This window comes from Betta splendens, chromosome 5 (genome assembly GCF_900634795.4).
Source record: "Betta splendens chromosome 5, fBetSpl5.4, whole genome shotgun sequence".
Taxonomy (NCBI): Eukaryota; Metazoa; Chordata; class Actinopteri; order Anabantiformes; family Osphronemidae; genus Betta; species Betta splendens.
The window spans coordinates 12,178,908-12,417,635 of NC_040885.2; the positions used below are offsets into that span (position 1 = coordinate 12,178,908).

The 238,728-nt window shown below is 45.9% G+C and overlaps 10 protein-coding genes and 3 long non-coding RNA genes across 40 annotated transcripts in view; 8 read left to right on the forward strand and 5 right to left on the reverse strand.

Moving 5' to 3' along the window:
* The window catches only part of cadpsb (Ca2+-dependent activator protein for secretion b), a 45,184-nt gene extending 40,863 nt beyond the window's left edge, over positions 1-4,321 (forward strand). For all 11 annotated transcript variants that reach the window (XM_055509314.1, XM_029150733.3, XM_055509315.1 and 8 more), the window contains 2 exons: positions 2,835-2,939; positions 3,012-4,321. In XM_055509314.1, the coding sequence (XP_055365289.1) occupies positions 2,835-2,939; positions 3,012-3,188 (282 nt within the window). In that variant the 3' untranslated portion in view covers positions 3,189-4,321. The remainder of the gene's footprint in view (positions 1-2,834; positions 2,940-3,011) is intronic.
* A 764-nt stretch (positions 4,322-5,085) lies between these two features.
* LOC114855518 (receptor-type tyrosine-protein phosphatase gamma-like) lies at positions 5,086-82,155 on the reverse strand. 2 transcript variants are annotated; one of them, XM_029150718.3, is made up of 29 exons: positions 81,984-82,155; positions 64,665-64,769; positions 42,497-42,676; positions 37,453-37,601; positions 31,472-31,567; positions 30,047-30,113; positions 27,590-27,747; positions 26,354-26,546; positions 22,233-22,417; positions 19,741-19,849; positions 19,585-19,634; positions 18,771-19,497; positions 18,046-18,184; positions 15,555-15,646; positions 14,198-14,289; positions 12,965-13,061; positions 12,755-12,837; positions 12,384-12,518; positions 12,163-12,297; positions 11,401-11,573; positions 11,179-11,314; positions 10,482-10,628; positions 10,002-10,095; positions 9,430-9,506; positions 9,128-9,256; positions 8,870-9,016; positions 8,594-8,736; positions 8,007-8,142; positions 5,086-7,438 (listed from the first exon to the last, which is right to left on the reverse strand). In XM_029150718.3, exons 1-29 carry the CDS (start codon positions 82,015-82,017, stop codon positions 7,292-7,294), a joined length of 4,155 nt encoding a protein of 1,384 aa, XP_029006551.1. In that variant the 5' UTR covers positions 82,018-82,155; the 3' UTR covers positions 5,086-7,291. The 2 variants fall into 2 exon arrangements, with proteins under 2 accessions (XP_029006551.1, XP_029006550.1); XM_029150717.3 differs by lacking the exon at positions 81,984-82,155 and adding an exon at positions 81,089-81,772.
* LOC114855522 (uncharacterized) lies at positions 82,153-83,058 on the forward strand. The gene is made up of 2 exons (XR_003785940.3): positions 82,153-82,291; positions 82,383-83,058. It is a non-coding gene; the product is annotated as an uncharacterized LOC114855522 (long non-coding RNA).
* A 36,280-nt stretch (positions 83,059-119,338) lies between these two features.
* Positions 119,339-124,765, reverse strand: LOC114855260 (uncharacterized). 2 transcript variants are annotated; one of them, XR_003785901.3, is made up of 4 exons: positions 124,633-124,765; positions 122,574-122,649; positions 122,282-122,316; positions 119,339-120,178 (listed from the first exon to the last, which is right to left on the reverse strand). It is a non-coding gene; the product is annotated as an uncharacterized LOC114855260 (long non-coding RNA). The 2 variants fall into 2 exon arrangements; XR_003785900.3 differs by having other exon boundaries at positions 124,550-124,678.
* cfap20dc (CFAP20 domain containing) lies at positions 124,688-152,776 on the forward strand. 8 transcript variants are annotated; one of them, XR_008694749.1, is made up of 19 exons: positions 124,688-124,952; positions 125,136-125,225; positions 125,674-125,767; positions 125,854-125,926; positions 126,819-126,933; positions 127,081-127,219; positions 127,722-127,868; positions 130,140-130,309; positions 130,426-130,534; positions 131,335-131,445; positions 131,555-131,695; positions 133,041-133,363; positions 138,438-138,785; positions 140,113-140,358; positions 143,574-143,635; positions 147,002-147,096; positions 151,260-151,366; positions 151,459-151,570; positions 151,695-152,776. XR_008694749.1 is itself a non-coding variant. In XM_055509016.1 (17 exons), exons 1-17 carry the CDS (start codon positions 124,932-124,934, stop codon positions 148,029-148,031), a joined length of 2,403 nt encoding a protein of 800 aa, XP_055364991.1. In that variant the 5' UTR covers positions 124,688-124,931; the 3' UTR covers positions 148,032-148,602. The 8 variants fall into 8 exon arrangements, 4 of the variants coding, with proteins under 4 accessions (XP_055364991.1, XP_029006093.1, XP_055364992.1 ...); XR_008694751.1 differs by lacking the exon at positions 147,002-147,096; XR_008694750.1 differs by lacking the exons at positions 151,260-151,366; positions 151,459-151,570; positions 151,695-152,776 and adding exons at positions 147,168-147,382; positions 147,913-148,044.
* A 1,792-nt stretch (positions 152,777-154,568) lies between these two features.
* Positions 154,569-155,754, forward strand: si:dkeyp-67f1.2 (uncharacterized protein LOC556106 homolog). The gene is made up of 5 exons (XM_055509019.1): positions 154,569-154,701; positions 155,061-155,111; positions 155,202-155,286; positions 155,368-155,494; positions 155,626-155,754. The coding sequence occupies exons 1-5, from the start codon at positions 154,599-154,601 to the stop codon at positions 155,713-155,715; spliced, it is 456 nt and encodes a 151-aa protein (XP_055364994.1). The 5' UTR covers positions 154,569-154,598; the 3' UTR covers positions 155,716-155,754.
* A 3,989-nt stretch (positions 155,755-159,743) lies between these two features.
* On the reverse strand, positions 159,744-170,605 carry camk1a (calcium/calmodulin-dependent protein kinase Ia). Its single transcript, XM_029150264.3, has 12 exons — positions 170,355-170,605; positions 169,110-169,228; positions 164,384-164,515; positions 163,599-163,673; positions 163,332-163,470; positions 163,126-163,252; positions 162,765-162,840; positions 162,584-162,696; positions 162,434-162,512; positions 162,223-162,310; positions 161,912-162,080; positions 159,744-161,818 (listed from the first exon to the last, which is right to left on the reverse strand). Exons 2-12 carry the CDS (start codon positions 169,193-169,195, stop codon positions 161,715-161,717), a joined length of 1,188 nt encoding a protein of 395 aa, XP_029006097.1. The 5' UTR covers positions 169,196-169,228; positions 170,355-170,605; the 3' UTR covers positions 159,744-161,714.
* Positions 170,606-171,565: 960 nt separating this feature from the next.
* On the forward strand, positions 171,566-181,945 carry LOC114855556 (protein polybromo-1-like). 4 transcript variants are annotated; one of them, XM_029150800.2, is made up of 30 exons: positions 171,566-171,717; positions 172,035-172,212; positions 172,333-172,430; positions 172,578-172,725; positions 172,917-173,063; positions 173,300-173,416; positions 173,611-173,679; positions 173,766-173,864; positions 173,934-174,019; positions 174,135-174,226; positions 174,317-174,533; positions 174,648-174,789; positions 175,065-175,150; positions 175,319-175,598; positions 175,695-175,800; positions 175,932-176,571; positions 176,679-176,896; positions 176,993-177,181; positions 177,319-177,476; positions 177,562-177,804; positions 178,254-178,399; positions 178,530-178,687; positions 178,762-178,945; positions 179,044-179,254; positions 179,342-179,540; positions 179,623-179,778; positions 180,438-180,599; positions 180,936-181,000; positions 181,228-181,441; positions 181,524-181,945. In XM_029150800.2, the coding sequence occupies exons 2-30, from the start codon at positions 172,072-172,074 to the stop codon at positions 181,685-181,687; spliced, it is 4,935 nt and encodes a 1,644-aa protein (XP_029006633.1). In that variant the 5' UTR covers positions 171,566-171,717; positions 172,035-172,071; the 3' UTR covers positions 181,688-181,945. The 4 variants fall into 4 exon arrangements, with proteins under 4 accessions (XP_029006633.1, XP_029006635.1, XP_029006636.1 ...); XM_029150802.2 differs by having other exon boundaries at positions 179,623-179,694; XM_029150803.2 differs by lacking the exon at positions 180,438-180,599.
* Positions 181,946-182,074: 129 nt separating this feature from the next.
* On the forward strand, positions 182,075-187,990 carry stau1 (staufen double-stranded RNA binding protein 1). Of its 2 annotated transcripts, none has more exons than XM_029150805.3 (15): positions 182,075-182,234; positions 183,497-183,804; positions 183,949-184,070; positions 184,161-184,317; positions 184,440-184,596; positions 184,692-184,863; positions 184,948-185,043; positions 185,167-185,379; positions 185,464-185,607; positions 185,720-185,866; positions 185,950-186,025; positions 186,108-186,427; positions 186,520-186,642; positions 186,899-186,978; positions 187,227-187,990. In XM_029150805.3, exons 2-15 carry the CDS (start codon positions 183,612-183,614, stop codon positions 187,312-187,314), a joined length of 2,088 nt encoding a protein of 695 aa, XP_029006638.1. In that variant the 5' UTR covers positions 182,075-182,234; positions 183,497-183,611; the 3' UTR covers positions 187,315-187,990. The 2 variants fall into 2 exon arrangements, with proteins under 2 accessions (XP_029006638.1, XP_029006639.1); XM_029150806.3 differs by having other exon boundaries at positions 184,443-184,596.
* A 2,396-nt stretch (positions 187,991-190,386) lies between these two features.
* Positions 190,387-210,762, reverse strand: kcnb1 (potassium voltage-gated channel, Shab-related subfamily, member 1). The gene is made up of 3 exons (XM_029152255.3): positions 210,437-210,762; positions 207,815-208,467; positions 190,387-195,882 (listed from the first exon to the last, which is right to left on the reverse strand). Exons 2-3 carry the CDS (start codon positions 208,421-208,423, stop codon positions 193,972-193,974), a joined length of 2,520 nt encoding a protein of 839 aa, XP_029008088.1. The 5' UTR covers positions 208,424-208,467; positions 210,437-210,762; the 3' UTR covers positions 190,387-193,971.
* Positions 210,763-211,366: 604 nt separating this feature from the next.
* Positions 211,367-216,694, reverse strand: ptgis (prostaglandin I2 (prostacyclin) synthase). The gene is made up of 11 exons (XM_055509018.1): positions 216,232-216,694; positions 215,923-216,105; positions 215,396-215,519; positions 214,952-215,121; positions 214,715-214,861; positions 214,520-214,632; positions 213,833-214,014; positions 212,649-212,799; positions 212,311-212,492; positions 212,062-212,213; positions 211,367-211,667 (listed from the first exon to the last, which is right to left on the reverse strand). The coding sequence occupies exons 2-11, from the start codon at positions 215,991-215,993 to the stop codon at positions 211,508-211,510; spliced, it is 1,452 nt and encodes a 483-aa protein (XP_055364993.1). The 5' UTR covers positions 215,994-216,105; positions 216,232-216,694; the 3' UTR covers positions 211,367-211,507.
* Positions 216,641-218,181, forward strand: LOC129604111 (uncharacterized). Its single transcript, XR_008694755.1, has 3 exons — positions 216,641-216,765; positions 217,009-217,129; positions 217,699-218,181. It is a non-coding gene; the product is annotated as an uncharacterized LOC129604111 (long non-coding RNA).
* A 657-nt stretch (positions 218,182-218,838) lies between these two features.
* LOC114856367 (SLIT-ROBO Rho GTPase-activating protein 3-like) lies at positions 218,839-238,459 on the forward strand. Of its 5 annotated transcripts, none has more exons than XM_029152251.3 (22): positions 218,839-219,308; positions 223,586-223,781; positions 226,315-226,477; positions 227,398-227,460; positions 229,111-229,302; positions 229,467-229,595; positions 229,683-229,904; positions 230,044-230,145; positions 231,419-231,616; positions 231,700-231,784; positions 232,546-232,573; positions 233,179-233,281; positions 234,419-234,479; positions 234,583-234,660; positions 234,994-235,128; positions 235,208-235,313; positions 235,395-235,622; positions 235,795-235,868; positions 235,961-236,141; positions 236,314-236,442; positions 236,529-236,847; positions 236,920-238,459. In XM_029152251.3, the coding sequence occupies exons 1-22, from the start codon at positions 219,242-219,244 to the stop codon at positions 237,382-237,384; spliced, it is 3,324 nt and encodes a 1,107-aa protein (XP_029008084.1). In that variant the 5' UTR covers positions 218,839-219,241; the 3' UTR covers positions 237,385-238,459. The 5 variants fall into 5 exon arrangements, 4 of the variants coding, with proteins under 4 accessions (XP_029008084.1, XP_029008085.1, XP_029008086.1 ...); XM_029152252.3 differs by having other exon boundaries at positions 236,529-236,829; XM_029152253.3 differs by lacking the exon at positions 233,179-233,281 and adding an exon at positions 234,110-234,140.
* The last annotated feature ends 269 nt before the right edge of the window (positions 238,460-238,728 follow it).

Sequence of the window (238,728 nt, forward strand, 5' to 3'; positions counted from 1 at the left end):
GGCTGACATGTGGCACACGCCGGGTGTTTCCCAACCGAGAGGCTGCCGATGGAGACGATTTACACAATAAGAAAATAATTCTAAATGCAGCATTAAAGACACATTCGGCTGTAAATGATAACGACAAGAGCACGTGATGAATGCGTCTGCCAGCTCATATGCAACGCTTCAATATTTGCGTGCATCTCATTTGTCATTATTGATAAATAAGCCAGTTAAATTCTTGATTCAATTATTAATCACCCCGCTTTAAATTCTGGAGGTTCTATAATATTAATGTCTTCTGAGGCCTTGACGCTGGCACCTGCAGCCAAGGTCGTGTGTGCGCGGTGCCATTCGCTCCAATTACGCCGCCACGGAGTCACGGCGACGCCGGGCCGCGGGCGGCGGCGGCTGTAGAGGTCGGCGGCCGAGGAGGTTGGGAAGCAGCGCCGGGGGGGGGCGAGGAGAGCACTGCCTTACGAGCACATAATCCTAGCAGGGTACATCGACCGATGTGTCCTCCATGTGTGACCTGAACACATTCTGCTGTGATGTGCGTGCTTCATGTCATCCAGACCCGGGCGTCTGCGGGCGCGAGGCGGCGGCGGCGGCGTCTGCCATAGACGGGGGGGTTGGAGGGTGGAGGGGGGTCTGTCCTCGGTTTCCTGTTTCTGTGTTGGCCGTGGGAGCGCAGCGTGGAGCCGCGCGCTGGACACACATGCTTTTGTTCTCGTTGTGTTGCCGTGCGGGTGCGGCGCCGCGTGCGCGTGTCTTTGAGGTCCCCGTCGCCCCCCCCCCCCCCCCCCCCCAACACCCCTCCACCCCCCCATCCCTCCTCCGTCTCCACCCGTGTTGTCAGTTCCTTCCAGTGTGGAGTCCCTCCCTCCCTTTGTCCTCTGTGTGGCCCCAAAATGCACCGAAATCCTACTCAGCTCTGTCGCGTTCAAGATCCTCAAGCTGTGAATGTTTCGGTTTCGGCATTTTAAACTTTACTTTAGCTCAAGGATGTGAGTTTTTTTTTTTTCCTCCCGCTTCCATCTCTCCATCCCTCCATCCTCCCATCCGTTCGCTTGCATGTGGAGAGCGCTCGTACTGTGGATGTTGCTCAGGCTCTACTTTATCTCTCTTTCTTTCACTAATTTGATTCAGTCCTCCTCTTTTCTGATTAACACCATTCCTGCTGCCTCCTCTCTTCAAAAAGTGGCACTTATCTCTAGTGTTGCGTTGCGTTGTTTTATCACATTATGTTGGTTGGCATGATTTTAGAGTCAAATAATCTTCCTGTGTACATCTTCTAGCATGACCCTCCTCCTCAGAGATCTGCCTCATTTGCACATAGAGCAGTTTTCCTTAGCACGTCCTCTGCCACCCACCCACCTGCAAGGTCTGCATGCACTGCACGCTCAACTCGACTATGAAGTGGACAGGCATCTGCATATCCGGGCCTCAACTTCCAAAAGCTGGCGACCCATTCGCTGCAATCACGGTGGACGTGAACCAAACGCTAGGCAAAACCGCATCCCACCTCAAATTGAGTCCTCGCGCTCCTAATTGTGGCCTTTTTGAAGCTTTCTGCATTCCTGCCTACTCGCATGGTTAAAGTTGACCTCTGTTCTCGAAGCCTGAGGTTTGACAACTGTTTCTACCAGACCTGGGTGCTGTTCTCTTGTAACTTGAAACCTTAAAAGTCTGGGAAACCACCGCCCTAAAGCCAAAGTGAAGCCGAGCCAAGCAGAGAAAAGTACAAGACAATAGCACCGCTGCTCCCTGCCTGCCGACCATTTACTCACTCCCATTCTATTTTTCTTTTGCTAATGAATTTGTGTCAAAACTATAATTTTTAATTCCCCCTTGTAGTTTTCTGCCTCCAACTTAATGTATTTTAAATGCAGCTCAGCATTTCCACTTGAATTATTTATAAATGAACGCTGAGTAATTGCGTTCGGTAATTAATGGGCGACGCAGCTCCTGTAAAATATGGACCTCCGCCACGTTTTTTCAGTGTTTAAATGGTTAATTACAGCTAAAGACGGATAAATCAGCCCAGCGTTTATGACCTCCCCCTGTTTTATTACTTTACTCTAACAGCTGTAGTGTGAGTAGCACATTTCTCTCAAATGCCTCCTTTCAGCTCCTCAGTGTGCTGCAAATGGCGTTTGTGTGCGTGCGTGATAAAACCCATGGGCGTGTGTGTGTGTTTACTGAAACAAAGTGAGGCCCGGGCGCAGGAGCTTTATGACTCACGCTCTAATCGGATCAAACGCATCTGATAGAGCAGTTTATGCTTTCTTAAATATTCTAGGAGCAATGTATATTTTTAGTAGGAACGACTCAGTTTAAAACCTTTAAAGACCCTGGATGAACCATTATGAATCTTGAATCTTAGACATGTACTGTAAGAGAGTGGCCGTACTGTAGCTTAGATCGTTTCCAAGTCATTTTCAAATGAATGGTTTTTCAGGAGGTGATTGTTGTCACAAATGCATGATGTCAAGAAACAGTTGAAACAAGCCCATTGTCCTGTGGCTTGTCTCCTACATGTAGCTGATAAGATTGATTTGAACATCCATTCTGACCTAACTGCAGCCGCATGACTTGCATTGACCTCCGACCCCCGACACGTGAAATGCAAGGACGCCTTGTGAAGCGGGATGGGATCGCGAACGGGGGCGAATCCTGTTCACACGGGTCGAACGAACCGCGGCCTCCCGCGTAAAACCGCCCAGGTTTTACTGCAGCGATGCTCAACCCCCCCCGCTGTCTCACGGGCGACCGCGTGTGTCGGAGGCCAGCGCTTTGTCCTGCGCGTGCGAGTGTGTGTTTTGCTGGAGAGCGCTGTGTTTGTGTTTCAGCAATGGTACACTGCCACCATGAACCTGCTGGGGACCTGGCTCACCGAACGCATGGATCAGCAGCTCCACGTCTACCAGCTCAAGATCCTCATCAGGATCACTAAGGTAAGGGGGGGGGGGGGGGGTCCAGGCTCCGCGGGGCCTCACAGGAGCTCACGCTCCTCTGCTCTCCCGCAGAAAAAGTACCGGGACTTTCGGCTGCAGGGCGTCCTCGACTCCACCCTGAACAGCAAGATGTACGACACGGTGCGCAACAGGCTGACGGTGGAGGAGGCCACGGCCTCGGTGAGGGAAGGAGGCATGCAGGGCATCTCCATGAAGGACAGCGACGAGGAGGACGAAGACGACGACTGAAGCCTGTGCACTGACACTCCGGACCCCCCCTCCGCCCCCCTCCTTTCACAATTTTGACTTTAGCCTGGTTACTGATGCATGTACAAACTCAGATAGCCACTCTAGGACCTCTTTGTCAGCTCGAAATGCCTATGAAGGAACTATTAACTCTAAAAATAGTACTTATACTGAGGAAAAGCTAAATAAAATGTTAAAAAATAACCATGATTGGCAGTTTAGCTGTGTCATGATAAAGATAGCACCTATCTTTGATTCATTCATTTCTAAATTCATTTCTGTGTTACTAAGCAATATGGAGAACCATTTGTTTGACAATGTTGAGTGAGATAAATAGGTGTGTCCCTGTCCAATGCAAACCTATATGGCGCTTCTTTGTCGTATTCTACATTCATTAATGGTACATTGTCGTGATGATGAGTGTGTGTGGACCCTTTTCTTTGTCTCGTCTGTTTTTAAGTGAATGCCAACTGCTTCAAACGGAAAATAAAACCTCTGTACTTGTTTACGGCTGTTGCAGACAACGACCTGTCGTCTACTCACTGTTATTGACATCGACAGTAAGTCCAGACCTGCGTTATCGTTCTGTTTTTGTTTTTTCAATCATGTGTCAACGCTACGTGAGCTCATCTCAACTGCCGATTGGACGCAGTTGGACGAGAATCCTGAGCTGAACGAGTGGGTGTTCGAGGAGATGCAATATTCTCATAGCTCCATTTTGATAACTTGGGAGATTCTATTTTTATTTCAACATTAAAGGCCTTGAAACAGGTTCTATTTTAATTGAGTTGCACTTTTACAGAGAAAAGAGCAAAAAGAATTATAATTTTTTTTATTAAAAAAAAAAAAGTTGGTCTGTCTTTGTTCTGTAACTGTGTAGAATGAGATGTCTGGCGTTTGTTTGGGTCTCACTGTTGTTTTGTATATATTCTATAAATATATATATATAAATATAAAATGCTGTACATTGCATTCTGAGCCATCGCTGCATGCCTGTGGGTTCCCACCCTCCCCAAACGCTTTCTGTTTTTTGTGTGAACTAGCTGGTGGATTCATTCTTGCTTTTGCCTTATGAAAGCCAACAGTTGTAATATGCAAGAGCTGTGGCCTCTAAATAAAATTACTGTACATGTGCACCCTCTGTCACGTTTACTGGCCGCGTGTCCACGAACACACCGGTCCGTCCAGGATGCCGACACACACGGAGCGCCTGAACGCAACGCCTGGAAGGAAACGGTCACGTGTTTTAGTCGGGTTTCAGCATCACATGAATCAGTGACAGGCTGTTATACATTACATTCGATGGTAATGACTCCAATATAGTCATTTATAAGTATGTTATTACGTGCATGTGTTTTCTAAGCTCCATTATGTTTCCAGTCCTTTGCTTCAGTCACAGGTTGGGATGTTGTCAGCAAACCAACCACCACCATCACCGCTGCACACGCATCTGTACGAGTCATCCACTAAACCAGCAGTGTCCAACTCTGGTCCTGCTGGTTTCCCAACCTCCCTGCTGGTCACCTTGACCATGTCAGTTAGCTGCTCAGTCAAGGTGACCAGTATTAGCTGCAGGGAGAGTTGAAAAACCAGCAGGACTGTGGCTCTTGAGCACCAGTGTTGGACACCCCTGCACTAAACCATGCTGTTAGTATAGTGATGACACCACTATAAGTATATTCTGCACTTGCAATGTGTTACTGCTACTTTTACTTCCAGTGAGTCCTGATCATTGTTCCCCTGCTGCTGTTTGCTGACGGACACCAGGGGGCGACAGCGTGAACTCAAACATCTGGAATCGCACAGAGAGGGTTTGTTCCATGTGTGTTGATGCTTTTTACCTACTGAATAACACGGTTATACTGAGATGTGGCACAGAACCGTATCCAAGCACATAGAATAGGCTGAACCCACTTTATTACGGTTATAAAACAAAGCAGACCGCTGCCATTTTAAAACTAACCAACGATATAGATGGAGAAAAGGTGGACGTTCACCCCAGAGCTTCACGCTATGAAGATACACAGGAATCAATCAAGAGAGAGAGGAGGACGTTCAGGGTTGAAAAGGGCTTATAATTATTAGCCACAAAATAGTGCAGACAGAATAGTAGCCCAAATAAAATACAGTTTACAGTCCGAACTCTGAATCTTGTTATCTGATGTGAGGAAAGCATCGTGTACTCGTGAGTTCCTGAGGCTAGAACAGAAACATGCTTAACTCTGGTTAACTTCACACATTTTGACACTGGAAATCTGTACTGCAAGATTTAACAATTTCGATTTCAAAGTCTAGTGGATTAAATAGATCTCAGCACAAAACCACTTACATGTTGCAAACTGGAACCACATCTTTGGTTACAAATAAAGCATCAACCCCCCCCCCCCCCCCCCCCCCAGAGAGAAACTACACTGCCTGTAAAATGAAGTCACCCCATCTGAACTTCCTGCGTTTCATTTATTAGCAACCTTGAATCACGGTGGACATGATTAGGATTTCTCTTTTGATGGTTACAACAGATAAAGTAAAATGTATGAGTGCAGACGTGTTTCTATGAACTGAGCAGAAACCAGAAACCAGCTGTACGAGTATCTGTCCCTTTACTGTGGGTTTTACACCATAACTGGTACGTTAAGTTACAGTAGATAATAACATAAGTTGATCTGTTGAAATGACAAGAGGTGTTAGGATAAAGAGAAGATTCAAGTCTCCAAGCAAAAATGACAACGTGACAGATGAAATCAACGACCTGGAAAGGAATCGAGACAATTCTGAACATCTCCGTCGCACCCGACAGTGGAAAGAGCATGGCACAGCAGTAAATCTGTCAGCCATCTTCATGGCTATTTTTTTTGTTCATGACATGATGAATAAATCAAACTGCACAAAATCTCATAGTGGGTTAGTTTAGTCTAATAGTGGTTGGTCGGAGCGCCTCCGCCCCGACCGTGAATCTTCATGACGATGTCTTTGTGCAGCAGGTTTGTAAAGGTAGACAGTAAAATCCTGGAGGTCACGCAGCTGAAGGTCTTTGTTCAATCACAGTCCTCAGTCTTCATAGGCAAAGGGTTGAATACGAGTTCGTCAAACTGAATCCCCATTACATCCACTGTGATCTGATGACGCCCAGCACAGCAGGAGACGCTCGGTGTGGCGTGAGGTGACCGTCTTTTTGGAGACACTGCACTTTTCCAATACAGACAAGCCTTTACACGTGTAATTATTCAGTTGAGCTTTGACGGTTGAGGTTAGAAAAGCCGGAAAAATACTGGAAAATAAAACAGGGTCAGATTCTGTCAGCCCACAGAATCTCAGAAATATGAATCTACATCTACACCAAGGCCAGTGGACAAATACGTAAGTATTAAAAAAAAGTGTCTGGCTATAAGGATATAATTAATATAGATATATATATATATATATATATTTTACAAAACAATATAACAATATAAATCCCTGTAAAAAGCAATAAATGTTCACATTAGATGTTGCAACACACTTTAACAAAATAAGCCATAGGTACATTTTACAAGACAGCAGTGAGATATTTGGACAATATATGAATATTAGGCAGGAAAGAGTCTCTTCACATGATCGACGCCTCGCGCACGCGCGCGTGTGTGTGTGTGTGTGTGTGTGTGTGTGTGTGTGTGTGTGTGTGTGTGTGTGTGTGTGTGTGTAGCTGAGCCTCAAGCCAGTTTGATCAAGGTGAGAAAATAACCTAACGCATGCTGGGCAATGCCGTGGTCCGCCTCCGGGACACTGGTCCGAGGGCCGGTCCGGTCCGGTCCGGTCCGGTCCTCCGCTCCTCAGGTTTCGTCTCACTGCGACGTCTAGCCGGAATTCAACTCGCTGGGTTTAGGCAGTAACACTGATAGTGTAGTGCAAACTGGACAGAGCTGCGTTTTTTTCCTCGCGTCAACTTAAACAGGTGCAAACGCTCAGCAGGATAACATTTAAGACAAGAAATAAAGAACAAAAACATAAATATCAAAAAACTTTTATCAGTATAAAAAGTAATAAGGTTATTCATTTAATCAATAGTCTGGCAAAAAAGGCCTCAGAAAAGTTCATGGATTTTTACAAATTAAGTGCCCGTAAGGTCCTTAGACGAGCGACTCCATGCTCTCCGCAGGGTCCGACTCGTCCGCGATCACCACCACCCCGTTAGTGTCCATGTGCAGGGGGCTCAGGCAACACTCTCTGTTACTGACCAGGCTGAGCATGGCTTTGTAAAGGTACTGGTACTGCTCCTGTGCAACACAGAACAAGCCATGATCAGAACCACAGCGTCGCATACGGAGCGCGGGGAAACATCCTGCAACAGCACGAGACACAGGCGGGAGAGCGTTCTTCGGGCAGCGCGTCTTCACACACCCTGCATAAGAATATCGCGCCCAGCGCCCAAGAACGGCTGCTGCTTTGTTGGAGCTAAATAGAGTGTGAAAAATGAGACTTTACGTTTGTCAGACAACTCAAAGAATGACTCAGAGCGAATGGAAATAGTTATGATAATGAATCATGCAAAATTAATTCACGCAGCTTAATAATTTGCTGGATGTTTAAATTTGCAATAATTCCGTTTTTTTTTTGTTTTTTTTTTCGCCACCTGGGGCGGAATCAGCGCTGACAAAATATCACCTCGCAAAAAATAATAATACGCTGGAGTTCATTTACACAGCCAGCAGACGGACGTGTGCGGCTTCGCGGCTCTCGGTGCAGCGCTGCGCCTCCGCTTAGCTCCGGTTTGGTCCCCACCTCCCCTCCTTCCCTTTGTGTGTGCTCACTATGTGACAGGGCTGAAAACCCTTGGGTACTTACTATATCAGTGAAGACTCCCGGCCTCATGAGATTGATCATCTTAGCCACCTGATAGATGTCGACGACGCCCTCGTTCTCCAGCTGCTGGGACAGCGTGGTGAGGGCGCACAGCATGCCTGCCGACACCGCTCCATACCTGGGTGCAAACATCAGGAATCACACGCCTGTTCCCCACCGACACGCTGCACGCATGAATAAATCTGTATTTACACCCCACAAGCCGACCTCTGCCCCAATTGTGTAAGACACCTCTCCCGGCTGTTTGCACACTGGAGATAATTTACCGGACAGAAAAAGTTTAGTCTGCTCCCAGTTCAGGTGCTGCAATGACGGTGACTGACAGCGTGATTGACTGACAGGACCTTGACTGATGGTGACGGCTGAACTGGCTGATGTTTCCGCTAACAGCGGCTGAGGTGGTGTAAACACAGCGCTGTGCACCAACCTGGCCCAACGGTTGAATTTGTTACAGTTGCTTGGTTACTAAGAGACTTTAAAGTGATGTTTGTTCATCCCGCTAGTTGCCGTCGCAGTCTAGGCGATGTTATTGAAGGACTTTCTAAATCCGGGCGGCGGGAAGCACATACTCATCGTGTACGATGGTGGGTCCATCTCGAGTCATGGCCTCCTCCTTGATGACACTGATGAGCTCGAAGGTGCTGCTGAGAGGAGCGTCAGGGTTCGGCCACTTAGGGCACTGGAAGTGTCTCACCTCCAGAACATAGTCGTCCTGTGACACGCATGAAATATCGCGATGCCTGTTATGAATCTCACGTCACAATAATCAAGCACCCGGCACGACTAACCGCGCTTCATGTCTGAATATGCTCGGCAGGCCGTGAATAGGAGCCCAGCGCGGGTACCTGTGTGGCCTCCAGGATGAAGTCGTGGATGATGATCTGCTCTTCATTAGAGAGGCACAGTCTGTCCTTGCTGATTAGTGTGACAGTGAAGGCGATGCAGTTCATGGCCTCTTCCCGGCTCGGCCAGTAAACAAACTCATCCTCAGCCTGCAGAGAAACAGAGACGTGGGTGTGAACGTGTGCTTTTGTGCATCAGTGGTGGAATAAGAGAATATAAATAAAACAGAAGGTGATTTTGAAAAAAAAAACATTACTTACAAGGCCCTGGTTGTCTGGCAACATAACAATAATTTGAGCATTATGGTCCCAAATCATTCTCCAGAAGTCTGTGGTGGTGTGGGGCAAAGGATGCTGGGTAATGATGAACTCATTACTCCTGTAGTATCCCTGAGGTGACAGAGGTGAGCGGTTACTATAGTCCTCACAAATCATACAGATGGATGACCGTGAAAGCTGACAAATAACTGATCAATTTCCAGCAAAGCCTGGAAACACTGTCATCCTTCAGAAAAACACTGAGCGGGGAAAAAAGGGGCCAGACTCAAACTAGCAGGCCGTACCATTATGTAGGACGCATTAATGTAATCTGTTCCCTTCATTCCAGGCAGAGTGGTGAGTCCAACCCTTGCTCGCTCCGCTGTAGAGAGGCAGAGAGATGGAAAACACATTCTAAATCAAAACCCAGGCTTCTATAATATCACACTCTCTGATAATACACACATTCATTACCAGGCCTGACTGTTGCTATAGCAACAAGTACCTCCTTTTCCCCTGCCAGAGCGCCGGGAAAAATGTAGAAAGATTAACTTATAGGATTACGGAAACAGGTGCTAATTTTGGAACATGAATCATATTTAATAATGCAGAGTTAAAATCTGGAAAATGTGAGATGATAAATGATCCTGATTTTGAATTTATTTCCTTAAAACTGGAGGGAAATCACAAAACAAATTCCATTTTTAATGCAGTTGTACTGCTTGCTATTGCCGTAGGATTCTTTGGGAGACAGCCGCCGCCCTCGTCTGAGGGCTCTGAGGCGACGGATCAAGGGTCTGGACGGACCGGCAGCTCCGCGTCTGACCCGACCTTGCCGGTTACAAATGCGCTGCGGCGGAGCCGATAAGACACTCACATGGAACCACGGAGGAATTGCGGTTCTTCTCCTTGTTGCAGTCTTTGTGGGCGCTGAAGCACTCCACAAAGCGCGTGTTGCACTGAGTCAGCAGCTGGCGAGAAGGAGGAGGGAGAGGGGAAAGGCTTTAGTCCTGAGAGTCACTGTGACTTTAAATCAAACACCGAGGGTTGTTTGACACCAAATATTAACAGCAAGGAATTCACCTTAATAACGAGCGTGCGACGCTCAAGAGGAAGTGACATTTTGTGGGAGTAATTAGTTTGTCTCTCCTGATGTTGAGAGAGCGGGAGCCTGATGAAACATTCATCAGGCTTTGCATAAGGCGGCGGGGGTGACAGGCAGTACTTCACTGCAGCCCTGTAGCCGCTGCATGTCGCTAACAAGCCTCCGACCCAAGGACCGCCTGGGCTTCAGCTGGTGTCGCCACCGCCGCCGCCGGCGACGGCTCATCTAACCGGACCAGACGGCTTTGCTCACCCTGAACTGCTTCTCCAGCCGTGTGCGTCCTGTCGAGTTGGGCGTGAGGATGCTGTTGACGTAGCTGTGCAGCTGCCAGGCCGGCACCTCCGTCTCTCTGCTTAGGACGGCCTCCATCAAAGCGTCGTGGATGAACACATACTGCTCCTGTGGGGGACGGGTTCAGGATGGAATAGAGACAGGAAAATACAAAATACGGTCATGAATCAGTGAGAGGATCCATTCTTCTTAAGTATTCATTTTGTAAAATTGCAAGATTACATAATGTGAAAATAGTAGCACAAGGGAAATAGTCTCTATGAAGGTAAAACCAATAAACATAAAAATGAAATGTTACATTGTTTCATTAATAGAAGCACTATTCATATATAGGGAAACCTACAGGACCAATAACCTACAAGACTTCACCTACAGCAAGTTCCCCGTGGCCAGACATCATTTAAATTCTCCATCAGTTGCAGCATCAAACACGCAGCTGTGGCCTGAGCTCAACCCACATGGTCTAATTCCAGTGGAATATCCACCAGTGTCCTGCTCACTGTTTGCTCTGTGTTGCAATAAACCCGCAGTAGGCGTGACCTTTATCTGAGCTCAGTGTAGCTTCCATAACCCGTCTTTAATCACAGAAGACCTTTTCATAATGTAAGAGCAGCGCTCCAGGTTCCCGCGCGCCGAGCGGCGCTGCTCGGCTCCTCACCTCGGTCTGGACCAGGTAGTTGCGTTGCGTGCGGATGTGTTTGAGGAAATCCAGGACACTGACTGTGCTTTTGTCCTTGATCTGCTGCAGCATGCTGTCGATGACGATGTACGTCCCCGTGCGCCCGACTCCTGCACTGAAGAGCAGAGCGCGGGGACACGTGAGCGGCGCCGGGCCGGGCCCGTAGGGGGAGCTGTTAGCCAAGGTGCTAGTGAACCGTACCTGCAGTGCACCAGGACGGGACCCGCTTCGGCGGCGCGGGCGGCCGACGAGCGGTTGATGAAGGTGAGCACGGGCAGCGTGTACTCCGGCACGCCCATGTCAGGCCACTGAGTGTAGTGATACTGGACCACGACGCGCTCGTTCAGCCGCCCTTTGGGATTCCCCTTCTGACCCTGAAACAGCAGCAGAGACGACCGAGCTGAGGCGCCGGCTTCCACCCACAGGCCTGAGAGGCCGTAATTCACCTGCCAGCAAACTGAACGCTCACATTTACTCAAAATTCATTTGAATAGTCAAAATAAAGATACTTAGTACATTAAATACCCTATAATAAATCGTAATCTTTACACTGGTGGTTGCTTTATGCTGATGTTTCTGACCAATAATACAGCACTGAGGTCTTCACAAGGTCACCAGGTTCCCTAAAGAAGTGCACAGATTTGATTTAGTCCAGTTGGGACATTATCAAAATTAATGCAGCAGAACCAAAAATCTCATCTGTTTTATTTCACTCATTCTTCTTCTTTGTCAAAACCTGGCACCGACATTTCTCACAATTACATCACTTGAGGCAACTTATGAGATTTCGCACAGCTCTCCGTGGAGCCGCAGTGAACTTCATGCAACTTTTTTTTTTTTTTTTTCCCATCCACGCAGCAGGAGGAACCTGATGCAGATTTAAAGAGCGGAGCCTCACGGAAACACAACGGATTTGCAAAATTAAAGCCCGGCGAGCGGCAGAGGGCCGTGAGTCTTTCTTACCTTTTTGACTTTCGTGTTCCGTATGTGGAAGTGCCGCAGCGTGTAGCAGGCGTGCACCTCGGTGCTCTTCAGCGTCACCACGATGTTCCCGTACTGCTCGCTGTTCTCCGTGGGCCAGTACTGGTCACACTTCCTCTGAAGGACGCCACGGACGAACAGCGCTGAATGACTGACGCTTTACAATTCGCTATCGCTTGAATGAATGATGGATGTGAACCTACCCTCCCTTTCTCCACCAGGTTTGTGATCATGATGATGATTCCTGTGTTTTGCTCCCACACCATCCTCCAGAAGTCCTCAAACGTAGACTTGAGGGGTCCCTGAGCAGCTATGTACGCTCTGGGCCGGTTGTAGCCCTGGAGCAGAGAGTGGGGGTTAATGTCTGCTGGTAAAATGTTCATTACTGACAAATATTAGTACAGTTGGTGACAAAAACCTGCAACTCACAGAAAAGCTTAAACACTGATCAATATTTTTGATGATGTTTTAATGTTCTATTAATGTTGTGATGGTGTGATTCTAAAAAAAAAAAAACAGTCCTTATCCCATGTTTTAAATGTTTTTTTTAAATAAAGCTGTTGGCAAAACTCACATCCACATAGTTGGCGTTGATGTAATCCGAATGCTTGGCATCTTTTCCTGCCAGAGCCCGTAACTTCACCCTGCTGTGGTCATCTGGGGAAAAACGAGGCACATTATTGTGCAAATTATTAAAAGGACGAAAAACCCGCTATTTAAAGAAAAATGCTGATTGCATTGCGCAGCAGTCGACGTCCTTATCAGATGTTTACAGCCGACTCACAGGCCACGATGTTTATGTATCTGTTCTTGTGCTTGTTGTCAGGATGATTGGAATGTTCTGCTGTGATCTTCAGGTCCGCCGTGGAACGCTGGACCTCCTGCGGAGAGAAACAAACAGCGATTTATTTTATTACGTGAGTAAAAGGAGTGTTAAGGAATCACCCCGGAATTACTGTGGTTGTTATTATTGTAGGCAAAACATCGCACATTTGACTTTTTGAGACACAGCGGGGGGTCTTCAAACCCTCCCCTGCACAGGAGGGAATGTGGAGTGGAATAAGGATGCCTTTTATTGGTCAGGGACGACAGACAGCAGCTGCAGACTGCCACCCGACATGCAGCAGCATCCCCACCCACCCCTGAAATACAACAGTCATCTCCAACACAGCTTCATTGTGCTGCATTTGGAAATTGTGCACACAAGCTTCACACCAAATGACCCCAATTAAAAGAAATCCTCCGGGGGTAAAGCTTTTGCCTCATTCCTTAACCTGGTTACGCAGAGAGCGGATGCCCATCCCGTCGACCGGTAGTTAGACCTTCTCTAATTAACCTCAGCCAGTCTTGATCTTTCTAGCTGCCTTTCTCTAAACCATCTGTTCAAAATTAGCAACTCTGCACAATAGCACACGCATAAAATACTCTCAAAACACTTCTCAGACTCAAAGCAATATGCAAATGAGGGAGGCGCAGATGAGGGGGGTCTGGACTGTGCTATTTAGGCACAGTGGTGTCTAAATACAGCTCTTGTCAAATGTTATTGTTACCAACTGAGCTAACTGCTACTGTCAGCACGTTAACACGCTTGTGCGACGCTAGACAGGTATAATGACGGTGGTGTTCACCGCGTCACTTCCCAATTAGCACTGAAGCCTGTAAGTATAGCTGGCGGGAATTTAATCAACAAAAAAACAAAAAAATTCTAATTTTGATGATAAATAAAATGTCAGGATCACTAACCTTTGTAGTTATTAAAACAAAGTTTGATGGAATCCTAATAAACCTTTTTAATCTAGCACATATCAGGGTATTAAGGCAGACGGTGTGCACAGAGTACTGGGTACATACAATAGTATAAATAAACTCGTCTTTACTGCTGAAGAAAGCAGTTGTATGAGATTATTTCATGTTTTACTGTAGTCACAGCAAATAGTTAATAGCTCATGAAGTGGCATGAAGGAATGTCAGAAATTTCTCCATTGTGAGACCAATAAAGTCATATCTTAAGTCCTACCTCAAACTCCTCCGAGAAGCCCTGTAGGTTGTTCTTATACAGCTCCATGATGTGTTTAATAAACAGTTTCACGGGGATGGCCTCCATGTCATCTGCAGGACAAATGAAAGACTACATGAGACACAAGCTTATGTAACCGTACGCGTATGGAAATCAATTGGTGGGTTTATATTGATTGTTTTTATTCAAAAAGAAAAAACAACAAAACTGGTTTAATGGTATTATTACAAATGTCTGATAAAGCTGGCCACCATCGCACAGGGACAATAGCACAGAGGACCCAGCTGTTAGCACGGCCGATGCTGGCCAACGCTTTAACCAGCACACCCGCACAGCTGGGACCTCCAGGGCTCTCACTTGCCTCAGTGGTTACAGCAGAAAGGTGAATGCTGGCTTCTTAATCTGATCATTCATCAAAATGTCTTTCCTCTTGTATTAGCGTTGCGTGACTTCACAGCCTAAGTGGTGCGTCTCAGCGATCCGTCGTGAAAAGTGGCTTCATAAAGTGGGCGTTGAAATGAACTAAGGCTGGTTAGAGGCCAAACCCAACACAAGCGTTGTATTAACATACACAGACTGTAACTAGTTTTAATTAGGCTCCATTGTCATTTTGGATGGATGGATGAATGGATGGATGGAAGAAAGGAAGAAAGAAGTAGGTGGAGTCAATACCGGCATCAGCTGTGGTCTTTAACTACAATGTCACAGTCTTAAAACATCCCTGAGCTTTAAACAAGTGTGTAAGTAAAGTCTAATATTGACTAGCTGCCACAGCACGGCAGCCTGGAACATAAAGACTAAGAAAAACAGTCACACAACTCCTACTGAGCTGCTGCCACAGTCATTTCACATGTAAATGAGCTGCAATTGTGCAAATGAAGCCATAAAAGCAATAAAAATTGAAAATGGATAAGGCCGACCTGGGGGCGTGTGCAAAATCAATAGCAAGTACAACTTAATATGTACAGAGTCCTGTGTCGTCTTCAAATGTAGGTTAAATACCAACAATGCTCCTACGCAGAATGCAGCGATCAGTAAAACATTTAATGAGCTACAGTCTTACTGTCAAATGCTTGTTACCACTGAAGCCTTGCTTTGAACTAAAGGCTTCAAGTGTTTGTCCGACACCAGTTCACTGAGCTGTTCCACAATCTTTGCACATAGCCCAAAGCCAGCGCAGTGCAGCCATGTATTAGTGTCAAAAGACAGGGCAGGGAAGCATCACACCATGTAGGACACGCAGCCCGGGCTGAGAATCCACGCATTGTGTGAAAGGAGGCGACCTGTGACGTGAGATGATGGATATTTGACGGTAAATGTATGAATGTTCTAATACCATAAACAAAGCGCGGCCCACCTGGTATAGGGATGACTGGAATATTCTCATTGGCCACCACCCGCGGAGAGCTGCTTTCCTCCACATAGAAGTGAGCTGTCTGGAAGAATCTCCTGCGGGGACAGAGAGAGAGCGGCTGTGGTGGATGCGTGGAAACCGTCGCCACAGTGAAGTGTATTAGGGAGTCGTTATCCCGTTGTCCTCAGATGTGCTCTGTCAACATCGTCGGCGTCTAAATGTTGAGCCGAGCGACGCGGGAGCCGCTAATGAAAACCCGAGAGTGGTCGGGACACGGCCGAGCGCGCGCGGAGCAGGCGGCTCCCGGAAACGCAGACCTGAGCCGACTCCAGGGAGCAGGTAAACAACTCGCAGCGACGCACGCCTCTACTCAGACTGGAGACGACGAGTCCAAACGCAGATTTCCCTCTTCAGGGCAACGCACGCGTTTAAGAAGTCCTGCTTAAAACTCCCCGACAGCAAACTCAACTCAAAGGCACATTTTTTGAAGAGGCTGCTTATGGTTGTTGCCAGCAGATGCTGCTTGGGAAGTTATTGTTCACAAAAAAAAAAAAAAAAACTTCAGATAAAAGTTTTCAACTTCACCACTCATCACATATTTATCACCAATTCCTAGCAGGTTTAAAATGGTCCGAGAGTGAAGGCTCCTGGATGCATCTTTTACTTTTTAAAGATTCTCCTCAGTCTTTGAGGTCAACAAACACCTAATGGTTGTAATAGATCAACATTCACATTACATTAAATAGCTTTGAACTTAGGTTTTAAAAATAGAAAAGTGAAGAATTGTTATGGTCATTATCACCTTGCAGACCCTTCACCCCTTCACCACCCTCTACCTCATCATATTAATGAAAGCTTATAAAAAGACCCATATTTCATTCTAGCGCCGGCATTTCCCAGGTTCAGTCCTACCTGTACTTGATGCAGAGGAGGGAGCAGATGCTAGTCATTCTTTAAGAGAGGTGGGACAAAAATAAAACAGGCTGCACTGCATTTAGGGAGATGTACAGAAGGAGAATGACAGAGGAGGAGGGGAGGGTGAAAGCAAACGGGGGAGGAGTGAGCCCCCCCTCCCCCCTCCCAGCGTGCGTCACATCCTCCCAACCTAACGGCTCCCCGTGGGCGCAGATGTGGGGATGCTGGTAACCAACCAGCGCGGTCGACACCTTCCTCCCGGTTCCCTCCCAGGGTCCCAGAAGAGCGGCTCGCTCCGGGGGGAGCGGATCCAGCGCTGGAACCGGGCTGTCACGCGGGCGTCGCCGGCGCCGCGTCGCTAACGCACGACGGATTTGTTTTCGCTTCGACATCTGCGAGTTTCCGACAAACACCCAGAGCCTCAGAGGCTTCCAGATGTTCGGTAACTCCAGCAATTAATTCCTTTGTTGAGAGACCAAGACCTAGAATTACTCAAACCAGCAAGGATAAACATCAGTGGATGATCACTTAAGCATTCATGAATTAACTGTGGCTGTTAATGACCAAGACATCTGCAAACAGAGCCATCCGCTCACTTTCACAGCTGCACTGTCACCGAGAGAGATTATACAAAATATTAAGCGTAAATGGGCCTGTTTCTTCCTTTAGGGTCTTTCCCTCAAGGGAAACACATATTGTCTGTGAACTGTCCAAGTTTTCACAACAACAGCTGCGACAAGCCATTTCTAATCTCACAGCCGCCCCTGCTCCTCCACTCAGCTCGCAGTAATTCAGTCACCAACTGACTCCGCCACAGTCGTCTTATTTTCAGACGTGGATTTTAACACCTCCAGAAAAAAACAGGCTTTTATTTATATCACATTTTTATAATATCCGACACCACAAAATGCCACGGGAAGGTGTTGGACCATAAACATTAAAATATGTAGTCTGGCGAAGACCTTATGAAACGCAACTGACTCAAGGGCTAACGACAGAAAAACTCAAGACTGTAAACAAACGCGGAGTCACCAAACAGGAAGCTAAAGCTAAGCGGAGAGTAAATATGCACAACCAGGCCCACAGAGTTATTTGTAAATCAGCGGCCGTGTCATGTGTGCCCGTGGCGCGGCCTGTGCAATTACCGGGCCTCCAACAGCCCGGCTGGAAACGAGCCTAGCAGATGAAGACACAGCTGGGACCCCTGCTGGCGCTGCAGAGCCTTCAGGTCTCCAGCCCCTCAACCAGGTGGGTGATGGGTCAGATGTACGACACGCGGGCGGGGGGGGGGGGGCGCCCCCACTGCCACCCAGGCCAAGGTCACGCGCGGCACTGCGCATACGCATACGCATCCGCGTGGCCGTTTAAAGTAGAGCAGGCGGACTGGGAAATCCAGGCATGTATGCGGGTGCCGAGGGGGGGAGGGGCGGCTCTGTAATTCATACCTCCGACAGCACCATCAGTGACACTCTTATCAAGAAGAGGCATTCCTCTATGTAATAGCACTTGAGGTAATGGCATTTTACGGCGCTAATGTCTCCCTCGGAATGAAGTTAGGTAAATTGAAATTCTTCCTCACCTCCAGTAGACCATGACAACGAGCAGCATTATGAGGCAGAGCAGAGTCAGAATGGACACCACCACCAGGGGGACGATCCACACCATCCTGCCGATCCCCGGGTGGGGAGTCCGGGTGATCGTGGACAAAGTTGTCCTGTCTGCAACACAACGCAAGGCAGAGGTCGCCCGTTGGCGGGCGTTGCACCGATTAGGCCCGGCCTGCACATGCACTCAGTCAGTGTTGGTGTGAATCGCGGCTTCGCGCGATCTGCGATTGTGATGTTTTGGCTGGCTGATTCCGTCGCTCGCCCTCTGTGATGCTTTTCTAAACGTGACGGCGGCGATGGGAAAGAAATCTAGCGAAAAAGGTCTAAAAATGCTCTCCCTTGAAGCAAACTCTTTTGAAATATCATTAAAGGAATTCCTTGAGGCAGAACCCCTCTGGCAGACAGCTTACTTGTGCCTCCAGGCCTCTGTGTTGTACTGACACAAAAGCCTGGAGCTTTGTCTTTGACTGAGATGGTAACCAGTGTAGTTACAGTCTTAAATCAAGTTATTTGTTATGCTAAATTGTTTTCCGTGACTCTTGGAAGGGTTTACATAATTCTGCTTTGGTTTGGAGCTTCACCATGTGTGATAGCTGACAACACGAATACAAGACTTGCTGGGAATTGACAAAAGGTTTCTCTGTCTGGGGTGGATAACGACGTGCCTTATTTGTGCGAAACAAAGATGTCCGCTCACCAGTGTGCACGGAGAAAGGCAAGCGGCTGCTAATCTTTGGAGAGATGGTGGAACTCTGGGGAATCTGCATCTCTGCAGTGTCATTCAGAGGCATCGGAGTGGACACTCCATTAATATCCGTGGGTTTCTCCTCCAACTGCTGGTCAGCGGTGCTGGCAGGTATTGTGGCATCTTTAACTGTGGGTCTCCCGTCTCCTTTCTCTTTGGCAGTGGACGCGGGGGTGGGGATTAAAGGCTTTTTGGCCACAGTGCGGTCTCCTTGCACTTCCTCATTACCAGATGTGGACTTGTTCTTTTTCTTCTTCTCATCCTCTTCCTCCTCTTGATCTCCTTCTCTCTCACCCTCCTTCTCATCTTCCTCTTCATTCTCACGCTCAGGTTGGTTGTCCTCCGCTGGGCTGTCTGCGTCGGAGCCCTGCTTCGGCGCGTGCTCGGTGCTGGACCTCGCGGGCGCGGCGGAGGGACGGGTCGGGTTCTGAGTGCTGTGTGCCGCCTGCGTGGGCCAAACTGAACTGGGCAAAGACGAGATGACCCCGCCTCCAACGCCCAGGCCTGCCAGCAAAGTACTCGTCACTACAGAAGCCACTGTGGCCTGGCTGCCACTAGACGAAGGGCCCATCCCTGTTGCCATGGAGACGATGGAGAAGTGGATGCCGGAGGACGTCCAGGTGGAGGAACCAGAGCTTATGGGAGCCATGTCGGCTGAAGAAGCCGGAGAAATCGTGGGCTGAATGAGACGGAAAAACAAAAAGGGGTCACACATCACGTCATCAACATGTCGACATGGAAGAAAAGACAAGAAAAGACAACTCACCATTCCAGTCTTCACAATACGAGACCCTTCGAATATTCTTGTTGTATTAGCTGCGACAAAAAAACAAGCAAAGCATTAAAAATGTAATGGCCCAATTTGCAGACTCTAAAATACTGTAAACAATGAGTCAGTGGCTGGAGAGTGTTGAGCATCTACCTCTGAACAGCAGCGTTTGGCTGAAATCACTACGCAGATCACCCTCACAAACCGCCTGCACTCTGAACAGGTACAGGACGTCGGGGGACACATTAGTGATGACCGCTTTCTGCGAGAGAGAAGAAGAGCGTACACACAGATGGAGAAATAATGTCTGCATTTGTACTGGAAAGCCATTTAAAGCGTGACTCATATTGCCTAAAGTTTAAACACACTGTTTTACGGTCCCGTTCTGTCAACAGTCTGTGACCCACAAGCTCAATGTAGTTTAGAAACTTCATTTCCTGTGTAATTTAATTGTGTTGTGCAGTTGTGCAGGCAGCTTTACTTTTATTAAAATGGTTCTCAGAGCGGATGGGTGATTGCCTCTGGTGTTGCAGAGCAAGTATTTCTCTAAAATAATTCAGATAAAGGTGTCCAGAGATAGAAACCGAAAATTGAAATGGAAATGAAGTGGGCAAAATAAGAAAGATTGACAGCACTGAGAGAGGGAGAGAGAAACGGAGAAGGGGGGAGGAGAGAGAGAGAGAGAGAGAGAGAGAGGAAGTGTGGAGAGATCACAGTAAGTAAAGAGACTGATCGACTGCATTTGTGGACTGAAACTGTATAGATAGAGAAACTCGTTAATCATTCCTTCAGCCAGCGTGCGATAGGCCACAGATTCACAGTAAATGTACACAGCTCTCAGAAGAATATGAAGACGCCGCGTGATAACAACAACAAACACATCATCTCTATTTATGCACTCATTCAAGAGTTCAATCTAAAAATTAACCAGCTGATTTCAAATTTGACGCCCAAGCTCCTGGTGGAGAATAGTCTGTCCTTTTATGTCTCGCGGAGACCAATACAGAAAATAATGAACACTTTGCTTCAGAGATATGACAGCTCTCTGGAAGAGGACCTCAGGGTGCAGTGTGGGTAATGGGGAGTTAAAAAGGTCAGTAAATAGAGTTGAAGGACGCTAAAAGCAAAAAGTAAAGGTGCAAACAGACGCTGAAATAGTGGTGAAATTGTTGAAATGGATGTGTAACATCCAAGGCACTGTGTGCGATAGCGGGTGAGCGGTGGAGGCGCCGGAGTTAAGTGAGCGGCGCTGCCCCGAAGGACAGGAGGTAAACGTTGACCTATGTTTAGCAGCCTTTGTTGGATTTGCCTCTGCAGGCCGTGTTAATATTGTTGCACACATTCATTCCGACACGGAAAAAGAATGCACCGAGATCCGATTCTTCAGCTAGCAGCTAGCAGCTACGTAGCGGAGGAGCTAAGCCTCAACGACCCCCACCAAAGGCTCGAACCCCCCCAGCGTGTTTACTAAACGCATGAGCGGCCTGGAGGTGACGCCCCCCGGGAACCGATCCCACATCTCAAATGCTGGCGGAATAGTTTGCATCTACACAGTCTGTATCTAAGGAGGCACTCATTTGGACTTTGAGGACAGCTGGGAGTGAGCTGGCTTTAAAGAGATGCACAGCTGGGGGTTGGATTTCCATAAATAGAAGGATATGAGACCACAAAGGGGAAGATATAGAGTGGAAAAGAAGAGCCCTGTAGGTGTAAACCCCTGCAGCGGGAGGATATATTTCTGCAGAGACAGTGGATGTTCTGCTCGAGAGATACAGCGAGAACTAAAGTGGCAACTCTGCGCTTAAGACAGAGGAGCAGAATTATATGATCAGCGGTGTCAAAAACTGCAGAGATCTGAAGAACTACACCCGCGGTCGCCTGCATTTGTTGCTAAAAGAAGACAGTTTGCGTTCAAAGAGCTGTCGCCACCGCCTCAGACGCGACGGCGACGGTACAAGTGATCACCGCTGTTCAAAGGCCTAATACAAACACAGCATATACGACTTGTTTACACTGCTTTAGTCTGAAGTAGCGCAGCTTTAGTTAAAAGTCAACTCTGACCTTATAATACACAGACCTACTTCAGAGACTAATTAGAATTTAAATGAGGGGTTTTGTCGGGTTCACCAAGCTAATTGTAACTGTCTTAAAGATGGTTTAATATCGCACCGAACGCTATTTAGCATTTGTTTCATTGACAGAATGTGATCTGGACCGAGATAAGCTGAAAGAAAAATAGATGCATGGAATATCCAATTAAAAATAATGAACTAATTTAAGTTGCTGCGGAAACTTCCTAAAGATGCACAGACCCTGTAAAACATTAATGACGGCAAATAGGTTAAAAGTGAGAAAAGGCCGCAGGTGCGCTGGCAAACGCACTGTAGCTGTTTCAAAGCCGCGCGGACGTCTGTGACAGGCCTGCGTGTCTATTCTTAGACAGGTGAGTGATGGGGACTGTCTGGGCCCTCTATCGACCAACTGCCACACTCGGAGTTTATCACTGCCTGGTGCTTTCCCATATGCACCGTCAATGATCCACCCCCCTGATTCCAGCAGACGCTTCGGAAGCTGCGCGGAGCAATCAAACCCGCGTGGGGCGGCGGCGGCGAAAGGCCCTAATCTCATTGGAGCGTCTGACTCACCATGCTCTCGTCCCCCGTCTTAGCGAAGGTCTTCTCGTCTGCCACGTCCCGCTTCACCCAGCTGTAGGAGACCATGTAGCTGGTGATGGGCGGGTGGTAGATGGTCAGCGGCCGCTCCCAGCTCACCATCAGCGCCGTCTGGTTCAGCGGCTGGATCTTCATGCTCACCGGGGCGCTGCTGCACACTGGGAGACCAGAGGGGGGGGGAAGTGAGGACGCGGGAGGAGGCGGCGTGAACACACGCGCGCGCCGAAGGGGCCAAAATGGAAAAGGCCGCGTGCGCCCACGCCTTTGGAGTGCGTGGGGGAACGCGGGCTGCCTTTTAACAAGCCTATTATTACAGTCTGCTGCTGACATGACTCAAACCCATTTCCACTTGAGAAAGATAATCTAATAAAAGTAAGCGAATGAAAACAAAAAAACACTCCCGGGGGCTTGACTGGGGTTGGGTACCACGTCTGCCGATTGTCAGTTCGGGCACGTGTGTCGTATTTTTCATGGTGCAGCCTTCACCAGGCAGATAAGAGTAATAATGGATACGTGGTGGAGATAATAGTGATACTTCATGTCCATACCTAATTTGCACAATCCTGTGTGCGTAACACTAAACAGGTTGCAGGAGGTGCAGCTCAGCCTCTAGGTGGCAGTGTAGGCTACAGCATATTTACCGAGGGATCTGTCAGGAGTATTAAGGGACAGACTGGACATGCTTCCCAGCACATCAGGGCAACAGCAATCAGGACCTAGTGTCAACTGACTGCTCACAGGATTCCTGCCAAATTGAAATTGTCACCACAGTTTTCTCCATTTGCACCGCGACGCCACGGTGAAAATGACGCACCGTGATATGTGAAGGGGAGACGTGGTGGAAGGAAATCAGTCAGAGGGACACGAGGGGGAAAGAAAAAAAAAAAAACAATAGCAAGAAGATCTTGGGGTGTTGATGAGGTGTGACAGTTGTGAAATGCATTATAACCCAAGGGGCGTGCGTTGTCAACTTTGGTTGTTTAACAGGAGCTGAAGACATCGTCATGGTTTTACTGCCTGCATCATTACTGCCGTGACAGGCCTCATCGTTAACCATCAGCACCGGCGACACCGGGAGCAGATCCACCTTTCCTCACTTCACACGTCGCTTCATTTGTATTAACGCCCGAGATATCAAACGCGGTTCACGCGAACTACCAACAAACTTTTCTTACATTTGGTCTCCTAATGAGTAAACATCACATCCCGGTATTAATTAATTTCTAGTTTAATAGCAGATTGGCAGCAAAATTAATCAGCTCTCCTCTCAGAGTGAAAAAAATAAAAAAAATCTGTATGCAAATGGGATTTTGTCACTTCATCTCAGGGTTAACCGAAAACAAAACTCCAACTAAGATGCAGAATAAATCACAACGTTTCATCACAGGAGACATTACTCACCTAAGGTAATGTCTATGTAGGGGGAAAAAAAAAATCCAATTTCACTGTAACCTCCCAAAATAAGGCTGGTAGTTGTTTCACCTCAGTCTGCAATAGCACTCAGAGCAGAGCATAAATCTTTCTCCTGGCAGCTTCTAAACGCGAAGGGGATGAATTGACTGCTGTCAACAAACAGCGGTTCTACTGCTTCTTGCCTCTCAAGGCAGCACAATATGTTTTAAAGAAGCTGTGTGCAGACATCGGAATGTTGGGGCGAAAAAGGGAGCTGGCTGAAAACACGAATGAAGACATATAGCTGGTACTGTATGAGCGGGAGGAGCCGCCACGTTCTGGACCTCGCAGGGAAATCGAGTTATGTACGTCATAAAGAGCGCTTTGCAGCCGCACGTCTTGTTTTTGTTGTGATTTGTGCTTCAGCTGCCGACCAAAACCCAACTGTGGGCAACATAACATTGTTCCGCTACACTTTTTTAAATTGAAAAGTGGCCGACAATAAAAGGCATTCTTCCATTGCAGCTTTGTCATTGTGAGGCTTCTGCTCTTTGTCTGTTTTACATTTAGGCTTCGTAAGTTGGAGAGGACGCGTTGGAGGCATCACCGTTGGCTTTGTGAGAGTTTTTATCATTGCTTCCAAAAGTTAACTTCTTTAAACATTAAAGAATGATAAACAGAAACTTAGCAGCGCCATTAAACAGCTCAAGCACATTCTGAAATGGATGTATTTTCAATCAGGCCAACGAATGATGAAACAGTTTGAGTGAAGATGATGCAACTTCTATTTATGCATGCAGATTTATTACTGTGACTTTATATTCATATATATTGGTATTTGAGTAAAATGTTGAAGCCCATGCTTCCCTATGCTTCTTGACATTATGACTAACCATTACATAATCTCGGCCATAAATAATTATGCATCTCTAATGGCCAAACTACTCCCATAGCACATAAAAGCCGGGCTGATGAAACAATCATTCAAGGTGTGGCCCCGGCGCTTTCAGCATTTACAAGCAGAGCCCTCGTTTACCGTGCTTAGAAAATACCCCCCAGACACAACCTTGACAGATGTCACCCCCGAAGAACAGACTGACACAGCTCATTCCCAGCGACACCCAGCGACCGCGGACCCGAGCGAAATAAAAATGCAAGAGGCGCAAAGGGAAAATGAGCAAGTGGGAGGGGGGATTAGCAAAAAAGGGAGATACACTAGTCCACATTAATTCTGCCTACTGATATAATGCCACAAAAGCAATTTCACAACTTCATTTGTATGGGTCTATTTTAGCTTTGCCACATATTAATGATGATTGCTGATCGGCCCCGTTAGAGTGCTCCAACTTCATCACAAGCATTCCCAATCAATTCTCCCTGCCAGACACCAACAACACCACTTTAAGAAGCAGCAGCCTTTCTCATTAGTCTCTGTAGTTCCTGTACTGTTCTGTTAAAGCAAGCGCTGCGAGATGCACACATAAGAGAGAAAGACGAGCAGAAACACTCTAATCAAGCCCTGCATGAGGTCTGTGCCTGCCATTAATATGGTCTTTGATATAAGAATGAGTTGTAACAATGAGAGGATGACGTACGCTATTCTGACAGCACAGGCTTCATCTACAAATCTCCTGAAATTCGAACCGCTGCCTATTGTTCTGGTGATTTTAATCATATCAGAATGTGCTCCGTCAGTGATTTTTACCAAGCAAAAAAGAAAAAAGGAATTACTTTCTATGATCCTATTATATTTACTGACCTAGTGATTTATGCTGGGTGCTTTGAATGGGTCACCATGCTGAGGAGCCAAATGAGCTCCCCCATCCTTGCTACCAAAATACCATCTAATATCTCATTAATAATTTCCACAGCCACCTCAGTGATTTTCGATCAGATTAAAAAATGCGGTCTCGCTGGAAATAATGAAATGTTACGTGGCCGTTCAAATGAACATTTAATAAATGGAAGAATTACAAGTGACTCGCATGTAAACAGTTATTTTATATTATCTTCACACAGGCATTGGGGACGGGGTCGGCTCCCTCAGCGCCGAGCCCGTCCTACGGCTAAGCCCCTCCCCTGACCTGTGACTGACAGCGGACTCATTAGCCTCATATTATGCACATAGCGAAGCCCCTCTGCGGGCCTCTCGGTTTAATGTGACTGAGCAGGAAACAAAGCTCGGGCACAGACGGCATTTCACGCTGCCGATGTTAACGCTTGCTTCGTTATCTGTCCAGCCGTGGCTCATTCTCATAACATTCTCCAGCAACACTTGCCATTTAAGCTGCCAGAGGAAGGAGGCGCTGGCTGGAGGGGGGGGAGGTGCGCTTTTATCTGCCACTGAAAGCGGAGCTCTTTGTTTCAAAAGAATATGACGAAGGTAAACATAAAGCCTTATCACTGGGAACCGCATCACAGTCTGGGCAACCGTAACTACCACACAGAGGAGGACGAAGCTTCAAGGTTGTGAGAAAGTAAAAACTCCTAAACAACACTCACGTTGTGCGATAGCCTTGAAGACTTCAGGCAGTGAACGATGCAGCGTGTGACATGGTCTAAATCACTAATTCACGCTTAACAGGCGACGTTTCGAGAATACTAATACAGACGTAAGTGATGGCTTCAATTACAGTAGCTGCAGTTGCACCCCAGTGCAAATCACCGTGAGAACATGATAGCATGCGCGAGTGGCTCCCTACCCCTCGAAGCCTCGGTGCTCGGAGGGCTTCCCAGGATCTCGGTCGAATCTTTCTGCCACGCGTCCTTCACCGCCGACTTAAAGACTTTCCTGTTGTTCAGGTCCTGCTTGGGTCGGAAGTTGTTCCTCAGGTACTCGACAGACTTGACGTGATCCTGCTGCTCTGTTGTAAAGATGGAGTAAAAGGCCTCCAGCTAAGAAAAAAAAAATCAAAGAAGTGTGAGAATAGCGGTTGGAATAGAATGTATTTGAGTTTCTCACCATGTGTGTTGGTATGGAGAATATAATACATCATGCAGGACTGCATCTGTAGCCACTTGCCGGTAGCTGACTGTTCACAACTGGAGCTCAGTATTTGCAAGAAACATTCACACCACAGGCACCAGCGGGCGCGGACCTCAATCATCATCCCGGCTACCTACCGGGCTGTAACTTCTCAATGGGGCAAATTTGTGGCCATTGATTGCCATGAATGATCTCCTGCCGCGTGCTGTAATGACTACACATTACAGATACTGTGGAATCAATGCATGCTTGGAGAAATGAATTACAGGTTCATAAAAGACTATCTGTGAGCGTCACAAACATTGTAGCAGTGGTCAATAGTCCTGCAGCTGAAATCATTTCTGAACAAAAGATTCGTCCTCCCTGCAAGTTGACAGAAATTCCACTGAGCCCTGCAGATTTGCACGGAGGACAGCGGCGCAGCTGGCCGGGAGACGCAGCAGACGACTCCGTACGAGATCAGCAGAAAACGCGGGGCATGATTTGGCATACATTATCTCCGGAGGCGCGGGGACGGCCGGGGGCCGGGCGCTCGTCAAAGTCAGGTGAGCGCCGCCAAAGGTTTTATCTTCAAACAAACGCGGCGTCTCCCAATAACGACCTCCAGCGTGTTAATAGCATAATAAGCAGCTTTCAGGCACAGCAGGGTTCCGTTTGAAAGCCCGCACACGCCAGCACCATCTTGCGCCTATAAGGAGATGCACTATGGCGATATAGCGGCTGCTTTCAAAAGGCCACTCCGCCCTCTTGTTTATGCGTCCTCTATATATGCAGTTATGGTCTCATATGCAGAGGAGTCGGGGAGCAGCGAGGCTAAAGAGACGAAAAACGGAGAGGATGAGGGAAGAAAAATTGCCTGCGCGCCGACACCGTGGGACAGCGAGTGATCCACCGACTATGTGCAAATGGGATCTGACTGTGTGTGAAGAATATAGGTGTTTGCTGAACGCACCTGTGAGTGGGACAGATACACAGGCCTGGAGAAGATGATCCACTCCACCACCTTGCTGCAGGGCGGCGTGGTCAGGGAGCCCGTGTAGCGGTAATAACTGTCCACCGACGACGGCAGCAGATCCCTCAGGATGAAGGATCTGAGGTTGGTCTCCTTCTCTGTGCAGCACATGGGATCAGAAGCGGTCAGCACTCGCGCCGGAGCCACACACTCTGCAGAGCAGCTTGGAAAAATATCATACTGGGCGTTTTTGCAGCAACGCTTGGCTGCGTAAAACCCTGCATATCTTGACTTACAGTTAAACCAACATTTACAAGGTAATTTCATTTCACTCTCCCTGTGGCATTTTCACCGCTTCCCTGAAAGCTCCACTAGAGGAATGATGGTGGCAACAGTTAAAAGTCTCAGCACTTGTTATCACTCTGGCCAGATCTCTGCGCTCACACGGGCTGCGAGGGGAGCAAAGGGGGGGGGGGGGGGGGGGGGGGGGGGGGTAAAATGAGCAGCCCTGACAGCTGATCTGTGGCTGGGTGGTAGCGTGCGCCGCGCAGCGTAACAACTGTGGCACGGGCCGAAGGGATTAGGACGGATCCAAATTACTACGGGATCGGCTCTGTTGAAAAAAACAATGAGCAGCTGCAGGTTGTGATCAGGAAGGTCTCGTTATCGTCCACAAACGCACCGCGTGGGTTATGCAAGTGGCCTTGTTTTCCCTTGAATTAAAAGAAAAAAAAAAAACTAAGCGGAATTTGAGTCAAAACCAATTTCTCACAGCTCATGACCTTATCTTAAAAAAAAAAAAAAAACAGAGGATCGGGGTGTGGTTTGCATTCTGATAAGCCCAGAGTCGCGGGAAACCTCGCCCACCTCGGATTCAGTATTCACAGCCTTTCTTCTTCCCCGTCTTCAGACGGCGTACGTGCCCTATCGCTCATGAGCCGCCGAGATGCTGATGGATGCATGACTGCGGGATAACGAGCTAGTGGAAAACTAACCACCCAGACGTGGGAGGAGGTGAGGGGCATTTAGCAGCCGGCAGGAAGAGCTTTCAGAAACCACCACACCCACACCGAGCTCCCATTCAGCCGGGAGATGAAAGATACTGTGGCGGCAGCAAACATCTTTTCAGCCGCGCGGCGCCGGGCCTCGCCGCTTCTGGAGACCTACAGAGTCATACATATTCCAGCACAATAATCGCAGACGTGCGCGGCAAGCTGTGTTTATGCAGGTTATAATAAGGTGAGCAGAAGAAAACAGTGGAGGAGCTCGCCGAGCCAAAACACAGCAATTAGCGAGTGTTCTCGTAATGACTTTAATTTAAATTATTTACGGCGTTTCACTGAACAAAAGCGACCTATTTACTGATTCTCAGACCTGAGCGCTTGTGTTTGTGTCTCCACTTATTTACGTCTATCTTTTTTCCCAGTCTGCAAAGTAAACAAATAAATAAATAAGCGTCATAACCTCGCTGCCCCGAACGTCCAGCTCTGAGCAGGTCACGTGGGGTGAAGCCATAATGACACACGACACCACAAACGCCGACGCGGCGCAATTATTCGGTGTTCCATATATTTTCATCCATTTCCACGTCCTTGTCAGCGCGGGATTATGTTCGCATAAAGACCGTCGGCGGCAGGTTGTAAAACAAGCCATACATGTCCGTGTAAACAGAGCGGCCGGTAATGACGGATTACGTGGTCATGCTAAAACATCTGCTTATGGTCTGTATAAGTCAAAGAGGCAGTGAAGCCGGAGCAGCGCGGGTAATTTATGAGGAGGTGCTGCGGGCGTCGCTCGGTGGCACTCGCTGTACAGCACATAAACGCCGGTAACAGGTTCAATGGGAGTCTGTGGGAGCGTATACGTCTACAATCTGAGTCAGACTGAAACAGAGTGTTGTCTAATTGAGGCTCTGATGTAATTAATAGCTCCATCTATTAATATGAGTGAAGCTCCTTGGAGGTCTCCCACTGTGAAGCTACAGTGTGCGAGCAGCGCAGAGGCGGTATCTCGCAAATTTAGCCTCCTTTTGAAGTTAAACTCCGCTCATATCCCGTGTTTAGGTTAATTTAAGGTTTTTAAAACAACAGAGGTAAATATTGAGGCTGCGCAGACACAGGAGCTCGCATCCAGTGGCTGCTCTACGGAGGAAGGGAGGAGCAGCGCGTCGCCTGCAGTTTACGGCGAGGATCAGGCAAAACCGATCCGCTGATTTCGTGTGCGGGATTATTGCTCTTCCAATAACTCATATTAACTTAATTCCAACTCATGTGGAGGAGATTTGGGCAGGGCAGATTAACAAAAAAAAAAAGAAAATCTGTGGAAAACCAACAATCAAACAAATACAAACATAAAAAATGCAGGAAAGGAATTTTAAAAACGGATCGACATACTCTGAGTAATGCTTTAAGATTGTCCCATGTGACGTGTAAGGGGCTTTGCGCTCCCATCACTCACCATGATGCACCACTCCTTTCAGGCCTTGGATGATCGGGTCCACAGCTGGATTGTCTTTTTGCCCCAGCTGCAGGAAAGGTCCAGAGGCAACGGATTACAAAAGGGATTACAAGACCGGAATAATAATCTAACGCAAAGACGATCAATGTGAACAAACGCTGTGGTTGGACAACATCGCTCCAATACAGAATAATCCTGCAGCAACGAGCGTGCGAGAGAAGTGGGCGACGTGCTCAAGCGTCCACTAGAAACGTTCAAGGTTCCCGTATGTTGGTTTCAAAATATTAGGCACAAATAAAAAATATAATTTCTAGTATCTAAAGTATCTAAAGTAGTGTGGTTAATTGAATTTGTGAGAGTCACTGCAGTCTTCATTCCCTCCTCATCTGTTCCTACTATTGTTAATTTATTGTATTGTTTCAAAACTGATAAATATGGTTACAATATCCCCAATGACCTACTTGGGGGACACAACCGGACAAAAACAGAGTGTTGGGATGCGGGGACCCGTCCTCACCAGCCCAGCATTAATTCAGGTCAGTAAGAGGAGAGTAATTGGACCTGGGCTGAATGCTGAATGTGGATAATATGCACACCTTGGAGGCCATTAATAGGCCTTTGGGGAGCGCAGGAGGATCTCTGCTCATTGATTAGAAATAGTAAATCTGAGCCAACGTGTGTGTGCCCACTTAAAAACTCAGGTAGTGTAAAATGCTATTCAGCGCATTGTGTACGCCGGAGCTAATTGCAGTAAGCAATAGGGCTGTCAGGACCCAGCGGAGGCATTTAGGTCCTCGCACGCACGCTTCATCACTGTCTCAGAGCAGACCTACATTACAAACACCTGTGTCCCCATTCCAGCCTCCCTCCGCCGGAGCGCTGACCTTTGCCCGCGCGCCATTAGGCGCAACGTCAGCGGGCATTGATCAGCCGCCGTCGATGCGCGAAAGGCCCCCGCAAATAGAAATCGGGGGTTGTTGTGCGCTTTTTACATGCTCCGTAAACCGCCGCGGTGTTCCACACAGTTAACGGGGAATCAGGACCGTTCTCGTCCATTAACAGCTTATGTGCGCAGACCTTCAGGGGACAATTTGCAGTATCTCAGAGAGGAATCTGCAACGTGCTGCGGGCGAAGGAACAATCAGCAGCCAGGTGAGGAGGGAGAAAAGCACGAGCAGGTGCCAAGGATCACTTCTAATAAATATTTCACATTTACTGACCTCAAAGTTATTCACATATTTATCTTTATTAATACATTCCATACTGTTCCATCAAGTCATAACCAACGTGGTATTTTATCGTCTACTGATGTTTTCATGGTACCATGTGATTTTATTATAAATGATTTGTTCTTTTAGCCACGGTCGAAATAAATGCACAGCATTTATCTCACCAGCTAATGGAGTTCACGTGGCACAACGTTACCTGAAAGAAGACGGCCATGGCGGCGATGATGCGTCGCTCCTTGATGGCGGCGCTGAGGCTGTCGAAGTCGTCCGAATTGTAAAGGTAGATCTGCATCTGGAATGGGAAGCAGAGCGTAAACAGCTTGAGGAGTGGACAAGGGGAGCCCACACCCCTGTCATCAATCACTTGGACACACCGCTGAGGAGCTGATGAAAAGATGTTTTGAAGGGCTTAAAGGAGGGTGTATTTATCACTCCAATAAATCTCCAATAATTTGTGTCGCTCTTTTTTGTGCGCTGCCACCAGTGGAGGATGCTGGAGAAATACGACATCCCATTCCTTAGGGCACCTGTCCAGGGAGCCAGTGACAAGCAGCGCAGACCAGGAGGAATGGGCCTTTTTTCTTTTTTTTTTCTGCCCTACACTGAGATCTAACAGAATGGCGAGCTTCTAATCATTGCTCTCAATTACCTCGAATCACCCACAACATTGCGTACGATTTCACAACAAAGCTTACAAAGTGTGGGTATAACCCACGAACCGCCGCGCACCAAATGCATCGCATACCTGTCGTGTCTCTGGGAAAGTTTTTTCATTCCTTTTATTTCAAAGCAGACATATTATGGTAGTGCTGATCAAAATCAGCAAATGATTCTAAAAGTAGCAATTGAGGCGATCCATCTCACTGGCTGAGCCTCTTTAAATTGAAAAACCCTTTCATGTCAGTGAACCAAGTTAATTGGCAATAAGAAAAAGGTCCTAGATGTTGGTTTAATTAAAGGATACGCTTTCCTTTTTTTCTTCTTCAAAGTAAAATTACCACAAACCCAGAGCCACAATTTTCTGCCCTGACAACAGATGTGAGTACAAGTAAATAAACATATAAATAGGGATGAATCCATTAATACAAACCACGTGCCTCAAGCAGGTACAAAGTGACTCAATCCAGATCATTTAAGTTAATCAGTTGGGTTCAGACTTCCTTTAACTGCAGCCCTTAATGGAACTAATTTGTTGTTGGAGAACTCGGCAAGAAAGAGCACTGGCCATTCATCACCCTTCAGATGTTATTAACTACATTACCCAATTAAGCCGGCCCCCTTAGGCTTCATTTACTCACTGAGATTGGCTCATGTGACCCGCTCTTGTTAACGGCACACTTTGGAAAATGTGATATTCAATTATCAAACGCTTTCATTGTAGCCAATAAAAATAAATGTTGCCAAAAGCGATCTGAATCACTCGATTGCGCTTGGTTTCACCGCTGTGGGGACGTGACGCACGAGCCCTCGTCGGGATCGGCCTCGTCTGCAGAGGCTGCTCGCACGACAGGCCAGTGGCCTGAGAGGCCTCCGACACGTCCTCAGGAGTCCGGGCGCGTCCACGTCGTTGGGCTTTAAGTGAATTCATGTGGTACAGACATGAAAATCTTTCCGGAGCCACAACAACACATTAATTCACCTGCAGGTCCCTCCACAGAGCAGACACGGCTCAGGAGATGCCGGACACATTTCCCAAGTCATTCTTTAGTCCAAGCCTCGGCGTGCAGCTCTTCCTTTGTTTTGGTTCTGCACAACAATGAATATCTCTCCGCAATAGTTCCATTTAAGCACAAGCAGGTGGAAAACAAAGTCATGTTTGGCTTGATTTCCCAGGACGCCACGATGTTGTAGCAAGACACGAAAGCTACAAGAAATAAGGGGGAGATTTTAGAGCGATCGCAGCAGCTTCGCATGTGTTACACTGCCATGCAACATCAAGTCGTTATTAACAGGTAAATTTGACTTTTTAACATTGCAGGATTGTATCGCTCTAACTCAGATAACGAGCAGTCAGTTCAGTCTTTCATTTGAGCACTCGCAAGTGACAGAGCCTTTATTTCTGAGAAATATCCAGCGCCACAAATGAGTGAGGTTTGTTCTGCTTGACCAATGTGAGAGACTGGGTTTGTTGCATTATAAATAGCTGACAGAAAACTCCATGGACTTAATATTAGGTGCTAGAATGACTACTATTCACTACAAGATCTCAATTCACGTTGCCCATTTTCACATTGACCCAATACTGGCAATACTTCCACTTAATACCACTCCACAGCTAAGTGGAACAAAAAAAAAAAAAAAGGAAATGCACAAATCGAGTTCCAGGAAATGTAAAATGTCTGGTGCAGTTATCTCCTGGCGTTTGGCTGAAGCATCAGTGAATGTGCTGCTGTGTGGACGACTTCGGACCTCGTTGCACGGGCGCCCTGCCCTGTAAATGTTCCGTGTTTTGCACGCTTCCGTATTTGCGGCACGCGCTCTTCATGCATTTGCAGCATTTCACCAGCAGACTTTCGCTGGTTTCCCGTGTTTGTCGACGTCCGGGCCGAACCGTTACTACAGAACCTTTAGCGCGGCTGAGATGTACTGCACTGTACTCCCACTCCAACACTTCACACATCCGCAGTACAGTGTGCAAACGTGTACCCGTCCATGGTGTGATTTGTAATCCATGTATAATTAATCTACTCGTGGTGACACGCTAATATATTATTAGAAAACATCTCCCTGTGGAAACCAGGAGCAGGGAAAAATATTCTATTTTTCATCGTGCTGTTTGAGCGAACAGGTGGTCCCTCTATCGATTTCCCCACTTCACTCCTATGAAAAAGACTGGTTAGATTAATGTCATGCTCAGGAGCCACAGGCCCAGCAACCTATTGTTTTTTTTTCTAAACACGGCCATGTTACGTAGGCAGAGTGAGTCCATAACACAGCTCATTGAATTCCGCCCCCTGTGCCCATGTGTGAACTATATTTGTGTGTGCGTCTAAGCTTCTGGGCAGGTGGGATAAACAATTTGGAGGTTTATCTTTTTCCCACTATATGAGCAAAAGCGGTATGCGGCGTGTTATATGCAACTGAGGGCTGGCTGTGACTCATTTGGAGTGGAGAGATAATTAGACAGCGGTCTGCAAAACAGTCTCTGTTTAAGAGAGACAAATAAGCCCTGGAGCTCAACCTCCAAGGTCATGATGTTTCACTCTCCAAGAACAAAACATACAGAGCCAAACAAAAGGCAGCCTCCGCTAGAAGAGATCACGGGATACATCCAACACAAGCATTTAGAAACATGTAGAATTCTGCTGCCCACAAGGTGCCAGATGCAATGTGATCTCAAATGCATCAAATTCTGTCAAGGCATAAATATGAAAAATGAAAATGCCATATCTCACAGGGCGGAACAGTTAAATGGCCAAAGGCTAGAGTCTACACAACACTAGCCCACTTCTGCTGTTTGTCATTTCATTGCACTCTTTCACCTTCTGGTCTACGGTGTAAAATAACACATTATCTTTCATACATTTAAGCTGATGCACTGACAAAAAAAAAAAAAGCATCATTTTCAAAAAGGCAGACCTCCCACTCGGTGCTTTACTGCATACGCGGTGCACTATGCACATATGGAGCGCGCGGCCGCCAGGAAACGTCTTTGCGGATATGCAGATGGAATATTCCTCTTCCCACTTCCTGCAGGAAAGGTCACAATAGTGAATTTCCCAGGGGAAACTGACCTAAGCCCTTCGGCCGGCCATCTTCTGTTGGCCCTATTTTTTCCAAATGGTAATTTCTTTGAACATTCCTCTGAGGTGTCACTTAGGAAACCCCAATTCCCATCGCACTGTACGTCATGAAGCCCATCTAGGCTGCATGCTCCCCTCTTGAATGCTAACGCGGTGAGGAGCGTCGAGGAGGACAGACACTCGTTCACGAAGGCTTTCACACTAGATTATTTGTCCGCTCTATTTTGAGCCATCTCAAGTGCTTAGCAACTTCCCTGTGCAGCGATGAATGCAGCCAATTTGTAATTCCCCCAATGTGTTTATTTCCCTTTAATGGACACGTTGCTTTTCGTTGTCTTTGGTTTGTTCTCACCAGGCAGGTGCTGCTGTATTATGTTTGCCCTGCATAAAAGCGCCATCCATTGAAATTTGAAGCCAATTTAATTCGGATTACGTTCTTTTACACAGGGGTCAATGAAAAAAGAAAGTCTTTATCAAAAAAAGATGCAAAGCGACAAATCGTTATCTGTGAATGCTGTGTCATTTGGGCCATTAAAGAGAATCCCATCGTCTCATTCAGGAGCGCGCCATCAAAGGAGCCATATGCACAACAGCTTTAGAGCGGCTGTATATAATCCAGTGCCCTTTAACACTGCGCTGAGCACAAAATGATGTGGAAAAAATAAATCTAATTACTCAGCCATTCAGCATCAAAAGCCGCGCCGGCAGAGAGGGCGCCGGAGAACAGGGCCAAGAAACAAACAGGACGAGGCGGCGCGTTCGGAGGCGAACCGGCGCTTCCTGTTTCCATGCGCCGTTAGATTCACGCTAATTATACGACAATACGGGGCGAAAACAAAAAAAAAAAGAGAACATTTTACATAAACCCCATAAAATGCAAAGAGTGTGACACATTTTAACATTCATTTCGGATAATGGATGGGAACGGCAGCGGGAATGATAAGACTGGTGAAAGGCACTAATAACTCATTCTCCTCACCACAGAGAAAGGATGGATTTTTTTCCCCCCCACTTTAATCCACAGACCAGAATAAATACCACCAAAAGGTTTCAGACTTAATACCCTTTCTATCTGCGCTACAAGAGTTGGCCATGTCTGTTAAATTGTTTCTGCTTGCCCTTTTTTTTTTACCAGCCCTCTGCTCTCTCTTCGGTTTTCCTGCCGCTTCTTTGTTTCCCGCGCTTAATAGCAGCGAACAATCTGATGTGACCTTGCGCGCGAAAATATTGCGAGAAAAAAGTTGCAGCAATCGCTTCAATGCTCATTTCATTTAATCTCGCCTGCAAATCACTTTGCCGCTTATACCTCCTCGTTCGACTCGGCTGCGATACTGTCGACGCCGTGTTTATGATGGTCTGACACCGAAGAGCAAAGCAGCAAATTACACGCACACAAATGCGTGTAATTTGTTTAAGGTTTCAGATGTTCACTTATATATTTTTCTCACAAAGGAAAACTGTGATTTTTGTTGAATCAGAGGCCTGTGATGGAAAGCAAAGACTATGTTCTGCTGTTTATTCTTCCATTCAGAAATGCCCTGTTAATAATAACAATAAGACTTTTTTGTACCTGTACAGGATGTTGAAACTCAAAAGATGAGCTCATCAGCCTCTTCGTTTTTACATGTTAACTGCTAATGGCTGTTGCTCAAGCATTAGTTATCAAAATGTTGTCAAGTGCACAGAAGAACTAAGAAAAGACGCTCTCCACTGTGTCTTTCGACAGATTGTTACCGGGGTAGATTGTTTAATCAAAGCTCCTTCTATTTTGGTTTAATTTGCCTTTTTCAGTCCGTCAGTTCCAAAAATCTCTGTTTACACTTTTTCGGTTCAAGAAAGTGTATTTAATTGTTTTCCGATAGTCGAGCGCTGCTTCAATTCTGCACAAACTGTGTGACACCAATGAGCCTCTGAAGACTGAAAGACCTGCACGATATCTCAAGCACCATCGAATTAATGCCACACGCGCGCGAAACGAATAAGTCAATGTGTCGCTTAGCTCTGCTTTTTCGTGTTCATGACCTGAAATGCTCGATGCAACATTCGCAGTGATTAAATATTTGCCGGTGGAGGAGTGGTTAGCCGCACGCCCCCTGCAGGAACCTTCCAACTGGCTGGGCCCTCGCTGCCTGCTCCCCGCATGTTCTTCCAGTAACTGTGTAGGTTTGCTCGGGTTGCTCCAGTTTCCTTTCACAGTTTAGCTCATCGGCGACTCTGAATTCTCCGTAGGTGTTATTGTGAGTGTGAATGGATGGCTAAGTACTTGTATACCTAACAGGATCCCGGCGCGCTGGGAAAAGTACCGTTTTGTACTTTTCCAAAGAACTTCGGAGTCTGAGCATTACGGTGACTTGTGGATTCTCATTCGGCGCTGACCCTTTTGGCCCCGTGCGGCGCATTTGTCAGAGCGTGCGGCGGAGACAGGACGTTATACCTCTACAGGAAATCTTCTGCCATTTATGCTGTGTTCGGAGCCCGCTGATCCATTACTCTGGCCCCAGTGAAACTCCATCTTCTCAGCCTTAAAACGACCCGGCAGCCCAGCGCCTCTTACGAAGTAATCATCCTTCAGGAGGACGGCAACTGGAGACAAAGAAGGGTTAAACAGAGGATGGGATTAAACAAAGAAGGAACAGTGAGAATCGCCCAGCCGCTGCAGACACTCAAGACTACTGGTTGAAAGGCAGACGCGAGGAGCTCACAGCTACAGAACTCACCATCTGAAGTTATCATTAGTCAGTTATTATTAGGGTGTTTATGTTTATTTTAACATGTCTAACCTCAAATTCATATTTCCTTCATAAGCGTCTAATTCCTAATTGATGTGGTTCGTTATAAAGGTATGGGACGTCGTCTAAACTAAACATTAGCCTTTAGGAGGCGAGAGTTAATCTGCCTGAATACAAACCTATTTCTAAACGATCACAACAAAAAGATGTTTTAATTAATGCTTGATTAATAGACGTGTAATCCCTTCATTAGGGGCTCCTTAAAGAGCCGAGGAGCTGCAAAATCTCACGAGTGGGACTCCAGGCGAGTGAGAGTAATTTCGCTAGCAGTGATCTTACAGACTGACACGGTTTGCTTCTTTAAGCCCCTCTACAGAGAGAATCATTCCATCGCTGATACGAATCAATGTTGGGCGACACTCGAGGTGATGCCTCCTCCTGTGGCCTTCATGTTCCTCCGGCTGACTGTGGGAAGCACTGGCGAGCAGCTTCAAACCAAATCCTCCTCTCTTTAACTTGTTGAACACTTTGCTGTGAAGCCACGATGGCACTCGCCTCCTTTGAGGTCCTGATATTCACCTGTCGGCGTCTGTGTGCAGTAGCAGGCATTTCTTACATTCTCTCCCACACGGTTACAACCACTTCCAGTGGTGCTCAAGGTCTCTTAATAAGACTTTGTTTTGAAATATGGTCTAATGCGTCTGATGTTTTTATGCGTTTTTTAACCGGTGCCAAAATTATTCGTGAAAGTGCAGTAAATAGTTTTATCAGTATTGCAGGTAATTAAGTTTTATCAACAGCGCTACTAAACATGATGATTTTTACTTCAGGCATAAAAGCCGTGTCTCACTTTCACGGCCTTGAGTTGCCAAAGTGGGCCGTTATGTCAGTTTTACGTTGTTTATGCAATTTAGCCGACTTTAGTGTGAAACGTGGCCTAAAGATTGTTTGCTCTCACATTCGCAGGCCTTTTGTTTCTGTCCTTATAAACCTATTGTCCAATTTAGCTAAAGGTAAGTAATACTAATATTATTGTTGAAGAAATTAGCGTATCCTGTACGAACATGTGGTGGGTTGTCGATACAGAGGTTTCCGATCAAGGTTTCCCTTTTCCCCAATATTCTCCTGTCTGTAAAAAAAATTCCAGCTTGTGTCAGAGTTTAAGCACCTTCTCGCACTGGAAAATTAGCTTTGCAGACACGTGCCATCAAAAAGCGAGTTGTTCGTATCGAAGCACACAGCTTTGCATTCTGTCTGCCAGAAAAAAAAAAACACCCTCTGAAATGTCTAATTTCAGAGGAGAGAATTATCATTGTTATGAGCTTGATCACCATGTAATTTTGAAACTCTGCTTCCAAAGGGGTTTTTAACACTCATACACTTCTCAAAATTCCCAGCAGACCATGTAATCCTCCTCCTCCTCAAGTCAAAACAGATATTACTGCTAAAATGAGGCTTTCATCAGCTGTGTCATGTTAGGGTGAGTTTAAGCTGTGTTATTTTTTCCATGCCATCTTAAACACCATCATAACAAGACTGAATCGAATCCGCCTGGTGTCCTGGCTGAGGTTAATGTATAATGTACATTTCCCTGCCTTGTCTATTTGACTTCATTAGCCAGATTAGACCCAGTGCTCTGTCAGCTGATCTCACCCTGTTACAAAGGGATTTAGTCAGCCTCTTCAGAGAAGGACAGCCCACTTTTAATCATATCACAAAGCAAACCGAGAGGATGAGCATGTACAAGTAAACACAGACTGTCAGTAAACACAGATGACATGATGAACAAGCTGTGCGGAGGGAATGGATGCAATCAAGGCAACAGACGCAGATCTCAATTTAATGGACAGCAGGAAGAACTGTGAAGAAAACAAGCGTGAGATCCAAACAAGAAGGAGCGAAGAGACGAGGGGATCTGAAGAGAGGGGAATCTGGTACGATGATGAGGGATGAGCCGAGGCCCTGTTGAGAGGCGAGAACGAATCAGCCAGCGGTTTTAGCGTGCCAGTGCTGCCTAAGCCGCTGGCCCACAGTGCGAAGGGAAACGTCTTAGATGTGGGAGATTTTCGAGACTGAAAGCAGCAGGTCAAAATAAAAAAAATGGGCCTGTGCACGGAAGAAAGAACCACATCACATAATCTTAATTGCAAAACTCCTGTAAACACACAAAACATTTACAGAAATGGAAATAAATCCCCACTGCCGTTGTTAAGGCAGTGTAATCCACTGTGCAAAACAAGTAAAGTCAAGGAGAGGGGATGCCGGCTGGCCCTGGGAGTTTCATTAGAAATGCGGCCCTGGGTGTGTTTGAACCCTGCAACAGCAGAGCGGGAATTAGAAGCTAAGCCAAAAAGACCTTGAATCACAGCCTGTGAAAGAAGGGGAGTGTGTGTGAAAGTAAATCCTTGATCAATGCAAATGTCTCTTGGGCCTTCTGATTCCTCATGAATTTGGTGGAGAGTTGTTTGAAATTTTACTGAGAAATGTTTTGTTGAGGAACGCCGCGCGAGCGGCGGCCAATCAGCTAGAACTCAAAGCGGGTCAAGCCACCAGGGAATGATGGGAAATCAATTCCAATGAACTTTTAAGATGTGTTCACTCAGTTTTTAATTAAAATATTGACTTTTAAATAGTGTGAAGGATGTTAAAGCCCCTTTGGGACAAATCAACATGCTGACCTCAGCACCCCCTAGTGGTGGCATGAGAAACAGCGCTGTCAGGCAACGTCTTGCACAGGTACGCGGCACGTCTGACAGATCTGGAAGCAATTTGCTCGTTTCTGACGATTATGAGAAGTAGCATATGCTCATTATTTCTATGTAGGTCCACTGGCCTAGCACTGCAGGACGCCAGCAGAGCGGCAGCCTCACGCACCTGTTACAGCTTACACAAGTAATGTTTCACTTTGTTTCTCCTTTGTGGTGTAAAAATAACAGATAGATAGATAGATAGAAATAAAAATGAAAAGCAATGAGTGGTTAATGGAGTGAACAACAAACCTCTGGTCGCTTCATCAAGACAGACAATGGGCCTAAATATACTCCGTCAGGTCTTTAGTGTCTTAAGGACAGTTCACAGTCTAAAGATTGTGGCGAAGGAATCATGAATATGAGTGGTAACAACTAAATATGAAATATTTTGATGTAGGAAACAAAAGACGTTTCTGAAGGCCAAAAACCGATGTGGAGAACAAAGCAGTGCACTCAGAACATTAGAAGTGTTTTCAGAGGAAGACGAAGGACAGATTCCTGTCAGAAAGGGTGCCGTTAAATAAAATACAGCATAAGGAAATGTTGTTAAGCAACGGCGTGCGCTGCTCCTGAAGCTATTCATGGAGCAAAAGGTGGATCTGTGAAACCGCAGATTACTAGATTAGGTGTTTCAAAGAATGCCCGTCTCTCATGTGGTGAATGCAACAGCTTCATAAAGCAGAGGGAAAAACGCTGCCTTATTTAGGACGCGCTTATTAAAACCATTTTCACAGCAACCATTAGGTGAATTTTCGAAATATGAAGCTGACCTCCTCCAAACAGCCTTGGTCAAATAACAATCGTTGTAATGCGTTTCAATTTTCCGATCTGCATTATTCCCTCTGTACTGTGTGTGCAAAATTACAGCTAGCCGTGTTATTTCCATCTTTGTAAATAAGCAGCCCCAAGCTTCGCTCGGCCACACGAGTGGCCTTGGTTGTCATGGAGGCTAACAACTCTCATTATGATCAAATGCAAAACATGACAGTACCCTGACAGATACAGTGCCAAACGCTGCAGGGATCAGTGGAGGTTAGGGCTCCACACCAATGCACCAAGCTTTGATGACTGAACAGTAACACAGCAGTGGGTTGCGTGTTTGTGTTAGTACCACATTTACAGTATAGATTTAGTATTGATTCAATATTTATAGATGTAGTGTGGTGTAATCATAATCTCATCAGAGTGAAAATTGTTGAAAAACGAAATCCATATGAAAGTTGATCTCCCACAAATGCCAAACCTTCAGATTGAGGCCCTGCTAAACGTTAGCATATACACGCAATACAGGCTTGTTTGGCACCAACCATCAATTCCAAACCAGAATCAGTGTCATGACTACGCCTCCATCTTGTCATTATGGCGGTGGAGCCCTCAAGTGCTTTGCTGTGAGATGCTCACAGCAGTCGCGGTAACATTAGGCCAAGCAAAGCTCCATGTTGATGGAATCGCACACATTTAATGACACTGCTTTTTAGAGCAGACCATAAAAACCATTGTGAGGCGTCGATTAATCACAGAGCATTAAAATGGCTGTTGATCAGTCACTTGTCTCTGTTTTTCATTTAACGGATTTAATGTTCCAAGATGTTAAATTTGCATTATCCTGCAATGCACAGAGGAACCGCATGACACAAGCGTCTCTCTGCCTGTAGGACGTGGCCCGAATCCAGCCTTTTCCCTCCTCTGAAGCCACTTTGCTCAGATGGACTGTTAGCGCTGCAACATCAAGTAACGCCTGATGCTCTGGCTATGAGCTTTTACAGTCGCCACCGGCCTCGAGTCCCTCTTGTTATTCCAGCTGCTAACGCTCTGTGGAGTTCTGCTAACGCCTGCATCCTCGCGCATCTTTGCTCTGATTTTCACTTCCTGTTCCAGCTGTGCTTCCGCCGGTGAAGGGCATGACGCGACGTGTCACCGTCTGCATCGCGAGTGCTGTCGATGGAGCTTCACCACAGACAGAACAAGGTGTGGAGCGCCCAGCGGGTGCCCATCGTACCTGTCTTTCCAGTGTTTTTCATGGTGGTGTGGTTGGACGACTCGGCGTTGAACTTGTCCAGCACCAGCTCCTGGAACTCCTCCGAGATGAGCGCCTGCTCGTCCGCGATGTCCACGGGCGACTGGTTCTTCGCAGCACATTCGGGGAAGGAGGCGGCCCAACCTCGGGGTCCGTGGCTTCCTGCGGGAACACAAGAAACGGCGGCTTATGAAAAATGCACGCCAGTCCCCGGAAATCGTCTTTGTTTAACGACGCCGGTTGGAGCGCACATAAAATTAGAAGCGCTGTGACAATATTACTGCCGCAGCGGCGGCAAAGGCTTGGATGTGAAACGGAAAGATTTGATTTGCTCACATTCCTGCAGCTGCCGCGGCTGGAGGAACATGTAAACACAATGAAAATTCATCATCTGGCAACAGGCAATTTCAGCATTAATTGCCCATAAATGACAACATAGCCAAAGAAGCCACATTCCTCCAGCGCCGCACCTACTGGAACCCGACAACGCTAATGTGGTCTAGTTTAAACAACAAAGCACCATAGGCTGCTCAATTGAAAATGCTCCACTTTAACAATTCATGTGTAGCGTGCTGCAAACTAACTTCCTGTAGAAGAATCCCCATCCACTGTCTGCTCTTTTAATCCTCTATCCCCTACAGTGGTGCTTCTACAAAAGAATAATCCACAACCGACAGGGGTCCCCTTGATCCCTTCTCGGGTACAATGGGCCAATGCAACAACAAAAGCTAAAGGATCAGGGGAACAAGGAAGCATGCATGGATTTTAACCAACAGCACAATATTCATGATCCCACTCCCTGCAGATATAGGGCAACTTTGCTACTGGCTCATGAAAAAGATATGAGAACTCCTCTTTACTAAAACGCCCTGGATCAAGGGTGGCTTTATGTCTTGCTATGTCTAAACACCTTGCAGCCAGAGACACTCCAGCGCTCCAGTCCCTGGAAATGCCATGGTGATTCAGGATTACTCGCAAAGATCTAATGTTTTCCCGCGTTAACCCAGAGAACCACCGTAGACACGCACCTCGGGGTGTGCAGAAGCATTAGCAGGAATAATTTTATTCATCGCTCCAATGAACATGTCTCCATGTTATGAAAATGGTGCACTAAACTGCGTTAACCTCCTGCAAATGTCTGCGATTTGTCCAATGACTTAAATTAAGACCAGTTGTCTTCTGGACAACACCTGCGAGATTATGGACTTTTCACATCTGAATTCAACATAAATGTTGAGCTGCATTTCTAAGTAATGACTGCATTACCAAGCAGGATTAAATTTGTCAGTCATGGCTTTAGACTTAAGACTTATGTATGTCTGTACCAGCACAACTCCAATATTTCAAACCCTGGAAGGGAACCGATTATGAATGCAATCCAAATACTGAAAGGCAAAAAAAGGCCGCTTGCCAATCACAAGTACACAGAGGGGATTTATATAACATAAAGGGGATGTTTACGATATTGAAATCGAACATGTCTGGTTTACAAAAATATCTATGAGGGGAAGGAACACATTAAACAAATTGAAAGATGTGCGAGTTTCTGATTGCTGACAAGTTCGCCACAACCCTGTCATTACAGTGGACGTTGTCTAAATCTGCTCTCCATTAGACAATACCTTCATTAAAGGCTCACCAGCGAGCCGGGCCCAAATGAACGTTTGCTTATTTTTTTATTATTAACTCATAATTAGTATAATCAGCAGTTGCACACAGTTTGCAGCACTAGTGGGTTTTTAAACTGAGAGCAAATCTAAAGAATCTGTGTTAAGACTACGGCTGCAACTGTGACATATGAACACATGAATTCATCAGCCTCTCTGTACATTTCCTAACTAATCACCATTACATGTGTATCACCCCTCCAGGTGGGACACACTCCTGGGTGCCAGTCCACTTACCTATGAAGTAATTCCAACACAAACTGATCTGCTTTTTAAAATGCTACAGATTCAGAACTTCAGAACCAGAGAAGCATCCCCGCTGGCTTCACATCTATACTCTCCCCTCCTCCTGCCTGCGGCTGAAGTAAATGAGCGGACGATGCAAGAAGCAAGTTTACCACTGGGGCTGCTAGCGATGCCGGGAACGGCCTCAGCAGAGGCAAATCCTGAGCTTGACGAATACAACACGACAACAGCGTCAAAGAAAAACTGGGCTTGAAGTGAAGCAGTGAAATGTGAGCGAAAGGAGAGGATGGAAGCGCGAGAGAGACTTTATTAACTATTTATTAACTGTATTTAATTATGATGATATTAACATGTCATACAGACCTGCTCTCAAAATGTTTCCTGAGTTCGTGTGCTTGGCTGCGTGCACACTGTACTTTATCTACTCCAGCCGATAAAGTGGTACACGATGGAGGCAGATGCACAATTGTTATGACTTAGTTCCATCCCATTTATGAGGAGAGAAAAAAGTATATTCTCTTTGGCAGAGCTGTCTGAAGTGCAATGCCTCCAGTTGTTTTGAACATTTACTATTCCCCTAACAGAGAGTGTGCTATGTGGGCTACTAACGATGAAAAAACACTGAAAATTATTCTGGATCTCCATTGGGCAATTTCAACCTCCATTTTCTTGTTTTTCTTCTTTTTTCAATTGAGTGAACAGATGATGCTGAGCTATATAGGGTCTCAAAGAACCTGCACATATGCGCCTGATACAGCGACATACAGAAGCAGCTATACTTGACCTCATCTGTACAACAAAAGGTCCAAAAAACAATAAAAGTCATTCCACAAACATAAAAAATACATGATGCACTGGGCAGGTGACTTTAATCTGAAGAATAATGTTTTGCTAATTTCCCATTGAAGCGCCCGCTACATCCCACTTACTCCTAAAGCGATAATTCTGCCTTTCAAGAACACAAAGGGAGGAGCAGTGCTAAAATCAGATAAGTGAGGGCTGCACAGCAGTCAATTAATCTGTCTCATTGCCATCCATCAGAATGACTATAATCCGAGTGGTTAAGCCTTCCTCATTGAAGCCGCGCCATCTATAAGGCTGAGGTGAACACATTACAAATAGGTATGCGTTTGAAAATGCTGCAAATTGATTTATGTAAAGCGCAACATGTCACGTTGGCGGCTGCACGTGGCTCCAGGAAAACAGCTCACAGATGCCGAGGAGCGGGGTGGTGGTGGTGGGGGTGGGGGGTACTGTACAGTGGGGGCTATCATGTAATCAATGCAGTATAGTGGGGAAAGATGAGCGAGCGGCGCCATTTACAGTTCGCCTTCCAGGATTGTCACGGTTCTCAGGCTTTATCAGCAGCCATTATTGAAGAAAGAACCTCCTCCACCGCAGTCGGGCTCTAGACATCTGACTCTCGATCACCGACGGCATGAATGAAGCGAAATAAAACTGCAATTCAATCTGATTACCGTGCTAGTGGAGCTGCTTCCTGTGGCCATGACAACAAATGCGCTTGTTTAAATTTTGAGGTCAGTTATAGGTTGGAAATATAAAAAGGACTATAAATATCTATAAAACAAGGCACTTGATGGCAAGCTGTTCCCCGGCAAAGCCGCCGCGCTGGCTGACTGTGACGGTAAACAGCAGCTTGCAGATGTGATTGTACGGCTTGGAGAAGAACTGGCGTCCAATCTAAATCACATCCCGAACGGCGAGAGGCAAACAAAGGCAGAACTGCGGCCGCGACGGGCTGCGGGAGAGGAGGACGCGCCAGTATTTTTACATTGTGTTTTAACCTGACGACGAGCCAATGATCTCTCTTGCATCATCTGTGCTCTCAAAGAGACGCACAGAGGTTAGACATGAGATCATCAACACTTGAAAGGTGTAATACAACACAATGCAATAGCGTTGCAACAAATCCTACCTTAGTGGAGTCTGTAATGTTCTATATTTGTTGAGACTGTGAAAGCGAGGTGTTATTACTTTATTTCTAAGGCTTTAGCTTCTTGTGTTCTTACGTTGGGCTGCATTATATAAGGCTGCTGCTGCTTGTTTGTGTTATTTTCTCCTAAACCCCAGTAAAGATGGTCACTTTGGAAACGGCTTCATCACGGGAATCAGAGGCGCGCTCGCACGTCGGGCCGAAAAACCCGCGGAAATCCGATCCGACTCGCCCGGATGAACGGCGCCGACTGATTCATCCGGTCAGCTGTTTACAGTAACGCCTTCCAAACGCAAGAGGTGACGGAAACGTGGCCCGTTCGCGCGGCCTCGTGTCCTTGGAGGATGCTGCGTTCGTGTGTGTGTGCGCCTATATATTAATATTAATATTATGACTGTCAGGTCGCCTCAAATCAATTCAGCAAATGTGGCAGCTGAGCAGAGCCAACGGCCATGAAGTACAAAAAAGAAATAAATAAATAAAGACGCTTCATACGCTGCTTTGAGCAGTTCCAATAGCATTCTGCACTCTCAGTACATGTTGATATTTACAATCAAAAAAGATTATTCACCCAGGTCTCCACTCTTTCGTGTTAGATCTCGGGTGTGAGTTGAGCGAGCGGCGTTTTTTAAAGCCGCCTGTGTGTTAATGTGGGCCCGTTGTGCGGGATGTGTGGCCCCTCTCTGTTATCGGCTCGCTTTAAGTAAAAGAGGCACACGTTTCACTCATTCTGGCACTTTCAGTTCCAGGCATCATCCCATTAACCTTGGGATAAACAGCCTGCGCCTGTGCTGCCATGGTAATGCTGATAGGACGGCGATTGCTTTGTCATTTCCGTTTTGTCCTTCTGCGAGCGAGCGAGCGTCCTCGCCGCACGCGCCCGCCGCCCGCCAGACCTCCCACGGTTGGCACCATCTACGCCCATCATATGCGGGAGCGGCCCCGGCCTCGGAGTGACACCGCCAACAGATACGGCGACGTGGCGGGCGGAGGGTCGCGCCCGCTGTCTGGCTGCAGCACGGCTACGGCGAGCGAGATTAAAGGCACGCACACCTCCCAATCCCTTTAGTGGATGCGGGAGCGTCGGATAACATTTTGAACAACATTCTTGCTGTCAGTTTCAATATGCTGATAACACTCCAGATGGCGGAGACACGCACATTGCTGCACTGGGAAGTATCAAATGTCTGGGTTGGACAACTGATGAGCTCTGGGCTGGTACAATATGGAGACGGGCCAGAACCGTCCACCTCTTTGGTAATCAGTCAGCTGAGGACCGGCTAATGACGGAGCCTCCTGGTCATCAGCCAATAACACAGTGTGGTGTATAGTATATAATGACTGCTTCGCGTCCAATGCTAAAACTATCATTCATTTAAATTAGAATTAAAACACAAATCTGATCCATATTAGAATGTAAACAGTCGTAAACCGTTTAGAACACCCACTGCAGCTTAGAGTCTCAGTTCCTGTATTAACGGCCTGAATGATCATCTGACAATAACATTTGTTCGCCCACTTTAGCTCGTTTTTTTTTTTTTGCCAAGTCCCTAAAGCTCTGCAAATACTTTATATGATAGCGTTACTATATTATAACAACCAATAAACCTGACGTCCGGATCGCAAAAGTACACAACACAAAGAGGGCCCTCTCATTTATCGCACATTTGTCAAGATTAGTAGCTTGTTTGACACCATTATTTAGTCCAAGACGTTTTACATAACCCAAACCCATTAAATGCCTAATCTCCTATTTTTCAAGTTGACACTGGCCGAGCTCCCAGTTTGGACAAACACACACTGGTGGTTTTGATCGCGGACGGCGGCCCGACGTGTCCAGACACCGGCGGCTGTGAATTAGCGCCTCGGCGGCTCTCAGCGCGTCTGCTAACGGCTCCAGCGCGCACCAACGGGTTCAAGTGTTCTCCACGTTCCAGTTCCCTGCGCTTCCTGCTGCAGAACCGCCCCGGGCGTCACGTGGAGGATGTCCGTCGAGAGCTCGGCAGGAACCGCGTGAAAAAAAAAGGCCCGTGAAGACGCACTCGACTGTTCAACAGCGGCGCTAGCGTGTGCGGCGAGCTTCGCGAGGCATCCATTTGCTGTAGATCACCACGTTAGCATGCCAGCATTAAACTAATCATCACAGCTGCTTTCTGGACCAAACTGGCAACCCAACTGGCCGACACACAGGCTAAAATTGTCATCTGTGGAACGGTGCCATTAGGCTTTTTTTTTCTACCTTTTTCCTCCCTTTTTTTTTCCTTGAGATTGAACAATGTTTGTAATTGTGTTCCAACACGAGCTTATTCCAGTCATCTCTGGGGTAAAGTATAATAGCTGAGCTCTGTTGCACAGAACAAGCCGACAGACTTTGTCCCTTCCTCCAACAACACTTAGTTCCGCTGCCTCTTTGTCGTTCAGATCTCTTTACATGCTTCCTGGCAGCTCAGTGACCTAATGGCTGGGATGTGATGAAGGAAAGGGAGAGCGCTCGGAGCGAGCTCACGCACACGCGCACACGCACACGCACACACACACACACACACACACACACACACACACACACACACACACACACACACACACACACACACACACACACACAGCTGAATCAACTGAGAGACGCAGAGAGCAGACTCAGGGTACTGAATGACAACACATTTATTTTCTACGTGTAAAGCGGGGCCTGTGTGTTAGAACGTTCCCGCTGTATAATGGCCAAGAAAAGGCCTCTCGAAGAGAAAAGGAACGGGGGAAAAGACGCGGCGTCCGTCATCAACTTCAGTTTGGAAACGCGGCTGAGGACGTGCAATAATGCATCAGGCTGCACGTAACCACAATCAAAGTGAAGAAAATCAGACTGGCAAAAGTGGGGCAGGCCGTTTTTTGGTGCCTGCGTCTTCAGGGACTAAACGAGGTCACGCTGCCAAATCTACCAAATGTTAGAACACAGTGGAACATGCGACTGAAACCAGTTCAACCAAAGGAAGCCGCGCTTTTTGGATCAGATTTATATATTGTTCTAAGCGAAACATTAACAAGGAGAATTGTTTCTCTTGAGAAGCTTCAAAATGCCCAAAGAAGTCTCACCAAGACAAACACTGTGAGGCAAATCAAAGGATGTTTATAAAAGTGAATCATCAATTGCAACAATTAGTCTTCTATCTCCTGTGCGTGCGTGTGATTCTGTATTCAAAGAGAAATGTACTTTCAAAGGAGTTTCTTGTCAGATTGCTTTACTGGCCCGTCTGCATGAGACGACTCAATTATCAGTGAACCATGAAGGTAAAAACTATAATGCCCTCGGTGGGCGTCAGTGGGCTTCAAAGACAAGCGAGAGGGAATATGCGATGAGGAACGCTTAATAATTTTAACGCAGGAATTATAAAACGAGAAAATAATTGCGGCTGGTTCTGGGCTTTTAAAAGCTTCTTCTGTGATTTTTTTTTCCTCTTCCTGACATTGTCCAACATCCACCACTCAGAGGAGATCTAAAGGAACAAGCACTCAATATATCAGAGCGGCCTGCGAGAACAGGCGACATCTGGGGTCGCCGCGGCAGACGCACAGAGTGATGCATGAATGAGTCTTCAGTTACACTTCACCAAATTAAAGGTGCATTTGTTTGACCTTGTCAGTTCGCTGGTGAACAAAAGGGGAAGAGGCAAGCGATAAAACTAAACATAATCCCTTAATGCGGCGTCACACGCTAAAGCTAAAAATCATAAAAGTTACATTTCATTAGCTAAAACCCAACTATGAGACCAGAGCAGTGTTTTATATGATTATTCGATCTGAACATAGCGATTGTTGTACTTTCAACCATTTTAATATAATAGTTAACATCATCATGTCCTTAAGTTATTTTCTGCCTTCAGATGACGACACTATCAGGCTTTGTGGATTTACTGTAGACAGCGGCTGTGACAAGTGATTAAAGGTCTGGCTGTTGTGAGGGATGGCTGGCAGGGGCTCCAGATAAGAGAACCACTTTTACCCCAAGTGTTCAACAAAAGCCCGAGTGACATAAGAAACCGGGGGGAGCCGATGAATCATGAGATCCAATGGATCATCAATAATCCTCCGCTATCGCCGCCATCCGAATGAAACCCTGCCAGAGTCATTCTGAGGTTGCCGCTTGTGCCGGTCACTAACTGACCTGTGTTACATAAGTTGAAATGGATTTTTTATATAACCGAGCCAGTTACTTTGGAATTTGGTGATGACTGATGCGATAAGACATGTTTCTTAACGGATTCTGTCCCTTCAGTTTAAATTAGAAGCCCGATTTCTCGTCCTCTGGCTTCTTCCCGAGGTGGTCCAAAGTGGTACTTCACTTAGATATTAATCTCCTTTATTAGTCTGGAAGATCTGCACATATCCATCATCTGCAGCTCCGGCCCGGAGCGTGCGAAGCCGGAGCCTCAGCCGCGCGGCGCCGCGCTCCTCTCCGCCTGCTGCAGAGGTTGCAGGCCAAATTAATTTCTTGCACAGTGACAAATTTCAAGCGCAAACAAGCTTCCTGCCACGGCATTAAACGCAGGCTGCCTGGGATTCGGCTCGACTTTTCAAAAGCTTTGCTCTCTTCAAAAAAAAAAGGCTGAACTGATACAAGCGCCTCCAACAAAAGGAATCAGACCCTGGAATATCATCTCAACCGAGGTACCGAAACCGCCCGATATCAAAAAAGACTCCGCTTTTTTCCCCGAGCGTTTTTTCTCAAGCGTTTCGTGACGGTCTAATGGCCAATTAGCAGGACTGGAGTCAAGTGTTCTGAAGACATAAATGGAGGTTAAATGCCTTATGAAGAGCAAAGTTAATAATCACAGCCTAGAATGGGATGAAACCATAACATGGGGAAACGTCGGAACGCCTCCTCACACATTTAGCCAATCTGTTCATGCACAGACGAAAAAGTTTGGCTCTTTGAGCTCCAGTCACTGTCTGCCGTGATGCATTAAAGTGGCAGGCGCCGGCGAGTACACGACCGCCGGCAGGTGATTTCTCTACCTTCATGCCGGCAGCAGCGTCTAGTCTCGTCAGTGCGGCGGCGGCGTTGGGTGTGTGACGCACGGTACAGCAGCAACTCAATCCCAGACTTCACGGGAGCTCCCAAATGCAAATGAAATCAAACACCGACTGAGGCCGTGATGATTTTTCAGATGAATGAACAATTCTTTGAGGACTAATGACTGGATGCGTCAATCATAAATCCGTTTCCAGTGCGGTTTCTTGATATTGGTTACAAACGCGTCTGCAATGAGCGGCTGCCTAATACTGGCTTCAGTGGATTGTTCCCTTCAGTCTGGTCATCAGCAAGTAAAATGTGTTCATTTGAATAAACTGGACAGTCCAGTTCCCTGAGCCCCCGACTCGGCTGTCAGATGGTTAGTGTGGGTTCATTGTTGTACTCCACCATCCTTAAATTGGTGAATTATGCACAACAATGGCTACCAGGTCCCACATTGTTCCCCTATTATAGACACCCTCCAACATCTTTAATGGGAAACATCATCGTTCTCGGCTGCAGCCGGAGTTAAAATTCCAGTCCTGTGTGTTTGTTTTCACTGCTGCGTGCTCGTTGGGTAACATTTCACTGTACTAATACGCTCCGACAGCACATTTAATCAGATTCAAGTTAGTTCCGATTTTGGGTTGCGTAACAGTTCCTCAGAGGCATTATCTTAAGCCAGACATGTTTGATTATGCAATTAGGAGTGTGACCTCATAGCCCCCACTCCACCCAGCCATTCCAGATCTGGTTCTTCACTTCCAGTTTGTGTCTGCACCAGAGGGCGGAGGAGGAGACAGGAAAAATGCAATTTTCTAAAGACCTGCTCCTTATTATTTAGTTACTGAAGGTACTTAATCATGCAGTACATAAGCAAATCAAGCCTGTTCAAATAACATGAGTGCGTGAAAACAGACGATACATCACCTCGTGTCCAAAGATGCTCGGTGTCGAGACGCGGAGTGTCAGACTATACAACCTCTGATTTCAGGTGGCCTTGCTGAGTTCTCAGAAGTAGACATCTGATAAGAATGGCACCACGAGCGTCTCAAAGCCCAAGCTCAATCTTTAATCAGGGGTCATTGTGCTCCACACAGCACTCCCGAACCCATAAAAGCAGGTAGAGGAAGTGCTAAATCATACAGACATTGGGGTCTAATTGGCCAAATATTGTTTTCCCTCGGCGCTATCTGCTTCCATCTTGTGGACTTTCATAGAAACTGTGGCTTCCTGTTCTTGGGTGTTGGCCACTGTATAAGTACAACATCCCCTGGTCTGAAAAAATAATCTCCAGGACCCTGTGTGAAGTAAGCGAAGGACAGAAATACACTGGGTCCCGTGAGGAAGAGCTTCCCCTTCAACATGGCAGGAGGCCAAGACGCCGGCTCAGGTTCGAGAAAGCGCTCTCCCGAAGACGGTCAAACAATAGCGAGCAATCAGTCTGACAGAAGCAGCGCTTTTATCCACACTAAGGACCCGTGTGCCGTTAAAGCATTCCTGACCCCAAACAGCCAACGCGAGCGTCCTCCGGCCACTGGCTTTGGGCGGAACGCTGCGAGCGGAGGAGAAAGGGGCCTCTTTGTGCAGATCCCTGTTTATCGGATCTGCCTCGCAGCGCGGCGGCTGCTCGGCGGCAGCCGGGCACAGGTGACGGGCGACGCAACAGCAGGTGGACAGCTCAAGCAGATGCAGAGTGCAGCGCGTGTCCGTACCGGCGCACAGAGTAATTCTCCCTAATTCTGATATCATCTTTTCAGGGGGGAGGAACCTCAGCGACGAGTCCGAGAGTCGGCGAAAGCAGCTGCTGTGAAGAAACTGAATATACGCATTTATATACAGCACAGTCCTTTAAAAATAATGAAAAAGAATTCTGGCTACTGGTTGAAATACCTACAGCAGTTTCATCTCCTGGTTATTGATTTTATCTGTTCTCTGTGATAATGAAAAAAACCTGTCTGCTGCAATATTGCTGATCTAATATTAACAAGTGAACTGGTTTACTGTTTCCAGTCCACTGTTATTCTTCGCAATGTTGATCTACCAAATTTTGATGAGCGAGCAGCAGAGATGAGACAATTCACACATCTCACCCCCGATGCTGGAGTCTGTGCTGCAAACCACTAAACCCCCAGATCTGCTGTAGATGGAATCAACCCGTTTTACTTATTGACTTATTTTAGTTTGGCAATAAAAGATCTGTCAGCTCCAGTTTGATAATATACTGTAGGAACACATTTGGCTCCAAGTGACCCATATGTTTGCTCTCATATTGACAAAGAACTGCAGAATTATTACGTGTAATCGTTTTAATTACATTTGGGCATGTGTTAAACAGTAGCAGAAGCAAGTGTGTGTGTTGGAACATTCAAGATCCAAACGAATCACTTGCTTTTATTTAATTTGAGATTTAAGTTCTGTTTCATTGTGTAGTAAAGTAGCCAAAAAAAACAACAAACAGTTAAAACAATGACTGTGTTTTTAATTAGTGTGAAACTAAATAACACAAGGAGGCAACACAAACTTGGTTGACAGTTTGATGAAGCTGGCTCAGTGCGCTGGTCGTGTTATTTAATCTGATCGGTGTCTGAATTCGTGAAAACTAGACCATGTGAACATTTGTAATGGAAAAAAAACTGGGTTTTAAGGAGACAAATTTGTTCATTATTTTTGTGCATTCACCGTGTCACAAAACGAGGTCTACACAAATAAGCCGAACGTCACCAGAAGTACACAAAGCTTACGGCAAAGATTAATTTATGTACATGTAATAAAACGACTAAAATGCAGCAGGGAAGAACTGACCAGTAATTGGATTTGGGACAAATACAAACTGCCTAAATGGTATTTGATGCACGGCTCGTGGAGAACTGCATTAGAGGGGTGATTACATTTTTATTATACGCCTTTATGGCAACAGCCAGAACAGTAAATCAATCACAATAAAAACCAGCTCTTTTACAGCCCAATCTGAATAACTGCCCTACTTCAAAAGAAATGTCATTTGGTTAGAGAAGGACGGCGGCGATAAAGAACGGCCCGTGACTGATGGGCCCCGTGGAACCTTTGGCGCGCGCTCCTGCCCACGGGGGCGCGCGCCGGCACCGGTCAGTCCAAGGAAGCCGTCAACAGGCGCGCGGCCAGCGACCCGCGGGCCACAGCAGAGGCCTCCTCTCCAGAGCCGCACACGCGGCGCTGATTAGTGACACTACATTACGCCGCTCGGTCCGAGGGCGAGCGCTTCGTCACCGCTAACTGTTGCGCGCGCACGCACCGACCTCCGCCGCCGGCGCCCCCGCGCCGCGAGTCGTGATGGACGTTCTAATACGGGAAATTGCAGATCGTATTAAAATTACCTTCGGAATTATCTTAAGGGATAATTAGGGAGTATTTCAATAGTCATTTAAAGCAGGAGCGGGTGAGAAACGACAACGCGTCGGGACTTCGATATTATAATCACTGTTTTTTTTCTAATCGAATCAATCGAGCCCCACAGCTGTGCATCACCACGCACACGCACGCACGCACACACACACACACACACCTCATCTTTTTCCATCTATTCCTATTGTTACGCTTCTTTTCATTCTCCTTATCTCACTGTAGGCGCTCACCTCTTTGTGAACTGTCATACCCTCAAATTCCATTTATGTAGTTTCATCCATTAGTATAATTATCTCTCCTTTGGCTCGAAGAACTTCCAATAAGCTATGAATTCAGCATCTGACTAAGGCTTATGAAACCATTATCTCAACCCACTTAGTGAGAGTCCAGAACTTTTATTAAGATAGTTTTTTTCTCTGATTTTGTTAAAGTACCTTGCAGTATGTGCTGCCCTGTCGACAGACATGCAAACTGTGAGGCTCACATCCTTTTACATTTACCACAGTCAGCATCTTCTTCTGTAAATCACCATCCCATCATTTACTAATTAGCACTAAACACTGATGGGAATGTCATTAGTATGTAGGTCATTATCATTAGGTCAACCGTTAATGGTTCAACCAAAGTTATTACAAATCCTCACGATAAGCCTCCCGCTGACTTCTGGGAGCTCCCGGTCATTACTGGAAGATCGTGTGCCAGTCCAACCAGAGGATGTGCGCCAGTCAAAGCTTTGTAATCAGTCCAACAGATGTCACGATATTTCACCGCCATTCAAATCGGCGGGACGACGCGCGCCGCGGTCCCCCGGCCCACGCCTCCAGCGCGACTAAAAATGGCAAACGCATTCCAAAGATTACAGTTCCATATAGTGTCATTATTCTCACATTAAGCAGCTGGCCATCAGATAGGGAGGGCGAAAGGAACAACGGCAGCAGCCAGCCAGAGGGCATTCATCCCTGGGACTGAGACGCGGTGGCAGGATGATGAGTTGACTGTGGGTCACTGCGGAGCGATAAAGCAGCACGGGCATAAAGAGACGGGCAGGCGCCGCCTCCCGGGGGACAGGGGTTGTGAGACACGGAGAAGCCTCTCACTTACCTGCCTGTCATGGCATAGGGTGACCCCCCGGTATGAGGTCGCCGCTAAGCAGACCATTATCTACAGGCAGCAGGTGGAGGTGAGAGACCTCCACCCACGCGCTGCCCCCCGAGCCCCGATGCGCTCTGCAGGCGTGCGCTCATTTAAGGCGCGTTGTCCCACATGTTCTAATCGCCCAGAACAGGAAGAAGGCGCTTACCTTCATGTCAAATGGCTGCAGACGGAGTGTGCGAATGCGACGCGACGCAACCTCAGATTCTCATCCGTCGCCGCGAAAGCACAGCTCAGCCCGGCGAGAACGTGTGCACGAGCTGCCTGGGACTGATGCAGATCCATGTACTGCCCTGACACCGTAATGATCCGCCAAAGGCTCAGTGGGACGAGCTGAGCAGCGACAACAACGCCGGAAAAAGACACGACAAATGGCGCCGCGCGCGCTTTTTCCTACAGTGACACGGCCGCGCCCGACGCAGGCCTCGCGTCCGGGTTCATTAACGGTACAGCGCAGCCGGCGCTCGGATGACGGGGACCGCATAGCAAAGATCACAGGGTCTCCGCGTTTAATAAGCACCTTCCTCTTTGTCGCGTGAACTCCCCCGAAGGGATCACAGCTCAACACAACAAAGCCTGAGCCAATCCAGCCATTAGTGCGGGATACGACGGCACGCGGCTGAAACAGGCAGCGGGGGGGCCATCTTAGCGTGACCCTCTTGGCTCAGGTACGCGTCTGCTTCAGCCAAACAATTTTCCGGTTTCGCACCCGTGCACTCCGACCCGAACCGAGCGGGCCTGTGTTTATTTACTGGTAAATGATGAATTAGCTGCAGGGGGATGCGTCTGCAGGCGCGGGCTTAGTCGCAGGGCTTCACTGTCGCAGCTTAAGACTGTGTCTGCGCGGCTACGAGCGCCGGTCAGGAGACGGGGGGAACCGACGGCGCGCTCGGGTCTCGGTTACACCCCCGAAAACCACAAACTAGGCCACGGAACCGCACGCTAGCGCGTGGCCACGTGCGCAGAGGAGCGTTGAGCCAAGCAGCAAGCAGCCATTTTAAATCCAGTCCTAATCCAGTGAGCCCTCCCCTCCTCACTACCCACATATCTGTTCTATTTGTGTGGACACTATGTGGGCAGTATTTAAAAAAAAAGCTTTGAAGATTTGATAAATAATGGTGAATACCTGTTAAAATAGGTTCCCTCATTCTCTAATTGAGGCTGGTGTAGTTTCACAGGAGGCACAGGAATAGGAGCCCGTCTTCCCCCGGCTCCCGGTTTCACACCTTTCCTCTGTTTTGCTCCCAAACACACGCGGACTAGGAGGCAAAGTCTGCCTCAGTGTAAGTGACAATTAAATGAAAAGAAGATGTGAGCTTGGAGATGTTTTTAAGCAGCTAATGGCTGAAATAGCAAAAAAAACTAATGTGTGGATGAAGGATTGACTAAGTGCTCTTTTACCCTCTGTTTTTCTCTGCCACTTGAGACTAAAAGGGAAGCACTGCAGAAAACCTGTCTATTTATATATTTTTTTCTGAACACTCGGCACATTAGCAATATTTGTGCTCGATTTGCAGTTAATGAAAAGGTCCAAATATAAACGCCGCCGTCGGCGGCCGGACGGCGTGTCATTTTTGGATGAAAGGGAAAACGTGCGCGGCCTGGTCAATCACAGACCCCGGGATGCAAACTGCATAATGCTTCTACCCCAATAACTTCATGATCCATCTCCATTATTTATTACCCCTTGCAGGTATATGAGCTCCCACCTAAATGAGTCATGAGGAAGACAAAGGATGACAGGCCTGACTGATCTTTCTACCTGCTACTGTGCGAACGCGATCGCTCTTAAAATAAACATCTTTGAGTTTACAGACACAGAAGGGTGCGGGTTGTTTTTCACATTTCGAGGCGGCTTTAAAGACCTGGTGTTTACCTAGTCATAAAAATCAAATCCATACATTTTGATTACAAAGATGTGGTGTTTTTTTTTTCTCCCACCCACCCACAGGCATTATTAGCCCACAGAATATCATCCCTGAACCACTCTGAGGTATTGCTCTCTCCAGGCTCTGCCCAGACCCTCAGCAACCATTACTCTTAGATGTTGTAGTTGTTCTGCAAGCTAAGCAGGGGGAACAATGGCCATGTGTTTACACAGCAAGTGTCCCTATAATTTAGAACGTAGGGAGAAATCAATAGTTAGCAGTGTAATTCAGTAGATTAGAGATAGTAGCACAGAGTAAACGTCCTAACAAGCCGGCGTTCGCGGTGATCAAGTGCCGCTGCACTAAATGCCATCTATTGTTTCTGCAGAGTTACTGCTCAGTGGTTTGAAGTTTCATTCCTGCTCACATGCCTTGCAGCACATAAACATACGACCATAAATCAGGCATTGTTTTAGCACCCGAGTCCTCCCACATTGTGCCATTATGCCACTATTACGGCCTTGCCCTCCGCCGTCGACGCCCTGCTTCCGCGGGGATATGTACTCATTACAAAGTAAGTCATCATGATTATGAGTTTAAAAATTTGCTGAGCTGCTAGCTCGCTCATTCTAGCTCATCAGCATAACCACATTAGAGAGAAAACCTGTGGGCTGGCAATCTCACACTTCCGCAATATTGCAGTCCCAGCAGGTTGGGCATGTCCACATCCATTATGTTGGACCAGAGCCACCAAGTAGGCCTAATACGCTGCCACGGGGCGGACAAACAACACGCGACACCTGAAATTTAATTAATTAGCTTTACACCTCTCAGTCCAACACATCAATCTGCCCTAAACAGGGAAAATAGAATATTTGGCTGCATGCACGCTAGCTGCCACACACCCAGAGAACATACTGTTCAAACAATCAGTCCAACAAAAACTCATACTGATGCAGTATTAGCTCAAGGCGCAGGAATGCCTCATTTATTTCCATCCTTAATATATTTACCTCATCTACAGAAAGGAAACAGATTGTCAGAGGCAGTGGGAAGTAAGATGATTTGGAGCTCAATTGTGCTAAATTGGTTGCTGCCAGAATGATACATCATGGAGAATTAAGATGCCTCTCCCCCAGCACAGAACTTCGGCAGCCATATTGGCACATCTGTCAAGGGCCCACCCCTGACAAAGACAAATGGACCAATTCTGGCACAAGAAGGCTGATCCAAACTGCTAGCAATAACCAAGATGAATAATGAGGCGGCTTGTGCCCTAGCAAAATTCATTTTTAATAATTAGTGTTCCTGCACCTCTCATTTTCTCTGAAAATGAGTGCAGGTACAACTACAGGTCCATCAACAAGCATAGAGGGATACAGATGATGTTGTGTTAAGCTCCTCTCATCACGCAGAACGCCTCAGACTATAAATGCAGGGTGCAGGACGGATGAGTCTCCCCGGTCTTCTCAGGAAGAGCAAATTAATCAGCGCTGTGGCTACAGCAGGGATTAGACTAATGTTGCATGACGAGTATGACACAGTTCAAAAGGTCCCCGGGTTTTAAAACAAATGTAAATCACGCCTGTTGTCACGGGCACCTCCACGGGAGCGCACACGCCGGTGCCCCAGACAGGTACAGGTGAGCGGGGCGCAATGTCTCGCGTGTCACCAAGCTGCAGACTCCTGGACAGGTGACAAGTGTCAGCGGGGAATGACACCTGTTAAAGATGCCACCGTTGTGCGAGCGAACACACACACACACACACACACACACACAACGGGGAGGTGTTGTGGCGCGCGTTACCCGCCCTCAGCGGGCGAGGCTCTAACTAGGTCACCGGGCGGATGGCGGGGTTTAATGAAACCTCCGTAAGTTTAGTTTAAGGGAAAATCATTAATCAATAATCACCTTGAAAGGCCTGATTAGAGCGCGTTGAGCAGGTGGGGCTGTGTCACAGGAACGGATGTGGTTGTCACGCAATCACACGACGCCAGTTATTATGAAGCTCACGTTAGGACACACGTAGATGGTTCACCTTGATAATGCAAATGTACTGCAAACGCCGGTGCAGCCACATCCAAGGGTGACATCACATCATAATAGTGTATTCCAGGAGACGCTCAGATGTCAACAACTCCGACCTAATGGTGATTCGGACGTCAGGATTGTGCTGCACGCAGTAGCTCATGATACAAAACTAATCCCACGACGGCTGTAATATCTATCAATTCATTGTCTCAAAGCAATAAAAGAAAAGCCTCAGTATTTCCTGTACAGTGAATATGCTCCCATCAATGGGAACATGGGAAGATATCTGGAGCTGTTATAAAACATTACCTCCATCTGCCTTATCTTGAAAAAAAAAAAGCATGTTTTTATCTCCATCCCCGAGGAGCACATCCACGGATCCCTGGATCCAGTGCCCCATTCTTTTGCTTTACTTTAAAGTCAAGTGCTTTTCATACAGGGAAGTCTACCGGGAGCAATCCCCTCCCGAATCGTTTCCTCAAGGAAGCGGAGCTCCTGTCGGGCGCCATGACAACATGGCATTGCTCTTTTCCCTCTAGCCTTTGTAGGGGGTGTCATGCCGCCAGAGACAAAGTGCACTGCCTTCACAGGCAACCAGCCAATTTAAGGTTGTATGAATCACAGGGTTTAACATGTCAAAACTAACCAACCTACGAGGCGCAGGTCCCACTTGAAATCAACCCAGAAACTCTGCTTTGATATCTGTGCACATGTTCAAATAACTGTGTCCTTAAATAGATTCTTATTAAATATTAAAGGAATGACTTTCAGCCCTGTAGTATAATTTATGGTAGACAGGTTTATTTGAAACTAGCTTTTCAATTTTGATATACTTGAAGTGTATATATTTGAAATACAACAGTAAGTGTAGTAAAGAGTATAACTAAAGGGTTAATTAAAAAAAAAAAAAAAACAAACAACCCAGGCAATCAACAACAGTGAGTTACCTAATCTCGTTTTGTATCCTCTAAAGTACTAATTAAGTTGGATCAACATAGCAATTGATTGAAAATGACACTTCATTCACTTCATTATGTGAGACATGAGTGGAAAGATTGCTAATGATCATGGGCAACCTCGGTGAAGTGGAATAAAACATTCAGGCTGAGGGGGAAATATAATCCACACGTATCAGACAATCGCAGGCTCTCTCGGTGGCTGCAGCAGCCTGTCAGGGTGGCTTCCGTCCAAACATCCATGACTGCTGGATTAACGGGGGGGAAAAGACAGTGGGCGCCTCGTCCATGTGAAGCAGTTAGAAGTGTGACAACCCGGACGCGTGGCGCTTTTACAGCCACATCGGCGTTTTGCAGGTAGACTGTCGTGTTATCTGCAGAATGTCAACACCATCCAGTGCAATGCAGATTTTACTAGTTCTCACACTGCAAATCAAAGCTTCTCATCAGTCTGAAATTACGTGCCAGTCAATTCAGATTTGACCAGATGTCAATTTCCCTCACATACATTCTCCACGTCGCATCTCGGCGTCGCCGCTTGTTGTTTTGCTTTTCATTCTGCTCACTGTCACAGGGATCAAACATAATGCGCGTGCAAACGCACATTGAGGTGCTCCAACTGTTGTGCCGTAATTAAGGCGGAACAATAAATCACCGAGGGTGCAGTCAGACGCAAACCGCCACCTATGTTGGCCAAAAAGACGGAGCGGCGGCGACGCAGGGCAGGCGAGGGAAACCAACAGAAGATGTGAAAACCCGCAGAGATATAAAAAGGGGAAAAAATGATGCATAGCCCTGCTCCTGTGGGAGTCTTATGGTGAGTATGATATCATCCCTCTTATGAAAAATGCCTCCACACACGCACGCCGCATGCCTTAAATAACTTTTAATCAAATTTCAGGGTGTGGGTTTCGAGGCTACTTACATCAAGGTTCATAACCAACACATGCGGGAAGGTGACATGTCGTGGAATGATAAGAGCTCTCGTTGCAGCGCGGGCCTCTTCGCCCTCTCTCTGCTTTGAACTTCAGTAAAATGCAGACGCCGGCTATTGAAGAATACCGGCGCGGTTGCGACGCCGTTGATGGCTCTCCATAATGCAACAATTCAAGCCATTAAGCCACTTATTGCCACGCGTCCGAATCAATGTGGGAAATGTGTATTCTGCTGTTTTCAGATCACGTACCAACATTTGATGGATCTGGACAGAACTGGACGGTTGGTCCTCGGCTGTGGCTCACTGTTCCACGTCCGTCGGACCGGACCCTCCCACGGCGGGGAGCGGAGGGCGTGGACGGCGTGTGTGGAACAATGGGCAGCTGGGGCCGCTGTACGGCACGCTGCGTTCTCCTCCACGTCGCTCACCGGGTCGGAGCCGGCCCCGCGCCGCTGCCTCCGCGGCTCCGGGCTAATCCTACTGTGTGCATTTCTTTTACACTCACTTGCACAGAGCAAATGCGCTTAATAACCATTTAGCTGCTAAGGCACGCTTGTCTGTTCCCCATTCACAGCCTTGGCCACTAATTACCTCACCAAAGCAATGGACATTTCTGGGTTCCTCAATGCTTCCCTTTTTCCCCAGCACAATCAGCCCAGCTGCCTTCACCGGTAGGAATCAGTGATGTGCACAAGCCTGAAGTGAATGTCCAAAACCGACTCATGTCGGCCAGTGCCCCAACAGGATGTTTGCTCTTTTTTTTTGGTCCACCATGCCTAAAATAAATAAATAAATAAATAAAAGAACATTAAGAGATCCCATCTTCGCCTAATTACCAGCCTGCCTCTAGTTAAGCGAGCTTGGAACCGGGCGCAGGGATTTCAGAGCATTAGCACAAAGCTGAACTCCTCTAAAACATTAGAAACTAGAAGCATCAAAACAGCCCGGAGCGCAGACGTTTTACAAACACATCAGCCTGTCAAGCAAAAAGCATATGGCCCTAAAATTTAACTGACCAAGAAAAGGCTCCGAAGCTTAGTGAGGGTCGATATCTTCATTACAAAAGCAGACAACAACACTGGAGCCCGCTTCGGCGCAGGATTGATCTCAAGAAGAAGAAGAATCCCAGCCAGCAAATACAGCGCAGTGATCATGATTAAAACATCGCTTTCTTTTTAAGTTCACCCCTTTGATTTGATTTCATTGTACAGTCAGATTATTTTACAAATGCATACATGCGGTAAATATATAATAAACATGCACAAGGAATGTTTGCAGGTGCCCTTGTTTGCTTAACCTTCTGTCACTCCAAACCCTAAATCCAGCATAACGTAGAGGTCCCTCTGCTCCCTGCTCACAGTAGGTAAGTAACGGTAAGTATTAAAGATGATAAAAGCAAACTCTGTTCCCGAAAGTGAAATTCCGGCATAATGGAGTCGCTATCATTAGAAATGCTTGTGTAAAGAGCCGCAACCGCACCTGGTGAGCGACACACACCTTGTAGATAGTGAAAAAGCAATCACGCTTCAACAGTCAAAGCAGACGCTCTGTCACCGCCCCCGCTTGACAACTGGGGGAGAGGACGATCCCCACGATGAGTGACACGAATAGCAAACAAACCCGGGTCCAGGGGAGGCGGCGGTCCTGTGACGTGGGCACTCGCAGCAGCAGGGCCCCGAAACAAAACGCTCCACGCTCACGGCGCTAATGCACTGCAGCAGCAGAGGGGCCAAGTTATTTGCCGGGTGGTGTTTTGGACCTTGGAACCTGTTAATGTAATTTTGCTCACTGGTCCTCCCTTCCCGCGCTCTTCCAGTGAGGTGCCCTCGATCAAAGCGCGTAACCCCCATTTCCCAGCAGGCCCGCTCGGTGGCCGGCGCAGGCCTGCGCTCGCACGAGGGCGTGCGGCTGAGTGCGGAGCGTTAATGTGAAAGAAAAACCTGTGCTTATCAAAACTCTGGCCTGCCATAAATCCACCTGTTGGCACACACCTGGTTCAACACAATGTTACTAGAACCGTCCAGTCATTTATTATGCCAAATTTCTTATATCTAAGCACATAATTAACCCATAATGTAATGAAGAAGATTTAATACATCTAACAAGCCGAATAAAATAAATATAAAATAATAAATTATTTTTAATTATATATAAATTCTACATTTGTGCTCCGCAGTTTGCTGCCATCAGGGAGCAGACTTTAAAAATACTGCTCCAAGTACAAAAGTGCACGTAATGAATCATGTATTAGAGGATACGTCTGACTGTCCAATTTGTTAAGCTAGATCACCGAGAAATTAGAGGAGGCAAGCCTAAACTCACTGACGCATTAAAAGCATGTGTTTATTAACAGGACCGGTGGCAGGAAGTGAACCCGCTGCACATTGGACCGGGCCTATTGTGCACTTCACATTACCGTGGAATTGATAAAGACACCTGCTGACAGCACGGACGTCGTAAATGGTTCTAAGCATCTCCCTTAATGCCGTTTGTTCGACTCCTGTTTTCGGAGGCACCGCGCGTTAAATAAAAGTAGCTTTAATTTGTGCACACAATAAGGACTCCTGATCCAAACCTGATGATAAATAAATGCATTTTAATAAGTCAACTCATTATTTGTGGTTTCTCACAGCTGGCAAAAACATAATCTAAACATCGGCTCAGTTTGCCATATGTCAGCGCTTTTATCTCACCGGCGCATTAGTATAATTACAGCTATTAAGAGCAATGAAAACATACAGTGCAGGTAGGCTATAATACGTCAACTAAATGCCTAATTCACACCATCTGACTGCAGCGGCAAAGGGGGAAACAGAGGTTACTGGCAGAATGGCAGGCAGAAATAGGAAAGACGGATCAGCGAGGTAGAGCAGAGGTGAGCGAGTCAAAGAAATGCATTTCCCGTCCCGCGAAGGCTTTCTGGTCTGCACACAAATGAGAGCTCACCTGAATAGGACCAGTACGGGTCACCAGCTGCTCTCCTCTCCCTCATTACATCCGCGCTCCCATGATGCCCGTCTGCGGCGTGGTGAGGCTGGCCACCCGACACAACTGTGGGAGGCAGAAATAGAGGTCAGAGAAATCACAGCGAAGGAAAAGGTTTGTGTAGATCCTACACTGAATAAGTACCATCTACGTATATATGGAACATTCTATTTATGAAATGGTGGCAGGCATTTAATAATCATCATGGTGTTTGTGTTTAATGGACTAAATGGATTTCGGTATCTGCTCCTGTTAAGCAGCTGCTGCAGCGACTCTCAGCCAGGACTGTAAACCCCACAGGTGACAGCAGCTGAAGCACACTTCAACAAGGATAACTTGTACTCAGTATCTTTAGGTTCCTCTACCCACAGAGGTATTTTGACAAATGACAGTTTCCTGGAGTTCCTCGCCTCACAGTCAGAACCAATGAAAACAGGAGCACAAGCAACGGCAGCGAGCGCGTAGGAAAAAAAAAACGGCATCCTTTTAGCCCAGGTGCCGTCATTTGGCACAAAGCCCTAATGGATGGTAATGATCACCGCTATCAGGGACACAACAGGAGGAGCTTTTCCTGTACCCTCTGGGTAGGAGTGGGAGAAAACAAAAAAACAGAGGCAGTCTTCAGTGCTTCCTGCTCTCTTAACGATAAAGTCAATCAATCAAATCCTTTAAAGCAGCACGGCCCGAGAAAGAAAAGATAATAATAAATCGATGGCACAATCTGTACTTTGCAGTGTATGTATGGGCACAATTAGGCCCGACGGATTCCCCGTTGAGCTCTGATGTGGAAACTCTATTTAGTCAAACGCAGGCACCTTATCTTGCAGGGAGTGTAGACAACCGTGTCTTCAGGGCACGAATGTCTGTGACATCTTAGGGCAACAACAACAGTTAAGTTCTCCGGGGAGAGTCTCCTCCACGGAGGCTGCCTCCGCCAGTGGAGGAGCAAATGTCTGTATGTAAATGTCGGAAACCATCGTGTAGCGCCGGTAAAATGAGAGTTTTATGTGGCTCCGAGCAGCCGCGGCGTTCGTGGCGCTGGCGGCTCGCGAGGCTCCCGCGGCGACGACGAGCAGGTCATCCAGCGGCGAAGGGCCGCCGTGACCACAGCACAACAACACAATAACACTAACACAATTTATACTGGTGTGTGAGAATTAGTCACCCGCTTTCCATTTGTACTTACACATATGGCGCGGTGCTGCATCATGACACCGTAACCATGACAACCGTGTACATCACGCTCGCCCCGTGCACCCATGGGGTTAAAGGCAGGTTCAGAACAACAGCACAGGTCCCCGGACTCGCGGTGCCGATCCGCCATTAGACGGGCTTCATCAGCACCGCCACACATCAAACACCGGCGCACGTTCACACGCACACATCTCCAGCCACTTAAGACGAGCTCAGCTCTTGCTAATAGTTGCATCATTACCGGGGATTAATTAAACTAAGCGCTACATCAAGCCAAGTGTTTCCTCGCACTCAGAGTCGGTCTCCAAAAGTCGACTCCACTCCACTCGCACAGTGTTTACCAGATCAAATTCGCCGCTCGAAGGGGAGTCACGGAGGCTACGCGGGCAGAGTCATAAATGGCCGCCTTGTTATTTTCAGATGTATCAAATCACAATGGGGGAAACACGGGTTAACGTAAGGCGTGAAACGGAGACGGAGGGAGTCTCTGCGGTGGAGACTCGCAGCACATATGAAGGCAGGTTGTGAAACAGGAGGGCTGCACCGACTTTGATCAGAGAGCATAGGAGACAGCACCAAGTCAACAGTTTACACTCATCCGTGTCAGCCGTCCCCTGTGGGCAAAGGATTAAAGCCACAGCATTTTTGATGGAGCAGGGCAGACAACACAGTTTGTGTCAGGCCTGAAGAAAACCGAGGAGAGCTGCGCCTCGCCTCAGACGAGGCGGGTTTACTTGATCTTAAATACTAAAAACACAAGCCAGCATCAAATATTAAAGAGGGAGTGAAAAGTTCGGTCAAAACCCTATTTACATTTTTGGCACCGTGAAAAATTACATCCGAGTATTTTTTTGGGAAACTCCAAGGAACAGAGGGAGGCTAAAAAAAACTAACAAAAAAAAAAAAAACACACACACACAACCAGCACCTAGTAGTACAATGTCTAAGCATACAGAATCATTTTCCATTTTTCATTGCCCTGAGGGCAGTTAAATCATCTACAACACCATTAAGCCCTGCTATTTGTTCCATAATATCACACTCAACAACAAGCCAAGAACCCCTGAGAGCCCTTGAAAAACAGCAGCCTAACAACAACCACAGGAGCGTTTAGCTTGCATTAGTCATTGGGGGCCGGAGTTACAATATCAATCTTTTCACCAGCGCTCGCATCAGGTATGTGAGGGACAGCTGGGCCGGCTCGTCCCAGTCACCGGGAGCATTATTAGGCTATCAAACGCATCCTGAGGTACAACCACCGTGCAATTTGGGTAAACAAAACAAGGAGATGGATTCTACTCTACCTGCGACGCAGACGCACATGGAAACCACAGCGGATTATTGCCTGGGTGTTTTAGGAGGGCAGGGATGGAATTACTGTGTCTGTGTTCTGTTTTGCTGCCTATAGTCAAATCCAGGTCCATAAGGTCCAATCTGTGCACCGACACACAGGTAAACAGGAGAAAGCGGTTTATTTCAACATCTACACCCGAACGCGTCGTAAGATGCCGTCTGGTTTACGGCTCACGCAGCTGAAAATAGAAAATAGAACACTATAAATAAAATGCTGGGCCTAAAAATAGAGCGCCGGCTTTGCTCGTCTTCCATATTTCTTTGTTCCCGATTTAAATAAGTAGGGAAGCCGCGGGCCCCGGGAGCAGGCGCATCAGACTCGGCGCCTCCTGACACTTGTGGGATCAGCAGGACGTCCGTACTCCCCATTGGCCACTGCAGCACCAGCTGCTCAGATGCTCAGATGCTCGCACGTAAACCAGAGACAAAGGACGAAGCGGCGAATTAAGGCACAGCAAGTGAAGCAGGACCGTGTGCAACAATGCGGAATGGGCTTAAAATAAGGGCAACGTTTAGTTCTGCTGAGGGCGACGTCTGATGCAGCATCATCGAACCAGGTAGCACGTTCATTCTATCAAAGCGGTGCCGTCGTCACATTATACTGTTGGGTTTTGCATAAAACCTTAAAACCTCTTCCACCTTAAACTGGGAACACATGGCAGCTGCCACAACCCATTATCACATTTTCATATTCATATTTCGAAATCTAAATATCAGGCTGGAGTCAAGCGTCTCTCAGAGCCGCAGCAAGTCGCCCGGCAGCGCCGCTGACACCCCCCACCACCACCACCCCCCCGGTCGGGCGCGGGCTTTATTTAACGGCGTGTGTTCATGCGTCTAATGAAGGCCTGGATCAGAAAAGTGGCTACGCTTTCCACAAGCCACTCAGTGTGTATTTTTAACAGTCTCCTCCTCCGTTGTGCTGCTTTACATTCACACAATTACACAGACATTTTGACAGCGGTGGACAGGGAGGCACAGCTCATTCACATCACCCATCCCCATTTTCTCAGCTAGAGCTTTAATTAGAGGCAGAGAGGTGTCGTATCATTAAATTTACTAATTAGACAAAGTACAGTCTAAACAACTTTTACATTATTCTGCCTGAATTCGAATTCAACAGAACTGAACTGTGCTTTTAAAGGCATCATGAGAATGTATGTTTTTATATATATATAAAAATATAGTTATATATAGAGCAGCCTCTTGATGCAAAATGGTTGTGCATATGAGGAACAAATGTGCATGCTGAAGGAGACAGCTGCAGTCTGTGCACTCTCATCTGCAATGCATAGAGCAAACTGTCAAACCTAAGGACATCTGCTCAGCTTTCCGATTTGAGGAATTACTAACAAATACATTTGTGACAAACACATACATTTCAAATGTGCTCGTTTTATTCGAAACAGCAAATACTCTCGGCCGGCCCACATACGAGGCGTTTCGTGCTTAGCAGATGAACAAGATGGGGGGAAAAAGGGGGGGGGGGTAGTAAGTGAAGCTCGATTTGGAGCATTTCTCGAGAAGTGGGCGACGTGGCTAGATTTCCCCGGAAGTGTTCAAGTCGCACCAAAGACGTCGGGAACATGAGAGCTGTCGCGATGAGCCAAGCACGCGGCACCGGGGGAGCCGAGACCGAGGGCTTCAACAATGATGAAACGACCCAACTCCCAACGCAGCGGCGCTGCTGGAAAGGCGAACAATGAACCCGCACAGCGGATCCTGATGAGCATATTATTCAAGTTGAAAATCTTTACTAATGCTTTCCTCATCAGCCCGTGGAGAGATATTGAAATCGGAGGCTCATCCGGGCTGTGTGAACTCGGCCCCGGCCCGCGTGGCTGCATGCGGTCGCGCTCCTGGCGAGTGGGCGGGCGGCGTCCTGGGGAATCTCCTCCTCAAGCTCCATTAGACGTTGAGCGGGCTTCAGGAGAGCCTGCTCTGGTGCTTTGTGGCATTGGACACGTCGATACATAGCGGCTGATAGGTGCTCCGTGGGGTTCGGGCCGGGGGAACATGAGAGCCAGTCAGGGCATCAATACAGACATCAACAAGCAAGTGGCCACTACAAGTCAGACCCGCTCTCCTCTGTGGAAGGTACAGGCCTGCGAGCGCCTCCGGTGTTCTCCAGTGAATGTCAATTACGCTGCAGATGTGCGCACAGGTCACATTGGAGGACTTTGTCGCCAGCAGTGAGCAGACTCCATGGGGCCGGTATGTTTGCCTCCGCGGCGCTGGGCGGCTCTCGTCGTAATCGCCGGTCTCCAGGCGGCGCCTCCGCGCTCCTGAGACCGGCAAACATTCCTGATCTGATACCGAGCAACCTGGAGAGAGAGCGAGGGTGGACGAGGGCGAGCGACGACGCTCATTCTGCTTCTCCGCTTGCCAGTGGTCACTTTTATTTCCAGCAACGGATTTACAACAACTGTGCTTCCTAAATGGAAAGATTGATATTCTGGTAGGGGAACTGACTTAGTGTAGTACTGTAGCAACATGCTGTTCATTTATTAATGAACCCTGTATTTACACAGCTAGAGGCTAGAAAGCTGTTGAAGGGGACATCAGTGCCCTTTGGCCAAAGACATGTAGCCATATTACAGCACAATTAAGCCCAGTTCAAGTTGTTTCTTCAGAAATTAAACTTAACTAAATTCAGAAAACTAATTTACCAATTCTCCCTTGACACTTGGACTTAATGACTTTTTCCTTTTCTCCATTATGAGCGTGTCTGTGAGCCTGTTTTCATGTTAATTGACAAGAAGTGCTTCAGCACATTCGTCGCCGAGATGGGATGTTTTTGTCAATGCCGCGCAAGGTGCCGAAAGCCTAAAATACAACCTCATGCACGAGAGATAAAGACGAGTGGGGGAGAAGTGAGTGAAAGTCGAGACTAACTTTTTTTAATAAGTAAAAAAACAAAGACAAAGCAAACACACCCACGTACACAAACATAGGCACTGTGTGTACATAACCGCGTTGGACCTCCTCCCAAACAGAAAACACTTCTGTTGCGTTTCATTTGGGAACTTGCACAACAAAAGGAAGCAGAATAGGAGGAAGGGCATGGGAGGCACTCTCAACTCTCTCATTGTGCCACCCCTGCTCTGCAGCCTATTCTCTATACTTATCTTGCAAACAGCGGATGAAGCCGTGTCATTTTAATCAAATCCGAAAGTGTCACCAATTGTCAACCCACTCGCGGCTCAGACGCCCGCATTCCTTGCACTTCTGCCGCCTCCTTAGCGAAAGGTGCCGCGAAGATCCGTATTGTCTGTGTTATAATATTACAGAAGTCAGAGGTGATGAGGCCTGAGCAGCACATTTTGTCATGTGTTACACTGTTCTCCAACCCCTTACAACAAGGAATAAGTGAGAAACACAGCACATCAAACATCAGACTTTGACAGAGCATGTGGGCGAAAAGGTCTAGATGAATGTCTCTAGTGTATTCGTTCTTCCTTCAATAGAAAAAAAAAGAGGAGGGAAAAAAACCCTCACATCCTGGCATTTATTCTCTATTCACAAGGAGCCGGCAAAGAGCTATTGTTCTGTTGTCTGACCAAAACTGATTCTTTTATGAATTAAAATTGCAAGGTTTCCTGTGGAGGAGGCGATGTTTAACACAGCTCCCCAGGCACAGGCTAAATGCAGCCAGAGGAAAGGGTTAACCTATACTGCAGGCCTAATGTGGAATGTGCTAGTAAGGCAATGCCGGTACAGTGTATTAAGCGCATTACATAGCGAGAGTGCTCCCTGATTGAGTGCATCAGGGACTCTGATGAAAACCATTAACGAGATTAAACAAAATCAGCGCCGGTGACCTCCTCACTGGACCCGCTCCGGCTCCCTCCTTGCGGCGACAATAAACAACCCCCGGACTCCGCGCAACGGCCGGACCCGCACGGAACCGGCTGGACAGCGTCGAGGAAAATTTACCGCGTAAAGTGAGGTTTTCAATTTTCAATATGTGGCAAGTGGATGGCTTAAGTGCCGCGAGCATGTGAGGTCATTCCTCGGGACGCGGCGCGCAGCCCTGCGTGAATTGTCTAGTTATTGATTCTGAAATAAATTCAACTGCCTCTGGTGGAAACATTACACTCCTCACAAACTACTGGTGTTCATGAGTTGTGATGGGTCATTACTGGCGATGTAAATGGGCCCATCCACCTCAACAGGTAGAGTGTGACAGTGATACCGGCAGACCAGGGATTTGATTATGGCTCAGGACACACGGGCTGAAAATGTGTGGCTGTAGCAAAAATAATGTGATTTAGACTCCATACGACAACATCTTGTAAAGCTATAAATTACAACTACCACGCTGTTGGGTTTTTTTATAATGTGGCATCAAATGTGCCTTTGTAGAAAACATCTGCCTAGTTCTGGTGAAAAATAGCCAACCTGCAGCAAACGGGCCAAATGACTCAATGTTAGCAATAAATAATACCACTGCGCCAGAACTTTGCATGCATCACTTCCAGAGAGGATCTTCATGGCTGCCCGAGGCCATACAAGCGGCCCGACCTCCTCCCTTCCTCTTTAACTGCGCTTTGATGTTGGACTCTAATCAATACTTGAAGGCTGAATTTAGAAGCGATAAATAAAACCATGAAGAGCAATGCACTCAATGGCTCTGTAACGGCTGCTTCAGTCATCCCGCTAGTCTGTAATGCTCCCCGCTCGCAGTCCATTATGTCTTTTTCAAGGTCCTTTCAAGGACCAAAATATGAATACAATTCTGCTTAAATAATTAGACATTGTACAAACCCAACACAAAGGCAGTGGGGGAGCGGTCTGATGAGAATGACTGGCGCCAAGGTCTTCCCTGCAAAAGGTCATTAGTGCTGTGACCCCCTCTATTCATGATGCCACACCTTTCCCATACACACCCAGAATCTAACTAGAAGATCAAAGGAATTCATGATTTCATGCTAAGCTGTTCTGTCTCTCCAGTAGATGCCATTATTCCCAGTACACAGAGACAAACACAGCCATGAAATAGAAACAGTTACACTTTCATAAGAGCTACTGGCTACATTTGTAAATGTGAACTGTAGTATATTTACGAGTTCCAGGCTCTATTTCATTACAAACAGAGGAAGTCAAACGTGTATATGAAAGTCACACACACGTAAATCCTGGACGCCAGTTCCACCAGTGGCCAAAGGAAATCGAAAATGCTCCTGGCGGCTGATTGTAGAGGTATCGTGCCGAAACGAAATCGAGATGTGCATCACGGAGAGATGGCCCCTAATTAGCCAAAGGGGATTACAAGAGTGCTACAGTGCCCATCGTCCATGCCAACATATAACTCTTGACAAATGAGGACATCTGCTCAGACCACGGCTTCGCCACATTCTTCTTTGGCCTCGCTTTCATACATGGCAGCGTGGCGGTTCTATGTTAAGATATGAAAGCTCATCCCAAATCTGGTCGGCAGTTAAGACTATGAATAGATAACTGCGGCCACCTTGGCAACAATTTCATATCACCTTCGTGTAGTGAAACTTTCAGAAGCAGGGAGAAAAAAACGGGCCAATAAACATGAGATCGAATGCAAAGAGGAACAGAAGCAAACAAAGGCTAAAGAAGAAAAAAAACAGCCCTGGATTGAGCAGCTTCTGGCTGTGACTCAAATGTAATGATTCCAATCAAGCGGCGACAACACAGATGAGTGGAGAACGTGTAAGCTGCACTTCTTATGGCGCGATACATGCTGCTCCAAGAGAGTCTAAGACTGCGTTTGCACTGAACTCAAGGCAAAAATACTCCAAGATCTCTACAGCAAAGTCAATACATTTTCCTGCCGCCGCCTCTGACGCAAGTGGTGATTTTAGCAGCGAGCGTTAGAAAAGAGCCGGTGGAGTGTGGCCTGCTTGTTTAACAGGCCTTGGCGGCCCACAGTCAATGGTGCCGGCGTGCTCCCCTCCAGCGGCACCTTCGGACCCCGGGCCCCCGGACATTATCCACTACTAACAATGTGCAAACTGCATATTTTCATTTAGAGCCATATTCGGCGTTGCCAGTTACAGCTCCCTCCACGTTGAGGTCCGTCACGCGCTTTGCATATACAGGTCCGCACAGGCAACCTGCACTGGGATGGAGACGTTAACCCACACGCCTGAACCGTTGGCAGTCGTCTCACAGGCCTGACCCTCACCCCACACATTACTCATTCACTCACTCGCTCGCTCACTTTCTACCGCTTTGTCCTCGCGAGGGTGGCAGGCGCGCTGGAGCCCATCCCAGCTGTCAATCGGCCGAGAGGCAGGGTCCACCCTTGACAGGCCCCTATAGATTACAGTTTACTCATCCACAGTCCATAGTTTAAGAGCTTAGGCTGCCTGCAGTGTGTTTAACAAGCTGGATGAAACTATTTGACTCATTGTTTATGTACCACCCAAGCCTATTACTCTCTCTATATATATTGATACCGATCTCTTTAGATGTAGAAGCATAGATAAAGTGAATGTCCTCATGGTTGCCCTGTGGATCCTATTTAATAAAATCTGATGATTGGAATATTCGTAGACCTGAATACAAGATTAACCTCTTCCATTTTATGTCGCCGTCGCCGGTTTCAGCGTCTGCTTCTAAACATTCCAGCCACAGATGACAGCGGTGAGATCAGCGAGGCTGTGGAGGCAGAGCGCTCGCTCGCTCCCACCGGCCTTATGCTGGCTGTTAAGTGCGGGGACAGATGATCTCCAGAATCCCTGAGTGATTGCCGGTTACCTGGGGACAGATCTCCGCTCGGCCGTGGTAAACACTAGTGTTGGGAGGTTTAGATTGGCTGCATCGAAAACATACAGCAGTCGTCACACACCTTTAGCTCACAGTCACGGAGCCTGAGACGGGCGGACACGCAGGAATTTGTACAACACCGCCGCTCAAATTACCCAGGGATCAACTAGGAGGTGTTTTTTTGTTTGTTTGTTTGTTTTTTTAACACTTTTGCTCGTTCAATTGTTGACGGTGTTCGCACACAAATTCTTAAGACCCTATAATAAATATTTGAGTTGTGTTTGGCAAGAAAGCGCAAAACAAAGCCTTTCTGGAATATGAAAATGTCAAAGGAAAAGGCCACGGTATTCAAATCCCTAGTTAATCAGGGTTTCATTACCAGGAGAGTTTGAATGTTTGTGGTGAAGAACGGAAACATTTGCATTCCCCAAAGGGAGGCATGTCAACAGGATCGATAGGCTACTTTTTAAACTCCTATTCCGCCTCCAAAAAAAACCCAACTCAGCACAACCTCTCGGCTGGAAATCTCTGAAATTAACCAGCAGCAAATACTCACAGTAGACAAAGCTGAGCTGGAAAAGGTCTACCACCAGCTCAAATGCCTCGCTGTCTCTTCAATAACGTGGTTAAACACCAATGACCCCCCTTCAGTGTCGTTTCAGAGCTTTTTGTAGAATTAGGGGAAGCTCCCAGAGAGACTGCCCAAGTTTGTGGGAGAAACAAACACAGCATCAATCTCATTCTCAACCCAGAGGAAGGAGCCTGGTGACGGATCTCTGGGGGTGTTAATCTAATTCACCGAAGAATTTATGAAAGGTCTGCTAGACTGCATTTGACTAAAGCTAATATTCTTTATTTTTTTTAATGTCTTAATGGCTGGTTCATATGCTGCAATATGAAGCTGGGTATAAAAGGAGAATAACACGGGGCATGGTTAAATGAAAAATATGCCATTAAGCTATGATGTTTATTTAACATCCCCTCAATCTGGGTGTTTTGGCCAAATCTACCATTATATATTTAAACTTCTAACCGTTTGCAATGAACAAATAAAACAAAAGCACAACACAACTATTGTTTCAAGTGCTTTCTCCAAAACTGCCACCGCTGCAGTTTTATCCGGCCCCTTGTGAAAAGAGCCCCTTCTGCAAGCGCGCATTTGCAAACAGGTACTGTGTAAAGACAGAACACATCAAGTACCTGAAGTGGCCAGGGGTTTGTCGAGTGTCATGTCTGACTGCATGGCAAATATGTTCGGAGACGAGATCACTGCCTTTCACCGGCAAGGAAATGGATACAAATAGACAGGGAAGGCAGTGAATATTCTGGGACGCACCACTGGAACCACGCTTTGCAATTTCAAAGTGAAGGGAACAGAGGCTACACTACCTGGACATGCCAGCAAAAGGAAGCTGCCAATTGCTGTAACTAGATTTCAGAGGTGGCAGGCGGAAAAAAAAAAAAAAAAAAAAAAAGCCCTTGAGTGACTGCTAAAGACCTCCAGCAAGTTTCCAGACAGGCCTTTCAGTTTTGGTTTGTAAAGTGGGGCGTACAACAAACAAGAATAAAAGGTGTCAAAGACATAAAAGACTGCTGACCAAACAGCACAAGACACATCAGCTCCAGTATTCTCCAAACTACATGCAGTATAATCCACAGAACTGCATGTACACGCTGAGACATCCTCTGAGTAGCCTCTGCACCGCTGTGTAGGGACACCTATTTATGCCGCTAACTAAACTTTGAAAATGGTTCTGTAAATTACAGAGCCACCACTTATCCTAAAAGCAGTTAACCCCAGCATGTACTATATAAGTGACAAACTGAGAGTGACACCAGCTGCCATTTTGGTGCCACTGTATGAGAAGATCTCCACCATTGAGGCACCTGACGCTTAATGGAGGGCAATTTCACCAGGGCACGGACAACGACCTACGTGGGCATTAATCCCGGCGAACTTGTTAAGCTTACAGTTGCATAGAACCAATAAAAGGTGTAATACATCAGTCATTAAATCAACTATGCCGTGATTACATCTATATAGTTTCACGAGCCCGCTAATGACTTCGTTTTAATTTGCTTTAAGAGGCTGAGGCTGCTTTATTTGTATACGGGGCCTAAATGCAAAGGAACCTGCTGCGAGCGCCACTTCCACAGGTCAACTCTACAGTTTCTGCACGTCATCAAGAAAATACATAAATGCATACATAATTCAAAGGTGAAAATTTCATCCATCACACACAACTTGACTCGTGCTCAACAAGCGCATTTAGCATGCTGCGCCGCACCTTGAGCTTAATAAAACATGCACAGCCTAATCCTATATCTTCAGCGACTGTCGCCATAATTCATGACAGGGAAAATGAGCCTCACGCACGAGATGGAGCCTATTTTTGAATTTGCCTTTTCCCTCGCCTCGAATGAAGAAATAAATAAACAAATAAAAACAATGTTGAATGCAACAGGGGAAGAAAAAAAAAAGCGAGCACAAAGCAAACACATGGTCTGTTGACCCACAGTAACACAATGCAGGAAAAAGAAGCCTGAAGGTTCCATTGTCTCCGCTCTCCATAGAGCGCCGTTGACTGACAGTTCAGCTGTAAGTAAAGCTGACACAGTATCACGTCGCGGCAAGATTGTTTAAGGGGAAAGAGGACGTGGCGACTTAAGGACACAGGACATTTATTGATATAGCCAAGTCCTTGAGTGCAGCTGTATATGCCCTTCAGTGACAGAGCCTTATTGCCTGGACATTAATCACTATTGCCATGAAGCACAGGAAATAAGTACACTAGTTCCCCCAACAGCGTTCCTCCTCCCTGGTTTCAAACCAGACTGGTCGCATCCAGTTAGCATGTGTGTTTTGGGCTGCATGTTGCTAGGACAGATGAAATGATTTGGAGTGAAGTGGCTGTGAGTCATTCTAAATGATTAAAATGCTACTGTGACCAGCTTTGGAGTATCTTGGCTGAAAGACCGAGTGAACTCGACCATACACGGCGAGTAATGAAATGATGACTGATTGCTTTGATTAGCATAAGTTAAGCAAATAAACCCTTCAAATCACAATTAATGTCAAATTACTGTAATTATGACCGAAAGAAAAGCATTGTTCTCCTAAGTCACACTCACGCTGGCTGTAAAATGCCACTTCAATATTAATTTCTGCCAGAGCGGCTCAATTCTCAAACTAGTTCTTGTTATTTATGTGTCCTATAACTGCAACACTTCACAGTATTCAGGATACAACACTGGCTGTGAGAAATGCATGATCTGAATTATGAGTCAGCTCCGTAGGTGATTGACAAAGCTCTGGACCTTCACTGTCACGTTAATGAACAAAAACACCTTGGTTGAGTTTAGGGAAATCAACTGTTGGAAGCCCTGTGGTTTGAATCTCATCTCAGGCATTACAGATACGCACCTCCAGACATACTGTGTGTAACCACATGGTGATGAGCATTAACTCACTGCTATTGTTGGTATCGTCTCTTTACGTTTACGTCCCAAAAGGCTGAATTTGACATTTCCCATCTTTTTACTTACACTTGTCCACAGCAACATAACAGCTACAGGAAAACCAAAAGCCAGCAGCTATTTTTAGAAAGTCTAAGACATGACCGAACACTTTCAAACAACTCCAAGGTGCAGATGTTTACTTACACTTGCCCTGGTTACAAGAGAAAGACTAACGGGAAAGTGTATCGATTAAGTCCACTCTGCCATGTTAGCCCTGGAAAAAAGAATCATTTCAGAGTTTACATGACCCTCACAGCGTTTGTCGAAGCATCTTATTAGGCCCTGTCTGCTCAGGACTCATTTACGTTGTGTATTTTAAATTTGTAATCATACAAACTGTGTTGCATAAACAGTAAACAGTAAATTAGAAAATAAATATGAGTATGTAAATATGTTTATTCCCCAAACCGTTTTAGGCAATTGAATAGGTTTCTCTTCACCATACAGTATAACTACGATAACACTATATGAAAAAACACTGTTCTCCATAAACAAGCAACATTAAATGTTCAAATTAGTATAACTTAATACTGCCAGTTGGAACAATGGTAATAAACCAAATGGTCCTTTAAGTCAACCAACTATATCAAGACAATGCACATACTGTATAAAGCTAGTGGACGAGGATCAGTGGCCAAAGGATGAGCAGCAAATTCTCTTCACATGTGCAAAAGTGATTAGAGTTGCAGTGTTTCCCCATTGGACCATTTAGTGGGTGGCACAGGCATCTGGTAAAGACACATCAGACACGAGCCGATCCATGATCAAGACTGAGCATATGTTGCGGATACTGAAGGAAAGTCGCTTCCACCGTCGTGCCTCGGTGCTGTACACACTGAAGCAAGTACCCAGGGAGGAGAGAGAGGACCTTGATGAGAACAATGCTGTTGCCAACATCAGTGATGTCCAAACAGCTGGCATCCTGCTGGCACTACCGTCCATCAGGACCTCATTAATAAAATTAATCACTTCTCGCTAATGTTCTCTTTGCAGTGGACGTTATTTAAGAAGGACACTTCCAGAACACAATGCACACGAGCAGAGACGGCCATTAGGTTTGTGGAATAAATCACGAAGTTTACCGGCGTGCTATTATCTATGCTTCCCCAGCTGTATGGCCTGGCTTTACGTCTCATCATTTCTGCACAGCTGTATCCACACAAACTGGCAATAATTTCATCATTGCTTATTCCTATCGACTATTACCGAGCTGCAGCTCCACCCACACAACTTTGAAACAAATGCTTGTATACATTTTCCTCATCCACAGTTTACAGGAGCACAACTCCTCATGATGTTCAGCCCACATGTTTTAACACCATTTTGTGGACAGTAGCATTAGTGAAAAATGAAAAAGCACAAGTCTGGGCTGAAAACAATGTTTATTTTACCCAGAGCTACCCTTGAAATACAGTATGCGCCAAGTATTGGCACCATCCCCATCCCTTCAGATATCCAGTCTAACAACTGCATATAATGCAAACTCCAATTTATCTTTGGGAGATTTAGGTCATACGGTCTAAAACGCTACTCAAACACAGTTCTGTGAGCACTGTAGAGTTAATCAAATTGGATTTATCCTCTAGCACCTTCTAGCTGGTCTACCCGTGACCCCGTGGTGCCTCTCTGCCATGTGTCAGAGGTCTGGGGAGACGGCCCACAGGAGAAAACTCAGTTATATTTGGGGCTTGTAAGGCTACAGCTCAATAAAACTGCAAACTGAGGACGTGGAGCCATGAAACTGGGGGATTTTTGGGGAGGGGTGGGGGTGACTAAGAGGAACCATTCTCCTGCGTTACATCACTGCTACTTCACTATGGGGGGTGATTGGTGCCAGAGGAGGTAAACATTAGGAATAAAATTACCTGACTCACATCACAAAAACTCTCCGACTGCCACAATGTTCACAACACTGCATGATTCTTTAAATGGTTCTAATGGTACCAAATTAGAGCCTGATGGATAAATCAGTGGGTTAAATTACAGACTGATGTTAGCTAATCACATCTATTTGTAGTCATTTCGCAGAATCTGCACATGCTACAACTGCAGTAATTATTTGATCAATTGAATGACAGAATTGACAATGTTTCTGATGAATAAGTACATATTATAGGAAACCATACCATCTGAAAAAACTGATTTCTATTACACACTTTCTGACTATTGTAAGACAAACTGGGACAATGGTCATGGAAATTATTAATTATTTTTGAACGAACTTGAAATAAATCTGCTTGATTTTTCAAGGGTAAAGAATCTATATTCTTAGCATCTGACTAGTTATCGGTTCATAAACTGCAGAAACATGCACACGTCCATTTGTGCTACACTTGAGGGGGTTATTGGATGCAAACACGTTCCACACATGCGCACTGGGAAAAGTGATGGAGCCCCTCTGACAGGATGTTTTTATTGCCCTAGGACAAAACAAAGGGGAAAACAGGGTTCAAGCAAGAGTAGAGCCATGGAGGCAAGTGACGAACAACAAGAAAGCAGTTCAATGCAAAACGTGTGGTTTTTGACAATGTGCTCAAATGGAAGATGATGCTCAACCAACATTTTTGTGCATTTCTCAAGGTTAAAAAAATTATCTGGTTGCAGCTAATGCACGATCATTTCAGGAATCAGCCCTTTGAAGACAAGAGGCCTGTTTAATCAAATCAGCAGCTGAGAAAAAGGCTTGAAGATGAATCAATATATACTAACACACAACAACTAGCCCTAGACTAGATCCCTTTAGCACTGTATACAGTAGCTTCAGCTGGAACTGGATTAACACGTCATTGTGTTTCTTTTCCCAGTTTAAATGCAGTGGCACAAAATATGATCCTCCTACAACACCACTTGTCTAAGTGCTAGCGAAACGCCGGGATGACGTCTGTGCCCCAGTGGCATTAATCGCCCCTCATACCTGCACATCCATCCACGAGCCAACAGCGCTGACTATCGCCCCTCATCCTCATACCCGTTACCTGTCCACGTCCGAACCCGAACCGCCGCCACACTGGACCTGGGCTTACACCTAGACGCCTTTGTGACGAGCGTCGACACGACAGGCGGCGCAACGGGCGAAATGACAATAACAATAATGCGCACACGGCGGCGATTCCGGGGGAGATAAAGCGCAGCGCTGTGAAGTATAGCGTTAGTCACAGCGCCACAACCCAGCGCGTGCCCACAGGAATGTTAACTCACAGCCGCCACACTTATCCGCTCCCACCGCTCCGTTACTGACACCGTGTGATTAGCCGCGTCGCAGCTGCCATGTTAAGAAACCAGCGTCAGGGTCAAAGCGGAGTTGCGCGATCGGATCGTTGCAAGGGAGGCAGTTTGCGCCATAGTCCAGCTCCGTGATCGATACCGCACGCAAATCACGGAGGCTAACTCCGCTGGACGCAAGCGCCTCGCCGCGGCTCGGCTCGGCTCGGCCCGGCCCGGCCCTGCAGCCGCGATCGGAACCGAGGCTAAGCGCGTGAATACACGGTTAAACGCGCTTTGCGCCACAAACCCCCGCCGTGTTCGGCGTAGTTCGGCTACGTGCGCGAGCGCTAGCGCGGGTGGCGAGTACTTACCGGGATGACAGTCTTTGTGTTTGGGCAGGGTTAAAATTAAGAAGGATAAAATCCACCAGTAACTCGGTTCCCGTATTCTCCCCATGTTGAAATGCTCATCGAGAGCAACAAGAAGGCAACGGGTGACAAAGTTTTTTTCAGTATTTTCTTATAAAAAAACAAAAAAACAAAACAAACAAAACAAGACCAGATCACATGCGCTCGATCGCGGCGGAGACGAAGTTGTCGCGGCGGCCGCGACGGCAGAGCATCGATGTTCTGGTTAGAAAGACGAACCGAGCCGCCTCCAGTCCGAGCGGGAGCCGCCGTTAGCTTCGAGGAATAAAACGCTGCGCACGCCGCCGCTGGGCGAGCACTCTTCAGAATGTGTGGCCGGACTCCATCGTGCCTGTAGCGGGCTTCCAGATAGCGACATTCCCGGAGTGCGGAGCGGTCAATCGGCGATCAATCGCTGTCGTTAACTACAAGGGAAAAGTGGTCGGATCGCATTGATTACACGTGGTCGTTATGAAGTGATTATCCGCGGCGTCGGCGCGACGGAGGAAAAGTGCCGCTGGAAACGTCCCATTCTTCCATCCAGGAAGTAAGACTGGCGGTCAGGCGTGCGTGGATCGCTGGCTACTGGTCCCATCCGACCGGACAGGCTGCGTGTGAGAAGGAGGCAGCCTGCGCGGGGCGGGAGCAGCGGATGGAGGCAGAGACGGAGGGGGGGGGGGGCGTTTGGGGGAGGCGGGGGGTGGGAGAGAGAGGGGGGGGGGGCGGTTCTTGGATTTGTTGAATGCAAAACGACTCGGAACGGACCCAGAGGCTGGTTCGTGCCCGTGATAAGGACGGCTCCGGAAATCAATAGCTCACGTCCGATTATCGAGTCGCCACGTGGAGAGTGGGTCCTCACCTCGTTGGGAAACCGCCGCAAGAACGCGTTGCATCAAACATGACGAAACCAGCCGCACACGCGGAGCGTGACCGAGTCGACAGCGGACGAGGGCTCGCTGGAGAAGCGCGCGCGGAGATCAGACGCCGTCCGTCCTCTCGCGGCGCCGCTATTGAAGTGACCCTCCCGCGGCCGCCGCGCGATGTCCCTTTGCCTCCTGCTGGCTCAACTGTGAATGGAATCCTTTAGCAGTAATCATCACCTGGAATATCATCATGTATGAGTGTGTACTGATTGGAGAATTATGCATCCCAGCAACACTCCCCTAGGTAAATGTGTAGTCGGTGGTGTTCTTGCAGAACTATCCAGCTGGACATTTAATTTGAGGAATCTGATTAAATTTCTCATTTAATTACCCAGTTCTCTGCAGGGCCATTGAGGACAGTCACAAGGGCCCTTTGCTTTTAATGTGGGCCATCTGCTTCCTCTCCAAAATGCCTACCTTTTCAAAGCCCCCACAGCCTCGTGGGCATCCTCGCACGGTTCTCCAGGCTGCACTACCTCCACGCGCTCTGCACAACATCGCCACGGTTGACGGAACTTCAGACCCGACTGTATTCTGACTGATCAAATGCAATTAACCCCGATGAAAGTTTCCCCAAATCAAGTTTTATCTGAATACTTTTTGAGTTTCTGTTTGTGCGTGCCTCCGTCAGGCATCAGTTCAACGCGATACAGTCTGTTCGTCGATATGACATGAGGCCGTTATCATAACCCCAGTTATCAGACACATCTGATCTTTACACAATGTGTCAGCTGCTGTTTTGGTGAGCAGTAATTAAATTATTTTCTAACAAAGACACCAAACATCATGATCTCCAGGTTCCCAGCGTTTCAGAATGCGTTGGTTTCAGTAGATCCTAGTGTTTTTTGGATTATATAAGACATTTGGTCAATTCATTCATTGGTAAATGAAGGAAATCGCCAACGAGATGATCTGATGCAACGTTGTAGGTAAAATATTAACAAGCAGCAACGCTTCAGTGTCGGCGCCCGCTTCAGTTTCAACAAGTCATGAAACCTCCAACTCAAACAAAATGGCACATGAACAGCAATCAGTGTAAACTTAATTAAGATAGTCTAAAATTAAAAGACCACAGAAAAAAAAAAGTGTGGCAATAATTTGAGCTTTAAGCCGCGCGGCTCTGAAGCCGAGGCTCGTGATTTACTTTGTCTCGTGCAAAACACTGCCTTAAAGCTGTTTTGAAAACCAACAATGACATGATCCAGGCTTAAAGCTTTAATGAAAAGAATGTAATTGTTCCAGCGTGTGTGTTTGTGTGTGTGTGTGTGTTTGTACGCGTGGAACAATAAAATAAAACAGGAGGACGAGATGCTGTGATAAATCTTAACTTGAGAATATTAAAAACAAGCTGCGGCGGAGGGGTCCTTCATCAGACGAGCGCTCCTAGACTAATTTTGCGGTCGCATCCCAGGCCCCCGTTGCAACTCAATTTTCTCCTGAACACAGTAACACTTATTAGCCTCCCTTCACGCGCCGCACTGCGGTTTTTCCACAGCGCGCGTGCAAAGGGAACAGGCAACGCGTCGCAATTAATGACTCGGCGCCGAGGTGCGTTTATGGCCGACGACACTGTGCTTCAACAAGTCGAAGCGCAAAATGAGCCGTGACTGGTATTTCCTCGGTTCCTTGAAGGCACCACAAAGACCTTGAAGAATCAAACAAGTCCCAAAGTAGCCTCCGCTCTCCTTAATATTTCTTTGCGGTTTCCCATAGTTTCAGCAGGCATTTGTAATGTGCACTGTGACATTTGACATTCTAATCTTTCTCACCCGTTGGGAGCCGAGACCCTGAAGGCATCCCAACACACTCTCTGACAGTTAAATTGTGTTTGGGATTTAAAGAGAGAGGGAGAGAAAAGCCACATGTATGATTCATGCGGGTCCATCCATGACACCAGCATTGTCCCGTGGGCGCCCCCCCTCCCCTTTGCCCTTAAGTGGTTTGAGAGTCACACTTGTATTATTTTTTTAAACACATTTCACATGTTGACAGTTGGTACATAATGTACGACTTTGTGCATCAATTATGTAATGCAATTCAGGCTATGGCAATATATAATTTATTTGATTCTCAATCTCCTACATTATTTAATCAAAAGCTATTTTTACCGTTATTACTCCCTCCAAGTTGTCTCATCCTTTGTTTTTCTGTCCTCTACTTCTTCATGGCAGCGTGTCGCGTTTCTGCACTGGATCTACTCTGCATTAATGCTTCAGTGGTGTGTCACAAGTGTCTGTCTGCGAGGGCAGGGCAACCTTAAAACGAGGAGCACTTTACAGCTGCAAAAAGGGGGGGGGGCTTCAAAAGTATGAGCCTCCAGGAAGCCGCTAACAGTTTCTAGTTACTTTCTTTAAATAAAGGACGTGGAGCTAAAATGTCAAAGCGCGACGCCCTCCAGGATCCGGACCTCTGTGGCTGAGGCTGATCAGAATGAGAACAACGTCGCTGGGCAGCGAGACGTTTGATTCAGAAATGAAACGACCACGCCGAGCTCCGTGTGTTCCGGCCCATCTTCTGAAATCACATTTATTTGACATTTCTGCCACGCACTTTAGACGTGTTTTTGCTGTTTCGCTGGCAGCCTCTAGTTTCACTTAATTTCTTTATGGTATGACAGACAAGTTAATCCATTACAAAGAACATTGCGTCTGATTTTATTTGTGTCAAAGTCTGTCGACGTGCATGGACAGATTTTGAAACTGTGCCTGCGCGATGCCTTCATGGGCTGCGGGAAGCCACGCCAACGTGACGGAATTTGCAATTTATGTTAATGGGAATATGTTGAAACTATCACGAGCACATTTTGACGGTTCCTAGCAGTCAGCTGTTTCTTAAATATGCCCATAAATCCCTTTCAGTCCTTAGAATTTGAATCGCACCTTTACGACTGTTTAACACAACAAAGTGAATCCTGAGAAAAACAACGTGATTCCCTGAGAGCCGAGAGGAACCTGTGTATTTCCTGTGGAAACAGGAAGATGCGGCTCACGATGGGCCGCGTGCATTGTATTGTGCGGAGGCCCGTCCCTCCAGTCTTCATTTTTCACTAATACTCTTGGAGCACGAGACCACGCAGTCATTTCATATGCAGAAATTAATTCATTCATCAAAGTAGTACAGCGTTCTCAGACGCGGGGAGGCTGGGCTGTGATGTAACGCGTTGCTGCAGCTGACCTAATTTTGGAGGAGTGGAAATGATTTTCTGTAACGCCGAGATAATGACAGAAACCTGGAAAGTCTTCGGTGGTCACCGTGAGATAAAGGAAATGTGAGAGGAGAAAAAAAAAGAGAGCGGGTCGAGGAGAGCGGACACCTGTCACAGGGATGATTGGAAGCTGTAGTTGTGATTTGAAGCCAGTAGAGGGTGTCGGCTAAATTCACGATTCCATTAATTACTGGAGTTGGTGGAACCACCCAGAACCTTGAGCAGAGGATGAAACGCAGGATCCTAGCAACGATCTAGACGATTAAACAGCCAAGAAATATACAGAGTCAACATGTCAGTGTGTTGAATATGTACAGTACGTGGTGTGTAATTGTCTTGGCTGGTAACCGCTATCCAAACAAAACCCTCTATGCGCACACATACATTAGTACAGGCAGAACATAGGAAAAACATGATATTCGTTTCACTATATCGAGCCGCAAGAAACTAATTTCAAACTTTTATTGGAATGTGTTCTCGGCACACAGCGACCATTTTGTCCTCCTCCAACAGACAGCGAGAGAAATAGAAGCCGGCGTCGCAGAAGATCCATTTATGAAGTCAAAATATTTCTTTTGCAGATGATTCCTACCAGGATCAGCGAAAGCTCAGGGATCAATTTTCGTTTCACTTCCAACAACTTGCTCTAATTTGCAATTCACAGCGGACGGTTGGAAGTTATCACCATTTATCAAATGATGCGAAACTGCTGGGGAAAAATCGAGGGAGGGAAGAACAGAACATTTCCTGAGTCGCTTTGAAAGACTTTACATACATGCGCCCACCGATCAGCCTCCATTTAATTAGTTCAGTCGCTAATTAGGACGGATACAAAGTAGTGACTTCCTGTAGGATGGTGCGAGAGATAGAAAGAAAAATAATTCACTTACTATGAACTATGAACATTTCATCAGTGTACAAATGATGTAATTTCTCCTGACTGTCTCCTAATGATTGCCATGACAGTAATATGTTCTGGCTGCTGCATCCTGGTCATCAGCGCAGGTTGGCGTTTCATCATCAAGGCTGGTTTCATTTGCTGTGGGGACTCCACTGTTTCTAAAATAGATTAGACGTTGGCTCATTGTGAAAGTGGAGGACGCTTTTATGTTCTTGCCCCGACTGGAGAGCAAAGACGGACCTCAAGGCCCCCCCACCCCCCATGTCCAAAGTGATTAAAATTAAGATACTTCTTACTTTCGTCAATATTTCAGAAGGTGCCGCATTTACCTCCCTCCTGGCGCCGCTTGGCATCTTTTTAGGCGCCCGGCGACTGCTAGAGCTGGCAGATGTTTGGACACATGGCCACACGGCGCCGAGCGAAAAACAAGCTGTCAAAGCGCTGCATCCAGATAAGGGAAGGAAATCATCCTGTCAGCATTATCTGCATTGTGCACCATATCCATAACACGATCTGGGCCCGATAACCCACATTAATGATCCGCTTACGTCTTCGGCGCTAACTATTCGCAATAAGTGCGACGCTCCCCGGAGGATTGATGTTTCATTTCGCATCCGCAGCCTCCTGCATACATACATCAGGTGTCCCGGGGTCTTCCTGCCGCCACTTATTATTTAAATCAGTCTCCACTGTCTTGCATAATTAAAAAAATATATTAAAAAAACACCAAATTCAAATGTGACATTGAATCCCATCTGTGAACGTACACTTTAATCCTGGACTAATAAAACACGCAGAGGTATATAACTGGTGTTGGCGCAGAATTTCATTATAATAAACAAGGACACGTTTGTGACTATTCGACTGGGGATAACAAAGGCACACACTCAATCTCTCATCTTTCTTATGCCCAAGTCCGGCTCACTTTATTCAGTGTTATATTCAATTTACCATCCTCCATCAGGTGCTTTTGCTGTCGATGGACTTCCATTAACCAGAGGAATGAAGAGGTCTGAATAGATGACCTTACACAATCCCGTTCCAACAGAAAATGTTCCTCAGCCTGATGATATCAGAAGGCGGCAAATCACTCCGCTCTTCATCTATATATGCATTATTTCGCCTCCTTTGCCGAATGTCTTTAACCCTTATGTGATAGTTTCTCACCCATAAATGACGCCGGCAAGGTCAAATTGACTCCGGCCATAACTAGTAATTGAAATTCATACAGAACATACTGCATGTGTGGATTATTTTATTGGTGTGTACAGCCGGGGAGGGGGGAGCGCTGCATATGGAGGGAGAAGAGCGCATCCAGGCCTTTGTAGCTCCAGGGGGAAGTCAGATAAATCTCCCCGAATTATGTCATCCGAGTCGGTATCAGTCGAAGTTTTAAAATAAAGAAATCATCAGTACTTCGGGCTAGTAGCTCAAGGCCATGTTAGTTTAACATTGTTATGCTACATTACATAGAAGCAAGTCCTGACAGGGAAAAGAACTGCCTGGAATAATAAGGAGACGCTATCTGCGCCGTTGCTGTTTAAACTGTCTGTCATCAGTCCGAGCGTGGAAGGTGGCGCTAAATCAGCACGTTGCCTCTTTCAGGGTGGCGGAAAATATCTGGGGCTGCGCCGTAAACATCTGTTCCAGTGTTTGTGACAATTAAGTTGACATTGAGCACCGGAGGAATGACATTCGTTTGGGGGCGGGGCCAAGTGTTCAGCTACAGGAAAATAGGTCAGAATCAGTCAGTCTTTTTGTTGAGTCTTCTATTTTGGTAAAAGAAAAAAAAAATCCATGTCATATGTAATGTGATTTTATTTATATAACGCTGTTCACCATCCACACTGTCTTTACAGTGTGACAATGCGCTCGTAATTATTTCGCCTCAAACACTCCATCCCATCAGGGCCAGTCGCCGGAGCGGCTTTTATGTTTTTAACGCCACGACGCACGAACAAGTTGTGCGGAATTTAACAGATGAAAGCACTTTAACATTAATAATATCTGTAAAAAGTATACAACGGCACGCACAGCTGATAATTAGATGTAATTTATGCAAAACTAAGTGATGAATATTTTAATAGCCTCGCTTTTTCACAGGCAAGTGTGAAAAATATAGCTGGCGTCTGGATGCGGCGCGAGGAGGGGGCTACAGAGCGCAGCAGCCCTATAGCGCTGCTGGGCAGGTGCCTGGAGTTCCATTTGAGCAAAGCAATTATGAAAATTGAAGTTATGCAGATGAACAAAAGGATTGCTGTTGGGAAATGTGTCATTGTCCTCTGCGCTTGTCATGCATTAAACAACGCGCGCGTTTGCCGGAGAATATGTATTTTGGGTGGAACGGGTTCAACTGGAAAGTGTTTTCTGTGTCTGCGCTTCCACCGACCTAATCAAGTTAAGAGAAAAGAAGAAGCGGGTCCAGGCGGCGGCCGCGGCTGCCAGGGCTCCGCTCTGCAAACAACCCAGTAGCAAGGTCAAATTGCTCGCAGCACCTTATTAGTCTGAATTAGGTTTCCATACTCTCATAATGAAACGATTTATCTTATCTATCGTCTCTATCACTGTTATTCCAAACGAAAGCAAACTGTTAAATGTCTGGGCACTAAATTGCCTTTTTACCGTGTGTATCTGTTTTCATCTGGACGTTTAACCTACAGGTAGGACACACTCAGCGAGTGTAATGACACTCCCCCTGCAGACGGATATTGCCCGTGCACCACGCAGGCACAACAGCAGCAGATGTGTTTCAGCCCGGTCGGACCCCGCGTATGGATTTTACTGTAAACAATGCCGACCTTTCTGGATGCTTGATATTAAATGTGCGGTTTGGTGATGTTGACTCACCCAGAACCTACTAATGCAGGGAAACACAGACGCTTCGCAGGCATCTGTTGCACACCGCTCCCGTCCTGGAGGGATTCTGACGGCGTCCGTGTAGGAGACCTGCTCGGGGACACGCTCCAAACCCACACTCCCTATTGCTGTCAGATTTAACCTGCCTTTATATATTCTGCTGCCTGCACCGCGTTATTTGGTCAATTGACGCTTTGTAAAACCGCCACCCACCCAGTGTACGCTCACAATTATGTGTGGTCATGGGTGTGTGTAATTTATTATAATGGAGTTGTCTTTCCACTGATTTGTTTTCCTCCTCCTGCACGATACATGACGCCTCGACGTCCACAGTATATACAGTAAAGGCACCCTCAGTAAAGCACGCCATCTGGATTCCAAACATCCTGCAGGCTCCCTGGCATACATATTCAAAGGACACCGCGATAAAGTCAAGCAGTCAAGTGTGAGATAACTGCGTAATGTGGTATTTCTGTACATGAGAGATGTGATATCACATACTGTAAACATGGAGGGACAGAAAACAGTATCCCACACACGCGGCCTCACAATTCTTCTTTATGTGCCTTTAAAGGTCACATGCTGCAGTATTCATGCGGTGGCCTGGTTGTGATAATGAAATCTAATTACAAAAATGCATAATTTATAGTATAAGTGTGGCTCTTATGCAATAGTTTTATGCCGCGGTTATATAAGCCCATGCAGTGATGCGAACGTAGTATTTATCGCATATTCTGAGTATGAGAAATATTTAGAATATGTAAATAACACAGTACCTATGATAATAAATCTTCTTTAACCATCGCCTGCATCGCCTCCAGAGCTACGCCTAAACCGTCTATCCAGGCTCCTTAATTTGTTTGTTTTGCAATGTGAGCTTCGCCGACGAGCTCCATTCAGTCTCCCCACCTGAATCATTGCTGGATTGATGCACGCTGAAGATCATTTTCTGAGCTACTCATCTGTGAAGTGGCTCACATCCAGCACACGCTTTGTTTTAGGTCCCAGAGAAAAAGATGGATCCAAATCCAAGAGCAGACAAATAGAAGCGCCCGCTACCTGCATGCCAGGATCCAGCCTCCAATCAGATTAAACTACATTATCGAATGCGCGGAGAAGACTGAAAATAAATCAAGCTTTATTGTTTGCAGGAGATAGATACATTTCCCGTGGGAGAGGAGACGTTTCGAAACATGCACAAGAATTTTTGGAGGAAGTACATTAAAGTGCTCCAGTTTTCAATAGCAATAAATGAAGCATGTTGCTCTAAATGATGTTGACCAGATGCCTTGCTTTTGTAAGCTCGCAGGAACAATCCCCAGCTGAGGTAGAAATTTATTTCAGACGGGAAAAAACAGACAAACATATTTGATCTAATTTCAGCTTCCTTTCAGAGCAGAAATCACGCATTGAATTTCTTCTGCATACTGCTGCAACAATGATAGTGCCTTACTCTGCAGATATACGATACGGGCTGGATAAATTCAATATGAATGTGTGATGGCCTGACAGTCGAAAAAACAATACCCCCCTGATGCTCCCCAAGCCTTTGTCTTATCGACTGGCCTCCCGCCGCAGTCGCTGTGGAGTCAATACTAAAAATGCATCAAATGCAGCTTCCTGTCCTCGGCAGAGCGTCACTCAGGGAACGGTATGTAGACCTTTATGGGAGCTAATGACCCGCAGCTTTTAGAGTCACACAGCCATCAGCATAATTAGGTTCAATGTCTGCACTCAACGTCTCATTTATGTGCCCTTGAAAGCAAAAATCGCAAGTGATTTTAACAAGTGAAGGCAGGGGCTGTGCAGTCAGGTGACATCCGCCGCGCGGGAAGAGTTGCACTTTCCTTTCAAACGCTCTGTTGTTGCACAAGCAGACAGTTGTACACAGACACTTAAAATTAATTACAGCGATGATGATTTTCGACATAATTCCCTGTTGCTGCTTAGAGCCCTCGCCCCATATGATGCATATGCATAGACACTTAGCACCTCATGCTAATGCAGGAGATGCAAAGTGCTTGGAAAGGCAACAGCCCTTAATGATCGTCTAGTCTTTGTTTCCCATCCAGAGTTCCACGTTTTCTTCAGAAGCAATAAACTCCATATTTGTTGAAATGTAAACGTTCAGTGTCGTTGTGAAAGCTGCACCTTTAGAAACAGACATCTTTTTATTCTGGTAGCGTCTCATCAGCTCGTTTCTTTGTTTGCGCTCACATACAGTAAGAATATTATGAAATCGACTGTTTTTCCATTCTCATAGTAAACAGATGCGGCTGCGAGTGCTTTCACTTATTGCTGACTTGAGCAGCCTGTTTTATCACATAACTTAGTTGACAGGTTTTCAATTTTTAATCTAAACTGCAAATTATGAATTTATTGATGGCGCATCGACGTGGGTGGAATCTATGTTTCACTGATTTTGCCCGGCTCAGTTGGTGGATCAGTGTGAGAGCTACGAGGTCAGTGGTGACAAGATGCTCAACCCTCGGTGCCCAAAATACAGCTGCCTGCTCTAGAGAATAATAAATGATCTGATAATACTAGTACAGTACAAGCTTAGCCACATATTTCTTTATTAACCCATTCAATAAGATGAAATGATTTTATTAGTCGTGTCTTTTAAACATCCTTATTTTTTTGCCAGGGTATAAATAATATTTGAGTGAGCTACAGTTGCAGCCGAGACGAGACGACTTAAGACAACGTTTAATCACTGAGCACTAAACAAGGCTCAGCAGGCTGTGGAAAACACTCGGAGAAATCAAGAAATTTGTTCTATGCACATAAATATAGACGCTCAGACACAAGACAAGAAATTTCTATAAATACAGATAATTCTCAAAGAAAAATTTTATTGACTTCCTGTAATTTAACTTTTTCGGTTGGGTTGAAATCCCAGCTGATGTCGTTTCTATTAGGGAAAGTGAGTAAACATCATCAAACTCATAGACAAAAGTTGTACATCAGCTACGCAATGAAAAGCAATCATCGTAGCTGCAGTGAATAGTGATTGCTGAGTGTGTGCACGGCTCTATCGCCAACATCTTCTCATTAGTTTTGAATTGTGAGTGTAAATGTTTTCGGCGCCGCGGAGCTTGTGTTCTCTCCATTCAGCAGTGTCAAATTAACTCAGTCACGCTGCGGGCGGTGACACAAGTTCAACAGTTTGCCACGAGTTCAAAGTCGGACTCGGGCTCTGACGGAAAGTCATAGTAATGGAGACGCGACTTAAAGGGGCTCACTGGCCGAACAGTAACGAGAATAAAGCTCCTATGGGATTTGTTTGAAACTGGACCGACGCTGGAATCCAGTTTCTGCACGGGCTTGAAACTAAGTTTGCAGTTCTAGCAGTTTAGCAGGCTTCAATTAATGCAGATGGAAATCACACCCACTGTAGGTGCAGGCATGATGTGCGTCGTGAAGCAAAGCTGACACCCGTTTAGTGACTCCCCTCCAGGGGTCGACGTGAACGGATGTGAAAACACATCAGCGCTCGAAGCCGGCTAAAATGAGGCTTCGCTCGCTGAATGATTGTTCCGCTGCTTCCTGCACCTATGTCACATCCTGGTTGGAAAGTGCCCCGTTTTTCTAGTTAAATACGCTCCAACTCTATTTACATAGCATTTCGGCCCCCGAAACAACAACAGGAAATCAGTTTTATTGACGGCTCCTAAACATCAAGCAGAATTACTGCCTTTATTTCTTCACGCTTGCTTCGCCCCAGGCTGTTATTTAAGTTTGAGCCATTATATGAGAATTCCTGGTATCCTACCAAGCAAACATAAATGCAGTAAAATGTCAACAAAAGGCCACAGGGGAAAGAAACGCTGTGTTTAATGCCCACAGACCGTCAGGCAAAGGTTTCAATCATTAGCTTATACATGATGCGCTACATGCTAACGCGGAGCGAAAAATCCTCAAGCGGTAGCTGTCACTGAGCGGGAAAAAACAGAGTGTAACCTTTATTAGCTTTACTGTGACGACGCTAAGATCACGCTTTGATACTTGTTTGTGCATGTGTTAAAATACTACACACAAGACTTAAGAGCACATTAAAATTTATAATTTATAAGTTACTCACACTATCGCAATCATACAGGAAAAGAATGAATGAATGAAGCTTGTCAATATTTTTACTTTTCAAATTAGGAGGCAATGTAGCCAATAGCATCTGGTCTAAATGTTAATATAAATGTAAATAAGAAAATGTTGCCAATTTGCTAACTAGCTAAACTTCCCTTCATCTGACAAATGAAACATGTTTTAAATATCGCTGCCCACGTTCTACAAACTAAGTCTAAAACCTAAAAACGTACACATGCATGATTAGGAGCCTAAGTGGCAACTAATTCCTTCGAAATAAGAAGCAAAGTTGCTGCACACAACCAGAACTAGAAAATAAATTGTGACGCCGTTGGCGCCGGCGGAAAACAAAGTGAGTCAGCCCGCGCGAACAGGTGCAGGCTTTCACTCGGCAGCTCAACAAGTCGACCTTGAGGACTTATTACACCTGACTCTCTGACCACCACCAGCCACCCAGAATGAAAGGAAGTCTAAAACCGCATTCACAGCCTGTAAGAGCATCATCAGGGGGCAGGAGAAAAATACTCTCCACGGCCTGAAACACAGCTCGAGCTCCAGCCTGTGCACGCAGCCCTGCAACCTCCTGATGTTCCTCCGTCCATCCAACGCTGTTGTACCAAATTTCCTCTCATCAACTTTTTATCCCGTTCCCACAATGCCTCTGAGCGGCCGAGCGCGAGAGGGACGCGGAGGTTAGCGCACTTTCATCTGAGCGCCGAGCCGCGGCGTGAACTGCAGGGAGAGTCGAACGGCACCTTCATCAGTCATAATGGCTGAGCGGCGCTGACCCGTTCGCCTCCCATCCGCGCTAGTTGGAGGAAAGTTGCGGTCTGGAGACGATGGCTGCGCTTTGAAGAAGTGACGAGCGACGCTGCCAGCTCCCTCCTCCGAACGCACCATCCAGCTCGCCGCTTTCTGTCTTCTACAGCACAAACGAGCTCACAGAAACGGAGTTCTGCTCCGAGCTCCTCTTCGCTGGAGAAGTCAAGCTGCAGGGTCACTTACAGCCACGCTGCCTCTTCTCGTCCTGCCTGTCGCCGCACAAAGTCAAGAATCTGCACTTTATGCGCCGCATTAATCTTATTCATACAGAATAATTACTGCGCAGTCGCTAATGTCATTAAAAGCAGGCGTAACATGCCATTCTCATACTGGCTTGTGTTGATCACAGTGAGGCTCAAACCTCTTTAATGGGCTGATTTCATTCCCGCCACAGTCATTGTGCCTGTGATCACTAAGTGAGCCTATTAATTAGTCTAATGAAGCTGTTTAGTCTTTTTTTTTAGCTGGAATCCACCACTCTGCCGTGTGCTGTTATTCCTTCTATATGGAATTTTAAAAACACCATTCATTGTACGATTCCGCGTGCAATAAAGCTTGTTCCGTGGGATCTGGAGAGCTGCAGCCCTCTCGTGTGTGCACTGAAGTGTCTGGGAACTATTCCACTGTTGACTATCCCCCAGTGAGAGCTGGCAATACTAAAATACAGAGAATTTGCAATAGGATCCCATTAGATTGATGGTCCCTTCTTTTTAGTGCATGTTTCATTTCCCTGTTGTTTGCCACCAGCAGCAAGGCTACATCCCAGCGTAATTTCCCTGAGCATGGGTGAAGTTTTGCAAGTCTAATTTCTGCCCTTGAACTGAATTACCAAAAAGCAGCCGCAGCCATAGTGCGTATTTGCATCCGAGTCATTTAATACTTTACGGTGAAGGGTTATTAATCTTGTTCTTGTTTCGTATAGACAATGTGCATAAACAATAAGGTACAGAAACAAGGGGATCACATAAATCACAGGGGTAATCACATGTAATTTTTTTTAATCAACAAGAGAAGCCGAGAAATTAACGGCAGCTTCGGCATCGTCTCCGCTCCCGCTCAAGATAAACTACGCGGTGGAATTATGTGGCAGGTTGGTTCAAACAACAAACGGAAACACTTTAATTTGTTGTTCTCCACTTCAGATAATCACACACCGCACACGCAGACGATAGCGAGCGGAACAGCAGCCGTACGGTTGGACCCTTTAGCCGACTCAATTAGCACCGCACAACACCCACAGCTTAATTAGCTCAGTCAATATCATCTGCAATTCCGAATGTTTTCACAGTATCTTTTTGATGCTTGGCTGAAAGACACATTTCCTCTGTAATTTACGTGGCTACTAAGCTAATCGGGACTATATCTGGGGAGTGTTTTCGCACGTTAGCGGGCAGTTAGCTGCGATCTGGCGGCCCACATTACAGGCTGGGTGTGTGTGCACAGCGCTAACCGTGTGACACGTGTGAGCCTCTAATTGAGCATTAATGAACAAGGTCACGCCTTTCTGTTCATTTAGCATAATAGCAAGGAAATAATAGAACCAAAGGGTTTCAAGCTTGTCCTTATTTTAACAATCAACTTATTGATCTCGCCGAGTGCTCAGAGCTCAAATGAACAGTGTGTAGTTTTGCTCGCTTGCACTGGTGTCGATTACGTCGCTGCTCCAGGTCGATAGCTGATCAGGTGATCATGGAGGTTCTAAACGGAGCCCTAATGGGAGAGAAAACAGACATCAAGTGGAACTCTGACCCAAGCTGTCTAGCACAGATAATACCCCAAAGGTCTGGACTTGCTTTTAGCTCTTGGTAGATCAAGAAAGTGAAAACTGATGAAGCCTTTATTGAGCCTTTTTATACGTCTACAGGAACTAAAAGCAGGTCCAGTTGTCACCGAGCGGCACCTTGGGTAAAAGAACCCATGACCTTGATGACTGAGGATCTTCACAGACTTTAGAGATAATAGGCTGACTTCGTGTTTCTTTATCCAGCACGCTTGCCAAAGTTGTGCCCACACACAGCTTTGCAGAGACGGGAAGGATTACGAGCTGTGTTTTTTGTCCGCCTAATTTTTGTTTTACCTCTATAAAGCGGCGGGTATTACCAGGCTGATCCTAAGGAGCTCTGGGGCTGATGTAGGAATCTTTCAAAGGCTAAGTAAAGGCAACATTTTTTTCCATCTGAAAAAGCACCTGTATAAATGTGGTTAGGAAACTCTCACGGTTTGGTTGGGGCAAGACAGACATTACAGCTTCGGTCTAGCGCCGAGAGCTCGACATTACAAGGTGTCATCGTGGTTAATTAGACATGATAATAAAGAGCTGTTAGTCTCGTGTTTTACACTGCACTGAACGCTGGTCTCCTGTGGAACAGACCTGCGCCTCCTGATCTGACTGTCTGCGCTGCTCGTGTCGTAGTTACAGCAGTAGCTACAGGCTGTCTGACCATAACATGACACGCTGCTTGTAGTAACTTGAGGGCAGATTAATGGTATTTTACTGGAGGATAGACTCAAGACTACCAGTGTTGGTAGTTCTCTAAAAGAGAAGAAATCATTAAAGTCCACTGGAAGATGTAAACTACTTATGGATGAGGATGAAACATCACATTCACTCATGTTTGGTGTCATATTTTGGCCACAGAGTCCAGTGTTGTACACATGCTGACTTTCTCGCTGCTATGAATCCTGCAAACGAGGCTGTAAAATGCAGCTGAGAGGCATCTGATGAATTCATAAACAAATCCCAACTAAAGTGAGTGGCAAATTATTTATACTGTACTGTATAAATTGTTGCTTATTGGCTTTATTAGGAACACGAAGCACATATAGCCTGAGTGTTTATATTCCCAGGTAAAGCTTGTATAATTGTTGCCATTCTGTCAATGTCTTCCTCCATATGTGCAGCAGCAGATTAGTTTGTAGCATTTATTTGTTCTATGCTAATAATGTATTTACTTTTGCATTTGATCATGTGCACTGGAAACATTCCCAGGCTCATTAGCTGGTTGAGATAAATCCTAGCATCTATGTTTTGGTATTAATGTGGTTCTCAATTGCTTTATCTCACATCAAAGCTAAAGAATTGGCCAAATGATTAAAGGTTTCTGCAAATAAACTTATTCCACAGGCTTTTGACGAATGACAAGTGTCTATCTGTGAAATTAAACAAGATCATTAAACCTTCACAAGTTCAATCATTTGTCTTTAATAAGTTGTTGAAGCCAACAATAAAGAAGAGATCAAGGTTCAGCTGCCTGCGTCTACAACATGAAACTGATCTGTTGAGGGTTAAGAAAGCGAGAAACTAAATGTAAAACTTTTCTGTGCTTTGACTGTTGTACTGAGAGAATATGAGCTGGACCACTTTATGAAGGTTATGCAACGTAGAGCAGCACAACATGTAAACATTATTATCATCTGACTCGTCTTTACGTGGTGCATGATGTTTGATGCATATGCTAATGTTTGCCAGATAACATTACACATCACTACATTTGGATACATCCCCGCATTTGCATATGCATTTGATTTCCACATCAGACGCTGCACAGCGACTGGTAAACCTAATGTCAACATCAGCGCTCGCGCACAAAATCCTTCCAAAACACAGAAGTCTGAGTTGATCTCTGGCAATGTTACTCTTGTATAACCGTGTCAATCACTGCGGAGGACAGGTAGAAGAAATGCCTCATCAGTTTGGCAGCGTGAAAAAACAAAACCAGCAACAGAAAACAAACAGCTTGAGATATAATCATGATAGGCTCAACTCACAAGGGTTCTCTTCAGCGGTGGTTTACCAGTGCTTCCTAGCCGTAAATTGGCACCTTGTAAAACTTTTTATGAAAGAGAATCTGAAGATAAATGCGAGTTTTCTCGTCTGAAAAGCTGTAATTCCTGCATATACAGTGGCTGATGCGATGGCTGCTGATATGAATATAAAAACATGTCAGTGTTGTGTAAAGGGAGAGTTGAATAGCTGAACAGCTGTCTTTATGCTAAACTAAGTCGTGGTTCCTTTGTTCAGATGGAAACCAAATTTCACAAAATGTCAAAGCCCTCCCAAGTCCTCCTTTTCTTTAATTTTTAAATCATACGCCATGAGAAGTGCTGTCTGTTGTTCAAATTGTCTTTAAATACTTTAGTGACATTTAGCATTGTGAAAAACTCAATTACACGTTTCATCATCATTTCCATTCAATAAGGCAAAGCACAGACATTTGCGTTAAAATGAATGTTTTTTATACTGTATTAACATCTTGTGAAGAATGTGGAAAGCTATGAATGTACAGTAATGTCTATATGGGCATGTAATAATTGAAAAGCTTGTGAATTCACGTCTTGGTTTAAGAAAATGAATGTCTTTATAGATCGTTCTCTTGGGCACAAATGTTGCCAAATGGCAACTAAAATGTATATTTCCTTCTGTGCACTTTGATTCATCGTTATACTGAAGAAAGAGTCTTCTAATTGGTGCCATTTTAGCCAAAAGCCAAGAGAAAAATCACCTTCGACTGATTTCTGTCAGTAAAAAGATCCGGGGCCCCGCTGAGGTCCAGGCTGCTCTCCTTTAAGTTACCCTGAGCAGCCAGGGTTCAAATGACAGACGGAGACACTTTGATTTGTCGGTTTTGTCCTCCAGGCTTCAGATATGCTCACACACTGTTCAGTAGGAGGAAAACGGCAACGCACCAGCAGCTGTACAGTATATATTTAGAAGCTTTAAGCAGCTAATTTACCACTACACAACACCCACGGCTTAATTAAGTCTGTGGACGTCATTTATATTGCTCACTGTATCCTTGAGTAAAAGACCCATTTTCTCAGTAATTCAGTCACTTATCTAAGCATCGCTACAGGCCTGGCTGTCTTTATCCGCAGTCTCACTTTCTACTACAGATTGTGTCATCCTACTCTCCGTGGCGCTTGAGCCACGGTGTCATCTGTGGAGGAGTCAAGCTCAAATGGAACAGACCTTAAGCTGCGGTGGAAGATGACATGGGTATTAGGAAATAAACAAGTAAATATACAGTAGCTGACGGTGCGGCTCAACAAAGTAAATAATAACCTCAGCTGCTTTGCACTACAGTAACTATGAAATAAAACAACTTTTAAAGTTAGCTGCATTAGTGAATTATTCACTCTGACAGGTCAAAGTGACATCTGCTGTCAGCCAAGGGAGCCGCTGAGCATTTGGCACGGTAAGAAAACAGCCCCACTTCAGCTGAGTACAGTATATTAATTTAAAAAGACCTAAGAGTCATATCTGGAAACGCTTTACATACAGTATAAGGGATGATGAAGTTAGTCTTTCTCTGAATGATGACTTGGAATAAAAAAGGTTCCGCTGCGTCTTCAGCGGCGCTGCCGTCGCTGCCGTGCATGTGCAGGCATTCATTTCATTTTTTCACTTCAGAGTCAGGAAAAACCATTTATATTTGCCCCAGACAGAAGCTCCTTGTTCCAGTGCTCACACTCCTATTAAAATCAGGGATATTTGAGGAGGTGACACCATCACATGAAATGGAAAACCACAGATACGTACCTCGTGCCACAAACTTAAAATTCAGCAAATTTCATATTTTTCAGAACCTCAGGCATTTTTAATTTTTTTTATATAAAAGGTCTATGAGCTGTGCATTAATGTGTCCTTCAAAGGATGGCTGGTCACTTGTACTGAAATCTATCAGTATTGTCCTGCAGCATTTTGTGAACAAATCAAACTAGTTATAATGCTTTTACTACTAGTAGTCCAACAAGTAACCCATCCTTGGAAACTTCCATGGGAGGATTTTGGTAAGATCATGTTCATAGTGTCATCGGAGGTAACAAGGTTTTTGCAGGTAAATTGAGTTTGCAAATGATAATGTCGTTAAACTACTACACGCAGAACTCTCGGTTTTCAGAGGTAGGAGAAAGTTTGGGGTTAACGAAATCTAAACGACGAGTATTTCTCTTTAAAGGTCACAATCACTTAGAATCACAGTAGCATGAAGGAGTAGAGCAATTTTCCTTGGTAAACTTGATATAGTCCATTACATTTAGTGGAGGCAGCAGGAAGCTAATTTATAATATTGTGTGAGCTGCCAAGAGGAGCCGATGTCTTTCTAAGAGTAACAGGTGTGAGTTCGATGTGTTGAGCTGAAAACAGCTTGTGTTCGTTTGCTACTGTAGCAGATGGAGAGTGGTTTTGTGCGAGTGTGCCGGGTCATGTGCGAGCGTGATTATACCGACGACAGTGAGGAAGTGGAGAAGTGAAGGAACGGGTTTTAAGCCCATCTTACATAAACATGTCAGTATTTATGGGCTGCAGTGAACATTAAAATCTGGTCACGAATACAATGAGTCATAGTAGAGAGCTGTTAGTGCAGCTGGCCAGATTTAGATCATTACTTTAAGTTATGGCATGATGCTGTATTGGTAATTGCAGTATAATGGGCCATCAATGTAGATGTGGATGTTGGTAATTGTAGCAGCCTGGCAGAAAATGCACACGCAAAAAAAACAAGTTCAGTCTAGATTAGTCGTGATAACCATGTTTTCTGTAACTTCACAAATTTCCATTAAATTAATTATCCAGATTTGTCTCTGTTATGAGTCACAAAGGTGAGCTGGAGTAAATAATATCAGAAGCTGGGAGCCAGTGCCAAGACATTTCAAGGTGCTTTGTTTGTTTGTGTGTGTGTGTTTGGGATTTATTAGGACAAGTTACTTTTTTATTCCAGCATAATCAGAAAAATACCAGGCACCGTGTATCTCAATTAAAGAGCTAAACAGTCCATTTATGTGGGCATCAACACAGCCGCTATGAGAAATAATTTAACATGCAAGTAATGTTCTGCTTGAGTGAAAGGGCATCACAGGCCCCATCACCATGTGATTGGTATGCATAAAATAAGATATGGGCCTGCCAGTATCCTCTTCTTCACCTTAGCATTAATTGTTAGCTACAGTAATGACTTTGACCTTCACAGGGGAGTTAAGTATATTATGTGTACTTCCCGTACACCTGTGCTGCAGCAGCTCTGCTCGTCATTAGCATAATGAAGAGTAGGAGCACATTTCTTTTTTGCAGCAGGTCTCCTAATTGTAAACTCTTTAGGCTGCTCGGAATGCTGCTCGTCCTGTTTCTGTTACGGGCTGGCAACTTGCAAACAAGGTTTTCTGATAATTACGATCCAAGGCCAACCAGCTAACCAGGTATACAATAAAGTAACCAGTGGCTGCACCCGGTTGCACACACCTACAAAACAAAGGGCAATTTAATAAATTTGAATTAGGTGTCTGGTTAACATGCAATCCAATAGAAGGATCATACACACCGAGAACTAAAAGTCACTGCACCGCAGGGGAAAATAAGTTCTGAACACAACTGAAAGACCTTAAAACTCACTGCGAGGCCAGAACCAGAATTCATACATAAATAATTTTGATAAGGAAAGAATTAAAACTAACAAAGAACGTAAAGTCAAAGTAGTAACTAAGACAAACACAGAGATAGAAGCAGAATGAGCAAAATAATATGTTTTCTTTCAAAATTATAAACAGTATTGAACAGGAGAAATATGGCATGAAACACCATGGACCCAAACATAAAATTTGAGTAAGATAAGATAAGATAAGATAAGATAAGATAAGATAAGATAAGATAAGATAAGATAAGATAAGATAAGATAAGATAAGATAAGATAAGATAAGATAGACCTCCCACAATGGGGAAATTTATATGTTGCATTAGCAGTACAAAACAAGAGCAGAGTCAAAATTATGTACAATTTAAGTAAAATTAAAAATGTATTCTATATATACACACATGCACACTCAGGTGATGGGTAATTCCACCATGGATTGAAAAGTACAGAACTAACATCAAACATAGGACGAAGAACTTAAGGACTTCAAACCAACAAGGAAGTGAGAATGACGATAAATCTTTAAATACTGGACATGATCAGGGCCGAGCACAGGAACAGGAACAGGAAGTAGGAAGTGACATAATGCAGAAGGCGAGTGATGAAAACAAAAAAGAAAAGCTCCTCCGTCAGGATGGAGGGCTTTATATCGACTGCAACTGGCCCGAAGCCAACTCTGAGCCCAGTCACAAAACATCATGAATGCACAAAAATGCTGAATCGCATTCAGTGAAGATTGTTTTTACATCCTTTCTTGGATGGAGCCTAAACAGCCTCCTGGGCCTGTGCCCATGCAGGAGCTCAGGATAAAGGTCTTTGCCTACAAAATATCAAACAAATACAACACAATAAAAGGACATTATACTGTACAACTGAACAATTTAACAATATTAGTGTAATATGTCATTAAAAGAGAATTATTTGACACTGTGATACATGTGTTTTTCATTTTACTGGACGTTCTGACAGAATCACGACGTCTGAGCAAAGCTGCCAATGTTCAATGACATTCAGGATCTCGGCAAAAACGAGTTTCTCCAGGAAAACATGTTTGCACACATGACTCATGTGAACGTGCCGCATCACAAGCTTCAGCTCGCCGGCTACATGAGCTAAAGGAAAATGCACGGGAGATCCAAGGGAGTGGGTTTCATTCAGCTGCGCCACATTCAAAATGCAGGAGACGTGCGACGGCGGGAGACGGAATAATATTTCCTCTGATGATGATGAAGCAGAAAACCGGATCATCTTCACTGCAAACAAGACATGTCCAAACACAAAAACAGCACCGCGGACCATGCAGTAAGGAGGCACTCGGTTCTCATCAGTACCTGCTTAGTCCAGACCACGTCAGGTTCTGAACAATAGTAGCGGCGCGGCCCGGTGGGCGCGATGCTAGGTGGCATTTAACGGCCAGCAACATAATGCAAAATGAATATAAATGAGCTGATGTTGTCGAGCCGCTGATTAGATATTAATCACAGTGACAGAGATGGGAACGCTTTGCCGCCGTGCCCTTGAGCAGGGCACGTAACCCCCCCCCCCTTAACGCTGCAGTCCGCTGGGAGAGCGCGCGCCGCACTCGGCTGCCTGCGATATATGTTTGTCGTGTGCAGCGGCAGCCAAATGACAATCCATTACGGGGCACGCGCGATAAGCATCTAATGTATTCTCCACTGTCTTGAAATGCTAATTGGTAAACATTTACTCAATGTGCGCCATGAACGGAATGTGCACAACGGCGTCAGGACGGTATTGAGTCTGTGGCACAGGTGTCTGGTTTTGAATGAAAATGCAATGCTCATTTGCAAACATAATTCAACGTGAGATACGGGGAGGGTTTTATGGAAGTTATATAACGCTTTACTGAATAAGCTCGGCTGGATCAGCGGGATTTTCTATGACAAATCGCTTATTCACCAAATCATCACATAAACGGCTTTGCCTGATAGTCCGCATGTATGACCATTCAGTGGGAAAATACCAACACGCCGCCGATGCTTTTACCGTTGGCCGCATTATGCGTCGTCTTAGTGCGACGTCGGATCCGGCTTTCCGTCGCCGTGCGTTCGTGGGAGTAGGTGCGAGCTATCGCGGCTCATTCAGGCCTCGCGCCAAACTCAGCAGCAGCTTTTTTTTTTTTTTTTTTTTTTGCTAGATGTTACCGATTAGTATGTGTTGGCTTCAATGCTAATGACATTTCAGAGCGCGCGCCAATGACAATGCTCGTAGCGCTCGCATTAGCATTCCAGCCACGCGGCAGCCGGGTCAGAGGTGGCGGGGGCGCGCGCGTGCGCGCGCGCGAGCTAGCGAAGCGAGCGGGAAGTCGCACGGCATGCCAAGAGTGGCGCGGTCGTCCGCTTTCCGGGAGACAGCGAACGCCCCCTTAGTCATCCCTATGGTCGCAGCGCGGTCTGATACACAGGTTGCTGCTGACTCACCTGCTGTGTACAGTGGCCACAAACAGACTGAGATGAATGATGAGCAAGTCGGGTCCTTTCTTCCATCTGAGTTATTACCTCTGCAGATACAGCAGAATATGCGCACGGAGGACAGAAGGAGCGTAAATGGACGGTGCGGCAGAGAGGGCGGGCAGCGGGAGAGAAGCAGCATTATGTCGCTCTTGAAAGTACCTTTATGTGCTGCAACTGCTCTCAGAGAAACAAGACATGATTGCAACATGAGAGAGGAGCTGGATGCAGAGCTGAGTTAAGTCCAAGGAAAATGGAGCATTTCCTTTGATGTGAGAACGCAACGGGAGCCGAGACAGAAAAACAGTCAAGGAATGGCACTTTTAAAGAATCCCATCCAGCCGGGTTCTCTTGATCTCCCTGTCATATCATGTCATAAAATGTTTCCTTTAAAATGTTCCTCTCTTTAGTTTGATGGGAGTAATTCCATAATAATAATTGCTGAACAGTCACAGTAACAGATGCTGACAGGTAAGTTGACAGATGGCTTTTTAAAGTCCACTAAGCTCAGTAGAAAAGGAAAAGAAATAAATAATAGCGCCCAGTGCATCACGACAGAAGCGAAACGCTCCTGTTTTCAGCTCCATCACTGGAAGCGCAACCATTTTTTACCGTCAATTATTTTCAGCAGCACCAAGATGGAAATCCATGCTGGCTACAAGCCCATCGGCGTGGCATTTAACCCCGAACAGGTGCCAGCGATGCTGCGGTTTGATGCTGTGTACTGAGTCAGAACCATGATCCCCGAGGTAAAACACAGACACTCTAATGCTTTATCCTGCTCTGTTTAAAGAATTAAATCTGCAAACCTGTTCTTTAATACTGACCTTCAGAATGCAAGTGTGTGTGTGCGTGTGTGTGTGTGGATAGCAAAGGGAGGGCTGATACTCAAAATGGTAATCACATATCTCATTGCATGTATAATGAATCACTGAGAGGGAAATGACCAATTTTAACAGCAATCACATCTACATTTTACAGCTTATGCAGGATTATTTTTGTACATGGGATCTGTCCATGTTAGGACTTGATTAGTTTGAAATATTCCGCAGGTCACAGACCAAATCGTACAAGAATACGAGGCTGGAAATAACACTTATCAATTAATCTCTGCGCTGATTTCTGGTTTCATGGCGAGAACGCCAGAGAAATAAATCCAGATAGATGGGAGCAGCGAGGCATGTATTTCAACACGTTCTCATCACACAGCTCACATAATGACACTTGGGAATGATGGCGGCTGCCTGTCGGGCATTTTGTCAAAATGATCTGTTATAGGAAGGAAACGTCACAGTCTGATTGCCTTCATGCACCAAGACGGATGGCTTGGAGTTAAGCACCAACACTTAATGCTTGGGTTACATTCAAAGGCAGAACAACAGCTTCCTGTAATGGTCTGTAATGGTCTTCCCCCTCACGTGACCACAGCTCGCAGCTGACAGTGGAGCAGAAATCACAGTCAGAACGAGCCAGTCACAATCAGCTTCGGAGGCATTTAAATGAGTGCTCGATGAAATCAGCCAAGCTGTCACACGAGGCCGTGGTTAAATATAAACAGCCATGTTACGGCGCGTGAGCTAAAAGCCTGTTACACATGACCCGGAAAGAAGTTCTGATCTGAAAACTCCATTCTAGACAATGTTAGCACTGTTTGAAAAAAAAAATAAGCCCAGAAAGTTGGAGAAAAACTTTAATTTTGTATTTATGCCAAAGGCATCCCTCAGGGCAGGAATGCAAACGAGGCATTCGGGGTCAGAGCCGTCCTTTCAAGCGCTCGCTATTCCGTTCAGGTCAGAAACACAGCTGATGTTCTGACCACGGCGGCGCCGCGTGCCGTCGATGCTCACGGCCGCGCCGGCGCCGCCTTCGTCAGCCCTGATGCGGCAGCTTTTACAAGCATCGCGCCGCTGCCGGCGTCGCCTGTCACTCATTGTGCATTGGATTAGCGGCGCTTTGTTCCTGTCGTCTATTATTCAGCCGACTGGAGGATGGGGGGGGGGGGGGTCTGCTCCCACGTTCCAGCTCGCGGCTGCAGATGCTGCTGCACCTTTCCTCCTCTCTTGAGCTTCCTCTCCTTCCATCACCTTCCTCCTTCTGTCCAGTCACTGTCCGTTTCGCCATCGCATGTGACTTGTGTTCCGCTGTGCTCTGCTCACATGAGCACGCTGTCTATGAGGTCTTTAGCCGCACTCTGTAAAGTGCTACGAAGCCGTGACAGAATCAGAGGCTTTTTTAACCTTACTGTTTTCACCACGTTTCTCTTTTCTGCTTCTTTTTTTTTTATCCTTGAAACATCTTCAAACGCTTTTGCACTCAGGTCCTTGCGCTTTCTGAGCCGATGCTGTCGTTTCTTTACTTCAACCTGCACGTACCGCCGCCCTCCATCCTACTGTACGTGTAATTACACTGGAATCTGCACATAAAAACTTGTTTGGGGATGGACGCTCTGACCCACTGACCCAGTGGCAGGACGGCTCTAACAAACAGCCACTGACACCTTATTGGATAATTGGGCGCCGTTTGCCCTGTTAACCTCTGTCAGCGTCCTAAACAAAATGCTCATTAAGCAACGCAAACCCGTACAAACGCAATGATTGTTCATCTGTAATTAATCCTGGTGTGTGAGAGCAAACAATAAAGCTTCACATACATACAAAGAGTTGGATTAAACTCAACCCTGCTCAACATGGATTTCCTTAATGATTTTTATCTGCGACTGTCAAACACTTCTAAAGCATTAATTCAGTTCTTGAGGGACATCATCAGCCCATTTGATATGCGCTGCTTTCTCTGTTTTGTAAAAGCTCATTAAAACCTCGCCTCAGGTTGTATACACAGGTACATGGTCTACAGATGTGGCTCATCGCATGCTGTGAGCATCAAGACACTTAGCACCTCTCAACACGGATCCTGCATGACAAAGCGTGAAGAAAGAAAACCTTTGTACTCCCTGAACCTGATCCCGGGCCTTTGATGTAAGGATCCACAACTATGGTAAAGGCTGGGAGACGGTAATAAAAAGTAGAAGCAGCAACGTGATGCAAATAGAAAGTTCATCATGTTTTTAGTTTTTCATTGTGGTTCAATGGTGTGGGTCTTTCAAATATCTACTGTAATCACCTTGTTTTACTGTGGCAATTAGAGAAGACAACTCTGCCTGCATTTGGTTTTAAACAACTATTTAAAATGGTCTGAAGGTCAAAGGTCAACGTTTAACGCTACATGGGGTGGCACAGACACACAGGCGCTCGCCCACACGGAGCCTGGTCCTGCTGCAGGTTTCGTCTTCTATAAAGACGGCCTTTTTCCCCTGACGCGTTTCACTGGAAAGAAGCATCTGCACCAGGGTCACGCACGCACCTGTTTTAATGAGGTACAGTATTCTGCTTCAACTTTACAGGGGGTCACCGTTTCTGCGTGCGTGTCGCTCCCAGGAACTCTGGGAAAAAAAAACTAATCTATAGTGTTTAATATTTTCGGAGGGAAGTCAAAGCGTAATGAATTAAAAATGCTGAAACTAAGAATCCGGAGTCTGCGGCACAAGCCTTTTTATCGGAGTCCTCCAACAAACTGACAGATGAGACGACAATAACTAAATATTGGGTTTCCATCCGTATTAGTCAGAGTCTCCGTCATGTCGGTGGCTCTGTCAGGGTTTGCTAAGGAACCGTGCTAACGACAACGTGCTAACGTGTTCACAGCTATCGGTGGTGATGACATGTTGGTATTTAGCAAGTGTAATATTTCCCTTGTTAGCATGATAATATTTATCAGTTATCACAAAACAACACCACAGCTAATGTCATTAGCGTTGTTGATATTTGGATTTGATCTGTGGCTCCAACAAAAAGGCGGAATAAAGGGTCAGCAGCTGTTGCACCTTATTATTCATTGTACTTTACCCTCATTTATAAAAATGTGGGTAAATGCAAAATATATATGCTGAAGTATTACTTCGTATATAATATTATACCAGAGATTTTAATTTGCAGTCTGTTAAAAGGTGCATCGATTCGCCAGCTCGCTGAGTGAGAGTAGTTTATTGAGTGCATTGTTTTTGAGAAATGTTATAGTGACAGCAGATTTATGAGAGCGGGGAACTACACAGCAGCTCTTTTTTCAGGTCCTCTCCCCGTATTACAGGCTCGACGCGTGCGGGATGCCACGGCGGTGTGGGAGGACACGGCTCGTTTGTTCGATTCTAATATGATGGAGAAAAGATGAGGTCGGCGAGGCATCAGGCTCACCGGCGTGGAATTGATTCCAGATTAGATCTAACTTACATGCAAAACATGGGTGTAAACGTATTGATTGTGAACGCGCTGGAATCCTCGGTGGCGCCGGCGAGATAAAGCCTCCGGAGTCCGAATCAGCAGTGTCCTTCTCCTCCGGCCCTCGTCCTTCCCTGACGGGATCACCGTTATCCGGGATCGGACGCCGTCAGCGCTTCCCACCGTTGACTTCAAGGCATCATCAACTGGTCAGCACCGGCTTTACTGGAAATCACACTTCCTCAAGGTGTTTAATTAATAGCTACAAATTCCATTCGCGGGAGCATTCCCCCGACATTAAATCCTCAATGCAGATTTATAGTGTAGCTTAATTTATTATTCACACAGCAACAATGAATTAAATCCTCACCTACTGACATGCAGCACAAATTTCTTCTTAAATGTCACTTTTTTCACACTTGGACTCTGAATTATTTCTCAACATATTAGAAATTGGAGGCCGCTGGACCCGAACGGCTCCTGTACAAATCTAATCATTCACAAGGTGACACTTGTAGACCTCAGAGGCGGCCCTCCTTCACAAGTCTCAATGATAATCTGCACTTACTTACATCATTGATTATGTCTGTGGGAGAGAAAGTCCAGTGGGCATTCAATCCCGGTGTTGCACGGAGACAGAGAAACACGAAACAAACAAGATTAATAATAGCCTGCGGTGCTTATCCCTGGGGCCAAGCAGCTAACAACTCTTGACAAAACAGGTTTTAGAGCGGCAGATGGATTGTCTGTAGAAATGAAGGGAATGTGCATTGGGAGCGTAATGAGGAGAGAGAGCGAGATAGAGCTGGGTGCAGGCTTTTCCCAGAGTCCCTTTGAATGCCTATGGAAATTAAATCAGCCTGTGACAGTTCCCATCGACTGATCCCACCTGGGGACGGTGACCACAGATACGAATGCACGCTAATCAGCTTTTGTTTTATCTGCAGGAAAGAATGCTTTTAATAATCACAAACAATACTCGGGTGGTCCAATAAAAACAACCAGCGATCCCTGGGAGAGTTACTCCTGGGCCGACTCAGACGTCGCGCGCATGCATCAACGTCTTTGGTGGCGAGAAATGAGAAAGGCAACTATTTATGGAAAGGGTGGAAGTCAGTTGAGCATGTTCGCTTGTGAAAATTAAAAATTTCTGATCATCTTCAACATCAAAGCTTTTAAACACCTTCATCTTAATTAAAACTCCGGCTCCCGCGTGCTGCTGATGCTTGATACGAGTTTGAATGACGTCGGGGGCCGCGAGGCCGCTTCATGACTGCACAAAGAGTGTTTAGAGGAGGAGACGCCACAATAAGAGCCAGGTGTGAAATGCGACATGCACATTTCCAACACTAGGATTGAGTTCGCATTGAGAAAGACCAGTTGTGCTTGAATCATAAATAATTTAATGCATAAATTAAAAGCTCATTTTTGATGCAGTGCAAGCTGTGAGCAGCATTTCGATTCTGGTGAGCATATACTAAACTACTACAGTATATGCACAGTGGCTCAGGGACAAACGCTCGTGTACAGTAAATATCGGCCGACTCTACTTTCGAGCTATTTTAACCCGAAAACAAAAGAACTGCATTAAAGCGGGTCTACCTGCTCAGCAGACGGTTAGCGGGTGTTAGATGGATTAGAACGGCTCGCCGCGGATCTGCGGCGAGAACACCCAGCCAATAAGGCCCGCTGATGAAACACGGTGGCTTTAATCATAGCGGAGAACTGCTAATGTTGCGCGCGTGTCTGTGAAAAAAACCTGGGATCACAGATCAAATCCAGAAGCTGTCAGGGAACTATAGCCCCCGGAAGCCCCCAGGCAGCTGGCATCAATGCAGTGATGGGAAGGCCAACTACTACCTGACACATTTAATCAAGTGCGAGGGTCTACATTTAGACAGGCACGGTCCACAGGGAGCGCGCAGACGGTCCTCGCAGCAAAATGAAGCGAAAGGGAGAAAAAGACCACCTCGGCTGATTGATTCTTTCAATCAGAAGCATTTTTTTCCCGACTGTGTCTGAAAAAGAGCCTCGGATTGAGTGCTTTAAATGCAACAATGCCGGCCTCGGCTGTAAGAAGCGGATTCGTTCCGCAATTCTTTTAAAAAGTACTTTGGAAATTAAACTGCAACAAAAAACTATTGATTTTCCTGAAACGCTCATCATAATTTGGTTTCACATCTAAATCTCTGTGAACATTACGATTCTGCTCCCGTGGCGGGTGCGGATAGGTCATGTGCCAATACCTATTAGCGGAGAGGAGAAGTGCATGCGACGCGGGATCCGTCTGAGGCCGCGGCGGCGCGCGAGCGCAGCTCTAACCTCGTTACGCGTGCGCCGTGACGTCAGCAGACGACCCCCGGGAGGCCACGCCCACTAATTAGCCCGCAGCGCCCGGGAATTAGCAGCAGCACAGTACAATGACTTGCATCAGTGCGGCCCCCGGAAAGTCGACAAGCGAACCCGCGGGAACGAACTGAGTGGACCGCTCGGCGCTGACGCGCGGCGTCGCCCTCCACGTCACGCGGCGCGCTGCAGGAAATGTCACAAATACACTTTTAATTGTTTTAAACCAATTCAATTAGTCCATCGTTATTGGCAGCTGTGAAAGTGCCCTCTGCTGCTGAAATTCAATACGCCCTGGATGTCAGACACACACGCACACACACACATGCATGCAGACGCACGCACACACACAGACACGCACACACACACACACGCACGCACGCACGCACGCACACACACACACACACACACACACACACACACACACACACACACACACACCATGGGGCGACACTGAAGCCCTCCACCGTTCGCCAGCATCACTCCGGCGGCTTTGTCGCGCTGTCTCGCGCCTCGGCCTGCGGTTCCGGACGTGGTCCCAGATTTTCCCTCCTGCTCCGGGAGGCAGTCGCCGGCTGAGTGACTCCCCAGCATGTAATTCAGTGGATTTATGTAGCAGCAGGGTGTTGTTCGCGGCATCATGTGTGACTGGAGAGTGATTAGTGACTGCAGCGAGCGAACTGCGCGGCTTTAAGCAGGTGAATTAGCAGCTGAGTAAACGACACTCACATATAGCATCATGAGCCACACACACGTGTGCACACAAATCATACTATTAACTAAAAGGTCCAGCATTGTGATTATTTATTGGTTTCTGCACCATCAAACTTATATAATTATAATGCAATATAATAATTCTTTCATTTTTAATTAGGCACACCTATAAATGTAAATATGTTGCAACTAAAATATTCATAATACACAGGTATTTGTGTTGGTGTTGCCCTCTAGGTAAAGTTTCTTTAATTAAAGTGAGCATTCCATCTTTTTCAACCATTTAGGTCATGTTTATTTCCATTAGAAATCCATTAGAATCTTTTTCCATCTTGAATTTAGCTTTTTAAATCATTAGCTTTTATAACTGCTGCTGCGTGGAAGACATCGTCAGGTTTAAGATGATTGCTGTAATTTGTCTCCTCTTCCTTTGTGTAATTTTAGTCGCTTGACAAATAGCAATGTGAGACAGTTTAATACGTGTTAATGCAAGTAAAATGTATTTTTCCCTTTGTCTGAGCCTCCGCTTCACATTATCTCATTGAAGACTTGGTGTCTGACTGTTAGCACATGATCATCTGTACTGAAAGCGCTGCCTTGTTTTCCTTGTAATGAGGCATTGACAACATTCACCAGTGATGGGGTCTTTCATCACTCAAGTGACAGCATAATGCTTGAACTCATTTAGCTGAACATATGGAGAGTGCTATCAAGGTCTCTTCAGCGGGTTTCAGCAGAGACACGTCTAGTGCACCAATCCAATACAAACGACATCAGCAGTGGAGTAAGCCAGGCGAGTCTGTATTAAAACGCACTTCCCTGTGAACGCGGCCCGCAGATAGATCTGCCAGCGGCGGCGCCGATTGATCGTCGACTGCGCGGGTTTAAAGTTGGGAGAAATCTTTTCAGGACGGGAGATTAACATACGGCGAGAGAAGCGCCTCCACTCCGGCTCTTTGTGATGTGCTTTTAAAACAAGTGTCCCATTTTCCCCCCAACAACTGGTTTTAACTACCATTTGTCTTTAGCAGAAGTCATCGCACTGGCTCGATAATGCATAATTCACCGTTGCACATCACTGCTTTTCATTTATTGCTTTGGAGTCTTTTGTCTCTGGCCTGTCTGTCCACTGTGTCACAAAGAAAACAACTTAGAGGCATCGTGATAATTGCACTGTTTACTCTAACCTTGTCCAGGCAGGTTTGTTTGGAGTTGGGACTTGTTTATCTTTGCCCAATGAATTGCAAAAAACGTTTTAATGATTTTCAAAACACTGTTTTCTTGTTTGTTTTAGTGATTTTAGTCTTTTTGCCGAATGCCCTGAAATGACATTTATTTCATACAAATAAAAAGAAAAAAAAAATATTACGGCTGTTGTTTGTTGGATGCAGAATCACAAATAGCCGACTTTGTTACAGAACTGCACAATTGACTGATTGCACTTTAAATCCCAACAAACGTTTATTGCCGTAACCATGGCAACAAATGCATCCAACCAAATTAGAGCCAAACCACAACGTTCAAACTTTGACCAGCTTGTTATTTTCCAGAGGAGCCGAGCCCGAGCCGCGGCCCGTCCGAGCCCAGCGCCGCGGCCTCAGATGTGGACCGAGCCGCTGTCCCTGCGGCGCCGGCACCAGCCGCGCGTTCTGTGGTTTGCTCCGGACGCCTCGCTGACCCCGTTGTACCGCGCGTGTCCTCTGCCGGATCACACAAACGCGGTCAGGCCCGGGCTCAAAGTGCAGCCCCTCAGCTGTTATTCAGCAGGTATTCAGTAATGAGTTTTCAAGTGGAGATTTTGACCTTTTGGTATCACGAGATGAAATGTCACTAAATCATTAGGTAACAAATTATAAAGCCATGTGCAGCAAAGCTCTACATTTATCATGACAAATATGCGGGAGGAGGCGGGACGGCTCCTGCTCCGTGGACCTAATGATCACATTCCTTTAAACACGCGGCTGCAGCCGCTTCCGCCAGCGCCGCCACCTCTGCAGGAGCTCTGGAAATGCGGCATTCGGTCCGAGCTGTTCTCATGCAGCCGCCGAAGATGTCGTCACCCTCCTTCTGAAACCGCCTCTGCTACAGCGGGTTGTAGCACGTTGAAGCATCACAAGCCAGAAATGATTGATACAGCATTATACAGAGGACGCTTCCTTTTTTTTCTAGCCTTTCTTGGATTCTGTCCATTTACTTCCATCAGTCCATTTACTGTGATGCTGATCGACTCGTCCTGTCCTTCATCCATTTACTTAACCTCGTTTGTGTGGCAGGACTGTAAAGGCCCAGATCTCGTTTCTTTTGTTGCTTTTTAATGGCCGCATACAAACTAGAGGAGCTGAACAGAAGTGGAACAAAGGCCCAGCTGAATGTTATCAAATGTGAATCAATGGCCACTTCCATTCAGAAGAAAGGACGCTGAAAATAATTTATTCTGTTGGGTTAAGGTGAACTGTCCAATCAAAGAATAAAAAAAGCTAAATTCACACCAACGTGCCAGGATTTCCCTAAATGCTCCGGGTTTTTAGCCAGCACAAAACGCGCCCCACTGTACTCTGTTTGTGTGCATTGGGCTAACAGTAGTATTGCCCATGGGATCACTTAAGATGGTGTATGAGCACTAGTTGTATAGTGTGTCGACAGCAGGCAAAGCAATGACCTTACCTTCCCCTAAAAAACATCCTTGAAGTAAAATAACTGTGATACTCTGGGGCTCCTGAGAAATCTGCCCTTCCCCAGAAGAGACGTTTGCACAGGCAGAACTGCTGTGGGAAGAGGAGAGCCGGAGAGCCGGAGGGCTGATGAGTCACTTTGAGGCAGATCTGAGAATACCGTTACGGCTGCAGGGGCTGGAGAATTCTCAGCCACACAGCCTTAAACCTGCAGAGCTGCAGGAAGGGAGCCCCCCCCCCATCACCTCCTCTCCTAACATTAAATGACAGTGAATGAATCAGTTTATTATAATTCACATTTTTTCAGCACGCGGGTCCCCGACTTATTCTCGGCGCACGAGACGGGAGCGCGCTTGTTTTTCAGTCGCAAGGAGCAGGACCGCTGATGATACACAGGGAGGAACCGTCTCCAGACGCGCACACAGGGACGTTAAAATTCTGTCTTCGGTTCAAAATGCCATACGGCCGAAAATGAAAGAGTTACCGTCGGGTCTTATCTCTTAGTGTATTAGAAATTACTTTTTTATCTTAAGAAGACAGTAGAAAGCGATGAACTAAATGCGGTGCATAAGGTCTCCTCTAAGCAGAGCCAAAGATTACCTTACTCTATTATACAGTCATTTGAAAGTGAGGTAAAGGTTAATGATGAAATGAGGGTCTCTGTCTGTGGCCAAAGGTGCCGCGCAGGCAGACAGGGGACTCCCCGCAAATGTTTTTACAGGAGCGACTTGACACTTAGGAGGCGGCGTGAATGATGAGTTAATTAAATGTATTGGGCTCTTTCACAAGACATCACACACTATTTTCCATTGATGGAAATATGCAGTGATGCCACGTAAGGAGGGAAATGAATGTCCCTCCGATGGCTGCGATCACGTGTGCGCCGTCTTCACAGAAGTCGTTCGGCTGCAGAGTGGCTATTGATTTTGGAGAAATGTGCATTATCTTACCTTAAGCTGGAGCTCCAGTAAAGACAGTGACAATAATACGAAGTATATCTCCCCGATCTCCTGCTTTCTGTTCAGAAACTGACTCACCCAGGTTAAAAACACCCCCAGTTATAATGGGAGGTTGCACTTCCTGTTTTCAAAGTTCATAAAGTCATCTCAGTCTATAAACTTAATCTTAAACCTGAAGTGCCTTTGTTAGTACATAACATATATATATATATACAGAGTGTATGATAATATATATAATACAGATCAAAGAAAGGCTCTATTAATAATGTCAACAACTTGACCTTAAGATGCCACACAACAATAAATCTAGGAGGCTGGGGTGTTGCCACGGCAACATGGTGAGGAAACAAAGGTAGAGGAGGCATCTGTGTGTTTGAGTCCGATACCACCCCAACTGAAAATACAGTACAACAAAGCAAAGCCAACGTTATCTGAGAAGTTTGCCTGTGTGGAAACGTGCCAGAGCATCGAAACGCCCGAGAAACGAGCGCGGCCCCGAAGTGACTCAACACAACAGCAACACAATGGATGGCAAAAGGTCTCCGCTTCGCCGTGTGTGTGTGTGTGTGTGTGTGTGTGCGTGTGTGTGTATGTGTGTGTGTGTGTGTGTGTGTGTGTGTGTGTGTGTGTGTGTGCGTGCGTGCGTGCGTGCGTGCGTGTGTGTGTGTGTGCGTGTGCGTGCGTGTGTCTGTGTGTGTGTGTGGGTGTGCGTGCGTGTGTGTGTGTGTGTGCATGTGCGTGCGTGCGTGCGTGCGTGCGCGCGTGTGGGTGTGCGTGTGCGCGTGCGTGCGTGTGTGTGTGTGTGTGTGTGTGTATGTGCGTGCGTGTGTCTGTGTGTGTTTAAGAGCAGGACCAGTTCATTTAGCCAGGCCAACATGCCCTTTAATGTAACAGAAGCCCTGCTCAGCTCCAGCGGCGGCGCTGATACCCGACTGCAAACGGACCTGGCTTAAATGCAGAACACGTGCGGACGTCTCCGTTCGCCGGGGCTGCGCAGACGCCTACACAAGCTGCCAGGATCTCAACAGGTGCTGAGGTAGAAGCTAAAGATGGATTAATTAAGCAGTGATCAAACGGTTAATGAGAGTAAAGTGCTGCGCTATGGTTGTTTAAAATACATTTAAAGCAAACATAGATCACATAATAACACCCGGAGCACCTTTCATACCTGAGCAAACTCCATTTGCTAATGAAGACCTTGGGATGTGGCTCAATGTGTAACTTGTGTCAATATCTTCATCAAAGTGATATTTCTGAGGGCAAACACGAAAGTTCAGCCTCAAATTGAAAGACAAGTTTACAAAATGCTGCGCAGAACACAGTATCAAGGTTTCTGGTCTCGAGTCGTTCTCCCCCCTGGTTGTGAAAAACTGTTTGAAGCCGCTTTAATTATTATTCTTATTAGTTTTCTGAGAACAAAGGTTCAAATCATCCCAGCTATGCAACCATGGCAACGCACGCTGAAACATGGCAAACGTGAAAAACACGGCTTCATAACATTACTTCCAGACCAAATTATTTATCAGTGATGTGATTATTTAAATTTTAGTATGTCCTCACATGTGTTTTGTATTCATACCCTTCAACACGCGAGACGTGTAATGGATTATTCCTTACTCACACTCAGCTTCATACCACTTAGGAATAACTATATTACATTAGACAGTCTGAGCTTGTGGCCATGCAAGTATATTAGGTGAATAAATTCCCCCCAGTGGACTGGACATTATTATGTGCAGGTATGTGTTCCAGATACCGCTTGCTTCAGCAAACGCCTCATAGTCAGCAGCAAATTGAATTAAAATGACCAACAGGGATTAGAGAAAAGCGCGAGCCAAACGGAACTATTTTTGTTTCTGACACTAATGAGAACAAGCCACGTGTCATGTTTTGATTAACATAGGATCATGAGACAGTCGCGGTCGTGGACGGGTTCACATGAAAACGCGTGGAGCATTTCGCTGGATTCTCATTAAAACGAGTCAACTCTGCTTGCGGTTGTCTGATTAAAGATGTGGGTTTTTTTTTTTTTTTGTTTGTTTGTTTTATGGTTCCGCTTTAAAAAGAAAAAGTCAGCGTCTGAACTGAACTAGCAGATAAAAGAGCGCTGATGCGACTTTGGCCCGTTGGACAGGAGGCATTTCCTCAGGATGCTCGCTCCTTTTAAAGTGCTGCTGCCTCTTCCGTGCACCTACAACACGCTCGCTCTCTTATCTCGGAAGGGGACCGCCGCTAATTGCCGCTGACGTCTAAGGGTTCTATTTGTAAAATTAAAACGCTATTACCTTCTGTGCGACGGCTCCGGGTTTGCACTGAATCACAACAGCGACTTATCTTCAGGCCTCATTTGGGCTCATAAAGGAGCTGCGAGTTGAGGATTACTCGTATTCTGGTCAAACTACTAATGTCTCCCACTCCTCCAACACAGAAGGGGGCAAATGAACGGTGAACGCTGTGTGAAAACTACATATTTTACATAAAACGCAGCTACACCCAGTGGCTTTTTACGATAAGTGTATTAAGTAAGTGACTTTCAGACAACAGCAGCAGTGTAATTAAAACCACACACAGTCAGCGAAAGGTCACTGACACTACTTATCACACAAACACAAATTGCTCTGGAAAAAAAAATCTAATTCAAGGTTAATGGCTCTCTTACAGTATGTTACATGTGTAAAGAAAGTCTTTATATTATAACATTTTTATTTTTCAGCATAATTTAGGCACCGTGGCAACGACTCGACCCATAAACACAATAGCGTGCGATGCCAATGAATAGAAATGTGTTTTTTAATTTTTTTAATTTTCGTTTTTATGGTTGGAACTGTCTCCAGCGTTTGCAGGAACACTGGAACACAACCCGTCTCCAGGGCTCTGAAGTCAAAGGCGCACATCTACGAGGCACGCGAGCAGCTCCACTGAGAATCAGATCCAAACAACCTGAGAAATATCAGGGATGAAGCGTGTGGCCTGCAGCAGCAGTGACGGGGCCTCAGGAAGACTGTGACTGTGGAGACGAGGAGCTGACAGCGCAGCTTTATTGGCTGGAGCCAATAACGTGCAGCTGTCAGGGTTAAACTGGACCACCGCTGAGCTCTTAATGAAGCCACAAGCCAACGACCGCAGACGGAGGTCCGGTCCGGTCCGGTCCGGTCCGGTCCGTCCGGCCACTGGAACCGCTCCGTCACTCGGACTCACCCAACGCTAGTAAACAAACTCAGTCCAGACAATGAAACGCACCTCTTTGCAGCGTGAACCCAGAAGAATCATCATCTGCTGCGTCTCCCGACCGTCCAGCGGCAGCGCAGCTCTCATTAAAAAAGCACAAAAGCCTCCTTGTAGTTTAAAATGGACCACGTGCTCGACTCACGCAATTAATAAAATATCAGTAACATCGGCGAGATGAAACGCGCTTCATTTTCCATCTTCAGACCACGCAGCGCAGGTAAACAATGCTCCGCGCTCACGATGCTGAATCTGGAGGCCGTCGCCTTTTGTGTTTGACTTCGGTGGATGAGGACGAACCCGGTGAACCAAAGGCGCCGCGTGCTCCACATCTACAAGTCACCGCTTCCAACGCGGCCCCGTCTATTTCCCGAAATCAGTGAAGTTGTAGTAAAAGTAGCTCTGCATAAAAACGGCAACGGGACCGTTATCTGTGTTAAACAGACTGATATATTTAACCAAGTGCAACTGTGCCTCTTTAAACATCAAACACGCTGCATTAACATACATTTATATCAGGGAGCAGCCACCGACCTGCTGTCTTCAATCACCGCCTGCTCAGCGGCTCAGCTTCGCAGTTTGTTCCCTGCACAGTTTACAGTCTCACAAAGCAAGCATTCGTTTTAGCGCGCGGCTCATCACAGGCTGACAGACAGGTAAACAAAAACAAGTAAACAGTGAATAAACACATGAACGGATGGACCAGTCCATGAAGCCGCGGTGTCTGACTGGAGACGTATGGTTAAAACCAAGGAGTTGTCATCGCAGGCGACTGAATACAAAGACCAGTGATAAGTGATCAGATGTATTTCTGCAGAACAACCAGACATGAAATCAGAGTGGAAGTTAATTAATCCTGTAAATTCCCCATTTATCTGTCCTGCCATTCAACCACCTTGCCAAAACATTAATAGAACCTGGTGAGAATGAGCTCGTGGCTGTGCCAGCATACAAGTTTTGGTGCTGCCAGCTCCTGTCAAATGGAGTGAGCTTAATTGCTGGAGCCATAAAATGCTCCAGCTAAATCCAATTTTTTGCAAATCTAAATGATATGAGGCAGGATCCATGGTTTTCAGTCCAAGGTAACAGCCTGTCTGGGCTTCCTGCTTTGATTAGCCTGCCTTTAATGAGCTGTTCTTACTGGGACGGAAGCTGCACGCATGCATTGGTGAAAACCTCATCACATTTTGTTTTTAATAAGATATCAAGTAATACCTGAGCGCGATGATATATTCTAATATCAAAACAGGCAGGAAATATCAGCGCTTTCTAGGATGCCTGTGAAAAAGCTGCAAAACCACCTGCTCCGGTGCAAATGAACAAACGTCTAATGACACAGGGCAGCGTTTGTTTTTAAAATGCTTTTACTGTACAGCAACGTTACACACGTCCTCCGTGTTCGGCGATGAGAAAGGACGAGGTAATGAATCCAGATCTCATACCGCAGAGATATTTTTCATATTAAAAAGCTTTTATTTTGTCAACAGGGTATGAACTAATGAATAAAAAAACAGAGACAGTTTAATATCAGGATTTGGTTTGGTATCAGGATTTTATGTTTACAACCTACATTCATACATTCATACAGTTCAACTTTATGTTTTCATCTGTGTTGCTTGCAAACATATTTGAAAGCATTGCATTAAATTGCATTACAGCCTGGCATGTGTAGAAGTCCAGCGTCTTGTGCCTGCACACTAATCGCGCGACTTATGCTGGATGTTTTCATCTTCCCGAACAAAAGTACAGAACAAAAATTCACAGCGAGGCTGTAAAATACAAAAAGTAAATTTAGGAAAAGTAGAAAACATGAAGCGCTGCACAAACGCAGGGACGAACAGTTCAATTACAATTAATCAAAAGTCCGGACGAAAACAAAGTCGCTGCGAAGTCGGAGAAGAAACAAACCGACAATTTGGAAAATACCAGAAAACAGCAGGAACTAACAAATCACAACAGTGACTAACAAACCTACAAACACCAGCGCACAACAAAGCCACAGCGCCGCCAACGGGCCGGAGGCGGGAACTGAAACCCCGCCGCGCCGCCGTTATCTCCCCCGGATCAGAAAGCCAATGTATTTTCATCATGTGCCTGGTGGTTCGAGCCGATTCAAAGATCACCAGCTTAGTGTCTGCGTTTCACAGACACACTCATCAATCTGCGCTGCTCCAAAGGCTTGTCTCAGGGCACACGCCTGCGTTTAAAGATGAAACACACACAATGACAGCTTTTAGAGGTATGACCGCATGTGTGCCGCCCATTTATCTGCCTCCCTGCAGCCTGTAACGTGACAAACCTCTAACATTACAGGCATGATTATCCAAATCCATCACTTTAAATCCCTTAATACTGAAAGCGGCCTGTCCGTCTCCAGCCATGCATGTGAATTATCAAGTGTCATAGAGGTGACCCATAATTTCAGAGCAGCATAAATTTGTAATTTTGGAAGCAGCACACTTTGACAAATTAATCAACACTTTCCCTCGCGACAGAAACTTTACTGATTTAGGTTCAAACACCCCAGAGCTAATTTTACAGTCTCTTGCCCTTTATCTGTTTCTGGTTCACTTTCCAAGCTCCGTCTTCTGTGGTGATACTTGATTGGATCTGAGACAAGACGGGCGAGAAAAAGTTGGATGTGCAAAGAGTCAAAGCTTGTACAAGTGTGGATCACGTTATGAAGGCAATTACAATATTGCGATAGATCATTTTAAATCAAATTGTTGATTCATTTTAAAAACAATATTTTAAAGCCTTTGGCATCAGCAGGATGCGGCAGTTTAATGTGTTTCAGATGTCAGAAGCTTTAAAAGAGGCCCATAAAGGATCACAGCTCCTCTCCAGATTTTATTTCTTCAGGATATTTTTACCGAGAGGCCATGTTTCTTTTGCAGTAATGCCCTGATCAGATTAACTCAAGTTACATCCACAGATACATGCTCCAACGGTTTAATGCCTCCAGTGGAAAAATTGAACTAGCAACCTTTACCAGCTCATTTCTCAGAGCTTAAGGCCCCCACGGCCTCTGGCTAGCGACGGGGGAGACGCGCTGATTCTCCTCTGTTCGAGCATCCCAGTCAAGCATTATGTGATGTGACAGCGAGTCAGCGTGCACAATGCCAGCAAGCCCAAACCCAACCACTAACAAGTGATTCAGCCGCAACACAAAGCAGACATCTGGCCGTTTCATTTCCACGTTCAGCGCGGAGGGACGCACCTTCACGTACAGTATAGACGGTAAACATTTGGTCGCCCCGCTGCCATTTAACAGTCTGCATGTTATTATCATAATGCTGTTTAGCACAATTGCAGCTGTTGGCGCGACCCCGGTGTCACTGTCAAATCTGGAGCGTGGGCTGCAGCGCTTCCAGAAGAATTAGAAAATGATGTTCTGCAGTGAACAATTGGCAAATTAATGGACATTGTCACACAGAACTACTTGCAATTACAGTGGACGAGCTGAATGGCCAAATGTGATCCCATAAAGAATATAACAAAGAACAGAATGACCCAAATATGTCTTCAGATATAAAGGAGAAATTGGCCTTCAAGGTGATACAGTTTATTAGGCCAGAGGCTGAGCCCTTTCACTTGAGCTCCCAGTGCCCTCTTAAATTATACAGACTATGAAATCTGACACAGTTTGTACTTTCTTCCCACTAAATGTTGCATAGTGGGTGCTAAGTATTATTTAAGGTGGGAATTAGGAAGCATACAATAAACTATGACACTAGACTTTTCCAGATACTGGGTTAGAGCTTGTGTGTGTGAACAGACACCGAGCACTGGAGGCTTTGTGGTTTTCCTAATTAGCTTTTATACAGGGTTAGAAAAATGGCTTTGTGGAATACAAAAAGAGGTCATTGAGATTTGTCCCACTTGCCAAGAGGCGAGAATAAGGAAGCGAGAAGGTGGATGACGCTAATGACCCTGATTGCTGACTTCTCACTTTGATTAACTTATCTTGGTGAACTTTTGACGTGGCAAGTCTCCATAAATAGATAATATGAAGGCGGATATTCAGCGCTGTGCATCCACGTAGCGTGGTTCTTTTTTAAGTGGGCCCGTCAGATGACAGCGAACCATTCATAAGCTGGAGACAAGCTCATTGTTTAGACCTTGTAACCGGGTGTTTGCAGTGGTAACGTTAAATTGAAAACCTCTCCCACCGCGTTATATTTTGTGTATTTGACATTGAAATAAATATACTGCACAGCTGCATCACATCATTGCATATACAGTAGATCCTGAACACTGTCCTCTCTTCACCTACACAAAAGATAAACATGTTTCTTACTTTAACAGATGCTCGCGTCTGAGTTGTGATGAGTTCTAGAAAAAAAAGAGATATTTCTATGAAATCAGATTCTCATTATTTAGTATTTTCCTCAGTATTTAGGGAATGCCCCTAGGTTTCACTTATCACAACAAGTTGATGTCCTACAACATATCAAAACTAGCATTATCTACACTAATTAATGCACTTTGACTGATGCAAATGAATTGATTCTTTTCAAAATAATGAGTGAATAATTAGTCATAATTAAGTATGCTAACAAGCGCTGATGTATTAACTGATCTCCCCATACCGGCTTCGTCAGTGTTCACTGCATGCCAGGCTTTATTTTAATGATGTTGTCTTTCCCAATCAGTGTCAAGCCATTCCTGTAGAGAAAAAGCCTATTATGAACCTTTCACTGGTTCATGCTCTATTGAAGCTATGTCTATTTTACACAATGCTGCATTTGGAGTCGCAGTGAAACAGTGATATAAAGACAACTCAGTGGTGAACAGCCACATTGATATGTGGCATACTATCCTTCTAAGTGATTTTCATTTCAGCTTATGAATGTAAAGCAGACCATGATGAGCTTATGCATGACTTAGAAACACACACCGTTGTGTTTCTAATATTACTGCAGAGCTCCAAGGTTACTGATGTCAAGTTATTAACATTATAGTTTTCTGTGTGACATATGTGGATGTTACAGACCTTCCCATTAAAAAAAAAAAACCTTCACTCATATATACATAATATACTAACAAGCAGGTCAAGAAGCAGTGAGTCTGGTGCGGTAAGTAAGTTAAATAGCACTATCATCAAGTACAACAGAGTAGAAGCGTAAGTGGGTAAGTGTGTAAGTGTGATCATTTCACAGAGCTACAGTCCCACACGGGCTCATTGTTATGAGCAAAACCCCAAGCTTGCTTTTATAATGCAAGGAGTGAGATGAAAGTCTGTCACGGTACATGTGTAGTGATGCAGTAAGAATTACTTAAAATATAAAATGCACATTATCCAGTGTGCAAGAAAACCTAAAATAAATCCCCATCTCTGTACATTTTCAGTAAAATGTACTGAGAAGCGGAAAACAACCTTATCCATCCATATCCCACGTTGTGTTTGCATTAGTACGTAAAACAATTAATGCTAAAAGGCGGCATTTTCGCACAGAGCTACTCTAAAATGCAGCATCCTTTTACGTTAACATTGAGGAAAAGGGAGAAGCAGCCACAGTCACACACAGTAACCTCGAAGGCTTTAGGGCCACTGGATAGCGAGGAGCCCAGGGCAGCTGTTGCTTCTGGATACCGCTATGGGCTCGCTGATACACAAATATGTCCTGTTATGTGACACAAGCAATAAGAATCAGCCTCGCTATAGGAAGACTTGACATCCTAACCACTGTGTATCACGCGCTGCTCTCACCATTCATGCTGAAAATGCTTTAACAGAAAGTCTTAGTTGTTGCTCTAACGTCAGAAGATCCCTTTTACTAACGCTGCCGTGAGCCTGAACGCTGAAATGCATGACAATGGAAATGGGGACAGTGCATTCAAGAACAATAAAAGTCACCGTAGTCGTGCGTGTGACTGAACAGGTTTATGTTTTGTGATGTCTTTATAGCCATAAATAAACGAGTCCACCTTGTACGGTAAGCCGTGCAGTTGTACTTCCGGATGTAGACTCCCTCAGTAGCTAATTAAAACGACGTGTTTTTGATCTCATAATAGCCCTGCTGCCAGGGTAAACAAAGCTAGTGACAATGACACAATAATGAAGTTTTTGCATTTCAAGAGAAGATACTTAGGAAACTTTCATACAGGTCTATTTTTAACTGTTTTTTTTAAGCAACACATATTTATATTTATTTAAATTATTATCCCGTTCTGCGCTTCAGAAACGGTGGCACTGTGGTAAATATGAAGAAGAAACATCATTTCTTTCAAATGTTTGACGGCCACTTTAAACCTGCTTTAAACCTACAATTCAATAATCCCAATACTTATTTTATTTTATCTTGTCAACATTTTCGACAAAGTCTGACCATCTATCACTACTGTAAATGAAGAGGATGAGTCGCTACAGTGTAAAACGTCTGAACCAACACTAGTGCTTTGTGCAATCATTTTTCACAATTTTGATCCGAAGCGCAGTGTCCTCCCGGTACATTGTCAGGACAAGGACAATCTAAGCGTGTTTGCGGCACAACAAAGACATGTGGGAAGAAGAAGAGGCTTAAAGCACACAATATGGAGGCACATAGTGTTTCAGCTCGCTCACATTTGTTTTGCCTTCAGGGAATAAAACGTCGCGTCTTATATCATCGCGATGACAAGCATGGGAAGTGATTCGCTAATATTTACTCGCGTGTCATCATCAGAACCGCTCCGAGTCCCGTTCTTTCCTCTTTCACGTCCAGGTCCAGGTGGTGATTGCGCTCGCTCTCGTCCCAAACGTCGCCACGCGGAGCGGTTCGCACGTCTGCGCGTGCCAGCCGCTCCGTCGCCATGGTTACCGGACGCCATGGCGACGGGACGCGTCACCACCTTGAGTCCTACATTGGCGTGTGAAAGTTTAACGGTGCTTTTTCGGCGCTGGAAGCAGTTTTTTTTAATGACAATAGCTTTTCTAGACACGTCTGTTACGGCTGAGTCCTTGTAATATGTTCAGGAATAATTATCAGGTAAGCTCATTTTAGCCTTGATTAATTAGCGTTAATAGGTTAGCCAGGCCGTGTGATTGTTAGCGCGTTAGCTGTAGCTTCAAGGTGTTTTTAGCATAGCATAGCATAGCATAGCATAGCATCACTTCTCATTCACATAAAAGGCGTGCAACAAAGAGTGGTGACAATAAATATTCTTCGCAGGGCGGAGCCGTGGTGGAAATCTTCAGTGGCCAAGGAAAAGACCCAGTGGCAAAATGGAAACTGAGCGGAGGACCATGTGCCATTCACAAGGTGGCTGTCCCCACATAGCCCACATATAAACAATTATGTGTCCTCACAGTCCATATAGCTGTCACCTACTGTACAGGCCTAAACCTGTCACCTAAAGCAGTCCAGTAAACATAATACAGCTGACTGATCACCAGCCCCTGAATAAAACAGTGAAGGATTAAACAGTGATGTACGAGCTGTGTACAAAACGCGCTGTATGTCAACCAAGTTGTAAATGATCAGAATGAACCGCATGGAGGCCTGGCAGCAAATCTCACCCGGTGTCATCATCTCATTGTGGTATACGACTGCACAATTCTTTTCCCTTCCTGCAAACGGCGCAGCCTATTATGCACCAGGCTGGAACAGTGCACATTTCTCACATAAAAACAAGCATTTGGAGCCGTTGAGCGCCGCCACACAGGTGCCCGATGCGAGTCATGCTTAGCTTTCTTATTTATTTCCTTAGGAATATAATAAAGAAGTCAAAGGATTTGTTTACTGTCTGGAGGGAAGCAGCCAGACAGTCAAGATGCAAATACCCCAGAATGGAAAACTGTCTCGTAAGTCTCCACGAGGATTGAGCCCATTTGTAATCGCTGTTTTATCAGCACTTGTTAAAAGTAACTGGCTTTTGCTTTTTCCTTAGTTGGGCTACTTCAAAGGTTCTTGGTCCTTCAGGTGAATATTCCACAGTGCAAAGATTTTTCCATTGAGCTTGTGTAAGTACAGCAATGCAAATACTTTAAAAACCTTATAAATGGCAACTAACCTTGGACAGTAGTCACGTATAGAAGTATGCACACACACACACACACACATATATATATATGTATGTTTTAATCAATGATGGCATTTTTGGACCTACTGTGCATTTAATGGTTTAATTAGTCTCTTCTTAAACATGCTTGAAGACATTTTTATTAACTGTACATGACCATACAGGTGATAACGCTTCAATTACAGTTAAAGCGAGCGCTAAACTTATTCACCAGATCTACGTTACAAAGAGTGATTTTTCTCCTGGCAACTAAAGTAAATTCTACAAGGTTATACAGTATAAGTAAAGTATAATATTTTGATGCGCCAGTGACTGTGTTTTGATTGTGTAGCTGTTGAGTAACAATGTATTTCTTTGAGTTTTGATATTCATCATTTACTCACTCAAAGTGAAATGATGTTCAGTGTACAAGGCTATGCAAAGAGAAATATATTTTTTTATATTTATTATTATGAATATAATAGATATCATTCATAAGTGCATTGCAGGCAAAGGCTGTGGGATACATTTATAGAGGTGCTTTACAGTAGAGATTAAGTCACTGCAACAATATACAAAACCAAACTACAGTAGGTGAGCCATCAGAAGCTGATGACATTTCTTGCCATAAAGTCAGAGACATTATTGTTTTAAAAATCTGAAGTATTGTGTTTTCTTTCCACTGGAGTGTACCTTGACATCCTATTTTACAGCACTAAATAAAAGTGGAAACACCTTTTAGGCGCTTACCCCGAAACCTGAGGAGGCTTGCGGATTTCTCTGGTCAGGTCTTCTTTGTGACACCACTGATGCGGTGATAATTTATTATCTGTTCTATTGTCTGCTATTCGCAGGATAACTGATTCTGAGCACCTAAAAAGACGACTTCACTTATCAACGGTGCATAAAGAGCTGTCTGCCACACTTTTTCATGCAAAGATACCTTTTGTGGGACTGAAGCGCAACATTGTGAGTACCTAGCTCAACCTTGGCAATTCTTTGAGTTGTTTTCACTTTAACTCGTGCCATTTGAAATCAGTCAAGATCACATTTCATTGTTAGTCTTGCAATGCATGGGTCTTTCTGACTACAAAGTCTTGTTGTTTTGTGTCTCAGTGGTGTACTTTGTGCATCGACCTTGTATCATTCACTGCTGAGCTGTTCAAGGGATTTTTGACACTGGATGGCATCACTTTGTTTGCTACTTGTAAAGTCCGCAGAATCTTCACCATGAAAGCAGAGCCCACAGCTGATGGTAATGCACTTGATCATATGTGACTGATTCACGTCAAAAATAACCTTGTACTAAAGACTTGTGTGATTACTAGAGATGCAACAGCTAAATACTAGCTATTGAAGAAAGGCATTGACTTCACCTTGAGTATCAGCTGGTGTTGTATACATGCAGACATATAGTTATGTCTAGTGTGTGTGTGTGTGTGTGTGTGTGTGTGTGTGTGTGTGTGTGTGTGTGTGTGTGTGTGTGTGTGTGTGTGTGTGTGTGTTGCGGGTATTTGGCTGTGGTTGTTGGCAGAGAGCGCTGCGTGTTTTTTGTTTACCTGTGATGTAGCTCAGCAGTGCTAACAGCTGCACTCAGTGCTGGCTACTCACACTTCATGTACACTACCTGCGAGTAAAAACTGCTTGTCAGTTTCCATTTGCCAGATGATCAAAGTGTTAACTTTGTTATGTGATGGGATGTCAAGAGATTTTTTTTGTGTCTAACTCGAGCTGACATCGTTCCCATTTTAATCTAGATATGTTTCTCAATGGAAGTGGCCTCGTGGACCTGATTCCTCGCAGCTGCCAGTTCTCACCAGATGTAAGCCACGTAACTCAAATGTTAAACATGGAGAATGTGCGGATGGCAGATATGAGGACTGCTCCTGTGAACTCTGATTGTGGTAGGTGAGATTGATTGTTGTGTTTGAAAAAAGTGTAATGGTTTTAGGTTGCACAAATGGAGCATGCCACATTAAGAAACTAAGCACACGACATGAATTATATGACCCTGGTCCCCTGTGCATTTACTTCTCTGCTGCTGAAATAGCTTTGTAGCAACTGGGAAGGCGCTTCCCAGATTTGAATTGACAAATCCCTCTCGCACAAAGAGAGGGGTGTAAAAAAAATGACTTTCCAAGTCCAGTGCGTAAAAACCCTCACTGGCCTGCACACACCCCTGACCTCAACTCCAGCTAATAGATTTAGGATAAATTGGAATTCAGCCAGGCCCTAACATCCAACACCAGCGGTCATCTCACCAATGCTCCTGTGGCTGAACAAGAGCAAATGCCTCCAGCAAGGTTTGAAAATCTCATAGAAATCCTTCACAGTAAAGTAGAGCCTGTTAGAAAAACATATTAAAACCCAGAAAGACATTGAATTGTAGCATTCAGGTTGCTATTTACTCTCTTACTCCAACGCTTCCTCCAGACGGGGGAACCGCAAATGCTTTTTCTTTGTTCAGATTTTTTCAAACCTTTGTGAGCGTTACTGATGATAGGATTGCTGAAAGTGATCATTACATATTTAGATTACAATAATCACCCAGATTACCCTCAGACCAGTTCATTTCTATTGCAGGGACTAGCGAGTGCTGCACATAGAAAAAGTGTTTACTACAGAAGTGTGTGTTGATATTTGATTAGCTTTTTTCATATGAAATTCCCGTGGTCTTCATTTTTATGGTCATTTGCATCTCACCTGTACTCAGAGAGCTGCAATTATCTTCTCATATAAGAAGACATGCACCAGTAATCCAGTTCCGCCGCCTCTGTGGCCTTTTTTATCAAGGCTTATTTATTTGTTCTGACAGCTGTCTAAGTCATGTTGAGTCAACCGGCCGTGCCAATAGAGGAGAGCAGTAACCACGCACAAAAAATAGCTTTTCATAATTAGCATCTGCATTACTATCATAACAATTCTAATGATGGGAACGATTGCTATTAAACTAGGCATCCAATTTAACTGACAGAGCTGCTGGGTGATTATTGTTGCTTCACTACCCAAATGTCAGAAACTGTTAAAAGTGGTGAAAAGCTACTGTGTTTTTTTGTCATGTAACAGGAAACAAAGCCTGACTATCTTACTCACCAAGGACGTACTGTTAGCTACAAGGTCAATGTATTTACACACATCAGCATAACTGTTCAAAATATTTTAGTCTATTAACTAACATCTCATACTATCATTATGAGATCCTGCAGGTTTAATGCACAGTGAAATATACTCACTTTTGAAACTGGGTCACTTTCAGTGTTGAATTCACTGCATCAAAGAAGTGAGATATTCTTTTCTCCGCATTAAGTACATATATCTCCACTGTGTCTGTGTCATATTGTTGATCTTGTGTGTTTCGTGTGCTGGAAGTGTCTGCTCTCTGCTCGGAGTGAGGAATGCACAGAAAGTGTGTTAGCATCAGCGGAGGTTGTCCTAATGAGCCCTGGCACAGATACAGCAGGGTCAGGTCATCATTGTATCATGACTCCCACGGCAGCCCATTATTTTCACATGATGATATGGAACAGACTGATAGATTAAAGAAATAACATCAATTCAATCAGCCAAGGAGTAGAGTCTAATTTGCATTGGGCCATTCATTTTATATCTGTGTAAACCGAATGCTATGATCAATGGGCTATAATTCCGGGTAGCTTACAAAATCATGTGTAAAATATCAATAATGTTGACTTGTTGAACTTTCTGTACAGCTCAGCTGTTTGGTAACTGGATTTCAGATAGTTCAGCGGCTGATTGGTTATGTTTTCTATATGACGTACACCTCTCAGAAACACACTCCAGTACATAATGCATGAAACAGGCATGTTTTTTAAAGTTTTCAATTCATAGTAAAAAGTGACTTTGAAAAAACTTTGTGCTTAGTGTGAAGGCAGCTTCTCACTGAGCTTCTCACTGAAAAAAAGGCCTCTCTGGATCCTTCAAACAGAGCTGGTTTCATCATGTATCTTTCATCTGTGTGAACCATGTGACTTTTGTAAGTTTGAAACATACAGTAATCTTTGGAAGCTGTCATGGTTACTTGATCATCGATACGGCTAACAATACTAAATTTGCTTCCATACTTTCATGAGGTTTAAGGTAAAGGATTAAAGGGCAACCTTATCTTCGCAACAGACATCGATAGTAATCAATAAATAATAGGGCTTTCTTTGCAGTTCCTGATCAGTCTGCCGCTGTCAGATCAAGCAGTTATCGACGAGCTAGGCCCCAGGCCAATTCACACACAGCCTCAGGCTCAAGGGCTTCAGGACCACCTCTTCAGACTGGAAAAGCAGGCAGCACAGCTTCAGATGGAATGGAGAGTTCACTTTTTATCACAAATACGGTAATTGCGTGAATCCCATTACATTATATAACCCTCTGAATGATTATTGTGTTATATATTGCAGATGCACAATACAATAGAATGTATACATTGTTCTACTTTCCTGTGCCCTGCAGGGAACTACATCTATTAGAATGAAGCAAAAGGGTTCTACTGAAAGTCAGACCATTGCCAATCTCAGTGAGAATGTATCACATGGAGAAGCAGGACTCACTCAGCGTGAGGGTAAATTTGAAAGAGAGCACATTATGTTATGGTGTAGTCCACATACAGCTTTCACCCAAATGGGCAACACTTGTTTACTTATTTATCACCTAATTACATTTTTTCATTCTTTATTATTTAGTTTCCTTGAATCCCAATTCATTTAATAAAAACTAAACAAAGTGTGCCACTGCCGTGGGTTTGGCCCTGGGTCGGTTGTTTGTTGTGGGAACTGTTCCTTGTGCTTAAAGTCACTGACTGGGTCTTTGTGCATCAACTAAGTATTTAATAGATAAGCAATAAGTGAAGACAAACAGCTGGCGAGAACGGGGAGGCATACAGTACGAGACACACAGGCGAGTACGGCAGGTTGGTGCTTGTGTACGTATACAGTACTAAGTGGCTGTCAAGAGTCATTACAGATCTCCCCGGCATTAGCAGCTCTCACAGTCATTCTTGGAGGTACTGTACTGTACTGCGCACTGGTAGAAGCAGGAATACGAATCAACAAACCATCTAAGTAGAAGTCCAGCTTTTACTGAATGTGTTGCACTTATTAACAGCTTTTATGGTGTGTAATACTCCACCTTTTGAGCAGAAGCCAATGCAAAAATAGAATATTAAAATAATTTAATTCAGCTTAACATAATGTAGTAGGATGTGCTCTTTCAGCACTGAACGAACGACATGCCGTCATTAATAGGGATTTTCACAGTGCATAAACAGTTCACAGATAAGCTTCTGGCAATTTTTAATAGCGTTGCTGCTTGGCTGTTTTGTGTTAAGGCTTTCATTATATTGACGTACAGTTCTGTATGTAGGAACACCTGGCGGTTTGCAGCCCCAACCTCCCAAAGACAGAGTATTTGACAAGCAGGGATTAAAGAAGCTGCGGGTCCTCAGTGCTGGAAAAGAGAGGCTGGCATCACCAGGTAATCTGTGTGCACTGCATTTTATTTTCTGTATTAGTATAGTTTGTATTTTTTATCATCTACTGTTTGCCATGCTGAAAGCATCATGCTGATATTTAATTTTGGTTAGCAGCCTATTCAGATGTGGAGCCAGGAGGCCACGGAAAAAGTAGTAAAACCAGTGAGAAGTGCACTTCCTCATCCAGTAGGCAAGAGAGGAGAGAGCAGCCTATGACCCTACTGAAAAAGACAGAGCACCACCTAACAGCAGGTGAGGCTCACATCTGCTGTGAATGAAGAGGGTTCAAAACAGCAGGTTGCAGCACCAGGAAGATATGTACACTTTCAGCCTGAATAACGCTTGGAGAGAGCGTGGAGAGCTGCAAACACAACAAAATGATGAGATGCAGGTTGAACAATACTGATGTCTGTTTTGCATGTTCTGATTTTACCAGGCAGGTATTTGATGGTTAGGAAAATACCTACTTCTAACCTAATTCATATATTGGATTACATTATTGCATGAATTTTAATGAGTCCTACTGCTGCATGCGGTGGGTTTTTCCCTTTGTTCCTTTTTTAAATTTTGCATAAGCCATGTCAAGGCCATTTGTAGGATATTTATCACCGCAGCCCCTGCTCCAACCCACAAACTCAAAGAGCTTCACCACACACATGAATACAAACAAACGCCCGCATTGTGCTCAAAAAATTAGTTCAAGTGCTCTAAAGCCTCATTTATTTATATGTTTCTCCTCAGCAGTAAGCTTCTGTGCTGCATTCCTGCCCACAGACAGAAAGTAGTTAGTTCATTAATGGTAATGTGGCACATTAAATAAAAGTCAGAGGGACATCTCCAGGGCCCAGGGTTTGCCACACAGTGGGCAATTAGAGAAAGTGATTATACTGTTGAGAGGTTCAAATGTGCTCACTCATTCAGATAGAGGTGTCTCTTACTTTGATCTCAGACCTAGCATGGAGTTTAAGAATTCAGAGGCCTTTCTCATGAAAATATGAATAACTGCAACTCTCATTTAAGTTTAAAATGTAAAAAAAAAAGCGTTTTCCTGTTTTGGATGTACTTTTAGTAAATATGGTGGCAGATATTTTAACAATGTCGCTTTGGAAACCAGTTGGTTTTTTAAGCGTGTTTGGATGGAGCTGTCTGCTAAACTGAGCGACAGTTTAGCAGTTTAATGGCGTTCTCACTGATTATGTTGTGCTTATTGTTATTCTCATGGAAGTTTTTGTGCAGCTGATTTATTAACAGAACCAAGAAACTTTCAATTTTGGCAGGCAGCAGAATTAATTATAATGTAGAATATTGGTATCATGTTCATGAACTACTGTATGGTGAAATAAATGTACACTCACATCTATCGTATATAATAATAATACTAATAATATTATCGTTATATTATAATTAATTAACATATAGCTCACTGATTATATTTCAATCTGGGTGTCTTACCAGTGTTCTATTCTAAGAGAACTATTTAGGTATTAGATTGCTTTTCAGTCTAATGTCAACTTACAGTAAAATGGATTTATGTGTAGGTGAAAACTGTGTTGGTTTCACCCGGTTTTTTTTTGCTTTGTTTTGATCTTTATGTTAGAGGAGCATGGTTTCAGTGCTGCAAAGGAGAATTCCATGGCCGCTCTGACTCCAGCTCAGTCTGTCTCCTGCTCGATCCGGCGAGGTTTGCCTTCTGACCTGCAGGTCTGGAGCAGCTGGGAGAGTAATGAGGGGCTCGAGCCTCAGCTCACTCTGCAAGAGGAGGTGTTCACTTTCTCTTCCCAGCCTCACTCACCCAAACGAGGGCAAGGCCACGGTGACCAGCAGAAAATGGAGATTGGAGATGACCAGGTTCAGAACAAAAGCAGGAGGCGACATGAGGCCAAGCCTGAAGATGATTTTATTGGGAGTGAAAGTGATGAGGTGAGTCTTCTCCTCAGTGGAAGACACAAGTACTATGTCATTTAACTGCACAATGCTTTGAAGTATATTTTGTGTTCATTACATTACAATCAATCTTTTATTTTAATCCAAGGATTTGAATTATAAATCTTAATTTTAATAAACCTAGAACGTTTACTGATTGTGATTTTCTAAATTAAATTTAATAAGATTTAGGATTCACTGCATCACAAAACACCCACACCCACAGATTGATTTGTCTGATTAAATTGTAAATAATTAGGAAAGTCTCTGCATCAAATTGCACCACACAGTTTGTATTTTGCAGTTTCATATTTCATTTAAAGGATTACACTTTCAATATTACATGAACCTGAAATTTAGTTTGGTTATTTTTCTGAGACGTAATGAACACTGGTGTGTTTGCATGAAGTTAAGCTCAGTACTTAACAGTTTACACTGTACTGTATACGCAAAGCAGGAGACAGTCTTTCCTGAAGCATTAACATTTCAGCAAATCCTTTCAGTAAATCAACTCATGGCTTCACTTAACACTCACAAGTGTCCACTGACATTAAATTAGTTTTTTACTGCTAAACTATTTGAATTTGCGACATTCGCTGGTCTTGTACTTCCAATTTCACTGATATATGAGCAAAATTCCCAAACGGTCCACACCTGTCATGCATGTCAGTGTTACGTGTGTGTGTGTGTGTGTGTGTGTGTGTGTGTGTGTGTGTGTGTGTGTGTGTGTGTGTGTGTGTGTGTGTGTGTGTGTGTGTGTGTGTGTGTGATTCAGGATGATCTGAATACATTTAGATTATTTTACATTATTATTTAGTTCACCTTACAGTCACTAACATTGCTTCCCACGTTACTGGGTTCTAGCTGATTTTAGATGTTTTGGATTTTATTACTGTATTTCATCTCAACAGCGTCAATTCTTAAGTAAAGTGTTTCTCTCTCCTCTCACTGCATCAAGGTCTTTATGAGAGACTGGCAGTCTGGTATATTTGCTGACCACTTATACTATATTAGTATTTGAAAAATGAAAAGTTGTATTTTCCTAATGAAGGTTTGTCACGATGTATAGAACTGATCTTACCGAAACTGGACTGAATAGTACACATTGAAATCATAGTTAAATATGGTCTGTTTTTATATATGTTTCATTTTTTATTTACTTTAACACATTTGTTTTATTACAGGGAATAGTGTTGACTGTGCCCAGCTATGAATCCAATACCTTCTTTATACTTCATTTGACTATATTCAGTTTATATATATATATAAATTGTCATAGTGGAAAAATACAAGTAAAGTTCAGCTTCTACCGAACAGCGCATAGAGTATGTGATAATCATGACCTGAGACTCATTCAGTCATCAGTCATTCTCGACCACTGCAAAAGTGATTGATTGTTTGCTGGAGGGAGTAGGTCTAAATATTTACAAGTTAGAGGCCGGTTGCACAGATGGGACTAAACTGTCTCTTTAAGTTGCCCTAACACAAAAGTATAGATTTTATTTAGTTGCAGTTTTGGGCTGTTCTGCGTTTAATTAAGCTGATTGTAGGAGGGAGGTTTCCATCGACTCCAGAACAAACCTGGTTAGAGCAGTGTACAGGTTTGCTTGCTTTTGTTAGTGACCTTTGCAAACTGCTGCTTCGGTCTACGTCTCTTCAAGCGCTACGTTGAGTTGACATTTTTCTTGGTTTGGAAACTGTTTTAAATAAATTCGCCTTCTCTTTAAAGTGCACAACCTTTTCATACAAGCCCAAAATAGGTTTTCTTGTTAGTTTATTATCAACTACTGTATAGATTTCCTACAGTAAGACACAGAATCCAGCGGTAATAGGTGCTTTTGGTAAAGCTGAGAATGATCACATGTCACAGTCGCACACCCACACACAGACACACACAGAGAAAACATGAGTAAGAGGTGCCTGTGTCTCTTTTCATATGCATTGAAATGTCCATGTAGCATTAATAGTCAGCCTCCTTACACCCTTCCACACACACCACCTTAAGAACATCATTTCTGACTGAAAGCCTACTTTAGATACGGATGTGTGATAACCACTGACATCCCTGCTGCCACAGATTTGCAAAATATTTCTATGAATCTGCTGCTTTAGTAAATATCATACATTTAATTTCTCCTGCCACCTTCAGTGACCATTGCTGCGTTCTGGTAAAAGCCCACCGGCATTCTGGGAAATGAACTGATAGCAACTGTAGCAAACAGCTGAGGTTAAAAGCAAACGCATGCACACAAAATAATTCACAATTTCACAATGCAATAACACCGAAAGTGTGTCTGAGGGGGGTGATTAAAGGAGCACTTTTTCAAATTAGCACATTAAAATCAGCTGCCATCGCTCCATATGAACTAGGGTTAGCGTGTGATAAAAGAAGCATCTAATTTCACTCTGTGAGAGCAATTTGATCCAGCACAGTGCACTGTACTCTGACTCTAGCAGCAGAAAGACGGGCATTTTTATGTTTTCTGGCTTCCCTCCTGCAACGTTACTGTGACATAGTCATTTTGAAAATGACCCCAGAGAAGAAATAAAAAGGCCACATTTGTTTCTAATAAGAAGCAGTGTTTTTCTAAAAAAGACACAATGTCTATTTCCTCAGGTATCAAAAAGATCATATAGTGGATAATGTTTCACAATGTTTCGCTCTACTCCAACAGGATTGTTCTTCTGTGATAGATTACTATGATGCTGGTGGAGGAAGGCTATGTTTGGTGCAAATTACACACAGCCACAAATATGCTCACCCAGTGTAAAATTTCATATTGGATGAAAAAAAAGGGCTGAAAAAGTTGATTTAAAGTATGTGATGCTACCAAGCCAGGTTTGATCAGCTGTAGACACCAAAATGGATTTTTTTGAAGATCTGATTTTTGTTTAAATTTAGATAACTGTGCATTTATAATTTCAAAATCAGCAACAATGTTTCAGGAATAATAGAGAAGTTGGGTTCTGTTGACAGAACAGAAAGACATAGAAAGAAAGAAAGAATACAGAAATATTTTTGTAATTAGATGAAACATTTTTCTCTAACAATTTGCACTGTTTAAATACAATATGAGCAAGCATATTAAACCACCTACTGTATATGCTTTCACAGTTCATATTTTGTTTGTGTGACAACATGCTACAATAGTTTACAAAGGTCATGACCGCTTGCTTGTATTTATAAAATGGATCACTTGCAACACCTGTGGTTCACGTGTGAACGAAGCCTATTCTGTCACCTTCGCTACCAGACTGGGGTAATTGCCATCTGACACAGGTCGGCCTGATTTAGATTTTTATTCATTTATGGCATGTTGCTCATTTCTCAACGTGGAGCAATATCATCTTTCAAGGTGTTGCATCAGGTTCATGCAATTTTCTTCAGCTAACGTTTGTTCTTAAACATAGAGAAATATTAAAGCAAAACAAAGCAATGGACATTTCATTGTATCAACTATCTGGAATTCAAGAGATTCAAAGGACCAAAAATTGACATATTTTATCAAAAGCTCTTATTTTAATGCAATAATAACTATATAGAAGTAGAGAATACTGCGTAATACGTCCCATGCAAGTTACGGTCAGTCCAAGCCACAGGCTGGTGCAAACGCATAGTACACATACACTGGGAACCCATATGCTCACCCACATCAATATAAGGCCTTTCAATAATACATGTAGGCTGTTGTTTATTCACTTGTACTTATGAAAATGATAAAACATAGAAGAAAAGAGAAAACAAATAACATATGGAGCAGGTAAGATAAAAACCTCTAGGGGCTTATGAAAACCTTTCACCCCGAAACAAAGCTCAGAGATGAGGAATATGCCACAAAAGAAAGCAAAAGGAAGAAATAGGAAAACCTTCAAGAAAACTATGTTTATATTATAAATATAATGTATGTATTTATACTGACAAGTGACAGTGTGAGGATTGAAGAGGAATGTATAGAAAAGACAGCTTATTACAGTGTTGTATATTTTAAAATTGAACTACTCAGTGTTTTGTGTTTGGGTGAAAGGTTATCAGAAGCCTCCAGAGGTTTTTACCTCACCTGCTTCATGAGTTATTTACTTTTTGCTTTTCTTCTGGATCACTCACACAACATAAATTCAGGTAATTGTGTGAAATGAAGTAACTGGCAGGGTACGACGTGTAATAGTTTTTTTAAAAGTAACCGTTCAGATGTTCGGCGGCAATATTAAAATGTCGCTCGACCACAGTCCCGTGTTTTGAATATGATACGCTCGCCTCCTGCAGACTTGAATAGCGGCGGTGGAAACTTTGTAGCGTTCTCCTTGGTGGATGACTGCAGCTGTAGTCTGCTTTGATTCACAACAGTCACAATGGATTCCAAGTGTGACCCAGTTTCACAGGGAAAAGAGACGTATCAAAGCATCCATAGAAACTTTCCTTTACATCTTGAACTTAATAACTTCCATTCATATGTTTAGCATGTTCTGGTGCCTAAACATCCGTCTTATACATTATCCCCAGGTCCTTACTTGGTTTGGGCTTCTGAGGGTTCTCATTCGGTTTACGTGTGGTGATGTTAGGAACACAAGTGGGTTTACTGCAGAAATAAACAACAAAAAAAAGGTTGTGTAGGTGCTTTCTACATTTTCATAACTAGGTTGCAATAAGTATGAGAAGTCTAGCCGCTGTCCTCCATAAAGAAGCCATTCACTTGTGTTTTATATTTTACATTTTTCAGCTTGTCTGTTTGCCTTCTCTGCTGCACAGTATGTGCGGCGTGTAACCAGATTGGTGTTAACTTTGAATCTGAAGGTGGGAAAGATTAGCAGACCAAAAGAGAATGTCATTAGCCTTTTTAAACGTGAGGTTAATTTAAAGCTAAGCCACCACCACCTAGTCAGTCTCAGTGAATGTTTGCCATCTCATTATCATGTTTCATTAAGCACACATCAGTCCAAAGTCTAACTTTCTGCAGCGATTGAATCCGAGGTTATGCAGCAGGCGCTTCTCAGTCTGTCCTTATTTTGCCGTGTTCGTCTTTAACTAGTGTTGATCATCTTCAGTCAATCGTTGTTTATTATATATTTTTAGGATGGGAACTGCACAACATTCCGGCATCAAAGAACATGTGTGGAGTCAAACCCTGCTACTCCCACAGCTCTGGATCCAGCTTTGAATGTTTTACTTGAAGACCACGTTCAATCCCACAACATGGACCAAACATCAGACGAGCTCAGTGCAACTACAGCTAGAATTCAGCCTCCACTCAGCAAGAGAGCCGGAGCAGCTGGGATGGGACCCAAACGCTACCTCCCGCCCAGAGCACGCAGCCCGAGTGGATCCGTGGTAGCAAACCCGGTTCAGAGCGTAAACAACAGCGTGTCACTTTCTAGGAAGCTGCTGCACGAAGTCCAATTGGATGGGTTCCTGCATCACAAGGTACTGTTCATCAGACGCTAACCGTCATTCAACACAGAGACCGGCCTATAAATCGCAATTATTTTGATGTTCCACATCATAATTAACAGAATAGCTGTTGATTGGCCATCACCCCTAATTGCATTCACAGTCACATTCCCATGTTTGCCGCTACATTTACTGACACAAAAGACATTGCTGATTTTTTGTCAACACTTGCAACATACTCATTATTTATCACACTGATCACACTCGGTGTGATAGCTCTAATCACATAAATAACTCTGACTGCTTTTTAACTTTTTAATAACTACATTTATATCAGCACTAGAGGAGGATGCGAGACCTGGCACATTTAAAAAAAACATGAGACTGTATCCAGTGAAAGATGCTGCAATTTAATCGATGGCTTAAACAACATTAACAAGTTGTTGCAGACAATGACAGAAGACAACGGTCTATCATTTGTTTAGTTTAATAATGACTGATAATGATTTCTATAAATAATTACATTGATTCAGTTCTGTTTGGATGCTTTTGGTCTAAGTCTTTGTAATCCAAACAATGTTAAGGGCTCCTTTAACTGCTAAAAGTATTTATACAAATATTTTTTGTGCTCATTTTTCTTGTTGCTTATGTAAAGCTATGATCGCGTTTTGTCTGCTGGCCTCTCTTTGCTGACATTGTGTCATCGGTGCTGATATGGACAGCTAAAGAGGGACTGGTGGACAGGTTTGTTCTACCTTGCTGAGACGGATCAAACTATAATGTGTTGCAAACTGAGGTAGGTCCTTGCCCCAGTTAAAAACATCCAGGATCAGAGGATCGTCTACTGAAGCAATCACAAGGCCTGAAGGGAGATCTGTCACTTGGCTGTTGCTTTCTGCATTTACACAACTCACTGCTGAGACATATCCAGCATCCTTCATCAGTGCAGCTCCTGACTGCTGATTTGTGCCAACTCCAGCAGGCAGCATGCAGTGAAAGCTTTGACTGAAAGGTTGTCAGAGAAATATGACAAGGCGTTTGTTTCCCTCCCTGCAGCCCTGGTTTATTGACTGCCATTGATTCAACACCAGGGCAACACTAGGCTTTCTTGCCCTCAGACAAATCAAGTTAGCAAAGTATTCTCCTAAATCAATAGATCCTCTTTTAAAAGATACTTTAAAACAAGTTCAAAATGCTTTATGTTCAGCTCTGTCTTGAGCAGTTTAGGATAAATGATTGCTATAGGATTTGAACTATTGTTTTGACTGCACAGGAGATTGAAGTGTCTGCCTGATGACTGTGTTCAAAGATTATTAAAGATTATTTATTACCATTGGATGTATGCATTGTTGTTTTGAAGGAAGAAGGAGAGGATGAGACACTGAGGACAGCTGCTTCTAGCCCGGACGAGTTTCACCTGCTTGGTAGTCTGCGGATGCATGAGGAGGATGACGAGGAGCTCCAAATGCTTGCAAGCCTTAAGAGAGAGCAGGAGGAGGAGGAAGAGTGTGGATCCACTGGCCTCAGTGCATCTCAGATCCACCAGTGTAATGTCAGCATCAGCATGAGCTGTGACGACGCCTCAACTTGGACCCACATCACTCTGGTCTGTACTGTCCCTCTCATCCCATGTCTCTCCTCTGGAGCCATCTTTGTCACCGTAGCTGATCCATACCTTGCTAATTTCCATTTCAAACCCCCGACTTGTGCCATAATGAAGTGCTAGCGTTACTTTTTGTCTGGGGTGTTTTCTGCATTACAAAAGATTATGTAGATAGAAACATTTTAATTGGCCTCTTAGAGCTTTTGAAAGTATATTGGCATAATAACCACAATTCCCTTAGTGAATAAAATGATTTAGGTCATTTGAAATTATCCCCAGAAGTCCTTTTTGAATTCAAAGATGGTGTAGTTTGCTCTTGAAGGTCATTTACATCTATGGTCCATTAGCATAAGCGCATGGCACATATGAAGAAAGAGCATTGCCCCGTGTGCCCTGCTGGGTCACTGTAGGATCCGCTGAGAGTGCAGTCATTACACATGCTCGTCATGCAGGTCTGTTTCCATTTCCATACCTTCCTGCTAATACGCTCACATTCAAGTGGAAGACAATGGACAGTGTAACTTGATACATTATCATTTCGTGGCTGGAGTGCAGTCACCAACAAAAGGGTTTCTTTTTATTTCTCATAGGCCCAGTTTCACACAAGGACAAGACAAGATTTGCATTCAACTTAATCAAACTCTGAACGCATGTATTTTTAATCAGTTACAGTACAATTCTATATACATATGGCAACAGCACCACCAACAGCTTAATAATCAAATACTTGACTAAATAGAAAGACACAGAGGAAATGGTTTCATACAAATGTTGACACTGCAACAAAAAAAAAACAATGAAACAATGAAACACCATGTGTTGATTCAGGGACATGGGAGCAGAATCACTGTTACTACTAAAACTGGCAAGCCACCTCGCGTCCTATATGTTGTGAGCCGAGCGGTCCCAGAGGTGGGCATCATGTTGATGCAGTTACTGCGACTGCAACAGCATGAATTAGCCCGGGCAAAACCTCCAGGCAATTGTACGCTGTGCCGTGGTTACTGGCTTGAATGGCTCTGTCATTGTGTGAAACTAGATTTCAGACACTTCAGCATGTGGTCCTAGATTTAATACATATACTCTCAATGGGATCACAGTGTCTGATTACAGTTACATATGGCAATAAGTGATCCAGAGAACAAGACGGGGAAACGTAAACAAAAGTAAAACACTATTTATCTCCATAGTGAAGATAACTTAATCTCTTTGTTTTTAAAGTGGCTGTTTTCCCTTTGCAGTGTTGTGCTACGCTGGCACCGTGTCAGTTGGATTGTATATAATTATAGAATGATAAACAGTATTCCCTCTAGCATACTGTATATTGTACATTCAGATCAACACAGGCGACATTCTGAAAAACAATTAACTACTTGCCCAGTGAAACAGCACAGTGTGTAGACAAACACAGCACTTTTACATTTCCTGTCACATCTGAATGAGTTATGGCCAGCAGTTGTTACAGTATGTCTTCATTTGGAACGCTGGCGTTCTGGGCAAGAGAAGGTTTACTTTGGCATGCGTATGGAATCTATTTGTTTGGAGGCAAATTTTTTATATTTAGGTCTGCAAGACTGAGCCCAAGATACTGTTTAAAACTAGGGGAATATTATGATTATATTAAAAATAAATGTGTGCGATCATATTGGAGCATTAATTCTGGGTAGAGCAGTTGTATGATTAGCTAATACCAGCAGGAATTACAGACAGAGAGGAGGAATAAAACCGGCCACTGCCGTCGGACTGATCCATCAGACATCACCTTAAAACTGCCTTCCTTTATAAACCGACCGGGGGACGGATGTTAGAAAGACATCACCTGGCACAAGCACTACTTGGCCGAGCAAGTGCTGTTTCCAATGTTGCAAGCACTATCAATCAGTGATGAGTGAAGCTCCTATAGGCTTTCTGTTGTTGTGTTATTTAGAGTCATTTGTGCAAATTTGAGAACTCAGGCTTGGCCAGCTGGCGGGTTGTGACCTTTTAGCCAAGACAGCTCTTAGATTTTCTGAGAAGCGGTCCAATAGATGGTGTTTCAGGGCGAGTCATCCCATAGCTTCGGGCGCCCAGCACTGCTGCAAGCGATGTACTCCTGTTAGCAGCAGCTGTGCTTCTAATTCTTTTAGACCAAAGCTTTCCCTTTGAAAGAGTGCTTCATACAAGTTTAAATGACCGTGTGAGGTGCTGGGTTTAATATTACAGCTAGAGCGCAGGCATGGTTCTGCTCCTACCTCCCTGAATGAATCTCCCCATAGGTAAGTCATCTTCATCAGTACACATTACCTGTAGAAGTCACCAGGGGACAATTCTTGGACTGTCTTATTTTTAGAAGAGGATTATATAAAGAAGGCACTGAAGCACACAGATAGTGCAAATTTACTTAAGCAATGCAAGGACTACAGATTCAACATGCTTCTTCATCAATGTCATGCAGTGTAATAGCCTTTAAAGAGGCACTAGACTCAAAGAGCCTCCTGAGGCTATAATATGGTCTTTAGCTTTGACAAGATGGAGAGGGTAATGCACTTGTGTTTTTTGCAGCTGAATATTGCCGTATATTGAAAGAATGCCTATCCTTATCTCCCACCTTTAATTCCACCTCAGTTAAAAGTCTTTTCTAGTCTGAACTCAAAGAATTCAGCTGTTAGTTCAGCCACAAATATTACACAGCTCTAATCCTTTGTTTCTTTACAATGGTTACAATGGAGTTTCACAGATCCATTGATCTTTGTTTGTTCGCTCTTCATTTCTCATCCGTGTTTTCAGTGGCTTGCTGCACTCGCCTTTTTTGTGATGTGAGCTTTTATCTTTGCAGGCACTGATCTTAATACTTAAATTGTTTGCCAGTTAGCATGGCCGGCGAGACTTCTAGTTTGGCAATGACCTTGATTGGCGTGAATTTCCTCCCTGCCTTGCTTATAATAATACATCTCTTTGCTTCTAGCTTTTTCACTTCAGATAATTTCTTCTTGGAGGAGCAGGTCAACCAAAACTACAACCTCTACAGTATGAGCACATGTCATGTGAATTAAAAAAGGAATTAAGCAAAATTGGAGCAGTTTCATAAGGAGAGACATGGGAAGATTAATACCATTTCTAAAAACCATAGAAAGCTAATTAAAAGTTTGTGAAGTTGCTCAGATAATGCTCCCTTATTTTTGAAACATTTAAGTACTTTTGTGAGTATGTGGTGACTTTGCCTTGTTTTAATGTTCCAGCCAGCTAATCAGGGCCACCACTATCAAAACGAAATGAACCCACTCCTTCACTCAAACCCAAGGTAAGCAAGCGAATTCCCTGTTTTCTTCCTTCTCTTGTATAACGCCTCAATTTGGAACGATAAGCCACACTGACGCCGACATGACATATTAACTGATTGAGGTGTCCTTGTGTAACCTGTATAGGCATTTGGCAGCATGTACAGTACATACAGCGCTGTGAAATTTATCAGATGGCAGCCGCTGACTGCAGAATTAAGGCTAAATGTCAACTGTCAGACTATGCAGACTGAGGCTTATCCTGCTTACAGATGAGTACAAACAATGGGAAAATGTGCCAAGTCCTGTAGTTTTCTTCTCCCATAACTGCTGTCGTTAGTTCACGAGCACTAATTGCTTTTTATTTATTGCAGTATAGTATTGTTCTTGGTTTTTAGGGCACTAAATAATTTACGTTAGACATCAAGGCTTTGGTTCAGGTCTTTAAAAAATCAAAAAGAGAATGTAAGACTCACCATGTAGCACTCACTTTCAGCAGCTGTACTGGGGAAAATTCATCATTGATGAGGTAAGGCCAATTTCTGCACAGCAAGAGTCCTAATACAAAACAGCCACAAGACATGTGCTACCTTGTTTTACCTGCCTATAGGTTAGAATCAGAGAGACGTTGAAGTTCAAACCTCAGAAGGAAAACATGTTGATAAATGGGCGTGTGTTACCGGAGGAGGCAAAGGAAGACTGGTACTTTTAATATTTCAGTGTGTGCAGTGTGTCCAGAATAATCAACTTCAGGCATATAAAATAGATGCATGAAAAATGCAACAGGAAAAATTGGGAAACCATAAATAAAGAAGAAGTTGACAAAGTGGGAACATACAAGTAACTCACTTCATCAAAAACATTCCTCGCCATTGTGGAGCGTCTCACATCGCTGTTATGTAGCGGTGGAGTTTTCTTTGTGCTAGTCAGAGCAAGATGAAATAAAACTACGCGGAGTCTAAACTTCACTGACATTTATTGGAAGTCAGATCTGTTGTTAGAATGTGGCTGACAGGGAAAATGGCTCAGAGTTAGGATTTGTGTTGATTGATGTGGAGGACCAGGCAAATACCTCAGACTATCAAAGAAGCGCACTACTGTACTGTACGTCAGCTTAAGATGGCGGCTACAGTACAGCATGCCGTGAACACGTCCCCTGCACAGACCCGCTGCCCTCTGATACAGAGCTGATCTCCATATCAGCCAGGGTACACAACCATGCGCCATGTTTCAAAAGAAGACAAAGAGGTTGCATCACTGTTCGACTGCCGAAATTATGCAACCACCTCCTCTCTAACACTTTTGATTTATTGATGAAAAGCAAGGCAGCCTGGTGCGAACATGTGTAGACTTCATGTATTTATATATTTTGTTGTGTTTTGCTGTATGACTCTTTTCATTCTTTGCTTCCGATAACCATGGGGGATGAGGAAATGCGCCTTTTGGTCATATTTTAGTGCCAACTTGTCTCCCAGAGATGGAAATATTCTGTGGACTTGTGCTGTTTGATAAATGAATGTCCACTGAAAAGACTATTGCTATTGACAGACATGTCAAACACACTTACTGACATGTCTCACACAGCTCTACAGCAGCCACAGCTGTACTTCTCAAATTGGTCTTCAAAGCGAGCTTTGATTTACATATTGAAGAGCAGCTGCACAGGATTTGTCGTTGTTTACTTTCTTTTCTTTTATGCGTCGCATTCCAAGACAGCCTCGCAGCGAGTCCTTTCGCGGGGCTCCTTGAGCATCCTGGCGTCACCGCGAGGCTTCCAAGCTTCTGAGAGCCGCAGTTTTCTTGACGGCTGTCGAAGTGCTTAATGCTGCCAGGCCTTTTCTAGCATTTCTAGCATTTCGTTCTTTGTGCGTGATACGTGTGTCTGCCTTTAGTGGCCAGACCATATTTAAAATGAATCGGGCTTTGACAGAGGCCTTGAGCAGCAGTTCAGTCGATTCACAATAATGGCTATTGTTAACTTCAGCGCAGCTGATAAAGCTAGCAGACAAAACCAGTTGCCTTGATATTGTTTCACCGCAAGATATTTGGAACATTTAATTTCTGTATATATACATCACTGCACAGCAGAAATAGTCTGAATTAAATCTGCCTAATTTGTTCCTTTTATCACATTTCTTCTATATCTGGATTACAATTAGCTCAAAATCTAAGAGTTTAATCACTCTCAAGTCCCACTTAACAATTTAAAGTCCAATTTGCAGCTCTGTAGCCGAGGCCCTTGTTCTAGAAAATTGCTTCTATTAGCTTTTGTTCTATGTTCCTGACTATCACACAGTCAGCGGGTGTTAGCATGGGGTAAATGTCTTTGTTCAGAATAAAAGTAAGAGCTTTTATTGACACAATGTAGTAAATCACTTCTAAGGTGTAATACTTGAACTTTCCTAACTTCCTTCATTAAATGCATAGAACAAATCATATTATGTAAAGAATTAGCCCTTTCTATTGTTTTTTCTTTTGTGTGAATCTATGGTAATCATTTTCCCTAATCATGATTACTATAATTCATATGAAGCTGATAAGGAATATTAATTGCACCTTGTAAAACCAACATTTGATATATGTAGTTGGTAACGCTAATCAAAGATACTGGAACTGTAAATCTTAGATCCAGCTCTTCTTAAAGGCTTAGCATTCTGTCAATAATGCGAGTGCTTAGTGCACAAATAATAGTAACATCATCAATCACTGCACTTCTTGATGTTGACATGAAACATGCAGAAATGAACTTTAAATTACCTGCTATGAGCTGAATATTATACAGATGGAGATTATAGATCCTCATTAGATATTCTGTGGTGTGCTCTTATGAGATGTTTCTTTCCACAGGCACAAGATGTAAATGGATAATTGTGAACATGATATATAGTCTGAAATTTATTCAGTTTAACAAATGAATCTTGCAGTGCTTCCAAGTAATGATTCATCTTCGGATTTTTTTTTTAGTTCAAGTCTATTATGCCTTATTAAAAGAGCAGTGTAATTTATATCCTGGAAATCATTTATGTATACGGAGCCTATGTGCATGTCAGACATGGAGGATAAACTCATTTAGAGAGAAATCTCCCCCAGACCTGGACAAGGTTAAGACCCCTACTCTGGGCCAGAATGTGGACACTTGGAAGTCACAGCTTGAGTCGGAATTTAACAAATGATCCTTCAGGTGAAACTGTGAGGCTAAGAGGCTAAGTGTGCTGGAGAAGAGACTCAAGGACACTGGAGGCTTAGATGGGCTCTGAGAGTACACGATGATGGGACTTCATTGTTAAAATGTCATACGGAGGCAGTTTGATGCAGAGGACAGTAGTAGGATGGTGAGTGTAATGACATGTGTTGTCATGATTGTGTGCCTTTATGGTCTTTTTCCCAAGGGAATGGATTGATGTCCTCAGTCCTCCTATTATGCCTCCCAGCCAGCGGAGAAGGTCGCCCAGCACACAGAAAAACCAGGAAAATATAGTTCCAGGTATTGTACAGTTACCTTCATTTTAGTCCTTTGCCCCCCACACAGCTTATATGCCACTAAATGTTACATAGGTGGATAACAATCCGATGATTTAAGACTGGCCACACTACAAGCACTCAAAAGCATACCGCCAATGGAAACGTTGAGCTTTCTCCAAAGGCTACGCACAGCATGATGGCAGAGCATGTGAAACTGTATCTAATTAAGGGTAAAGACCCAGATGAGTGGAGTCCTGTGTCCTTCACATGCCGTAACACCATAGGTGAAAGAGAGGGGCTCATTAAAGGTTCGTACCCCTAGACACATCGACAAGGTTAATTGATGAAACCTTCAGTTTACAACATAATTTTTAAACCTCTTACACAATGCGTCTCATAATTAGTTTTTATTATCGTCACCCAACTTCAGATAAGATGAAATGTTCCTCCTGGAGCATTCCATAACCTTATTAGCATTTAACTTCCTGTCAATTTAACAGCTAAATTCACACGCTTTAAAGTAGTGGGGATTACAGGGAATCTTTTTACAGCTTCATAATGTGCTAGTGGGTCTGGGTGGCTTTGGTCTTGATTGATGAGAGAAAAAATGGCAGCGGCAGAAAACTTTTAAATCCACCTGAGTCTGAAGGTCATCTTACTATCTCCACTTATTTCATTGCAGTAACAGACAGCATGTCCTTTTTCATGGGTGCAATGGTTATGTTAGTTGTTGGCTATAGACAATACACTCCAGAGTTATATTTTTCCATGCAAATTCCAGTTACTGTGCAGAACACTGTGATGCAGCCTGATGAGCCATGTGCTTGCGTTTTTACAGGAGAGGATGTGTTTGAGAAAGAAGAAGAGAATGAGGAAGAATATTTGAATCTTCTCTATGACTCTTGCCTAAACTGTTACTTCGATCCAAACACAGGGAAGTACTATGAATTAGCTTGATTCAATACTCAAGAGAATCAAAATTAATAAATCACAGTTATTGACTGTGAATGAATGGTTTCAGGATTTTTGAGGCCTAGCTGATTAATCAATGACAAGTACCCTATTCACAAACACTTTTTATGTTGCTGACTGTTTCTGAGACATTAACAGGAACCTTTTAGTGTGATGCTAATGTGTGCAGGATTGGGACTCAATGCATCTAATACAGGCCTTTGCAAGATGTGGAGTTGGCCCCTATTCAGATGCACATCTGATGGTAAAATCTGTCTTTTCACAAGTCTTGGCTATAAAATTAGTATGTTAGCTTCCTAAAAGAAGAAGCTGGAGGCTATTAATGAACTGACATCTGCATGTGGTACTACATCATAATTTTTTATTTATTTTGTTCTTCCTTTATTATAATTAGTCAGCTGATTTAGTTACTGAAAAATGGTGATGTATCTACACATTGTTTAAATTATTATATATAATTCTAATTTCTGTGGTTTCCTGGATGTATTTGAATGTAGCCATGCTGGACTGTGTTTAACACAATAAACAGCAGATTAATTCTGAATGTTGTATTTTATATGCTGGACATTCCTGTTTTTCCATTGTCTCATGTTATAAGGTTATATTTTCAGACAAACCTGTATTTGTGCCTTTGAATGCTTTGTAAATGTAAGCAGCAGTACCAACAGTCAAGGAGCCTGCGGGGCTGGCAGGCCTGCTCTTCAGCTTTGCCAAAACACTGATCGCACCTGATGAGTGACTGATATGAGATTGATCAATCATGTCCAACCTTAGATCAGTTGTTGCCACTATTTGTTATCATGCAATTTGTTCATTTCATACAAAGTGTACCTCGGGATCAGTGTCCATTCAGTTGGCTGAGCTACTGTAGGACTGTAATTATCAAAAGCTGAACAGATAATGATGTTTTAATGACAGCAAACGTTTCAAAGAAATATGTTAATAATTAGGGAAAAAAAACAACTAGGAATAAATGTGATATTCAGCGATCAACACAGCTCAGTTAACAGCCAGTTCCAACATAATGAATCTTCAGTTCTGCCTTATCAAGATAAAAACGTATTTATGTAAAAAGCAACAATTTGAACGATAATACTATTATTATGTTTATGCACTTCATCTGAAAAATGCCGCTGCCCACGACCAAGCTAATGTTGACACTAGAATGTAGCCTAGGTGCAACTGAAACTTTAAACTTTATTTCCGTGCGAAGGTCATGTGACCGTCAACAACCAATCACGTTGCGCCCTGAAGGTGGGCGTGAAAACGCAACAGGTGGAAGTCAGGAAGTTGACAGCTCCTAGCATTTAGCTGGGGTCCGAAGCAATTGCGTAGAAAAGTGTGTTTTGTTGTAACTAACACACTTAATTAAGTTAACTACTTTAACTCGAGTTTAGCTTGAGCTTTATAATAATGCTGAGGTGGACGTAGGTTAACCAGCCTGTGAAGTTCGGAAAGATGTCAGCGGAACAGGTACAGTAGATAGTGTGAACAAAGTAGTCGTCCTCATCAGGATACGTTTGCTTCACGTGAAGCTGCCTGACGCTGGAATGACGTAACTAGTGGATAAACACTTTATACTACAGGCTGATGCTATCCAGCACCGCAGCGGTGCCAATGTTAGTGCACGATGAAACCTATAACTTTTCATCACCACGTTAATCATTCAGTATTACCGTTTAAAATAATCAAGCCAAGTAAAAACCAACTGGAGCATGAGCTGTGTGAAGTACTACCCGCCCAGGGTTTGGTAGTTTGTAGGTTCACCTGTGGCTCTAGCTGTGGGACAGATGGCTTCACGTGTCTGTGGATGATGGTTGATCGTTGATGGTTGGCTCAGTGACCACGGTGCTGCCAGACGAGCCCGCTCCTCGTCCCTCCACTGCTGTGTGAGGGGTTTCTGCCCAAACACGGCTCTCATCAGTCCACACCTTGTTCCACAAGTCTTGTGGTTTGCTCAGATGCAATGTTGCAGAAGCCCAGTCGTGCCTCCATGTTGGTTTTAGATAGAGGCTTTGTTGCAGCAGCCCTCCACACTGAAGCTCCCCGTCCTTATTTAGTGTCGCCACCGGGCCTCACGGACTGGACGTGAACATGTAACCTGCCCAGCGAGGCCTGTCGAGTCTGACGTCGCTCTGGGTTTGTTTTGCACCGTCTGACCTTGGGGTGAACGTGCCGGGCGCCCACTCTTGGGAACGCTGGCGGTGCTCTTGAATGTCTTGATCTGTGAATGATTTCTCTCAAGGTAGAACGCTGGACTCTGAAGCCGCTTGGAAATGTTTTTTATAACGGTTTCCAGGTTTGTGCGCAGCAGCTGTTGCTTTGCACCTGATGAGTCTCCTTATCGCTTCTGTGTGAATCCACTGGCATCCTTATGAATTATGATCGCCTTGCAGTTTGTTGACTTTGGGTTTCTGCGTCCTTGCATGTCTCAGTGCATGACGAATTAGTCGCAAACATTAAATATTAACACGATCTGTCACTGAAGCATTTCGACTACAGGTCCTGTAGTAATGTATCACATTAACAGCGAAGCTGAGGTATCGTCACCAAAGCTCCAGAGGTTCAGGCTTTAAAACGAGACATTCTTTTAACTTTTCAAAGTCGCTTTCTCCATTTACAGCTTCATTTGGATCTGTTCTAACTTTAGCATTGATGTTATATTTATTTGATTTCAATTAATATTCACGCTGATAAATCAAAGGCACACAAATGTGAAATGTGAATATCGGTGTGTTGATGAATCCTGCATCGCTGCAGTCATACCTCATTACTGTTGCATTATTTTTTCTTATCTGTCACCTCCTCACCTGTGTGATTAACTGTTCCTGTTGGATTGTTATTTTACACTTGGTACAAATTGTAATTATCACTACAAAGACTAATGTTCTCACACTCGATTCCTACCATCATCTATAAACTCATCGCAGCTCAAACTTTACAGATACAGTTCAGTGATCAAAATCCGGATGCGAGTGATCATTAATTGCCAGAGACGTGTCGTTTTTCCCGCTTGGTCAAATATTCACCCCGGCTGTTGGGCTCTTGGGTCGTACATCGTTCTGATCCGAAGCACATCGCTGTTCAGCTGTCATATCTGCCGGCCGTATTTCCTTTTTATCTGAGCCACACATCATGAACTGAGCTGTTAGCTTTATGGGCTCTTTAACTACCCCCACTGTTACCTCTTATTGGATTCATTTGTCTTTTTAGGCTGGGTTAAGGCTTCACCCCGGAATTATTGCATCTGTGATCCTGGTGTCAATGGCGGCCATCGCTGCAGCCATATTGATCGTGCGAAAATACTGCTTCCCAGTTAAGTGAGAGAACTTTGCTATTCAGCCCTAATGAGATTACTTAAAATTCCCAGTTCAGTCCAAACTCCTCACCCTCACCTGTCACTTGATTTCAGCGAGGCCACATACAGATACTCGTTGCTGAGGCGGATGGAGGATCAGGGTTCAGCAGGGACGGAGGGGGATGGCGACAGGGGTCCCTGCACGGTGGGAGAGGAGTCAGACGAGGTCAGTGCTTTTCTGATTGTAGCTTTCACTGTCATCTGTTGCACATTACAAGTCAGCTCGGTTGTAACCTTCCTCATCACTTCACATCACATGTCATTTGTAACTTCTTTTATTCTGGTGACAGGAGATGCTGGAATAAAAACCTCAGGCCGTGCTGCTGCTGGACCGGAGGCGGGTTTGTTGTCGATGAATCGCGTGACTTAAAGGCTGCAGTTAATGATTAGGTTCATTATGGATCCTAAAAATAGTCCGATCACACAGCTTGTGGTGATATAAGCAGAAGGCATTTTACACAGGGAGGTGTTGGTTTCTGTACTTCTGTGGCTTGAGTTTTATTAAATCTGAAAAATAAACCTAATGCACTGTAGCTGTGGTGTAAACAGGGATTTTGGAGCATGGAACAAACAATTGTGTGTAAATATGAGGATCTCTCAGCTTGGTCTGCTGTGTTTGTTAATCTGTCTCTCGGTCCCTCAGGTTTGTGCAAGTGCAATACAAATGACTGGCGAGACCCTTATGAAAGGCTCCATCCTTTAACATAGACGCATACATAGTGTTTTCCAAGCAACAATTGCAGCTTAATATTAGCTCTAAAATCATCTCCGCCATGAATAAGTATTTGCAATTTGAAGGATTTGTGCCTTACCAATATTTCAGTATTAGTTCGACTCTTATATAAATGGTTTTCATGGACGTTTGCCGTAGATGCAGCTGAGCTTTGCTTAACGCCGTGCTCCGCTCAGCCCGCACCCTTTTTAAAAGGCATCGCTCCTTTTTTTATGCTCACGCTAACCATTTTAATTATTTTCTCTTCAGCGTTACACCGGCTCTTTAATTGACTTCTAGGTGGAGTAATGTTGCATGATATTTTTGACAACTCCACCTGCTAGGAGTCGTCATTACTGGAGCACGGGAGTCACAGGATGCCGAAGACAGCTCAAACTGATTAATCATTCATCAGAAATAATTTCACTATGCCTTCTGTTAATTATTGATCAACAAATTAAGCAGTGAAACGAGGTTGTTCTCTCTTCTTGTCAGGGTAAAGTTGCACATTTTTCAAACATGTAATGAAAGAGTTTATTCTTCGCTTGCTGGTGGTTGATTTTAAATGCTTTTGACAACTACTGTCTTGATTTTATCTGTGGTGTACTTTCAACACGTATGTATATAGGTTATGGAATAAATATTCATCCTGGGCACTGACTGAGGTGTTTGAATTATCCTTGCTGCATTCATCTCACGATCCCGACCTCTGAACCCCTGCTTTAAATAAAACATGGTGTGTCAGGCAGATTTTAGCAAAGTAGCATTTGCATGTTTAGAGAGTGACAGATACAAGATATAAGTGTAGCTTTATTTTAGTGTGTCTATTTCTACATATACCGAGCATGGCTTTGTTTATTCCTACAGTGATATGTGGATATTCTCTGATTATCTGAGTGTGATTTCATCAGAGCAGTAAAATGTAGTACACAACAACCCTCTACTGGTTCTCGGTGGTATTGCACCATGTGTAGACTGACAAAGGCCTGTTCTTAGCAAAGGGGAGTCCACGTTTCAGGAGCACAGTGGCAAGTTAATTTTGATCAGTTAAATAAAGTGATTATGCTCATTAACTTTCAAGCCATAGTTAAAGATGAAAAAAAGCATCCTCTGTTGATGATGCGTGATTTTGATAAATACCATCCATGACAATAGCCTCAGTCACCTGTTTGCTAATGGGCCATTTACGTCATCAGGCTCTTAATGCTGGTTGTTGCATTAGCAGCCATCATTTGTTTATGGAAAGGCTGTTTTACTTGAAACTTTCCAGGCGCGCAGAGTGTGAACCCAGCGTCTGTTCAGAGAAGCAGAGCGTCGAAGCAGCCGACGCTGGGCTTTAAGCGTTTGCTATTATTATCCGTTACTCTTTAAACATCACTATTAATTCCCGTGCAGACCATTAAAAATAGAAATTCAAATGGCTGAAGTCCCAATAGGCCGCTGATGAATGAGCATCTTCTGATTTAGTCCAGCTTCAGTGTGGCTTCACTTGAAGTTGGTTTATTCATCTTGACTTGTGAAATAAATTTATTTTGCCTGTTTCTAAAGCAGGTTTGCGTGTGTGCTCCACCTTTTCCTATGGGCTGTGGTTTTGGCCGTATACGCATATTTACATACCTCCACACATCACAGACTTACGCTGGAGCCTCCATTCAAATCTCAACCCCCTCAGACGCGTTAAAGCCTCGTTCTCCGCTTTCACCCGCTCGGAAACGCGACGCCTTCAGGTTCGCCCCGCTTTTAGAGTCTTCGCCCCCCCCGCGGCGCAGACGTCCGATCGCTCGATACCTGTTACTGTTCCGTCTGCGTCAAGGAGAGAAACGTGATCGTGTGGTTCACGGTGGGAGCGCGCGTCTGATGCCACACCCAGTTTGTTATTCTACACGGGTTAAGAGATGTGTGCTCGGCCCCACACCTTCCCACAGCTTCTTATTGAATGAATTAGCAGGAAGCATGTTCACTCAAGCTGTGCCGCGTGCGCCACATTTCTTATTTACTGGAAACACGCAATTTCACAGGTCGTCTCTTTAGGAGCAGAAAGAAACTGATTTGCTGCAGATATGAGACATCGAGGTGGGATTTGTTATATTTAGAATATGTTTTATTGTCTGTTTCTGTGTTAATGCGAATCTTAACATCACGTGACCTCCAGCTCTTCTCCACTTTGCCGCTGCGGCCGTCGTCCTCGTCATAACGTGGGAGATCGTCATTAATTCCTTTGATCTACAGGAGACTTTTTTGGGTGAGGCCGTTTTTTTCCATTCGTCTCACGTGCTCGCTTTGTGTTGTTAAAGCAACGTATCCTTTTTTTTCTGTTGCACATTTTCAGCTGCACCTCGGGCGAAGTGCGGCCTCTCCAGGGTCTGTCCATCCAAGCACTTTGCTTTGTATGTGAGGAGCGGCGCCGCTGACATCGTCGGGCCCAGGATTTGTTTTGACGGTAAAATGTACGTGTTATTGTGCGAACGACCCGAAGGTGAAAATGGAGACTCTGCGGCTGAACTCGGCTTCCCTGTGTCCGAGCAGCATCATGAGTCATGTGTTCAACAACGTGGGGCCGGGTCTGAACGTGGTGGTGGTGGACGGTGAGTGGCTGAACCTCTTCCGGCTCAAGGACTTCCAACTTGGCAGTTTTCAGATAGAATCGCAACAATTCCGTCCTCAAGCGTCAGGGTGCATTCTCAACATTGGAAACAACAATTCGAATCTCCACCAAAGCTGCGCCGCAGTTTCAGTCACGTTACATCATCTTCATCAATGGATGGAGTTTGTTAAGACAATGGAGTAAAAGGGAAAATCTAACGCTTCAGTTTGACAATCGGGCCAAGTCCGTACACAGATGAAGGTTGTTTCTTACCATCAAAAGCTCCAGAACTGACACGATGTGGGGTTTTAGGATGGAATTACTTTGTCAGTAGTTAATGATGGCTTTTTTTTTTCTCAGGCGAAAGTGGAGTTGTGGACAAAATTGGCATTCTTGATATGAGAGGCGGAAGTAAGTTTTAATCTTTTAATCCTGTTTTCAGTCCCAACGTTTATTGAAGCCTTTAAATGATAATGTTCCTTTTAATTACTCCGACTAAAGAGCCGGGAGAAATCTTGAGGTTTCTGAGGAAGATTAAACCTGGAAGGATTGTTTTGGTGGCCTCGTTTATTGATGCAACAACAAAGTAAGTCTACATCTCAACAACTCCGCTATTAAAATGATTTCATATCCCGCGGCTTGACCCTTGTCTGCAACTTTGCGGCAGGATGACGACTGAAATAAGGGAGATGTTTATTGGAATGGGAAGCACTTTGATCAACTCCGTAAAGCAGAGAGACAGCTGGGTGTTTGTAGGGAGAGCAGGGGCGTCCAACAGCAGCCTCTTTGAAAAGGTTAGTGATCCCGTTCACCGCACTTTGTTCTATTTGTGTCAGAAAACTCTGTCTATTTCGGAGCGTGCTGCAAGTGAAGGAGCCTGATAATTGATGGCCGAGCGCTGCCTTCTTCCCCGCTCACCTGTCAGCGAGCCGCTAGCGATGAGAAAAACAACATTTATGAGGGATGGCCGGGGATGGTGGAGCTCGCCGGCTGCTTCCCGGGGAACCGGCGCTGACGGAGAGGGGCCTCGAGCGGCGGCTGACGAGGAAGCGAGGTGCGATTCACGCCTCAAACACGTGTGAAACGTCATGTATGTGCATTTAAACCCGTGTGACGCTCCTGGTCTCACCGAGTGAGTAGCTACAAAACGTTCCTTTTGCGATGCTGGACTTTAGGAATTAAATTGCCTTTTACTCGCACTGTTAGCGCTAATGGAAAATGCTAAATACATAAAATAAGCATCACACATAAAAGCCTGGTTTTATTTTTTGAATTTCTTCAGGAACCACTTAGTGTTAGTTCATATTTGATTGAATAATTTCCCCCTTTTCCACAAGTAAATGTACCAATTTAACAGTATAATAGTTCTCCATTATAAGTCACACTCACATTCACTTTGCTTAACATCTGAGGCGAAGTGGGAACAGTTATGCAGTCACATCTCCACTGACCCATATTCTGTCATAATATATTAGATTTCTTTCTTCTCGTGCATCGACTGCTGCTGGTGGAGCTGGTCTCACTTCCTCACGTGCTCTTTTCGGTCCTATTTTTCTCCAGCCCGGAGTCAGGTCGACCCAAAAGGTCACAAAATAAATCTGAGCTCATGAAATAATTAAAAGCGAAGAGACAAGAAGGAAAGGAAAGGAGAAGTTTCCTCCGGAGAATTGGATTCTTTCTGAGAGGGAGCTTGTCCTTATCCGACTTCTCATTCACTAACTAACACATCTCCTCAGCTACTATGGGTCACAGGCCCAATTAGCAGTGCAGCGCATTTTATATGCTGATTGTGTTTGTTTTAATCTTGTTCTGCTTTAGAATAAAAACGCTGAGCACTCGTGGAGCGCGTTTGGCCCGTTCTCCAGAACCCGCTCTCGCTGCTGCTGCTGCTGCTGCTGCTGCTGCTCTGGGATAATCATTAAAAGTTCAAGCACAGTGCAGATTTGTCTCTTGGCCATTATTGGCTGCTGGAGGTGGAGGGAGAGAGAGTAACTTCAATATTTAGTGGCGACGCCGGCATCGACACAGCCGTCGCCTGTGAAACGGAGGGCGGAGCCACGACATTGGATTTGTTTGTGTCTTTTGTGGTTTGACAGGCTCAATACAACACACACACATTATTCCCTCTATTCATTGTTGATGATGTCCTGATTACTTTTGATTTAAACCATCATTTCCTTGTGTATTGAGTACACTAGTATTTTGCCATAAAGCGTTTGGGAGTATTCCTCTGGCAGATGTTGTGTTGTCCCTCTTTTATGTCATAAAAGCAGCCGATGCCTCAACCAAAGGCAGGTTTTTATCCAGTGGAGGAAGCAGTAAAACAGAGTTGGCCTTGGAGACTGTTTATCCCGTCATGTCCTATTAATTTTTCTCCACATAATATCCACTGTGTAACAGCACGACTCTCCCCTCATCAGCTGCACAGCAGCTAACAGCAGAGTTGTCATTAAAATGCCTCATGTCGTTTGCATTTTTCCTCATTTGCACCACTAACGTCTGTAAAATATGGCCTCGCCGGAACGCTGCGCGGGCCTTTAAAGCTCTTTGGCCTCTTTGGCTGCTCGGCGTCCGCTTGCGTGGACACGACACAGGTGAAACGCAATCAACATCAAAGACGCCTCTAACAGGTGACGCTCGGAGCATAAATAACAGCCGCAAACAAACGGGACCGGGCTGACGGAACCGCTCCCTCGGTCCGACAGGGGATTAAATTATGAATTCTGCCCGAACTCCAGCAAATGATGCGACTCAGCGTGAATCAAACTGCGCTCGGTTTGATCCCGTCATTAATGAGGTGGCAGCTCCTCCACCTCACTGGTTCGAGCACTCGCTTCACTGGACGTGTGGAACGGGCGCCGACACTTTAGGGCTTTGTGCTGCTCAGGTCTCCAGCTACCTGCATGCATGTGTGTTGCTACTGATGACCCGGCTGAGACGTTTCTGCTCATTGGCTTGCCATCAATTTCTATTGTCATTTTTTATATTTAACAGTGCAAATTCAATATCACAGTATTAAACTAGAATGAGCAGGAAAACCTCGTTCACTGCTTCTATATACGCTGCGTTTCCAACCTGTCATTTTACCTCCAACGTTAGTATTTGGTCATAACATCTATCATTATTTGCCAGACTGGAAAAGGCACTCAACAAGGTGTTAAGCAATTAAATGTGAACACATACTGTAGCCCAGACGGTCATTGTTGTATGAGCTGCAGGGCCATTTCTTCTGCATTGTGAGTTTATTAAAGAGTAAAAAGATACATTTGTAAAGTCAGAAAACGCTTACACGGCTGCCAATAAAGCGTTTGCCTGGTGGCGTTTAACATTTGTCTGTCAAATGGCGTTTAAAAGGCTGGTGGTGGAGCGCTGACTTTCTGTCTTTAATCTAAAGCTGAATATTAATGAGCCTCCACAGTTGAATGTGCTGCAGGTGGTTCATTATGTCGCGCCTCGTGCGGTGTCACTCGCTTTAATATCTTTTCAAGTGGGGCTTCATGGCAAATCGTGCTCCGCCGCGCTCGCTGACGGTGTTTCCTCGCGAGTCTCCCAGAAGATCAATGGCGTCGGGCCGCGGCTGTGGAAGTGCTGCTTCCACGTGAGTAAAGGCTAGAGCTGCGACTGCCTGTAAGGGGGGGGGGGGGGGGCGCTGCAGGCCCGTCCAGTCCACTTACTGTACACGGTGCAGCTGCAGGGAGCTGCATGGTTCTGCTCCGAACCACAAGCACCGACGTGCCTCCTCCGGGCTGAGAGGGTTCCTCCGCAGAACCATGGAGATGCTGCACCTTCACTAATGCTGAATTATGCATGAGGGTGTTTTAATTCCATTACAGGAGAAAGTTGTACACAAAGTAGAACGACACATACTCGACTCTACTTTATTCAGTTTCAATACAGTTCAGTTGAGTTTATTTATGCAGCGGCGCTCCTCGACGCTCCGGGCCTTAAATCCCATTTGAGCAATCACCAGGCGCCAGCGCCCGCTTTACGTTCTGCTCCCCCGGCCTCGGCGATGCGGGCGCCTGCGGAGGGAGCGGCGCCGCGGGCTGCGAGCGGCGGCGTCTCAGCCGCAGAGAAGGGAGGAGAGCGCTAATCTCATCAAACCGCAGGAGCCGCGCGGCCCTTTAACTGCATCCAAGAGCCGCACACGACCCGCGAGGGGCCGCGCGGACACACCTCACCGCAGCTTTGGTGCGCCGCATTATACGAGCCCCCCTTTGTTTCTATAAGTAGAGTCTCTCAGGACCGAGAGACTGAAACTCCAGCGAGCGCTTCGAGAGGAAATGGGAACAAAGGATGAAAGCAAGCGGGGATCAGGAGGAGGCAAAGAATTAGCTGTCGCCACCGCCGCGAACGCCCCAGAGGCGACGACGAGGCCCGCGCGCCGCAGCACATGCTCCATTACTTTAACGAGCGCCCTCGTCACATCTGTCTGCGCATCGGCAGCCGTCGCACTATTCCGCATTGAGGTCTATTTAGAGAACACACATTTGGATATTTCATTAACACAAATGGGTGAAATCCGCCTGATGTGCGCGCGGAGCTGCACAGCAGAGGGCAGTGCGGCGCAGACGCTGGTGCTGCATCACACACACAGCTGACGTGGTTTATGCTAGTGTCGCCACTGTGAGCAGTGATGTGCTGATGTGCGTTTAATGTCAGAATCTGCAATCATCTTATACAGAGGCTGTAATGAAGGCGTTTAATTAGTACAGTAGGATTTTCATATTGTGCTGCTGCTGCTGCTTTAAATGTTGGAGGGTGAAGGCAGATAGTAGGAATAGGTGATGGGTGAATGAGTGAATGAGCAATGTTAGCATGTCCGGTTAGAGTCCACAATACTCAATAAAATGAGCCAAGCAAACTGTTAACAGAATAATAAAGATGCATTTTTGGGCAGTTTCGCTTTATTCTGACGTTCAGTTCTCTCCAACCCAAATGGATGCGTTTCGTTAGTGAACCAGTGAAGAATCATGACTGATGTCTGGTAGCTGCGTATTCAGCTGCAGTGTTGTCATCCCTGTAAAGTGACAGGACACAACATGCATAGACAAGGAAGTTTTATTTCATTTCCTGTAATCATGTCTCTGTGGGTACAAATCATCGTATTTTCTTGCATCTTGTTCAATAACCCATGATGCATTGCATCCATACATTTGTAGCTCAAAACGGCTTTTACAAAAAAATGATATACAATATATACTTATATTTATATATATAATATACATGTGTTTCTTTATGCATTTAGGTGTATTTGTAATGGGTCAAATAAGGTAAAAACATAAACACAGTCGAGTGGAAACAAACCCTGGGTAAACTTCAACAGAAGGTCGTCACCGAACAGGCGATAGGCCGGTGATCAAAGTGGTCAACTGTGGCTATCTGACAGAGAACACGAAGCCCTTCACACACAGTTTGCATATTTTCCACAATTATAGTCGTGTAAATCCAGAGCGACTGTCTTCTCTGACGCCGGCCCCGCAGGACCCGGTTTAACGTGGCAACTCCATCCCACCTCGCTGACTAGCTGACCAACAGAAGCCAATGATGCCGTGGAATAAAGTTCTTGTAGCTCGTCTCTGCAGCGGTTTTGTCTCCCTTGCTTCTTCTCTACGTCGACTCTCCTGAAAATATGACGACGCGTCTGAATCGGCCGTGAAACGCCTCTTCGTCCCCCGTATGGCTTTAGTGCTGTAGTCCTTGGTTCCATGAGGACGGACGCAGAGCGAACACACTCGCAGACGTACAGGTGATGTTTCCAGCATCTTTGTTTTGTTGTTTTTTTTCACGTCATGCACTGTGGCTGTAACCTTTTGGAAATATTCCTAGTATTTCCTCTATCAGGTAGCTGTGAATAGTTTAGAGAGAATCTACGGAAACGACAGCGAAGAACAGACTGGGAACAAAATATCGGCGTCGTAAATAAACGAAGCACCGGAGAAACGTCTCCGGTGCAAACTAGAAGTCCACTGTGCTGTGTTGTACTTTGTCAACAACGTCTGGTGTTACTCACTTCACATTATATAGCTCAAAATTACAGTATTACATAATTTTTCAATACAACAGAGTAATAATAATCATGTGTGTTTATACTAATTGATCATCATTCATGTAAACATATTTAACCAGGTCATGCAAACAGTAGACCAAAACGTCTTCCACTAGAGGTGCACAGCACAGAGCAGGCAGAGCGTCCAGACTGAGATCCCTCGGAGCCCGAGACCCGCCGCCGGTGGGCCGAGCCCTCCTGCGCACGACGAGACCCTCTGTGTCTCGCAGGGGTCTCAGTGTGAGCCTCTGATAACAGAACAGCCATAAAACGAAAATTTAAAAAAAGAAAAGTCTCCTTTGATATTGGTACATTTTCAGTTTTTCCCCCCACCGAAGCATGCAGACCCTCCGGGTCAGAACCAGTCCTCACGAACCCAGTCTGAGCCAGAACAGAGAGTTCCTAACAGCCGGAACCACACCTGACGTGTCACGGGCCTCCGTTCCCGAAAAAAGGTTGAACCAGTAAGAGTGAGTGCAGGAAATGTGGAGGAAGAGACGAGCGCGGTCAAACGGAGGCGAAGGGGAGCGAGGACACGCCGGTGCTCCCCTCCCTCACGTAGAAGCTGTTTGAATGAAGACATGCGTCCGCGTGAGCTCCGTCTGAGCAGCGTTCGGGAGAAAGCGTGCGTCTCAGCGAGTGTGATCAGAGGTAGATGTGACGGGCAGCGGCGGAGCAGGCGATGGAGACGCTCACGCCTCGGACACACCGGGTGACAGCAGCTTCCGCTGGGCAGAACGTGAGTCTGCGTGGAGACGACAGTGCAGACAGGCTTTTTTTATTTTTATTTTTTTTGGTGAACTCTCGCCTTCGTCTTCGGGTGGCGCCCTGTGACCCTCTGGCTGTGCTCCGCTGTCTGACGACTACTCTGCTCTCCTGGCCAGACTGGGCGGGTGGACTGTGGGTGCGTGGCCGACGTGGCCTTTGGGGGGGGGGGGGGGGGGGGGGGGGGGGGTGGGGGGTGCTCAGACGCGGCTGGCCGGCCTGCAGCAGTAGGTGCAGCTCCTCAGGCTGTCCCGGTCTGCGCTGCCCTCCGTGCTTCCACGGCGGCCGTCCTCGTAGTGGGACACTGGAGGCGGAGCACAAAGGGTTAAATAGGCACTGCCCCTGCTTTTTACATGCTGATGTGTGTGTGGAGTGTGAATATTGAGCTACAACGTACAGCTCTCCTCCTCCCCGTTCCCCAGGTCGTCCTCGTCCTCCTCCTCCTCCTCCGGGAGCAGATGTCCGTGGCAGGGGCTGGTGGGGGTGATCTGGCTCGGGCCCTCGAGACTGGTGCCCAGCTGCAGCTTCCGCATGTGGCGCACCACCGCCGTGGCGTTGAAGGCTTGCTGCGTGGACAGAGAGAGAGAGCGACGAGGGTGTTTGAACAAAACGTCAGCACGGGGGGGAAAAGAGAGAGCGAGAGAGAGCAAAGAAGGCCCATCTTGAGACCGCCGAGTCAGCAGGTCGTACCGGGACTCGCACACTGACCTTCCATTTACTTTTGGCAAAGTTCTTCTTGATCTGAGCGCTGACGGATTCATGGATATTCTTGTCCAGAGCCGTGTCTCCACAGATCCTGCAAAGTCAGCGCCAATTAGCGAGCTGCAGGTGGACGGGGCACCTTGGCTGTTTCATCATTCAGGTTTAAAGTAGGTGTATTGGCAGCTGATCAAATGGGAAGACGTGGGCGTGTCCCTACCATGGATGCTGCAGGGCCTGCTCACACGTGTACCTCTTCATGGAGTCCTTCTCCATCAGGTGACAGATGAAGTCTTTGGCTGCGGAACATAACATTTGTTTCACGTCGCTGGGCTTCGGTTTTGGTGTGGGTGCTCGTAGCAACTGGTACCTGAGTCGGAGATGTCGTCCCAGTACGGAGAGTCAAACTCATACTCGGCTTTGAGGATCTGCTCGAATAACTTGGCATCGTTTTCGTCGTAAAAGGGGGGGTATCCGCACAACCTGAGGGAGCGGGGCGCACGATCAGAGCCACGAAACATCTGCACGGATGCGAGTGGGCTCCTACTTACAGGATGTATGAAATAACTCCTATGGACCAGCAGTCCACTGCTTTGCTGTACGGCTTCTGGGCGAGAACCTCCGGAGCTGTGAGGAGGCACACACACACACACACACGCGCACACACACAGTGGAACACAAGTGGAAGCTCCAGGCACACACTGGAGTAATCTTGACCTTTGGGTGGTACCATGTGATCTGTCGGGTCACGTTAAACCGGTGGAGAGCCCTTCTGAAACACTCGGCGATCGACTGAGTAGTGGATGAAAGCGGCTCTCGCAGTGCAGTGGATAACAAGGGGAGATCTGCTGACACAGCGAGTGCCGGCTCACGCGAGAGGAGGGGGGTGAGGAGGGGGGGAGTCTGCCTTACCCACGTATCCAGGGGTTCCGCAGGCTGTGGACATGACGCTGCCCACGCCCTCGATCTTTGACAGCCCGAAGTCGCTGATCATGATCTTGGAGTCCTCGTCCATGCTGTAGTACAGCAGGTTCTCCGGCTGCGAACGGGAGGAGCGCGGGGTTAAAGACGGGGGCGGGGGGGCGGCGCGTGGGACTGAGCCGCTGCCTCGGCGGTACCTTCAAGTCCCTGTGGACGATGCCCATGTCGTGGAGGTACTTGACCGCGTCCAGGATCTGGTGGATCAGCTGGCTGGCGTCTCGCTCCGTGTAGAAGCCTTTCTCCACGATCCTGTCGAACAGCTCGCCTCCGGACACACTGAGGGCGAAGGGGAGGGGTCATCATTCAAACGTTATCCACACGAATCTAATGCGTGTCTTCATTTGCTAAATAAATACTTCTATTAATGACTGAAATCAAGTCTGTTTGGTCCGATTGCGACTCACAGCTGCATGACGAGGTACAGGTGAGACGTGCTTTCGAAGATGTCCTCCAGCGAAACGATGTTCGGGTGCTTGATTCTGAGGAGGAATCAGACAGGAAGCGCTCGTCAGCAGTGGAACGCGCCCCGCGTACTGTCAAACGGGCAGCAGATGGCATTATTGCTGCACCGTGTCTGCTTCAGTGTACTGGGATCAGCCCAGCGAGAGGACCCTGACGCGAGCCCCGCGGATCCCGCACAGCAAAGCCGCGTGTGGATGAAGCCTTTTGTCGGTGACTGGAGGCATCAACAAAGGACGGCTTTGGAGATTAGAGCGGGTGACTGTGAAACGCGCTTCCCTCTGAAACACACACACACGCACAAACTAGGTTTGCCTGGTTTATCGCCCCGACGCCGCCGACAGGCAGCCGAGCTCCTCTCCAGGCTATCGGGTTGAGCCGGGAGCGTCTGAGAGCAGCTGATGTGGCTTCTACCGGAGTGGAGGAGGCCTCATTTCTTCCATATTTTTTCTGTCTACAGTGCCCCCCCCCCTCCCCCAACATCTCCACCCTCCGTGTCTCTTTCTCCTTCTTCAATACACTGCTGCGGGGAACTCCACACCATCTCCGCCTCTGTGTGCTGTTGCCCTGGCAACAGGGACACTAAAAATAGGTCTCTCTTCTTTACTCCTGACATTTCCGGTGCACAATCCCACTGTTTTTACTGACACCGTGCATTTAGTCACCCGTTGGACTGACCCCGTGCGTGTACGCTCTGCTCGGAGGTGAGGCGTCGCTGCAGCGGCCTCACCTGTGCAGCACCGCGATCTCATTCTCGATGTTGTTCTCCTTGCCCTCCAGCGCTTTCTTGGGGATGCACTTGATGGCGACCAGCCTCTGGGTTCTCTTCTCCTCGGCTAGAACCACCTCGGAGAAAGCTCCCCTGAAACGTTACACAGAGAAGATGACGTGGAGGTCCGGTTATTGTACGTTTCCCTTCTGAAATGTGTCTCTTACCAAAATACAGTCACTCTAATACACAACCCCCAATCGCCCGTGTCAACCGTGTGTGTGTGTGTGTGTGTGTGTGTGTGTGTGTGTGTGTGTGTGTGTGTGTGTGTGTGTGTGTGTGTGTGTGTGTGTGTGTGTGTGTGTGTGTGTGTGCAAGGGAGATGTTTGGATGAATATTTCAAACTGGAGACATTACTGGGATGTTTCTGGCGGCTCAGAAAACGCTCAGGAGTCACATCGAGGCATTTAAAAGAAAAAAAAAAGCTATTTTTAAGCTGTTCAATAATAGATACAGTAAATGTAGTGTGGCTGTTTCTGAGGGAGACAAGTCTGCATTATGGATTATGGTCTAGTGATGATGAGAGCGAGAATAGTGTGTATTTACAGTCTCCCCACAGGAGCGTGGGAGTGGACCCAGGAGGAGGCCCGGACGCACGCACGCCGCTGACAGGCAGGGAGGCTTCGGGTGCGCGTGGAGCGGCGCCGAGGCGCAAAACACTGCGGACGCGCGGCGTTTAGCGTCTATTCTGTCGTCCTCTCCACGTGTCACAGCGCGGAGCGCGTGAGAAGCCCCCCCCCCCCCTTGCCCTCGCGCACGTCTACGGCATTAATTAAGCGACGGAGGCCTCGCATCCAGGTTGCCGTTGGCAACCATGAAGCACTTACAGCCGTTGGCAACCTGGACGTGGAGGCAGACGCTCCCGCCTCGTCTCTGCGCTGCTGCTGGATGTGAGCGCGAGGAACGAGGCGAGCGGCACCTGGTGCGTTCGGCCCCGCGGCGCTCGCACGCGTCTCCGGTATCGTTTTCACGCAGACCTCAAGATCATCCAAGTGCAAAATCACATAAGGCTCCGATTCTCATCGATCCGTAAAAGCATTTTAATGCGTTAATGTGTGAAGCATTTACAGCTTGGTTTCATCGGAGGGTCCAGAGTGCTGCACCTCTATTAGCGCTCAGTAAAAATCCATTCCGTTTTACTGGACGCTTAGAGCCAGTGAGCAGTAAAATCTCATTTTGGACCAGACTAAACAGCTCAACAACTGAATTTAAGTTAAACTGATGCTTCGCAGACACTCGTTCAACCATCTTTCACCTTGGACTCACGTTTCACTTCATCCAATACGTTCCTTTAACAAGCTGCACGTGTAACGTGGTTCCCACCCAGACAGTCCAGACGGAACACCCGGAACGGAACGCCCGCCGCCCATCAGCGCCTCAGCGTCATTCTGCTGACAGCAGCTTTTCCAGCCGACTGCAGCATCACAGAGCTGCTGTCTCGCCGAAATGCAGAGTTCCCACGACAGTGATAGCAGCAATTAGAGTTTCACCATTTCACTATATTTATATCCTGACGCTTCCCGCAGTAACATCATTATTAGGATCCTTTTCGAATGATGGCTCAACTTTTACCAAAGCACATTCATTGACCTGCTTAACCATCAACCTACTGTTTTAAAAAGAGACTACATATAGGCCCATGGTTACACACACACACACACACACACACACACACACACACACACACACACACACACACACACACACACACACACACACACACACACACTTGTCTACTGTTGCCATGAGACACATTATAATTAACCATCCAGTTGCTCATTTCTCCTTGGAGATGTAGTAGGGGTGGGCTCTCAGCGGGTTTGGGAGAGGAACACATGATGGAGGGAGAGGAAGCCACTGTGGCTGTTACTCTGCATAATGAGACTCTGTCATGACCTAATGTGCATATCGCTGCATTAGACATGAGTCGAATGACACAGAAAGGGCTTTGTTACTGTCCAGCCATGCAGAGTTCAGATTCTTCCATCCCAGAATAAAACACACCACTCCCTTCATTCATCGAGGCAATTAGCAACAGACTGAAATCTCATATTGTCTGGTTTATCTTATGAAATAATCCTGGCACACACACACTGAGTCGAGGTTAACAAATTTAAAAACGTGTCATATGAGTCATTTGTCTCAAGACTCAGAGATGACACATCTGAAGGCTTGGCTGTTTTTTGGTTGATGAACAAGACACAGATGGATGGAAGGATGGCAGGCAGACAGACAGGCAGGCAGACTGACAGACAGACAGAAAGACAGACTGACAGAAAGACAGACTGACAGAAAGACAGACTGACAAAAAGACAGACTGACAGACAGATACATCTCTCTCTCTACACACACACAGACACACACACACACACACACACACACACACACACACACACACACACACACACACACACACACACACACACACACACACACACACACACACACTGTAATCCCAGCTGTCCATGGGCAAATATTGATTCACACTTCCTCGTCTTGCGTATCACCTCTCAGTCTATTTACAGTGTTCAGCATGGTCCTATTTCAGACCTTCATGTCTTCAAAGCTTCACTCGACAATTTGTCATAATGAGCCGTTTGTGAACCACACGTACGTCGACACGCACTCCTCTACTTCACTACACTTCCTTAACTCTTATTGGCCACTAGCCAGCGTCAAAGGCCTTCTATTGTATGTTAACTGTTAATGCTGCGTTTGAAATCACGTTTCATTTGAACAGTTTTACTAAAATGATTGCTCGCAGTCTGACAGCATCCATCTGATGCTCTGCCTTCGCCTCCTCTCCCGTTGAGGGCCACAGAAGGGCTTCAGTCAACTGCAAGTGTCCGGTTCCACCCTGAAGGGGTCTGCAGCTTATTACAGGCAGACGGGTAATCATTCACACTCACACCTATGGGCAATTTGGAGCCACCATTTAACCTGAGTGACTTTGGCTGGAGAACGTGGAGGGAGCCAACGCAGAGAGGAACGCGTCGGCTCCACAGAGAGGCGGGCGACGGCCCGACGCCGCTGCTCCTGGAGCAGGAGCGCGCGCTATTAGAACCGTGATGGATGTCTGCGGCGACGCCAAATGTTATTCGTGCCGCCATTGTTCTGCTTTGGAGAGCAACGCGTTCAATCACGCAGGGCCGGGCCTCTTGGATGCGACGCAGACAGCGACCACCATCCATCAGTCTATTGATCAGATCTAACGCAGGCGCTCCCTCCGCTCCCAACGTTCTCCAGGCCCCGACGACGCCTCCTCATTCTAACCGACCCGCTGTGTGTGTGTGTGTGGAGGGGGGGGGGTGCTAACCCTGACCTGCCTCCAGGACACCGCGTCCTGAAGTGGACTCCACACAGGGGCAGACCTGGGAGGATTAGCCCGGCTCTGAATATGAAATTTCAACACAAATCAATTAACTTCGCACACCGAATTCCTGGATAAAGCGTCTCTGTAATCTTCCGTCTGAGCATAAGGAGCTTTCCGTCAACACATTAATTCTGGCCTCTGCCAGGTCCAGCTATAGTGACGGGGGGAAGGATATTAGCGAGGCTTCTCTCTTTCTCTTTGAAACGGGAACACACTATCCTGAAAACTGACTCTATCGTCCCATGCAGCACTCGGTAAAACTTAATCTAATCGTTCTGAAGTACAATTACTGCTTTAAGTGCCTGTGACGTCTCATGGGAATTAGAAGAGGAGTTATGAGCGTTTAGGTTCCACGTCCTCCTACAGCATTACATACAGTAACCATACAGGCTCCATCTACCCACTGCTATTTCTCGGGCTTGGATTTGGACCAGGGATGCGCGGTCGTAAATATGGGATTGTGCGCGGCCTCTCTGGGGAAGCAGGTGCGATTCCAAGTCGGAGGAAAACAACCACACTCCATATGGCGGCCTCGTGTTATCACAGGTGGACGTGTTCTAGGTCACTTGTGCTCAGTTCGGGGAGTGGAGAGGTGCCCCCGTGACCATCTGGGCTCAGGAGTGGGAAAGTCTCCTTTTTATCACTCATCGCTTCATTTGGACCGTTTAATCAGGGTTAACACTAAGGCGTGAGAAATGTTGAGGGTGCGGAGCCTATTGTCATACTTTACAAGACAGAGATGAGTCATATTCATCATTACAGCGTTCCACCACCTGCTTATTATCAACATGTGTTACTAGAACTACATGTAGAAGGAACTGCTGCTGAATTAAGCATGTTGACCTGTGCAACCTCACCAAGTGCTGACAAATAACCACTTCGCAACCTAAACCATGCGAATCTTCCTCACTGCTTCACGTATTCCATTAATCCCACCGAGAGGCGCCTGCACTTCACACAGCGAGGTGAAGTTGGCGAGAGGCAGCCGGGATAAATGGCCTTCTGAAAACTACTAGATGAGTGGGAAACAGCTGAGTCAGCATCCGGCACTTGCCAAGAGCCAGACGAGTCTGAGTCAATAGAGGCGCGGGCAGTAAGTGACAGGCCCATCCAAAATGTCAATCACGTTTATTGAGGCGGACCCCAGAGTCCACGCGCGGAAGCTGCAGACGTGTCCATGGATGACAATGCGCACAGCAGTACAACGCTACACAGAGCTGCAACCTGGGTGAGTTACTGTGAGCACAGCGTGTTAGTGGAGTTAATGGAGGGGTCAAGGGGCCGCTGACGCCGTTCACCAGTTCTTCCACTTACGTTCCCAGCACTTCTTTGAAGTCATAATGCTCTTTGATGTCAGACGTCTTCTTTTTCCATCCATTTCCATCCTCTCCAAGAGGCATCCTACAACGCCGATGGGATTCGCCACGCTAAAGCTGCAGGAGCACAGGAACACGATTAACACCAGTTCACAGATTCACATGCACAATTAGGATCTGATGCGTCACACGTGTAATCCGCCACTCAATCTGTTGATCAAGTTCACTTCAACTGGTGATGGATCCACTGATCGAAGCAGTAAAGTTTTAATGACTTGCTGGTTTTACACTGTCACCAACCTTATAACAGCACGCGGCGAGGACGCGGTATTGGACTTGACTTTATTACACTACAATCAATAAACTCTTGTAGGGTTTAATGCAATTAATTAAGAGTGCGTCCAATATTCTGGCATTGCATCAGTTGACAAAATCCATTACCGCTCTTCTGAGTGATGGCCTTTTAATAAACTATAGATTTCTTGAAAGTAAAAACTAGCAGGCCCGTTCATAGACTTTTGGTATTTTTAATATTTGCTTCAGCAATATTTTAGACAAGATAAATATAAAATTAAAAAAACTTTATTATTATAATTATTAAGAAGAAGACATATAACGTCAACCTTTAACACAATGATGAGCTCATTTCATTTCACAAAACATCACAATCTAAAAGCGGAGCTCTTTACAACAACACAGCATCTCGAAACTAGGGCAAACTGCAGCAGAGACAGTCGCAAGAAAGAAACCACACGTCGCCAAGACAAACGCACGGTCAGTGGAGGCGCACCAGCTGGGGAACCTGCGCTATTTTTAACATCTGAAGCTTTAAACTATTGGGTTGCTCTGGAGACACGCACGCATTACTACGAGAACTTTGATCAGTGGAAACTCTGATCCATCGTCGCTTGACGAACCCTGCGTGCGTTGAGGCTGCGGGGCGTGAATGACAAGAGGGAGACTCAATGGAAGAGTCAACGCTGGGCCGGTGCAAATACGGGCCCCGTGTATTTTGTGGTGGCGATCGCGCGTCCACGCTGCGAAAAAGGGCGTTGTGGGTGCGAGAACCGTAGTGCGCGGCTCAAGGGTACGGCAGTCAAGCGAAGGCAGCGGCGGCAGTACGTTTCTCCGTGGGCTGAAGCGGCAGGCTGCAGATATGCGACACGCGAGCGCACTGAGCGCGCTCGGCTCTCATCGTCTATCGGCGCACGTCAGCCGCGATGTAAGACAGAAAAGCACGTACCTAAACGGCGATCTGCAGCTGAGACGTGCTCTCCTTCACCCGGGCGGGAGCGATGTGGTTGCTGCTCGGGTGCGCGCCGCTGGGTCGCCTCAGACTTCGCCTGACGTCAAGAGAAGCAGACGTCTGCGGACGCAGCGCGGCAGAAAAACCACTCACTGCTCGCTGCACAACGTGATCTGCGATGCGCCTTGTGATAGCCGAGCCCAGATCTGCTCCACTGCGTCTGCGTCCCATTGGCAGGGTCGCAGGATGATGCTCTCTCGCCCAATAATGATAAGGGCTTCTCGCTTCATTTGCTCACACGAGCAACACGGAGGTCAATGAAATTGGGTTACATTGAGATAATATTCAAACTACGCATTGATATTATGTTAGACGACATTTAAGATCAATAGCAACGCCCTGTTCCCCATAAGATGACATACAACATCACACTCACGCAGCCTTCAAGTACAAAGATAAAACTTTCTAATATAAGGAGGAGGCGCCGAATGCAACTATTCCAATACACAGCACAACACAACAGTAGTGTGGTGAATCCATCACATTCTTTCAAGTTTTAGCAGTAAATCAAGATCTAACTGTTCCTTGAGCATCTCATTGAGGTACAACATCTGTGCTCCAACCAACCATATTTTCAACTAAGGACAATTACCAATTACACACAAAGTAAAACAGGGTCCCACTGTTTTCCTGATGTGTTTGTTGACAGTGCCAAGAACTTCATCAGAGTGTAAAGAATCTGCCGCTACTGGTCCGCCAGTGACTTAAATAGCGGTGTAATTGTTTCGGGGGGTTATCATCAGATATAGAAAAATTTCAGAGTATATAAAGTTTTAAGTATTTTAGTATATTATAATATTAAGTATACATATAGTAAAATATTGTACCACATGTTTTTAATTATAAATTAAATTATATATAAACAAAACTTTTTAATTTGGTTTTTATAGTACCGTAAAGTCCTTAATTATTTATATAAGATAACCATTTTTGAGCCCACTTTCAACAAACGTTTAAAACCTTATTGATCTAAAGACACATAAATTATCATTGGCTACTATGTATAGAACCCATTTTAAATACTTGCAATATTGTCCAATGCTAAGACAGCTCTTTGCACCTACTGACTTTGATATTACCAAAACAAATTAATAATTGCGACTAATCTTTTGACAGTTTTGGGTGCATTTTTCTTCCCAGCCTGTAGGGGCAGCACTGTCAATGATGCCGCTTTACGTCCCTACCACCAAACGCAACACGACCTCCACTTCCGGGCAAGAGTTTTCAAACAACATTAGCTAGCCAGCTAGCTGCTACACATTTCTCTCAGGGAACTACGGCAAACTTTGCTGAGTTTTGGGTAATGCTTGTTTTGAATGTTTTGGTGTTTATTTGTTCTAGTCTCTGTTGGGTTTTTGTTTGAGTACTATTCACCTTGGCCGTGTTGTTAGGAAAGCGGTAAACCAGTCTGCACCACAAGCTAACAGCCGCTCGTCTGTTTGCTTTGTTTCATACATCTCAACGGTGCTGATGCTAATCGTCACTGTTGAAAATAGCTCTAGTTTTAGCTTGGCTGTGAATGGAGATAGAATATGCCTTTTATTTCCGTTAAACTTTAATTAACTGCGTGACTCATAGCAGAAACTAAAGTAAGATTAACCTTATTTTCTTTTGTAGCTAGCGGGCTAGCCTGTTGTTGTCAAACGAGCTAGCAATGTCGAGCTCCAAGAGGAGGAGAGCCACTTCACCCTCCAGTAGTGTGAGCGGAGGGGGAGACCTCGATGATACCTCCTCCTCTACTCCTGGAAGTGGCAGGAAAAGAAGAAAAACTTCCAATCTCCCCTCTGTGGACTTGGCAAGTACATTTTGTTAATAAACATAACAGCAGCTGGATGTGGTTGTGATCCAAACATCATCCCTCGCTCTCACTGTAAACGTGCTCACAGGGTTTGAGGGTTCGTGTTTATGTTTTCAGATTGCTGTCTGCCATGAGCTGTTCAACGCTGTCAGGGACCATAAGGATGAGCAGGGGAGGCAACTTTGTGATTTCTTTCAAAGGGTACCAAAGAGAAGGTACTATTAATCTGAGCTCTATGGTCATAGGGGGCTGAGAAGTAACTGTGCACATAGCATATTTAAGGTTTTAAGTTTTAATTGTGTGTGTTGCTGGACAAATTAAACAATGTAGTTTGTACCAACCTTTTGTTTTTGTATTTTCAGGAATTTGCCTGATTATTATGAAGTGGTGTCCCAACCAATTGATATGACAAAAATTCAGTATAAACTAAAGTCTGAAGATTATAATGATGTGGAGCAGCTTACTGCAGACTTCCAGCTCATGTTCAACAATGCCAAATCATACTACAAGGTAAGATGAAAGCAAGCAGAAGCAGAAGAAAGTCAATATAAAAGTTTAGTAATGTGATCTTCCTAAAATATATTGTATGCTTGTAATATAATGTATTTATTAAGTGGAATAGTGGAATTTTGTTATTTTGTGAGAGCACAGAGATTAAATGAGACATAATATTTGACTTTATATTATGTTCAACAATTCAGAGTAACAGTGAGGAGTATCAAGCAGCATGCAAGCTGTGGCAGGTGTATTTGCAAACAAAGAATGAGTTTGTGCAGCCTGGTGATGGAGAAGAGGATGATGAAGATAATGATGAAGTGGATAATCCTGGAATGTCAACCGAAGATGAGGTAAGCTCATTTCTTCATTGGAAGTATTGATTTAAATATCCCTGTTGAATTGATTGAACTTATATATTACCCAGATGTTACTAAAATGGCAACAATAGATATTTTTTACTGGATAAAAGAACTTGTAATGCATTAATTACATGATTTATTGTTGTTGTTTTTGTTATTATCATCTGTTGTTAAACCATTGACCATGTTCCTGCATATTGTTGATTTTTTGCATATGTGTTATTCAGACCTCAACTTGCAGTTTAAAAGAGTTGCTGGAGCAACTCTTGGAAGCTGTAGTGTCGCACACTGATCCCTCAGGGCATCTGGTCAGTGAACTGTTTCAGAAACTGCCTTCCAAAGTGGTAGGTTATTGTAACATCTCTTAATTGTTTCAGATCTTTGAAGGTCATTGTTAACAGTTCATAAACTGTATGACATAATAAGAAAGATTTACATAAAAAAATTTTGTTAAACACCGTTATTTTTATTTGGTTTCATTTAGCTTGTGTGCTGGCTTGTTCTGTATTTCCTCACTCATGTGCTTCTCTCTTCATAGCATTATCCTGACTACTATGCTATTATAAAGGAGCCAATCGATTTGAGAACAATTGCTCAAAGAATACAGGTAATTAAATATCATCTTGACTGTGGTCCCATTTTTCTTCCTAACATTCTGATTCCAGACAATGACTATATATATATTTTTTATAGATTGGACACTATAAAAGTGTTAATGCTATGGCCAAGGATATTGACCTGATGGCCAAAAATGCCAAAACATATAATGAACCAGGATCTCAGGTTTTTAAGGTAATTTCTTTTTTTTCTTCTATTATAACCTAATGTTCCATATTGTAACAGTTATTCTTTGTTTAATAGGATGCTAACACCATAAAGAAAGTATTCATTCAGCGGAAATCTGAACTTGAACATTCTGAACCCACTAAATCAAGTCTTCGAATCAGGTATTAAACAATGATCATTGCATTTTGTTTTTCTGATTTTTGGTTGGCATAAAAAGTAAGATTTCGTCAAAGTCTACATGTTTTATAGCTTGTGCCCTTTTCTGGTTTTCATCAGGAATCGCAGGTCTGGCCAGGGGGATCGGCTTTCTGGTGTCACTGTAGCTCTTCAGTATGGCTCAGAGAGTGAGGATGACCCTGTCCTCTCTGGTAACATTCAGTGGTTACACTGATTTCAATACAGACTTGTGTTTGTGTTGGGGGGAAAAAAATAATATTTTATATTTTATACGTTTGCAGGCTCTGTCTGTTATGATGAGGGGGAGTCTGAAGCTGAAAGTCAGAGTTCTAGTATGGAGATGAGCAACCCCATTTTCCAGCTGTATGAAGCTGTGAGGGGTGCAAGGAACAACCAGGGCCAGGTCTTTTCTGAACCTTTTCAGCAACTGCCTTCTCGAAGGGAATATCCTGATTATTATCAGCAGATCAAACAGCCAATCTCTCTGCATCAGATTAGGTAAGAACAGAGTATATCTAGTGAGTATGATGTCAACATTGTTCTAACTAGATGTGGCCAACAGCCTTTTCTCCCGAGGGACAATTGTCAAAGTTTTTGTATCTGTTTTTTAAGAACAAAGATGAAGAACGGAGACTATGAAAGTGTGGAACAGATTGAGGCCGATCTCAATCTGATGTTTGAGAATGCAAAGCGCTACAACATGCCTAACTCGAGCATTTACAAACGAGCCTTTAGGCTTCAGCAGATCATGCAGGTAGTGACTTCTGAATAATTCTTTATAAATTTGTGCTGGAAGATGTTTTTACTTTACAATTTAAAAAAGCCATGATTCAAAATAGATTTTTAATTATAGTTTAAATGTCCCATAAATTAAAAAAATGGCATTTATATATCAACCATATGTTATACATAAGATTGTTGCAACATAATACATTTCTGTATTTTAGACAAATACTTACTTGCCTTGAGTATTAATTAAACACCTCTTTGAAGAAGTATGCATGTAATGACTGTGCAATGTCTGTATAGGCTAAAAAAAGAGAACTTCTAAGGAGAGATGATGAAGATGGAGACAGTATTTTGTCATCTGATGCTGGAAGCATCAAGAGGAAAAGGTAAAACAGTCTCTAATTTTTTTTAAACTGGATATTTTGTATCTAGGTTAAATGTACCGTATCTTGTTTGTAGTAGTTGTAAAGTAACATGTAGCCCTCCTTGGAAGTAATTTGTGGGATAGTCTTGTCTTCCATGCTCGTTAATGTACATTTTATTCTTGATTTTAGCCACAAGAAAAACATAAAAAAGAACAGAATGAAAGCCCTGTATGCTGCAGTAACTGAGGCCAGGGAGGTGGGAACCAATAGACGTCTCTGTGACCTTTTCATGGTCAAACCATCCAAAAAGGACTACCCAGACTACTATAATGTCATCCTTGAGCCCATGGACCTGAAGACCATTGAGCAAAATGTTCGCAGTGAGCGCTATGCCACAGAAGAAGCACTCATGGAAGACATGAAGTTAATGTTCCGCAATGCTCGGCATTACAATGAGGAGGGATCTCAGGTTAGCAGTGCGAAAGATGACTGAGTTAAAATATTTATTAAAAAAATCTTCTCAAAAGCCAAACTTATTTCCTTGTCTAAACATTGGATTGTCTAGGTGTATAATGATTCTGATATACTTGAGAAGATTCTCAAGGACAAACGTAAGGAATTAGGGCCTCCACCCGAAGACGAGGATGTGGGATCTCCTAAACTCAAATTACGTAAGTTTGGCTATAACAGTGTTTTGCAACTGTATGCACTTTACTATTGTATTTACAATTTATTATTATATTCTGGTTTGTTATATATTTTGTCTTGATAATTATTTCATCATCTATTGTTCTATATGTAGGAAAGAGTGGTGTTTCTCCAAAGAAGTCCAAATACTTCACCCCTCTACAGCAGAGGCTAAATGAACTATACGATGTAGTGCGAAACTTCACTGATCGCCGGGGACGACGTTTGAGCACCATCTTCCTCCGTCTACCGTCTCGTGCTGAGTTGCCTGACTACTATGCTACCATCAAGAGACCCATCGATATGGAGCGTCTGCGAAGCCACATGGCAGCTGGTCGTTACCAAGACGTTGAAGCCCTGGTGGAGGATTTTGTACTCATGTTCAACAATGCCTGCATGTACAATGAGCCCGAGTCTCTGATTTATCGGGATGCTCTGGTGTTGCACCGGGTGCTGTTAGAGACGCGTAGGCAGCAGGAGGGAGGTGAGGACAACGGGCCTCCTGTGGTGGGGTCTCTGGTGAGAGAGCTGATCAGGAACCTCTACGTGTCCTTGATGGCTCACCAGGACGAAGAGGGAAGATGCTACAGTGACTCGCTGGCTGAGATTCCTGCTGTGGATCCCACTGCTCCTGAGAGGCCCCCACTTAATCTAGATGTCATCAGGATGAACTTGGAGCAAGGCCGCTACCGGAGACTTGATGTTTTCCAGGAACACATATTTGAAGTGCTGGAGAAGGCACGGAAACTGCACAGGTAAGTTCTTTTTTTGGATTTTCTTTAATAATTAGTACAATATACAATATAATGATAATACAAATAAAAACATTTTTTAAGCCTCATCCATGTCCTTTTCTTATCAGGACTGACTCAGAGATTTTTGAAGATGCAGTGGAGCTACAACAGTTTTTCATAAAGATCAGAGATGAGCTATGCAAGAATGGGGAAATTCTGCTATCCACTGCACTCAACTATACGCTAAAACACCTGCACAGTGACGTGGAGCAAGAAAAGCGTGAGAAAATCCCCCAAGAAATAGAAGAGGACAAGCAAAAGAAGGATGACGAAGAAAGAGGCAAAGGTATGTAACATTCACCCCTGGCATAATACACATTAGGCCCAAATGTCACTTTTTTTTTTAAATTTGTCTTCATTCGTCACTTTTTTTTTTGAAAAGATGAGAAACCCGAGGATTTGCCAGGACAATCATGGCAGTCGGACCAAGAAACGGAGCGAGTTTACAGTCAAGACTGCAGCTTTGAAAACAGCACTTACCATGTGGGGGACTTTGTTTATGTGGAGCCATCAGAGCCAAACCTAAAACCACACATTGTCAATATTGAACGTCTGTGGGAGGATGAAGCAGGTATCACACTCATGTCTGGAAAATCTTAACATTCCATACACCAATATAAATATTTAATGCTATTATCAGCACGTATTGGAGCTTAGTTACTGCTGTATTGAGTACTAGTAAACTTGAGCTTGTTCTTCTGTGTGAAGGTGAAAAGTGGCTCTATGGCTGCTGGTTCTACAGGCCTAGTGAAACCTTCCACCTGGCCACACGCAAATTTCTGGAAAAAGAGGTCTTCAAGAGTGACTACTACAACAAAGTGTCTGTCAGTAAAATCCTTGGTAAATGCGTGGTCATGTTTGTCAAGGTAGGATGCTCTTCATTAACAGAACCATAGCAATCTGGGTCAAGTTTGATACAGTCGTAACTTGTGACTTTTTTCTGTTTCTCAGGATTATTTCAAAATGCAACCGGAAGGCTATAAAGCTGAGGATGTATATGTCTGTGAGTCCCGGTATGCTGCCAGGAACAAGTCCTTCAAGAAGATTAAGATATGGGCAGTGCCTGCCAGCTCTGTGACACTGGTCCCACGCGAGGTTCCTTTGCCTGTTGTCCGTGTAGCGTCTATGTTTGCCAAGCCTGACCAGGACAGGCTGAACATTACCTATTCAATCAGTGGGAGTTTTGTGGACAAGGTAAAGCAACATTACAGTTTTCAGGGTTTGAGCATGTTGATATATTGATTACTTGTAATCTGTAAAGATAGGAATTTGTTCTGTAGAAGAAGTCTCCTTTTTTAGAAAGTGGGTCATTGCAATCTCAAAAGTCATATATAATGTGAGTGATACAGAATGTTAATATTGGCCTAGTTTTTGTCAGGACATGTGTCTCCTCTACTTGAGTGTAAAGTTAAAAATCAGGGGTAGTTTAAAAAAAGAGAAGCACATCTAGAGTACATTTTGTCACCAAGCAGAAGCATCATCAGTTTGCCTCAAACACAGGGGATTAATTAACCTACAGACTGGTGGCAGACATGTCTTGACAAAGAGCCTAACGGTAGCCAGGCTGTTAATTCCAGTAAAAAAGTCTGTTTGTCACAATATAAACAAACACCTGAGTCCTGTGTGTTTGTGTGTTCATTTAGGAGAGAGAGGATGTCCCTATGGAGGTGAGTGGAGCCGATCCCAGCTGCCAGTACTATGAACAGTTACGCTACAACAACATGTGGTACAAAGTGGGAGACTGTGTTTACATCCAGTCACATGGTCTGTCAAAGCCCAGGGTTGCCAGGTGTGTGAAATGATGTGTTTTAAAAGTGTGGTCAACCGTGTAAGATATATATATATATATGTATATATATATATAGATTTGGTGCTTTGTAGTTGTTTTTGTTAACTTGGCCCTTCTGACTGGACTGCAGGATAGAGAAGCTGTGGGTGCAGAACGGAACAACTTTATTCTTTGGACCCATCTTCATACCCCCTGAGGAAACGGAGCATGAGCCCACAAAGATGTTCTACAAGAGAGAAGTGTTTCTGAGCCACCTAGAGGAAACATTGCCCATGACCTGTGTCATAGGTACTGCATTGGTGCTTTGACCAACACTAACCTGTTTTTACAAGCACGTTTTAACCTCCCTGTGTCCTCTCCAGGTAAATGCATGGTTTCCTCCTTTAAGGACTTCATATCGTGCAGACCTACCGAGATTGCAGAAGATAACATCCTGCTGTGCGAGAGCCGCTACATTGACACAGAGAAGCAAGTGAAAAAGTTCAAGGGTCTGAAACGCTTCTCGTACTCCTCCAAAGTGGCCGAGGATGAAGTCTACTATTTCAGGTCAGTCATTAAAGCAGATTACTTATTTAGACCTAAATGTATTTGTTATTCTTTTAACCCTGTTTGTATTTTAATTTTTGTGCTGGTATTGTATCTAGAAAACTGATAGTGCCACAGAAGGAGGCCTCTCCCTTTTTGGACAAGAAGATAGCTGAACTTGAGGTCAAACTGGCGGATATGGAGGATGATGATGATATGGAAGACATGGATGACGATGACGACGCCGCAGAGACGCCCTCTATGCAACAGATGCAGATGCAAACCCCACTTTCAAGTGATATGGACATGATGCAATACACACCTTCTCAGGTGCTCTGGCCCCTCATGCCCCCATTGTATATCTGAATGATTCAGACAAATATACAACCCAACTGTATCATTGTGTTTTTCTCACAGTCCACTCCTAAAGTTAAGGGCTTATCGAAGAAGGAAGGGGCCAAGAGAAAGATCAACATGAGTGGCTACATCCTCTTCAGCAGTGAAATGCGAGCAGTCATCAAGGCACGGCACCCAGACTTCTCCTTCGGGGAGCTGAGTCGACTTGTGGGCACTGAGTGGAGAAATCTCGAGGCGTCTAAGAAAGCTGACTATGAAGGTGAGGAAAAAGGTGCAGTGTGGGTGGTAAAGTCCTTTTACTGTATACAGAAGCCACGAATCAATAATCATGTGCTTTGCAGAGCGTGCAGCCAAACTAGTGGAGCAACAAGAGCGTGAGAGACCTCCTCAGAAGCAAGCGTCCCCGAGAGCAGGTACCCCTGTAGGGGCACTGATGGGGGTGGTCCCTTCGCCTAGCACTATGGGAATGATAAACCAGACCATGACACCTGTGGCAGGTAACCCCTCTCAGAGACAGCGCGAGTGTTTGACAACAAGGCAGCAAGGAAATGAGGCTGGACTGTTTAAAGCTGTACTCATCCAATCTTCTAACCATTATAAATGTATTTATTTATTCATAAACCACATTCAGAAAGCTATGTTTTCCCTCTGTTGCTGGTTTGTCATTTTATTTTTAGTTTTTTGACTAGAACGCATGACCTTGGCTGCATGATTGATTTTAATGATGAAACATTCCATTTAACTTTCATTCTTGTTTTGCCTGCTAACATGTAAGGACATCATTTATGTTTACTGCCCCTTTTGCACAATGAGCCTTGACCAGTGATTGATTGACTTTCACACATGGATCACCAATACTACAAAGTACATTTACTGTATTGTCTACTGCATTGCATACTGTATGCATGCTTGTTTGTTCTGAAAGGTTTGAGCAAGCACAATACAAGTCAGTTTTTTTTGGTTCCTCAATTTTTACGAGATTTGTCTCAAAGTACGTTCAGACGACTTAATGAGAACAGCAACAAATAGTGTTTATGACTTAAGGCGCATGTGTGAAAGGGGTGGGTGTGTGCAATAGTGCATGTTATTTTAGAGTCAGCTGCATGTTACTTATGCATGGAATTGTTGTTGTCCTCTCCTCACCCTTTTCCCCAAGGCATGATGGGAGCTTACGGTTCACCTTACATGCCCATGCAGGGCCCTCACGAGGGTTTGCTGAGTGTGGCCCCAATGCCACCTCACCCTGCTGGGGGGGCCCACCTGCCTCCTCACCATCTCCAGCAAGGTTTGCTTGGGTATCCAGGCATGCCTCATCAGGGTAAGGGCCACTGTCCTAGCCACACTTGTTGGTCACACCCAGTCGTGTCTCATGCTGGAGGGGTTCACCTGGACCATAGGCTGCGTAGCCTCTACTCACCGAGCAGGCAAAGCCTTTCTCAAAATGCAGTCACAGAAGACATAGTCAACATTCACACATGTAATGCATGTTAAAATGAACAACATTTATTAACCTTTAACATTGACACTCAAAACTAACATTACTGTAATGTACAGCATCATTTAGTTCTGTTTAGTTCTTAAGATATATTCCCAGGATAGCTTGTGTTCTCCATCAGTCCTATATACACAGGAACTAAGAACTGTCATTTAACAGGTATGATGGGTGCTGGTATGAACGGCATGGCAGGAAGTCCTGCGCCAGGGAACTTTATGCAACAGGTGAGTCCCTGTCCAAAACTAAAATGGTTTATTCCCAGCCTAATTCACCTGCACACTGTTTGTGCCAATCATTTTCTCATTACATGCTTTCAACTTCTAGAGTACAAATTCAAGCCTAGTTACAATAGCTATTGAATGTACATATTTATGTTGCGTATAATACTTTTGGCATTATTTGGTATTCCGGGTATTGTCTAAAACGTGCTGCTTTGTTTTTAATATTTCAGCCTGGGATGTTCAGCCCAGGACAGCATGCGCCTCCTCCCTATCCTGGACAGGGCCAGATGGGCCAGCCCTCACACCTGCAACCCACCACGCCTATGTTTGTGGCTCCACCACCAAAGACCCAGCGAGTACTCCACTCGGAGGCCTACCTGAAGTACATTGAAGGGTTGAATTCAGAGTCCAGCACTGTCAGCAAGTGGGACCAAACGCTCAAAGGTGGTGTGTCTTACGTGAGGGTTTGAAAAAACATGGTGTGTTGGAAACGACTCTAATCAAGATCCCTTTGCATTGATAACAGCTCAGAGGCGCCACACTCACCTGACAAAGGAGCAGGAGAGCCGGCTCCCAGCCCACTGGCTGAAGAGCAAAGGAGCCCACACCACTATGGCGGATGCACTGTGGCGCCTGCGTGACCTGATGCTGAGAGACTCTCTGAACATGTGTCAGGCGTACAACCTGTAGGAAGCCCCAGCCACCGTAACCACAGCTCCCTCACTGCTATTACCTGCAACCTTTGATGTTTAGGGGGATTAGAGACCATAGAAGCAATATTTTACAGTGAATCATGATCGATTTTTATATTTATTAGCATTAACATGATAAGCTTTATAGTCACTTGTGCGTGCGTTTAGATTTTTTTACACCTTTGGGATCATTTGTGCTGTAAACCCGTGTTTTTTGGCGCGTTGACACTTGCATAATAAATTTCCACATACCTTGCTGCTCGTGTGTTTCTGCTCGTTCGTGCGCGGCGCCTGCGTCGCATCCCGTCGCTGCTGCTTTATTGTGGAAGTGCTTCCTCTGACAGTGTCACTTCCTGAAGAGAGTCAAGCTCGGGCCATTCTCTTTAGTGTTTGCCCTGTCTTCCCAATGTCCACCTCCTCACCGCCCTGGTTTTGATAGAAAACTACCATAGACTGACTATCGAAACTGGCCATTAACAAAGGAAATCTGCAGTTAATCACCGTGTCTTATGGAGTGACTAAAACAGGCCAGAAGGAACGACGAGGTGAGCTTTATTTTGGCATTGACTTGTCGAGGGTCCCGGTTAGCTAGCTAGCTAGCTAGCTAGCTGTTTCGCCGGCTGCTTTGAGACTTGCCGGGAAGAAATGTATAGTTATTTAATTATCTTAATTCCTGGTGCAGGTTAGTGGTGCCGACACGTGAGTGCGTTGTCCTAATGACGCATCCGATTTAAACGTTTAGCAAACTGTTAATGCTTTTTATCATTTTTCCTCTTGTAGCCAGTCAGGTAGCTAGTTAGCTAACGTGCTCCCCCAGGTGAACCGGCGGCCTGATGTTATTTACGTTTTAATTACAATAAAGTCCGAATAATAAACATTTTTCATAGATGGACCTATAATTATTACATATTCGAGCCCGGTACTGTAAGACACATTTTCAGGCGCTATATATTTGCAAGCTAAGCCGCTAGCTAGTTAGCTAGCCAGTTAATGCTGGTATAGTTAAACCCAGCCAATGATCAAGTAAACAGTTGATGAATTGATATGGATGACATTTAGTCGCACGAGGTGCATGTACAAGTCGGTGCATATGAGTTGAGTAGCACTGAATCGGAGCAGGCTCGGGCTTGACGGGCCCCTCCGCAGCCGGACCGACCGACGGCACACGGCGGCGGTGCGTCTGGGAGGAAAATCACCACGAACTTTCTGGATCCGCAGCGTCTGACAGCCGCTTTAAACGCTGGCAGGGAGACGGTGCACGCGAGGCGAACAGTGGAGGCATTGTTCTGCCGGCTAACGCCGGCTAACGCCAGCTAGCCCCAGCTAGCCCCGTCAGCACCTGACGCGCTGGCTTGTCCGTGTCGCCCACATCGCCGGGTCCCAACCAATAAACGGGGTTGTGTGTGTAGTGTTGACACAGGTCGCTGACGGACGATGCCCTGCGTGCTACACGAGCGTGCGGGGTGCGAATGCGGCGTTGCCATCTTGTGCAGGAGTCAGATGAATGAGTTACTGTAAACACTGTGAACACTGATGCAATGGAAGCGTTGCACGGAGGTTTAACTCTCACTGATCACGTTTTGTTGTACAGCTCACTACATTCTGACGTGTTTACAATAATATTTTGTTGCTTACTGAGTTTTGAACCTCCAGTCAAAAGCAGTAAACTGAATTATGGTCAGATGCTGCAAACGATCCTGGATGTGTTTTGCACCATGTCTGTGTTGGTGTCCTGTCACAATCCAACATGTGATTGAATGTGGCTTTTTTATATAGTTCTCTGTCTACCTTCTATCCGCTCCTCTAGGCAGAGCTTACTACTAGACCTCCTCGATCAACAGTTCCTTGCACTGTGGCTGCACTCGTTGCCGGATTGCAAATTTCGCATTTGGACCGCCACCGACTGAGCCTGACCTGCAGATATGTCCCAACTCCAGTTTCAATGTCCCTCCAGCCCCATGCCTGCCACCACTGCCCCGCTGCAGCTAGGGCAGCCACAGCCTGGTTACAGCATACCCTGTGCCGCGGGCACCCTGCCGTCGGAGAGCGCCAGCCAGCCCGTCAGGAGCTCGTCTCTGCCGGCAGGTTCAGCCACTCCTTATAACACCACCACAGGTCTGTTGAAGCGTGTCTTCAATGTCAGATTTGCTTATCAAGATGTACAGATCCAAGAATCTGCATTTATAATATCAGGTTATTCTCTTGTAAACTTAAAACCCTCGCATAGCGAGTTTATTGGATGTTTTTGTTTTGTCCTAGTATCTAACATGGCAAACCCTAAAGAGAAGACCCCCATGTGTTTGGTGAATGAGTTAGCCCGTTTTAACAAAATTCAGCCGGAATACAAGCTGCTGTGTGAGCAAGGACCGGCTCACTCCAAGGTACGCTGAAAGCAGCTTCTACCGCAGTGCCTAAGTTGTTTCTATTCGTTGCCTCGAGTTCATGGCAGCTGTTGCTTTTACCTGTTTCAGATTTTCTCTGTGAGGCTCACGCTGGGGGACCAGCACTGGGAGGCGGAGGGGACAAGCATCAAAAAAGCTCAGCATTCTGCTGCTGCTTCTGCCCTCGCCGAGACAGCACTTCCTAAGCCCATTGTGAGGACGCCCCGCATCACAGCCAAGAATCCAGGTGGGCTCATTGCGCTGGCTCCACCCGCTGCTCATGCTAGTTACTGCTTACCAGAAGAACACCTGCTCTTTTGTCATTTTGTTTTTCTCCTTCTTATTATTTTTTTGCTTTTTTTTTTGTAGCAGATGGTTTGATACAGATCATGGAGTTGAACGCACTATGTATGAGGCTCGGTAAAAAGCCTATGTATAAACCAGTCGACCCATATCCTGGGATGAGACCTCCTAATTTTAACTACAATGTTCGTGGTCCTGGGCCTTACCAGCGCTCTATGCAACAGTGAGTTCGCTTAATCTGAGAATCAGCCAAGTGAATAATTTATCCTTCATTTCTGTTGAATGTATAATTGTTGGATTTAACACCTTTGTGTCCAGGTACTACTATCCATTTCCTCCAGTGGGACCAGTTATATACCACATGGAGCTTTCAATTGGCAGCCAGCAGTTTCTAGGAAAGGGGCGTACGCGGCAGTTAGCTAAACTCGATGCCGCTGCCAAGGCCTTGAAAGTGCTTCAAAATGAGCCTATATTGCAGCAGTTGCCATTGGTGAGAAAAGAACGACTCTCTCATGCAAAAAAGACACAGATTACTGAATTAGTTTTATCTAATTTACAATCTTCCTGTTGACAGATGAATGGCGAGCCTGAGGAGGAGAACCTCAACAAATCAGAAATCAGTCAAGTGTTTGAAATTGCACTCAAACGTAACTTACCTGTTAACTTTGAGGTAAATTAAACTGACTTCATATATATATGAATTGTACTATAGGGTTCAGTCATGCATTGTTTATATTTGGCTGAGTTATTGGACATCAGAGCTTCTACATCCTAATTTCTATTAATGTTGCAGGTTTTAAAAGAAGAAGGTCCTCCACACATGAAGAGTTTCTTGGTGCGTGTGACCGTTGGTGAGTTCACGGGAGAGGGCGACGGAAAGAGTAAAAAAATTGCAAAGAAGCTGGCAGCGGCAGCGGTGCTGGGGGAGTTGAAGCGACTTCCACATATACCCAGTGTGGAAAAGACGCTGCCTCGCATCAAGAAGAAAACTAAATCCATCATTAAGGTAATTTAACGAGCGAGGACTGACTCAATCAATACAGACCTAAAGGCATTTCATTAAAAAATGATGGATGCGTCACACCAACAGCTACAGACCAGCCCGGAGTATGGTCAGGGAATGAATCCTATTAGCCGCCTGGCTCAGATCCAGCAGGCTAAGAAGGAGAAAGAGCCGGAGTACAGCATGGTGACAGAGAGAGGTCTGCCGCGGCGCAGAGAGTTTGTCATGCAGGTGAGTCGATGGGAAACGAGCGGCCGTCGTCGCATGGGACACTGTCATTGCTTCTTGATTTCTCGCACTTTAAGCTCTTTGATCCATGCATGCTGTGTGTTCTCCGACGCAGGTTACCGTTTGTGGCCAGTCTGCAGAGGGAATGGGGCCGAGCAAGAAGGTGGCCAAAAGGAACGCAGCAGAGAAAATGTTGGACCTCTTAGGATATAAAGTGCCTCAACCTCAGCCCCCTAAACCGGCACTCAAAACCGATGAAAAGGTTTGTGCAGGTTTTCTAACAATGCATGACAGATTCATGTGATTCTGTGTTAAATGCTCATGCACGTTTTTCCGTTATATTAGACCCCAGTGAAAAAACCTGGTGATGGGCGTAAAGTGACCTTCTTTGAGCCTGGTTCTGTAGAGGAGGTGGCATTGGGTAAGTTTTGCAGTTGTCATAGTATGTTTTATTAATTATTAGTTATTGCAATCATTTTCCCTACTGTGCCTCCACTTTGAAGGTCCGAAAGAGGAGGAGTTCCGCCTGCCTTACCTGAGCCACCAGCAGCTGCCTGCAGGTATCCTGCCCATGGTGCCTGAGGTGGCTCAAGCAGTCGGGGCCTGCCAAGGATCCCAGGTCAAGGACTTCAGTCGAGTCAATTCCAACCCAGGCAAGGCCACAATCACTGCCATGATTGCCAATGAACTGCTATATGCAGGCACATCCCAGACTGCTGAGACTATCTTAAAGAACAAAAGTAGCCTGAACCATCTGCCTAATGGACCCCTCACCAGGCCCTCAGAACAGCTTAGCTATCTTGCCTCTGCGCAGGGCCTGCAGGTAATGCTTACGTTCTGTCAAAGCCAAGCCGTTCATGACTTTGGATTCTGACTGAACATTATTAGAAAATGTGATTTTTTTTTTCCTTGCAGGTGGAATACAAAGATTTTCCCAAAAACAATAAGAATGAGTTTGTGTCACTAATCAACTGCTCGTCCCAGCCACCATTGATAAGTCACGGGATTGGGAAAGATGTAGAATCTTGTCATGATATGGTGAGCATTATGAACGCTACGCAGCACCAACTTTATGTCCTGATTACGGAACACTTTAGAATGTGAAGAGTGTTTGTGAGCAGCATACTGTATGCTGAGATACGCCCAGAACCCAGGTACCGTAAGGAAACGAGCATGGTGAATATGTGCATTCAATATGTGCATATGAATATATTGTCACTTCCTAGGTTAATACTAAAGGGATTTGCATGAATTTGACAAGTACTCTAACCTAAAGTGCTCTTCTCCTCCACAGGCTGCACTGAATATACTGAAGTTGCTCTCAGAGTTGGACCAGCAGTCAAATGAAAGGACAGGAAACGGACCAGTCTCTGGGTAAGATGGCAAATACTTTACAAATGACTCAACCCCCCCATCAATAATTGGGCTAATTTACCAGTGTAATTCATTTTGGGCACATACGAACCCGTTGTCTACATTTCCTGTCATGATGAGTGACCAGAGCTCATAGCTCCTCTGTGACAAAACAGCCCGCTGTACCCGCTTGTGTCTCAGAGCTCATATAAAACACTCGACCTCCCTCTCTATTGACCCCGACATTAACTGTGACTGTGGCTCCACAGGTGTGGCAAGCAGGAGCTGGACGGGGACTTGCACGTCAAACAGGCTAACTCAAGCACATTGGCACAGACCCTGGATGGCACCGTTTAGATGTTCAGGTTCGGTTGTCTGTAAAAGCACTAGAGAAAACTCCGACACTGTGTTCTGTCAGTTCATAAGGCTACAGGGATCTGCACAGTAGACTGTAAAGCATCACTGCTCATATTAATAGTTCCTGAATATTCACAGTTAAACAAGATTGATAGGAAAAGCTAGTTTATTCTCCTAGATGTTGTTTAATTGACTCATTTTGTTGCTTTGTAGAAGAAGCTGCACCCTAGTCAACGAGTTGGTGGTTTATTTGCCGAAGATGAAGCGATTAACTGTGAACCCTCGTTTTTGTTTCATGTAGGACTTGTTTCTTCTCTGTGGAACTCGTTTTTAAGTGTTTTATGTTTTATTCTCCGCTGACGTAGTTAATTTACGGATACCTTGTCGTGGCTCGGGCGTTGACTTTGTCTAGGGTGCAGCCGGCGAACCTCTGTTGATTTTCCTAGAGTGCTTTATATCAACAACCACCAATTAAGTGTTATCAACATTACCATGTAGGGCTGGGAAGAATCTGTTACTAAATGTAGCGTGTGGTGTAATGTGATGTTGTCTCTGCAGTGTGTGACAGGGACGTTCCCTGTTGCATCAGATCCCTTCTCCCCCTTATGTCGACCTCCAGTCTCTCTCCGCTCCCCATGGTAATTAAACCTATGTGCGCATATGCACAAAACATAAACACTCCGGTCTCTTGTTTTTTCTTCATCTGCTTATTGCACATTATAGAAAAATGACTTGTGTGGTATTTTAATAATGTTTGGTTGTTATGAAAGACATTAATCTTTTAATACATGTAGGTTTTAATATCGCAAACACTTTAACAATATTTTAATACAAAAATGACAGCAATTAATAATTATATTCATATGCAATGTTTAGTCATTTGCTTTTGTTTCTTAAATAACAATGAAAAATGCAAATGCTCTTATTCCCATTACGTAAACGTTTTCAGTTTATTTAAATGCTCAGGCTCATCTGGGACGCCGTGACTGAAGACGTTTTAGTGCATGCTCATATTCCGCCGCGGGGATCGACTCATTAGTCATAGCTTCTCCCTTGCATGAAAAGATTATTGGGCAGTGATTACGTTTTACTTGTCTTTGGAGATTAACCACACGATTGTGCACAACATTGTGAACATTGCATGTGCGCAGTGACATATTCCTAATCACGAGGTGGAGGGCGGAAACACTGTGTCTGGGGTGGGTGCTACTGAAAGCCTTTGAATGTCGACGCTTAATATAAAAATACATATATTTCATTTGTGAACTGTAAAATCACTACTTGTACAGAAACTAGTGAGGTGAAAACAACTAAAAATTGTTTGTTTTTTTTGCCCTTTTGACGTTTGTTGTTTACTTCTCACTCCATCTGTCCTTTGTGCAGTTAGGTCTGCGAAGCGACCTCCGAAGCAGATCACATTCCCATGGCAACAACCTGCAGGAAAACCGGCGGTGGAGATTAAAACTGTGAAAAGGCAGGAAAGAAAAAACGACAAACAAAAGATCTGTTTAAATAAGACATTTATTAATGGTGTTGGATAAAAGGCGTGCGGCTCGGATGAGCAGGGGTGGTCCATCACACAACACATCCTCATAGCTGCACGCTGTGGCAGTGTGATGGCCGCCTCCCTGCTTACAGACATTATGTTTATAGACATACCTTGTCTCGCAGCCGGACATACGGACACACTAGCACCTTCCCATCCAGCAACTCCTGAACCAGACGCTAGCTGACACTGTAAATCCAATAAGCAACACACGCCGCGGCTCGTTTACCTCCACTTCCTGCTTTTTTTCAGGCTGCTGATGCATGATGCCCATTTGTACTGTGCCGTATATGATGTCAGACCTTTGAAACGTACTATTGGTTCTGATTTATTTGAGAGGAGATGTCTCCTCTCTGCAGTTCGTCTGAACGGTGGAAGACGCCTTTACATACGCTGCCATGACTTACACGTGGCTCAGCGTGCGTTTCATCAACACCGTAAAAAGAGGACTCATAGGAACCGACTGGTTCTGTAAGTTCTGTTTCAGTATAATCAGATTTGTAGCTCTGACCTCTCTGTTCCTGATCGTTACTGTCCACACCATTGTTCTTTTTGCATGAATAAGCCCAGTAGCAGGAGCTTCATTAAATCCGAGCCCCTTTACATGTGCAGGCACACGTGAGCGAGGGCAGCTCGCTGCTTCGCCCACACGTACAGAGAGACTGTGGATGTGAACCAGAGTAAAAGCAACACACTTGTGGTTCTGTGCAGTAGATCTGCAACCTGTCCTGACTCACGGGCACCGTTGGGACGGCGCTCTGGAGGAGAAGCCCTAGAACTCTGATTTCTCCACCAGGTGCCAGTTGGTGCTCGGAAGCAGACCTGTGAAGCTTCAGCCGTGATTCATCCTACATCATCGGATGACGGTGATCTAAATAATCTGGCACCTTCTACTGCAGCAGCGCCTGCGTCCTCAGCCTGGAACCACGCCACAACCACGAGACACCAGCTCAGATCAGTGACAGCTGGAAAGACAAAGACATCACAGCAGTGGTTTTATTAGAGCTTCAAATGATGCTCTTGCTACTAAACACCACTGATGTGATGGAGACGGAGGAACTTCAGGCACAGTCACAAATAACAGAGTAAAGTATACACAACCTGATCAGCTACTTATCTGAACCAACCACACACATTGATCTAATAGATTTTCTTTACAGCCCATCTTTCAGATCTGGACTGTAACAGCAGTCACTGCCACTAGATGGCGACAGTGCCTGTCTGTTGACTTGAAGGAGAAACCTGAGCACTAATTCCCTGAAGCTTCCATCCTGCAAGAGTCTGGTGTTGGGTGGTGGGAAACCTCATCAAACCTCATCCTCATTCCCCCTCATCCGGCCTCCTCGCTTTATTATGTAGGTAAAGTAATCATCCGTCTTTGTAACTACAAGCCAGATGCAATCATTCTGTAATAATCACCTCTAGTTAAATTTAAGTTATAGGAGCTCCGTTTTTAGCTCAGCGAATTTATGTAAAGACAGTGAACTTGCCTCTGAAACAATGAAATGAGAGTCAAACAGTCCTGATCAAAATGTAAAGTGATTTATTTTATTTAACTTTGAGTCATCCAAGGGAAATGTTGCTTTCATAAGAAAAAAAACCTTAAAGACACGGAGACATTTTTTTTTTACATGACACGTACTGGCTCTGTGTGAATCACAACCAGTCACAACGCCAAGGTTACAACATGCACCGAACAACAGAACATTGATACGGAAACAACAGCATAGAAAGTCAACAGGTAAAAACAGTTTTTTGTGTTTTTTCTTACAAAACAGACTCTGGACCTACAAACGACATTATATAAGAGCTGGCTAAGGTCGTTCAAAGAGCTTTTTTTCAATTCCCTGGAAACAGTGTACTTTACAAAGACTGATGGCTTAGGCAGGTCGGGGTCAATTCCACTGAGAGCTTACAATGTAGAAAAAATATAGCTTTGAATTTGTCTCGTGCTCTAATACTGCTTCCTTTCGCTGTGTGGTGTGTTACACGTGTTTCACTCGGTCAAGGCATCTTGAATCGACCCCAGCCTGTAATAAGGTGTGTGGATCTGGGCTACTTGCTAAAGCTGCGGGTCGTGACGGGGTTGCGGAAACGGCCGCGTGTCCTTCAAAAGGTCCCATGATTTTCCTACCGAAGTTAAACAAACCCTTTGAATTTAGGAGCTGGAAGTTTGTGTTTTTGATTTCGGTTTGAATGCGTTTACTGTACAGTCATGTCTTGTATGGACAACGTTCACAATTTGTGCTTTTCATCATGATTTGTGTTGATAAATGAATAGAAAAATGTAAAGCAATTCCTTTATAACAAGTAGTAGGTTATGTCAGAGTTCGTACTACAGGGATCTGAGCTCTTAATGACATTCATTTCAAAATAACAGAAAGACAGAAATGACTTAGAGTAGAGATTGTTTGTGTTGCGGTGGCATCATGTCACAGTATCACAGTCTAATAAATCACATCATCCTTGATGCTTTTGAACCTTCGGAGGTGATGAATCGTTTCCATACTAGAGTTAGAAACCAGAGTAAAGCCCAGTTCTTGCTGCCTGTTCATGAACATTGATTGTCATCGTTGTTGTAAATGGTCCCTGACTTCCATAATATAGAAAATAATCAGAGTCTCATATTTAGCTTGATGAAACTTTACGTGATGTAAATGCCCTTTATCCAAATCTTAAGGAAATCAGTTTATTCAATCACAAAGTGTTTGAAGTTTGTCCATTCACAACTTCCTGGACATTTAGATCCAATATGGAAACACGTTTGACAAACATTGGCTACGACCTTGAAATACAATGTCGGTTAAAGCATTATTTCATTCATCGTTAGGTCATTTTAGTTGCTGTTTTTACTTTTATCTGTGACTATGATGCTGGCCAGTTGTTGACAAGCTGTGAGTGACGCTGCAGGTTAGAAACATGAGCCAAAGTGATGTGTGAAATCAGAACCGTGGGTTAAACAAAAAGAAAACAAATGTGCGGTTTCCCCAACGCGTGCAGTCATGTCACACAGTTCAGCCCTCCTTCACCCCTCACACCTCAGTGCTCCTCAGTACAGGTCAACAATATGACATGATTAAAACACAACCACTACGAAACGTATGTCTAACAATATGTGTTGAAGTTTAAGCAAATTGCAGTCAACACCTAAATATTGAGCGCAATGACCTGTTTAATAGCATTTGCTCAGAATTTAAGTAAATCTTGCATTTTAATTGGGTTTTGTCACTCGCCTCATTAACATTAGCGAACATAGAGATAATAGAAGAAATTAATTACGAAAATATTGTACCCTGACTGGAGATCGTAGGCAACTGAGGACTGCGGGTGTTTAATAACTCTACACTGAATCGGCTCATGGCATAAGCTTAAAAGATTAAAAGGGGAAGTTCATATATGACCTTATTAAATGCTCAAGACAGTATCAGCACTTTGTTACATGTCTAATTGTCCCATTGTGTTGTTTTAGTGTGGGGTAATAAATGAGTTTCCCATTTAAATATGGATAAAGCAGATAAAGCACCTTTGTCCCGTCATCGTCTGGCTTTTCATGTGGCCGTGACATTGTGTGTGGTTGTGTTCGTACTAACACCTTTGCGTGACTGCTTCTTCTGCGATGTTGCAAACGAACTGGGGGCTTCTAACAGTCGAGACAGTAAAAGCCATCGTTATTGCCTGGAGAGAGGATCACAGGATGCTACAGAGAACGTGAGACGAACAGAAGAAGTAGGTCCTTACACCACGAAGTTGCACGTACACAGAACGGACGTGATCGATGAGGAGGCTCGCTGTTCTGTGCGTTGCCTGTCACTCCAAGGCTGGGTGCGTTCTCATATACGTGTGTGTGTGTGTGTGTGTGTGTGTGAGCATACATTACATGCAATCAGACCTTCTTGCCCCAATTAGGAAAGCCGACACTGACAGCTGCTGTCACCATGGAAACTAGGTGTATCACCGCATCCCGTGGATTGTCTGTGGTACCTTCATGCATGAGTCTCATCAGTCCTGGCACCAAAACTGATTCATGGTGAAGCTAACGCGGTTGATTATACTCAGTGCTAAAAGGTTTTATTTGGATGAATAAAGTAGAGATGATTAACTACGCTGCTGTCCACGCACAACGCCCAGAGTCTGAAACTGTGTGATGTCTTTGGCTGCTTTTATGTCGCTCAAATGAAGGCCAGTGCATGCTGAACATATGCTGCCGTGTCACTAAGCGTATGAAGTGCGTGCATTTGATCACGTTTCTGTATGTTGTTGCTGTGCTGGTCGGGCGCATGCGTGCCTCGTAATCTAGATTACAGTCCCTCTCAAGCCTATGTTCGGTCCAGCTCTCTGCTCGAGCGACGCTGAGGCTCTGAAACGGCGGCCATCTTCACTTTGACCACATACAGTATTAACACAGAGGGAGAGCAAAACACTGCTCTTTGAAACCAGCCTCCGATGACGCGCCACCGAACCTCGTACACTGTTACTCTCCACATACGGGCTACGACGGAGCCCGCTAGCGGATCACATACTTCTATAAGGAACTCCCTCTTCTCTCTAGAAAAATAAATCAGGCAGGACAATCTCAAGAGTGTGTACACGTGACTTACCCTCAGGTCAGCCGTCCATTTGCACACACTCACACATATGCACACACATACTGTATATGCCGACATGTAAATGACTAAGGCCAGGTTTGGGAATGGAGGGCACATTAAGTAGCTTATAGGCTTCTAGGTGCTCCCCTGTACCTTGTCTGCTAGGACTCTGTAGTGGGACAGTGGCCGGCGGGTCATAGAGGACACAGACGTGACCCCCTACTCCCCCTGTGGGGTCACAGCGGCTTCCACTCTACCTGGGAGTGCTCCTTAGCCTTGTGGGTGTGGGTCGCTGCTATAAGGAATGAGCTGAAGGTGGGGCAGTGACATTCTCCAGTTTAGAAATGTTTTTCTCCCAGAGTATTCTCCACGAGGGCTCGCCCAGAGCTTCGTGCCCAGCGGCGTCCGGCCCTTTGGAAACGCTCAGCTATCGAGTCCTTCGTCCGCCTGTGGAGTGTTTTGAGTCTGTATAGCATCTGCGTCGCAAACACTCTGGCTCCAGTTCCGTTGGCTTCTGCTCGCGCCTCAGAGGTTCTTATCCATATTCTGACGCCCCCTCTCCACCTTTGGTCTACGTAGCATCTCAGGCCCTACATGGTTCTCATGGGATACCCCACGGATCCCTTCCAGGGGGAACAGACAGTTCTGGCCCAGCATTTTCTGGGCTGCTTCTAAATGGTTGCTGCCCCTCTGGTAATTGATGTTGATGCTGCGTTTGGGGCTCAAACCGGCCAACAGACACTCCGAGGGACTGGTGTCGGAGATGTCGCGGAGGTGCTCGTCGTCGTCCGTATCGGCGTCGATGTATTTGCTGATGGACGAGTCGTGGAAGGTGAAGACAGTCGGGGCAGTGCTCTCTGGGGACTTTGGTGGGGTCCTGCTGCTGGCAGTGGTATAGACAGAGGTTTCAGGGCTTAGCAAAGAGTGGTCCGATGTGACCGAGCTATCTGAAAGCGGGGACAATACGGACTCCCCTTCACTGCGACAGCCTTTCTTGGGGATAAGGCTTTTCGAAGAGCTGCCAGAAAAGAAGAACCTCCTCGTGCTCTCTGAGCCTGAGTGCTTTGTAAACGAAACAGAGGTCAGCGTGGGGTCACGCTCCCCGGTGCTCTGTTTGCCCGCTTTCACACCCGAAAGCTGGGACAAGGCGGGACTGTGGCAGAATGGGTTGCTTTCCTGAAGACCAGCGTCGATCGCCAGACTATGGGAGAAACGCGGGTTCTCCTGGAAGTCGGTGGCACAGCTGATGTAGCTGTCGATGCTGGACAAGCTCTTCATGTCCCCCACTCCTTCCCGGGCCCCCAGCACCGGTGGCCCGTGGTCTTGGAGGGCCCCCAGCTCGATCTCGTCTCTGTGTTTGCCAGTCCTGGAGCCTCTGTCTTTAGCATTGAGATTGGGTTGCGACTGGGTCTTTGCCATCTGGTTGTACATCTCCTCCAGCTTCTGCACATTCAGCCTCTGGGGGCTGGCGCCTCGGGTCTTGCTGGGGGAGCCCAGCTCGTGGGCGTTGAACGAGCGGTTGGAGCTGGTCTCCGACGCGGCCCTCTTGGGGGTCCACTTCCAGCGACTTGGCGAGAGGTGGTTGTCGTGAGGTCTCTCGCTCTTCTCCACCACCACGTCCATCAGCTCTGCGCTCCGAGCAAAAGCCTCTTTCAAGTTCATTGAGACAATGCTGCCGTTTCTCTTCGCCCTCTCAAGAGCCTCTCTTCGTTTGAGGGCCTTTTCCTGCCTCTTCTGCTCCTTGTAGAATTCAGAGAAGTTATTTACAATAATAGGAATAGGCAGAGCAATCACCAGCACTCCAGCTATGCAACACAACCCCCCCACAATCTTTCCCAGGAGAGTTTTTGGGTAAATGTCTCCGTAGCCTACTGTGGTCATAGTTATAGTCGCCCACCAGAAGGAGGCTGGAATGCTTTTAAATTTCGTGTCCTCCTCATCCTTCTCGGCGAAGAAAACCAGACTGGAGAAGATCATGATGCCCATGGCCAGGAACAGGATGAGCAGACCCAGCTCATTGTAGCTCCTCCTCAAGGTGAAGCCCAGAGACTGGAGACCCGTGGAGTGACGCGCCAGCTTTAAAATGCGCAAGATCCGCATGATCCGAAAGATCTGGACGACGCGCCGGACGTTCTGGAACTGCAGCACGCTCTTGTTGGACTCGGTCAGGAAGATGGTGACGTAGTAGGGAAGGATGGCCAGCAGGTCGATGACATTTAGAGGACCCTTAAAGAACTTCCACTTGTTGGGGGAGGAGAGGAAGCGGAGCAGGTACTCCATGGTGAACCAGGCGATGCACACGGCCTCCACGTGGGCCAGCTGGGGGTTGTCCGTGGACTGGCCGAACTCGTCTATGTCCTGCAGCTCTGGGAGGGTGTTCAGAGACAAGGCGATGGTGGACAAGACGATGAAGAGGATGGAGATGATGGCCAGGATCTGAAAGAGAAATAATGGATAGTATGATCAGAGCAAGACAAACAGCATGTAAGCATTTGAATTGTGTCTTAAACAAAATGAGGTACATGCACATCCTACTGGAGGGTATATCAGAGTTCTTATATGTAGAATGAGCAAATTTTGTTGAATAGAAGCTAAACAGTATAAAACATTGATCTTGAAGGTGATTTGAATTTTCCTAAATCATCCTTTACAGCATGTTGTCCACTAAACCAGTGACATGTGTAGTGAACAGGAGGGCAACAGGACTTCAGGGCGGCGTCTGCAGCCAAGGGGTGACAAAATATCATCTTCATACTGTTTTCACACAAATGTCACTCAGTGTCCTGTCTGGGTTTAGAGACTCGGCGCTGCCTGACGCCTGCACCCTCTGCTGTGACACCACACTGTCGTAAAAACAGACATTAAGTGGTCACATGCTGTGGAAACGGGATGTCTGCGCACACACACACACACACACACACACACACACACACAGACTTCACCTCTGGATGACAGCTCCCCTCTCAACCAGGATACAGAGTAAACAAAAATGACTTCATCTGCTTTGAAGTCTATTATTCCACGCACTTTGATCTGAAAGAGAGACTGAAGAACACTGAGCTGAAGAAGCAGTACCTGCTCACTTAGTGCTGCAGTCTCATACAGCAGATACATGTGACCAGTAACTGTTATTAGTAGACATGGAGGCATGGCACCCTGAGCAATGAGAGCTTCTATGGTGCTGCTGAACAGAGCAGAGCATTCTGGGTAAACGTCACCACCACCATGCGTGATCAGACCCGATGGACCTTACTTTAACTTTTTTTGTAATTTGCAGTTTTTTTTTTTAAATATTCTTTCAAATGACTCACATAAAACCATTCATGCCAGACGTGCGTCCCCTGTTTGCCCCCTGAGATTTTTAAGGAGCTTCTAAAATCGGTTTTCTCAAACATATAGCATAGACGAGTGGCACAAATCCAGCAGCTCTGGTCCAAGAAAAACTCTCCCGCCCGCCTTAGTGACGTTGAGTCATACAGGCAGCACGGTCCAGAGTATTTTGTGTGTATTTATCATAATTACGCATTTATCCTCTCATATTCTTGCTCCTTTGATGCAGCGAGCGCCGCTCGGGTTATGTGATGGGGAGCATCTGGACCTTTAGTGGACCCGTGACTGAATTACCTCATGATTTATTTGTGTGCACATTAGTCTGGACAGAGAACCAACAACACAGCAACAGGGTTGGGAAGTTAAAAGCTGGAATAAATCACAGAACGGTGAAAACACCGTGCTCTGAAAACGCCTGCAGCCTTAGATAACAATGCACCGAGGGCCTTAAACATGGAAATGAAATAAATTCACTGGGTGTGATGCAACTAGTGCAAACTCAGTGCATCCTCTTACTTTCCTTCGATCGGAACCATCTCCATGAACCGGATCACACTGATCTTGCTAAACAGACACAGGCCTGCGTGTTTACACTGGTGTGCACATGATGCAGGGCTTCTCTATAAACCCTCCAGAGGAAATGAAGGCACAGAGGCGGAAATGGAGCACTAGCAGCAGGTGTTGGAGGCTGCTGACACTGGCGTGATAATGCAGAGTAAACGTGACGCTACTGAGGCTTCCTTATCTACCACCAATCAGAGCGGGAGGACACTGTTGCCATAGCGTTGTGGCAGACGTGAATAATGACCCTCTGTGTTTAATTTCTTCCCTCCGTGCCCCTGCGCTCCTGCCCCGAGGACATCTGCTTGAACTGGAGCCTTGGAGCAGAGGGAACTGAGCCCGACGGACAGAAAGTCAAACCTGGGGTCCTGGGAGATTTTAGCACTGGAGCGAAACAGGGCAAAGGTATGAAAAGGTTACCAAGGAAGTCACTGGTGCTGCTGTGCAACGATGCGATTACAAGGTCAAAGTCCACGAAGAGACAGTTCCCAGCGGATCCTGCTTCCTCTCCCACCACGCCCCGCTCACGTCCGTCTCTTTAATCCCACTGTTAATTCATTCATCCAAGTGTGGCTTGTACCTCTGAAGTGAACTTTGCACTGCACACAAAGCAGATCTCCAGCAAACGCACGTCTAGTGAAGGTTGAATAGAGCTCCAGACGTGATTGTAATCGCATCAACGGAATTACAGACTATTCATAGACTAACAATAACAGACATGACAAACCAGAAAGTGGCCACACCCAGGACCAGGTCCTTTATGTCGGACAAGTCCTGTGTGATGAATAATCTATTAGTGCAGCTACATTACATGGGCACAAACCATGTGAGTGAAACTCCCGGCAAACGCTCCTCTGTGGCCTAATAAAGGGAGGAGATGAAGGGAGGGAGATATTTATAACTGCAGTAGAGGAAAAGACAACATGTATGTGAGAGAGAGAGACAGAGAGAGAGAGAGAGAGCAGAGTGACAGGAAATCCCACTGTGGCTCCAGACAAAGCCAGATGACACTGGTTTGTGTCTCCCATGGCACATCATCATGTGGCTCAGCAGACACAATAGTCCACACCGATCCTTGTCTTGTGCACAAGGTGACGCCGGTCACGTGGACGCGACTGGATTCAAGGAAACAGCTTGTCCCTCCGCTGCCTGGGACCACGGCCGCTCCACCGTACGTGCAGCGGGCCAGATTTAGCCTTCCTGAGGGACCCACACTCAGTGAGGCAACGGCTCATTCATTTCAAATTATTCCTTTTTACTGTTGCAGGTATGTAGGGCGCCATAAAGTGGAGCATGCACGAGTTAGCGCTAAGGAAGGTCATGTAAAAGTCTAAATGATAGATTTATAAATAGGGTTTATAGGCCCTCTATGCAGCCTTTTCAGTGTTTGTGACTATGAATTAGTTGAATCACTGGAGGTTTATACCTGTACATTCTGCACAGAGGCCTCCTCTGATGTATGATGTGAACTGGGTCCAGTTTAAATCTCTGTGGCTCCCTGATGACTCATAAAGAGGCTTGAGGAGCAGCTAATCCTTCATCCCCATAATCTTCATGGTGGTCTCACCAGATGTGCAGAGACCTCTGCTGTAAAACTGTATTCGCTCCATCGCCTGGTCCCTGGTTCTGTGAGCCCCTGGTTCTATCCACACACATATTTATCGCAGAACACATTTAATCTGACATCCCAAGTGACGGTCCAGACGCTCTCACTTTGACTTCCTTACTTTCTTTCCTTCCCAGCACCCTGAGCTACGTCCAAGGCCACGCTGATAGCATGCAACACTCTCCCAGCCTCAGCCGCTAGCCACTGTCACCATGACAACCCCCTTGAAGCTCGACAGGAGGTGGCTACGTGGACCTGCTTGTGAAAAGCGAGACTGACAGAGTCTCCGTCTCTCCGTCTCCACCCTCCCTCGCTCCTTCCTTCTCTCCCTGATTTGTACCTCATTCGAAGCTCGCTCGGCTCTGAACCATCTGTGCTGCTCCAGCGTTCTGTCTCTGGGGTTTTCTCTTATTTATGTCAGACTACTTGAATTCCTTGATTCCTTAGGTGCTTAATAGGTTGTCAGTGTACGGCAAAGAAAACATTAAGGTAGAGGCTCCTTGAATTCGATAAGGAATAGCCGTCAGACAGGATCTTCAGGTGTTTTGCATGGCCCGATTGGACCAAACGGACATCGCATAGCAACGCTGACCTTCATCTTTATGGAGATGTTATTAACACTGACCAATAGTACAGACGTGCTACTGCGAGTGCTAAATAATGTGGAATAATTCACACCCCTCATTCTGAATGTAGAAGGGCTCTGCCGCGCCGCCTGTGAGAGAGATGGGGTTTCCATGGAGACGGGAGGAGACTGTGACTTCCACATTTCCCCCAGCATGATAGCTTGAAATACACATGCACATTTGCAGTGGCTCAGCTGTAGCCTCCACCCCACACCCCTCGTCTCCTAACTTTAAACGGCGGTCTTGTTCGGCGTGACCCCACCAACGCCACGCCAAAGCCAATAGGTTGTGTTGTGCAGCTCGTAAAAAAACGTGCTGCCAGTTTGAATCGACAGAGTAAAATGGTGACTTATGACCATGACCTTGCTTCACTAACATTAAAGCCCCCTCCTTGTGCATCACATTGATGGGCAGCGCTTCCTGGAAAAGGCTCAGACCATAAATACTATATGACAAGATGACTCAATTGTGGTCATTTTTATTTAAATTTATTATAGACTCAGTGTCTATATTTAGCTTCAATAACAGACCATTTGATTTTTTTTCATCTGAAAGTATATTCAACATATTTGTAAACAGCTGATCATCCTCTAAACCAGAATCAGTTGAATTAGGAGAAAAGTCCAAAAAAGAAGCTTCCTTTTGGGGCCTCCGTCAAACTTTTTCAATGCGCAAAGTGCACCACAACCCCATTCAGCAACCCACTAATGTAGGTAGAAAATCTATGCCCGGCCCATCCATCTCTTGAATGAATCCCACCTCATCTCCTCTCCCTCTCAATTATTCATGCATTTCAGATGAAGAAGAGAATCCAGACTCAGCATCTATATTTAAACTATTGCTGGTCCATGGTAGCAGTATAAATAGAAACAGTATAGGGTCTGATCTGCTGCACCAAAGGAGGCGATTTTCTTCAGAGTACACAACATTTAAGGGTTTGGATGGAAATGAAAGGCCACTTTTTGGGTGCTGATAGTAATTGAGTAAATGAAAGATATAGAAAATTTATTGGGTTTTTGTTTCCCCTGCACGAAAAGCATGTCCTTAGTGACGGTGTCAAAAATATAAGCAGCGACTCTGTCACACTGCATCTGTGTTGTCTGATAATAAATAGATGATGCCATCCTGCACGGTAGTTTATTTATTACAGGAATCAGAGAATGTCACAGTATTCTCCGCAGACGGCAGCACAGAGGGGAAACGTAAACACGAGTGGAACATTGATTTGAAACGCAAAGAAAGACTAAGACTGAGAAAGACACACATACGCACGCACAGAGTCAATCAACAATGATGCATGAATAGGCGGCAGCTGCAAGTCTCAGCATCACACCGGCGACAGTTGCCATGGCGATGGCGACAGTGAACTTTTAACCACTTTAGTAATGGCTGTGAAAGGAAAATAACGAGAGGAATGGAGGCAGCGCGAAAGCAGCGGAACAAAGGCGAGAGACCCGGGCGACCCGGAGAGATGTGGACGCCGTGGATTCCACCTGCACGGCAACGCGAGGCAGGAATCCTCCCCGTCCCGGGGTCGTAATTAGAGCCGGTCCGTGTTCCGCGGAGCTCAGATCGGTGGTGTCAGTGTAGGTGTCGTTAATCCTGAGAGTTACATGCAGATTAACATGCAAATCCTTAAAGTTGTGATTATTGAACAGCTAAACGCATGATGGGGTTGCGACTATTGTGTCGACCAGGAAAGCGGGTAATAAAGCGGGTAATAATCCTCCTGACCGTGATGTAACCGCCTGATGGGTGAACGAGAACATGGTGGAAGCCCAGAATGAGCAGGAGAATGAATAAGTAATAATCAGATTAGATTTATGACTTTTACAGTGTGTTGCGTCATGACTGTACTAGAATTATGCTGGTGCCTGTGTGATGTGCTTAGCAAACGATGGGTTTGTGAGTGCTGCCGTAAAAAGGCTCCACAGACGTAAAGCTGAGCCAATTAGCAGCTGGAGCCGCGCTGCTTATCTCGTCCACGGTCGCAGTAAAGACATGATAGGACGCAGAGTGAGGAGTGTGATGAGTGTGAGACCTGGAACCTGGACGCGGTCCCAGGTCAGGTGACAGCGCTCATCGTTGGTAAAAGACTGCTCGCGCCAGTGGTCCAAAAAAAAAAAAAAAAAAGCAGCCGCAGCCTTGATGAATGCGTCTCCTTCACCTCAGCGCCTTCTATTTCTGCCTCCGGCCTTCACGCTTTCCCTCAAAGTCATTCATTTCCCCTTTCCACACACCCGGCACGCTGACGTGGAGTCCGCCAGCGAGCCTCCGATTATAGGCGAGGACGCTTCAGTGCCGAGCGAGGGTCAGGGTGAGCGGAAGGTCACGCGTGCTGGACCGCAGCACGGCGATGCTTACGCTGGGCAGCGACGCCTGGAGTGTGTGTTAACATTAGACCCCACATACTGTAGCAGAGCCCTGTGGCTTCATCTGGCTTCAAGCTGACTCGTTTACAGTAGATTCCCTCTGGAAAACCAGATCTGGGCCCTCATTACCACATCCCGGCCCAGTGTCAGCGCATTGTGTGGGCCAGAACTGGGCCAGACTGCTCCTGCTGCCTGTGTAGTGTCACCATGTCCCAGTACACTGTAAAACGACTTCAAGGAAACTCTTTTTTCGTTTGTTTCGAGGCTCAAAAACTTGTGCATTGGTTTTGTCCTTATGTTATTGTGAACTGTAATTTACTGTAACTTATTTTGATCATGGTACCTCCTCAGAGGGTTCTGCTTCTTGCTTTCACCTTACCAGAGGTTTGTTTCCGTAATGTAGCAACAATCTCAAATCAAATCAATCTCAAAAGAATTTCTAGGCCACATTCAACTAATTTAACCAGTTTCTGCACATTAGTGCTGGACAAACGTCTATTGCTGTATTCTGCTGTGTAAATGCTGAGTAGGAAAATGACCTGAAACAGTTAACCAAGAAAAGAAACCCAAATTAAATCTACATTCAGAAATTTATAATTGAAATCATCCCTTGTGAAAACGTTACTCACACCGATTATAAATGACCAGGTTCATCAGCATGTTTGCGTTAATTATATTCCTGATTACGTCCCCGCTTGTCAAGAAACATCATTTTAATTCTAAATTACTGCAACAGCTGAATTCATTTAAACGTAATTATCTGCCTCTCTTCCTGTTTTCCTGCTTAGATTAATAAGACACTGCGCTCTACATGGAAACATGTGTTCAATGAAGTTGAGTTAAAAATCTGAACAGCAATATTCCACATTACGAGAACCCATTCATGGGAGATGAATTCCTCCATCGGGCCGTTTGTGCCTGTGGATGAACTCGGCCTGTGTCTAAGGCGCCGGCGCTGACCACAGGTCAGAACATACTATCCCACGCAGACCCACTGACTGAGATGCTTATTTTCCAGCTGGCTGAGCCTTGTGTGGGTAACGGTGTTTGGGACCCGTGTCGGAGGCTCCCACCCATTGAGTCACTCGTGGTTGGAGGTCAGACAGCGTTCGCTCTGCGTTCAGCTCATCATCACTTGGTGACAATATTTAGATGGTGGGGTGTGTTTTACAACTAGTTTGGGTAAGTGGCCCATACTGTCACCCAGTTACTCAAACCAGTGAGTCCAGTCTGGGAAAGACAGTGAGCCTCCACTGTGTACGGTAACTCCGATAAGTCACATATTAGTCAGATGCCTCCAAAGGAGTCAGGAATAGTGACTAACAAGTTTCATGACTATAAAAAGGTAAATCCTACATTTTGACCTTTGCAGACAGATTTCAGCCCCGTGCTTCTTACATTAGTCTGTTTAATAAGCACCCTTTTCATTACGTAGCCTTTACATCTCCATTCCTGCCGAGGCTCATCAGCGCTGTTGTCTTTTTATCTTCTGACACATTTTGCTTTGCACAAATTCACCTGAGACATTAAAACTGCATTATTTTTTTCAGAAGCTAAATATTGTATGATCGTTTTAACTATACATGCAGCTATAAACAAAGAAGCCTCCGACCCCGAGCGGCTTCGCTGCAGAGCGCGGGTCTTCAGAGACGTCTGATGAAAACACGGCGTTTGACAGATGCTGCACTTTAGTTGTCTCCTCCCTCTGGAATAATCTGTCCACAACTGAAACGACCCCCATCAAATGATTTGAATTTGAACGATGGCAGACGTGTCCAGATAAGCCAGCAGCCGTTTCCTGTTCTGTGTCTCCTCCTCAGGCTTCCCTCCTCCTCGGCACCGTCATGTTTAAACGCTCACGTAACAGCTCAACTCCATATCGAATGAACAAAGACGCTGTCGAAGCGTCGTCGAGACACTTGACCACTTCACAAAGGCTTTTTCCACACAGACAGTCAGATTCCATCCTGCCCATCAGTGACACAATCGCTCCACTGATATGAAATCCACGTTCGTCCTCCTTCTGTCAACAGATCTGTGCAGTGACTTTGAATAAACTTCAGCATTGTTGCTCTGACGACCACTGTTACATAATTGATGACACACTTCAGGATTTTAGTCACTGAACCTAACGCGTGTAGAGGCGAATAGGAAAGCGCGGCCGTGAACGGCAGCACGACGGCTGGTGCCGCTCTGGAACCGGCAGCGGTTCCGCCTCGACGCCGGCCCGCCAGGCGGCGGTGACACTACGAATCCTGAGCCGTCCACTACAAAATGCATGACGTGACTTGTAAAATAGTCAGGAACACGACTCGGCCACTAGAGAATCTGACTTATGCGCGTTAACAGTGAATGAGCGTTAAAATATGCAGCACAGGGTTGAAGCGGCTGCTGAAGAGTCCCAAACTCTTCCTTAGCCGGGTCTCGGGTCGAACTGCTCCGGTGAAGTCCGACCCGCATGTCACGGTCCACGGCGCCGCGTCCTCTGGTCTGAGTTTTATCAAAAGTCTGAATCCAGCAGCTTGGACTTAGGAATGTAATGGCTTTTCAGGCTCTCTTAGTTATTTAACTGTCACAATTCATTTTTGACTCACAGTAGTAAGTATCACCGTTAATTATATTAATTTAAATAAGGTTTGCTTCGAGTGTCAGCCTTAATCTCCCGAGGCTTTTAGTCTGTCGAAACAGAGAGGCTGATTGTGTGTGGAGAGGTGAGCTGGAGGAAGAGGAAATGGAGACGGCGAGTTATATTTAAACATTTCACTTCGTCATAATAATCAATTAGAAACTCCAGGAATGGATTTTCATTACAGTAGCAACTGTGTACTGCATGGGTGCGTGTGTGTGTGAATGCGATAGTGGGAGAGTAAGGGACGCGGTGGTGCTTTCTGGATTGTTACTACAAAGACATGGGGTAAATCCTACATGATGCCTTTGTGTTTATGTATAAAGGTATGTGTGTGTGTGTGTGTGTGTGTGTGTGTGTGTGTGTGTGTGTGTGTGTGTGTGTGTGTGTGTGTGTGTGTGTAGACAGCCGTCCACTGATGGGCTCCGTCTCCAGCTTCAATCTCCCAACGACACACGACAGAACCTGAGCGACCGTAATGTGTCTCGTCCCCATCGAGCACAAATCAGTGTCTTGAGGTGTTGCTGTGTCCCTCCTCCTCCAACAGGGCCGGACGACATACATACAGACTAAATGCAAACGGATCCAGACGTTCCACTGCTCCTTCAGCAGCGCGGCACCACGATGACACGTTTGACAAATTACCTGCATTATTCAACGCGGTGCGTTGAAATTTTCATCAGGACTTTGTTTAGCTAGTTAGGCTAGGTTATACATTCACATTATATGTGTGACAGCTACTGAAATTATATAGGTAACAATTAGTTTGATGAGCAACACATGAAGGGCTGCGGCTGTTCCGAATGGTGATGCTGTTCCCTCAGCTGTTCTTTCTAGAACAGGGAAGTTCACTGGCTCCCTGCAGAATTAGCATCAAATTGGCTGCAGACACATTGATGAAGCCCAGAGGATGTCTTCTATATTATTCATAAAGGCTAAAACCTCTTTTCAAGGTGACTTTAAAAGCCTCTTGCCCAAATTAGGCTCCCTGTAGCAGCGAACATTTACAGAACGCAGCCCGCTTTCATGCAAACGACAGCCTTCCTCCGCATCCCCGTCATCATCATCATCATCATCATCATCATCATCATCATCATCATCATCAGCCTCATCTGTTCTACTGGCTGTGGGTTTCCAGCTGTCAGAACCCTCGACACGTTCGAGCCCGGTCGCTGCGTGTCTTGGATCCAGCCGCCGACTCGTTCATGAGCAGGAGCGGAGCCAGACGGCCTGAACGCCGTCTTCAGAGCGACATGAGACGAGCCGGATTCGTTGGCGTGGTTACCGTCAGGGCCGGTGCTTCTAAAACCCCCATTAATGGACACGTGAAAAGCAGGAACTCTCTGGACTAGTGCCTCTGAGATGAGGTTTGCATAGAGATCTTTAATGAATTGTTCATATTGCAGCACGCTAATATTACTGGGGATTTAAACAGTGCATTCAAAATGAATGCTTTGTAAGTGACAGTGAAAGAAAGGGGTATTTGCTCGTCATGATCTATTCTCAGCCGCAATCTGGCCCCGTCTAATTAATGTGGCATTATGAATGAGAGCAATCAAATCGGCGGTGACACATACGCTGCTGCGGGTGAAAAGGCTTCCCTCGGTGCTAATCTGAACGCTAGGTGCTGCTTTGCAAGTGGTCGGACGAAATCCTCCGCCATCGTGGCGAGAACGCGACGTGAGCGGGAGACGGACGGCGCCGCGGCTCCGCGGGAGTGTAAACAGAGAGAGGGGAGCGTCAACTTGGGCCTCGAGCCTCCTGGAGAATAATTAATGTGACATTTCTCTGACATTTAGAGTGAGGTTTGGCGGAGGAGCCTGAAGAAGGAGCAGAGACGTCCGGCGTCCGGCTCTGGTGCTGTAACACATACATTTCCAGAGCACGGCTAATGCGCTAACGCTGGTAGCGTGCGGGGGAACGAAAAGGTCCCCGGTTCGAACCCCGCCTCTTCCCGGCTCCAGGCGGGTGGGTCCCACTTCACACTAGCCCCATGTGTGGATGCTCCGACTGTACATCAGTAGCTCAATCACATTGTCCTTAACTCATCATCATTTGAAACCCGCAGGAGGCCGGACCCGCCGGCGCTTTGCCCCGTCATCACCTCCTCACCGCCCTGAGCAGCTGCAGAGGCCGGGGTGTGGTGACGGGCACCGCAAGCAACGATCCAGCCGGAGCCGGCGGTCGACTGCTTTTTGTAGGCTACAGCTCTTTCTTGGCTCTAACACGATAAACATTGATTTTACATCTCTTTGATTCCTATGAAGAAGACGTTCCACTGACAGACTCGCTCCGGCCCCGCTCGCTTCTCTGCAGAAGCTGCTAATAGTTTCATTTCCATTTCACGTACAGTGATTGCTGCCAGCCGCGGCGCTGCCTTTAAAACACTTTGGGAAGACAGAGCTCCGGCTTTGATCCCGCTAATCCGACGTGGACGCGCGTGATCAAAGGCTGCTCGTGTGTAACGCGGCCTCGGTTGCAGGCGCGCTTCTCGGAGAGGTCTCCTGGAGGCCAGCGTCCTCGCTACAGGTGAGCTCACCTGAGACCCACGGCTGGAGCTAGCCAGTTAGCAACATGCTAACACACGTCCATGCGGCTGATCTTCTGTTTTAATAACTCGCTCCAGCATTTTGCGCCTCCTGATGCAACCACCTTCTCCCGATCAACAAAAAGTATTGATTTCTAGCACTGACGCGAGCGTGAGTCATGTCTGTCCTCTTCTCCACGTGCGCAACGACGTGATCAGATAATCCCACATTCTGCCGGACGTCTGGAGCTCCGCTGGCGGACAAGGGGGACCGAGGTGTGTTTTATTGTTGGGTGCTAAGTGATATTTAAATGATTTATTGGTGCGGGGCCAACGCGTGAGCGTGTGAAGAACGGGGAGAAGCTGGACGTGTGCGGGAGACGCGTCAAAGCGAGGGCGACGGCGGATTCAGACTTCGAGGCTATCGACGGCGACGCGCGCGCGCTATCGCGGAGCCTCTTCCGCTGTCACCCACCGGATCTAATGGCTTCGACTTTACAAACAATGCTAATGGAAGATAATAGCGCACACAAGCGCCGGGGATAAATAATTATCATAATAATAACCGCTGACTGTTTTCATCACCTCCACCCCTGACTTCGTGCTCCGGGCTCGGAACGACCAAAACACGAGCGACCACGCGGCGGCGCGGAGTGACCTCGTGTAAAACGCGCCAGAGGCTCATTTTGCGGCCCCGCCCTCGTCCAGGTGTGCAATTACCTTTGCCGCCACCGACGAGCTGGGCTTCTCCAGCAGGTCCCACAGCTTCTTCCGCTTCTCGGCGCAGCAGGTGTTGTCGAACTCCTCCCCCTCCCTGTCCTTCAGGTTGTCCGCCTCCCGCTTGAGCTCCTCGTTCATCTGCTCCTTCTTCTGGTGGTACCTGGCCTGGCAGCACGACTCCAGGTAGATCTCGTCGATGCCCCAGTAGTCGAGCTCCTGGCTGAAGGACAGCGCGCACATCTCCTCCATCATGTGCAGCTTCCCCGTGCGGTAGAAGTTCAGGATGGAGGTGAAGGCGCCGGGGTGCCGGTCGAAGAAGTACTCGTTCTCCTCCAGGTTGTAGTCGTCGCACACCTCCATCAGGGACTCGTGGGTGTTGCAGTCGCGCAGCTTGCCGAGGCGCGTGCGCGGGAGCCGGTCCAGCGTCCGCCACAGGACCTCGTGCGGCAGACCCCCCACGTTCAGCCGGACCCTGCGGAAGCACGACTTGCTGCGCACAATGTCCACCGGCTCAGGCGGCAGCGAAGACGTGGAGTGGGAGCCGGGCTTATTCAGCTCCGCCAAGGACTTATCCATAGTGTCTTTGTGTTGGGAGAGAGCAGCAAACATTTGGGCTTATGGACAGGGGCTCCTGTTGACTTTCAGTTCTGTATCTGAAGGAGGCAAAAGACAAGGAGATTAGCAGAAACTGGACAAAATGCCTCACTATTTTACTCTTTAGGCTCAATTATTGACCTTGAACAGCTGATCTGTCTCCCAACTAAAGGTTGAGACAAGGTTGCATTTATACTATTGCGGCTGGTCACTCGGTTTGTCTTGAAAATCCAGTGATTGTGTTGAGTTGGGGGATTATTGCTCAGACCTGCTCATTCATTTCTGTAGTTATTCATAAAATATAATCATCAGGTAACATACTGTTAGAAACTTAATATTTCCCACAGTCTTTCCAAAATCGATTCAGCAACCAACTCGGGTTGAAGTTGAGCATAAAACGGATGTAGGCTATAGCCGAACAAAATAACAGACTGAAATGATTCATGTGCAATAGCATGGATTTATTTCAGTATTACTATAATTTTTACTGATCGTTTGCCGTTATCACACATTTTCACTAAATCCTAACCCAACAATAAACAGATGGGGATTTTTTTTAAATTACTCACAACTACAGTATCCACCAAATCATTCAAATGTATTCAGAGTTAACAAGCATATAATGTACCAACCATGACTAACATTATGCTCAGTCTGTGACTAAACCAGATACAGAAAGAAACCTAAGTGAAAATTTGGTGTTGGACGAAACTTTAGAAACTACTGAATCATTTTCGAGTCGTGCTGGCTGAAAGGCCGGATGCGCCTCCTGGGGTGAGTGGGAGAACATGTGTTGATCCCATTGACGCCCCCAGAACACGGCGCTTTAATTGTGTCCCCAGAGACCAACCGCTGGTCTGGAGACCAGTGGCTGATCAATCGGTCCATCATTTACCAGAAAATGAATCTGCATCGATTTTGACAGTTGGTCAATTGCTTAGAACTGTTGTTTGCCATTTCCCTTATAATAAAATAATATGGACTCATTTTTTAAGGTCAAACTGGTGCAGTTTGATAGAAATGCAACTTAAAAGTAATTTACTAATTAAATTGTTTTGTTTCATCATTTCCAATTACTTAACTGTAAAATTAGGATTTCAGCAGTTTTCCTGGTTGTTAATCCGATTTAGTGGCTGATGAAAGGGCTGCATTCAAATAGCAAACATCCCATTTAATGCTGGTGTCACACTGAATAATAGCACCAACCGCTCCTCTGATGTGATTGCGTGTGTCTGGTCTTGCTTCTCGGCCTTCTGATTGATCCCCGCTCATTGATGCTCATGCGGTGTGGGTGGGGACGCGGGGCTCCACGGGGACGAGCGCTGTCCAGCCTAATGGTGCTGAAACACCAGGAAGCGCTGTTCACTCCCCGAATCACTGCAAGTTCGCTTGGTGGGGGTGGGAGGGGGTGCGGGGGGGGGGGGGGGGGGGGGGGGGGGGTTCGTTAATAGCCCGCATCTCGTCTTATCGGGGCCTCCAAACATTTAGTCAGCGCATTACGAGCTGGACGTGACGTTTGCCGTACGCCTGTACATACGACGGCATCATCCGCCACAGGCCTGCAGATGTGCCCGTCGATCACCGCCACGCAAAGTTTCTAATACTTCACAAACACAAGTACCTCAAAATGGAAACGCCGACAGACGACGCGTCAGTACGAACGCGCAGTTGTGTCGTTTCTTTTTTTTGGCGAGGCTACAATAAGAACAAATGTTAATTTGAAGCAGCCTCCACCCTCCTGTTCCGCTGAAGTCAAGGATTGGAATAAATAATTCAGCTGCAGACGAACCACAAACACAAAGTGTGTGTCCCCCGTGTACACAGTGTTCTGCTCGGGAGAAAAAGCCCATGTGACGCTTAACCACCTGAAACTGCAATGTTATGAACGCAAGTCTGTCATCGTTAAGCATCCCTCCCGGGCTCCACAGACTCCATGTTGGTGCAGTTGAAACGCAGATTAGTTATTCTTAGTCTAATGGGCCGCGCACGATACAAAGTCAAGAGACGAAAACAAGCTTGGGAAAATACCGTAGTGAGTTGTTGTCATCCTGCGCCGACGGAGCGAGCACGTACAGCTCTGTGAACAATCAATGCGCCGGCGCAAACGAAGATGAAGCAGGAGCATCTTTTGAGGAGGTGCCGTTATTGGTTTTCTATTGCCAGGGTTTAATCCGATCCATTTCCCCGTCTCCTGCCTCCGTCGCGGCAGAGAGCGCTGCCGCCGGCGTCCCGCTCCGCATGTCGCCCCGCTGCGTCGCCCGGAGATCAACAAGTACGCCGAGCGCCCGTCCGACGGACTACCTGCGTTCCCAGTCAGCTGTGCGACGAGGCGCATCCCTCCGAAGGTGGATCCGTGTCGGCGCGGCGCGCGCGTCCACATCTGATTAACCCTTTCGGCGCCGCGCTGATTCCGCGGGCGGCGCAGCGGTGGACGCAAACACCGCCCAGTGACGGCGCATTTGAAGCACGGGTGAACGCAGACTGTGGCCCAGAGGTCATGTGATCCGAAGACGCAGAGTTAATAACGTGATCATAAATCAATAAGAGGCCTGTGTGTTCAGACACACGAACGAGCATCATCCACATGCACTTTACTTCATCAGGCAGTGGATTTATTAACATGCAGCGGTTTACAGGTGAGGAGAGAAGAAATAAAGTCGTGTTTTATATGTATCTGTGAACGGATTCCAGCTTTAAACACTTATTCCCTAGAGGTAAAACAATGGAGTAATTGCATCTGTACACGTTCACATAAATTACACGCATTTCAAACGTTACACTGACATAAAGTGCTGGATTGATATTATATTATATTGATCAACTCCTCTTTTATGTGCAGGGAAGAACGAGCATTGATCCAGCGTTGTTGTGGTCTGTATCGTCCTGCAGCTTCTTCCTGCTTCTTCTAGCATCATTATGCATTTTAGGAAAACCTCCAAATGAATCTCAGAGTAAGGATCCAGTCTGTACTTTACTGTACTTTTATTCAATAATTTTAATCACACACACACCAAATTAAATACAAGTGCAATAAGCAAACACAGTAAGGAATAAATATGGCTACAGTTTAACATTTGTGACTGTTAAACAGATAAATAATTACATTCTATGCTGCGTCCTCTTCAGTCTATACCGGATCTGCAGATCTCCCTTTGGCTGCAGCATCCCGAAACCGTAGCGACTGGGGTTCACGGGCGGCAGCTTGGCCTCCGGGTCGCACAGCTCCACATCGAGGCTGGTCAGCACCAGGAACACAAACCTGGAAGAACACGAGCCAGAGCAGCCTCAGCAACAGCGAATCACATCGAGTGTGTGATTGAAAAGTGGCGCTAACAAGCTCGTCTGGTGGGGATTATGGAAGTGAGCGAGCGAGAGGTCTGCTGAAGACGAGCTCCTCCGAACGAGCGTCCTCCATTACCCTGAGCTCCCTTCATACAGTTCATTACCGAGTATAAGCCATTAATTTATGACAGCTGCTTGCTAATGATGATAGAGGACATGAAAGGAGGAGTGAAATGGTAAAATGGATTTTACTGGTCTGATAATCAGGTTGAAATCGTAGCAACGCCTTTGATGATGGATGCCTCGGTTTAGAATTCAAGATACATCACGGGTAGAAGAAAGAAAAATGGCCTGGAGATTTGAACGCTCACTGTTTGATGCTCGCAACCGCGAAGTCCTTCCCGACGCAGACGTTCCTCCCCGCCCCCCATGGCATGGTGTAGTACTTCAGCCTCTTCTCATTCCTGTAGAACGCATCCTTCACTGTCATGTCTTCATTTAGGAAGCGGTCATACTTGAAGAGCTGTTCGTAAGAGACGGGGGGAAAACAAACAGATTGGGTTTGTGTCTTAACAAGGATCTCGGTCCGTTTCATCCTCCATGTGACGATTGGGAAGCACCTGTGGGTCTTGGTGAATCTCTGGGTCCATCTGAGGGCTGAGAAACGGGAACAGGCACACTCTGTCGCCCCGTCTCAGGTGATACTCGCGCCCGCCGGCCGTGGCCAGGGTCCTGGCCCGCGCCACCTCCCTGTTTATCATCACGGCGGCGGTGAGCCGCAGGGTCTCGGCCAGAGCGCTGTCTGCGGAGCGGAGAGGACAGAGCGGGTGCAGTCAGAGGCGCGTCGGCGGGCGTCGTCTGACGAGGGGCGACCGGCGGCCCACGTGTGATATGGACAAAGCAATTAGGGTTTAATTGATTACCCTTGATCACCCTCGTTTGGGCAGCCGTTACGTACCGAGCACAGGTGTGCGGTGGGCTTGCAGGGCAGCGACGGGGCCGTTCGTGAGGTGGTGGAGCGTCCCGACCTCTGCTTTCACGGCCTCCATGGCGGCGGGGTGAGCGAGCAGGAAGCCAAGGAGCCAAAAGGCAGCAGGTCCAGCGTTGCACTGAGAAAGAGGCATCGGGTTTAGCAAACGCTCCTCAGGCACTCCAAAGTGCTCAGAAATATCACAACCAATATGCTTTTTGTGCGTTTTGTCGTTCTATATGGATGAGTTTCGCGGATAAAGTCAGGAAACTGAAGCAAGGCACACGCAGAGAACTGGTCCAACGAGGCCCGGGGCTAAACTACAATGGTAGTTTACATACGACGCGTCAGTCAGCCTGGAACACGCGCCGTCTCACACATGCAGCAGTCTGCTCTCTGCAGTGCTGCTCCACTTTCCATCCCCGACCCCAAATCCCAGCAGATGCAAAGCGTGTTGGAGCGCCAGCGACCACGTCCCAACCCTCCCTCTGAGCGGGTGGCCGGTAAATTGGCCGTACTGGGAAAACGGTCATTGTTCTGCTGGGCCTGGCTGGTTGGCTGAAGGATGGAGCTACTGTAATGCAGGCAAAAAGAACGGCTCACCGGCTCCCCCATCTGGCAGAACCAAGCAATGACTTGACACTGTCAGTACTGATAATAATAATAATAATAATAATAATAATAATAATAATAATAATAATAATAATAATAATAATAATAATAATAATTAATAATAGAAACAAATCAAATACAAAATATCAAATACTTTTTATCTTGAACTAATCAGCTGCACATTTGTTGACACTTTGTTGAAGCATCCTCATCAGCAGAGAACCGGCTCCGCGACGGTGGAGCTGCGTGATGCAGCACAGACGAACACCTTCCGCTGACTAAGCCTGCTCTTACGCACCGCGCTCACGAGCGCTCCCTACACTTCAAACATCGCCCGGTGCCATGGAAACGCGTGTCCCAAACGCACCAACACCGCCGCCGGCGACGCGTCGAGCCAGGCGGCGTGGCCCAACTTGTCCGGAGGAATGCGTCGTCTTTCAAGCCTCGCGCTGCGAGACCCACTGAGCGTAGCACGTGCGCGCAGCGCGCGTGGAAGGCAACGGAGCGGGTTTACGCGCGTGACACAGAGTCAGAGAGTCAGAGAGCCGGAGCCCGCTCACCTGCGTGGTCCACAGCTGCAGCAGCAGCGCGCGCGTCTGCGTCTCCTCGTCGACGCCCTCTCCGCGCAGGAAGCGGCAGTAGTTCTGCTGCCAGGAGCCCGACTCGGACCCGCCGCTGGTCCGGACCGGCGTCAGCAGCCGCCAGAGCCGCTCCCGTGACGAGTCCGCCGTTTGCCTTTCCTCTATTAACGATGAAATTTAACATCACAGTCAATTCAGGGTTTTCTTCTTTTATATTATAGTACGTATCAAAAAACAAAAAGAAACAATCCAAAAAGGAGATTAATTTCTTTAAGGCTTCTAGTTCTTCATTGACATCTGTGACATTTGCACAATGCATGGCTCAACCTTTCTTTGTGACTCTAAACAAAACTATTCTCCTGTGACATGTTTGGTTTATATTTGATAAGTGGCTGCAGACCGAGCTTCTGGCTTCCTCATACCAAGACTCCACTGTCTGTGTTTAAACCTCCCAAACAAGAAAATGAGGATGATTTTACACTTTTCACCAAATCAACCTCAGTTTTTCTTAATTCCCACAAGATGTCACAGGAAATGTGACACTAATTGATGGACCCACGTAAGCCCCTGGATTCACCCCATTATCAGACCCTATGCTGTGCAGATACAACGCCACATAAGAGGCTGAAAGACGGCGCGCTCCGCTTCGATTCACACACAGCTCACCTCCCTTGAGTGAACGATAAGCCAGTTTGGTGAGAAGACCATCAAACTTGCGAAATTCCTTGTAGACAGCTGCGTCGTTGTCTCTGCCCTCGAACAGCGTGAGATACCCGGCCCTGAATGCAAAAGGTTCCCTTTTAAAGACCGTCATTGCTTTCTCGTGCTGGCGTAATGACGTGCCTGTTTACGGGCTGTTACCTGAAGAGCAGGCTGTAACAGAAGCTGAAGAGCCCGTCCTGGCTCCACTCTGCAGACCTGCAGCCTTGGTGCTCGCTCAGCAGCAGGCTCTGAAGGTGGGCTCCCATGGCACCGTTGAGCTTGGAGAGACTCGCGCCCTGAAAATGCCTGAAGGAAACAAAGGCCATGTTGAGTATCTTCGGGACGCGTAATTACTGTTTACCCCGAAGCAAGCGACATTTAAGATGCGGTAATTACTGTTCCATCAGCGTCCTCTCCGCTGAGGGCTGCATGTCCGGCAGCACCAGGCTGAAGATGCTTTTTAGGAGCTGACTCCTGTTTTGGGTGAAGGACGCCGTGTCTCCCAGCACGGCGTCGTAGGAGGCGGGATCCAGGAGCACCGTCATGTAACGGCCAGCAAGACGGACCTGCAGCGGCAGCACGAGTCACATTTATGTTTCTGTGTATAATATAATCAACATAACAGGTTAAAGGTAATATAGAAAAATGGAAAAATAGAAAAACCTTCTACTTGCTGGCACTTGAATAGGAACTATTTTAATCCACTGTAGATTTTGTCAAACCACCACTGCACACACTGGCATTTGTTTTACAGTATTTGAAAGTCAAATTGTCATTATTATATTCGGTCAACGCGCTTTTTTTTAAACACCTGACATTTTGGGATGGACCAGAACTCACGGTGAAGATGTCCCCGTGTTTCTCCTTCATCCGAGCCAGAAACTTTGCGGCATCTTTTCCGAAGGTGAGCGCGTGGCCGAGCCACGGAAGGAGCCCCTGGTCCAAAGGCGGCTCATTTTGCCGTCTTGTTGGTAGAAGGAAACAGATAAATCATCATGTGATACAGTTCATTTATTTGCATGTCACCCAACAGGTTTGGTGAAGTCCTGAAGTTTGGAAACCGTGCAGCAGATGAGCCACAGTATGATTCATGAGGAAACTACTGTAGTGGGTTGTCCTGTTTTATATCTTTTAAAAAGGTTTACTGAAAACACACAATTTATTTGTCTTAGTTTTTGCAGTTACATCAGTCTGATGATTAAATAAACCTAATACAGTACATGGAATATATTGAAATATAAAAAAATGTATGTTTTACAATAGCATCAATACAAAATTCTTCTCTTTAAAAGAGCTTCCTTACAGTTTGTACAAAAAAACAAATGCTAAGTATTTACAACATGCATTGAATGAATGAAGGACGTTACCTGACACGTGTGGAAAACAGCAAAACCAGTGTAAACAGTCCAATAAGCACCGAGAGGATTATGCATAGCATGTTTCCGTAACGTCTGATGTCGCCTGGGAAGACTCTGCAGATGCTCTACTCCATAGCCAGCAGGCAGCACACTGACATCTCTGAACGATCCCCAGCGTTCACCACCTATTTACTGTGGGAGCCAGAAGGTGTGGCCGATGACACAAAGTTGTGTAACACTGTGCACTGCAAAGCGTGAGACACCACAGAAACCGCCGCACAGACTCCCACCGCTCAGAATAACACAAACGGTAGTTACCTCTATGACCTGTGAGCTTGTTTTCACTTGCATTGGATATTTACACAGTCGTCGATTTCCAGAACGCCGCCAGCACCAAATCCTTCTATAGACTTCACTCCATACACGAAAAAGAAACCCATGTCATCAGGCTTAAGGCTCATGTTTCATATTCTGTAGCTGAGGCGTCACATGCTTTGTAGATGACGTCACATACTTTTCTCTGTCGATGTAAAATGTTTCCGTGGAAAGAACAAACTTCCTCCCTTCAACATTGTGAAATGTTTCTATTTTTTTCATACTCCTTAAACTGAATCGCTGATGACACACAGAAACCAGTGATTCACAGCACACAGCTCAAGCACAAATATGTCCTACATGAGGCTGGGATATTTATACATAGGCGACTGATATTTATTACCACACTGAATATGACAATCGCCAATTGTGTGAACAGCACCTAAAGCTGCAGCTGACAGGCTGTGGGACGCTGCGTGGCGTGGGCTGCCAGCAGAGGGGGTCGTGGACCCACAGCAGCTGCAGAGAAGGCGAGACGTGAGTAAAGCAAGGCTGACGCGTCACTCATCTGTCATCTGTCAAATAGCTAATTAGTAATAAAAGTAATCCGGTGAATTAGAAGATATAAGATACTGAAATGCATCGAACTAGTGGGCTGTTTTATTAAGGCCCGCAGGCAGCTGCTCCGCCTACGTACAAAACACGACTGTGGCTATTTCTATTTCACTCTTCATAAATTAACTTATTCCAGATGGTGTCTATTGTCTGTCAAAATCGCAGCGGTGTGTCACAGAACCGCCGTCAGGGAGTCGCAGCAGTGTGAAGCTAATGCAGCTGGATCTTGCCTAATGACGCTGCGTTGTGGACGCCAACGTTTAGAAGGACGCAATACGTTGCCGTGGTAATGTGGACCAAACGTTACATATACAGCATCAATAATATAAGAAAAATGGCGACACATAATTAGTTGTGGGCTAGGGGCTAACCTGCAGCTAGCCCAGAGCTATCGTGTTTGCAATCATGTGTGTCCCCGCTAACTGGCCGGAGTAGCAACATCGACGTGAATTTTCCGTTCCTACAGAAAACATCACAGTCACAAATAGTTCAAATATCATAAATATTGTGACATTCATTTGAAAACAATTTTCCAAGACACATAATTAATTGTTAAAAAGTTCATTAAAAATGAAAATATTCATCATTATTACCATTCCTTTGTGAAATCAGCAAAATTCATTTAGTTAATTTCACAATATTTTTTATGATTAGAATTAAAACAAGATGCATATCAGGTAACCAAACACTATTGATCACTTGGGCTTCTAAGCCTAATAGGAGTTGTGTGGATCACAGCGATAAACACATCATATTTGATCCAGATATGTGTGTTCATTTGGTTCAAAACTGCCCTAAAGTGTGATCAAATTGTACATAACTATCCATTTCATAGCTTGGTGTTTTTCCTTTCAGGAAACGGGCTCATGTGGTCCTCAGACGTTCCCCAGGGGAGAAGTCCAGCTAATGTGCCAGCCAATAGGAGGCACATCTGAGGAATAATGCTGTTATTATGTTAATGATCCTAAACAGCCTGCTTCAAAGGAGGTGGGTGTGGTGCGACAACCAGACCCTGGTGTAAACAACCCTCATATACAATGTCACACACAAAGTACAGGGTTTTATACTGGTTATGGTTTGTCTGAATTCATCTATCTCCATGTTAAATCCATTTGAACCAGGTCATATACAACGATGACAATTTGAATTCAACATCATAAACACCTTGTCTTTATTGTGAACATAATTCTCAGAGGTCAGATTAATAATTAGATACTCATGCACTTTGGCCTGAATCAATCATTATATTATATTATTATGCACCTGGGCTTCTTTAAACATGTTCACATCTGTAATGTTATTATTTAAGCTCAGAATGTAAATGCCAGTGCATACTCTTGTTTTGTATTGTGGTTTATTTCCAGTACAGACCCATGTGTGTCCGGTGTTACAGTTTCCATTGCTTTGTTTGACAAAGCTCCTTCACGTTTATTTCAAATCCGCCCAACGTTTGCCTGGGCTGCAGCCAAGGTCTGTTGGAGAAATTAGAAGCTGCGGTGAGAAATCCGTGGTTGTCCCGCTGATGTCCTCCAGGCTTCCCCTCGGACTGAACAGTTGTCACACATTTCTTGACAACTGGGTGCAAAGACAGACTTTTGCTTCTGACACAATTGGAAATGAAATGTAGTCTTCGCACAGACAGGCTTAGTCAGAGCGCTGAATGAGGCCACAGGCAAAAACGTCCCCAAATAGGTGTTAAACATCACTAAATGTATTCTATGTAATTAATGCAAAGCCATTCATTGCTAATTATGTTTTTTAGCCATGCAATCATCCCTGTGCCGACCGATTCAACCTCTCTAATCTGCTCTGTGCGGTCGTGTATGTCCCAACGTCAGATTGTGAGCAGCATCTCTGTTAGTGACTTTGTTTTGCATAACCAGTTGACTGAGAAGAATCTTAAATCGGGCATGGGAAGAAAAGTGATGAAGAGCGGAGGGGGCTGGGGGAGGAGTCTCACGTTGACTTTCACATTCATTCAGCCTTTTTCTGCAGCAGCAGCGGCGGCGGCGGCGTTGAACTTGCGGAGAGAGAGAGAGAGAGAGAGAGAGGGAGAGAGAGAGAGGGAGGGAAGGAGGGAGAACGGGCAGACTGGACGGCGTTTTGCAGACACTATCACCGCAGCGGCTCAGCCTCCTCCAGACCCTGACATGCACGTCGGACGTGAATTGTTTTCCGATTCTCTGAGAGCCCCGGCGTAGAGGAGTGGTCAGCGCGGGCGAGCGCTTCCAGGACCGCCGCGCCGCCGCCTCGTACGCGGAGCCCCCGCTGCGCGTTCGTCGCCGAAGTTGTGCCGATGCGTCGCGCCTGATCGCGGCTCAACCATCCGGAGGGAGGACTGCGGACGCGGCGCCGCGGCAGCTGGAGAGGCTCGTTGCACGACCCCCCCCCCCCCAAAATGTCATCTCAGGCGAAAGTCAAGAAGGACAAAGAGATTATTGCTGAGTATGAGACCCAAGTGAAAGGTTGGTACCGCGCAGGCCCGGTCGTGTTGTTAGTCAGCGTGTCAGCGTACTATTGCGTAACTTTACCACTGGCTCCAATGGCTTTTAGGGTGCAGTGCTGTGGGGCGGGACAGATCTTGTAGTTGTGGATGACACGTTTATTTCCAGCGGAAAAAATTCCACTGTTTCCCTGTCGCTTAACGATGCACGGGTGATTGTTGTGACACTTATCGCGACGCGCCGTACGCAAAGATGCGACTCGGCTCAACCGGTTTCTTTGTGAGGATTTAATAAGTGTGCGCTCCGGCCCCAGAGCTGCAACAATGCCCAGCCCCGCGTACGCTTCACGCTCCGCTCCACAGCGCGCCGCACGCCCAGCCAGGGAATGTGCCAGTTCACCTTGGGCTTTTCCTTTACAGCACACTGGAGGTCAAGCACCTCGGGTGCCCAGAGAGCGCCGCGTGCGTGGAGCGCCTGAGTAAATAAGAGCTGTAATTGGACGTGATTGATTGACGCTCTGCTCGCTGGGGTGGTTTCAAAAGGCCTGGTGCCGAGGAGCCGGCGTTCCCACCCGACACTCATGGACAGAGTGTGATATCGAGGAGAGGGATGAGGGAATGCTGGAGAAGGTCACGCAGCAAACAGTTCAGAAAGTGCATGCATAATGTATGCTGTCTGTATGAATTATGAACAGTGAAAGGGTTTTACTGTCTGCCGCTAAATATGCGACTGGATCAAGCGCCCAGCGAGAGGAGAGCGTAACGAGCACTTAAGCTGCACGGGAGCAGACTTCAGCTCCGACTCGGTGTGCATCACCCTCCCATAGCATCCTGAGCATCCTTAGACAGGAAGTGATCATTGCAAGCAGCTGTGCTGGGCGTTAGTTGTCTAAATGTTGCACAACAGAGGAATGATAAGCAACTATTTTTCTAACTGAGCGATCGGTCACTTCTGTTTCCCAGAATCGATGCCGGTCTTTTTCTGTTTCCATTTGAGGGTTTGCTGTGTTTCTGTCTTAACTGTGCAGTTGAAATGCACAAAATGTTTCCCTTCGGCCTCGGCTTCACCTCAGGAGAGTGTCATATTCATTGCTTATAACACACGCTAAGTTATAGCTGTGTGTGACATGTTAACACTTCGCACACACACAATAACAGCAGAGGAATGAAGAAGTAAAACCGTGGTCTCGTCAGAGCGAAGCGGCTACTTTGTAGCATTGACCCACTGTAGAACAGGTCACATAGGTGCACACGGATTATTATGCAGTTAGAACAAAACGTTTCACATCGTCAAGTTTCTAGAGCAAAAAGTTTGTCTGGCGTGTTGCTCTCTGTCCCTTTGCTCCACGCCGGCTTCGCGGCTGCGTGAGAGCCATCGTGGCTTCGACGCTGGTCTCAGTTACAGGGAAAGCTCTTAAGCCGACGTCCTGAGATCGTTTACAAGCTGGTCTTAGATCAGCGGCGGGGGCTTTATTCTGACACTAGCCCCAGTCTTGCTCACTTGCTGACGGCACAGACACAAACCCAACGCGCTTTGTGGTGTTTTCCTGAATAACCCGCGGCGGCGGCGGCGGCGGCGGCGGCCTGCGCCTCTGGCTGTTGATGGACTGATGCGTGTCTAGCTTCGTTATACGATACTCTCTGAGTCACGGATGACCGAGAAGCCACTGCTAATGCGAGATACTGCTTTAACAAGTCACGTTACTCATTTCTTTAGATTATGACCTGCTTCTGTTTGGTTTCCTTGGCTGCAAGGCTTTTTTTTGTTCGAATTCAATAAATAGGTGTTCAACCCGAGCCACCCTGCTCCCAAATCTACCAGTCCACAACAGAAGAGAATCTCCCTGATCACGTATCATGTTCTTCTCATGGCTGCAGGCTACATCATCTTTACTGTCAGTGAATCCGTTGGGAGTCCTGAGCTTCTGTACAGTATTTACTTGATAATACAGCACAATGCTTAATATGAATAAGTTCCTCCTACGGCTCCAGCAGATACGTGTTGTTCCACGAGGAGCGAGTGGACACGCCCCTCTGTTCATCATAACGAAAGAATGTCTGGACTGATACTGGCGTGGAATGTCATGTCATTATGACAGCAGCGCCGCGTCTTCGCGACCTGCACGAGACGCCGCGCGTCGCCGCGTCGACAGACTGACGCTCGTCCGGCGTTTGCAGAGTCTCCCTAGAATTTGACCGCCCTCCACGAAGCGCGACGCCTCGTCCCGTCAGTGGCGTCTGCGCGGCGAAAGACGGGAACGAACGTGAAGTCGGCGCCGACGGACTTAAAACGCATACCACAGCCATTACGGCGCGCGGCGGAGCGCAGCCTCGATTCGTACCAAATTATGTCAACGTGTCAGTCTGCGTTAGGCGCCGTGTGAGCGGCCGCGCATGGCTAACTGCGGACGCGGCCCCCGGGGACCGCTGCCGGGCCGGCCGCGTTAGTCGGGCCGCTGCTGCTGCGGTGGCCGCGGCTCCTCATTATGGGATGTCAGGGGCTGCCCGCTGCAGAGACGCGGGCTTCACTGTAACCGGTGGAGTAAACAGAGGGAGTTTGGCTCCTCCAGCCTCTGCAAGCTGTTCATTTAGTCAGAATGTTCGTTAAAGCCATCAGAACACACGCGGGTGTTCGTCATATGTTTAGTAGAATAAAAATATTACAACTGGGTACATTTACCCCCAAACTTTGGAGTGCGCAACATTTTATTACATTTTGGGACCCCCTGTGGGAAATAAATGGATGGAGATCAGGTCGTGTGCGGCTTTTGAGGCCTCCTCGTTACACTTGAACTCCTCGCTTCCTCACTCCGACTTCCTCCTAATTATGCATTACTCTGCAAAGGCTTGAATCATTCATTGAATGCAGCGCGGCATTGCTGAGTCCCTCGTAACAGTTTAGGCGCTAAAAATAGCCCGCTCACGTGCGAGCGAATGCAAATATCACGCGTCCTTTTGATGTCTCGCTGGTAAAACCATGCCGTTGAACCATTTTAGGACTCATCGTACCGTCTGCCCCGCGACGGTGGAAGATTAAAAAAAGATTAAAGTCGCACGGGCCGACGAATTGTGTTGCTCACGTGACGCGTGCGCGTTTTGACGCTCAGGCCCGCTCGCTGAGCGTTTCTCGGCGGTGGACGGTGCCCTCGTCCTCGCCCATTCTTCTCAGCAGACTGTCAGAACGGGGAGCTTTCATTCAGGTCCTCCAGAGGCATGTAACCAGGCAACTGGGCAACTATGGGGGCCGCGAGGGGCGCGTCTCAGAGCCGCCAGGGACCCGGTGTTTATGCTCATTCTCGCTCGTTCATTCACGTTTCCTCCTACGCCAGGCGATTCTGCAGAAGCCCTTTTAAAACGCCCGTGTTCCTGCTGCAGATAGAGTATTTCGACGCGAACAAAGGGGCTTTTATTTCCTATTCTCCATTGATAACTTTTGACAGAGTTCTTTTCAGTGCACACCAATCATATGCATGGTTGAAACCATCTGTCATAATGGAATCTGCAGTCATCTTAACGTTGCTCTGATGCTTCTTATTTTCATAAAGATAGAGAAGCTTTGTTTGTTTCGCAACACAGTTCTTCCCCGTTTCCTGGAACAAACAAGCAGCAGTATAGTTATTATACAACATTGCAGTAATACAACTTTCTGCAATGAGACAAACACAGTATTTTAATATTTATAATTATAATTTTTTGCTTGTCATATTTATGTGCCAATAAAATGTCTATTAATACATAATAAATATTCCAAATATTGGAATGTTGAAGTGCAGCAGTGAGTGGTTAAAGCTCAGCAGCAGTCGTTTATTGAAAGAATGTGTTTGTGTAGGTTTTTTTTTCAAAGACAAAACTCCTCTGACGGCCCGCTCAGCACAATGCATTTCCAGAAGATGACCTATTTTGTATTTTCCATGCTGTCTGGTGCAATCATCAGACATGCATCTCATACGCACGTGTGCCACCCCAGCATTTCGACACCGCCGACCCCTCCCTCTAACCACACACACGTCCTGACAGCAGACAAATGCACTTTGACATCCAGTTTTATCTAATTATGATGTCTTTGTTCTTGCAAATGCATCTGCAGGCTATATATATATATATATATATATATATATATATATATATATATATATATATATATATATATATATATATATATATATATATATATATATATATATATTCAAAGATGACCCATAGCGCTGTTTGGCAGGCGGATCCGGGCCCAGCATGTAAGCCCTCTCCTCCATGAAGGCTCCTTTTATGCTGAAGGTGGTCTCTCTTTTTGATATGCAGAGATCCGTAACCAGCTGGTGGAGCAGTTCCGTTGTCTGGAGCAGCAGTCCGAGTCCCGGCTGCAGCTGCTGCAGGACCTGCAGGAGTTCTTCCGCCGCAAAGCCGAGCTCCAGCTGGAGTACTCCAGGGGCCTGGACAAGCTGGCCGAGCGCTACTCTGCCAAGATCCGCACCTCCAGAGAGCACCAGCACTTTAAGTAAGGCTCGCCGCCGTCTGCCCGCTCAAAGGCTGCAACATCTGTATTGATCAACCATCTTTGCTGGCAAGGACACAGAGAGGCATAGAGAGACAAAGGGAAGCAGAGGAGGGGTGAGAATCACAAAGAGGGGCCCTGAAATAAAGCCAGGGTGAAGTAAGCTTGTGGCCTGAGGCTGCTGTGTTTCTCCCAACTAGGTCAGACTCTTTATCCACCCCCTCCTGTCTTTTCTCTGTGTCTGTCATTGCATTTCCATTCTCAAGCAACTTCATGCCAGACTGCTACCAGAGTACTTATATTTTCTCAATGGGTCGAGGGGAAAAAAACATCAGCGCTTCTGTCATGAGTGTAACAAACAAACAGGGACTTCTTCTCCCAGACTAATTTCTTTCAGCTGTTTGTTTCAGCACGGGTGAGATTTGTGGCCGTGAAAGGAAGATGAACTGCAGCATGATGCTGCTCAGCATGTCGGTGATTAGGGATGATTTGAAGGAGGCTGAGCAGCCGTGGAGTCGTTTGTCGATTCCCGACGCCTCCTGTCATGTGTCCAAGCGTCCTTGGGCAATACACTGAACCAGTAGCTCAGCAGCATACGATTAGCAGCGCGGACTTAAAGCACAGACAGACACAGACAGTCTCCGTCTCGCTCAGTTTCTCAGAGCTCCCGTCGCTGGGACGTTGATAAATGGAGCGCTCCCTCACAGGGAGACCCCTGTAAAGACGCACGTTGCATGACTTGTCTCCCAGCCCCACTGTCCCAGATTCTCCCAGGTCACATTAAGTGCTCATCATTCTATGCGCCTGTCAAGGACTAGACTCATACTTGGACACTACAATGGAGTGACTATGTCTGTGTCAGTAATAACCCCATGCTGTCTTCTCTTTCCCACTCTATGAGCCCAACCCTGTTCGCTCTTTTATTTATGTTTTTTGGCATTTCATTTCCCCTTTGTGCCCTTCGCCTTTATCTACAAACCTCTCAGATTTTTGTTTTTGGTGTCCGATCTAATAAAGGAGGTGGCAGGAGATTGTCGGGAAGCGTTTTAGTTTCAGTGTCGCGTATGAGAAGGCAACATTTTCCCAACGTGTTCAACTGACTGTTGAATTCATGTGTATGATACATGTCATGTTTGGGATCTGTCAAGTATAAAACCTCCTGTCAACAATTCAGCATCAACTCCTTTGTGTCCTGAATACTACTGTTCTTTATTCAGAACAGACAGGGCTTCAGCTTATCTTCACCTTTACCCTGACAGAATCATGATTTTCAGGTGCTGTTTTATAAAGTTTATGCTTTTCATCCGAACACTAGGATGAAATCATAGATGAAGTATGACTAACAGGAATCCAACAAGCGCAAAGAAAGAGCCAGCAGTAGTTTCTATGGGTTTATTTTAGCATTCAGGCTGATAACATGATCACATTTTTTAACGTTTAAATAATATTTCTCTGCTTTTAGCTGAAAAACTCCTTCACATGACATCACCTAGAGTTTTCCAACCCAGATGATGTCATCTGCTTGCTCGTAAAACGGAGGCTATAATCTCGGCCAACTTCTCCAGAATTCTCCCGGGCAACAAAATCTGAACTGAAATAGTCCAGTTGGATGAGAAGAGGTTGTATTAAACAACAGAAGCCCACCCTTAAAAACAAGCAGTTCTACAGTGATGAAGCTGCATCACCAGGACAGAAAAACATCTTTTATTCACTTTAAAAAGAGATGAAAGCTGGAATCAAGTTCTTCAGAGACACAAATGATCAAAGATATTACAGCAGTTCACAAAAAACCTGTCAGCTCAAACTGAGAGTCAAAAATAACTGCATCTGTGACACAGGTACAAACCGATACGCTGATGTCATCACGTTTAGACAAATTGACTATCAGTCTTTGTTTTACATGTGACATAAGATAATGTGAACATTACGTTGCATGAATATGTATAACTTAAAAAAGGCAGCACACAGCTACTGCTAAATATAAGTAAGGAGTCATTTTTAATACTATGAGAAATAAAGTACATGTACTATTACACATTCTGCTGTACAAAGTGTAACATGTTTTAGCACCTCTGTATTGCAGCGTTGGTGGTTAGAAAGAACAGGGGGACTGTTCTCTAAAGAAGGTGCATGGAAGCAAAGACAAACGAAGTCTTTGGTGTGAGGATAATTGAACTCACATGCTCCCTGGAGCATGGATGCAAGTGCAGTCAGCATGACTTCTGTGTGTGTGCACAGCTGCCTTATTTTTGCAGATTCCTCACCCGATGCAAGCAGCTCTCGCCCTCTAATATGTGAAAACATGTAAAAGCCTGTAATGTGTGATAGATTCGTCCTCTGTTATACCCAGCGAGTGTCTGAGTGAGCTGAATCAGCCATTAACTTTTGTTTATCGTGTCCAGCTGACTTTACATCTACCAGATGGGTTCTGTTGTTTGCTAATCTCTCAGTTGTAAAGTTCTCGCATGAAATGGTGTCAAACAGCAACAATAAACATTAAACACACAGTAATGAGGTTTTCCCTTGACTCTTCCAGAAAGGACCAAAACCTCCTCTCCACTGTGAACTGCTGGTACTTGGTTCTGGACCAGACCAGGAGGGAGAGCCGGGACCATGCCACGCTCAGCGACATCTACAACAACAACGTCATTGTCCGTCTGGCACACGTGGGCGAGGACGTAATCAGACTCTTCAAAAAGGTCAAACTCTGAATTTAAACGCGCACGATCGAAACCAACACGAACCCCGACGGTCTCGTTCAGGGCCTCATTCATCAACTTAGATGAGATTTGTTTAATTCAGAGCTTCAGCAACAAAGGCCGTGTCATTTCCTTTGACGCGTAGCAGCAACGTGGTTAGCGTCTGCTACATGTGACAGCGCCACAGTGCCTGTGACTCAGGGGCTCTAGGAAACCGTGTGCTCTGGGTGTCTTAGATCAGCTCTGCTTGACAGTCGCACGAGTGCTTAGTAATTTATTCTCTCTAGGGGGATGTGCACTGTCACGATGGGAGTCGTGATGAGAATTGCATTCCCAGCACAAGTAGGAGAACCAAACAACTGCTTGTGGAAAAACCCAATTATGATAAAGCTGCTAATTGCACTAAATGAGCATTTAGCAATATATTTAATATAATCATCAATATCCCTCAACATTTACCAATAGATTGCAACAATATCACATAAACTGTGGCTTAATGGCGCTGAAGCATCAGCCTGTATGCTGTATGTGACCCAGGCCTCCTCCTGGGCTCTGGGCCCTATCCTGAGACGGGTCCAATTCATCATCGGCTCTTAGCCCCGGTAACCGAGCTGGGGCTGTGACTCTGCTTCTTGGGAGATGTTCTGCAGTTACTGCACCGTTCTATTTCTGTCTGCCTGTGCACTTTGGGCATTGTATTAGATCTTTTCTGGTGCAGAGTAATCACAGCGCTCCGACGCCCGCTGACATCCCTCACACGTACAAATCGCTGCCGCCTCGCCTCCCGGTTCCTCATTCGCAGAATGGCAGTTCTATCAAATAACCAAACTCTTATTCTTACATGTTTGAATACCAGCTTTCATTTATTATTGAAATGCACCGTTACTGTCACTCATATCTGCCTTTTTTTTTTTTAATAGAGCAAAGACATCGGGGTGCAGATGCATGAGGAGTTAGTGAAAGTCACCAATGAGCTCTACACGGTAAGTTAAAGATCCTAGTGTGCGTTTCTCTGTCCGTGAAGCAGCCTAAGGTCATTGTCCCTTCGCCTAAGGTCACAATAGGACGTATAATTAGCATCCTAGCTCTTGGCGTGGATCCTTTCGCTCTCGCCCCTGGCTGCGCTTCATGCACGCTCAGCAGTCTGTGTCCGGGGGTGCACGGTGCTCGCGGCCAACACAAGCTGCCGCGGTGGTTGGGCCGCTGCACGCAGTCGTGCATGTGCCCGGTAGCAGATGCGTCACACGCGGCTCCCTGCTGTGCGCCGTCTGCAGCGAAAACGTAATAGAAGGCAGCTGCGCCCGGAGGCGACGCGGGGGTCTCCTCTGCTGGATGCGGGAGCGCACCAGAGCTCCGCCCCCCTCAGCTCGGCTGCTCAGAGAGTTCAACTGCAGGATGCAAATACACGATCATGCAGTCAGTCACTTTCCCAAACGGAAAGAGGAGTCCCAACATTATTATTAAAACATCGCAGTTGGCCATCAAACAGACACAACTTCAAATCACAGCGACCAAGTGCTAATATAAAATTCTGCATGATTCAGATTGAGATTTTTTCATGCTACAAACAAGTAAACGAGTCCAAAACACAAATAGGTTTGAGGAAGTGATATTGGCATGAGGCATATTCTCCCATGTAACATTATACAGCACTTTGCCGCCATACTGACATTGATTTTTCTCTGTCTTCTCTTCGTGCATTATTAAAAGTCTGTCTGTAGCGTCCACACACAAACTGCAGCACAAGGAATTTGAGTATTCTATTCGGGCTAACTAACGTTTTATGGCTTAAGTGGGAGTTTAATCATTTGTTTGCTGTTGTTGTCAGCCGTGTGTTAAGCGTAAAGTGAGGCTGCTGGCCGCTGCCATTGATTTGCTGCTGGCGCTTGGTGGGAATCCAGGAGTTTCTTGTTTCTTGAGCAGCGGAGGGAGGAGGTTGCTTACTGTCACTTCGTAACCTCCCTCCTGATCGATCTCGCTGTCCTTTGCTCGTCCGTTTCACTCATGGTTGCTAGGAAACCAGAACCTGAGAGCGATGGAGTGATGGAGGAATGGATGTTTAATTTGCTCTCTTTTTTTTTTTGTCTGCGTTATTGATTACACATTTGCATGTGTTTTTATTAACACCCTAAAATGTGAGTTCGAGTTCGATTTGGAAAACTTTCATCTGATAAAAATCGGACTGGAGCCATGATGGAGCGCGGTTGTAGTAAAACATCAAGTGCTTGTGTTACATTAGTGGGAAGTGTATTTACTGGCTAAAGAACCAGGGCACTCCCATCAGACAGACACGCTGAGCTCGCTGCCTTCAGCTCAGTCAGAAAATGTCAATCATAATGTGGAGCTCCCGTGAGAATGAGTGAGCTGCGCTGCCTGAGCTCTTTGACAGGTACATGAGTTCATGTGAGACGTGACTGGGACGAAATTAAAATGTAGAATTTAGCTAAAAATGCCCTGAAATATATTCACATGGGTTTCAGTTTATGAATAAAAAAGTTATTGGCATGAGACAGAGTGACTTCACACCTTAAATTAGTATTTTGTTTGTGCACTCATTAGATTTAATCTGTATGACATCCTTCCATTGCTCCAGCATCGTTTCCCCTCCTCACGCGTGACTTTGTGCTCCCCAGGTGATGAAGACGTACCACATGTACCATTCCGAGAGCCTCAGTGCCGAGAGCAAGCTGAAGGAGGCGGAGAAGCAGGAGGAGAAGCACATCGGCAAGGCCAATGACATCAGCAGCGGCCTGCTGCGCTACGGCCACGACGAGCGCCCGCAGCGACGCAGCTCCGTCAAGAAGATGGAGAAAATGAAGGAGAAGGTCTGGTCCACGCGCGCACAAAGCGCCCGCTGCCAAAGCGAAACTTACAACCCGCTGACTTATTCAAGATCAAATTAGTTTAGTGAAGTGATGCAATCTGTTGGTACACTCAGATGGGTCTAACATCCTGCTTTGATGGACTCTCGCTGCTTCTTTCTCCCTAGAGACAAGCAAAGTACTTCGAAAACAAGCTGAAATGCACAAAGGCTCGCAATGATTATCTTCTCAATCTAGCAGCCACCAACGCCCTGGTGGCAAAATACTACATCCACGACGTGTCCGATATGATCGACGTGAGTCTCCGCTCTTTGTTGTGCAGCGTCTGCATTCGGCTTAACAGTCACGTTTTAGTGACTGTTCCTCCTCGTTCCTCCGCCCAGTGCTGTGATCTAGGCTACCACGCGAGCCTGGCACGGACCATGAGGACCTACTTGTCTGCAGAGTACAGCCTGGAGACCTCCCGCCACGAGGGCTTGGATTTAATCGAAGGAGCGGTAGACGCCGCCGACATCAGAGGGGACAAGCTGAAGTTCATGGACGCGCACAGTCAGATCTTCTGTCCCCCGGCGCGCTTCGACTACCAGCCGCACATGGGAGACGAGGTGAGTCACCGAGGGCCGGGCGGCGCTTGCGAAAGGGCTCTGTTTGCAGGCTTTAGCGCTTTATTTCGGGTTTATCCCGTGTTTGTTGCCCCCCCGCTTCAATCCTCACGGCGCTGTTGCCCTTGTGCCTTTATCCCAGGTGTGCCAGGTGAGCGCACAGCAGCCTGTCCAGACAGAGCTCCTGATGCGCTACCACCAGCTGCAGTCTCGCCTGGCCACGCTGAAGATAGAAAATGAAGAGGTGAGAGGTTCTGTGGGCGGAATTCTCCCAAGCACTGAAAGCGTCTAATGTCCACGCTTCGTTTCAGGATGAGGCCAACTCACTGCAAGTGGCCTTTTCTGAGTTTATTTCTGCCTAGAGAGGAGCAAGTGGCAAAATCTGCGGAGATATATATTAATATATTTATTTTTATAGTCATTTGGTCATTACATAACATTTAGACTTATATTTTCACAAGTTGTGAGCTGAGTTTGTAGGTTTTGGGTAGATGTGAAGCTTGAACCTGTTAAAATAAGCATATCTGCTCTTTCCCCCTAATGCACGTTGATTGCTATTGTGTCCATTGTGCCTCGCTGCGGCTGACAAGGCCCAGCTAGTCGCACGGTGTAGAAGAATGCATGAATCAGAACACGAAGGCTGGTGTTGCATAAGTGGTGTGAGCCGAAGTTGAAAGGGTGAAAATGCAGGAAATGAAAGCGCTATCGCTCAATCGGCGTTGTGCGACCACATGTAGCTGAGCAGGAAGATGTCCTGAAGATGCATATCTGCTGCTCTGCATTTTGAATAACTTGCAACACAGCAGCAGACATCAGCTTTTTTTTTTATAGATGAACACTTTCTGTTATGCAAAATGATTTTTAGCATTGGGTTAGCTTAACTGCACAAAGCCTATGGGGACAGGGAGCCTGGCCGTGGCCAAAGGGAGCAAAACAACCCAGATGAGCTGCAGAAGCACGCTGCTGTGGAAGCGGATCCTCCTCATTAAGCTCACAAAGCAGGTTAAACAGTCCTTTTTGGGACGGAAGGACAATAAACAGAATTCGAGGTCTGTTGTCTCTTCAAGGACCCTCTAACTGAATGAGTGTCATTCCCAGCATGTTGCTCATCAAATTTCCAGCCTCGGCCTCTGTCCTTTCACCTGGAGTTGGCGTCAAACCGCTTCACTCCCATCGCCCCGCGTTCACCCACATGCATCTTTGACCTCACGCTCCTTTTCTGGGCCTGGAGTCACCCAGGCCGCCGTGACTCACGGAGGCCTGTTTTAAAGGTCGCCCGTGTGCGTCAGCGTGCAACACTCTCCGCCCCCCCTCGGCGAAGCAGCAGAGTTAATCTTTCATGTCATGAGGTGTCGTGCGAAGAAGCTAATTACTTGCTTGTGTTACAGTGTGTCAGTCAGCTGCTGTGTAAATGGCTGCAGTGGTCTGTTGGTAGAGTTGGTTTGAGACGCTGAAGTGCACTTCAGTGAACCGTGATTCGACTCGTCTTGGTGTTTCCTGTGCGCACGCTGTGTCAGGTGAGGAAGACCCTCGACGCCACCCTGCAGACCCTGCAGGACATGCTCACCGTGGAGGACTTCGACGTCTCCGAGGCCTTCCAGCACAGCCAGTCCACGGAGTCGGTCAAGTCGGCCTCCTCCGACTCCTACATGAGCAAGGCGAACATCGCCAAGAGACGGGCCAATCAGCAGGAGACCGAGGGCTTCTACTTCACCGTGAGTCCTCGGCCAGTGACGGGGCAGGGGCTGCGCGCGGACGCCACGTCACCGTTTCCTGTGTGATGTGTTTGTCTCCGCAGAAATACAAGGAGTACATCAATGGCAGCAACCTCATTATCAAGCTGCAGGCCAAGCATGACCTCCTGAAGCAGACGCTAGGGGAAGGTGAGTCCAACTGTGTTCATATATACATATTTATTGCACATGTGGTTTATGTGGAAGGAACCGCTTAGTCAAGGAAATTAGTTACTCAATGGCTCTAGATATTTGTTACATCATTCTGTTTTATATGCACAGACCCTGGTTACGTGTCAGCCGAGCATCTGCCTCAGCGGTTGAATTGTGTGTGTGTGTGTGTGTGTGTGTGTGTGTGTGTGTGTGTGTGTGTGTGTGTGTGTGTGTGTGTGTGTGTGTGTGTGTGTGTGTGTGTGTGTGTGTGTGTGTGTGTGTGTGTGTGTGACATAGAGTAGGATTGTGCTGGAAGCAGCTCCGCACGTGAACCGGGCCCTCGAACGCACCGCCGTGATCACTTTAGGCCTGCATTGTGTTTGCATGCGACGGGCAACGAGGCGCAGATACGGTGAAATCATGACACCGTACAAATCGGCTCGCTCTCCCTCAGCCTTGCTCCCCCGTTGCCCCTGGATACGTTTTGCACTCTGCAGAGCGAGCAGGCAGGCCGTTCCCCTTCTGGGGCTCTTGTGCTGTTTCTAGGGCGACCGCTGAATGACCGCTGCCTGGCGGAGAGTCAAATGCAGCCGCGGCGCTCACCCCATTGAGCCCGGCCTCAATAGATGCCCGTTTTCTCAGAACACCCCTTTCCGCTCCCATCTGCCAGTGCTGTGTGGTCGCCCAGCACTTCTGCGAATGTAAAACTAACATGTTGTAATTCAGTCACTTTCTCTGCTGTGTTTTTGTCTTTCCAGGGGATCGGGCTGAATATGGAACAACGAGGTAAGATGTCCAGTGGACAACAGGGCGAATAAAGTAGGCGACGATGTGTAAAATCCTCCCTGTAATGTGGTGGAAATGAGATCACAGTGAGGGAACGGGCCTGCAGCCGTACCTTCTTTTATTTATGGAACAATGGGTTGAATTTTAATTACAGAGGGTGCTGCTGTTAGTTGTTCCTCCGGCTTTAATCAATAAAAATATCTAAGCTAAATGCCAGAGAGTTGAGAATGTCCTTCTGTTGTGAAAGGCTTACAGTTAATGGACTCCAGGCTTCTACTAGTGTTGATTAGTAGCATATTACATGAAATGCATGCATGTGTATTTATTTGTTCTTCATAGCTGTAAATGTGAGTCGTAGGAGAACATTGACCTTGCTTCCTGTCTTGCAGATAGTCACATTAGGAGGTTGACCTCCACCAGCAGCTTTTTAGCCTAGTTTTGTATAAAGCCTGATGAATAATACCTAAAGCAGAATTCTGTGACATACATTGTGTTTTTTTCTGTATAATTCCTATTTAACTTCAGGCGAGAATGAATATGATTTGTAACGGCTAGTTCTTCGTATTTACCATGTACCAACCATACACCCCCCACCATCTCCCCAGGCCTCCCATTCTTCCCCCTAAACCCCAGAGAATGCGGAAGGCTAGACCTCGCTCCATTTATAACAGTAAGCTGTTTAACGGCAATATGGAGGCCTTCATTCAGGTATTGGCCCATCTGCGCTCTTTGTCTCTCCATGAGCTCAGCTGTTTACTAGCAGTCCTTCAGGGCTCTCTTGCCTTCGACCACTCTTCCACCCAAACGTTGGCTCGCTCGTGCGCTGACTTTCCTCTTGCTCAATGCCTTGTTATCACAGGGACAGATGGAAAACAGTCAAACGGGTTGTAAAGATGACTCGATGTAAAAGCACCAGTGCAGGTTTAACCCTTGCAAGACTCCAGACACTGAATTAATTGGTTGGCCTTGTACCAGTCGTGGCTGTGAAAGACACACACTCTGCTGATGATGCACCGGCTTTAATTTAAACAATTAAGATCCCTTTAATGCAAAACGCACTTTCTCCTCTTTTATGATGCTAAATCGAAATGTTCAGCTTCTAGCATATTAAAAATAGAATAGGATAGAAAACCTCAATTTTTACAGTTTACAGTTTAGCAGAGTGCTGAATGCTGAAAAATGATACATAGAATAATATAAAAATATCTACCATTGTAAATATTTTTATTTTATAGCTCAAATCAATGAATTGATTAAGACAATAAAGGGCATATGAAGTGAAATCCGGCTTGAATTCAGAGGTCTTGGTGAGACAGTCCTCTCTCACGCAGCCACTCGGGCGTCCCCCTCCTTCCCACCCACGCCCCTTCCAGCCACATCCGCCTGTCTCACACCCCACAAGGCACTGATGCTTCGGCTACGCTCTCAGGCCAGGCCTCTTCCTCTCTCTCTGTACGAGCTGTCTCTCTCACTAACCTGTTGTGGTTGTTCTTGCCTCTCTTCCTCTGTCTACGCGCCTTACTGCTCTCTGCCCAGGGGAAGACGGAATGTCCGTGCCCGGAGTCAGGTACACTGTCTTTTGGGCGGGTGGGATCATCAAAATGCTAACCGTATTTCTGTGCCTGCTGGGATTCTGTGTTTCCATAAACATTTAACAGTAACATATAAGGCAGTGCAATTCTAACGTAGCGTGTTCTGCATATTTTTACTCTGTACATTAAGTCACCACTGCTCTGAGTCTGATCATTTAAGGGGCTGGGGACTGACTCAGGCTTCTGATGACAGCATGACTTTTCCTTTTGACTCACTTGGATCATGACCTACTGGTTCTTTTTGCCACGGTAGGATTCAGGGCAGCCCATACCGGTGGTGGTTGAGAGCTGCATCCGATACATCAACCTGTACGGTAGGTCCTCCTCTCTCTTTGGGTTAGTATTGGTGTTTAAGCTTCAGAGAAGTGAGTGGGTGAGTATTTTCCATTTCACACCGAGGGCTCGTTCCGTCCGCAGGTCTTCAGCAGCAGGGCATATTTCGAGTTCCAGGCTCCCAGGTCGAAGTCAACGATATTAAAAATGCATTTGAAAGAGGTGAGTCCCAGCGTAGTTGGCCATTTTCTCCTGATTGATTTTAAATTTTGTTACGCTCACCTCAGAAGCCACAGTCTCTCCCGTTGGTCTCCAGAGTGCAGATAAAGAGCTGATGCGCCACATGTATACACGCTCGTGTATGAGACATGTAAATCAGTTTAGGTTCATAATACATAACGTACGAAATGTAAATGAGGAAATAAAATTGCATTCCTACCTGGAAGCTCGCATTAAGAGCTTGCGTCATAGTCGTGTTATGAGTACATGAATGCTGATTAGCAGTAGAGAGTGGCTCATTCTTGCCTGTGGATCACGTGTATCCTGCGTCTAAAGGTGAGGATCCGCTGGTGGACGATCAGGCGGATCATGACATCAACTCCGTGGCCGGCGTCCTCAAGCTCTACTTCAGGGGCCTTGAGAACCCGCTGTTCCCCAAGGAGCGCTTCCTCGACCTCATATCCACAACCAGTGAGAGACGTTCCCAGGAAGCATCACTTCACTTGGGTTCTGCGAGTGCTTCACCTCATCTTTGTATTTGTCTTCTTAGAGCTCGACTCGGGTGCAGAACGAGCACATCACCTGCAGCAGATAGTGGTGACTCTTCAGCGGCCTGTGATCATTGTCATGCGGTACCTGTTTGCGTTTCTAAACCAGTAAGTCCCACGACTCCAGGATCCCCACAGGTTCTAGTGGGCCGGGCCGAGTCATCACCTTCCCTGCTTCTGTCTCTCCAGCCTCTCTCAGTACAGTGATGAAAACATGATGGACCCCTATAACCTAGCTATTTGCTTTGGCCCCACACTGATGCCTATACCAGATGAGCAGGACCCCGTGGCCTGCCAAGCTCACGTTAATGAGGTCATTAAGACCATTATCATTCACCATGAGGGCATCTTCCCGACACTGCGTGAGCTGGACGGCCCCGTGTATGAGAAGTGCATGGCTGGAGGGGAAGAGTACTGGTAAGTAAGAAGTTGAAATTAATGTGAATGAAGTGGTTTGTTTCTCTGGTCGTCCGTTGACATTTATTCCAGCCTTTATTTCTCAAAGTTCCAGTTTATTTTACATCTTTGCAGATTTGTAGAAACAATATTTTCTTCTTTGGCTTTTGAATGTTTGGTCTCCTTCGTTCAGTGAAAGTCCCCACAGTGAGCCAGGAGCACTCGATGAGGTCGACAACGGCACCGGGCCAAACACTAGCGATGAAGGTGAACCACCCTGCACCCTCAGCCAGTTACACAGAGACAGCGGGGCAAATATTCCAGAGTTCCTGAGTCGCGTCGGATGCTTTGTTTTGCAGAGCCGGAACAGATCGAGGCCATAGCCAAGTTCGACTACGTGGGCAGAAGTCCAAGAGAACTTTCTTTCAAGAAGGGAGCCTCTCTGTTGCTGTACCTGCGAGCCTCTGAGGACTGGTGGGAGGGCCGACACAACGGAGTGGATGGGCTGATCCCACACCAGTACATAGTGGTGCAAGACATGTGAGTCGAGGGCAACGTAAAGAATCCACTCACCTCTGAACGGAGCAATGTGGTGCTTGTGGATGTAGCTTGTCTGTTTCTATTGCTCTGGGTATTATGTCTATCTTTCGCCGTAGCACGAGCTAATACTGTAGCTGTGGTGTTTGATGAGGCCAGCCTCTCGTCTGTTCAGGGATGACGCGTTCTCAGACGGCATGCACAGGAGTGAGAGTGAGGCGGGCAGTGGGCTGCCCCACGATGACCGAGCCCCATCCAGGAACGAGCAAACGCCCGAGCACCGCTTCGGAGCCGCACTGGGAAGGTGGGTTTGAGCGCCAAAATGCTCAGAGGGGAGAATGTGTAGTGAATTATGGGAAGTGTGAGTCCGTTTTTTAAACGCTTCCTCAGGGTGAGGGTGCGATCGGACGGCGCCGCGGTCCCGCGCCACCGGAACGGCGCCGATTGCCATAGCCCCACCCGAGCGGCCGAGCAGCCGCCCCGCGTGATGCCCCGTCCCTGCAGCCCGCACAAAATGGCCGTCAGCAGGGGCCCCACGGAGAGCCCGGAGAAACGGCGGCTCACCACGTTCGGCGCTCACCCCGAGCGCAAGGCCTTCGTCAACAGCCACGCCCAGCGCTCGTCGCCCGGCGCCATTCGCCACACCAGCTTAGGGGACCACAAGGCTCTGGAGGCCGAGGCCTTGGCCGAGGTTGGTCCCGTCGCACAAGTGAGATTCGGCTTCTTGCGTTTGATACTGTCGTTTCACGTCAGTTTCTAAATCCCGGCGTTGTCTTTTCAGGACATAGAGAAAACCATGAACACCGCTCTCCACGAGCTGCGGGAGCTGGAGCGGCAGAACGTGGCCAAACACGCCCCCGACGTCGTCCTGGACACGCTGGAGCCGCTCAAACACCCCGGCGCGGCGCCGGACCCGCCCGGCAGCCCGCTCCACACCATGGTGATCCGCGACCCGGACGCGGCGCAGCGGCGCAGCAGCAGCTCCTCCTCCTCGGAGACCATGACCACCTTCAAGCCCGCCGTCTCGGCGCGCAGGCCCAGCGCACCGCTGAGGCCCCCGCCCGTCAGGCCGGTCCGGCCCGCGCCCGTGATCGGACCGGGCCAGGGGCCACACCGCTCCAGCAGCTCCAGCTCCTCCGGCCTGGGCAGCCCAGGCATCACCCCCACTGACAGGGTGTTCCCCAAAGCCCCCTCCCCGTCACCCTCCACCTCCTCCTCCTCCTCCGACAAACAGGGTAACATGTAGCTCCCGTCGGTTCTGAGGTCAAAAGGGTGAAGACCACTGTGGGACCAGAGCGATTGTGACGACCATCACGGCCCAATACAGCAAAACAAACTGACACCGGGGCTGTGTGCTGAATATTTAACACAGACTGTAGGTAGGAGGGCTACTGTTGGTTTCTTGGTGGACAAATAATTATTCCACTGAAATACAGACAAATTAAAATCTATTATTGTTTTTTAAAGGAATATACCATTATAGATTCAAAAAGGGACACACTGGAAAATACTTGTGTTTACTTAGTGTTTGCTAAAACCTGACAATGGAGTCCAGAGATGCTTGGACTTGTGTCTGGTTTCCTCTTCCATTACCAGGGAACACTTAGGGGAATATTGGACCACTGACCATGCAGATTCCAGGCAGTGCTGGTGTCCTATATTCTCGGGCACCGTTTACGGGCAGAGACCCCGCTTCACAGTGTCGGACCCTATGGCTGGATGGTGTTTCAGAGTGAAACCACCTTTAGGCTCCAGTCCTTCTAATGCCTGCTATAAGGCGGTTACAGTACATCTACAGTAAAACACAGAGCATTACAGTTATTATTACAGTTATCTGTGGAAGTAAAGATAAAAAATAGCACAACGTTGTCATAACATCGTCATCTCTATATATAAGAAGTTTAGCTGTGTTACCTCAACAGACGAGTAAAATTTCCTCCTTCACATCAAAGCGACTAATGCACCTGAAGACGCAACAGAGACCTGTGCCGCATTCGTAGGTTCTGTGTTTTCTTTTTGAAGTCAGACTAGAACCGTGATAGAGCACATCGGTATCATTGAAGCTTTCTTAGTCCCTAGATTACACATGGTCTCTTTAGGCTGCGTGGGTGTTTAGATGATCTTGTTTACTGTTGATGATGTTTGTTGGTCAATACATCTTTAAAGTGTAATAGGTACATTGGAATGAATATATACATACTTGGATACTTGTATAAATAACATTGTATGATAGTTAAAAGGATATATTATCATCTCTAGTGTGTAGATTTTTCGTAATGATTATCCTTGCACAAACAGAACAATAAACAAATCAAACCTGACGTGTTTCATTTGACTTGTGATTGAACAAACTAAGAGCAGAATGGAGATGACCGTCCATCCACAGCTGTTTGAAGTAACTCTCAGTCTTACGTTTTCTTCACCCACCTCTGAATCCTGTGGCTCTGCGCTGCCACCTACTGGTCAGATATGACTTTACCCACATCTTGGTTAACAAGAGCTGCAAGAATAGAAATTTGGAAAACACATTAATACGAAAATCAAAAGCAGCCACTTGGTGCAGATTAGTTTCAGTCTGAATTGATAGTAT

Coding starts and splice junctions, on each gene's coding strand:
- LOC114855518 (XM_029150717.3), bottom strand. CDS start 81,173: ATGGGGAGAATACGGGAACCGAGTTACTGGTGGATTTTATCCTTCTTA. Junction 22,418..26,353: donor GAGCACCGAGGCTTCGAGGG/GTAGGGAGCCAC, acceptor CTGGTCTCCCAG/TGTGCAGCAGCGCCCCGGTG. Junction 18,185..18,770: donor GCCTTTCTCCGTGCACACTG/GTGAGCGGACAT, acceptor GTTGTGTTGCAG/ACAGGACAACTTTGTCCACG.
- cfap20dc (XM_055509016.1), top strand. CDS start 124,932: ATGTTCAGGAATAATTATCAG. Junction 124,953..125,135: donor TGTTCAGGAATAATTATCAG/GTAAGCTCATTT, acceptor TATTCTTCGCAG/GGCGGAGCCGTGGTGGAAAT. Junction 140,359..143,573: donor CTTGGACCCACATCACTCTG/GTCTGTACTGTC, acceptor TTAATGTTCCAG/CCAGCTAATCAGGGCCACCA.
- si:dkeyp-67f1.2 (XM_055509019.1), top strand. CDS start 154,599: ATGGAGACTCTGCGGCTGAACTCGGCTTCCCTGTGTCCGAGCAGCATC. Junction 155,112..155,201: donor TCTTGATATGAGAGGCGGAA/GTAAGTTTTAAT, acceptor CTCCGACTAAAG/AGCCGGGAGAAATCTTGAGG. Junction 155,287..155,367: donor TTTATTGATGCAACAACAAA/GTAAGTCTACAT, acceptor ACTTTGCGGCAG/GATGACGACTGAAATAAGGG.
- camk1a (XM_029150264.3), bottom strand. CDS start 169,195: ATGCCTCTTGGAGAGGATGGAAATGGATGGAAAAAGAAGACGTCTGAC. Junction 163,471..163,598: donor CTGTACCTCGTCATGCAGCT/GTGAGTCGCAAT, acceptor CTTCGCCCTCAG/TGTGTCCGGAGGCGAGCTGT. Junction 162,841..163,125: donor CGGAACCCCTGGATACGTGG/GTAAGGCAGACT, acceptor GCCTCCTCACAG/CTCCGGAGGTTCTCGCCCAG.
- LOC114855556 (XM_029150800.2), top strand. CDS start 172,072: ATGTCGAGCTCCAAGAGGAGGAGAGCCACTTCACCCTCCAGTAGTGTG. Junction 174,790..175,064: donor GGCTTCAGCAGATCATGCAG/GTAGTGACTTCT, acceptor ATGTCTGTATAG/GCTAAAAAAAGAGAACTTCT. Junction 175,599..175,694: donor ACAATGAGGAGGGATCTCAG/GTTAGCAGTGCG, acceptor TGGATTGTCTAG/GTGTATAATGATTCTGATAT.
- stau1 (XM_029150805.3), top strand. CDS start 183,612: ATGTCCCAACTCCAGTTTCAATGTCCCTCCAGCCCCATGCCTGCCACC. Junction 183,805..183,948: donor TCCTTATAACACCACCACAG/GTCTGTTGAAGC, acceptor GTTTTGTCCTAG/TATCTAACATGGCAAACCCT. Junction 184,597..184,691: donor TACCAGCGCTCTATGCAACA/GTGAGTTCGCTT, acceptor CTTTGTGTCCAG/GTACTACTATCCATTTCCTC.
- kcnb1 (XM_029152255.3), bottom strand. CDS start 208,423: ATGTTTGCTGCTCTCTCCCAACACAAAGACACTATGGATAAGTCCTTG. Junction 195,883..207,814: donor GCTCGTCGGTGGCGGCAAAG/GTAATTGCACAC, acceptor TTTCTCTTTCAG/ATCCTGGCCATCATCTCCAT.
- ptgis (XM_055509018.1), bottom strand. CDS start 215,993: ATGCTATGCATAATCCTCTCGGTGCTTATTGGACTGTTTACACTGGTT. Junction 212,800..213,832: donor TGCAGCTGTGGACCACGCAG/GTGAGCGGGCTC, acceptor CCTCTTTCTCAG/TGCAACGCTGGACCTGCTGC. Junction 211,668..212,061: donor GCGGTTGCGAGCATCAAACA/GTGAGCGTTCAA, acceptor GTGTTCTTCCAG/GTTTGTGTTCCTGGTGCTGA.
- LOC114856367 (XM_029152251.3), top strand. CDS start 219,242: ATGTCATCTCAGGCGAAAGTCAAGAAGGACAAAGAGATTATTGCTGAG. Junction 229,905..230,043: donor AGCCGCACATGGGAGACGAG/GTGAGTCACCGA, acceptor CCTTTATCCCAG/GTGTGCCAGGTGAGCGCACA. Junction 231,617..231,699: donor CCGAGGGCTTCTACTTCACC/GTGAGTCCTCGG, acceptor TTGTCTCCGCAG/AAATACAAGGAGTACATCAA.